General features: G+C 46.1%; 2 protein-coding genes across 3 annotated transcripts; one reads left to right on the top strand and one right to left on the bottom strand.

Moving 5' to 3' along the window:
- Window positions 1–97,985: 97,985 nt before the first annotated feature.
- Window positions 97,986–225,619, top strand: WSCD2 (WSC domain containing 2). Of its 2 annotated transcripts, XM_063087244.1 has the most exons (10): window positions 97,986–98,625; window positions 166,715–167,644; window positions 178,323–178,437; window positions 183,768–183,952; window positions 197,348–197,469; window positions 200,207–200,381; window positions 210,025–210,189; window positions 216,888–217,088; window positions 223,344–223,455; window positions 223,589–223,737. In XM_063087244.1, exons 2-10 carry the CDS (start codon window positions 167,269–167,271, stop codon window positions 223,641–223,643), a joined length of 1,506 nt encoding a protein of 501 aa, XP_062943314.1. In that variant the 5' UTR covers window positions 97,986–98,625; window positions 166,715–167,268; the 3' UTR covers window positions 223,644–223,737. The 2 variants fall into 2 exon arrangements, with proteins under 2 accessions (XP_062943314.1, XP_062943312.1); XM_063087242.1 differs by lacking the exon at window positions 223,344–223,455 and having other exon boundaries at window positions 223,589–225,619.
- A 37,563-nt stretch (window positions 225,620–263,182) lies between these two features.
- Window positions 263,183–265,010, bottom strand: CMKLR1 (chemerin chemokine-like receptor 1). The gene is made up of 2 exons (XM_063088252.1): window positions 264,952–265,010; window positions 263,183–264,298 (listed from the first exon to the last, which is right to left on the bottom strand). Exon 2 carries the CDS (start codon window positions 264,293–264,295, stop codon window positions 263,183–263,185), a length of 1,113 nt encoding a protein of 370 aa, XP_062944322.1. The 5' UTR covers window positions 264,296–264,298; window positions 264,952–265,010.
- Window positions 265,011–288,358: the final 23,348 nt, after the last annotated feature.

Genomic DNA, 288,358 nt, shown 5'->3' with positions numbered 1-288,358 from the left:
TGACTCACAGATGTGTGAGTGAGAGATAAATGCTCAGGTGGAACGAGAATGTTACCAGCTTCAGACAGCAAAGGTTCAGAGCCCTTTCAAAACCCACTCCTGCTGCTAAGCATGAAGGAGCGTGTCCCAAGGGCTGCCACACTGAACTCTGGCAGACAGTTCTGGAGCCTCATCTCATGTCACTCCCCTCTCTCTAGGGTTGTGGTTCAGAGTCAGTGCTGCCTGGGTTCATAGCCTCATTCCAGCTCTGTCTAGCTTTGTGACATTGAGCCTCAGTTTCCCCATGTATAAAATGGAACTTAGCATGACCTACATCAAAGGGCTGTGGGATTTAAATAAAGTAGTAAGGCTGGCTGGTTAGCTCAGTTGGTTAGAGTTTGCGACACCAAGGTCAAGAGTTCAATTCCCTGCACTGGCCAGCTGTCAAAAGAAAAAAAAAAAAAAAAGATAAGGTAATGCTTGTAAAGCATTTTGAACATTACCTGGCACATAATAAATACATTTTAAATAAATAATAGTTCATAATTATCTTTTTTCTGGTGGTTGAAACTCATACTCAGTTATGCCCATTACTTTTGGATTTTTCTCATGGCTCATTCAGATCTGGGGCTTGAATGCCTCAATTCATGTCCTTGTTGCTGAGTCTGAACTAGGTCCTCAACTCTTGCTTCTGGACAGCAGGAGGGCGCAGTTCCGAAATGACCACACCTTTGAGTTCCTGTTGAAGTGGCCTCAGCAGTTTCTGGGAGGTTGATGTCAACATGAAGCATGGCCTTCCAAGGAGGTTAAAATCCAGGCCCTCGGCAGTTGCCAGAGACAACAGAGGGTGGGGTCAGGTTCTGAGTGTCTGGATTCTTTCTTACTTCGATGAGTCTGACCCCTACAGGATGAATATGGAAAGCCCAGTCAGCCAGCCAGGTATGTAAAACACACACTGCATGGCTGGAGGATTACATCAACCTGGGCCAGACAAGAAGGTACATCCACTTCACTTTGCTGGCATCAGCTTCAGTGAAGAAGGACCACCCTCTCACCTTGCTCAGGTGACCTTGGCTCTCTCTCTCTCTAAAGTGGAAAGATTACAGAGGTTCTGTTGGGGTCTGTGCTGTCTGGGTAGAGGGATGCTTGGGAAGAGCTGCTTGCCAGAAGCACAAAATTGTCCCAGCAAGGGTATAATTGAGAAAGAGATGAACCTTCTCTTTATACTGTAATTATCAATGCTAAGGTGCACATTTTCCCCCTATTTAATATCTCGAAATCAGGATGTTTCTTACCATCAACTGACATGAAAGTATTGTGTCATAGAATAATTGGTGCCATTTTCTCTTTTTCAGTGATTCATGCAATAACAGTGTGTCTTACAACCAATGGCATCTTAGATTTGGGAAATATGGACTTTCTTTCTTAACAGTTCATATTTATATAGATTTACTCTGTGCTAAATCCTGTGATTTGTGCTTTACAAGGATGGTATTGTTAGAAAGACTCGTGAAGTGAGTACGTTTCTAGGTTTTCATTCTGTAGAAAGGCGAAGTCACACGGCAATGGAGCAGTACAGCTGGGATCCACACCAGGCAGTCTGTCTCCAGAGCCCCTCTCTGAAGCACTCTTGACTAAATGGGGCAAATCTAGCGGAATGATTGAAATGTAACTTGCTTAATATAAATTTACCAAATCATCCTCCAAAGAGCAGAAACAAACCCCAGCCTGCATGTGCCAACATCACCCAAATCCCATATTGGGGTCTGCTTTACAGCTAGAGTAAAGCACATTGATCACACAGAAACCAACATCCCCTGGTTACACCCCACCCTCGAAATGTAGCTCCACAGAGGAAGAGTAGCTCAGACACAGCAGCTGACAAAGTGGATGTGCTGAGCTGATCTCCACCCTCCTGTTGTTAAAGAAAATACTGCATTAGAAAACATCACGAAATGAAATCAGACTGATTGCAAAGGCCAAATGAATTCACTCCATCTCCCACAAAGAACGATGGAAAGATAAAGGCTGAGGGAGGGGGCGACTAGAAGCCATAAAACCAAAACACATAGGAAATGGGAGTATAACCCAAGCCATCCATTGCTTCTTTTGGAATGTCAGGAAAGTGCTAGCTCTCTGTGTCAACATGCCTTGGGGTGGGTAGGCTCTCTGACCCTCAGGCTGTGTTCCCCCCACCCAGTCTGGGCCCCCACAGCCTCCTATACATGGCTGCCTACAACACTAGTCACACCCTACTATGTCTTCCCTGCCCCTGTGATCTCCTTGAAGGCAGAGCCTGTGATGGTCATCCCTATGGATATTGAAGGCGCCCCATCAATGTTTGTTGACTCCATACATGCTCAGTGCAGAAGAGGGCATGGTTGATTCCCAGACCCTGCCCCAAAAAGATGACACTTCAGGACCATTGATGCAAGGCATTGTGTCATGGTTAATAAACAGGATGATCTTGTTACCCTACAATATACAATAATGAAGTTAGATATACAATTAGACCCAAGAAGAGGTTGGAGAGTTCTGAAAATCACGGATCCCTGGGCACTGTGAGGGACAGTTCTGCTCTAGAGACAGAGGTACAACGAAGCAGGTGTCTCCAACAGGTGGCTTGCTGGGAGTAGCACTCAGACCCAGGTGGTGGGGTCTAGCCAGAAGTTACATCTTTTCAAAATACATACCACTCTATTGTGTTTTGGTTTTTTCTGATTAAAAAACTAACACACACTCTTGTGGGGGTTAAATATACATATATATTTATATGAACGAAAGTGAAAGAGCACAAAAATATAGATGCTCAACAAATATTTGCAGCTTGAGTTGTCATAATATGTTAACACAGGTGGGGATAAGGAGGAGGCCTTTTCACAATGCTTATTTTACAGGATCTCCTCTTGCCCAGAGACTAACTTCAACATCAACCACCACCATCAGTATTTTCAAGCCTTTCCGCTGCACCTGTTATGATGTCTCAGAGCCCTCTAAGTTCAGAAATAAGTCAGGGACCTGGCCTGCACAAAGCCCCCTCTGTCTGCTGCATGTAGACCTCAGGAATTCTTGAGCACTTGGTCCCCAAACCTTTCTCTTAACCTATAGCACTCCTAAGAAATTGACTTCATTTTCTCAATCAAAACACATTTATTGGGTAGGTACTATTATCAAGGCTTTGGGACAATTATTATGTGTGAATGAGAGATAAATAAATATACATCCTGACCTCATGGAGTTTACAATCTCATATTGTGTAAAACTTTTACTTTCTGTAGGCCAAATAAAACCCCATTTTAAATGCATTAGGAAACCATTGATCAAAACGATGGGTTACACCATTCTACTCTCATGGGTATAACAGGGTGCCCTGCCTGATACTCACAGAAAGTATTTTAAAAACACACTGGGACTAGCAGAAGCTAGAAAAACCTCTTATTTCATGACTAGAAGCAGATTTCTACCTGGCAAGTGATAGGGATTTTAAATACCTTTTGGGGCGAGCTGTTCATTTGTTCTGGAAAACCCACCTGAGCAGGTCCTTTAGCTACACGGGTACAAACCATGTGGATGCCAATTGTTTCAGGGAAAGCTGTGAATTATAAGTTATCCTGGATGCAGGTGGCTAAGACAAGCTCCTTCTAATTCTCTGGAGACTTTGTCTTGTTTGGAGTGAGTGGGAGGATTTTTTTTTTTTTTTTTTTTTTTGGTACGAATTTAGACAGCACTATGCAGGAGGCCTGTATCCTACTGCTTGTCTTCAGGGGTTGCTGTGTACTGGTGACCGAGCATTGCTGATGGGGAGCTGGAACTGAAACCCTGGTGGCTGTGAAAAGGATAGGAAAGTTCAGCTTTAAATGAACCTGGCCCAGCTTGGGGAGCCCAGTGTGGACTCTGTAGTTGCAGTCATATAAGGTACAGTCAAAAATACACACACACCCAGAGGTACACCAGAATATGTTAAAATTCAGATAACCAAAATCTTATTAATTCAAAGTAAATATATTATATTTGAGGGGGAAAAAAAAGAAAACACACATATACCACAAGAGCTGAAGGAAATAAAAATACAAAACTGAGTCTATTAACTTGTCAAGCAGAAGAATGCCGGTGAGGAATTTCACTGAGCAGATCAGGCACAGACGCAATGAAGTCAGGAGTTTGAAGTGCTAGACAGGGATTTTCATGGCATTATGCTAATTAAGGATTGAAAGCTAGCCCTGTGGACAGGACATATGGGCACATCAGTCTGTAACAGAGCCATTGGTCAGGAAAGAGTCTTCAGTGACTTCCAGTGAGGCCTGGCATTCAGGATCACCAAGAGCTTGTGGGCCTTTATCAGTTTCGATTGGTTACAACCATTTTTAATGAAACACAGTAGTCGGTTTGGGTATCTTCAGGCAAGTGCTAAAGTAAGTGGAAATGTTTCTTTTTACGATTCTATTGAAGACTGAATAACTCAGACTTCAGGAAAAGTACTGATGCTAGGTGATTTTGTTCTAATGGGATTAGCCTGCTCTGGGGCTAAAGGGCCAGGCTCTCCACTTCGGTATTAATGGGGCTTCTCATAAAGGGAGTTGACAATGCTGAGACATAATATGCAAATGGACAATGGCCAGGCCGAATATGAAAATGAAACTCTCACCCCCAACCTCTGCAGCAACCAGCCCAGGAAGCCAAACCACAACCTCTGCAGCAATTAGGCCAAAACAGTCAGCACTGAATCCATAACTGCCAGTTGCCCTCATTTTTGACCCCACTTCCAATTTAGGGCCAACCAAGAACATAAAATAAGCTTCCCTAACCAATCATATATGATGCCCGCTTCTAGTTAGCCTGTTCACAGCTTCCCCACGGCAACAGCCTCTAGTCAGAGCACACCAGATGCCTTTCCTTTTTTCCGCTATGAAGCTTTCCCACTCCTCTGCCACATGCAAGTGAGGGTGGCCAACTCCCTTGCTATAGCAAGCTCTGAATAAACAGCCTTTGTTTGTTCTCCTCTTGTTTACTTCCATAATTCCCACTGTGAAATCATGGGTAGGGAGGACAGTGCAGTGGCACTTTAGATAAGGGGGGGCTGGACCACGGAAGTGTAGATGTGCTCCAAGGCACCCCTGGTGGGGTAGGCTCAGCTGTCCCTGGTTCTGGGAGGCAGGACAGCAGCCAGGCGAGGGACAGCCAGTAAAGGCCCATAGGGTGGGCTTGGAGCCTGGGGTTCTGAGACAAGCCACCTCTAGCAGCAGAATTAAATTACACCCACGGTTGTAAATCCTTCTTGGGTGCTCAACAACTTCCTGACAAACTTGATGGTCTGGGCTTGGCTGTGTCCTGGGGAGTTAAAACAAGGGTTTGCTCACAGATGGGAACAGATCAGGAAAAGGCAAGGGAGAGGTCAGGGTGGGAATTGCAGAAGACCAGAATGCTAGGAGGCATCGGGGCTTTGATTCGCCAGCATTAAAGAACCTGGGTAACCCCATGTTCTCTAGCACTGAGACACCACCCTTGATGCAAGAGGCCCACTCCCCTCCTTCGTGACAGACATCAAGTACGGCACAGTTACCCCTGAGGAGCCTCATAAATATTGGGGGGAGGAGAAAGCTCTTGAAAAGACTAAAATTCTTGAAAGGAGTATGATTTATAATAAAAAGGACAGGGGGTGGACAACTTAAAATAGCCAGCAAGAGGAGATGGTTACATCAACTAAGTTATAGCCACCCAACAAACTGTGAGGCAATCATTAAAAATAATGGAAATCTATTTGAAAGGCATGAGATGATTCACAATACATCAAGTGGAAAAAATGGGACATAAAAGTTTGCAGAATATGGTGCCATTTTATAATGAAAAATAACTACATACATATACATGTGTGTGTGTATACATATATATATTTATATATAGACCATGAGGTTATTTACCATAATGTTAAGAATTGTAATCTCTTTGGGGAGCCTGGGTGACTTTTACTTTCTCCTGTTTGTTTACTGATATTCTCTGAAGTTGCCATAACAGAAATTATAGATTGACACTGGAAAAAGCAAATGTTATCTCGAGCGCTGTTTTAACAACGAAGCTGATTTGGCTCTCTTAGTGTGGGACTTGACCCTCTTCCTGTCACTCCCATGAGCATCTCTCTGGGGTCTGCCTGTCTTGCCAAAATGCCAGGAAATAAACACAAACTGCAGTTCAAGGAGATCTGTTCAAGAACAAGCAGGGAGGAGAGCCAGATGCTCCAACCAATCCCTCAGCCAACTGTGTCCTTGGAGGATCAAGAATGCAAAGCTTTGAGAAAAGAGGTATTTGAGCCTCTGGGGAGAGAAAATTCAGCAAAGAGATGGTTCAGGGGTGGGGGATTGCTGACATGGGCTAGAGGTGCTATAAGCTTTATCTCCCTCCCCCAGTAATCTCAAAGCCACGCTCCAAATTATATTATTCTTTCATATGAGTGAGGGACATTTCTCCATCTTATGTAGGGCATGTATAAAAGCATCTTAGACAGTTTGGCCATAGCCTAAAATTGAAATAAGATCAGTGTACTTGAAGCCTCCCACTACTGAAATGGGCAGCTGTCACTGCTGACGTTAGAGCGAGCACCAGCTCTAGTCTCATGAACAGGCAGCAGAGCAGCTGACAATGGCCAGCCCAGCAAGTACGTTTCAGGAATGTGACCTGATCCCCACTATGCTGACACAACCACTGTGAGCACCCTGCCTCTGGCCAGGGGTGGCTCAAGTTCCTCCTGTCACTCCCAGACAACACAGCCAGACTCTCAGTGTGGTCAAGGCCTGGGCTGAGCAGAAATGATGGGGCTGCATTGCCCAAGCTTTGACCCCACTCTTCTCTTCCCTGGGTCAGGAAGTCTCGCAGTGTGTCATGTCCCTCCCAAGCCTCCAGTGGGCTGCTTTTAGTGCTCAAAAAGGGGAACAGAGTATTGGCATGTTCAACAGGAGCTGTCTCCTGCTTTAGTTGTGTACACTCTCGGTTCAGGTGGACCATGCTTTCAGAAAATATGACCTGAACATTGGAATTTAATAAATCAGTTAGGCAGCTAGTGGTATCTCCAGAGTTTCTCTATCAGAGGGACATAGAAGCAGCAAATTGGCAGGCAGTACAATGAATCTATCCATGCCTTTAGAAACAGAAAATGCCTCCAATGCTAATAAACTAAAGGGAAGGACTGGTTACCAATGTTGGCTTTGATTGAGAGACTTGAGTTCAAATCCCATCTCCAACACATACCAGCTCTACGTACTTGAGCAAATTACATAACCTTTCTACATGTCAATTTCCCCAACTATGATAGGATAATGATAAAACTTACCTTGTAGCATTGTTGTGAGAATAAAACGAGATAATCCATGCTAAAATCCTTAGTGCAGGACATGGCATATAATAAATGCTCGGTTATGTGGTGGCTATTGTTATTACTATTTTAAGAAGTAGTTAATTTAGGGCCGAACCCGTGGCTCACTCGGGAGAGTGCAGCGCTGGGAGCACTGAGGCCGCAGGTTCGGATCCTGTATAGGGATGACCGGTGCGTTCACTGGCTGAGCGCGGTGCGGGCAACACCAAGCCAAGGGTTCTGATCCCCTTACCAGTCACAAAAAAAAAAAAAGAAGTAGTTAATTTATTTGGAATAAAAATTGTGGGCGAGGATGAGCTCTCAAAGAGATTTAGAAGGTAAGTGTTGGAGCTCTTGCTTACTTGAGACTAGTAAGAAATGAGTGTTAACTGCTATAAGCTAACATGCTCTGTGCATGACAGAGGTAAGAATCCTGGGCGCCACTCCTGACCTGCCTGGACACTTCTCAGCTGTGGGATTGTTGGCAAATCACCTGACCGCACTCACTCGTGGCTTCATCCTTTGGACTCCAGCCAGAACCCCATGCTCTGTTTTCTTCTGTGTTGCAAATCCCAGAGCCCCTATTTTCTCCCTTTTCTTGTAAAAAGCCACTCCCTACATCTCTGTCTTCCCTGAAGCATGGATGCAAGGTATATTCTGTCTCCCAGCTCTCCTCTCCTCCCGGCACTGAAGAGGCAAGTCCATGGTCCTATTCACTGTAATTTCCTAGTGATTTTGCAAAGAGTAACCAAGATTTCAAACCCAGACAAGCTACAAAAATACCAGAATTTTGCCAAGTTCTTACCATTTAGCTTTAGGGGTGTGCACGTGCATGTGTGTGTGTGTGTGTGTGTGTGTGTGTGTGTGTGTGTGTGTGTTTATCCCCTTCAAAAGGAGTAACTGGATACCCCTATGGACTTCTATACCCCACATCTACTTCTCATTCTGGAATTTCCCTACCTTCTGACATAAACACCCCTCTATAGCATTGGAGGCTTGAGGAAACATCAGTGTAGAATAAGAGGCAAACATGCCTTTCTCTGACTCATTTACTAATTTTTCCATAATTCTTTCTTGAGTGCCAGATGTGAAACAGGTTCACTATGCACCAGTTATCACTTCAGTGCACTGCATCTTGGGCCGCAGTTTCTACTGTTTGCACAAGTCTGGTGAGATAGAACACTCAAACACGTGAGTTCCACAAAGCAAGTTTATTACTTACATATAGGAAGCAAGGGACAACAGAAACCTAGGATAAGATTCATGATGAGCTGGGCCCCCGAGTCCAGGGTGGATGGAGTCTTTGTGTGTGCCCCACTTACACCACAGCTGAAGGACCCTGGAAAACAGTCTGTCCTGGGTTTTATACCCCAGGGAAAAACGACTTGCTGAGCTAAAGCATTGAAGGCATCCTGTTCTGGGAAAGACAGGAACAGAGCCTGGGCTGTCTGGCCAGTTCCTTCCTATCTCAGGAGGTGGTATTCCCAGCATACTCTACAGTTATTCTTGAAAAATATAAATGAGAAAGGAGGGAGAACTGGGTTGGCGACCTGAAGAACTGTCCTGCACAGGATGCCATGCCCACTGCTGGGTGTGGGGAGAAGTGGTAAATACCCAAAACAAGCTTCCTTTGGATTTGGCATCAGATGAAGGAGACAATCAATGAATCACACAAATAAACATAAAACTAATACCATATGTAACTGCTAAGGAGATGTACTGGTGTATATGAGGAAGGAAAACTACCTGGTGTAAGTAATCTGTATGTCCAAGTTTGTTGTTTTTTTTTAAATTGGGTCTTGTTTTCCACAAGAATGATAATTTGGGGGTAATTTATCCATCCATCCACCCACCCACTAATCTATCAATCCACCCATCCTCTTACCTATCCACCCACCCAAACATTTATGGAGTACTCACTATGTGCCAAGTGTTGTCCAACATGGTTGCTTCCCCAAGAAACACAAAGTACAGAGGAAAAGAAAGACAATAAGTACCTAGAAGATACTCTCATTAATTGCTGTAGAGTATAAATAGGCACAACCCTTCTGTAGATCAGTTTGGCAACATTATAAGTGCAAATTCTCTTTGAACTAGCAATTCTACTTCTAGAAAATTAACCTACAGATGTAATCATCAACATACAAAATGACTAGTGTATCAGATTATCCTTTTTTGGAAATCACCCAAATAACCATAAATAGGGGACTGCTTAGACAAATGACTGTAGAGCTATATACAAATAATTTGTATCTATTTATGAACTGACATGGAAAGATTGCTAAGATTCATTGTTAGGTTAAAGAAAGATATAGAATAGTGTGCATAGTATTTTACTATTTATACTAAAAAGAGAAAATATATGTGTATACAGCATTCACTGTCAGAGGTTACCAATATTTTCTCAGTCTATGCAAAGTTCATCTTCAGATAGTTTGTATGCACACAGAGAGTTAACACCCTTGATGGAACCCTCAACAAATAAGGGATGGGTGTTGGTGGATAAATACCCCAGCTGTCTTGCCCCTCAGTGGGGAGAACTGAGAGACGTGGTCTGCACTGCCTCCCAGAAGTCCCAGGGCGATTGAGCCCCGTTGCCCACAGAAGTAACCTGCTTATTTACACACATTTTCTTGGATTTCTTGCTTTCCCTGTCTCACTTCCCCATTCTTTCACCATACTTCATGGGATGATCTCCCAAATAAACTGCTTACACCTAAATATTTACCTTGGGATCTGCTTGTGAGGAAACCTTTGGGTTGTAATCGCTTGTATATAGATTGAAAGTAGAACCATTGGCCGCCTCTGGGGAGGCGAAGTGGGTGGCAGGAGTGACAAGAGAGATTTTCATTATGGAACCTTTGTTATCTTTTGAAATGTATACTATGGAAAATACTACCTATTGAAAAATAATTTCATAACAACACCAACTGATAAATGATATAATTGAGAAGCACTGGGGGCTCTGGGAGCACAGATGGGGCATCTAGAAAAACCCACACCTACCCTGTGAGCACAAAAAGGGAACTCTAGATTCTGGAACCTGACTATATGCAGGTTCAAATCCTGGCTCTACCATTTATAATTTGTGTCACCAGCCAAGTTTCTTGAACTCTCTGTGCCTCAGTTTCCTCATCTTACTAATGATAATAATGGTGCCTATTTCATAGGGTTGTTGTAAAGGTTAAAAAATGAAGCTATGAAAGCACTAGCATAGCCCACTGACAAAGTTTCACATGCACATTCCGCTTATTATTTCATTCTGCTGTGTGGTTTGAGCTTAGCAAAATCCATGTTCCCCTTAGGAAAGTTTTTGCCTTGGATTTTTTTCTCCTAGCAGCCTCCCAAATTTCTTCATTTTTCACATTTGCTATTTCCAGAAGAAAGCAAACATCCCTTTAGAAACCTCCGGATGGGTTTGCACCATCATCAAATCTGTACTATGGTCAGGTGGAGTTTCACAGAGGCATCCAGGACAGTAAAAGCCCCAAGAGCCAATCAGCAGCTGAGGGAAGTTGAGGAGAAGAATCTACATTTGGGCCCAAAATTGTACCAGGCAGCAGTTTTGACAAGGAGCTGAGAACGTGCAATGGAGAGAGAAACGCAATTGAGTTTGGTTTATGTCTTCTTTATGTCAATTTTTACATCTGTGTTGGAATTAGCTTCCCTTCCCCTTCCTTTTACTTGAAAAGAACTAACCTCTGATCATTAAGCTCAAAGTGTCCAGGACGGTGTCCTCAAGGTCACAAAAATACACTTCCAGTTCTTGATTCCGTTATTTTAAAGCAATGCAATTATTTATTATACATAGTAATATATTACTTTGTTCTCTGGTGCCTCCTAGACCCTAAAGCAGAAAAAAAAATGTTTTAATAAAAATTTATGTAGTGCTTATTTGAAACCGGGAAGCTGTATTATTAGGGATTGTAGGATGCTTGGGGTTTGGGATGTCATAATGAATCATTGCCTAATATTTCTTTTCTTGAGACACATATATGATTAGTAAATGTTGTCGGCTCACTGATTAACTTTGTTTATTTCCTAATTAGGTTTAGGATCAGCTGTCTTGTGGTTATAGAAATAATTGTTTGATTAATGTGTGGAAATTTACATTTTCATTACACTCCTGAATAAGTTCTGTCCCAATTAGCTTCAATACCCCATGCTGATCTAGGGCCCCAGAATTTCAATTGTCACCCATTAAGTAATAACTGTTATATCCACTGGTGATAATTGGGTGTAGATAGTAAATACATACCGCAGAATTTAAATTATGTAACAACTAGTTCTTTCAATTTGCTTCCAAAGTAGCAAAGTTCTAGAGATGGGCAGCCCAGGTTTGGATAGAGTGGGGCCCGACATACTTACCAATGCTCCTTTTGATCAGTAAATTCCACGAAGTTTCAAGAAGAGCTCTAGAAATCAGGCAGTCTACTAGAATTTGATGTCTCAGCTTGTGAGTGCGTGTCTACCTAAATTCCTCCCTAGGCGCCTCGCTTGCCTGTTACTTTGTTAAGAACCCTCAGTGGCCCTCCACCCCATTGCCTGCCACTGTAGGTTTAAATGTGCTGGCTGGTGCCCAAGAATCTCCAAAATACATTTCCACCTTCATAGCCATCAATTTTGTTAGGCTTTCTAAAATAAGCAACGGAGACCCACTCGACGTATCTCAGGATTCACTGTAAGGATATGTGTGAGGCAGAGGTAGAACCAGGAGGTCCAGGGAGGGAGGTAACTCAGGGCATCTCTACCTGTCTCTGTTTCTCTCTGTCTCCTAGCCTTCCTCTTTGCCTCTGTTTCTCCATCTCTCCTTGGAATCCATTGCTGTTTCTCCCTCTCTCTGCTCCTTTATGCACATTTTTTCAGGTCTCCTGTCTCACTGCCAACCAGTTTTCCCACCCTCTTTGTTGTTTCCTCCCCCTTACAGCTGCAACCTGTGCATGGCTTTAGTTTGCTGTGGTTCCAAGTCAACCGTAAGGTAGTTCTTCACCTTCAGCTCCTTACCAATTACCCCAGCCTCTCACTTCCCTGGCTTCCAGTTCCTGAGGGAGAAATGAGGTCATGTGTCAGTCACTCACCTACCACCCCATGCATTACTTGCAACAGATGTCTACCAGCCAAGCTCCAAATTTTCTCAATATTAAAAAGTCAATTCCTTGTAAACATTAATATTTTGCATCATGAAGGGGACTTTTTATCAGTACTGTAAATGGGAAACCAGCTTTCTCCCTATATACATTAAAATAAAAGCATAAACTTATTAAATTTTTTAAAAAATCTTATGTGCGCCAACCCAGGTCGTTTCTGCACCGCAGGCTGAGTGCACCATGCCTGCCTGGAAGCACTGGCCTAGTTCATCCTTTTGAAGCCCACACACATTGTTTGCCAGCAGCCTCAAGATTGGTTGTCCTTAGGTCATGTGCCCACTTCTGTCCAATCAGCTATGGGGGGAGGGCATGATCACGTGATATAGAGCAGAGCAACCTGGGTACAGGGCTTCCCTCAGAGAGCGGTAACTGTGGTCCAGTACTTTCCTGGCCTGGTTTGAAGTCTGGGCTCTATGTACACGATTATAATTTGTCCTCACAATAACTCACTCCATGAGGAGGGCATCAGTAGCCCCATTTCTCTGTCTCTTAAAACCTAACAGAGCAGATTTGAGGCCCCAGGAAGATGCTGCTCCATTTGGGAACATTCACCAGCAGTTCCATCGAGAGCTGCATCTTTGCCTGGAACTCAAGGTCAGCCCCAATGACCTCTGAATATGGAACTCCTCCCTTCCAAATTCCTGAAATGCAGAACTGCAGTGATTGAGAAGCAATTAATAGCCTGCCAGGGAGACTTTTTGCTGAGCCGAGAGGAAAAGCGTTTAGGGAGTGCTGAGATCGCTGGGCAAACTGCCTCGTAGAGAAAGACGCCTGCCTCCATTCTGATTGCTGATGACCAGCCATCAGGATTGCAGCAGAGCAGAGTGCTGCCCATGCAGCACCCAGGGGAGGCAGGAGGATGGCTCTGGCTGCAGAACTTGCTGTGTTTCCTGCGTCTGTGGTTGGACTGATGCCAGTGCAGCTCTCTGTCCACTGTGTTTAACCCACCTCTGCTCCGAGGGTTATACTGAAGACTTTTCCTACCCACCTCTTGCTTCTCCTCCCTCAGCACAGCCCACAAATTAAAAAAAAAAAAAAAAAAGTGATGTTTTGTGAAGTGAGCTGAAAATATGGCAACCACCTTCTAGACTGTCGACTCCAGAGGGAAGAACCGTAGCTATGATGCTGGCTGCAGAGGCACAGTGCCTGACACAGCGCCTGACCCATGTAGGTCTTCAGTTATGATTTGTGAATGGATGGATGAGACAAAATGGTAGGAGTGGCATCTGGTGTAAATGGCCAAGGAAGGGGAACAGATCATTCATTTTCAGTAAGGTTATGACCAAAATAGAAGGAGTCCAAAATGGAACAGAGAACCACACTGAGTAGCTTTTCTGATGACATCCAAAATATCAGATTATCCCAAAGGAAACCAGAATCATTTTTAATTCCGGCAGAAATTCTCTCTTGGAGGTTTAGCCAAGAAACATATTGTATAACGTAGTTTTCCAAGAGGAAGAAATGCCTATATCTCTCAGGGGTGTTCATACTCCCTAAGGAGACCCAGTGTGGAGTTCAGCTTCTCAGGGCAGGTTCTGAAGTCAGACTGCCTGGGCTTGAATCCTGGCATTAGCTGGTTGTGTGACCCTGGACTATGGGACTTAACCTTTACGATCCTCAGTTTTCCCCAACTATAAAATGGGGATTTTAAATAGTAATCACCTTATAGGAATACTGTAAGGAATAAAGGAGATAATTCAAGTGAAATATTTAGCCCAGTGCCTAGTCTATGTAAGGACTCAATAATTGTTAATGACAAATTCCCACTTCTTCTGAGCCTGTCTGAATTTCTGGATTTAATATACTCCATTCCTCTAAGAGTGGAGAGGTCTTATATTATAACCTTGTATTGCAAGACCACTGGCTTAAATGGGGGAGGGTGCTGGGCATGGAGCAGTGGAAGGATAGGAAAGAAGGTTTTGTCCTTGCTTGAGACTGAGTCCAACCCTAGTCCAATGCAGGCGATGCTGGTGAATTCAGGCCAGGAGTTAAACTCAGTGTTGAGTAAACTCAGAGCTGAATACACTACTCCTGCCCTCCAGGAGCATGCAGACTTCTGGAAGCCTAGATACAAGATGGCAGCCTTTGGATGGTCCCAACATGTTGGGCCACCTTGTAGTTTAAGGTTAGAGTGTTGTACAATATGTAGTAACCTAGCCACTACCTCCAGCATTAAAATCAATCTCTTGGCTAATCCTTGGGTGGAAGGTGACCTCCCAGGAAGAATTAAAATGTTTCTTCTCCTTTTCATGGAAGGATAGCTACCTTTTGTTTTCCAGACATAAGGCACTCCCTGGCATGCTGTAGCTTGCTAAAGGCACAGGTTCCTTTTCAACACTCTCTTTCTGATGTGCCATTAAATACTGTGGCATAAAGGAATTTTGATTTTGAGCTTAAAGATGGGTAAGGAAGGGCACTGGGCCAGGACAGAGGGGGAAGGGGCTCAAGGCTGGAGACTTGAAAACTTGTGCTCCATCCCTGAGAGGGTCCTTCTAGTGGGCAGTGGGCAGCAGAGGACCAGGCCAGTGGCAGTGAGGAGCAGCATTTGAACCCAGCCTTGTGAGGACCAGCCCAGTGGCCCAGGGATAGCTCACCCAGCCTGGATGTCCATTATGTACAGAGAACCAGTCCCTGCCTAGGCCTCCAGACCTTCCCAGCTTACTGTTCTGTTACTGGGTAAGTGGCATTGATTCCCTCCCTGGGCTTTGTACCATCCTGTTTGTCTTCTTTGTAGGAATGCAGCCCCAAGGATACTCACTAATCCTCAGCAGACCCCTAGAAACTCCAGAGAGGTGTGGGTGCAGTGGGGGGAGCTCCCCAACCAGTCATTTGAGACGTAACTGAGCACCCTAGACCACCCAAAAAGGGGGCAACAGACAGGTGACATTTCTGTTACAGATGTAAAATCTACTTAATAAAATCAATGAAATGTATGATCTTAATATAACCAAAAAGTCCGGAGGCAGAGTGAGGACCCAGGCAAACCTGCATCCAGTATTCGGCATGGTTGTCAGAGATCTGACAGCCCCTGAGTTTCTCCTCTCTCTGCTTTCCATGTGTTGGCTTAATCTGAAGACTGCCTTTGCTTGTCGTCAAAAGACACCTGTCAGAACCTTTCCTGGGGAATTACTTATTTATACCCTGGGGGAGAAAGAGGAGACTTTTGGAGGAATACATTTAAATTTTGGGTGTCACTCTCTCTCATTAGATTGAATTCAGTGACATGTTTATCTTTTAACCAATTCCTGTGTCTGGGGGAGGAAGGGAAGATGGGACTCAGTCACCCCCTGGAGCTGGGGTAGAATCAGTCTCAACCACACCATGTGGTTGCTACCTAATGTGGAAGCAGTAGATCCCCACCCACCCCTCACACCAAAGGAAATCAGGAGGAATGAGGAGGAAGCTGTGTTTGGGAGGTGTCTGAGGCTGGGATCCCCCTCCCCCAAAAGCCAATCCTGAGACGGATTACAGTGCAAGTGGTCTATTCAGGAGGTGATCCCATGGAAGCAGGGGAAGGAGATTGGGGAAGTAAGACAAGAAACGGAGGACAGTCAAGACAGGGAGGGCAGAGGGCAGCTGGAGCCTCATCCCAGGGGAAGATACTGGGAAATGGTGTAAAACCTGCACTGCAGAAATATCCCCTGAAGGGCAAGGGAACTAGGGTATCTGTATGATGTCAGCTCCCCTCAGGCATTGGTTGAGGGCTGCTCCTCCACACTGTTAATTCCCCAGCACTTCCTGCCAGCAGGCAAAGCAGCCTTCTTAGGTATAGGAAAGCCCTCGTGGAGAGAGATGTGGATAGTGGTATGGGCAGTTGTCTGAAGCACCCTAGAGTGGTAGGGTGTGAGGGATACAGGTGGGGAACTGACAGTAACTGCTACAAGAGGCAACCTGGAGGTGTCTAGAGTCCCCCTGCTGGACATGATTCTGCTAAAGAATATGAACTTCATTTTAGTGGTAATGGGGAGCCATCGTGGATGATTTAAATGGGTGGGTAGCAGTCAGATCTGAATTTCAGGACTGTAACTCCAGAGCCTGAATCAAATCTCAAAGCCTTCAGCAGCCTCAGTTCATGCAGAAACCATGCCTATTCCTTGCTGTGCGGTTCACTTGTAGAGAGAGCTGTGAGTCACGAGCCAGGAGGAAAGGATTTGGTAGGCAGTAAGGATCAGGAGTATGAGAATCTCTGCGGCTCAAGGCTCTCAGCGCCAGCCAGAGCGATAGCTAATTGCAAAGTTGTTCTGAAGGCACTGATGTTCCACATCTGTCCCAGACTCCCATAGCCCAAGAGAAGGATCCATGTAGCTGCTGTCTCTGGGAACACACCTGCTGGGAATGTGGCCTGGTTCCTAGCAGGAAGCACAACTAAAACACACTTCTACATGGAGCAGGTGCATTATCAGCACTTTGGGTCCCTGGGAGCCTCCAGGCTAAGGCAGTCAAGGCATCATGACCACCGCTGGGTACATCCCTGTTGTGTTCCATCAAGCATTGGGTGAGGAAAAAAGTGGCTGTTTTCATATTTGTTCTAAATTCATTTTTTTTCCCAGCATGAAAGTATGTTTGAAAGAAGAAGAAAGGCTTCCAGCCAACTGCTCTTCCACTAAAGAAAAAAAGGCATAGGATTTGTGGACAAGAAAACTAGGATGTGGTCCTTTATCTGCTATCAAAAGTGATGTGACTTTAGGGCAGTCACTTTGCTTCTCTGGCAGGCAGTTTCCTTACCTATTTAAAATGATGGGGATTGGAATGAGTGGCTGATCTCAAGAGCAGTGCCATCCAATAGAAATATTTCACAAGCCGCAAACACAAGTCACATGTGTAACATTACATTTTCTAGTAGCCACATTAACAAAAGGGGAAATGAAACAGATGAAATGTTTTTTAACAATATATTTTATGTAAGCCAATATATCCAAAGTACTACAATTTCAACATGTAATCAACAAAAAAACAATATTAGTGTGACATCTACATTCCTTGTTTCCTACTGAGTCTTCAAAACCGAGTCTGTACTTTACTCTTATAACACAGCTCAATCCGGACTGGCCACATTTCAAATACTCAGTACCCACATTTGGCGAGTGGCCCCTGTATTGGTGGCTCAGCTCCAGGATCTCTCAGACCTTGAATTTAGATTGTGGGGCTCTAAGAAGGACTGTGCTTTTATTGCAGCAACTGGGGTTGGGGAGGATAAACTCAGCAGAGAGCTTCTTATGAGAATGGGTTTTAATATGTAGACACTGGATCCTGAAAGAAGCTGTGGAATCTTTATCCCACTGGAGTCACACAGAGCTGGGTTCAAATCAATGTTGGCCTACCACTTACTGGCTGAGGGTCTTTGGGTGAATCACTTTATCTTCTAAGCCTGAACTTTATTGTGTCAAATAGTTACAATGATATCCTTATGGTAGTGATACAGATTAAATAAGATAATATATGTTAAGCACTTAGCTCAGGGTCTGGAGTGTTTTAAACAGTTGATTATGACAAATTTGTGTTTTGGCAGCTGGCTGGTGCGTGGAACCTAATGTCTTTGTTTTTTTCCCTTTCACTTCCTGTGGGTAGGACAAGACATTTTAGGTTTTAGGCGTTAGAACAAGGATGGAAATTTTGCAGTACTAGACCCTCATCCCCCCCGTCATATGTCCTGGAAGATGTCACTAATCAATCACAGCTTCTCTCCATCTGAGCACTGGTGAAACCTCAGGAGGCTTCTCAACACAGGCAGCCACTATCCATCAATCTGAATGGCAAGCTGATGAAACTTATGTGCCATCCCTGCATTAGCATCACATGATGGAAGGCAGATGTCAGAACCCCAGGAGGCAATACTAAAAATGGCAGAAAACGGAAGAGGCGAAGGGGAGAGAGAGAGAGAGAGAACAAGAGCGTGAGAAGAGTCTCCAGCAGGGAGCTTGGGTATTTCTTTCATCTTGGGGTGACTGAGCCTGCACAGGGCTCCCCCTGAATTCTGCACTGGCTGGAGCTTGTGCGCCAGAGTCTCTCTGGAATGCCTTCCAGGGCCACGCATCAGGGCTGGGGTTGAACCCAGGCTATTTCACCCAGGAAAGCAGATTCATTTAGAATTCCAAGGGCCCAATTTATCTTGTGCCAAGCTGCCTGCTCCTCTGCAGCTGGTAACAAATGGCCGTCCATCTCACCCACCCCTGCTCCCTGATCATCGCTCTTACTCAGCCCCTCGGTCATGGAGAGTCTCACACAGGAGGGTTGTGGAGCCTGCCCATCCATCTCCTGCACATGGAGGGAAAATCTCCCTGCACCAGCCCCAGGGCTTCTGTTGCTAAGATGAGAGAATGAGAGGTAAATTGACACCCCTTTCCCTCAGAGAGTATGCGGCAGAACTGGGAAGAGGTTCAAAACACATTCACAGAAAACAGGTCCATCCGTCTTTTCTTTGTTTCTTTATTCATTTAACAAATATTTGCAGGGACCCGGGGCAGTTTCTAAGAACCTGGAGAGAGGGGATTATAGAGATGAATCAGGCTGGTTTCTGCCCCCAGAGTTTACAGGACAACAATTTGATCAATAACCAGAATACCCAATAAATGTGAAGAGACCTACAGGAGGTCACATCACCCCTTGCTCGAGGCCTTTGGATAAAATTCAGTCTCCTGACCTTGCTCATAAAGCCCGATGTATTGGGCTCCACCTACCTCTTCTATCTCACCTTTACCTATTGGTCTATCATCCACTCTGCTTCAATGACAGTGGCCAAAATGTCGCCCACAGTTCCACCTCAGGGCCTTTGCATGGCCGTTCCCACTGCCTGGGATGCCCTCCCCCAATCCCATGTTTGTTGGCTCCTTTTCATTCAGGTCTTAGCCCAGCAGCCTCTTCCCAGAGCAGCCTCTCTGACCCCTACCTGACAGTTGAAGCTCCTCAGCTTTTATCACACTGTCCCATCTCAATTCTCCCCTGCTGGTATTTCTTGGTTTGTTTGTTTGTTAGTGCCCGCCTCACATCCAGAACAAGTTCCGGGAGCATGGGGACTTCTCTGTTTTGTTCTCAACTCCCTCTAAGCCTGGAACATTGCCCAACACCTAACAAGTGGTCAGTGAATACTGGCTTATGTGATGGATCAATAAACTAATAGCGAACACTTTTGAGCACCTACCAGGCATCTTAAAAAATTTAACACAAATTATCTCATTGTACTCAAAACTTTCCTAAAAGGAAGGTGGTACAATCATCCCCATTTTACAGTGAGGAAACTCTTAACTTGAAAGAGGTTGACCTGCTAGCCTAAGCACCCAGCTGGTAAGAGGTGGAATCACGACTCGAACCCAGGTCTGTGCGACTTGGGAACCCAAGCTCTGAACCCTTACCCCTCACTTCCTCCTCATGTAGACATGTCATTCATCTCAGTTCTTCATCTTTGTCATGTCACTTATTTAGGAAGCTTCTACATGCTCGTGGCCTCATCTGTCTGGAGACAAGGTTCAACTTCTGAGTCCTGGGTACGGGCTTTGGGGAGCCATTTACCTCCCAAAGCCTCACTTTCCCCATACGTAAGATGAGGGGGTTGGCTGAGGTTAGGGGTTGTGCACAGGGGCTGTCATCTGGCTTCCACACAACTTGCAACAGAAACCGCAGGAGGGGCCCCTCTCACCAGGTTCCTTTCACTTCTCACCTGCCAGCATCCTCTTGATTCTATTTTGCATTAAAACATACAAGTATAACTAACAATACAGACAGTCCCCAACTAACAATGGTTCAGCTTAGGATTTTTTGACTTTCCAATGTTGGGGTATAGTTGGGGTATAGCTGGGGTATGGACTTACCGATATTTTCAGTTTATGATGGGTTTTTCAGGATGTTACTCCATTTTAAGTTGAGAAGCATTTGTAACAGCAAACTGTGCTTTAAAGTTTAAAACAATTTTTTTTTTTTGGCTGATTTGATCTCAGTTAATTTTCACAAGAAGAAATGTGGTATTTTTAAAAATTATTTTTGTTTCTTATTATGGTTCAATTTTAAAAGTTTTGAACATTTACAGAGTAGATCAAGATGGAGGACTTATCACATAACTTTCCTTCCCTCCTGACCTAAATTCCATTAAAAAAGAGAAAAAGTAATTTGAACCCAGATTTATGTACAACTTTTCGAAGGAAGAGGGGTGTTGTTCATGGACCAAGCATTTTGGAGAACTTCTGAAAGACTTCATTAATTAATTAATTAATTTAATTTTTAAAAATTTTTAGTTTATCCATATGCAATGTAGTTGATTTTTGTGTCCCTTTACCAATTCCTCCTTTTCCTCCCTCTCTCTCCCACCTCCTCCCCCCCCCAACATCATATCTGTTCTCTTGTGAAAGACTTAATTTAGGTGCTATGTGATCTATGGGGAAGGACCAGAGAAGCCACGGCCCTGAACCCAGCTCCAAAGTCAACGTAAGCAGATGAAGGAGAATAGGGCTCTGGGGGGATGAAGGGGGATCATTTGTGGGCTGTAGTGAGTCAGGTTGAGTCCTCTGCCCTCTTCACCCAGGGGCAGTAGAAGTGTGGACACTGGGACTCAGGTACAGGCGGGGTTGCTATGGACGTCAGAAGGAGGGGACCTCCCACACTGGAAGACAAGCGGCTGACGCTCCCCACCCACCCTGCAGCCTGTCTCACGCCCACACTCCTCAAGGGCAGGTGACAGGAGACAGAAACATTGCTCACAGGCAGGCAAACTGCACCTCAGAGACGATGATAAACACGAGCCAAGAATCTCTAAGTATTTGAAAAAAGAAAGCACTCCTGAAAGAGAAAAATGAACACCCAAATAATCAGAGATCATAGAGCAAACAGAAGACAACAAACTAAACATGATCAATCTATTTAGAACAGTAAGATAGGATACAGCATTCGTAAAACAAGAGCAAGGGATTGTGAGATAAATTGGGGTATTTCAAAATTTAAAACGTACTAATAAAAACGGATTTTTTTCTGATTACTGGAGAATATATGCTAATTGTAGAAAATGTGGGAAATACAGAATAGCACAAAGAATAAAAATACGATTATTCATGATCACAACATTGAGAGAAAACTTTTGTTTTAATGTCTCTCAGTCTCTAAGTATATATGTATGTATACGCAAATATATATACACACATATATACTATTTTTCAAGTAATTCTTACACAAAAGATTTATCACACTGTTGGCAACCTGCTTTAAAAGAACTCTCAAGCCTAATAATGTATTCTGAACATCTTCCCATGTCATTAACCATTTCTCTACACATGGTTCTTAACACATACATGTTATTACACTGTCTGGAGTGACCATAATTTATTACACCAATCCCCTATCTTTAGACATCTAGATTGGTTGCAGCTTTTCACAGTTGTGAATGAATAATGCTGGGATAAACATTCTTGAGCGTGAGTCTTTGAGACTGTAGTCTTAAAAGTCCATTTAAATTATGGGATCATTATCATAATAGTAACAGCTCACATTTATTGAGCATGTTGTCTGTAGGCAAGTGACTCCAAACTAGTTTTTCTGTTTCTAGATTCCATGTTTTTGCTTTTGCTCAGTAGTGCTACTTTTACCTACTATTTGGAATCTGGTTTGGTGGCTTTGCCACTCGCTATCCCTAAACATGAGACCTTAGGCAAGTCACCCAAGCTCTCTGAGCTGTGGTTTCATCAGCTGTAAAATGAGAATAATACTACCCAACTCACAAGGTTGTTGTAAGGAAAAATGAGATGGTAAAAGCAAAGAGCACAATGCTTGGCACGTGGAAAGAACTCGATAAATATTAGCTACTCTGATTAGTCTGTCCGTGAAGCTAATCAAGAATTACCGTTACTCTTTTATTTACCCAGTGGGGAGCGCTCAACCAGCCTGTCTTGATAGTCTCTGTCAACCACCCTGCAGCTGAGATTTTTCTCTTTTCTCCTTCGAATGCATCTAATTTGAAGAGGGAGTTGGGAGGTGTGGGGGGAGCAAGGTCCCAGGATTCCCTCCAGCCTCCTGCTGGTCACAAAGTCCAACAGGAGTCTGCTTCTGGAGGGGCTGACTTCCCATCTGGCTTTAATCACCCGCCTGCCACCCAGAGCGTGAGTACCTCACAAATGAGGGAAATCAGAGGCAGCCACTTCAGACCACGCGCAGGCAGCAGGAAGCCGGTGGAAGCAGAACCACTTGCCGAAGCTAAATTAACAAGCTTCTTGGGTTGAAGGTTTTAATTAAAAAATGCTAGAGAATTATTTCCTTAATTCAGATACTTCTTCTTAGTAATCACTTTCCTCTGTGCTACCCTGAGATTTTATCTACAGCTCGTTTAATGGATGGTCTCAGCGGGCTGAGCCTCACAGAACCAGTGGGGGAGTGTTGGGGCTCGAGAGTTAGATGCGGTGGGTGCTTTTCGGGGCTCCATCTTGGGGTTCCAGACCTCTATGCGTGTGTTTCCTCTGGGCCATTGCATCCTCTCCCGTGGCTTTAAATAACAGCCAGGTACTGTTGGCTCCTCCGTTGGCTTCATAGCCAGGAGCTCCCCAGGGTCTCCAAACCCATATTAAAGCTGCCCACTGGCGACAACCATAGGCAGCAATAGGTCTAAAATATTCTCTGCTTCTTCATCTTCCATTCCCCAATTCAGTACATGAAGTACTAGATCTGGATACTCTAGCCAGGATGCTAGAGACCTGGGATCCCTGGGGAAGACACTACGCCCTGGCCATCTCTTTCATCCTTCCTGCTTCAGGGCACATCAAACAGACTTTCATCCACCACCTCCTGAATTTTGTATCCTGAAGGTTTCTCTTGTCACTAGAGCCCACTCTGCCACCTGTACGGTGGCTCAGTTGTGCAGGGGAATTGGTGTCCATCCCCCAGAAGCAGCCCTCAGCTAATACTGGCCGGAGTTGGGGTATAAATAGCCCAGCTCTCCTGCTGCTCAAGTGGGATCACTCTGTGGTAACGTTCCACACAAACAACGCCCCCTAGAACTCCCCAGCACGATTAAGCTCCACTTGCCCACAGTGGTAGCCGACCAGATAACATGTCCTTTGTTGACTGCTTTCTCTTCCTCTCTCACTTCCTTACTCCTCCACCTTCACCTCCCAAATGAAATTCTTCCTCTGGAGTCCTTGTCTCAGGGTCTACAACTGAGGACCAAATTAAGGGTCTCCTTTCTCCATTTGAGCCACCATGTCCACCCATCTTCATTGGCTGTCTCCCTAAATATCTCTCCAATATGACCTCCCCTCTTCTTGATGCTGCTGCCTTGGTCCAAACCACCAGCATCTCTGATCTGGACCACACTGCACTGCCTCTTAACCTGTCCCCCAGCCTCCTGTCTTGCCACTAAAATCCATCCTATGGATGCATTCAAGGTAGTCCTTATAAAATGAAACCTGGTTATGCCATGCTTCCGCCTTACCAACCCCTGCCCCCTGCCCCACAATGGTTCCCCATTGCCACCAAGAAACAGACCAAATTCTCTGTTTTGACTCACAAGATCCACTGTGATTTATTCACATGGTGTTCCCTGTACCTGGAATCCCAAACCTCCCTTGGCCAACCCCTTTGTCAGGCTCCTCTATTCATGCTGAGCCTCAATAATCAACCCAATAATCACAAGTCTTCTCTGACTTGTCCTCCACCCCAAACTGAATTAGGTGACTATATTAGCTTGCTAGGGTGGCCATAACACAATACCAAAGAGTGGGTAGTTTAAACAATAGACGGTTATTTTCTCACAGTTCTGGAGGCTGGAAGTCCAAGGTCAAGGTATCAGTAGACTTGATTTCTTCTGAGATTCTCTCCTGGGCTTGCAGATGGCCACCTTCTTGCTGTGTGCTCATAAGATCACCCCTCGGTCTGTGTGTTGTGTCCTAATCTCTCCTTTTTGAAAGAACACCAGTTATATTAGATTGGGGCCCATCCATACATATGACCTCATTATATCTTAATTACCTCTTTAGAAGCCCTATCTTCAAATATAGCCTCATTCTGAGGTACTGGGGATTAAGACTTCAACTTATGAATTTGGGAGGTGGGACACAATTTAGCCCATTACACTTACCTTTCTTTTTGTTCCCACAGCCCCTGCTCCACACCTTCCTTTATCTCAGAAATTATCTACTATGAGTTCAATTTGTCCCCCAAATTTGTTTCCAAAGTGTGTTGGAAACTTTATCCCTGGTGCAACACTGTTTAGAAGTGGGAATTTCAGGAGGTGATCAGGTCATGAAGGTGCTGCCCTCATGAATGGACTAATGCCTTATCATGGGAGAGGGTTAGTTATGGTGAGAGTGGGTTCCTGATAAATGGATGAGCTCGGCCCCTTTCTGTCTCTCACGCGTGCATAGACTCTCTTGCACCTCCACTGTCCACCACGGGATGATGCGGCAAGAAGGCTCTCACTAGGTGCCGATAGCTTAATACTGACTTTTCCAGAATTGAGAGAAATAAATTTCTTTTTTTTTTTTTTTTTTTGTAATGTTACCCAGTCTGTGGTATTTTGTTATAGCAACTCAAAATGGACTAAGACATGATCCCACTCTACTATAATGTCCTGTATACTTCCTTTTCTCCCTAACTTACCGCATCTGTGAGGGCTAAGACCCTGTCCGCTGCTGTATCCCCACAGTGCTTAGAACACTGCCTGGTCCACAGTAAGTACTCAACAAATATTTGTAAATATGAATATATTTGCCATCATGGTCATCCCTAGAATTGACTGAGTGGAAAAAGAAGGAAGACTCATATAGTCAGCTTGAGGCTGCCGGTGGCTAAAAGATGGAGGAGGAATGATGCTTTATGGCAACCTACTCATGACTAGTTTCCCCTCTGGGATATTGTCTCATGAGTTTTCTCTTTTTTAGCTAGTCACCCTGCTCTCCCCATGCTAATATCTCACCCAAGTAGACCAATATGGTGAATATATCCAGCAGTGCTCGACTGCTCTGCTGTTATGAACCAACTGGCTTTCTTCAACCATCACAATCTCAGATCAGCATGAGTCCCTTTCTTAACAGTTTCAGAGGAAGGAGCAGTTAGTCTTATCTAAGGTAGGTCACCCCACTTTAAAGGTTTGGGTGGGGGTGAAGACATCTGTATTGTTTCATGTTCAATATTTGCAAATCGAGTGATATTTTCTTAATGAGTTAGTGAGAACATTTCAGAGATGACTTTTCTTTCTCATCGATCCTCTTGCCAGCTTCCATCATCCTTTAATTATAAGTTTCCACTTCCCCCAGCCTTTCTGGCAAATAGATAATAATGATCTGTAAACAAACATGTACGTGCACCAGGGGAGCAACTCTTGAAAAGAACTCTGCCTGGCAGGAGGAAGACAGAAAGCAAAACACTGAAGACACTCAGACCTCAGGAGGAATCACGGTTCTACTGCTGTCATCTGATAGAGGATTCTGTGGTGATGGGAATGACCTGTACTGTGCTGTCCAATATGGTAGCCACATGTGGCTCCTGAGCACTTGAAAGATAGTTAGTGTGACTGAGGAATTAGACTTTTGTTTATTTTAATTGTTAATAATTTTAATTTAAATTGCTACACATGGCTAGTGGCTACTGTCCTGGATAGCGCAGTTTAGAAGCCAATCATGTCAGCTCTCTGAGCCTCTACTTCCTTGTCTGTAAGATGGAGATAACAATCTCTATTGCATTAGGACAATACTAGCTGCTACAATGAACAGGTTCCATGGCACAGTGGCTCCAACAAGTCAAAAGTTTATTTCTTGCCCATGTCGCCTCCAAGGGACATTCAGGGAGTCAGGCTGATGGACTCTGCTGTCTCCAATACATAGTCATTCTAGTTACCTCCATCTAGTCAACAGGAAGGAGAAATAGCAGAATTCCAATGCTAGGGATTTTCTCTAAAGCCATCAAGACAGAAGTTGCAACAGGATTCCCACTCTTCCAGTTCTTCACAAGAAATCACTCATGTTATCACACATAACTGCAAGGGGACCTGAGAAATTTAGTCCCTAGCTAGACAGCTCTGTCCTAGCTAAAACTCTCTTGCTGTGGAATAAAGAAAGAACATATTTTGGAGGGCAGATAACTGTATCCATCACACTTACTTTGGAGGGCTGTTGTAAGGGTTAAATGATACTATGTGTGTAACACAGTACTTGTGTATCAGTCAGCTTTTTCTGTTAAAAACAAACAAACAAAAACCCCTAACAGTGTCTTAGGACAACAATGCTGAGGTTGGCGATTTGGGCTGGGTTCACTTGGGTGGCCCTAGTTTCACCCAAATGCTGCTTCTGTCAGTTGCTAGGTTGGCTGGGGGCTGGCTGATCCAGAATGGCCCTGGCTGGACTGTCTTGTTTCTGCTCTACTTAATTTCTTATTCTACAGGTGATTAGTGACAGGGTTCCTAGAGAATGAGGGAATATGCACAAGGCTCTTGAGGTTTAGGGTTGAAACTGGCACCCAATCACTTCTGTCACTTCCTATTGACCAAAACAAGTTACAAGGCCAATCAAGATTCAGTGGCAGGAAAACAGACTTCACCTCTTAATGGGAAGGGATGCAAAGTCACATTGCTAAGGGTGTAGACACAAAGAGGGCACAATTAGAGCCATTTTTGCAAACAGTAAATTGGCACACAATTTACTCAATAAGTGATGCCTAATCCTGTGTTATTAATCCATGAAGGCAAATGTATTTTTCCATATTATCCACTCAATTTTATTCAAAAATTTATTGAATATTTACTATGGGTCAGGCTTTATGCTAAAGATAAACTTCAGAATAGATGCTGGTTCTTCACGCTTCAGCCCTTAGCTGATACCCGGTGTCCTCTTGTCATTTCCTGGTTACCTCTGATAAAAAGGTACCTTGTTAACCATGACCCCTGTTATTTTGACTGTGGTGTACCTGTCTCTCTGGGCCTTGGTGAATTACCAATGAGGTTTGCCACTTGTGGCCTTGTCTGCTGGAGGGAAGCATTTTAGGATGAACCTGGACAGATTCAGCAGCAGCTGACAGAAGCCTTTGGAGAGAGAGAATAAACAGCCTACTGATTCAGAGGGCTATAAAAGGACTCTCTCTTGCTTCAGCATAAAACAACTTGTCCTGCCTGCAAGATGAATCAGAACCATAAAGGGTGATGAATGGGAGTGATTTCCAAAGCACTGGGAAATATTGTGGGCCCCACAGTGAAGTCACATCTGGTGGCTACGAGATACATCTTGGCACCCAATGACATCCATCTATGTCTCTCCCCCAGGTACCTATAACCTGCTCCCACTATCTTACTATCAAAGCCAGCGTTCTCAGTTGAGAACATTGTTGGGGACACACTCTTGGAGCTGACAACTTCCAAACAAAAGGAAAATGCAAAGAGAATTTTGAAATGCCCAAGATAGGGACTCCTGGAAAGATAAGCACTTCGTGTCCTTGCCTTCGCCTGCCTCTTCTTGCTTTGGGTTGCTTTGGGCATCAAAGTGACTTATCAAAGAAGCAGACAGGGACCATTTGCATCCAAAAAGAATCACTTGGGAGGTTTTCTCCCAATAGTTTTTTATAAAAAGTTTCAAACCTATAGAAAAGTTGAAAAAAATTTATCCACCACTAGATTCTGCCACCACCATTTTATTTTCCTTGCTTTATCACTTATCCATCTATCAGCCTATCCTTCTATTTTGGGTACAGAGTAAATTACAGCCATCAGCACACTGTGGCAGGAGATTTTTAAGATTGCTCATGTCAGCAACTCACATCCCAGTCCCTGAATCACTAGACAGGGGATCTGCATTTTTAATAATTATTAACCCCACTCCACGACCTGTTCAAGGCCGTATAGCAGGTAGGTGCTGAAGCTGGGACTTGAACTCAGGCATTTGTGCTCTGAGCCTGTGTTCTGTGCATTCTGCCACAAGGGCTGCGTGGGAGTCCAGCTCCTCTCGTGTCTCCTGGACCAGAACTACCTGGTTAGGAGGAGCTCAGGGCATCCCAGCTTAGTGACCTCATCTCTGGATTCTCTCAGTTCTTCTGCTAAGTGTACAACTTTGGCCAGACCCAGGCCTGGAGCTGGTGGTTTGTGCAAGCTTGGTCTTCCTGGCCTGAGTGCTCCTTGAGGGCAGGGGCTATGTGTAAGACTTTGCTTATAGCCTTTGGACCAGGAGTTATTGAACTTCTTGAGTTCTTTAAAATGGGGGTTAACAATGGTTTTTGACTCATGGGTTTAATGAAGTCATTCATGGAAATTTATAAATGTTAAAAAGTAGCTTTATTATGGTATTCATAGTAAGTGTAGCCCTTGTAAATCTCAGTCTATAAATTCGTAGGCGTGAAAATGTAAATTTTTTTTTTCTTATAACTAAGTTTTATTTTCAGCACATGTTTTATGGCTGGAACCCTTGGAAACAGATCCTGAAATGAGGACTCATGTAAAAGTGACTTACAAGGAAGTGAAAAACATGATCAAGGAGTAGGCAAGTGAGACCTCAAAGGAAGGAGTCAAGCAAGGTCCTGTGGAGGTTACTTACGCTCAGTCCTGCAGTGAGCCGGGGCCAGCAATAGTCACACTCAGTCTCCAGGTCAGGGGGCATGGAAGCTGGAGTATTTGTGTGTCCCTCTCCCTGCACTCATCAGGCATTAGCTAAGGATTGTCCTGGGGGATGTGAATACCCAGGCACTTTGGGTTCCCTAGAAGCCTGAGGGCAGCCTTCCCACAAAGAGATGTAGGTGCTGACCATATGGAATCCAAACACGTGGCAAGAGTGTGTGCATGAAGTCGATAGTGGATCCAAGGGATGTAGATGGGCACTATTAGCATCTGCTGTAGACTGTCTTCTGCCTCAGAGCAGAAATCTAGTCTAGGTCCAATTGGGATTTCCCCAGGGAGTTCACCTAGTACCAAGCATGGCCATGAGATGCAGACTAGGTTTATCCATTCCAGCCTCCTTGCTCTGGCGACCGCTGCAACATCCTCAACCTGTTTGCTCTTTGTACATCAACCCATCCAGATCATTGCTGCATGAGTCTGTATTTCTGTCCAGAATTCCTTTCAGGCCCCCAGCTTGGCCTGGAGAAGCCCTTCTGCTGTCACACCATTCTGGGATTTAGGAAACTCTGTTTCCAGGACACCCCTGGGCACCTGGATTATTCTGCTGCTCCTGCTCCATGCTATAGTGCAGGAGTCTTGGAAGATGGGTTCAGGTTCACGTGACAGACCCATCCTGGGCTAGGCACTGAGAACTCCAAGGTCTTACCATCCACCACCGCCGCCCCAGGCACACCTGCTGCTGTCAGATGCCCCAACCTACCTGAGGGTCCTGCTTCACCCAGAATCAGTCAGGGAGTGGGATGAACAAGAAGTAGAGTTTCTCGAGCTCCTAATACTATCTGGGCACTTCGATGCTCCTTTTATTCCTCTTCCTCAATTCCATGGGAGCTTTTCCATAAATAGGACATCATGTCCTTACTAAACATTCTTCCAAATATTTTATCAACAGCACAGGAGTGCTTCTCAAACTTTAGTGCACATCACAGTCTCCTGGAGAACTTAATAAAGCCACAGATTTACACAGGTCAAATCTCCAGACATTCTGATTCAGGGGAAAGACTTCAAGACTCACAAGCCAGGGACTTGACTACTTTATTATGTCTGCTCTTCTGTGTCAACTCTTTCTTGGGTAGAGATGTCTTGTCAGCCAGCTGCTACCTAGAGGGGGGAACAGGCATGGGCTGTAAAGAAATGCAGTGGAGAAAACAGCTTCAGTTAATATTCCAGAACATTATGCTACTTCACAAGGCTTTATCCTAATTTGTAAATACCCTTTTTTTTTAATTGAATCAAAATTGATTATACAAATTTTGGGGGTTCAATGTTGAGAAATGTTGATCAAATCAATATTACTAGCACATATATTGTTACAAATCACACTTATTCTTTATGCCCTTTGTCCAATCTCTCCCCATCCCTCTCTCCATCCCCACTCCCCCCTCTAATTACCCTAGGTTTCTTCTCTCCTTCTGAAAGAATAATGGTTACGCTGTTGATTTGCTGCCTAGATGATCTGCCCAATGCTGAGAGGTGTAATCAGGTCCCCCAATATTATTGTAAAGCAGATGCTTCTTCTGTCACTCTGGAATGGGCTTTGTGAAGACAGACATCCTCTTCTTTTCTTTATATCTGCTGGTGACTCTCCTTGTGTCAATGCACTCCAGTGGCTGGGGGACCATCTGCATGGTAGTTGTGGCATCTAGCCGCTTTTGTGGCAGACGTGGTTATTGTGGTGGCTGTGGTGGGCCACCCACATGGAGGTGATGTTTTTGGCATGCTCCTTTGTGCTGGCGTTATGCCTGGTTGCAGGGGTGTCCAGTCCCTGGCTCCATACCTCAGGTCCCCAGACAGGACCCAAGGTTCTGGTGGTATGCCTGGTTGTAGGAGGGGGCTCTGGTCCTCAGCCCCATGCCTCAAGTCCCCAGGCAGTCCCAAGTCACTGGCAGTGCATCTGAGCCAGAGCTAATTTTTGTGTGTGTCCTTTGCTAACTTCTAAAGTGAAGGAACTTCCTGTGGGAACCAGTACTTGAGCTCTTTTGTCGAGCTAAATTGCTGCTTTGCTGCTGCTTCCCTAAGGAAGGCTTTTTTTGCAGCACAGGTTATAATAGTTGACTTTATAGGTACTTCCGGCTCTCCAGGTACTCGGTGCACCTAGGTTGTGTAGAAACTCTGATCTGGGCCTGAGTCTTTTCATCAAACTGCACCCCATGCAATTCTATATTCCTGACCAGTATCCTCTGAGTGGTCCTAAACTGATTGGGGGGACAGATCAGCTGTCCTTGCTGTGCCCCAGTGTTCCCCTAGTGGGCTCGTCTCTCCCACTGCCCATGCTGCAGACACTTCCTGTAGGAGGGGCCATGCACCAGTCCCTTGTGATGACTCACCAGCCTCTGAATGGCTCCTTTTTGTCAGTTGTTCTGGCTCCTCACTCCTATGTGGGTCCATGGGAACCCTGTTAGTGGTCTTGCTGTCCTGGGGGCCAACAAGACCCTCTTCTCCCCTGCCACCTCCAAGCAACTGCATCTGAAGGGCACAGCTGCAGCTTTTGCTGGCTCCTGCTCTGTGTGTTCAGCAGCTCCAGCCTTAAAGCAGCCATGGCATGAAATGGTCAGAGCAGTTTTTTTCCTTCTCTCATCGCGGCTTCTCCCACCTTCATGAACTCTATAGGTTTCTCCTCCTCTTCCCCTGAGCTCTAGTGGCCCCAGCTTGGCCATTGTTGCTTTTTTATATAATTGTAAATTGTTTGATTTCTGGGAGAGAGTGACGCTGGGGACCGTCTATTCCGCCATCTTGGCTGGAACCTCTTGTAAAGCCCTTTTTAAAAATTATTATAAGATTTGATTGTTTTATCTCCAAGTGCCCTTCTTACTTCTGTTTATGTCCTCATTATACAAACACCCTGTTGTGATTTTTACAATTTGGGATGACCTTCTCTCCCCCTTCTGAAGCAGCCCCTTTGCAATTCCTCACCACTGGATTTTTCTTTCTTTGTCATAGAGATGGGGTTAGACAAAGACTCAGTTGGCCATGGATTCTTCCTAAACTTTATATTGAAAGGTTGTTGTGCATAAAAGAGGCCCCTTGCTGTGGGGTTGAAGGTGTAATAGAGCATCTGATCAAGAATGTAGATTCTGGGGCTAGTATCCTGTTTCTGCTACTTTTTAGCTGTGTGGTCTCAGGCAAGTTAACTTCTCTGAGCACTGGTCTCTTAAACTGGACAATTGGAGTAATAGTATCATCTAGCACAGAGGTGGGCTATGAGGACTTAAATGAGCAAATGTATGGCTGTTACAAGAGTCCATAATAGCAGGTGTTTAAAGTTGGGGTCTTAGCTGGGGGGTTATCCTGGAAGTTTTCCAAGTAATCATCAGCATTTCATTTGGGTGGGCTTCATTCCCATTCGGCTGCATATAGAGGAGAAATGGAGTGGGCATGAGAAGCAGTGGGAGTTGGAAAATGTCAGTCATGGGTGGGGGGCCAGTGAGAAGGAGAGGTCTAAGCTATCCTAGAGAAAACCCACTTTACATGAGACCAGAAATATCTTTTGGGGTCCCATTGGCTTTGTTAGAAATTAACCTTTTAAAGAGCAGTGCGTAGGCAAATGATGAAGAGTGGACTTAGGAGATTTCTAATTTCACTTCTTAGAGAAATTCCAATTTGGGGTTGGGAGAAGAGGGGTGGGGGTGGGTGCAGAAATCAAATTTATAGCAACTACTATTTATCGAGAACCTACTATGTGCTAAGCATTCTTCTACAAACTTTAAGCTTATTAGCCCATTTCATCTCTGCAACAGCAACCCTATGAATTAAGTACCATTTTGACCATCTTAGAGACGAGGAAATCTAGCTCAGAGATGGTCATCAATTCACCCAAGTTCATGATGCTATCTGGTGACAAAGCCAGGATTTGAACCGGTTTGGGCTCCAGATCCTACATCTTCTTCACTTCTTCATGGAATGCCTTCCATCAATAGGTGAATCCCTCTTCTCCCTGCAAACAATCCTTTAAAGCAGTAGTCAGTTTTTCTGAGAATTCAATGAAAGTCATGGACCCTGTCCTCTGAAAGCACACAAAATATCCTAAGCTACTGAAGCTGTATCAGTTAGCAATGCCCAATTCAATGTTAGTTTCTTGCAGCTCAGATGTCTCTCTTAGGGTGTCACCCTTACTTTGTAATCCCTGGGGAGTTTGGAACAGGGAATCAGGAGTAAACCAAATATACAGGTAAAAATCACAGCAGGATTATTCATCTGTCCACCGGGGTTACATTGTAGTGACCTTGACCTAATCATTTTACCTCTCCAAGCCTCATTATCCTCTTCTGTACAGTAAGATGATAATAGTACCTATTTCTAGGGTTTTGTGAAGACTTAATGAGACGCAGTATGCAACACTTTTAGAAGAGCCCTGCGCATCATGAGGTTTTCAATAAGTATTTGCTATGATATTCTTATTGTTAGTCAAAAAAACATTAGCCCTTACTGTTTTCTCCCTTATATTACCCACACCTGTTTCCTGAGTATGCATCTTGCCTCTTCAACAAGATATTGAGTTCTTGAGGGCAGCCAAACTGCTTAGGATTGGATCCCAAAATTATCCCTTCCCTGCTGTGTGACCTTGGGAAAGTCCCTTCACCTTCCTGAGCCTCAGTTTTCTCTCCTGTAAAGCGGAATTAATAATAGCACCTATCCTGCAGTTTGTTAGTATATGTGCAACATGCCAGAAGAACATCTGGAACATTGTAAGGGCTAAGTAAATGTTAGCTATTGTTATTGTGGGTATAGTTACTGGTATTAGTATCAGTAACACTATCCCACTGAGATCTGAGCACACAGATGGAGCTCACTAAATGCTGGTTGGTTGACAGGTGACCTCTTCCAAGTCAGATAACCAATTACACTCCAATCAGTAGATTTCCTCTTACTGGGAAGGAGCATGGGCCCTGCCATAATACATAAAGCAGCAGATTCAACATCCCCACCCCCCACCCAGCTGATCCAGGAACAAGAGACTGGAGTGGAAACAGACACTGAAATATGATGCTCCCAACCCAATAAAATTGTCAGATGGGCTGCTCTGAGCAAGTGCCTGATTAAGCGAATCTAACTGTGGCTGTAGGTTACTCCTCAGCACCATTGACAAGCTGGGAATCGATCGTCTGAGCTAAAAGCACAGGCTGGGAGGTGAGGTTATCCAGGCAGGTTTCCACCAGCAGAAACAAATTAATTACGTCTCCATGGCTGGCTGGCAGGAGGGCCATAAATCATAGCAGTAATCAATGGCTTGGGGTGTGGATAACACTGAGATGGGCATGAGGGCTCCCCAGGAGGTAGAAGTGTCTGGTTTCCAGCAGGGCTATATTGCAAAAGGTCAGACAGCCCCAAGCCCAGCCCTGCTCTTTCTAGCTGTGTGACCTTGGGTGAGTCACTTACCTTCTCAGGGACCATTTTCTCATCTGCAAAACAGGGCTATTAACATCTCATGGGGCTACTGGGAAGATTAAATGAGGTGTAAATTGTCTCCCACTGCCCTGTCTACTACAGCAGCCGCTTGTGGCTATGGAGCACTTGAAATACAGCAGTTCCTAACTGAGATGTGCTATAAGTACAAAAGGTCACACGGGATTTCAAAAACTTAGTTTGATAAAAAGAGTGTAAAATAACTCATTAATACTTTTTCATATTGATTGCATGTTGAAATAACATTTGGAATATATTGGATTAAATGAAACATTATTAAAATTAACTTCACCTGTTGCTTTTTATTTTTTAAAATGTGGCTACTAGAAAAAATAAACGTAAAGTATCTCAATAAATGTTTATACCAATTATATGGTGAAATGATAATATTTGGAGTATATTAGGTAAATAAAATACATTATTAAAATTAATTTCATGGTTTTTTTTAATATGGCTACAAGAAAATATACAATTACACATGACTCTCATTATATTTCAACTGAATGATGCTGGTCTAGTGTTTTCTTTCACTAGTTTTTGCTTCATGAATTTTGATGAACTATAGTGCTATACTAGACTAATCATTTCTTCCTCCAAGTATCAGTTTCCTCACCTTTAGAAAGGGAGAATAATCGTGATTAACACTTATTGAGCCTTTACCATGTGCCAGGTGCTATTCTAAGTGTGTTACATGCATTAGCTCATTTAATCCTCAGAGCGACACTAGGAGGTAGACATGAGCCCACCTCACAGACGAGGAACTGAGTTTCCGAATGGTAAAGCCCTGACCACAGTTGTGTAACCAGCAAGAAGCAAATAGCCCCGATTTGAACCTAGTTTTACCTCACTCCAAAGCCTGTGTTCTTTATTACTACTCTGGACTTGTCCTCACTCACTTGCTTAATTTTAGGGCCTCAAGCATGTCAGGACACATGGGCAAGCAGGTGTTTGGTTGCTCAGGTAGAATTCTTAATTCAGCCAGTAAGATCCGAGTGCCACATGACAGTGTCTTCCAAGGGCTAAACAAAGTCCCATTCGGTGAAATCACTTCTTCTCTGATGTAGCAAAACACTGAGAATCAAGTGGCCCATGTAAGCGGCCAGAGAGGACACCACATCCCCTGAAGCTGGAGTCTATTTGCTGGGTGGGGTCGGGGGGAGAGTGGGGGCTGCCAATTTAATCTGAGAGCCAGCCCCCAATCTCCTCCCACTGGCACCCCACATGGCCTTATTCCTAGCTTTCTGAAATTGTTACTCTTATTCCTGAAAGTGATATTTCCAGATAAATAGGCTGCTTTATTTGCCCTTTTCTCATTGAGGAAGGGCACGTGTGTTTGCAGTTGTATGTGGAATAATTGCATGATGGGATGTTGGTCAGTTTTTGAATTAGTATGCATGGAAAGAAGGTGGATGCTGGGCGGTCAAGGGATGGAATGGAATGGACATCTGTGTGTACCCGGTATCCTCTCTCTCCTTATTCTGAGAACAACAGCGTCCCCTTTATTAGGGAACTGTCCCTCCACCCCTGAATGCAATGCCACTGGAGCTGGCATCAGACCCCCCCATCTCTCTGACTGCTGGGGTAACCATGTAGCCCAAGCTAAGCCAATCAGAGTCTCTTCCCTGGGAATTTGAATCTTGAGTGGATACACATGGTGACAAAAATAGTTAATTTACTTGTCCTTTGAGACAGCTCATCATTCCTGCTGTGGAGGCCCTGGCACTGCCCAGGTTGCTGGCCTTTCTGAGGCCTGTTGTTTAGCTCCTGTTTTGATTCTTGAGCTTCCCCGTAACTTTCCAGTTTACCCTCCTCTTGCTTTACCCTCCCCTGCTTTTAGATTAGACTCAGTTTGTGGGGGGGGGTTTATTTTTATTTTTCTTTCTTTTCATTGAAAGAATCCCAAATGATACAGAGCTGGCTGCCAACCAAGAGAAAGGACTCCAAGTTTCTGGAACGTCTGCCTTGGAGAAGGATCTGGGGCTGTTGGGTGGGAAGAAGTCTTCACATTGTGCTAGCTCAGCAGTGGCTGAGAATTTCAGATTTCAGATCCTGCCTCAAGATTTCTGCCAATTCTCAGAATGATTCATATCTCCAGGGTTCTTGCTTCCATTCTTTGTAGCCCCACATCGCTCCAAACATGAAATTCAGCTTCCTGTTTGAATCTCATTTTTTAAAAAAAATAGAAAGAGATCCAACTGTGTGAATCATTTTCAAGGATAGTGGAATATTCTGCACATTTCAAGGGTTGGGGTGGAAGACAGAGAAAGGGCAACATTGCTTGTCTTTGTTTTGTGTTCCTATAACAGAATACCACAAACTGGGTAATTTATAAAGAAAATAAATTTATTTCTCACATTTCTGGAGCCTGGGAAGTCCAATATCAAGGTGCCATCATCTGTGAAGGTCCTCCTTGCTGTGCCATCCCATGGAGGAAGGCAGAAGAACAAGAGACGTGAGACAGCAAGAGACAGAGAGGGCCACTCTCACTTTCATAACAACGCACTCTTGATAATGAACACACTTTCTCGATAATGACATTAATCCATTCATGATGGCAGAACCCTCATGGTCTAAACGGTCCCACCTCTTGATATCATAACACTGGGGATGTTTTTCCACTTCCTCTACTCTCTGGGAGCTTTTCTAATCTCCCTTCCTCACCCCCAACCCTGCAAAAGACCATAAACTGTTCTTTTTGTTATTTTAATTTTTTTATTGTGCGTGTTTATGGGGTACAATTTGTTCTTTCAATACATGCACATATTGTAGAGTGATCTATCGTTAGCATATCTATCACCTAAACATTTATCATTTCTTTGTGGTCATAACATTCAAGATCCTCTTTTCTGGCTATCTTGAAATATACAATACAATGTTATTAGCTATTGTCACTGTAGAGCACCAGAACTTATTCTTCCTGTCTAACTGTAGCTTTGTACCGTCTACCAACCTTTCTCTGATATCCCCCTAAACCGCTTCCCTGCATCTGATAACCACTATTCTACTCTCTATTTCTCTTTTTTCTCTCTCCTTTTAATTTATTTTTCTTAATTGACTCATGATAATTGTATATATTTATGGACTATAAATACAAAACCTACAAAACAGTTGTTCTGACTTTTCGCTAAAACTTTTAGGAGATTTGGCATGCAGGCCTTTGTATCTTACCTTCTATTCCCAACCCTAAGATTTTGGTAGCTGTTAACATAATAATACTTTATCTACCTAGTTGCAATGATTGTTTTTAGATATGATCCCAGGTCAGCACAGTAACCTTTACCTTAGTCTCTCCCCACAGCCTTCCAAAGATGTAATCCCAGGAACCAAGGATCTGTCTGCAATTCCAGGTGTCTGCTGAGCACATGGGAATTGGTGATGTTCAATGTCACCATGAGGGGTGAGCAAAAATATTTAAAAAATGGCTCCCATCTAATTGGGTGCTTACTCTATGCCAGGCTCTGAGCCAAGCCCTTTACCTGCATTACCCCATTCAGTCTTCATGAGGACCTAGGAGGTGGGGTACCGAAATGACCCCCTGTTCCCAGATGTGGAAACTGAGGTTTGGAGAAGCCAGCTATATCTGGTGTCTCATGACCTCATCTGTTCCCTGCTAAAGGATTTAGATGCAACAGAACTCTTCCTGTTCCTCAGTTCAAACCCCCACCTCTGTCCCCACATGGGCTGCTCTGCATTCGTTAAATTCATTTTTTGATCATTTTTGCCCTCCAAATGGCTTGGTAACAGCGAGAGCCTAGAGTCCTGCTCTTCATGCTCCAAATTGAATTACATCCATCAGCCCGGCGCCAGCGCTATTGTTCCCAGGGCCTTCCCAGCTTTAATTAGAATATTTTTATTTTCCCTAGGAGAGGGAGGACAGCCGGTCTCAGCTTCAATAACCTTGCCAGGGGCCAGAACCTGAAACTGCAGGACTCATGGGCCATCAGATGGAGCGGCCAGCAGGACGGGGGTGGGGGGAGGGCTGTGATGCTGTGTTTGTACAGGGCCTCCTCTGCCTTTTCCCACCCTCAGTCTGTCGTGATGTTAAAAATGGTGAAGAGGAAGCTCAGCAGGAAATGCCTTTGAAGAGGACAGAGGAGTACACACACACACACACACACACACACACACACACACACACACACACACACACGTACACACTAAGGCGTGAGGGACAAGTGAGTTAACTCATTAGTGCACGGACTGAAGTTCAAGTGCAGGTGACATCGGAAGGATCCATACAAAGAGACTGGGAGGCAAGTATCAAGGTTGAGCCCACGTGCTAAGAGCAAAGTGGCACAGTGGTCACAGTGGCACTGTCCAATAGAACTACAATGCACGCCTCATATGTAATTTAAAATTTCTATAACACCAAGGTCAGGGGTTCAGATCCCCATACTGGCCAGGCACCAAAAAAAATATATATGTATATTGCCTAGTAGCCACATTTAAAAAAATGGAGAAATTAATTTTAATATACTTTCTTTGACCTAGTACATTTAAATCGTATCATGTTGACATGTCATCAATATGAAAAATTATTAACAAGATCTTTCAAACTAAATCTTCAAAATGTGGTATGTATTTTATACTCATGGCACATATCAACTCAGACCCGACTGGTTCTGTGCTCCAAAGCCATGTGCAGCGAGTGGCTGCTGTATGGGAGGGTGCAGGATTGGGGCGTGCACCACGGAGCCTGCCACTCTGGACTCAGACCTCACACTGGTGTTTGTTAATAGCATTATCTCAGACAGGTTGTGAATCTCTCTTCCCTCACCTCCTTAGTGAGACAAGCGATGAAAAATGGAACCTAACTCACAGGCTGCTGTGATTATGTGAGGTAATTCACATAAATTCTTTAGTAGAGGGCCTGCACATAGTAGGTCCTCATGTGTTAGCAGTTACATGATTAGACAGCATTAGATAGACTAAGGATAGCTAACTCACATATATGATGGCGCAATACAAGCCAGGCCTTTTGCCAGCTGCTTTACACACTTTGTCCACATCAGCCCCTTAACAATATTCTGAGGCGGGTACTATTAACATCCGTGTCTTCCAGATGAAAAAACTGAAGCTCGCAGAGGAGCTGAGTGGCTCCCATGGTCTGCAGAGTGATGGCTGATGAGGGCCTTTATAATGTGGCCCTCTGCACCTCGTTAGCTGTGCGGCAGAGTGACTGACCCACGTTCAAATGTTGTCTCTGCCACTTACCAGCTGTGTGACCTTGGGCAGCTTACTTCCCCTCTCTGAGCTTCAGTTTTATCAACCCTAAATGGGGACAACATGCCACATAGTATCTTTGTAAAGATTAAATGAGTTAATATATGAAGAGTCCTTGGCATAGAGTTCATTGTGTATAAGTGACAGCTACTTTTATTATTCTTATTAGTGGCATTTTTCATCACTTCCTGTCCCCACTCTAAGCTCCAGGAGGACTGCATTACTAACAGTTTCTTTCCCAGATGGATGACATTTGCTCTTTCCAAGCTAGGTATCTCTGCCCAACCTGTTCCTTATCCCCACGTTGTGTTTCTTCCTTCCCTATTCCTTTCCAGCTTTGTCACTCTTTTCTCCAGGAAATCTGCACTCAGTCCCCTGCATGGGACATCCACTGTCGCTGCTCCTAGCTCTCCATGCAGTCCCGGGATGTTTGCTTGTCCCTGTCCCAGGGCAGATGCTTCATCAGGACAGGACTGTGGCTGTTGTGTCCATCTTTACCTCAGCCCCAGCACAGGGCCTGGCCCAAGGGGACCACTCAGAAACATGTGTGGCCTGGACAGTCTTCCCAACCCTTGGAAAAGAGGCAGCAGCCACCCTTTTCCTACTTAGTTCAGACTGGCTGTTGGACGATGGCACAGCTCTTTCATTTTCCAAATATGGAACAGGGTGGGTCATGTCACCTCTTTATATATTGTTTCCCCCCATACTCTATTAAAGGCATAATTTACATACAGTAAAATGCACAAATCTTAAGTCTACAGCTCAATTAATTTTGCCAAGTGAACACCCTTGGAAGGATCACTAGATCAACTTACCTAAAATCGCCCCAGAAGCTTTCCTTGTACCCCTGCCGGTTCAGTACCTTTTTTCCTAGAGGGGAGCATTATTCTGATTTCTGTCACCATCAAGTCTTTGCCTGTTCTTGAACAGCAGATGCATGGATGCCTACAGTATGTGCTCTTTCGTGTCCTGCTTCTTTCCCTCAACCGATATAATTTCCCTGAGTGTCAGCCACACTGGTACATATATAAGTGGTTCATTCCTTTTTATTGCTGAGTAGTATTCCATTCTATGGATATGTAATTATTTTTTCTTCTGTTCTCTTACTTATGGACATTTAGGCTATTTCTGTACAAGTCTTTGTGAACATGTATGTTTTCATTTCTCTTGGGGAAATACCTTGGAGTACAATGGCTGGGTCATATGGTAAGAGCACGTGTTCCTTTATTAGAAACTGACAAACTGATTTCCAAAGTGGTTTTACCATTTTACTTTTTGATCTTAAGCCTCCGTTTTCTCTGCTGCAAAATGAGGATAATGCCCAGCCCTCTGTCATGAGACATTGTCAAGAGATACTAGCACTGTCAGAGACTGACATGTGAGGTGGCTTAGCTATGATTATTGTCATTTGTATTTTCTCTCCTGGGGGGTGATTTGCACCAGTGGTTAAGGGAAGAGAAAAGGGCAAGGGCTCAGTCACGCAGGCACCTGCAGAAAGCTGTCAGGGTGTCATGGGCCCAGCATGTCAACACTGAACAGGGAAAGTTTCACCTTGCAGGTGACATTCCTCACCAGCTCCTCATCAGGATTTCATTTTCTCCTTGCTCTGTGAGGCAATTCAAATAACCGTGATTATTTGCACATCCACCAATGAGAGAGGGCAGAAGATAAAGAATACTCCTGCCGCCACCTTGGAGAGGGACGTACAGGTGTCATCTTGGGCTGGCCTAAACCTCCTCCCTGCCTGGTTTACCTTGCTGAGGAAGGGACTTTCTAAACGAGATTCACAGCCTGCTGCCTGCATCCTGCAGATGCGGCATTCTTTAAGAGACTGTAATTAAGGCTCTGTCACAGCCTCGACAAAATCAACTGTTTTTGGGGATCTGGATTCAGTTGTCAAAATGGCTCCAGTTTGAAACTCTGCATATAATTTCTAAGCCCTAAAGCCTGTGAGTTTGAAGGTGTGCCTCTGTGGATTTCTCTTGTTGTGGAATTTCTCTATATCTTTTATTAATGTAGTTTGCAAAAGACCCAGTAGCTCAGGGTCTGACAGACATCAGTTCAACTCCTGGCTCTGCCACATACTATCTGGGTGACCTTTGACACATCACTTCCCCTCTCTGAGCCACAGTTTCCTCATCTGAAAAGGAGGATTATTATGAATAGTAGTGGCACTGTGGCTGAGACCACAATTGTCCTCGCTCCATCCAACAACCATTCTCCCATCTCCTTCCCTGACTTTTAATTGGACCCGTAGTCATCAAAAGTAAAAACTTCATTTCCCGGCACTCCCTGCTGCTACAGATAGTCACATGACTACATTCTGGCCAGGGAAATATAAGCAGAAGTGGCACCTGTAAATGCCTGGAGGCACCCTAAAAGAGAAGAGTGAGTCCTGCTGGCTGGAACGTGGTTGTGATGCAGGAGCTCAAGCAGCTCTGTTGGACCAGGAGGAGAAAGCCACATGCTGAGGGTGGCAGAGCCTTGAGAAAGAAGGCTCTGGAGTCATTGACACCTGCTCTGGACCAACTATCTCTGAACTTGCTTAACATTAGAGAGGAATAAACTTCTTTCTTCTTTAAGCCACTGTTATTTAGTTTCCTGTCACTGTAACCCATCCCAATCCTAAGTGATATCTGCTGTTGGGAGGATTAAGTGAGCTAATTCCCATGAAGACCATAGCACAGTGCCTGGCACACAGTAATCACTCTAGGCATATATGTTATAGATATTTGTATTACTTTAAAGGCAAGAGCAAAAAAGATGGTGAATTGTGGTTGGGCAATTTGGTGCCTCATTTATGATTTGACTTAAGTGAGAGAAAGAAATTCTGAATGGAGCTCACTGAGCTCGGTGTGTGTGTGTGTCCATCCCCAGAGCCCATACTTCTGCCAGAAGCCATAGCCATAGATAAGTGTGGGGGTCTTTAGTCTGGATGGAGCTGGCCCCGTATCCTCAGGCAGCTCCTCTTCCTTCTGCACCTGGAATCCCATCTCTGCATCTCTAATCACCTACCTGGTTTGGGGCCATGGCTTGGAAGCTGTGGGCTGTGTTACAATTACTCATCTTCTCACCAGCACACAGAGTACTCCATTAAAGAAATTGACCCAAATGACATTTTACTGCCTTTTTTATCCAGGAATTAAGGCTCTACTGGCTCTACAGCTTTGGGTGAGGCTGGGAAAGGACGAGGAACTGGCTGCCCCAGCTATGATTCCTTACTAGAAAAAACTGAAAACAAGAGCCCTGCAGTACCCAGCACAGTCCCCTCTCCATGTCTGCCCCTGCTGTCCCCACCAGCTAAGGTACTCCTCTGGCCCCCATCCATCATAACAATATTATTTGTTTAGCCTGTGCTAGGCATGGGCTAAACTCCTTCCATGCATTCTCTCATTTAATCCTGATGCAGTGGCTGGTATTATACCCATTTTACAGGTGTGAAAGCAGAGACTCAGCAAGATCAAAGAACTCACCCCAGACTCACACTCTAGGCCGGAGTCAGGCTCCATGGGCTCTGCTGGTAACCACAACCCCTCCTTCCTGCAATGGTCTTTTCCTTCTGGAACCCTCTGCCATGAACCATGCTTGGAGTGAGCACTAAAGACTAACTCGTGGACTCCCTGAGGATATACACACTGTCATTGCCACAGGAGGCAGGAATCTCAGACATGGCTGGCCTCAGAACCCCTCTGCTCATTCTTATTAAACAAACATTTTCCTTCCTGTGAGTCAGACCCGGCTGGGAGCGCAGTAGACACACCTGACCAGCACAGACTCACCCCTGCTCCCAGGCAGCTCCCCGCAGACACCTGGACACAGATCCTTCCAGCCTGTTTTCTATATGCAAAGTCACATGATATATATTTTTTTTTAAAGAATGGGGCCATTCTGTAGAATTATCATAATTTTCCTCTTACTATCATCTTATGATGACTTTCTACTCCCTTCCCAGAAAATAGACTTTGCAGAGTATGGACTCCCCTGGAACATTTGAAAGCAAACAGCTTTGGGTTCAGACGGCTGGCCCGGCTGAGGACCTCCAGCAACCAGCCCCTGGAGTTGCCTCGCCTCTCTGCTCCACTTCGCTTACCTATAAAACAAACGCTCCCTCCCTCCCAACATTTTGTTGAAGAGTAACTGAGATGACACATGCAGAAAGCCCCTAGCACAGTGTCTGATACACAGTAGGTGTCTGAAAAATGCTGGATGCCTTCTGCTATGACTTTATTTTATTCACAAGCCTGGCAGGGTGATTTTGTCTTGAGTCTTTCTTTCTTTCTTTCTTTCCTTCCTTCCTTCTTTCCTTCCTTCCTTCCTTCCTTCCTTCCTTCATTCATTCATTCCTTCCTTTTTCTTTCCTTTTCTTTCTTGGATCTGGGGTGCTGAGGCTTGAAGTACTCATATTACTTGGCTTTGGGGACTTTCACATTATCGTCTGCAAGAATCTCCCATGTTATTCATCCATCCATCCATCTATCCATCCATCCATCCATCCATCCATTTATTCATTCCCACAATCCTCATGTCTCAGTCTCATCCCCACCCCGCTCCTCTCATACGCACCCCACAGGTAGCCAGTCTGATCTGTTAAATGTATGTCTTTTTATTTATATTTGCTCCTGGAAAATGTTTACTGTGCATGTGTTTTTCATTTACCTAAAGTGTACTGCACTGCGGATTTCACCGTATCTATGATTTTCTTCATGGCACTGTGATTTTAAGAACCACCTGTGCTGTCATGCAGACATCGAGGAGGGCTGCATGGTAATTCCTGGTGTGTGTCACAATTCCTGGTGTGTTTAATTATCCACCTATTTAGGGACAGACACCTAGAGGGCCTCAGCCCGCCACCACCACAGACAGCGTGCTTGTGAGCATCCTCACACGTGCCCCTGTGTGGGCGCAAGTGGGAATTTCTCTGGAGTGAGTTGTCATAGGCCACATCCCCTCAGCCCTCCAGAATGGCTTCCCTGGGCTGCCCTCATAACCAGTGCCTTCATGTGGTGTAAACATCAGTAAGTATCTTCTGATTGACCCCACCTGGGTCCCCTGCATCAGGACTCTCCCCATCCTCTGCTTAGGATCATACAGAAAAGCTAAAGGTTCGATATTTAGGTGCAACCATGTAAAGGTTCTGATAGCTATTTGGCATCTTCTCCCACCTCAGAACTCTTGGGGCTGCTCAGAGCCTCATGGTCCTCACTTGTACAATGAGAGGGGGTGGATTAGATTGTCTAGAAAACCAATAGGGCAGAAAGAATCCTAAGACCTTGGGTTCGAGTCCTAGCTCTGCTCCTTACCAACTACATGCCAGTAAGCAACCATCTTCAGCTCTTTAAGCCTCAGCTTCCTCATCTGCAGAATGGGTACCTAATCGTGCCTATGTCGTAGGGGTGTTATAAGAACTAAATGAGGAGATGCATGAGAACTTCTTAGCACCTTGTCTGGCAGTACATAGCAGCCACTCTCGTGCTGTTGATGTGAGTACTGATAATGACTGCGATAACAGCCCAACAACATGTCTTTATGTTCTGATAACCATGAACCCATGGTAAATGCGGTGGCAGAATTGATTGACTGACTGCCTTCCATTTCCGCCCCTGCACTTGGCTGCCACCTTGAGGAGGTGCTAATGTATCACGGGCCTGTGGTCTGAGCAACGGGCATCAAGTAGATTCATAAAAAAAACCTGTGCTGAACCTCTTTCTACAGGTTTCGAGTTATGAATTTTGCTGTGCGATTTCTTTTCTGTGCCCTCCCCCCTCCGGCCAACCAAATTTTGTAAAAGGCTGACTCAAACAACATATTTTCCTCGGCAGTTGTCAGTCTTCTGTGGAAACTTCCAGGCTCTAGCTAACTTGTCATTTATGTCTTAATGCAGATGCCTGGTTTTCATTATCTGCTGTACATCTGGGCCCTATTCTGATGGGAGACTATACCTCACTTTTATAGAGAAGCTGTATAGTTGGCTGCAGATTGGCTTTTCCCTAAATCGTTCTCTCACCCTGGATTCTGTTTTTAGTATATACATGTATTGGTAATCAACAAATATTTATTGAGCACCTACTAAGGTCCTGACAATATGTTCGGCTGCAAAAGAAAACATTGTTCTCCTGAAAACTTCAGTTCATACAAGACAGATATTAAACAACTAATTACACAAACAATAAATTAAGTTGTCATAAAGCCTTAATTCTTAATACAGATGGTCCCTGGCTTGCAATAATTCAACTTAACGATGGTGCAAGAGCGATACACATTCACTATGCTCCTCAACTTGCCATGGGATGATGTCCAGATATACCCATTGTAGATTGAAAATATTGTTAGTCAAAAGTCTAATGACATTTTCAACTTATGATGGCTTTATTTGGATGTAACCTCATCATAAGTCAAGAAGCATCTGTATAAAATTCTGTGATACCATCTTACAAGGGAAACTGTGATATATCATATCATAGCATATCACAATACAAACACACACCACACACACAAAATTAGTAGGAAAAGAGACATACCAAAACCTGAATGTTGATTTTCTTTGGATGATTGATGTATTAAGGAGGAATCTTTCAGTTATGAGAGTCAGAAACTCAATTTAAATTTAAGTAGAAAAGGGAATTTTTTGTTTTATGCATTAAGTTAAACCATATGAAATTGTTGTTTTTCAGGTCAAAAAATTGTCAAATACTGGCAATTATATATGATTCAATATAAAGCTGGGGGCTAGGTTTCAAGATGGCGGCGGCTGCGGCGGCTGGCGCGGAGTAGCTGAGGTGGAAAAGGTGGCCACTGGGCCTCAGGCAGCCGGGAAGCTTGTGGACCTTCCTCTGGCCATCTCTTAAGGGAGGACTGCTGCTGCTGGCCGGTCGTGGGGGCTCAACGCCACTTTGCCCCCGGCAGGAGAGGCTGCCTCATTTACAGGCAACAGCTTTGAAGTGTGGAGCAGGAAAAGAACTGATTCTTAGCTGCAAAAGCGAATCTTGAAACAGGGAACACGGCGCCAGGGCTGCTGTGGATGCAGTCAGGATCCCGGAGGCTGGGGCCGCACTGAAGGCGGCCAGCTGCCCTTTTCAGGATTCGAGGTTTCAGGCCGGCATTAAAGAAGATTCCTGGGAGCGCCCAAGCGGCGCCGCGACTGAACAGCCCGAGGCGGCAGCGCCGAGAACACGGAAGGCAACAAACCAGAGACAGAGCGAGCGCCCGACCTGGCACAGCACTGTGAGTGATCCCTGGCACAGCTCTGTTCGGGGGGTGGATGCCCACGCGGCTCCCGTCTGCACCACCAGGCCACTCACTGCCCCGGTGCTGCCTCCATTTTCCCAGGTGCGGGCAGCTCCGCCCTGCTCGGCCATCACTGAGCCCATTTGCTTGGCCTGGCGCGGGGCTTTCCGGACCCTGCGGGCCGGCCTCCTCTCCCACTCCCTCCGCGGTTCTCTGGCAGGGCTGGGGGTGTGGGGCATCCCGACCAGTGTTGGGAGGGCTAGGAAGTATGGGCAGGCAGACTGTCACTCCACCACACCCTGGACTCCGGCCCCGGTAAACTTCCTGTTACTGGGAGGCAGATACCATCTCTGCGACCACCAGTTTGGAAAAAAGCCTAACGAATTTCTGGTTGGGAATAGTGCGGTAGGAGAGTTCCCAGTTCCGCTTGAACCTGCCGGAGAGCAGGCTGCAGGCGGGCACTAGACTCGGTTTATACCGGGGGGATACAAAGGTGAACAAGACCCGAGAAAGATCTACACAGTGCTACAAAGGCACCCAGAGAGACCGGTCGTCTGTGCCTAGCAGAAACCTGGTAGACTTCGTGGGCGAGGCGGTGCTGAGCAGGGTCTTGAAGGCCCAGCTGATAGACGAGGGGTGCAGAAGACACACCCCAGCCCAGCACAGTGTGCACAGAGGGGGGAGACGTGCGGCCAGGGAGGCGGAGACTCGACAGAAACCACACACCCGGTGGGGTCGCCACTGCACGATCTAACAGCCTGGGCCAGAGCACACGGAACGGGGAGAAGTCCTGTACAGAAAGTGAAAGCTCAACAGAGATCACACACCCTGTGGTACGTGATCCACCAGCCCAGCAGATTACAAGCTGACCAGAAAGGTGGATCCCCGGAGAAGCCCAAGACCCGAGGCAACCACACACACAAGACACTAGAGGCCAACTGAGCAGTCACGGCGGGAGCCATACCAAATTGGCAACCACAGCAACATCCTAGTTAGTCATTAGTCTCAAACCGGTGGACTGTGAAACCCCCTGCCACAATGAAAAAACACCAAAAAAAAGACACCAGAAATACAAAAAATCAAGAAAGTACACCACCAAAAGTTAATAAATCTCATACTCTAGATCCTATAGAACAAGAAGCCCTTGAAATAACTGACAAGGAATTTCGAGTGATAATTCTAAGGAAACTGAATGAGATACAAGAAAACTCAGCTAGACATCATGATGAAATGAGGAAAAGTATACAGGATCTGAAAGAGGAAATATACAAGGAAATCAATGTCCTGAAAAAAAATGCAGCAGAACTTGCTGAACTGAAGAAGTTATTCAGCGAAATAAAAAACACAACGGAGAGTTTAACCAGCAGGCTTGTCGAAGTTGAAGAGAGAACCTCTGAACTTGAAGATGGGCTGTTTGAAATAACACAAGCAGACAAAAAGAAAGAAAAAAGAATCAAGGACATGGAAGAAAATCTGAGAGAGATATCAGACAACCTCAAGCGCTCAAATATCCGAGTCATGGGTATTCCAGAAGGGGAGGAAAATGGAGATTCCATTGAAAACATATTCAACAAAATAGTGGCAGAAAACTTCCCAGGTATAGGAAAAATCACAGATCTTCAGATCCAGGAAGCTCAACGATCTCCAAACGTATTCAACCCAAAAAGGCCTTCTCCAAGACATGTCATAGTCAAATTGGCAAAACTCAGAGACAAAGAGAGAATCTTAAAAGCTGCAAGAGAGAAGCGTCAAATCACCTATAAGGGAGCCCCAATCAGGTTAACATCAGACTTTTCATCACAAACCCTAAAAGCTAGAAAGGAATGGGATGATATTTTCAAAATACTAAAAGACAAAGATTGCCAGCCAAGAATACTCTACCCTGCAAGGCTATCCTTCCGAAATGAGGGGCAAATAGTATATTTCTCAGACAAACAAAAACTGCGGGAGTTCACTACCACAAGACCACCCTTACAAGAAATCCTCAAGGGAGTACTGGGTTTGGTTCCTGAAAAATAACTACCACTGCCATAAAAACCTAAGAAAAATCTAAACCCACTAGTACAATAAAAATGGCATTCATGAAGAGAAAACAAGCTAACAAAAACACTATCTACAACCTAAGGAACCAACAAACAAAGAAACCAAACAGTAAATCAGAAAGCAAGGAACAAAAGACACCTAAGACAACCAAACAACCAATAAAATGCTAGGAATAAATCAACACCTTTCAATAACAACTCTTAATGTTAAAGGCTTAAATTCCCCAATTAAAAGACACAGACTGGCTGACTGGATCAAAAAGCAGGACCCAACTATATGCTGCCTACAAGAGACCCACCTCACCCATAAAGATTCACACAGACTAAGAGTGAAAGGATGGAAAAAGATTTACCATGCAAACAGAAAAGAAAAACGAGCTGGAGTGGCTATTCTTATATCTGACAAAATAGACTTTAAACTAAAAACCATAAAAAGAGACAATGAGGGACACTACTTAATGATAAAAGGACTGATCCATCAAGAAGACATAACAATCATAAATATGTACGCACCCAATGTTGGAGCAGCCAGATTTATAAAACAAACTCTATTAGACCTAAAGAAGGAAATAGACACTAATACCATAATAGCAGGGGACCTGAACACTCCACTGTCAATATTAGACAGATCATCTAGGCAAAGAATCAGTAGAGAAACACAAGATCTAAACAAGACTCTAGACCAATTGGAATTGGCAGATATCTACAGAACATTCCACCCAACAACCTCAGAATATTCATTCTTCTCATCAGCACAGGGATCATTCTCCAGGATAGATCACATATTAGGTCACAAATCAAGTCTCAAGAAATTCAAAAAAATTGGAATTATCCCATGTATCTTCTCAGACCACAATGGATTAAAACTAGAAATTAATAACAAATGAAACTCTGGAAACTATACAAACACATGGAAATTAAACAGCATTCTACTTAATGACATATGGGTCCAAGAAGAAATCAAGCAGGAAATCAAAAAGTTTATTGAAACTAATGAAAACAATGATACATCATACCAAAACCTGTGGGATACTGCAAAAGCAGTATTGAGGGGAAAATTTATTGCATTAAATGCTCACTTCAGAAGAATGGAAAGATGGCAAGTGAACAACCTAACACTTCACCTTAAAGAACTAGAAAAACAAGAACAATCCAATCCTAAAGTTAGCAGACGGAAAGAAATCATTAAGATCAGAGCAGAACTGAATGAAATTGAAAACCAAAAAACAATTCAAAAGATCAACGAATCAAAAAGTTGGTTTTTTGAAAAGATAAATAAAATAGACAAACCATTAGCATGGCTAACAAAAAAAAGAAGAGAGAAGACTCAAATAACAAAAATTAGAAATGAAAAAGGCGATATTACAACTGATTCATCTGAAATACAAGGAATCATTCGAGACTACTATAAACAACTATACGCCAACAAATTTGAAAATCTGGAGGAAATGGATAAATTTCTGGACACACACAAGCTCCCAAAACTGAACCATGAAGACGTAGAAAATTTGAACAGACCAATAACAATAAAGGAGATTGAAGCTGTTATCAGAAGGCTCCCAACAAAGAAAAGCCCAGGACCAGATGGATTCACAGCAGAATTTTACCAAACATTCAAAGAGGAATTGACACCGATTCTTTACAAACTATTCCAAAAGATTGAAACGGACGCAAATCTCCCAAACTCATTCTATGAAGCAAACATCATCCTGATACCAAAACCAGGTAAAGATATAACCAAAAAAGAAAACTACAGGCCGATATCCTTGATGAATATAGATGCAAAAATCCTCACTAAAATACTAGCAAACAGAATACAGCAACACATACGAAAAATTATTCATCACGATCAAGTGGGATTCATCCCAGGGATGCAAGGTTGGTTCAACATACGCAAATCAATAAATGTGATACACCATATTAATAAACTCAAACACAAGGACCATATGATCATCTCTATAGATGCTGAAAAAGCATTTGATAAAGTTCAGCACTCATTCATGACAAAGACCCTCTATAAGTTAGGTATAGAGGGAAAGTATCTCAACATAATTAAAGCCATATATGCCAAACCCACTGCCAATATCATCCTGAATGGGGAAAAGCTGAAAGCTTTTCCTTTAAGAACAGGCACTAGACAAGGATGCCCACTCTCACCACTCCTATTCAACATAGTGTTGGAAGTACTAGCCAGAGCAATCAGAGAAGAGAAGGAAATAAAGGGCATCCAGATTGGAAAAGATGAAGTCAAACTGTCCCTGTTTGCAGATGACATGATCCTATATATCGAACAGCCTAAAACCTCTCCAAAAAAACTGTTGGAATTGATAAATGATTTCAGCACAGTAGCAGGATACAAAATCAACACACAAAAATCAGTAGCATTTCTTTTCTCCAATAGTGAACATGCAGAAGGAGAAATCAAGAAAGCCTGCCCATTTACAATAGCCACCAAAAAAATAAAATACTTAGGAATTGAGTTAACCAAGAAGGTGAAAAATCTCTATAATGAGAACTACAAACCACTGCTGAGAGAAATTAGAGAGGATACAAGAAGATGGAAAGATATTCCATGCTCTTGGATTGGAAGAATCAACATAGTGAAAATGTCCATACTACCCAAAGTGATATACAAATTCAATGCAATCCCCATCAAAATTCCAAAGACATTTTTCTCAGAAATGGAAAAAACTATTCAGACATTTATATGGAACAATAAAAGACCACGAATAGCCAAAGCAATGCTCAGCAAAAAAAATAAAGCTGGAGGCATAACACTACCTGACTTTAAGCTATACTACAAAGCTATAATAACCAAAACAGTATGGTACTGGCATAAAAACAGACACACTGACCAATGGAATAGAATAGAGAATCCAGAAATCAACCCACACACTTACTGCCATCTGATCTTTGACAAAGGCACCAAGCCTATTCACTGGGGAAGGGACTGCCTCTTCAGCAAGTGGTGCTGGGATAACTGGATATCGATATGCAGGAGAATGAAACTAGATCCATACCTCTCACCGTATACTAAAATCAACTCAAAATGGATTAAGGATTTAAATATACACCCTGAGACAATAAAACTTCTTAAAGAAAACATAGGAGAAACACTTCAGGAAATAGGACTGGGCACAGACTTCATGAATACGACCCCAAAAGCACAGGCAACCAAAGGAAAAATAAACAAATGGGATTATATCAAACTAAAAAGCTTCTGCACAGCAAAAGAAACAATTAACAGAGTTAAAAGACAACCAACAGAGTGGGAGAAAATATTTGCAAAATATACATCTGACAAAGGATTAATATCCAGAATATATAAGGAACTCAAACAACTTTACAAGAAGAAAACAAGCAACCCAATTAAAAAATGGGCAAAAGAGCTAAGTAGGCATTTCTCTAAGGAAGATATCCAAATGGCCAACAGACATATGAAAAAATGCTCAACATCACTCAGCATCCGGGAAATGCAAATCAAAACCACATTGAGATACCATCTAACCCCAGTTAGGATGGCTAAAATCCAAAAGACTATGAACGATAAATGCTGGCGAGGCTGCGGAGAAAAAGGAACTCTCATACATTGTTGGTGGGACTGCAAAATGGTGCAGCCTCTATGGAAAATGGTATGGAGGTTCCTTAAACAATTGCAAATAGATCTACCATAGGACCCAGCCATCCCACTGTTGGGAATATACCCAGAGGAATGGAAATCATCAAGTCGAAGGTATACCTGTTCCCCAATGTTCATCGCAGCACTCTTTACAATAGCCAAGAGTTGGAACCAGCCCAAATGCCCATCATCAGATGAGTGGATACGGAAAATGTGGTACATCTACACAATGGAATACTACTCAGCTATAAAAACGAATGAAATACTGCCATTTGCAACAACATGGATGGACCTTGAGAGAATAATATTAAGTGAAACAAGTCAGGCACAGAAAGAGAAATACCACATGTTCTCACTTATTGGAGGGAGCTAAAAATTAATATATAAATTCACACACACACACATACACACACACACACACAAACCGGGGGGGGGGAAGAAGATATAACAACCACAATTATTTGAAGTTGATACAACAAGCAAACAGAAAGGACATTGTTGGGGGGGAGGGGGGGAGGGAGAAGGGAGGGAGGTTTTGGTGATGGGGAGCAATAATCAGCTACAATGTATATCGACAAAATAAAATTTAAAAAAAAAATTAATAAAGGAAACTGAACCTTTAAAAAAATAAAATAAAATAAAATAAAATAAATAAATAAAGCTGGAAAGTCTAAGGGCACTATTTTCAGGTGTAGTTGAATCCAGGTGCCCAGACAGTGTCAGCTATCCATTTCTCCACGTGCCTCAGCTCTCTTGTTCTCTGTGGAGCTGGCGTCACTCTCAGGCAAGCTCTCCACGGACTGGGACAAGATTGGCCACTATCTTCTCCCAGCTTTTTTGCAGCTTAGGAGGAAGGGGAAAAATGGCCCTTTCCCAATGACTCCAGTGAAACTTCTGGGCAGGGCTCTTATTGGCTGGGATTGGTTATCCACCTTTCCATGAACAAATCACTGTGGCCAGGGCTGTGATGATTTGATTGGCCATTTCTGGATCACATGTTCCCACAACCCCACAAGCCAGGGGGATAGAGTGAGCCCTCCACTAATGAATTGGATGGAGATTGGGTGGAGAGTGAGGGATATATGGTTTGCCAGAGCACAACTGCAAAATTTGAGTTCTGTTACAAGATATAACAGGAAAAAATGGCTACCTCAGGGAGACTTCAGATGATATTTTTTTCTTTTTTCTTTATTCATTCTTTATTTATTTATTTATTTATTTATTTTTGCCTCTTAGCATTTTCTAAATTTCTACAATAAACATGAATTGTTTCCTTTTTTTTTTTTTTTTAAGTTATTAAAAAGAAACCCAAAGGTATTGAGAATGGAATTTGGTCAGGAATGTGACCTGGCTTTATTCCAGGCTGATAATGGCTTTCTGTGTTGTCCCTCCCAGGTACGATTTGCATTTTAACCAGACAAAATCCTGTGATTCCAGGGAGAGTGTGATGAAGGAATTTAGGACACTGAGCAAGCTCGCAAGGCCCTCAGCCCATGTCTGCCTTCACCAGGGCCATATTACCATGAAACCCAAGTCAGCCTTCAAGAACTTTTCCAAGGATTAAATCAATGTCTCCCAGAAGTGGCATTCAGCTCTGAATCTCAGTCATCTCACCTGGGAGATGGGGATAATACAGTCTGATTTCTTCCTTACAGAATTGCTTTGAGATTAATGAGAACACAGGTACAGGACCCTTAAACGATGGTCACCTAATTCCTCCCAACCATGAGGCCCTCTTCCTGGGCTGGGGTATCGGAAGCAGTGACAACATGGGATTTGGGGCTGAGAAAGTTGAATTCAAAGCCAGCTCTGCCACCGGCTAGCTGTGTGGCCTCAGGCAGGACATGTAACCTCACTGCACCTCGGTCCCCTCCCCTGAAAACAGGGATGAAAATATACTTTAAGCAAGGTTGAGAGAAGATTTGACAGGGTAACATTTAATAAAACAAACTGATGCTTAGTGGACACTCAATAAGTGTTTGCTCTCATTCCCTTCACAGTGGCTTTTGACCCAATCCAATCCTGGAGGCATCAATAGAAAGCACATCCATGTAGTTAGAGGCTGTGTCTTTTGCAAACATATTTATATGCCTGATTATGATCATTACACAGTGCAATGTGAAGATGGCAAATTCACACACGGTCAGAGAGTTCTCAGCCTATGATTTTTAAAATGTTGAGTTACTGTTTCTATTTTAAGAAGATAATATATTTAGCTATTCTAAAATGCTCACTTGAAAATTTTCTTAACCATGCTGTGGGGCTGATACTGTACTCCATAGACTTATCTGTCCACCCGTCCATCCATCCATCTATGCATATCTATCTATCTACATCATCTAGCCTCCATATCTGTTTATCTATATCTGTCATCTATCCATCCATCTATGCATCTATCTATCTGTCCATCCACCTACACACGCATCCATCCATCCATCCATTCAACATATAATGGATATTGTGTGCCGGGCCCTTGTTCTGGATGCTGGGCACACAGTGATAAGTAAGACAGACATGTTCTTGATCTCATGGTACTTAGTGTAGATTCTTGGGAAGTGGGGTATGACTAAAAAGCTAAGTGACCTGGGGGCTCAGTTTGGTACCTGGGAGTCAGACAGTCCTCTCCTGACATCAGGAGAGTAGTCTGTGAAGAGTCTGGACCCATGATGCTGCTGAATAGACCATGTCACAGCTGTCGGCACAGCAGCCCAGGAGTTAGGAAGCACAGCAGCGGCGGTGCCCTGCCCCGACACCAGCATTTGCTCTCTGCTGTGGAAGCTGCTGCCTGTAGACATCCTGCCTCTGGGGTCATGAAGCATTCAAGAAGGCCCAGTCAGCACAGGGTGAGAGAGCAAGTGGGACTTTTAGAAAGAAAATGCTGAACTTCCTGCATGTTGGGGTCTTGAGCAATTAATTGGAAATTTAAACACAATGTGACTTACTTGCAGCCTACGTTTAAGACTGGGCTTATACTCTTTTCATGTAAATCCCACCCTACTTTGTGTTGCTTTAGTTAGTCTGAGTGAGTTTCTGTTACAGCCAAAATGTCCTAAACCTCAGCTCATGAGGATTATTTTGTTTAATTTTTGTAACAAACCTGTGAGGCTGAATCTATTACTAACACCATTTGACAGACGAAATAAATGATCACCTGGGTGAAGTGGCTTGTCCTGGGTCACAGAGTTAGAAAATCTCAGAGCTGAGATTTGCACCCACAGTTCTAAGCTGGTCTTGAAGCCCAGAGCTGGGGAGGACATTCCCTGAAGTGTAAATGGGGAATGCAAGGGCTCAAAGGGGGCAGAAATGTGTTGTCTGCAGTTCTGCTTGGGGAGAAATAGTAGGAGATGAGATGGGTACAGAGGTCTCATTTCTGCTCTTCTCAAACATATCAGGCCCTTATGTGCTAGAGAACACAGTTGAAGGAAAGTTACTTTTCATGGTTCATAATAGAATCATCACAAACACTCCCTACCCCCTGCTGTGCCTCCATGGGGTGACTGCTTTGGTGACAGCCTGGATTGGGGCCTTTTTCTGCAAATAGATTACATCATTACCACAAGAGAGGCTTGAGTTGTGAGAATGACAGTTTAATGGCCCATAGACCCCCCACAACTGGAACCATCTGGACTTAAAAGCTTGATAATGCAACATTGTCAACAACCCTCTGCATGAGATGCACAGCACACTGAGATCTAAAACCAGGAGTTTGCCATGGGGAAAGCAGTGAGTTCCAACAGGGGGCTCATGGCCATAAGGTTTTAGGTAGGGTAACTTGCTGTGTGACCTCATGCAGGCGTCTCCTCTTTTCTTTGCTTCAGTTTTCCTCCTGAATGAGCCTCATTTACCCAGCACATAGGGAGATTTGGAGCTAGACATCGTAAAGATTTTCTTCGTTAAACACCACCCCAAGCCCCTTCTCTCAATGTCTCAGGATTTCCTACCATCCTACCACCCCCAGTTGGTGGAAGCACTGGCTCACAAATGGCTCGGGCTTGGGTAGTGTTCCCCAAGTGACAAGGGCACTCATAGTAGAGCTTCATCTTGGAGGCCCTAAGTGATCTGTGTGAGGGAAGACACAACTGCAGAAATGCCAATGCACACTGAGGGCATGCATAAAATGTTCTTTTTAGGGGCCAGGTCTTCCCTCCATCATGAGACAGTCCTCTTCACCTCCCGCACAGGTTTTCAGAACCTGACCTAAGAGAGATGAAGAAAACATTGCTTTTAGGTGAGCTGATAAGCCATCTGCTCTCGAGTTGTCACTGAGAAAGACAGAAAGACACAGGGATGTTTCCAGATGTGGTGTGGGGGGGATTTCAGAGGTTTTCTTTAAATATATATATATATTTTTAATTTTAACATTTACTTTTACATGTTTATGGGCTACAGTGTGTTGTTTCAATACATGCATATACTGCACAATGACTCAGGGTAGATGGCATAGTTTTGTACCCGTCAGTCTACCGCTTCTCCACTGAGCTCAGGGGAAGGAGGGGGCAAAGCAGAACAGTGGCAGATTAGTTCATATCATTTAGTTCATGAGTTTCCATGGCATCGTCCCACAGAGCAAGCAGGTTAAAAAGAATGATAATGCATATTAGGCAATTGTATAGAGATGGCCACTTTCATGCCTTGGTATATAAGTTGGTCCATGTAGGAAAAACTTGCAGTATATATCAAAAACCTTGAAATGTACACTCAAACAACTTCCCTTCTATGAGTTTTACTGAGGCAAAAATCAGACAAGTGCAGATATGTATATGTTCACATACATATATATTCATGTGTATTTATATATATATATACACACACACACACACACACTCAGTGTAGGGTCACTTCTAATAAGGAAAACTTGAAAATATCCCCAAATGTTCAACCAATGAGACTGGTTGAGTAAGTTACACTATAGCCCCACACTGGAATATATGCAGCTATTTTTTTATGCACACACAATACTTTTCTAGTCAGAAAAATAAGGCTATTTTTAGTAGAAAAATGAAATACAATGATGTCAGAAAACTAGCTTCACATTCATGGGATTGTTTCTTATTTAACTCCATCCTCACATTTTTGCCCTCAGATTAGGTTCTTCCTGCTCAGTTTCTGGATCTCATTTTGCACCAGGTTCACAAATCTTCCCTGGGGCTCCAAGCCTGGCTGGAAGTGAGTGCTGTTTTCTCACCTGCTCTCCTCTGTTGTTTTTTATTGTTTGCCTGGTATTGAGGTGATAAACGCCTATGACTTATATCCTTTCCTGGACTTGGAGCTTTCTGAGGGTGAGATCCATGTCTAATTCACATTGATCCCCAGGCAACAGTAATGGTGGGGGAAGGAATGAAGTGATGCCTGGTAAATTCTCTAGCATAAGAGAGGTGTTAATAAGAGGCACTGCAGCCAATTCCTACACCAAATGTGTCAGTTTCACTCTGATGTTCTGGATGGTATTGCCTTGTACGCACTCTGTGTCCTCATCAAGGTTGGCACTACCTCCTACTCACTCAGAGAGGATACCCTTTGAATGCCAGGTCTTAGGCTGGAGGAAATTGGCACCATGGTGGTCTTAAGTCCAGAAAGCAGGGGTGAGAGGCTTAGAGGTATTTGTGGTAAGTGGCAGAAGATCCTCTCTGTCTGCCCAATCTTAAGTCTAGGTTGAGAACTCTCCTCTCTGCCCCACTGCTGCTCCCAAAGTCCTAGCAAGCACCAAAGGAAGTCACAGGAGATTTCAGAGAAGCAAACGTGGCATCTAAGAATTGTAGACGATTTGTCTGCTGGTCCCCAACTGGAAGGGGAGGCAGAGGTGAAGGGTGCCCCCTACAGGCTGGGGGAAGTATTCTTGGGGAGAGTAGTAATTTATTTCTTCAAACACCGTGATTCATTTTTACTGAAGATATTTCCTAAATTCATCCCTGCATTCTTTTCAGTTGTTCTCACTTTTTTCCCTTATGATTAAAAAGCAAAATACATTTTGACTGTAAGAACTTAAGAAAACACAGATAAGTAAAATGAGGAAAATTTTTTTTAAAAGTCATAATCTTATCACCTAGAGACAGCATTCTATTTAATTTTCTCTGCATGTTTATATATTTAGAAGTATTTATATTTTACATAATGAAAATATCCCCATAAATTATATACAATCTTTACTTGCTTTTTATTCACCTAAAATATACCAGGGCCATCTTTTCATGTCATCAAGTATCTGTCAACACATTGTTTTTAATGCCTGGATGGTGTTTTCCTGCAGGCAAGAGGAAGCCCCACATTTCTGTGTGTTCCAGATAAGACATCCCAGCCAGCCTCAGTAAGCATTGGCAGAAGTGAGAAGAGGACCTCAGGACCCTGTATGCTCCTCATAAAACCCCTGCCCTTTCCTCTTTCTTTCCCCTTTCCAAATGCTTACAGCATCACTACTAATTTCTCCCTTGAGACCCTCAGAAACTATTTTCCCCTTATCCTTTTTCACATTAGCCATGGCGGGACCTTAAGCTCCTCTAATCCCAAAAGGACTCTATGGGCAGTAAGGCAAGCCACCCCACCAACCACACAGGCGTTATCTAGTGACCTTCCCTGCTTTGTTTTCTTCATACTCCTATGACCATCTGAATATGTGTGTGCACGCATGTGTGTGTATGTATATGTGTGTATATACGTGTACAGATGTATGCAAATATGTGTATCTGTCTTCAACCGTTAGCATATAAGGTATATAAGATACACAGGAGTCCTGAGGGCAGGAACTTTTATCTGTCTGTTCACTGATGATCTACAGTGCCTAGCACATGGTAAGCACACACTAAATATTTGTTAAATGAATGTGTGAATTATTTCGCTTCAATAAAATGCTTCTATAACATCCTCATAGCAAATCTTTGTATTCATTTAAAATAATTTCCTTTTGATAAACTTCCAGAAGTGAAATTTGCTGGGTCAACGATAAAAGACAGGCACCTGTTTTCTTTTTTCCTTTTTTTTTTTTAACGGTGTTTGGACCACGGAAGAGAAAACTGCAACATGCAGCATGACAAATGGCCCATTTCTTTACTCCCTCCATAGTACTAAATGTTAGCCCTTGAAAATGTCATCATCCACTCTGGGAAAGGCAGAATTCCAGAGAGTGCAAATTGATCCGTAGATGCCAGGAGATTAGGGAGAGGGTAGAGGGATGCCTAGGTGGAACAAAGGAATTTTGGGGGGAATAAAAGTATTCTGCATCGTAAAAGGTATCCGTGTACAATTATAATGGTGGATACAAGACATTATGCATTTGTCAAAACCCATAGAACTTTCCAGTACAGACTGAACTTTGATGAATGCAATTTTTAAAAAAAAAAAAAATCATTTAGGAGACCAGGGATACCAGGAAGGAGTGCATACTGTGACAAAGAATTCAGCTGTATTTCAAACATATGAAACAACCACACAGAAGAAGGTGGGAGCAAAAAGTACTGACCTAAGTAACTTTGGAAATTCACGAAGTCTGCACTACTAAAAGCAAAGGAAACTGTACATAAGCACCGTCTGCTAGTTGATAAAGCCATTTCTCACAGTGGTGTGGGTTAACAATTCTGATACCGCTATGCATGTGTACTGGAAGGGAAGAATTAAGTAAATGGATGGTGGATGTCGGGAGCCAGGTTTCTCACTGTTGGAGTAGGAGTTTACAGATGAGCAAGGGTAGGAGACTAGGTGATCCAAGGGTATGAGATTAGCAAAGCTGGGACATCAGTATGAAATCATGTTTAGCTTAATACAGATACAGGTTGGTTACATACATAAATATGTATAGATATGTGTATATGCATATATGAGTATACGCACATATCCTGACATAATATGTCAGCTGAGAGGGCCTAGAAGCAAAGACACCCCAGTGGCAACAAGAACACCTAATGCCTAGCTCTTAGTTTCTAATGCCATTCTCCAATAAAAGGTACCAGGGGCTCTTAGAGAAACAGAAGATTTGATGACTAGGACAGTAAATGCACAAGATGAGCCTGGCATAAGATTGTAAGGATATGCTCAAACACACTGATGAGGGTATATCAAAGGAGCACGGGAGCCAACTGAAAGAGTTCCCAATGGCCAAAGCTGGAATAATTTGAACAAGGTAAATAAAATAAAATTGGACTATAACTCAAAGTATAAAACTTACATCCATAAGTCCATACTGATATAAATAAATAATTAGTAACTGAATAAATCAGGGAGAAGAGACAATCCTCCCATGCAGAAGAATTTCAACCTATGTAGATATTTTGCCTTCAAGGAAGGAAAGCAAAACTCTGCACTCTTTAGGTATGGGCTGCATGTAGTAACTTCCTTTCAAAGTGTACAATGTGGAAAAGAGGAAAGAAGAGCAACTTCACAATGAAGAAACCTCACAAACGCTACCTCACTTAAACACTAAGTGATTAAGGCCAGTACCAGCAATCATAAGTCATGCTGATAGCAGGTACCCTTGATATGATGGGATGAAAAATTCACTTACCTCTCCAGTCTTACTCCCACAGTCTGAGTCAATTCATGAAAAAATATCACACAAATTCTAATAGAGGGACATTCCACAAAATACCTAACTGTTCCTCCTAAACTGTCAAGGTCATCAGAAATAAGGAAAGTGTGTAACTATCACAGTCAAGAGGAGCCTGAGGTGATGCGATGACTATATACAGTATGCTACCTGATGGGATCCTGGACCCAAAAAAGACATTAGGTAAAAACTAAGGCAACTTGAATAAAATATGGACTGTAGTTAATAATCATATATCAACATGGGTTCATTAGTTGAAACAAATATACCATATTAAGGTAACATGTTACTAATATGTGAACCTGGGAGCTCTGTACTGTCTTCTCAAATTTTTTGTCAATCTAAAACTGTTCTAAAAAGTAAAGTCTATATTTTTTAAAGTTATCAATCGATGTAGGTGAAAAATAGTATCTTACTTTTTTTTTTTTTAATTTTAATCTATTTTTTTATTGTACATATATGGGATACAGGTTTTTTCTTTTTTCAATTGGTTATGAATATTCATAAGATACAAAGCTGATTGTCACCCCTCCTGCCCAAGATGTAAAGGCCAGATTCATACTGACAGCATATCCATTACCACAAATTGCATTTGTACCCTGTCCCCCACCCAATTATCCCCATGCTCTCCCCCCTCCCCCATCCCCCCCCTCCACTTTGTATCCCAAGTTATGTGCTCTCCCTCTGCAAGTCCAACACACCACTGTGGTCTTTCTCTCCTTCCTTCTTTCTCACTTAGCTCCCACTTATGAGTGAGTACATGCGGTATTTATCTCTCTGTGCTTTGCTTATTTCACTCAACATAAGCTTTTTCAAGCTCATACGCGTTGTTGTAAATGGGAGAATTTCATTCCTTTTTATGGCTGGGTAGTATTCCATTGTGTACTTATACCACATTTTCTTTATGCAATCATCCACTGATGAACATTAGGTTGGTTCCAAATCTTGGCTATTGCAATTAAAACCACAATAAACATAGGAGTGCGGGTATCTCTTCAATATGTTGATTTCCATCCCTTTGGATATATATCCAGTAGTGGGATTACTGGATCACGTGGTAGTTCAATCTGTAGTTGTCTGAGAAACTTCCATACCATTTTCCATAGTGGCTGTACTAATTTACATTCCCATCAACTATGGCAGTGAAGCCTTTTTATGTGTGTGTTGGCTACTTCTATTTCTTCCCTGGATTGACAATTTTCATGTGTCACTAAGATTTTATGGTTATTTGTATGTGTCATTTTTACAGTCATATCAAACTGATCCAGTCTCATTGAATTATCATAGCCCTATGAAGTATCCTTTATCTGTTTTCCATGATTCAAAAATCCATTTTACAGATGAAGACATATTTAGCTCCAAGAGGCTAAATAATTTATCCAAATTCAGAGTCACCCAAGCTTTGAACCCACATCTGTCTGACTCCAGAATTTCCTAACCACCATGCCATCCCATGAAGTACCGACTGATGATGTTGACAGGGGGAGGGGAGGGAATCTTGGCAACTAGCTAGATGTCCAGTGACAACCTTTGAACTATGTTTTAAGGTAACGATGACAACAACTCCAAAGTGGGGCACCACACAGTCAAGCTGTGTGGAAGTCCCTGAATAGCTGCTGTGAGAAATGGCTCGTGGGGGCACCAAACTTCCTGTCCCTAGTGGAGGGACTGAGGCAGGTCACTCCAGACTGCCGAGAACAGCAAAATGGGTTTTCTGGAGTTGTGCCTGGAAAAAATGTAATCATCAGGGGCTAGAAGACAACACAATTCCATTCATATATTATCATAATTTAATGGCAAGGCTCTGAAAATTGAAGCCAGGAAGGAGAACCTTCTCTCCACAGAATGCTTAAACAGCATCCGAGCTGTGGGACCCCACTCACCAGACCTACCACTTAGGGCTTGACCTCAAGGAGCTGGGTGAAGTCCAAAGGGTCTGGATTCGAGGGACTGAGCTTGACCTCTGACTTGGCTGCGTGGTCCTCTGTAAACTTTGGCAAGTCACCTCACCTCTCTGGTCCTTGGTTTGTTCCTAATAAAATAGGAACCATAGTCTTTGCTAACCTCACAGAATTTTCCACTGGATAAATAATAATTCTGATGACTGGCAATTACTGTGCACTCTCTACAGGCCAGCACCTTGTGTGCATCATCTCATTTAATACTCAAAGCAATCTTCCTGGCATGTGCTCATGTTATCCTCATTTTGTGGAAGGGAAAACGGGTCCAGAAAGATGATGTCGCTTGCCTGAGGTCATTCGGCTTGCAAAGATGAAGTCTGAATGTAGAGCCCATCGTGTTCACCGGACAGTTATGTTACTAACCACATTCCAACGTGATGCTAGATGCAAGGAACGCTGGGAGAAACTTCAGATTCCTGGGGAAGAAATTCACAGCAGGCTGGACGAAGTGGACATGGAGAGCCGTGGCTGACACCACATACTTGGTATTGATTGCAGGGTGGGTGTGCACCCTGAGTGGGGTGGAGAACAAGGTGGAGAAACAAGCGGAACTGGCAAGAGGTTGGCAGAGACGGAGAAGAGAGAGGCGTGGCAGCCACCAGAAGAAAAGGAAATCTGGGGAAGACAGAGACACCTGAAGGGGAGTTTTAGGAAGCTTGGCTCTTGGATATGTTTGGTAACCTTTATCCTCCGGGCCCCACTAAACTTCGGTGAAATCCACATTTTTATGTCAATGCCTTCAGAAGTGGATCTGGGTTTGTTTGGGGATTCTACGGCCTGGTAGACTGATAACGAAGGGGGTGGGCATTGACCAAGAGGCAGCTCCACCCAAAGGGCCGCTCCGTTCTCCTTCCGTCCTCCTCAGCCTTGGGGCAACGCTGTCCCAGGGAGTCCTGAGGCTGTGGCTTCCAGGAGCTCTGGCTTTAGGATCACCAAAGACAACAGCTTTTTAAGGGAGTTAAATGTGCAAGGTGTAGGATTCTAGCTGGATCCCGGCAGAGAGGTCTTCTTGAATATGTGTTAATGATTTAAATCAAGGCAGCAGCAGCATCCTCCTTCCTTTCTTTCCTTTTGAACTTCTTTTTCCTCTCTTTCTCTCATTTTCCCCTTTTCTCTCCTTCTCCTTCCACCTTCCTTGTTGCTCATCCAGCTCTCCCTCTATCTTCCAATAATGAACTTTCAACCACTGAGTGCGAGATTCTGTGCTCTGCGCAGTGTGCAGGGAGGAATGGCGTAGGGGCCCTTTCTTCTCTCTCATGTTTAGTATGTGCCCTTTGCCAGGCAATGGATTTAGGAGCTGGAGATACATATGTCTCCATCCCTGGTCTCCAAGTGTCCAAACCCAGTGGAGAGACAGACATGTAAGCCAATCCCCAGAATACTCTCCCCTCCAGATGCACCTGTCCTGGACAACCAGATCCTTGTGAGATCTCTTTCATCTTCTCATTTAGTAAAATGTGATTTTTCACCTTCCATTGCTGGAGTTAGTTTGTAAGCATTTTTCCATGTTGCTACACAACCTTCACCCTTATTGCTTTAATGGCTGCATAATATAGCACTAAGTAAACCTGATTTACATAATTGACCCTCTACTCCTGGGCAGTAGGTAGTTTCTAGGTGTTTCACATCTATAGGTAAATGTGTTAGCTTTTTAGAGCCTTCCCTTTCTGGGGGCTCATGGGTCCGATTTAAATGGGAGGATGGGAGGCTCAGGTTAGAGGTAGGGTTTGCACGGTCAGCATAGTGGTTTCTCTTGGGGCATCTTCCTGCCTGTTTCCTGCCCCTGGTGCAGCTGTGAGTACAGAGCAGTTGCCTTGTGAATGCTGCCTGAGGATGCCTTCTCTGCCTTAGAACTCTTTATTCAAGTGTCATCTGCCCCGCCTAACTGTAACCTTCAAGTGGCCTTCTCATTCTATGTCCCCAGTGCCTGGCATGGGGAAGACCCTCAGAAATAAAGGGAAGGAGAGAAGAAAAACAAAGAAAGGAGGAATAAATCCAGACAAAGCTTTTCTTTCTCATTCTGGCCACCCTTCATTAATAGGACCTGGGATTGCTGTGGGGCACTAGTGACCGAACGTGTTGACATTGTGTAATTTATTAGCCTGAACTGTACAAATTATACCTTCTCCCCAGGACTCGCCCACAGTGAGAAGCTGCTTTTCATGAGTTTATCTTGGGGCCCCGAATGAATAAGCAGAGAAATAAAAGTCTCATGAATTTTTTAAAGAGCTTGTTGGAATCGGGGAAAAACCTGGCATTCTGAGTACAGAAGTATCCGGTAGATCAGCACTCATTGCTCTTTACCCTCTCTAATCTTTTTAATCCTCTTGCTTTCCAGTATTACTCTGCGCCTTTCCCCCTGAATTATCCTCCATTTTGGATCATCAGGAAAACAATACCCACCCATGGGACTTTCACCTGCATCTCCCATCACACTGGGAGGACTGGGGTGCCAGCCCCTGGCAAAGGTTGGGTCCTAGAACTCCAGAGCTGTCGAGACCCCCAGCTTCTCCCTGCCTCTGTCTGTAGGTGAGATTAGAGCTATTGGGATCATAATACTGACATACTCAGTGTCTTCTTGAAAAAAGCTTCTTGGCTATGAATGACACCTGAGCTGCCATCCCCCAAATGTCAGCCCGGCCAAAAGTTAAGCGATTTACAAGGTCTTGCTGAGAAATTCCATGTACTAGAAGCTAATACAAGGTCAGCGTTTTCCATTTCAAATTTTTTCCTTCTTGCTGCCCAGGGTCTCAATAATACTTGAAGAAGTTCTTGTAAAATCTGGCAAAGTAGCTAAGTATTTGATGGGATTTTTCCTCCTCACAAGCCTGTGAAATGAGGGTTGTTGTTATATCCATTTCACACATGAGGACATTGAAGCTTGGACAAAGAGAGGTCCCTTGCCAAAAGTCATATGCAGCAGCTGATGGAGCTGGGCTCTGGACTCATGCCTATCTGAATCCAGAACCTGCACTTCCATATGTTATGATTTCGTTCTCCACTTGGCAAGCTAAAAATGCTCCTCCCCTACCCCAGGTCCCCTTCGCAGTGCTTCCTGGAATTGATATAAACATCCTGGGTTCCAAGTTGAAGAGCTGGAACCCTGAATAGCTACAGTGGACATACCATCTCTGGTTTCCTCTGATTTCCTAGGGCAGAGGTCAGCAAGCCACAGTCCAAATCCAGCCCACTGCCAGCTTATGTAAATAAGGTTTTATTGGAACACAGCCACGCTTATTCATTTACATATTGTCTATGCTGCTTTCATAGCATAGTTGAGTAGTGCGACAGACATCGTATGACCCATTGAATTTAGGTTGATCATTGTCTATTACCGCAGAATCTAGGGTAATAACAACAGTAGTAAGCAGATCACATTTCTCAAGTGCTATGAGCCAGGCACTGTGCTAATTGCTTTCTGTGGATTATCTCATGGAATCCTCCAACAACACTGTCTGGCAGTTGCTCAGAGACATGGGCAACTTCCCTACTGTCACAGAGCTAGAGAGTAGGGGATCTGGGACTCAAACCTGGAGCTGACTAGCAAATAAATTGCAAAGTGCTCTACACTGTTAAGGCATACATTTCACATAGATCGTCTATTCAGTACTTGGCATTTATGCTACCTGTTGGGCTGGGAAGTGATACAAAATGAGCAAGGAGCAGTCTCTGTGCTTGGAAAACCCATAAGCTTGTAGGAAAGTCAGCACTGCATCAAAACCAGTGGTGAGACAGGCTGTCACAGAAGACAAAGAGCCTGAATGAGAGGACTGGGGAGGGGCCTCCAAGGTGACCCTTGAGTTGGGTCTTTAATGATGAACAAATTTAATAGTTGAAATGGGAGAAAGAGGACCATCCCAGGTAGCCAGAACAAGATTAGCAAAAGCTTGGAGAAAAACAATTTCCATGTGCCTAAGTTTAGGGTGAGTGAGGGGTAGAAGAGGGTGGAGGGTTGCCATAAATAACAAAGATGTGTTTGGGGCTAGATGAGAAGAGTCTGGGATGTGAGGCAGAGAACTTTCCTCTTTCCTTCCCTTATGCAGAAAGAGCCTCAGGTTTCTCATATAATCCATCTCCCTCTGGTAGGTAGTAGGTGCTCAATAAATGCTAAGAACAGAATGACAGCCCCATCGGTAGGGAGCGAGCTTCCTCTTGGCTGCCCCTGAAGGACGGCAGCAGACACTGAAGCCTGTCTAGCTGAAACATCCTCTTGGGTCCCCTTGCAGGCCTTCTGAAGAGTTTCGAGTTTAGGGCCAGCTCCAATGGGTCTCCGGAGAGGGATATTCCAGAAAAGATTGCTATTTTGCTGCCTGCACTCAAGTTGCAGAGCAGCAGTCTTGTGCCCTGAAGGAACTACACTTGTATTCTTGATTATTCGCTAGAGAAGAGCAGAGAGGAGTGGGAGAGTCTGGCCTTTGGAGCCATTCAAATCCCAGCTGTGCAGCTTTCTGGTTGTGTGACCTTGAGCAAGTCCCTTAATTTCAAAGACCCTCAGTTTTCTCATCTATAAAATGAGGATGATGATTCCTGTCTCATGAGGTCATGATGATGGCAAATGCAGTCTGGCACATAGTAAGTGTTAGCTTTATTATTATTTGTGACCAGATTTCTATATGTCAACTTTTGCTACAGTAATGATGCAGTAATGCCAAAAATCTCTGTGGCTTACCAAAACAAACATTTATTTATTTATTGTTTTACAGTTTGGTGGATCAGCTGGGGATGACTCTGCAGGTTGGGTTTAAGTTTACTCCCCTTGTCTTGCATTCTGGGACTAGTAGCCACCCAAGACATGCCCATCTAAAGGCAGGGAACAGAAATCTCAAGAGGAGCAAGTGAAAACACAGGCACCACTTAAGGCTTGAGCTCAGAACTGACCCACAGTTACTTTGACATATCCCAACGTTTGCTATTGGCTAAAGCAAGTTGCATGGTCCAGCCCAATGTCAACGGAGTAGGGACACTCCACCCACAGTGAACTATACTAGGGATGGTAAAGGAAGGAAACGTTGTGAGCAAATTGTGCCACTACCACAATTGCCAAAACTAGTAGCAAGACTGTGGGCTGCATGATCCCGTCGTCCTCACAACATTGCCTCTTATGTTTCTCAGTGCCCTGCAGGTCATCCAAACCCCCACCTTATCAATATGGACAAACTGAGGTTTGAGCCCCTTCCCTTGGTTTCTCTCCATCCACAGAAGGTCTTGGTGGTGCGGAAGTTGCCACACGGTTGCTGCATCTCCTATTCCAATGGGGTTCTGACTGGTAGCATCCAGCATGAATTCCCAAGGGAAGCCTAATTTATAGCTGGAAAATGAAGGCAGCCACCCTCCCGCCCCCACTGTGGCTCCAAGGTGAGGGGAAATAACCAGACATTCCCCATATTCGAACGTGACCACCAATGTCCCAATTAACGGCAGTCAACACGACCCATTTCATTTCCTCTGGCCAAAATGTTTGGCTGTTCCATTGCCAAAACCAGGTTGTCAATTTATTCTGGACATCAATGTCTTTTATTAACCATATTGATAAATAAGACTTCCAAAATCATCTCAACACTAGGAACAATTCATTTAAAATACTAGCAGCAATACCAACAGCAAAGCCAACAAGTCAGCGATGTGGTGTCCACCCTCAGCCAAGGGAGTCTGTTGATGAGTTGATGAGTATTTTTTTTTTTTAATTTTATTTTGTCGATATACATTGTGGCTGATTATTGCTCCCCATCACCAAAACCTCCCTCCCTTCCTTCTCTCCCCCTCCCCCCCAACAATGTCCTTTCTGTTTGCTTGTCGTAGTTGATGAGTATTTTTGGACACAGACAACTTGGGCCTGGTCCAGATCCACTCATTTCTTCTACAGAGCTTTCCAGAATGTTCAAATTATTTCTTAATTTGTTCCAGAGCCACCATCTTTTGTGTCTTCATCTGGGCACTGAGGCCATCAAGGGATGATTGAGTTGAGCAGTGGAGAAAATGACGAGAGAAACGAAATGCTTTGTTCATTCATTCACTGCCCCGTACACTCACTCACCAGTCACCAAGTGTTTCCAGTGCCTTAGGGGCCGCAGTGTCCTAAATTTAAAGTTGAAAGAAAGCTAAAGTCCCACTGGGCTAACCATTCAGTGCACCAGATCCTCATTAAATCCTCATTAAAGTAGGTGGTTGTCTTCTCATCAGCCATTGTGCTACAGAAAATTGGTTTAAGTTAATCACAGCAATACTCTTCCCCTCGCCAATGATTGGTTTAAGGGTTAACATGTAGCCCAGTTTTGCACAATAAGAGGTGAGGGAAAATCTGCTCAGGGCTTTTGAGTAATTTTTTTCATTACTAAGAAGCAGCCATAAGAAGGGATGGATACTCTTCACTGCTTGTAGCTATGTGTAGATGTGATGCCTGCAACTTGCACAGCTGTCTTACTACGTGCCAGAAGATGAAGCTAACTTTGACTATGGCAGAATTTAAAGATGAGAATAACTACATTCTTGTTGACATCATTGTGCTGTTATATCTCTACCCCAAAGGCCACTCTCTCAATGGACTTCCTGCTATGTGGGATAATAGATTTTCTTGGTGTTTCAGCCAGTATATGTTGGGATTTTTGTTACCTGCATCCCAAAACATCCTAATCAATACAGCACTATTACTGTAGAACCTGATTTATCTATAAAGAAGCAGGTGTACAGTGCAGTGGGTTAACTTGTCCAGGGCCACATAGCTGGAAAATGTCTGAATTAGACTGTGAACCCAGGACGCTCTGTCTCCAACTCCCCCCACCCCCACAGGTGACTTATAGCTGGCCTCTAAGAATGAGCAGCCAAAAAATAACAGCTGTGGAGCATCTACCCTGGGCAGCGCTAAGTGCTTAAGGGGTGGGGAACTGATATCCAAAGGAAGAAAAGATGGCGAAGATCCTGCCAGAAGAGCACAACAGGTGGGGTTGGGGGACCATGCATGCCAGTGCAAGGTGAAAGCCCCCGTCCCCATCACCCCACACTCTCCACAGCCAGCAGCTGTTTCCCTGGAGCAATTTGGTATATTGGAAAGCACTCCTGTGTGGGATTCAGGCATACCCAGTTCAAATCCTGTCTCTGCTACTTCCTAGTGTGCCACATGGTTATGTCCTATCGCCTCTCTAAGCCACAGTCACCTCATGTTGGGTCACTGTGATGAGTGGACATGATAAATGCACATTGCCAGACAGTTAGGAGGTGCTTGATGAGTGATGATTATGAGGATGATTATGACAGGACCACGGAGGACGCTGAAAGTCACGTAGCAGAAGGAGTGCAAACCCTAGTCCCAGCTCTGCCGTGATGAGTTGTGGGACCTCAGGTAATTCCTGCCCTCTCCAGGCCATTCAGTTGCCCCCATCTGTGAAATTATGGGATTGGGTTTGACCAATTGTTTTCAAACTCTGCTCCATGGGGCTCTAGAGATTCCTTGACTCTATAATAGAGGCACAGAGCAGGGACTGGCACCCTCTCACCCCTAGCTTCAATCATAACAGCTCTTTGCTATTTCTTCCACCAGACTAGGGTTTTCTGTAAGAGGTTTCGTGTGTGTGTGTGTGTGTGTGTGTGTGTGTGTGTGTGTGTGTGTGTGTGTGTGTGTGTGTGTGTGTGACCGGTAAGGGGATCGCAACCCTTGGCTTGGTGTCGCCCGCACTGCACTCAGCCAGTGAGTGCACCGGCCATCCCTATATAGGATCCGAACCTACGGCGGGAGCGCCACTGCGCACCCAGTGCTGCACTCTCCCGAGTGAGCCACAGGGTCGGCCCTGTAAGAGGTTTCTTAGAGAGAGGCTTCTGCTGCTTTAAAAAAAAAAAAAAGGCTTGAAAACCTCTAGATAGATCCCTATTTTCCTTCCAGTTATTCCGTGGTTAATAGCATGAGCTTTGGAGCTTGGTCCACTCAGCTTTAGAATGATGATTCTGCCATTTACTATCCATGTTAACTCGGGCAAGCAGATAACATCCTGGACCCCGGTTTCCACATCTATCAGCCATTCATGAGCATGTCCCTTCTCCTCATCTCTACCAGCAGGAGGTGTTATAACTCTTTTTAATTTTTGCCTGTTTAATTGGTATAGAATGATATTTCATTGTTTAATTTGTGTTTCCCTAACTCCTAGAGAATTTGAACATCTTTTCCTATATGTGTTTGTTGGCCATTTGGATTTCTTCCATAAATTCCTATCCTTTTTTCATTTTCTATTGGGTTATTTGTCATTTTTATTGTCAATTTTTGAGAGCTCTTTAATATACTATGGACATTATCCTAATATAGTATGGATTTTGTCTTTAACCTGCATTACAGTTTTTTTTCCTAGAACTATCTTTTATCCTTTTATTATCTCATAATAAAGATAGCTACTGCACTGTCATGTGAGGATTAAATGGCCTAATGCATGTAAGTACTTAGCAGAATTTCTGCTATGTAGTTCAATAAATTATTTCTATTATTTACAAGCTTTGAGCGTGGGTATATGGTTCTGGAGTTATTTAAATGTGTATGTGCTGATGAAGTTAGTTAAAATTATAAGGCCAGGCAAGGAGGTACTTATTATCTGTAACACAAGCTCCCAGGAAAAGGGTAAAAAGAATGTTGCTGCCTTATGTCTGTTCATTTGGGAGGGTGGGCAGGAGAGCTTGTCAGCAGTCAGTTCTAATATGTGTGTGTGACTGATGAACTGTGGGACTGACAGGGCTCCTTTACTTATTCTGTGAGAGGAAAAAGTATACTCATGTTTGAGAGAGCTTAAGCAATGGGGTACCCAATAAATCAGAAAAACAACTGGGATGGTGCCTATGAGTCAGCTCCACTAGCAAGTCCTGCCAGGAACATCCCTCTTGCCAGAACCAGACTCCAGCAAACATGGGTCAAAGTCAAGAGGCCCCTTTCCTGGCTAGTCTGCTGGATTACACCAGCACAAACTGGTACAAAGTTGTACCAGTTACTTACTGCTATGATAGTGCTGCGTAACAACCTCAGTAACACTAAACAATAAGCACTTTTTGATCATGTGACTGAGTGATCAGCAAGGCAGCCCTGCTGATCTTGGCTGGGTTCACCCACATGTCTGGGGTCAGCCAGCTATCAACTGGGATGACTGGGCTTTTCTCCAAGTGCCTTTCATCCTCCAACAGGCAGGCTAGGCATGGTCTCATGGCATGGGCACAGGCACAAGCACTTTTCAAGCCTCCTCTTGGAGGAGGGAGGAGAGATTTTACTTGCTAAAATCCCATTGGCCAAAGCAAGTGTCATGGTTGAGCCAAGACGGGGGGCAGGGGGGACACTGCAGTCACATAACCAAGGACGTGGGCAGGGGAAGGATGAAGAACAGGGGCCATCACTACAAGCTACAACAGTATGGCATAGAAATGAAGAGTACAGGATATGGAACAGAAAGACCTGGATTTTGGTGCCTCTTGCTGCTGAGATTTTCAGCCTTCCCCCTACTTCTCCCCTAGGTGCCTATACCAAAGCCTTTCTACCACAAGGCTTTGCACTCAGCTAGCTGCCACAGCCAGAAATCTCTTTTCAATGCTGCTAATGTCCTCTCTCTCTTTCAAGAATATTTGCATTAAAAGATCCTTGTTGCTTTTTCTGATTACAAGAGAACACATGTTCATTGCATAATGCTTGAGCAGTACAGATAATCGTGACCCAACTCTGCAGCCCCTCTCTGGGGGAACTTTCCACTATTAACATATTCTTACAGACTTTTTCTATGCCTATTTGAGATCTCTTCGTTAAATATGGGGTCAAGCTTTACATAACTTGCTTTTTTTTTCACTTAACAATAACAACAACAATACAATGTATGTTCCATTCCGTGCAGGGTGTAATCAGTGGCTTGTGCATCAGAATTACCTATGGAGGAGAATATTAAAATGCAGATTCCTGGGTCTCAATCCTAGAGAGTCAGTTTTAAAAGGTATGAGAGAAAGCTCAGGAATGTGTTTTAACTAATTGTAGATCCCCAGCATTTGTATTTTGACAGGGTCACCTTGCCTGGTGCTAATACTGGGTGAGAGTAGTGGGAAAAGAAATACCTAATAAAAGGGGTAATTAATGGAGAGATTCCAGACATTGTGACAGCCAGTAGGAGAGACAATTGTGGTCAAATTGTATTACCTGAGGAGGCCTGCCTTGCCCAGAGAAAGGAGCCTGCATTGATTTTAACACGATTTTAACACTCAGTTTCTTTGGAATCTGTCCAAGTATGGCCCTTGATGTAACCCAGTAACAACTAACCCAGGTTCAGTAACTTCCCAGCTGTGTGTCCTCAGGCAAGTGACTCCACCTCTCTGAGCGTCAGTCAGCTCAACTGTAACATGAGAATCATAATATCCACCTGGCAGAGCTACTAAGAGGAGCAATGAGTTCGCACTTTAGATGTCATGAGCAGGGACTCACTGGGTGGTGTGAGGGAGGGCCAGAGAGCCACTGAGGAGAGCAGCAGCAGCACCAGGTGTCTTGACAAGTTAATTACGGAAAATTAGGGCAAGTCAGATTTCTGCCTCCAGGAATCTCCTATTAAGATCTGGACGAAAGTGTGGGATTTTAATCATTCTCCAGGGGCTGGTGACAAAAAAGGCTCTTCCTGCTGGGACAGAAGATAAGTAGGGGAACCAATCAAAATATGCAAATACAGCTGAGAGAGAGGCTGGGGAGACCTTCAGAGGGGGGCCAAGGCCTTTTCTGGATGTTTGCTGGCTGGAGACTCTTATCCAGGCAAATCCTGAGCAGGGCATTCAGGGTCTCCTGACTTCAGAGTTATGTGTGGTAGAAGGATGGAAACATGGCCGTAATTCTCTGCTCTTTTCTGTACCCACTCCTTTTCCAGGTACAGAAACTTTGCAGCTCCTCCCATTAAGAAGTAGAATCTGTTTCCTTGAAATCCCTCGAATCTGGGCTGGCCCTATCATTTGTTTTGGCCTATAGAATATGGTGGAAGTAACAATTCCTAGCTCAGGGGACAAGAGGACTAGATCTTTCTCTTTTGAATCTTGCCCAGCCACCATGCAAACAAGCCCAGAGCAGCATGTCAGAGGATGAGAGCTAGTGAAGGAGAGCCCAGTCATCTCAGCCAAGGCCATCCTAGATCAGCCTATAGCCATTGACTCCCAAATATGTAAAAGTTCAACCAAGACAACAGAGCCACCTACCCGACCTCCAGCTGCACTCAGACACATAAGTGAGCCCAGCTGAGGCCAGGAGAATCACCAGCTGACCCACAGACAATGACCAAAAGAATTGAAGCTCTGAGTTTCAGGATACTTTGTTAGGCAGCAATAGCTAACTGATAATAAAATCTTAGTAATAAGAGCTACCATTTACTCCATTCCAGAGACTGTGCTAAGGACTTTATATTCATTACTTTATTTAATTCTCACCAAGCCCTGCAAAGTAACTATTATCATCCCCATTTCACAGAGGAGGAAACCAAAGTTCAGGAAGGTTTATGTGAATTGTCTAATGTCAGTTGCTTTTAAGTGGGGAGGTCAGGATTAGAATTCAGATCTGTCTGACTCTGAAGTTCACTTTGTATTATCTCCTTGAGGGCCCCACCTGATCTACAGAGAAGCCATGCTCAGGATAAGGCCAGATTCCCCAGCCTGATATAGCAGGCCCTCCCTGACCTGGTCCCTGGTTTCCCTTTGCAATCCTCCTCCACAAACATCCATGCTTTTGCCCAGGCAATTCCCTCTGCCTTAGTTTATCTTCCCTCCTTCAACACCTGGAAAACTCTTATGCATCCTTCAGGTTTCCCCTGTATCCATTGTCAGCAGCAAGTAACAGAAACCCCTTCTTCAAGTTGGCACAACCAGTAAGAAAGTTTAATATGTCACATGAATGGAACTTCAGAAAGGAGGAGAGTCCCAGCTTGTCTGAGGTGGCAGCTCAGTGACATCCTCAAGGACCCTCATCCCTTCCATTTCTTTGCTCTGCAAGCTTCACCCCAGGCAGGTTACAAGGTGGCTGCATAGACTTGGCATCACATCCAGACCCAGCCATGTCCAGAGAAATCAGATTTTTTTTTCAACTTATGTCTCATTTTTAGAATCAAGGAAACTTTCCTTCCAGGCTCCCAGCCGACTTTCCTTCATATGTCCTTGACCAGGATTGGTCACATGCCCTTGCCCTGAGCCAATCACCAGCAAGAAGGAGGAGTACATCACTATCATTGACTTTGACACGTCCAATCACATCTGCTGGAGAGGATATGAGCAGGTCAACCACCATGGCCTTGATACAGCTCCTCCAGGAAGCTGCATCTGACTTCCAAGCCTGGAACAGGTGGCTGCGATGGGTTCCCTCAGCCTCTGAGCTTGTCTCCAACACTGCTCTGGTCACCATGTGTTGTAACGTTGCTTCATTGGTAAGGCTTCCTCTCCAAATTCTTTCTCTCTCTTCCATTGTTCCCTGTGTTACCCCAACATGCCCCACACTTAGATTGCTTACCCAAGCTCCTTCTTCCCTGTACAACTTGCAAGTGTTACTGCTGCCCCCCTTCCCAGCCCCTAGCAGAGTACCAGGCCCATTGAGATGCATGACAATATTTGTTTTGCCAATGATTTATTAGTTAGGACTGGGGTTCTGGATCAGGGATAGGGAATGCTGGAGAAGAAACTAAAAGAGAAATATTGAGATGTCACCTTCAAGGAATCCTTATGCAGATTTATGTTGGGAATGGCCCAAGGCTTGGCTGGATGCCCACTGAGCTATGAATGCTTCACCAGCCACTGGGTGTCACATCCATTAATGGCTCTGAATAATAACCAACAACTGTGCAGTGTTTATAGCTCAAAAATGTTCTGCTCATGCATTAGTCCTCCTGCTCCTCCAAGCATCCCAAGAGTCATGTGGGAGCTTTGTTGCATAGATGACACCGAGTTGGGGGGGTGAAAGGTCACATAGAAGGGCTCAGTTGTTAATTGACAAAGCTGAGACTTGCATCCTGAATCCTGAGTCTGCCTTGGTTTCAAACTGGTGCTCTCTCCTCGTCATACAAATACCATTGGGTTTCCAGCCTCCAACTTTGTCACCATCTGGGTGACTATCCTTGAGATAATATGTAACTGTCAATCACCTCCTATATTGGGTTGTGTGAGAGAAACATTTTGTTTTCCCTTATAATAATAAAGAACTTTTATTAAACATATGGATTTTTCTACTATTATCCATCAGATATTCACTCTTCCCTCCCTGGTCACTCCATTGATGCTAGGCTTGGCCATGTGGCTTTATTTGGCCAGTGGCATGTGAGCAGAGGTGACAATGTGGCATTTCCAGGCAGTGGCCTCCCTCAGGCATGACAAGTTTTGCTGGTTCTTGCTTTCTGCTAAGAGAACAGCATGCCCACATAGAAGTTGATCCTTTAGCCTGAGCCCCAAAATGGGAAGACACATGGAGCAAACCCAAATCCAACCCATAGCTAACCTGTGAGTGAGAAATAACTTTTTGTTAGAGGCCACTGAGATTTCAGGGGTGTTTGTAGCACAGTTCTATCATGGCAAAAGCTGACTAAACCAAACACTCTGTTCCCAATTGTCCATGCTTTAGCTCATGCAGGACCTACGATAACCTTGCAGGGAAGTACTAATAAATTCTGTGCTGATCTATGAGTCTTTTTGCCCATCCCTGCATCAGCAGAGCCCAGCACACCACCTGGCATATAGTATATGCACAGGAAATATTTTTAGACGAATTAATAAAGTGAAAGTAGGAACCGTGAGGCACTTACCTACTTTGTGAACAATATCTGAGTAATACTAATGACCTACTATGTGCCAGGCACCATTAGGTGTGTATTTAATTAAGAAATTATTTCAACAAATGTTTATTGAGCACCTATCTCATTCCAGGCATTGTTCTAGGAACTGGAAATACAGCAGTGAATAAAACAGAAAAAACCCCTGCCTCTTGGAGCTAACATTCTACTGGGGAGTGATAGATGACAAAAAGTAAAAACCCATAATATAGTATATTCGGTCGTAAATGTTATGAAAAACTAAAACGAAGCAGGGAATGGGACATGCAGGGGTGGAGATGCAATTTCTAACAAGGCAGTGAGGGAAGGTCGCAGGGAAGAGGTAGCATCTGAACAAAGACTGGAAAAAGGTGAGTGTGGGAGTCAAGTAAATGTCTAGGGGAAGATTGTCCAAGGAAAAGGGAATAACAATCATTACATCCATCTTATGGATAAAGAAAGGGACCCACAGGTGCAGAAACTCAAATACCACATGATCTCACTTGCATATGGAATCTAACAAAGTGGAACTCAGAAGTAGAGAGTACCAGGGGCTGTAGATGAGATGTCATGCAACAGGTACAAAGTTTCAGCTATATAGGAGGAATAAGTTTTAAACATCTATTGCACAGCATGGTGACTCTAGTTAATAATAATGCATCATATATTCAAAATTACAAAAACAGTAGATCTTAAATGTTCTCATCACAAAAAAATTAAAAAGTATGTGAGGTGATAGATAGGTTAGTTTGATTTTATCATTCTGCAATGTAAACATATATCAAAACATCACATGGTACCTCCTAAATATATACAACTATTATTTGTCAATTAAAATTTTTTAAAAAGGGGAGCTCAGAGCGATTAAATGACTTGCCCATTGTCAGAGGGCAGGTGGCAGAGCTGGGATTTGGACCCAGGTAGTCTGACCCTGGTGCTGTGCCCTCGACTACTTTGCAGATGGTCTTAATGGGGCCGCCCTGACCTAGAAGACCATCTGGGAAACCGAGCACTGATCCTGGGGCCCCCACCCTGGGCTTGAGCTATAGAATCATCCGGATTTCAGCTGATGACAATGGGAAACCACTTTGGTTCCTAATGGATTCAGCACACCCCAAATGCTCTGTCATATTAGCCATAGAAACGGGCTTTATCTCAACCAGGCAGTTTCGCTTGGTGAAACGAGCAGACACTCAACCTCCCTAAGCCAAAAGTGATTTAAAAGTATTGCAGGAGCCAGCTTTGCATGAGGCTAACGCAAATAGCCTCTCTGATTCGATTGTGTGCGGGTGATGGGGGGGGGGGGTCTTGTGGCCCTCCCCAGTGGCCTGGTGTTCGCACTGCGGGCGGTGAGTAGGGACAAGTTCTCTGAGCTGGTGGTCAGTGTCCACCATCCCTGAGTCCTTAGGCTGGATTTCTCTTTGCCCGCTGGTCCTGGGACCAGGTTAACCTGGGGTAAAGAGAGACAAGGTGCAGACGCTGCCTCCTGCTGCAGTAGGGGGTGAGGCAGAGGACAGGGCTGTGGATATTTTTTGGAGATGTTAATCCTATTTTCTGCTGATATGCTCTGTATGATTCCCTTCCCATGTTCCTTTCTTCCTGTTTCTCCTCATCTTTTTTTTTTTTTAACTCTTGGCCTGACCTGTTTGTCACCAAGCACCTGTGAGTGAAAAGGCTTTAGTCTAAGATTGTGCGGCCCAGTACAATAGCCACAAGCCCCTTGTGGCAATGGAGCAGTTGACACGTGGCAAGTCTAAACTGAGATGGTCTGTGACAGTAATATATACCCTGTATTTTAGAGACTTAGTGCCCCAAAAGAGCATATACTATCTCACTAATAATATTTTCTATTGATTTCTTATTAAAATGATAATATCTTTGATATGCTGGGTTAAATAAAATATGATTTAAATATTGTAATATTATTTCACCTGTTTATTTTCCCTATCTTAATGTGGCTGCTAGAAAGTTTAAAATTACATGTGTGGTTTGCCTTTGTGGCTTGTATCGTATTTCTATTGGACATCACAGACCTAGAATCTGTTTCTCATCACCCCACATTTATTCACTAATATTTTTTCCTCATAAGACACTACCCAGGACCACCATAATAAGTTTAAATTTGGCAATGACAGTGGCGACCACCGAGCCACCACAGGAAGTGCCCTGGGCCCTCCAAAGCCAGGGTAATGGGGGGGCCTCAGGCCTTGGCCCTGACCCCTGGATACCTGCAGCCAGCCCAGCGGTGACCACCGAGTCTCAGCAAGAAGGACCCTGGGTTCCCAAGCTGGGAGGGTAAGGGGCGAGGGCTTTTGCTACACCCCCCTGACATCTGCACGCAACCCGGCAATGGCCAAGCCACCACTGGAAGCCCCCTGGTCTCCCCTGTGGGAATGAAGGGGGTGCCACAGGCCTCAATCCCACCCCTCCTCCTTCCTCCTTCTTCCAATCCATTTCCTTCCCCTTTCACCCTCCCCCTCCCGCCCAACTGCTCTGCAACAACATCCTAGAATGTAGAAAATAATGTTAGTAAAATGACGTTAAAAAATAAAAAATAAATAAAAAGAAATATACTTTAAAATAAATAAATAAATAAATTTGGGCAATGAATAAAATAAATAGATAGGAACTAACATTTTGGGGGCACTTACTCTGTGTCCAGTTGACTGCTATATGATTTACTTAGAATGGGGTTTCTCAAAAGCAGCCCTATTGACATTTTTTGGAAGGTTTTTTTTCCAGTTGTTAAAAGTGTAGCAAAATACACATAACATAATTTACCATCTTAACCATTTTTAAGTGTACACTTTACTGGTGTTACATACATTCATAATGTGCAACCATCACCACCGTCCATCTCCAGATCTCTTTTTATCTTGCAAAATGGAAACTGTGTATACCCTTAAACACTAACTCCCTTTACCCCATCCCTCAGTCCCTGGCAACCACCATTCTGCTTTCTGTCTCTATGATTTTGACTACTCTAAGTATCTCATATAAGTGGAATCACGCAGTATTTGTCTTCTTGTGACTGGCTTATGTCACTTAGTGTAGTGTCCTCAAGCATCACCCATGTTGTAGCATGAGTCAGAATTTTCTTCCTTTTTAAGTCTAAATAATATTCCATTGTATGGATATACCACTTTTTAAAATCCATTCATCTGTCGATGGACACTTTGGTTGCTTCCACTTTTTGGCTACTGTGAATACTGTGGCTATAAAAGTGTGTGCAAACATAAAAGTGCCTGGCACATGGTCTTGGAGATGCTGCTTTCAGTTCTTTTGGATATATACCCAGCAGTGGGATTGCTGGATCATGTGGGCTCTATTGACATTTTTTACTTTGTTGCTGGGGCAGAGGGATGGTTGCCCTGTGTACTGTAGATTGTTTAGCAGCATCCCTGACCTCCACCCACTAGAAACCAGTACCATTGCCCCAGCTGTAACAACTAAAAATGCCTCTGAGCATTGCCAAATGTCCCATGGGGGCAAAATTGGCCCCAGTTGAGACACACCGATATAAGTTATTCCTCAGAATCCTCCCATCTCTGTAAGGTGCTGTTATTATCTCCACGTTGCAGGTGAGGAAACTGAAGCACAGAGAGGTAAAGTTCCCTGCACAAAGTCACACAGCTAGGAAGTGGTGAAGCTGGAATTAGAATCCATGTCTTTCTGACCCCAAAGACTGTGTAGTTGCATACAGGGAAATCCAGGATTTCTGCTCCACTTCTGGGAATAGTGATCTTCAATATTCTGACCTTTACTGGAGGTCAGAGTGAGAGTTACTGCTGAAAACCAAAAAGGGTGAGCAGGATGTGCGTGGGCTCAGGCTGGGGAGGATGCCATCTTTAGGGAGGGTGGTAAGGTCTGGGTGGTGAGACAGAGTCATTTTATATCCTCAAATTTTTCCTGAGCAAGGCCATTATGTTGCACAACTCCAGGGGCCATCGATCTGCAGCTCAAGCTCCATGGGTCACTGCTTCCAGTCTCCATGTGAATGGTAGCCTGGAGATGGGCAACATGGCCACCCTGGCTGAGGCCTGGCATAGGGCAACCTTGTCAGTGGAGAGGGACAAAGATGTGAACTCCACAGGGAATGAGACCCAGAAGTTCATCACTGATGAGATTGTCACGAGGGCTCAAGGACGGCATGTAAATCACTGAAATCACAGGGGAAAGAAAAGAGGGCCATTGGATACAAACTGTGGCAGCCAACCAATAACTCCTTCACTCATCCACTCGCTCATTCATTCACTCAGTCAGTTCTTTCACTCATTCAAATACTCAACGACATGCTCATTCACCCTATTTCATAGGGAAGGAGGGTCCATAATGATTCTGCAGCTCCTGGGCTTTAGAAGCAGATCTGCCCAGGTTCAAATCCCAGCTCTGCTGCTGTGTGACCTTGGACAAGTTACTTAACATCTCCTAGCCTTCCTTCCTCAGCCTTAAAATGGGGATAATGAAATCAACAACTTTGTTATGGTTGTCACAAGTAATAACAATATAATGTACACAAATTGCTCAGCACAGTCCCAGAGACACAGTAAGTGCCAATAAGTAGTAGATTTGATTATTATCATTACTATATTATTATTAGTGATTATTGTTATTAGTATTACAAATTCACATATTCATTCATTCATTCACTTATTTATGCACCAAGCATGTATTGAGCACCTTCTGTGTGCCTGGTGCCATGCTGTATGTGTGTGTGTATTCTGGTTCAGAGCTGGGCTCTCCTCCAGGGCAATGTGGGCTTCCTCACCAGGCCTCAGACCTCCTTCCAGAGAAAGCAGGAGTTCTCAGGCTTGCCCACAAGCGCAGCTAGCTTGGACTGTTTGGGTATCTGAGGTATACACTTGAAAGCCACCAGGAGGTCTGACTCCTCTCCCACAGGTCTCTCATAAGCCACGTCCTCCTCGACCCCCATGGGCCGGGGGGGGCATGACAACAGAGGCCAAGGACACTGTGGCTTGGAATTCCCATCAAATCTCTCACCTTCTCCCCTCAGCCCACCAACTGAACTGGCAGAAATGGGCTTCTGGAGGGCCTTAAGGGAGTGAGTCTTTACTCTGGTAGAAAATTGGAACCACCTGGGGGGATTTTAAACATGCCAATGCCCAGGCCACTCCTAGACCTATCAAATCAACATCTCTAATGGTGGGATCCTGACATCAGATTCTCTTCCACCAGGAAGACCTCCTAGACCCCTGCTGGACTGACTCCCTTTGCGAAACGCTCCCTGCCCCCTCACCACTGTGTCCCCAGGACCTCGCACAGTGCCTGGCACATGGTCAACACTCAGTGTAAATTTCAGCAAATGAACTTCTGCTTGACCCAGGCTCCTGGACTGCAAATGATTTATAAAGTCTCTTGAGCTCAACATAATCAGGAAGGAGAGTAGCTGTAGCCAAAAAGAACCCATACAATGGATTCTAAGGCTGGAGATTTGGGGGCTGGCCACAGGTTTGCCTGCCCACCCCACCTTGTCACCTTCATGAGCCCAGACAACCAAGAGTCTGGTGCCCCCAAAGAGAGAGGCTTCCCCCTTCAAGAGCCTCAGAGGGTGTTTCAGGTTGACTGTCCCCAGAAGCAGACACTGACACAAGGAGCAGATCCTTGGAAACACCCATAGGAAAGAGGGAAAATGAGGCAGGAAGATTTGTTAATGAGCAGGTGAGAGCTGCAGATGACTGGAGCTCAACCAGCTGGGGAACTGTGGGGAAACAGGTAGGACACGCTCAGAGGGAGAGGGCCTGGGTATTTACCCACCAGTTCTCACTGTCATTGTTGGAGGGATGTTGCTTGGGGATCAACTCCCTAGCACTTCCAGGTGGCCTGGCCAGTGAAAACCTCAGTCACAGAGACCCAGGCTTGTGCTAAGAAGCCACTGCACTGTCAGCATCTGCCCCAGAGGGTCTGAGGGTCAGCTCCCTGCAACAGGAATGCGGTCCTCATGGAAAACAGCTCTGATCTGCAGACATGTCCTGTACATAGGTGGCTCCCCCAACATAGCAAGAGAACATGCTCTGGAACCTCACAAACTGGGGTCAAATCCCAGCTCCTGGGGCCCACAGTCTAATTTCTCTTCTGCCAAATAGGATTTAAACCTAGCAAAGGGAGTTCTCAGAAAAGGCTGCAGCCTCAGTGGTGGGTGTGGAGGTGGCCTGGTTATTCTTAGCAGTGAGTTAGGGGAGGAAAACTTTCGTTGGGCTGCCAGGGCTGCGTTGCAACTCCCAGACGGAGCAGCCAGACCACAGGCCTTCCTGGCTTGCCAAGTTTGGTTGGAAATTCTTTCCGCCCAAGGCAATAGGGAATGCGGGGAATGCGGGGTGGGCCTGCTCTGCAGTGGGCATTTGGAGCCCCTTAACTAGAATTGCTCAGCCCTGGTGCCAGAGTGGTGGTCAGGACTAACGGGGGCTGTTGAGACAGCCAGACCCAGCGAGCAGGACCCCTGAGTCTGGGCTCCTGGCCCAGCTGTAGTTTTCCTTCTTTTGCTCAAATACTTGATTCATGCAGGGGCTGGCCCAAGGAGGGCGAGAGGAGTTGAAAAGGTATGTGTCCTCAAAACCCAGGCAGAAGGCAGGACACTGCCCCAGCGTGGCTGAAGCTCTAGCTTTGGAAGTTTCTAGAAGAGCTGACTGAAATCGAGACCTGACTTTTTGGTCCCAGTTTTTGTTGCCATCTGGTAGGTGAGCAAAGGCCCTTTCCTAGGGTAGCAGAATGGGTGAGAGCACAGGCCCTGGGATCAGAGTCCTGGGTTCAAATCCTGACTCTGTCTCTAACAAGCTGTGTGACACTAGGAGGGTTATTTAACATTGCTGTGCCTCAGTTTCCTCAAGTTTCCTCAATTGATTATAATCCTCACTTGGTGGGGTTGTTGTGAGGATTCAGTGACTAAATACAGTTCTTAGAATGGAGCCTGTCACATAGAAGGTACTCAGTAAATAGTAACCTGTGAGTCTGGCTTACAGAAGTATTTAATAAATAGTAACCATCGTGTGTTCATGGGTGCTGACTTCTTTTCCTTTCTTTTGTTCAGTGGTAAAGCATTTTAGAATATCACATGTGGAGTGGGACAGACCTGGCCTGGAATCTCTGATTTACTCCTTATTACTCACATGGCAGATGACTCAGTTTCCTCATTTGTAAAATGGAAATAACCATAGCAGCCACTTCATAGAGTTGTAACGAGGATTAAGTAACTATAAACTGCTTAGCACAACGCCTGGCAACAACACACATTATTATTATGTGTTTTGGCTAGAATTATTTCTCAATACACTCAGTCATCAAACATTTATTGTGTTTCAGGCATCGGCTCTTGGAGAGAAATCGAACACACTGTTGCCCTCAAAGACTAATTCTAAGCACCTGTGTGTCCCCTCTGGAACAGGGGGTTTGTTTCCAGAGGAAAGGAGAGAAGAAAGTGGGGAGAAATAACTATGTCTGTTCCAACTTCTAGATCTGTGGGTACATCTGGTGAGGAATGAGTTGGTGCTTAAAATGGACATGTTAACAATGCCAGGTAGCAGGGCTCACTCTCCAGTCTTTCTGACTCCAAGTCTTTACCGTACTGTCTGGGAAGCCTGGAGTGGGATGGTAGATTGAGACACCACACGTCCTATTGGGAGGCAGAGGCTATTTGCCGTCTGACTCTGGACAGACCTGAGTGACTCGCTTGACCAACAGAATGTGGCAGAAGTGACGTGCTGGGACACCCAAGGCTGGCTCATAAAAGCCTTGTTGCAATAATATCATCGTACCCAGAACAAGCAGCATCTCCCACATGGGCTGTAGGCCATAGGTTTTATGAGTTCATCCAGGGAAATAGGTGAATCTCAATCCAATGAATTTGGGTAACTACAGAGTAGACTGCCCTCCCCACCTCACACCAAAGAGAGTTCCCATGCACTTAAGCAGGGAATCCTTTCACCTCTGTTTAACCTGGAGTTACCTTGTAACACCCACTAAAACATATTCCCTTGTAATTCACTAACACTTCAGGAAATGCTAATTTAGACCCATTCATTTAAAGACCTTTGGGTCAGAGGAGTTTTACAGCTTGGAGCAAAAGCCCTTTTCTCCACCAACCCCATCCCCACCCCCTCCCTTCTTTTAAACTTCCTTCTGTCTGTCTGTGAGTAGGTGGGGCCAAGCCTTGTTCATCAGCTTCTGCAACTGGTTTGGCTGAGTGGAATAAAGTGGCAATATTATAGCAAAAAAGTCAGTCTGCAGGCATTTTTAAATTACCTAGACTCTCTGGAGAAACCAACCCCTGGTGAGGCCCAGAAATTGGGGGAATGCAATGCATAATAACAACCAATAAAAAAAAAAAAAACGAGGAAAATAATTTGGAGGATTATTGAGCGGCAGAACCCCAAAGCTACTAACAGGATGTTTGAAAGGATTTCAAACATAAAGGTCACAATCTGCAATTTAAATGTGGATAGTTTGTTGCCTTTTTTCTTGGTTATGGTTAGGTGCCACCAATTAGTTGAGAAGTGTGTGTGTGTGTGTGTGTGTGTGTGTGTGTGTGTGTGTGTGTGTGTGTGTGTGTGTGTGTGTATTTGTGTGTGTGTGTGTGTGTGTATTTGTGTGTACAGGTTTTTCAAAGAGCCCACTGGCCTTCTCAATCAGGCTGAGTTGGCTGACACGCTGTAAACCCACCAAGGGCTGGGCAAATCCTTTACAGCATGAGAACAGAGAGGACAACTCTGCTACACAGTGAGAACCTTCTTCCTCTTTCTGGAAAAATAAAAGTATAATGCAGCACAAACCTTCGCTCACTTCAGCAGTTTGCAGTGGTTTTACCCTGAAGAAATAAATCATTGAAAAATCCTCCCGGGGGTGGGATTGCCACCAAACCCCAATCTAGTGCAATGGTCTTTATTAATGTCAATCCTATTTATTGACTTGGTGAATGCGATGAGAGAGGGTTATTGAGCTGAAAATTGGTGTCCTTCCTTGAAGGATTTTCTCCCTGGACAAACACATTTAGAGTTTATTTTGTGGCTGGAGAGAGTCTGTGAGCTGACAGCCAGGCGAGCCTATATGTCCTCCTCAAGGTTGGGATCCTCCCTGCCGGAGATGAGAAGGTGGGCTGTGACAGAGTTAGGCAGAGGGTCTAAACTAGGAGTGGCTGTCAGGACAGGATTTGTCAAACTTTAATGTGTACAGGAATCACCAGGAATCTTGTTAAAATGCGAATTCTGACTCACTATGTCTGTGGTGGGGCTTGAGACTGTGTATTTCCAAGGAGCTTTGCTGCTGGTCTTAGGACAAGACAACACTTTGTCTAGTGAGACTCTTGCAAAGGCTGTGGGATAGAATGTTCTGCACTGGTGGCAATTTCCTATATCGGTGCTGTCCAGTGTGAAATGTGGCAAGTGAGAGTAAAAAGCTATTTTTTTGGAGAGATGCTGTATTTTTATTTTAAATACTTAGAAGCATTGTAAGCTTCTTACAGGAAATCTCGAGTATAAATACCTGAGTTATGATGACATTCCATTTTGTGGAAGCTCATGCTTAGAAATTGGCATTGAAAGCTTACCAAACCTTTTAAATAAACATATATTTAAAAGGAACAGAAAGGCATATATTAAAGGGTATTTAAAAATTTCATGGAAAAATAGAATTTTAAGCTAATACGAATCTTTCCATAAACTTTTTGAAGTATCCTCATATATATGTGTGTGTGTTCTGTTTGTACATGTGTATGCATATTTATACTTTTATATATACCTAAATACAGACATACATTCATACACATATATATAGTCATGTGCATATAATGACGTTTCAGTCAAGGACACACCGCATGTATCACAGTGGTCCCATAAGATTACAACAGAGTTGAAAAATTCCTATGGCCTAATCACATTGTAGCCATCATAATGTTGTAGCAAAACTCATTATTCATGTGTTTGTGGTGATGCTGGTGTAAACAAACCTACTGCAAAATATGTTGAGGAGTACCTAGCTTACCCACAGTTGACCCTCCCAGAGGTAGCTCAGAAAGGCAACCATTTGACACATGAGGTCTGACCTCAAGTGAAAGGATTTATTGTCTACTTTAGAATTCTTGCATTTTTAAACAATCCTTACCCATCCCAGTAACAAAATAATAGTTAATAAGTCAGCTAGCACTCACTGAGTGATTACTGAGTGCTAAGCACTATCCCTACCTAAAATTTAATTTGTATAACTTTGTAGGGGTGGTATTATTCTAATTCCTATTGAACAGATGAAGAAAGGGAAACAGAGAGATTTAGTAATATAGAGGGCCCACGCTCAGGCAACTGGTGGCCTGTGTAAATAATAGGAAAATTCATTGCTGTTCCCTTTCATAATATACTTTTGCACAAAGATAAACTCACCTAAAAACACATTTCTCTTAGATTCCACATATAAGTGAAATCATGCAGTATTTTTGCTTTCTGTGCCTGGTTTATTTCACTTAGCATAATGTCCTCCAAGTTCGTCCATGTCGTAAATGACAGGATTTTCTTCTTTTTGAAGGCTGAATAATATTCTATTGTGTCTGTGCTTGAATGTGTGTGTGCATGTGTGTATGTGTGCGTGTTACATTTTCTTTATCCATTCCTCTGTTGGTGGACACAGGTTGATTTCATATCTTCGCTACTGTGAATAATGTTGCAATGAACATGGGAGGGCAGATATCTCTTCAATATACTGATTTCATTTTCTTTGGATATATATCCAGAAGTGGAATTGTTGGATCATATGATAGTTCTATTTTTAATTTTTTGAGGAACCTTCAAACTGTTTTTCATAATGGTTGTACCAACTTACATTCCCACCAACAGTACACAGGGTTCTTTTCTCCACATACTTGCCAACATTTGTTATCTCTTATATTTTTGATAATAGCCATCCTAACAGGTGTGAGATAATATTTCATTATGCTTTTGATTGGCATTTCCTTCATTATTGGAGATGTCGAGCACCTTTTCATATAGCTGTTGGTCATTTGTATGTCCTCTTTTGGGAAATGTCTATTCAGGACCTTTGCCCATTTTTTAATCAGGTTATTTGTTTTCTGACTCTGAATTTTTCATTTTACTTAATTTTAGTTTTCTTAAATTTAAGTAGGTACATGTGGCTAATGGCTACTGCATTGGACAGTACAGCTCCAGACTGTAAGCTCTGTATGGCAGGGACCGTATTTTTAGCTCATTCCTGCGTGCCCATCACTTAGCAATATAATATAATTGGACAAAGAGTTTTAAACCATGTTTGCAAGAACCCTATGGTTGTAAGTCACCAAAACACACCTTGAACTTGAACCTACCAAAGACATACCAATTAGCTCTTTCTACCCGATTGCAGAAAGATCAGAGGTATAGCTGGTCTTGGGAGGGTGAGATCCAGGAACTCACTCACCAGCATACTCTTTCTCTCACCTATTGTCTGAATGCTGGTTAATTTCCTTAGGCTAGTTGTCCCCACTAGTCTCCAACCAATGTCACAGGTAGCTCTGATCCTGCAATCTTAGAGCCTCATGACCATATAAAATAGGGCCATTTCCCATTGTAGTGAATTCTTATAATTTGTTGCCTCAGCATCCGTTTTGAATAAAGTTTAACTTTCTCATCCCAGAGGCAGAGTTCAGTCCTCCCTCACACGGCTTTCAGGTCCATACCACACCCAAATGTCTAAGGCAGTGGCCAGTGATAAGAACTCAGAGGATCTCTCTTTCCCATCCAGCAGACTGGGCTCCCCGCTTTCCCTTGCTTCTTTTAAAGAGATGGTTCAGGCATTTGCTCACAGAGTTAAAGTGACTCACACCCTACTCCCTTAAATACATTGCTGTTTGCCACATGCTGTCTCTCTCTGCCTGACTCTGTTCCTGCCTGGCATGGTCCAAGGATGGAGGACTTCCGTCCTGACTCATTGTACCCTCCCTGCCCAGGATTTGTAAGTAAAAATCTTGAACTCGTTTTCTATTGTTGTAGTGTATCGAATTTGTGCCTTCCATCTGAGGAGCCAGGGGCTGCCGCAAACTGGGTTTTCCCAGGACACGGGGGAGAATACAAGGTCAGGCTCCCAGTGCCAGAGCGATGGTCAGGCAGGGGTAAACTAGACGCAGGTCAAACAAGAGCCACAAAGGCATGTGCCAGTACAGACAAGTATCCCGTGTGAGGGTTGCAGATCAGACAGCTAGGCATTAGGCTGTCCACCAGGTAAAAGAAGTCTCCTGTGAAAGGCACACTGTGAACACCTGTATTTGGCTCCCCTTCAACTCCCGTTAGGGCAGTTTTGCTAGCCACTCTGATACCAGAACCCCAGTATAGCTGGGGCTTCTTAAAACACCCACCAAAGACAATTAGAAAATTCCCAGGGAAGGTGTCTGATTGGCTGGACTTGGGTCATGTGCCAATTCCTGCACCAATCACTGTGGTCTGGGCAATGGGGGTTTGAAGACTAACCCAGCCAAGCTCAAGGGCATTCCCTGTACTTTCTGGGCCTAGCCTTCTCCAGACACACAGGGTTGGAGTTGGGAAGAGCAGTCCCCACAAAAAATGGGGTATGCTCTTCTAGAAAAACAAAACAATTAATGTTGTGGATAGGGGAGTGTTTCCAGCTCCTGCAAATGGTTGTTGCAACGTATTTCTTTGAGCTAGACCATAGATATGAAATTGCCTTCTCTGATTGTGCCAAAAGGCATAATGAGGAGAATAAGATTCCACGGCCCAAACTGGTTTCCCCCATTCTCCCTGGCCCTGCTCTGTTAGCGAGGCAGTGGGGCTCTAGAAACGAAGGCACCCCAAGGGAAGGCAACATCTGAAAATGACAGTCCAGCAGGAGTTTGTTGGATGGAGAATGGAAGGAAGGAAAGAGCCTTCCAGCGAAGCGAAGCAGCCTAGGCAAAGGCACAGTGGTGAGTGAGTGTAGCATATGGGGAGGAGAGGAGAGTCTGCTATGGAGGATGGAGGGGCGCAGAGGAATCTGAGCAGGAAGTGAACTTGAGGCCAGACTGCAGGAGGCTATGGGCACTGAGTGGAGGAGTTTGGGTTCTCAGCTGCAGGTGCCAGGAAGTCATTTGGAGGTCTTAGGCAGGGGTGTGGTGGAGCCAGAACTGTGTGTGTTCTGAGAGATTGCTATGGCTGGGTTTGGAGGACGGACAGGATGGTGAGGGGAGGCAGGGTGCCAAGGATGATGATGTCCCCATATGTCTTTAAGGAACTTTTGTTTCAGAGGCGGGTGGTAGAACACCAAGCTCTGTTCTGGCTGCATGTGTGTCGCTCCCCATCTCACGCTAAGACCTTGGACTTGGCCAGGCTATGTCCAGGTATCAGCTACACCACTTCCCAGCACAGTGACATTGGGAGGGTGACTAACTTTCCTGAGTCTCAGTTTCCCCATCTGGAATATGGGGGTAGGAATACCAGCCTTGCATGGCAGTTGTGAGGGTACAAGGCCAAAATGGATATGATAGCCCCAGAGCAGTAGACCCCAGACCTACACAGGGCAGGAACTCCATAAATGTTGCTGTTGTTATAATGGGCTGTGGCTCCTGAATGTATTTGCATGGAAAAAGGTTGAATAGTGGAGACACAGGGGAAAAAATGACATTCAGAAGACTGAAGCCTCTTGGAGCAGCTTTGTAACCAGGTCAGGCTGACTCCTCCGGATAAACTCCAAGGGAAAAATTCTCCAGCCCATGAGTCCATGGCTCTCTCTCTTCCCAGGAGTCTCAGGTGTCTAAATTAGAAGAGGCCGCTTTCCAAGAGCATTTCCTCGGAGGCCGGCCTGGAGTCTCCCGAGAGAATGAGGGCATCTTGCTGTGTTTGAGACCACATCTGGGATTGACCTGTTTGCCAGGCCTGACAGTCATGTGTCCCAGTGGAAAATCCCCAGTGTGGAGCCAGGATGATCCAGGCCTAAAGCCCACAAGTTCTGCGAGTTCAGGAAATTTGCTTCACCTTGCTGGGCCTCAGTTTCTCCATTTACAGGATGGAAACAGTAACACCCACATGGGGGCTAGTGTGGGGATTAAATCAACAAATGCAGGTAGCATGTGGTCACGTGGCTTCAGCTCCAGTTTGGGGTCAGGAATTTGCATTTATTGGGTTCCTCTGATGTGTAAGTCCCATGCCTAGTGCTAACAATACACAAATAGGATATGGAGCCTGCCTTCAAGGGCAGGCTGCTGGTACAGATAAACAGTGAACACACAACAAATGCTGATTTAAGACAGTCTCTGCTTGGTGCTGTTCCTCTCAATAAGAAGTGTGTCAACATATGTTGAATATGATTTTTCCATGGAAGTAATAATATACTTCAAGATAATATTTATGTCTTCAAGACAAGGCCCTACAGCTTACTGAATAATCACAAACACTAAAAGTAATCATCTATACATGGTAAGTCTGCTCATTGTAATAATGATAAAAATACTGTTATAGCAGAATCTCACTTGATCTTCAAAACACTCCATAGGTTGACATTATCATCCCCAATCTACAGATGAGTAAACCGAAGCTCAGAGAGGTAAGATGAATTGCCTAATGTCACACAGTTAGGAAATGTTGGGTCTAAGACTTAAACTCAGATCCAACATCTTATCCCTCATCCATGTCATTAAAATACTCTATATGGAACATCTTCAGGAAATGTGTGGCAATCAACAAACACACAGGAACTGGTCAGAAGAGTCTGTCAGTCCACAAATATTAATTGAGCATCTATTATATGCCAGACTTCCTCTCTGGACAGGATATTTCCTGCTGTTGTAGAGCTTAGAATCCAGAGGGGAAGATAGCCATGCAATAAATGATTACAATAGATGCTCTTAAGAAACACTCCACTCCTCCCCCTCCCATAACCCGTTTATTGAATGATTTGATGTTCATTTCGCCTTCTGTAAAAATTGCTAACTGATCCTATGATTCATTCCTGCCTAACCTGGGACTCCACTGATGGGCAGTCTTCACTCTGGGGCTCCTGTGGGGCTGGCTGAGACTTTCTTGGAGCTGTTCTCCACTCTGAGACTCTTTCTGCACAGTCTTCCTTCCACTTCTCCCCTCCCAGGTGTCAGACCTGCATTGCAGCCTGAGGTCTCTCCCTACTCAATCCTGCTCCCTCTCTCTTTAATCTCCATAAGGCTTTCCTCCAATCAATCTTGTGCACTTCTGATTCCATCTTGGTGCCCACTCTGCAGAGGACTGAACTGATTATCTAACAGAAGTGAAGTTCACACTAAGGTCTGATGCATGAGTGGCTGCCGTAGGAGATGGGGAAAAACACTCCTGGGGGAGGGAAGGGTGGGCGATGTGAGGTCTGGGGAGAGAGTCAGTTAAAAAAAATAAATGATTACACTTTGTTTTTGGTGTTCACACTTGGGTGACTCATTTGACCCCTCTGAGTCTTAGTTTCCTCCCTTGTAAATGGGCAATAATGATATTACCTCCCTCCTAAGGCTGTTGCATTAAATGAGGACTAAATAAAATAATCCACATTCAATGGCTCAGAGCTATATGAATCCTTGCAAGGATGTGGGAGAGCTTCAGGGTAGGACTGGCAGGGTTAGGGGGCTACCTGGAACCCCTCAGGGGTCCAGGACTGCCTCACCACTCCGTGGCCTCTGCAAACTCTCAAAGAGCTCCCATAGCTCCTCTTGCAGAAATTAGACACAGGGGAGGCACAGGTTTCTGTTCTCTTTGCCCACAGATATGGCCCTAGCTAAAAGGTCCACTTTGCAGATATTTTGGCTATGATGTGTAGTGTCACCATGGCAGTTCGACTATTATCTGGGTCATTTGATCCTGGGAATTTGCCAAATCAGATAATTTTGGTGGTTTGCCTGTCTCTCTGAATCAGATATCCTGAGTAATGGCCCTTGTCTCCACCTGGCCTGGTTCTATGTAGACAATCCTCTTTTCAGTGAGCCTAAAATGAAAGCTGGTTTCAGCTGGTATGTTCAACGTCACGGTTTAGGAAAGGATGTTAATTTTGAGTCCCATATTGGCCCCTTTATTATGCTGCTTGATCCAGGAAGGTGCTTAGGCATCGATGACAAATAAAGGTTAAAATACCAGAATTTGCAAATTTTTACTTCTAAAAAACATTTTTAATTGAAGTTGAACATATATACGTAAGTGTGCAAATAGTAGTAAGTGTACAGCTCAATGCACAGAAACACATCCATGTAACCAGTACTCAGGTGAACAAAAGGAAAATTATTAGCCCCCAGAAGTCCCCCTCCCCACCCCACAAGTGCTATTCCAATAACAACCTTCCATGTTTGTCATGTCCGTATCCACTATTCTGACTTCTAGCAGCTTGGTTAGTTTTGCAGTTTTTGAACTTTATGGAAATGACAGCTGACCACATGTACTCCTCTGGGTCTGGTTTGTTTTGCTTAACATTATGTTTGTGACATTTATCCATGCAGTTGTGGTAACATAGTTCATTCATTCTCACTGCTGCATAGTATTCCAATGAATGAATACAGCATATTCATCCATTCCTCTGTTGCTAAACATTTGGATTGTCTCCAGTTTGGGGGGTATTATAAATAGTGCATTCTAGCCTGTATATTTGCATGAAGACATATGTCCATTTATGTTAAGTGTCAAATTTTTTGCTCTTTAAAAAATATAAATTAGAAAAGAATAACCCTATGACACTATCATTCTCAATCTCTTTCATGATGATATAAATATGTTTTTGGATTGGGAAAAGAAGGAGTGAAGCCACATTAAGACTCCTGAAGTTGCTCATGTCCCCTGCCTCTGGGATCTGTGTTCCAGCTTTAGCAGGCCCTCCATATGACCATCATCAGTCCTCTGGAAGGAAGTAGGGGTTTCTGCAGGTTATGTGGAAAGAGCATTGAAGTGGGGACCCCATATAGCACCTTGTTCAGGGGGGCCCTCTACACACACATACTCCTTAGAGCATCTCACATCACCTCAGACAACTTACTCAACCTCTCCAGTATCAAGGGCTGCACCTGTCAAGAGAGGTAAGAAATAGCATTTATAATGTTAAATGTGTGAACTTCTCAGATGTTTCCAGCTCTCAAATAATTTGAGATTGACTGCAGTTGCTAATTAATAATTATGATATTGAGTTATCATTTGTTTTACTTTAAACAATTTCTACACATTTAATTCTTCAAAGATGTAATGTTGGAAGTGTAATGTTAAGGAACGGAAGCTCAGAGAGGTTAAGTCCCTTACTCAAGGCACACAGCCAGAAAATACCAGAACAGGAATAGGAAAGAGGCCGGTTCCGCTCTGCTCTTCCCTCTCAATTGCTGCCTCATTCTTTTTTCTTTAATGAAGTATTTCAGGCATACAGAAAAGTGCATAGAACAACATAATGAATGTCTGTGTATCCACCAAACTGTCTCAGAACTAGAGCACTAAAAACAAACTTAAAGCTCTTTGCAAACCTCCCATCCCTCTCTCTTCCCCAGCTGTGGTCAACTCTCTCCTGGATTTGGTGTTAATCATTCCCAAGTATGTTTCTGTGCTTTTACTACATCGGTATCTATTCATAAAAGAATTGCGTTTTAGGTTTTTGAACGTGATTAAATGCTATTATTCTATATGTGTTCTTTTGGAACTAGCTTTTCCCCCAACTCAACACTACAATTTTTGAGATTTATTCACAATGAAACATGGAGTTCTAGTTCATTAATTGTCACTCCTGCATGCTGCTCCCCTTTAAGAATACACTGGAATTGATCCATCCACTCTTTTGTTGATGAGCATTTAGATTCTTTTCAGTCAGTTTTCCACCATTAAGAAATACTGCATTATCCATTCTTCTACATTTGTGCCCTGAAATTTTGATGGGTAAACTCTCCTGATTATACCAGGCCCTGTGGGCTAAATATCTGTGCCCCCCCCCAAATGCATATGTTGAAATCCTAATCCCCAAGGTGATGGTATTAGGAAGTGAGGGCTTTGGGAGGTGATTAAGTTATGAGGGTGGAGCCCTCATGAACTGGATTAGTGCACTTACAGAAAAGAGACTCCCAAGAGCTAGCCAGCCCCTGCCACCATGTCAGAACACAGTCAGGTGACACCATCTACATACCAGAAAGCAGTCCCTTGCTAGACTGCAAATCTGCCAACGCCTTAATCTGGAACTTCCCAGCCTCAAGAACTGTGAGAAATGAATATCTGTTATTTATAAACTACCCAGTTTATAACAGTTTGTTATAACAGCACGAACAGACTAAGACACCAGGTTGCTTTTAATCTGTATATATCTGTGATAATAGTGGACAGTTTTATTCATTCATCAGTTTTCTCCTAAGTGCCTACTGTGTGCCAACCCTATACTCAGTGCCAGGGACAGAGAAGAGGTTAAAATATACAGCTCTTAATCTTCAGGAGTTTGCATGGGAGAGCAAACAACCACCTCTGTCAGATGGGCTGGGGGTGCTGGCAAGTCACAGTAGGTGTCTGGATAAAGGGGTCAGGGGAACAGAGAGAGATCCCACGGAGGAGGCAGAAGTATAGGGCTGTGGAGGGAGTGACCAGCCCATCCTGGGCATTGTGCCCAAACACCGTGCAATTAAATGACCTCTTCCATTGTCTATCAGCCCCTAGGGCAAAGTCACGGTGACCCACTGCAATTCCTTCTTCTCAACTTTATTGTCTTTACACATATTAACAATCGGTTGTTTAGTACCCCCCAAATTCCAACTCCAGGAAATCCACACATGCTTGAATTCTGGGATTGGAATTCTCTCTGGTGACCTGAGTGAATGGTATCCTCACTTTGACTTGGATGTCTCTTGTCCATCTGGAATCATTATAATAATAGGTCACTGCTCACGTGTGTAGTACATGCACAGTTGGCACTGTGGTAAACAGTCTATATACTCCTATCACTTACTCTGCACAGAATCCTCATAAGATCGGAGCTACTATTATCTCCATTTTTTAAAAGATGAGGCCCAGAGAGGTTAATTAATTTACCCAAGCCCACCCAGCTAGGAGGTGCCAGAGCTGGGGCTCCATCCCAGGTCTGGCCGACTACTGAGGGCTTCATCTTAAACCTCTGAGTTCTGCCAGGCAATGCCTGACATTTCTGAAGGGGAGTCCCCTCCTTTCCACTTTAGAACAGCACCATCAACGGGAAGTTACTTTCCACCTGACACAGCCTGCTCACTACTTGCACATTCTCTCCATTTGCTTCAGCTACTCTGGAAATTAGAGCAAATCCTATTTTTAGACACTGTAGTTCAAATGACAGTGATGTGTGGGTTAGAAACTCGTTTTATGAATGTAGCTCGGAGATGTTACCTGATCTGATGCTCGGAAACTCTCTTACATCACCCGGTTTTGATCTTTATAATTTATTTCAAAGATTGCTTTGTTTCTTCTCTCCCCTTGGTGAGTCTACAACAGACTTTAGCCAGAAACAATAAAATTCTGAGCTGAAATGAAAGGTATGGAGAGAGGATGAGGCTCCCCTCGGAAACCTGGAACACAAATGACAGCAGGGATAAGCGAAGAGTGGAGCAAGCCCTCAGCAAAAATTAGAGTTTGCTCAACAGTTGGGTCTAGAGGAGGAAGATTTCATCGCTTCTCACCAAAATTGATTGTGTGTGTGTTTTAGACAAAAATCCTACAACTTTTTTTTTTTTTTTTTTTTTTTTTGGTGGCTGACCAGTATGGAATTTACTTTTTACAGCTTATTATGATCTCTCAGTTCTGAAGGCCAGCAAAAGCGCTGAACAATGCTCGTGGGGAGCCCTGGCAACCCCAAGACTTAGGCAAGGAAAGAAAAATGAGGAGGGACAGAAGAGGAGGGAGGGAGATGATGGGAAGTGAAAGGAACAAATACAGAGGGCTTAATGTGCGCTGGGCCTGCTCATCTACTTTAATCAATTTCATTCTCTTGTTAACACCGGAAGGGACCTTTATTCTTATTTTTCACATTAGGCAACATAAGCCAGAGAGGCTGAGCAACTTACCCCAGTGCACACAGCTGATAACTATGCAGTTAGAATTGCAAGATTTAGCAAATAAAAATACAAGACACCTAATTATATGTGAATTTTAGATACACAGTGAAAAAAAAAAACTGTAGATGTATGTCCCGTATAAAATTTCAGACTACCACTAAAAATTTAATTTAGCATCCTGTATTTTACCCAGCAATCCTCTCTGAGGTTCAAACTCAATTCTCTCAGTTATTTTCTCAGCCACATTGATATAGGGGATATAGCAAAACTGTAGAACCCGTGATCAGCGCCAGCCGAGATGGCTTGAGTGCAGATCCCATGCTTTACATCTGTCATTTCACATGAAACCCTTTAATCCTCACATCACCTATCAAGTAGGTGCTATTACTGTTCCCATTTTATGGATCAGGAAACAGAGGCTCATTGAGATGAAATAACTGGATCGTGGTGACACAGAAAGCAGCTGAGCCTAGGCTCGAGCCCAGTTCTATTTTGCTCAAGCACTGTCACTCGAAAAATAGATTTTTTGAAAGTGAAGATTTAACACATGTACAGAAAAGTGATTGATATGTAAATGTACCTTTCAATGACTTATCACAAACGCCTGTGTAGCTACCAACCAAAGCAAGAAAGATGAAATCCAGTCTTGTCTGGTGCCCCCCCATGAGACAGATGGTCTTCTTTCCCTGAGATGCGCTGCGAATCCTGTGAAGGTGGGCATGATCGTCCCCATTCTACAGATAAGGATGCAGAGGTTCCGAGGGGTTCTGTGACTTGCCCAAGGTCACAGAGCTTGGAAGATGGCAAGCTCAGAGAGGGGAGTGATCACCCAGAGGTCACGCAGCTAAAACCTACCGCCTGTTAAAACAACAAACTAAACACCAAAAAACAAAACCGCCCTTTGTTGGGTGTTTATTATTTGCGAGGTACGGTGGTGCTAAGCCTCCCGAACAATAGCAGCAGCAGCAACAAACCCTCGGCCATTAATCGAGTACGGACTCAATTCCAGGCCGTTTAGCACCCTGCGTAATTGTCATCGTCTCAGTTAATTTTCCCAACAACCCGATGACGTGGGTTCCGGACCCATTTTACAGACGAGGAAACCGAGGCCCCTGCTCGATCTCCGCAGCAGGGCTGGCACCGGGTCTGCCCCGCTCCCCGGGAGGCTGCGGGAGGGCCAGGTGGCATGCAAGGAGTTAAGCGGTAGGCAGTGCTGTGGAGCGCGCCGACCGAGGCACGCTGCTGGCGGCGGCGGCGGCGGCGGCGGAGGCGCGGGGAGCTCGGGCCGGAGACGTGAAGTCCCGGGCAGCAAGCAAGGCAGCGAGGGAGGCGGCGAGTGAGAGGTGAGGCGGCCGGAGCCCCGCGTCCAGCCGCAGCCGGCGCCGGCGCGCGCGGGGCCCGGGCATCCCCGGAGCGGGTGCCTGCGCGGGGCCTCGCCGTGTCTTGGGCGCCCGCAGTGCCACCCGCCTGCCAGCCCGCCCGAGCGCCAGGCTCGCAGGAGCCCGGCTTTCACTTCCTCTCGCCTCTGCCCGCCTCCCCGGCTCACCGGCTGGCGTCGCCACCGCCTCCTCGTCCCCGGCCACCGCTGTCGCCGCTGCTGCAATCCGGGGCGCACACTCTCCCACTTTCACCCTGGAGGCGCGGAGGATGCCCCTTGCACCAGATCGGGAGAAATAGCCCCCAGATCCGACTGGAGGAGCCTCGGCGACGAGGAAGGAAAGCCCAGCTCCTCTTTCCTCGATGCCACTGCAGCCCCTGGCCGCGGGGAAGGCGCCCACAGAGCGGGCGCGCCGAGCGGGACGCGGGAGTCGCGGGAGAGCCCCCAGGCGCCAGCTGAGCTCCGATGGCAGAGTTTGCAAGTATCTGAGACCCCTCAGGTAAGGACTCAGAGGCCAGGACCTGGCAAGAGGGCTCCATAAGGGAGCGGGTCGCGGAGCTGCTGCAAAACGTTTCCTGCCCCCAGATCTGAGCTTCCAGTTTCAGCCGCGTCCCCTTCCCCGCGAGCTGGGAGCTCAGCGCCCAGAGCCCAGTGAGTGAAGAACCCAGAGTGGTGACAGCTCATCTCTGGGTGAATGACAAACTTTCTCTCCTCTGGCAGAGGGTGGGACACTCCGGCTCATCCAGTCGTCCTTCCTCCTGGCATCCCCGTGCCCCCTGAAGTCATGCACTCAAGGGCTTCTCAGGCTGAGGTGGGCCAAGAGGAAGGCAGTGGGCCCTTTTAATTTGATTCAGGAATCACTCCCTTCGTGGCCTGTTCAGAGTTCCAAGGGAGAAGGAGCTAGTCATATTTCCAAGTTGGCTTTATAAGGTGTTTGTGGAGGTGATACTCTGGTCAGTGAGGCTTCCTGTCATCTGGAGCCAGCAGCCAGAGCTGCCCAGGTGATGGGCTTTGTGTAGAGTGCTTTGCAGACTTGCTTATGTTGGTTCCAGGGTGCGTGTGTTTGTGTAAAGAGGAGACCCACTCAGCCAGATCGCCTCCATTTAGGCCCTTCCAGCAACCCCAATTGTCATCGCAGGAGTCAACTCACCTCCTTGGCAGAGCCACTAGGAGGGGTGGAAGTCACCTGCCATTCCTTGCAACTCCAAAGGGACTGCTCCTTAGGTGAGCAAAAAATTTAGGGAAGTTTCCTGGGCTGTTCAATAAGACCATTTTGATTGGAGCCTGGGGAGGTGCAGACTTTTTGCAGAAAGGGAGCTGGAAGGGACAAGTGGATAGGGACTCCTGGCATTCTCATCCCCAGCTCTGGGGGTGTGGGTGGTCCCCCCACACTCCAGGCCCCTAGAGACTCTACTGAGTCCCACACATAGCTGATGAGTTTAGCCAGATTATTTTTCCTCCCAGTGAAAAGCATGCTCCAAAGAGGCTACCCGGGCCCGAAGGATCATTTTGGAGCCACCCCTGTGGTCACGGCCTCATAGATGACCTCATGCTTCCTCAGTGGGGTTCCAGCCTAGGCTCAGGTTCATCTAGATGTACCAGTAGTCAGCAAGTGGATGTGCTTCTGGCCATGACCTGAGGGTTGGAAATATTCCCCTGGCCCTGTCTGTAATCTCTGCCTGCTCTGGCTGGGCGTCTGTCTCTGGGGAGTAGCATTGCTATATGGTTCTTAGACAGTTCTTAGTACATGAAGTGAGATTCTGAGGACTTGCTCCCCTTGCTTGGGATTCTGACCCAGGACCAAGCTAGGAGATACTTCCATAGACTGCTAAGACCCAGGGATTCCTCCAGGGTGTCAGAGCCGGTACTTGATGTACTGGGAAGTTCCCCATCTCTGGGTTAGGAGGTTGAGCTTCAAATTTGCCTTCATTTGCTGTGTGACTTTGGGTAAATCACCAGACTTCTCTGGGCTCCAGTTGCTGCTTCTCTAAAACGAAGAGACTTCATGACCACAGAGGTCCCAATTCAGACACTCTATGGCCCTGAGTGATTGTCACAGATGAGATTTTCAAGATCCCAGGAGGTGATGTAATTCAGTATTGAAGAGACCTAGGGCTCAGATCAAGTCTAAGTTGGACCAGTCACTTCACTCTCCAAACCTTGGTTCCTCTACTGTAAAATGGAGTTCATAGTTCCTACTTAAGAAGGGTGTTGGGAGGATTAACTGAGAAGGTTCAGGGAAAGCACTTAGTGTGGAGTCTAGCAAAGCATGGAGCTGTGCTGGCAGCATCAAGGCTGTCTGCTTTCAGATCTTGCGCATGGGCATCCTGGTGCTGTTTTTGCCAGGGAGGCTGGCCCTGTCCCACCCAAGCACCAGATGATCCTTGACTGGGGGGCAGGGCCCTTGTTCTTTCCAATCATCTGACACCTGCAGTCCCCACCCCCTCCCTGCATCCTCATAAAAGCAGTCCTAGTAGGGAGCCCAGGGTGGTCTGGGAGGGCTGGATGCACCCAGCTGCTGAGTCTCCATGACAACAGGAGGTGGAGGTAAGCTGTCTCCATGGCTTCAACTTTGCAGCTGTCTAGGGACCAGGGCAGAGAAGTTCAGTATGTCTGGGTGTCAGGCATCTAGTCTGCTGAGGACCTGAGGGCTGCCCCATGCTGAGCAGGCAAGACTGCTGTTCCTGGCAGGAACAGCCACGCTGGGGAAAGAGGTATCTTACCACCTTGTGTGTGTGTTGGGTGGGGGATGCTGAGATGGTGGGGAACACAATGCACTGGTCAGTCTTCTTTCTGAGTGATTTTGAGGCTTGGGGGTTGCCCTGGGTTCATGCTGAAACCACCAGTGAGGAAGGCAGACCTCGTCCCAGACGACACCGAGTGAGTTAATGGCTATGCAGTGGGGACTGGGGCAGGAGCAGTTCCCTTACGTGCTAGCTTAGTCTGTAAGACTTTTAAGACTCTTGAGAAAATGAACAGTTTGCTGCCCTGGTGGAATAGGGTGTGTGTGTGTGTGTGTGTGTATGTGTGTGTGTGTGTGTGTGCGCACGTGCACATGTGTGAATGTGTGCCTACATGTGAATTCTCATGCAGGTTTGTGTGTATGTGTTCATATGAATATGACTTACATGAGAATCTTAAGTGTATGTGTGCACACATGTGTGGATAGTGTCAACATGAATGTGTGTGTGATGCCTGATGGATTTATGAGTGTGCGTGTGTGTGCATGTCAGTGGATTTATGAGTGTGTGCGTGTGTGCATACCTGCAAGAGTGGGTGCATGTGTGAGTCAGTGCGAGTGTGGGCATGCATATGCACTTAGAGAGTACTAAGCAGTTGTATGCATGTTACATTTGTGTCTGTGACCAAGCAGGTTCATGCCTGCCCAGTACATGTGTACTTTAAGGTCTGTGCAGAAATACCTGGTTAGAGCTTTGTGTGTTGGCCTGGGTGCATGTTTTAGTAGCTGTATGTGCTGACTGCACATATCTTTGTGGGTGTTTGTGAGTGCCTGCTTATGTGTGTGCAACGATGCGAGTGTGAATTTGGACTATGCACTTACAGGCATTATGTACCTGCAAGTTTTTCAATGCACCTTTGTGTGTGTCTCTATGTGCACGTGTGTGTGTTTAGCATTACACACTCGATTGTCTCTCTCTGTGTATGTGTGTATGCCTGTCATGGTGTAATGTCTGTGAGCATCCCTGTGTATGTATGTGTGTTTCTAAGCATGTATACCTGTGAGTGTTAGAATGTACATTTGATTGTTTCTCTGTGTACACGTGTGTTTCTGTGGGTGTGTACCTGTGGGTGTTTCAGGGTAAACTTTTGTGTGTCTCACTGCATGTACATAGGTGTTTCTGAGTGTGTTTAGCATTGCACACTTGATTGATACCTGTGTGTGTGTTTCTGAGTGTGATACTGAGTGTGTTGGTTGCAGTGTACATGTGAGTGTGTTTCTGTGCGTATGTGTCTCTGAATGTGTGTTTCTGCATGTTGCAGTGTAACTTCTGTGCATGTCTCCTGCGTATGAGTGAGTTTCTGCGTGTGTGTACTTGGAGTGTTACATGGTATTTTCTTGCATGTTTCTGGTGGTACATGCGGGTGTTTCTGAGTGTGTGTGCCTGTTTGTGTGGCAGTGTAACTTTTGTGCATGTCTCGTGTATGTGTGTACCTCCGATCATGTGCATCTCTGCAGGTGTGTCTGAGCATCCACAGGGGTGTAAACGTGTGGGGGACAGGTGTGAACTCACCTGGGAACTTGCACACAGAAGCTGTCTCTGACCCTCTGAGACTACTCTCCTCTCTGCTCTCAGGTCTGAATTGTGCTCATCCTATGCACCTTCCCAGTGTCAATTCACCAATTGGTGCCAGCTCTGAGCAGAGTGTTGGGACATTGCATGTTTCAGTTTTCCAAATGCCTGCGCCTCACAGTGCTCCAAAGCGCACGTATCCCCCTGTCCCCTCCTCCTTCAGCCCCACAACAGCCCAAGTCTCTCTCGCCAGAAGCCTCCACTCAGAACAGTTGCTGAACAAACTCACAGATGTTAAAAGCACAGGTATAATTTTAGGTAGCAGGTCTGAAAATAGGCAGCCTAGGATGTGCTGAACATCTCAACAGCAGTGTTTCTAATTAGGAGCAACTTGTTTTCCTTAAATAAACAAATCAAGTGAGGAAAGAAATTGCCCGAGATTAATGGCTCCCAGGAGCACGTCCAGATGTTGGGAAAATGGGAACGGGGCTGGAGAATGAATGGGTCTGTGGTCCTCATATGCTGCGAGTGTTCCTGCTCAGGGTCCTAGCAGATTTTGACCCAGAGCTGATGACGCAGAGACTGGATGAAGGTGAGAAGCTGGTGAGGAGGGCAGGGCTGGGCCAGTGTGGGGCCCTTTTCGAGGTCTGCCCAGTGTTTGGTTCTTAGGGTAAGTGCATCACTGGCCCCAGATCCTCCTTCCTCCCTGTGCCCGTGCCCATAGCCACAAGACTTTGTGTTTCTTCTCACTCAAGGGCCAGGCAGTGTTTACGCTCTTGCTCCTTCACTTGGGGTTTAACCACGTGCCTAGCTCTGCCCATTACATGAGATAGAGTGACAGTGGGCCTGTTCCAAGCTGAGGCCTTAGGGTACCTTGTGTGTTTCCGCCATGGTTGGGGGAAGAGTTTCCCAGAGGTTGCTGCCGCCCCCTAAGCCTGGCCCTAGACTGAACACGTTTTAAGCCCAAATCTTGGTGAAAAGCTGAGTCCAGCCTTGCTCCGCCCAAGCTCCAGCTGGCCACAAACAGGTTAGCTAAATAAATGTTTCTTGTTATACAAGGGGTCTTCAAAAAGTTCATGGAAAGATTCATATTATCTTTTAATTCTATCTTTCCACAAACTTTTGGAAGTACCCTCATTCTGGGTTTTGTTGTTGGTTGTTATATACTATTATTGTGGTCATAGATAACCGATGTGGTTACCAGTAAGTAGTCTTTATTTCCCTCTCCCATTTGACACTGGTACTCATGCAGAGCTGCATAATGATCACCTGTACTTCTCATTGTCAGTATCCCATCCCAACTTTGCTTTCTGCCCATCCCAACATCAATAGCAATAATAATAGATAGATAATGTTCATGGGACATTTACCAGGTACACACACCATGCCAGGGGCTTTATATGTGTGTATATATGTGTATGTGTATGGTATATATACATATCCCTTATTCATACCAATGCTAGGAGGTAGTTTCTGTAATAGTCTTATGTGAGGCTCAAAGAGGTGAATTGATTTTCCCAGGTTGCATAGACCAGAAAAAGCCTTTCTGGGATTTGCACACAGATCATCTGATGTCAGAGACCATGTTTTTGACCACGATGTCATATTGCCTCCTCAATGCCAGCAGGCATGTTTGATAATATTGACATCACAACATACATCTGACATTTTGCCCTTAACTCACCTGGAGATTGGATTGGCAGGAATAAATCATGTCATGAAAGTGGGAAGTGTCTGTCTGAATGTGGGGAGATTTGCTCATCCATTCATTTATCCATCTATTAGTTCAGCAGCAGTATTTGCTGATGTTTATTATTTGCTCAGTATCTTCTAAGTGTCGTGCTCTGTGCTCGACACAGAGATGCAGAGACGAAAGACCCCAAGTCTGTCTTCAAGGAGCTTATAGTCTGGAGAGGAAGCAGCAGAACCTGTGTTCTGGAGGCAGATGAGACTGGGTTTCAGTCCAGCCCTTCCCTTTTACTGGGAGCAGCTCCAGCCTCACTGCACTGGGTTGTTGTGAGGATCGAATGAGGTCATGTTGACAAAGCCCTTCACACGATACCTGGCATGTCGGGAGCCACAGTGAATGGTAGCCCTTCGTCTTCCTGTTCCTTCTCCTCCTCCTCCTCCCCTGTGGAGGACACAGTTGAGTGTCACAGCCAGAGCAGTGCTGAGATGGGAGACACCAGGGACCTCGGGATTCCAAATAGAGTGACTAACCACCATGGCTTGTCTAAAACTGAGAGGTTTTCAAGGATGGAGGATTTTCAGTGCTAAAACTGGAAGAGTCTGCACAAACCATGGCAAGTTGCTTACCCAAGTAAAGGTGTTGGACCCAGCTTGGAATGATCTACAATAGGGGTCAGCAAACCTGGCCCACTGCCTGTTTTTGTAAATAAAGTTTTATTGAAATACAGCCAAGCCCTTTCGTTTGGATATTGTCTATGGCTACTTTTGAGCTAGCTACAAGGGCAAAGTTGAGTAGTTGTGACAGAGACCATATGGCCTGCAAAGCCTAAAATATTTACTATCTATCCGGATGCAAAAAAAAAATTGCTGACTCCTAAGTTAAAAATCCCAGACAGGATCCTGGGCCTTGGCCAAGGGAGACTGAGGCAAGAATTTGATAAACTTGATTGAATCATGGTAGGTCAGGAGACATGTGTAGTTTACATCCATCCATAGGTGAGGCACCAGGAGGGCCAGGAAAGGTGCAGCACTCCTGAGTGTGAGCTGGGAGAGTTCTTAAAAGGGAAGAGATGTTCCAAGGGCACCTAGACAGGGGGAGGCAGGTGACTATGGTCTTAATACCTGGAAATCTGGGAGGACAGTTGTGTCCCCAGCCTCAACTCCAACAAATGCATGCTGGAGCCCTGGGCAGCAGGAGGGTCTGACCCCATATGATACTTCTCATGTCAAGATGTCCACGTTTCTAGCTCGGCTGCCAAATGCCATATTATCTGCGGATTCTTTTACATTTTCTGCTATCCTGTGAGTGTGGGACAAAGAGAAGAGCCCCTGAAAGGAAAGCGAAGAGATCTGGGTCCCAGCTCTGCCACCAATTGATTTAGTGGCCTTCAGCAAGTCCCTTCCTCTCTCTGGGCCTCAGTTTAACCCATCTATAGAATGGGAGAGGAATTACGAGGATATGTAGTCACTAGAGACTTCTTCAATCTGACCTTTAATATTTGCATTTTCTTTTCTAATCAGAGTAGCCCCAAAGCCTTAATATATATTGGTCTCTGCTCCTAGGTGGCCCTGCAGAATCCTGATCTCCAGACCCTTATGATAATGATGGTGATGATGGTGATGATGATGATGATGATGCTGATGCTGATGGGAATTGTCATTGTCATTATCATTATCATTGTCATCATCATCATGGCTTCTGTCTGTAGGGTGTTTACAGCGCCGGGCATTGTAATCACAACTCCACTTCCATTCTCTCCCTGAATCCTTGTAACAGTCCTGTGAGTGAGGGGACTCCCATCTCCACTTTACAGAGTACACTGTGGTTCAGAGAGGTTCATACATTTATCCAGGGTCACACAGCCAGTAAGTGCAGAGCTGGGGCTTGAGCTCAGGTCTGTCTGACCTCAAGGCTTGTATGCTCAGCCACTCCTCTCTCCTGCCTCTCCACTCTGATATGTCACCACTGTCTCTTCCAGGTGGAGGTGATGAGCTGTTTCAGGAATTTCTCACAGGAAGCTTTCCCTTTTCTCTCTCTCTCTCATTTATAAACATGGAAATGGCATGATCCATGCCTGGGTCCCTCCTCACAGGCCTATGGATGGCAGACATGGGTCTGTCGGCGAGGCTGGAGGCTGAGGGAGCATGGGTGACTGCGAACGGCTGGGGGCCCCTCCAGGACAGTGAACAGCAGATGCCTCAGGTGGGTCTGCAGGCTAAGTGCGGCTGGCTCCGGCATTGCAGGTTCATGGAAAGTCCTTGAGCCTCCAGGAAGCCGGAGCCATACATTTGCCATGATGAACTATATGGAAGTATCAGAGTAGAGGCCTGGAGATGGCAGATCACCCATGTTTCTTGCTTTCTTGAGTTGTCCCCAAGGCAGGCCCCATCTTACTGAGATGTCCCTGATTTCTCCCTGCTACAGTGTCTATTTGTAAGCCAGTGGCCTGGGCTCTTCGAATGCCTACCTTGTGGGACAGGTAGAAAACCAAGAATCTTTGGAACAATCAGACTAGTTTTCATTTTCACGTAGCTCTCAGGTATATCACCATAATAACTGTAGGCCATTTGTCCTGGAAACTCAACTACATATAAAGCAGAAAAAGAAAGCAGTGCAATCTAATTGCTGCAGTGTCCCTATCAGAACAGAGCCAGCATTTCCTCACTCAGAGCCTGTTTAGTCTCCCTTTGCATGCCATTCTGGGAAGCTCAGTGACTTGATTTCCCAGGCACAGAGAACACGAAAGGAGCAGATGAGAAGTGTGTAGGGTGGTGGAGAAAGCACGGTGACAGCAGACAGAAGCTGACAGCCTGAGAACAAGGGTGCAGATGAAGAGATTATAAAAATGAGAAGCACGTAAACGAAAGAATCACAACTTGGGGGAGTTTAGTGTCAGGGTCAAATGACCCCCTCTTCTCAGTAGTTTGTGCTCAGCTCAATGTTACAGAACTGTGTAATTGCTGGCTTCTGTGACAGCCGTAAGAAATAGTTAAACCCTATTTAGTAGACAGGGCAAAGGGCGTGGAATAATGCATTGTATAAAATATTTTGATCCTATGGTTAAACTGATAAATGCTTCTCTTTATGAAGCCTCAAGTTATCTGGAAAATTCACTGACATAGAACTATTCGTTTTTTCACCATGTTGGGCAAGTGACATCTAACTATACCTAGAAGAGTATTTGGCATGAGTTGGGCACTCAAGAAATAAACATCCTTTAAAATCACACAAATCTGGGTTCAGATCTCAGCCACCTAACATCGCAAGTGGCTCAGTCTCAGGCCTCTGCACATTGAGGACAGCTACACATGAGCCACTGCTGAAGACCAGAGCACCTTCTTGTCTATGCCTGGCAGAAGGAACTGCATGACACGTTTGCTTCCATCTTCTGCATCTTGTGTGGGAGCTGGTCACATGCAGAACCAGGCTGGAGAGGACTCTCTGAGAAGTGGGGTTCTGACTCCACTGGCTAGCATGGAGGAAAGCCCACCCCCAGGCCAGGACATTGGCATAGAGTTGGGTGAGCCAGCTTTCAGTAGATCCCACAACCTGAAAGAAATATAGCAGCATCTTTATGGGCTTGAATAGCCCAATTTAACTCTGGTCTGCTTCAAGAGTGAGGGCTAAGAGCCTGGTCTCTGCAATTGAACAGGCTTACCTTCTGATATCAGCTATTGCTTATAGACTGTGTGATCTTGGGCAAGTTTCTTGAGCTCACTGTGCCTCCATTTCTTCATCTGTAAAATGGGAATAATTATGCCTACCTTATAAGTTTCTTGTGGGAACGCAATGAAGTAATGCCTAGTGTAGAGTAGTGTTCAGCAATGGTCATGTCTAAGCCAGAAGAAAAGTCATTTTCTCGAATGGGAATGACTAGGGTTCCTCCTGGCATTAACGTATCCATGACCATCTGGTCAGGACCAGTGGGGGATGAGTCTGTCCATTTCTACATCTTCCTCAAACCACCTGGGGCATCTCCAGTAAGTTTTCTTTTGAAATTCAGCTTTCTTTTTTGAACATTATTGAGTGATTTACGTGATTCGTAAGCATATTCGTGCATCCATTCATTTATCCAACACTCCTTTATCAGGCACCTACTTCATACCAGAGCTGCCAGGTCCTGCTAGGCCCTGGGAGATGAATCCGACTGGGTGGAGCAGGGTAGGGATGCCTCTTGGGAGGATAGAGGAGACGTGGATAACTGGCCTGCGAGGGCAGAGCACATGACGGTTACAACTGTGCCCCTGCACCAAAATGGGACTAGCACATAGTAGGTGTTCGACCAATGTTTGTTGTAAGAATGAACAAGTGTTCTATACCTGGACCGTCAGGCAGGTGGATCCTATTACTATCTGAGCCCCATATTTCTTGGGTTCCAGGCTGAAAACAACAGCCTCATTTTACCACCTTCAGAAAGAAAATAAGGAAGGTGTGAGTTCCCGAATCATTCCTTAGGTGTTGGAGAAGGTCTATCTCCAAATAAAATTTGATGGTTGCATGGGGTGGAATTACTTGGGGGAAACATACTTTCAAACAAGAGAATTTATGGCTGAATGACTTGTAATAATTCTAGGAGGTGTTCTTCTTGTTTCCATTTTTATGGAAGATTCTCACCAGCCCTTCCAACTTGGGGCTTGGAACAGACCCAGAGCCTGCACCTAGGGAGAGTTCTTCCAGCTCAGTTTGAGATGGGCAGGAAGGGGTCTGCAATGGTATGTGCTCTGAAGTGAATGAATCAGGAGCTGTGTAGCGTCGGAGCTTCCAGCATAGGCTCTGGACTCAGACTGCTCAGCTTCACAACCTAGATCTGCCACTCACTTGCTCTCTGACTTTGGGCAAGTGTCGTAACCTCTGTGCCTCCGTTTTCTCATCTGTAAAATGGGGATGATAACAATAGTACCTTCTCCTAGGGTCGCTATGAGTATTTAATAAGTTCATCCACATAAAACCCTAGTACAATGTCTGGCACATAGTAAGTGCTCAGAATAGTATTCCTTATTAGGGGAGAGAACAAGCCTACGTGAGCTTCTGAAATGTCAGAATGGGGCACAGTTGGTTTTAAGTAACAGAAACTCACCCAGACTTGCGGAAGCCAGTGGTGGGCGGTCACCTAGCTTAGTAGTGAAAAGCTATGAGGGGCTCCATGTCTGACCACATGACCTCAGGCCAGTGGTGTCACCTTTCTGGGCTTCAGTTTCCTCATCTGTAAAAGAGGAATGGTGAGCTGGTGTCTCTAGGACTGTTGCAAGAATGATGTGACCTCACATAGGGAAAGTTTTCAGCTCAGAGTCAGAGCTCAAAAGGTGCCTGGGGACGGGATGGCAGAGCCCTGAGACAGCCTGCCTGAGGTCCCACCCAGGCCCTGCTGCTTTTCAGCCAAGTGGCCTTTGGCTGTGACTTAACCATTCTGTGCCTCAGTTTCCTTATTTGTAAAACTGAGAAAATAATTATTGTATCTGCCTGGAAGGGCTGTGTGAAAATCAATGACCTAGAATGGTGCAAGTCCTACGGTACATGTTATGTAAGTGCCAATTAGTAACATTATTATTGATATTTGGTAGCTTTTGTTTCAGCTCTTGTCAGAAGTAGTTTCCATCAGAGAGCTGCACGGTAGCTCCTAACTGTCTACGGGCACAGCGATGGGGCATGGGGAACTTCCCAGTATCAGGTCCTCCCCCCACAATGCATCCTTAAGGTATAAGAGGGGCTTCCCTTTGTCAGTATCTTTTATACCAACCTCCTGCTCTGCCTGTCCCCCTGGTTTTGGGAACTGGCTGGTCATGAGAGGTAAACGGTGTATCACTCAGAAAGTGCCAGGCAGTGACTTGGGCCCCACTTAGCTCGTTCCTTGGGTGTCTGGGATGTGGGTATCAGTGGCTTCTTCCCTGGACCTCTGGGTTTTGGCAGGGGAGGTTGTTGATATTGTTTTTTAAAAAGATGACCGGTAAGGGGATCTTAACCCTTGACTTGGTGTTGTCAGCACCACGCTCTCCAAAGTGAGCCAACCAGACATCCCTATATAGGGATCCGAACCCGTGGCCTTGGTGTTATCAGCACCACACTCTCCCAAGTGAGCCATGGGACCGGCCCCAGACCTCTGGGTTTTCTGCCTCTAGCTCCTCATCACCCCTAAGAAGGGGCTTTCACTGCCCCCCATGTACCCGTCAGTCCCTGGTATAGTCCTGAAGGCTTCGGCTGCTGTGATCACCCACTTTTGAGTCAGCTTCAGCGAGTGGCCCAGACTGCCCATGCTGGAGAGTGTCCCAGGAAGCCCTCCCACCCCCTGGGCATTGTGAAGGTGGGTCTTGCCCAAGGTCCCACAGAATTGGTGGCAGAGCAGAGACTAGAATCTGGGCCTTTTACATCTTCGATTTCTTGCTGCTTTCATGTGTGAGTGTATGACTTTCCCAGGGCTGCTGTAACAAATGACCACTAATGTAGTGGCTTACACAAAACAAATGCATTATGTTATGGTTGTGGAGGTCAGAAGTCTAAAGTGTGTCAGCGGGGCTGGTTTCTTGCAGAGGCTGCAGGGGAAGATGCGCTTCCTCGCCTTTTCCAGCGTTTGGAAGCTGCCGCATTCCTTTGCTCGTAGCCTCAGATCACTGATCTCTGCTCCCATCTTCACATCTCTGACTGAATCTGTCTCCTGTCTCCCTCTTATAAAGACCCTTGTGATTACCTTGGGCCCCTTTGGGTAATCCAGCATGATCTCTCCATCTCAAGATCCTTAACTTCTTCACATATACAAAGCCCCTTTCACTGTGTAAGTAACATAGTCACAGCTTCTGGGCATTAGGAAATGGGCATACTTGGGGAGCAATTATTTGACCACCACAGTGAATAAATGAATGAACCATTCCACATTCATTCACTCAACACGTATGTATTAGGAGCTTACAATGTAGCAGGCCTGAATATTTACTGAGCATCTGCTCTGTGTTGGGGTCAGTCTGGGCTCTTTGGATGAAACATTGAGCAGCGTGTTCCTGCTGTCCTGGGGATGATTCCAGGGATGGAAGTTAGAACAAGAAGCACATAAATAAATGAACAGTATAGATTCAGATAGTGATGAGCGCTGGCAGGAAAAGACAGCAGGGTGGCAGTGGTGGCATCTTCCAGCAGCTCCTATCAGGGTCCTCTCCATTCAGGAAACTTCTCCAGGCCCCAGGAACCCCTCTCTCCCCTGCCCATTTGGCCCTAGGGGTGTAAGGGTTCCCACTGTTGCTGGTCCCCAGGTGCTGCAGCATTCCTTGTGGTTCCCCCACACTCTTCCCTCCCCATCTTAACTCTCCTTTGTCACCCAGGGAGGGTGAGCCATCTGTTACCTGCTAGGCTCTGACAGGTACACTTCTTATTGTGTTCCAGGAATTGTGCTTTTGCTCATTGATTCTTACAACACCCTCTGAGGAAGGTGCTACATTATCATCATTTTCAAGTATGAAGTCCATCCTCATTCACAGCAGCACTATTCACAATAGCCAAAAGGTGGATGCACCCCAGATACCCATCGACAGATGAATGGATAAACAAAATGTGGTATATAGATACAATGGAATACTGTTTAGCCTTAAAAAGGAAGGAAATTTTGACATGTGCTACAACATAAATGAACTAGAATGCATTAAGCTAAGTGAAATCAGCAAACACAAAAGGGCAAATACTATATGAATCCACTTATATGAGGTCCCTAGAGTAATCAGATTCATGGAGACAGAAGGTAGAATGGTGGTGGCCAGAGGCTGGGGGGAGGGAAAATGGGGTGTGAGTGTTTAATGGGTACAGAGTTTCAGTTGGGGAATATGAAAAATTCTGGAGATGGTGGTGGCGATGTTTGCACAACAATGTGAATGTGCTTAACACCACTGAACTGTACACTTAAAAACAATTAAAATGGGAAATCTTATGTTCTGTGTGTCTTACCAAAATATGAATAAATACATAAAGTTAAGGTCTAGAGAGGCTCAGAGCTGCCTAAGGGCCAAACATAGCTCGTAAGAGGCAGAGCTGGGATTTGAACTCAGGTCTGACCCTCCAGACTGTGCTTTCTTCCTTGCACAGCATGGTCTCATCCCGACAACACCACTCATGCCTGGAGGTGGAGGTACAAGCAGATTCTGAGACAAGCTGGGTGAGTGTGTGCTGGGCCCTCAGAAGCAGGAGAGGGAAGACCTCAAGTGTTGAGAGGGCCTGTGTCATGCTGATGCCACCTGCCTTCATCCCATTGAGGTTCCTCTATTTGCTTGTTCAACAGATGTCTATGGAGCACCTATTGTGTACCAGGCTCTGTAGAGACAGAAGAGAGAAAAATAAGACATTGTTGTACACATAGTCACAACCTGAAGTAACAGCAGGAAGAAAGGGAGTGCACATAGCAGGGCATTGAAAGGAAGGCTTCCCCAAGAAAGGGAAAATGAGCTGGGATCTGAAGGATGAGTGAAAGGGTCAGCCAGGGGAAGAAGAAAGGGAAGAGCTTTCCAGACAGTGAAAGTAGTATGTGCAAAGGCCCTGGGGTGGGAAGGAGAGTGGCATGAAACAAAGAACATGGACACAGCTTTTAGGGTGAGGCGAGCTGGTACGTCATGAAACTGAACAGTCCTCAGCGCTTTGGGGGCCCCATAAGTGCTTTGCTCTTTATCCTCCCAGCAGTGGGAAGCCTTGTAAAGAGTTTAAGTAAAGGGGAGTGAAATGATTCCATTAAGCTCTGGTCTGAGCAACAAGAAGAAACCCTGCCCCACGTGAGGTGGGAGCCCATTGAAATCCCAACAAAGAGCAGAAAGAACAGCAGAGATTTCAGCCTCATTATGCAAAACACACAGTCTTCCAAGGGAGAGGTGAGCTTTGGAAAAAATGAGTCAACAAATTAGTCTTTTAATCTGCATTAGTTGCTAAAATGCCCCTATCTTCCTTCCATTGTCACCTGATGTTCTGTGGGCTATTTTAACTTTTGTTAGAGACTTTTTTTTTATTAAAGGAATTTTTCCCCGTTTTTGAAAAACAAATCCCAGCCGTGTTTTTATAAGATAGAATTTAAAATGGCACTGGGGAAATGCCACAGAAAGCTTTGATTTTTCTCCTTATGGCATCTGAACTGATTTAAATAATAATTATATATATCATTTCCATTCAGCCTCCTCTTCTCCCTCCCAGGCCTCCCCAATACACCACAAAGTACCAGCAGCTCTGAACACATGCTGTTTCTAAAATCCCTGACTCTCAACTCCTGGAGGCAGAGGGACTTCCATTAAGAGACCAAGATTTCTGACCTGACAGATTTAGGTTTACGGCAGATCTTATTCAAATTCAAGTGCTACCAGTTCACACCTGTGCAGCCTTGGGTAATTTACTGCAACCTACCTAGCCTCCAATTACTCACATGCAAAATGGAAATGATAGTGTTTACCTTTGGCAGGATTCTTTTGGTTCTAAGTGACAGAAAATCCAACTTCAATACCATTGCACTCATTCTCGGGCATAAAAGGGAATATATTGGCTCATGTAACTAGCAATTAACTTCAGGCTTGGCTGGATCTAGGAGCTTGACAGTCTCATGGGTCTCTTTTTCTCTCTGTCTTTCTCTTCCTCTCCCTCTTTTTCTCCTTCCCTTCCTCCCTCCTTCACTCTTCGCCAGTCTTTTGGCTCTTCTTTTCTCTCTGTGGACTTCCTTCTAGACTGGCTCTCTTCTTCTGGACACAAATACCCATCAGCAATTCCATGCTTACATGGTGCCAGCTACAAGCCCAGTCCCAGCAGTTCTGAGGTAGAGACCTGCAGCCTCCTGGAACCAATCACAGTGGCCAGGGAGATGGACTCTGCTGTTTGGCCAGGTCGGGGTCACATAACAAGCCCTGGAGCCTAGTGGGAAATAAATTACCCTTGTGGCTTCCTGAGCCACAAAGACCAATAGTGGAGGAGAGGCGAGTCCCCAAAGGAAAATCAGGACCTAATTAATGGAAGAAGGAGAAGTGATGACTGGTCAGACTAAAACAACTGATTGACAAGCCCTCTACTCCCCATCTCAGAGGGCTGTCATAAGGATGAAATGAGATCAGGCATGCAAGGTACTTAGCACTGACCCCAGCATGCAATGTACTCAGTAAATGCTACCTATTTCTATGGCTACTAGTGTGATTATTATTGGTTTGGTGATAATACAGGCCAGACAGCAGTGCAGCAAGTATTCAGGACAATGGGAGGTACCCCATGATCAGAAGACTCAGTCTGGGCATCTCAGTAACCTTTCTGTGGCCTTGGTCCAGTCACTTCCCCTCTGGCTTTGGTTAACAAAAACAGCCATTCACTAACAAGCCCTCCCCTGTGTGTCACTTTCCTGCTATAAGCTGTGATGGCTCAAAGGACGCAAGGAGAGGTTGCAAATCCAGTTGTCCCCAGAGGCAGTTGGGCCCCATAGAACAGAAGGACTCTAGTGAGCCAGTGACCAGGTGCCCTCTCTAAGGGGAACAGCCACTCCTAGCCCCAACCCACTGTTTCAACACAAGAACACAAGCCCAGGGTGGCCACATCCCTTGATTTTTTTTTTTTTTCTAGAGAATTCCAAGGTTTTATGCAAAATCTACCTGGTTGTAAATGTTGGCCACCAATTCAGGCAATTTTAAAACATAGGGCAGGGGCCGAGCCTGTGGCGCACTCGGGAGGGTGCTGCGCTGGGAGCGCGGCGACGCTCCCAGCGGCCGCAGGTTCGGATCCTATATAGGAATGGCCGGTACACTCACTGGCTGAGTGCCGGTCACGAAAAAGAAAAAAATAAAATAAAATAAAAAAATAAAAAAAAAATAAAACATAGGGCAGGACAAAGGACCATGTCTGTGAGCACGGCTGGGCCACTGCTTGTAGAGCCAGGTCTCCCCAGTGTGGGGGACGCAGACGCTGCCCTGTGTGAGCTGTAGAGGCCTAGTGTTGTGATGACCTGGGAGGACACACCAGCCCATTGTTATAGAAACCTGGGTCACGTGCTTTCTGCATTCAGAATCCCCTTGATGGCCACGGGAGGACCTGGTTTACTCTGAACTGCACCATTTGATTTTTTTTTTTTTTAATTTTATTTTGTCGATATACATTGTGGCTGATTATTGCTCCCCATCACCAAAACCTCCCTCCCTTCTCCCTCCCCCCCTCACCCCCAACAATGTCCTTTCTGTTTGCTTGTCGTATCAACTTCAAGTAATTGTGGTTGTTATATCTTCCTCCCCCCCCAGTTTTGTGTGTGTGTGTGTGTGTGTGTGTGTGTATGTGTGTGTGTGTGTGTGAATTTATATATTAATTTTTAGCTCCCACCAATAAGTGAGAACATGTGGTATTTCTCTTTCTGTGCCTGACTCGTTTCACTTAATATAATTCTCTCAAGGTCCATCCATGTTGTTGCAAATGGCAGTATTTCATTCATTTTTATAGCTGAGTAGTATTCCATTGTGTAGATGTACCACGTTTTCCGTATCCACTCATCTGATGATGGGCATTTGGGCTGGTTCCAACTCTTGGCTATTGTAAAGAGTGCTGCGATGAATATTGGGGAACAGGTATACCTTCGACTTGATGATTTCCATTCCTCTGGGTATATTCCCAACAGTGGAATAGCTGGGTCGTATGGTAGATCTATCTGCAATTGTTTGAGGAACCTCCATACCATTTTCCATAGAGGCTGCACCATTTTGCAGTCCCACCAACAATGTATGAGAGTTCCTTTTTCTCCGCAGCCTCGCCAGCATTTATCGTTCATAGTCTTTTGGATTTTAGCCATCCTAACTGGGGTTAGATGGTATCTCAATGTGGTTTTGATTTGCATTTCCCGGATGCTGAGTGATGTTGAGCATTTTTTCATATGTCTGTTGGCCATTTGGATATCTTCCTTAGAGAAATGCCTACTTAGCTCTTTTGCCCATTTTTTAATTGGGTTGCTTGTTTTCTTCTTGTAAAGTTGTTTGAGTTCCTTATATATTCTGGATATTAATCCTTTGTCAGATGTATATTTTGCAAATATTTTCTCCCACTCTGTTGGTTGTCTTTTAACTCTGTTAATTGTTTCTTTTGCTGTGCAGAAGCTTTTTAGTTTGATATAATCCCATTTGTTTATTTTTCCTTTGGTTGCCCGTGCTTTTGGGGTTGTATTCATGAAGTCTGTGCCCAGTCCTATTTCCTGAAGTGTTTCTCCTATGTTTTCTTTAAGAAGTTTTGTTGTGTCAGGGTGTATATTTAAATCCTTAATCCATTTTGAGTTGATTTTAGTATACGGTGAGAGGTATGGATCTAGTTTCATTCTCCTGCATATGGATATCCAGTTATCCCAGCACCATTTGCTGAAGAGGCAGTCCCTTCCCCCAGTGAATAGGCTTGGTGCCTTTGTCAAAGATCAGATGGCAGTAAGTGTGTGGGTTGATTTCTGGATTCTCTATTCTATTCCATTGGTCAGTGTGTCTGTTTTTATGCCAGTACCATACTGTTTTGGTTATTATAGCTTTGTAGTATAGCTTAAAGTCCGGTAGTGTTATGCCTCCAGCTTTATGTTTTTTGCTCAGCATTGCTTTGGCTATGCGTGGTCTTTTATTGTTCCATATAAATGTCTGGATAGTTTTTTCCATTTCTGAGAAAAATGTCTTTGGAATTTTGATGGGGATTGCATTGAATTTGTATATCACTTTGGGTAGTATGGACATTTTCACTATGTTGATTCTTCCAATCCAAGAGCATGGGATATCTTTCCATCTTCTTGTATCCTCTCTAATTTCTCTCAGCAGTGGTTTGTAGTTCTCATTATAGAGATTTTTCACCTCCTTGGTTAACTCAATTCCTAAGTATTTTATTTTTTTGGTGGCTATTGTAAATGGGCAGGCTTTCTTGATTTCTCCTTCTGCATGTTCACTATTGGAGAAAAGAAATGCTACTGATTTTTGTGTGTTGATTTTGTATCCTGCTACTGTGCTGAAATCATTTATCAATTCCAAGAGTTTTTTTGTAGAGGTTTTAGGCTGTTCGATATATAGGATCATGTCATCTGCAAACAGGGACAGTTTGACTTCATCTTTTCCAGTCTGGCTGCCCTTTATTTCCTCTCTTCTCTGATTGCTCTGGTTAGTACTTCCAACACTATGTTGAATAGGAGTGGTGAGAGTGGGCATCCTTGTCTAGTTCCTGTTCTTAAAGGAAAAGCTTTCAGCTTTTGCCCATTCAGGATGATATTGGCAGTGGGTTTGTCATATATGCCTTTAATTATGTTGAGATACTTTCCCTCTATACCTAACTTATAGAGGGTCTTTGTCATGAATGAGTGCTGAACTTTATCAAATGCTTTTTCAGCATCTATAGAGATGATCATATGGTCCTTGTGTTTGAGTTTATTAATATGGTGTATCACATTTATTGATTTGCATATGTTGAACCAACCTTGCATCCCTGGGATGAATCCCACTTGATCGTGATGAATAATTTTACGTATGTGTTGCTGTATTCTGTTTGCTAGTATTTTAGTGAGGATTTTTGCATCTATATTCATCAAGGATATCGGCCTGTAGTTTTCTTTTTTGGTTTTATCTTTACCTGGTTTTGGTATCAGGATGATGTTTGCTTCATAGAATGAGTTTGGGAGATTTGCGTCTGTTTCAATCTTTTGGAATAGTTTGTAAAGAATCGGTGTCAATTCCTGTTTGAATGTTTGGTAAAATTCTGCTGTGAATCCATCTGGTCCTGGGCTTTTCTTTGTTGGGAGCCTTCTGATAACAGCTTCAATCTCCTTTATTGTTATTGGTCTGTTCAAATTTTCTACGTCTTCATGGTTCAGTTTTGGGAGCTTGTGTGTGTCCAGAAATTTATCCATTTCCTCCAGATTTTCAAACTTGTTGGCGTATAGTTGTTTATAGTAGTCTCGAATGATTCCTTGTATTTCAGATGAATCAGTTGTAATATCGCCTTTTTCATTTCTAATTTTTGTTATTTGAGTCTTCTCTCTTCTTTTTTTTGTTAGCCATGCTAATGGTTTGTCAATTTTATTTATCTTTTCAAAAAAACAACTTTTTGATTCGTTGATCTTTTGAATTGTTTTTTGGTTTTCAATTTCATTCAGTTCTGCTCTGATCTTAATGATTTCTTTCCGTCTGCTAACTTTAGGTTTGGATTGTTCTTGTTTTTCTAGTTCTTTAAGGTGAAGTGTTAGGTTGTTCACTTGCCATCTTTCCATTCTTCTGAAGTGAGCGTTTAATGCAATAAATTTTCCCCTCAATACTGCTTTTGCAGTATCCCACAGGTTTTGGTATGATGTATCATTGTTTTCATTAGTTTCAATAAATTTTTTGATTTCCTGCTTGATTTCTTCTTGGACCCATATGTCATTAAGTAGAATGCTGTTTAATTTCCATGTGTTTGTATAGTTTCCAGAGTTTCATTTGTTATTAATTTCTAGTTTTAATCCATTGTGGTCTGAGAAGATACATGGGATAATTCCAATTTTTTTGAATTTATTGAGACTTGATTTGTGACCTAATATGTGATCTATCCTGGAGAATGATCCATGTGCTGATGAGAAAAATGAATATTCTGAGGTTGTTGGGTGGAATGTTCTGTAGATATCTGCCAATTCCAATTGGTCTAGAGTCTTGTTTAGATCTTGTGTTTCTCTACTGATTCTTTGCCTAGATGATCTGTCTAATATTGACAGTGGGGTGTTCAGGTCCCCTGCTATTATGGTATTAGTGACTATTTCCTTCTTTAGGTCTAATAGAGTTTGTTTTATAAATCTGGCTGCTCCAACATTGGGTGCATACATATTTATGATTGTTATGTCTTCTTGATGGATCAGTCCTTTTATCATTAAGTAGTGTCCCTCATTGTCTCTTTTTATGGTTTTTAGTTTAAAGACTATTTTGTCAGATATAAGAATAGCTACTCCAGCTCGTTTTTCTTTTCTGTTTGCATGGTAAATCTTTTTCCATCCTTTCACTCTTAGTCTGTGTGAATCTTTATGGGTGAGGTGGGTCTCTTGTAGGCAGCATGTAGTTGGGTCCTCCTTTTTGATCCAGTCAGCCAGTCTGTGTCTTTTGATTGGGGAATTTAAGCCTTTTACATTAAGAGTTGTTATTGAAAGGTGTTGATTTATTCCTAGCATTTTATTGGTTGTTTGGTTGTCTTAGGTGTCTTTTGTTCCTTGCTTTATGATTTACTGTTTGGTTTCTGTGTTTGTTGGTTCCTTAGGTTGTAGATAGCGTTTTTGTTTGCTTGTTTTCTCTTCATGAATGCCATTTTTATTATACTAGTGGGTATTAATTTTTCTTGGGTTTTTATGGCAGTGGTAGTTATTTTTCAGGAACCAAACCCAGTACTCCCTTGAGGATTTCTTGTAAGGGTGGTCGTGTGGTAGTGAACTCCCGCAGTTTTTGTTTGTCTGAGAAATATACTATTTGCCCTTCATTTTGGAAGGATAGCCTTGCAGGGTAGAGTATTCTTGGCTGGCAGTCTTTGTCTTTTAGTATTTTGAAAATATCATCCCATTCCTTTCTAGCTTTTAGGGTTTGTGATGAAAAGTCTGATGTTAGCCTGATTGGGGCTCCCTTATAGGTGATTTGACACTTCTCTCTTGCAGCTTTTTTTTTTTTTTTTTTTTTTTGGTCTTTTTTTTCGTGACCGGCACTCAGCCAGTGAGTGCACCGGCCATTCCTATATAGGATCCGAACCCGCGGCGGGAGCGTCGCTGCGCTCCCAGCGCTGCACTCTCCCAAGTGCGCCACGGGCTCGGCCCTCTCTTGCAGCTTTTAAGATTCTCTCTTTGTCTCTGAGTTTTGCCAATTTGATTATGACATGTCTTGGAGAAGGCCTTTTTGAGTTGAATACATTTGGAGATCGTTGAGCTTCCTGGATCTGAAGATCTGTGACTTTTCCTATACCTGGGAAGTTTTCTGCTACTATTTTGTTGAATATGTTTTCAATGGAATCTCCATTTTCCTCCCCTTCTGGAATACCCATGACTCGGATATTTGAGCACTTTAGGTTGTCTGATATCTCTCTCAGATTTTCTTCAATGTCCTTGATTCTTTTTTCTTTCTTTTTGTCTGTTTGTGTTATTTCAGACAGCCCATCTTCAAGTTCAGAGGTTCTCTCTTCAACTTCGACAAGCCTGCTGGTTAAACTCTCCGTTGTGTTTTTTATTTCGCTGAATAACTTCTTCAGTTCAGCAAGTTCTGCTACATTTTTTTTCAGGACATTGATTTCCTTGTATATTTCCTCTTTCAGATCCTGTATACTTTTCCTCATTTCATCATGATGTCTAGCTGAGTTTTCTTATATCTCATTCAGTTTCCTTAGAATTATCACTCGAAATTCCTTGTCAGTTATTTCAAGGGCTTCTTGTTCTATAGGATCTAGAGTTTGAGATTTATTAACTTTTGGTGGTGTACTTTCTTGATTTTTTGTATTTCTGGTATCTTTTTTTTGGCGTTTATTCATTGTGGCAGGGGGTTTCACAGTCCACCGGTTTGAGACTAATGACTAACTAGGATGTTGCTGTGGTTGCCAATTTCGTATGGCTCCCTCCGTGATTGCTCTGTTGGCCTCTAGTGCCTTGTGTGTGTGGTTGCCTTGGGTCTTGGGCTTCTCCGGGGATCCACCTTTCTGGTCAGCTTGTACTCTGCTGGGCTGGTGGATCACGTACCACAGGGTGTGTGATCTCTGTTGAGCTTTCACTTCCTGTGCAGGACTTCTCCCTGTTCCGTGTGCTCTGGCCCAGGCTGTTGGATCGTGCAGTGGCGACCCCACCAGGTATGTGGTTTCTGTCGAGTCTCTGCCTCCCTGGCCGCATGTCTCCCCACTCTGTGCGCACTGTGCTGGGCTGGGGCGTGTCTTCTGCACCCCTCTTCTATCAGCTGGGCCTTCAAGACCCTGCTCAGCACCGCCTCGCCCAAGAAGTCTACCAGGTTTCTGGTAGGCACAGACAACCGGTCGCTCTGGGTGCCTTTGTAGCACTGTGTAGATCTTTCTCGGGTCTTGTTCACCTTTGTATCCCCCCGGCAAAGACCGAATCTTGCACTCACCTGCAGCCAGCTCTCCGGCAGGTTCAAGCGGACCTGGGAACTCTCCTACCACACTGTTCCCAACCAGAAATTGGTTAGCTTTTTTTCCGAACTGGTGGCCGCAGAGATGGTATCTGCCTCCCAGTAACAGGAAGTTTACCGGGGGCCGGAGTCCAGGGTGTGCTGGAGTGACAGTCGGCCCCGCCCATACTTCCTTGCCCTCCCGACACTGGCCGGGGACACCCCACGCCACCAGCCCCGCCAGAGAACCGCAGAGGGAGTGGGAGGGGAGGCCGGCCCACAGGCTCCAGAAAGCCCCACACCAGGCCAAGCAAGTGGGAAGGCTCAGTGACGGCTGAGCCGGGCTGAACTGCACCATTTGTGACGGGCTCTGTGGATGAGATTCAGCAAGAATGGCCGCTTAGAAGCAGTTCATTTGCTGCCTGAGATTATTAATGTTCTCTCTGATTTCCTGCTTCACACTATTGATTTCCTGGGATAAAACTTCTGCAGAGGCTCAGAAGGTAATTCAGCCAGCGTTCTTCCCTGGGAGGGAGGATTCCATCCTGGCGCTGCCACCTCACAGCTGTGTGACTGAGGGCAAGTCACTTGACCTCTCTGAGTTTTAGTTTTTCTGTCTGTAGAATGGGGATCTTTATAGCTCCTGCCGCCTGAGGAGGTGACAGGCACATAGCAGGTACTTAGCAGAGCTTACCTTCTGCTGTAAAACTTTGCCCCGGCAGCCTGGGGAAAGGGAGGAATAGGAGGAAGCTCCTTGTTACAGAGCATTCACCCCGAGCCAGGCCCTTTGTGAGCACCGTCCCCTTTACACCTCCCAGCAGCCCTGAATTACTGGCTTTACCATTACTGTCCCTTTTTTTTACAGATGAGGAAACTGAGGCTCTGAGAGACAAGGGGACCTGCTCAAGGTCACATAACTAGGACATGGCAGAGCCAAGACTTGAACTTCAGTCTGCCTGGATCGAGAGGCCTTGCCTCTTTGGAGGCAGGGAGAGGTACCTTCTAAGGCCCTGCCTTCTGCATTCACACCAGCTGCACCCAGGGGTGCCAAAGACACCTTAGCAGTGGAGTCTGGGCCCAGCTCTGCTACTAACTCTGCTGTGTCATCTCAGGAGACTTTATTGACCTCTCTGTGCCTTTTTGCCAGTTCCTTAAACTCACTTTGCTCCCTCCCACCACAGGGCCTTTCTACATGCTGTACCATCTGCCCAGCCTCTTCCGTCTCCACCCCACCCTGTCCACCCGGTTAATTGCAACTCCTCCCTCAGGTCTAGGGTGAAGCATCACTTCTGAGAATTCTTCTGCGGCTCCCCTGGACGTGTGCTCACCAAGCTCCATATCATTTCTTCAGGGTTTGTGATTATGACACTGTGTGATGATTTAACTAATCTGCACTACCCCTACCAAACTGTGTCTTGTCCACCATCCCTCAAAGGTGCACACTCCAAGGCTGCCACATGTATACAACAAAAGTTGTGGAGTTCACAGATGATGCTAAAAGGAGGCCTTAGCACACTCATACATTGCTGGCAGGAGTGCGAATTGGTACAACTGCTTTGGAAAACTGCTTGGCAGCATTTACTAAAGCAGCACGATAGATCCCTATGACTGTGCGGTTCCACGTCAAGATATACTCAACAGAAATAAGTGTATATGTTCTTTATATATATATATATTTTTTTTTTTTTTTCATAATACTCATGACAGTGAAAACCAGAAACTATCCAAATGTCCATTATGGTAGAATAGACCAGTAAAATGAAGTTTAGACCACCAAGGAATAGCACACAGCAGTGACCATGAACAGGAATAAGCCACAAAAGAATGTATGCATTATCCAAAAATAATGCCAAGAGAAAAAGCCAGGCACAAAAGAGCACAGACTGCATAATTCTAGTTATAAAAAGCTCAAAGTAGAAGGTAAACTAAACTATAGTGTTTAGGGAAACATGCATGTTTAGGTAGAAACAGTATAAAGAAAAATAAAGAACAAATTACCATAATAGCCAGGAAGGTAGTTACCTCAAGTGGGGAAGGAGATGTACATCTTTGTTTTATGTTGTCTTTTTTATGTGGGTCATGGTTTCCACAAAAGAAATCCCCTGTGTTTCCCCAGATAATTACCTCTGGGGGACCCCACCTGGACCATTATTGCTTTGACCTTATGCACAGAGAAGATCCTTTGACATCTTGTTTTAAGCCAAGTTATTCTCTAATTTAGTGTGGGGTGTCCTGTAATTCCCCCAGAGGTTCAAATTTATGTGTGTGAAAATAACCTGAGCATCTTTTGTCCTGGCACACAGACTGCCTGCCCAGAAGACACAGTTAGCCTCTTTTCCAGAATGTGATAAGGCTAGAGGGTTGATTGCTCCAAACAAAATAAAACAGAAAATACAAAAGGAAGAGAAAAATAAAACCCGAGAAGCGTTTTCAAGTCCCTGCTTTTGCAGGCCACAGCAAGACAGGGAAATAAGCTGTCCTGGATGGAGGGTCAGGTGACAGGGTTGAGGCAGGGTTTAGAATAAGGACAGGGGCCTGAGGTGGAGCAGCTGGGTCCCAGGCCCAAGGTAGGCTGGCGTCCAGGGCCGGGACTTTGGATTTACTGCCCCAGTTGTTCTCCCATGGCCCTGACCTGCCATTCTGCACAGATGGGAGGGTGGGCCTGGGCTCTGCTCTTGAACCTGGGCCCTGGCAGGAGAGCAGAAACACTGTAATGTTTATAGGTTCTTGAAGCTTTACTAAGGATGGATTGAGGTTGGGGTTTTCCAGGGGTTCCCAGGAGTCCGGCTAATGGTTTCATATTATTAACTCATTGAAGACGGACTTCAACCATCCATTTAAGAAACATTTGTAAATCTCTTACCATTTACTGAACCAAAATGAATTGAGCTTACCTTGGACTAGGCTCTGCTAAACATCAGAGATGTAATTAGAGTAGCCAAACGGTTTTGGTTTGTCTGTGATTTTCCCAGTTTTAGGACTTAAAGTCCAACTGTCCTGGGAAACCCCAGTCCCAGGCAACCCTGGATGGTTGGTCACCCCAGAATAGTGAGCAAGACACTCTGATGCCTACCTCACAGCCCAGTGGAGGAGGCAGGAAACTACGAACCCGCATGATCAGTGAGCACTTTGATGGAGGAAGCACAGGGCCCTATTAAAGCCCAGAGGAGGCCCCTCACGCAGCTGGCCAGTATCCAGGAAGGCTTCCTGGAGGAGGTGGCATCTGAACTGAGCCCTTCAAGAGGGGTAGGGTCAGGCAGGAGTAGAGAGTGGGGAGGGGAGTGGGGTTGGAAAGGGGACCAGGGGACCTGGAGGGGTTATGTTATGGTAGGCCTTTGGGTCAGGGTGGGCACACAGGGCATTGGGAGCCCTGGAGGGTTAGAGAAGGGGAATGGAGGCAGGAAATTTCTGCTTGAAGACTGCCCTGGCTGCTGTGTGGAAAACAGAGGAGGGATTGGCTGGGGAAGGGAGGGTTAGAAATGGATATCAAGAGACTGTTGGGTAGAGCTCCTCTGCTCATTTACTCTTCTAGATGACCAGGCCAGAACCCTCAGAGTCAACTTTGACTCCTTTTTTTCTCTCCTGCCTCACATAAGGTCCTCAGTAAATCCAACCACTTTTCTCCACATCCATCCCTATTCCTGGCACGCCCCACCCCCACCTCTGCCATTACTGCACAGCTCTTATCACCTTCTAATCTATCACGCGAATGACATTTATTTTGTTTATTGTCTTTGTATTCCCTCTAGAACAGAGTTTTGCAACCTTGGCATTATTGACATTTTGAGCCGAAAAATCCTTTTTTGTGGGGCCTGTCCTGTGCACTGCAGGACTATGAGCAGCATTCCTGGCCTCTACCCACTAGATGCAAGTAGCACCCCCAACCCACTCCCACTGGTTGTGACAACCAAAAGTCATCTCCAGACTTTGCCAAATGCCCCCTGAGGTGGGAAGGGTGTGGCAGAATCGCTCCCAGTCGAGAACTTCTGTGCTAGAACATAAGTTCCATGACTGCTGAGATGTTTGTGTATTCGCCATTGTAGCCCTAGTGCCTAGGGCAGGGCCTGGCTCATAGTGACACTCACTAAATGCTTGTTGAATGAATGAGTGCGATGTGAGATGATGGGGAACTGAGCTGGGGTAACGGCGGGGAGGAGGGTGGTGTAGAAGGATAGGGTTTGGGAAACAGTTAAGTGATAGAATTAATTATGGAATAGAGCTACCATTGTATTTATTGTGGTGTAATCCCCATCCTCTTTATTATCCTATCCAGAGCTCAAATTCTTTTTGTCATGTGGCAGAGGAGGCTTAGTTCTCTGAAGTGAAGTGATGTGAGTACACGTCACACAGCAATGAGTGGGGGACAGCCTGGAACCTAGGTCTTTAGAAACCAATCTAGAGTCTTCTAGTGTCAGATGCTGTCACATGACAACAGTGATTGCATTTATCGAGCTCTTGCTACATGCCAGGCATGGTGCTAAATGCTGTGGAAGGATCACCTGACTGAAGTCTCTAACAACGTCATGAGATTGCTATTATCATCCTATTTTTACAAATGGGGACTTCTGGGAATCAGAGATGTATAGTGAGAGTCACATAGCCAGGAGTGGAGCTGGGCCTGTCTGACTCAGGAGTCTGAATCTGACTTCAAGACAGGGGTTAAGAAGGCACAACCCACCTTTGAGGCATCACCTCAAAGTGTCTTTCCTTTCCATTTTGTTGGCAGAGGAGAAGTGATCAAAAGATTCCCACTGGTGGGTTAATTATTGAAGGCTGCACTTCAGAGTGACTTGCAGGAAACCCTGTAAAGTTCATAAAGCCCCCTGGCCATGTGAAATCTTTGTCCTTAACCTTGATCTCCCTGGCCCAGTGGGATTGGCAGGGACTGGGCAGAGAATGGGGCTGGGGCATCACAGCAGGTTTGCAGTCAATCTAAACATTAGCAAACCTCTGAGCAAATCAAGGGTCATTTATTTCTTTTCACCCAGAGACAACGGGACTCAATGTTAGCTTAGTTACACACTAGAATGGAAACCAACGGCGGCGGTGGCTTTGCAGTTTTAAAAAAATCTCTCCACATTTTACCACCCCACACACTCCCTCTCTGTAGAAGCTTCCCCAGTGGGCCTGTGCTGGAAGCTTTCAGTATGCACCGACATTGGCCGAGATTTTGCCAGCTAGGCCCCTAAGCCCTGTGAGAAAGTCCTATTAAGGGCCCACTTTATAGATGAGGAAGCTGAGGCTAAGCCTTCTGTGCCTAGTCTTCCTGGAGAGGCAGGTGGATGTTCTCCAGAGACCAAAGTATCTTATATATCTCTATGTGTAGCCCCAACCAGATGGTGTTGCCATTATGTGGCCTCCCTGTTAGGCTGTTCACTCCTTACTCAGAAACTTGGTGCACAGTATTTATGGAGCACCTACTGTACAGCGGTGAATAAGACAGACCCAGTTCCTGTTCCCTGGCTCTTACAATCTAATTGTAGCAAATGCTTAGGTACCACCTACTATGCGTCAGGCACAGTTCTCAGTGCTTCACATATATCAGCTCATGTAATGCTCTCAAACACCCATTTCACAGACAAGGAAATGGAGACAGAGTGAGATTAAGCCACTTGTATAGTAGGTGGTAGAACCCAGGCTGCCTGGCCCAAGAGTTCACGCTCTTAACCGCTATGCTAATAATGATGATGATGATAATACTAACGGATTGTTATCATGTATTGGACATGTTGCAAGGATGATCTCATTTAATCCCCACAACAGCCCTATGAGGATGACACTATTTCTACCCCTATTTTGTAGATGGGGAAACGGGCTCTGAGAAAAGACTTGGTTTGCTGAAGGGTCATGCAGTGGGTGCCAGGGCCAGGGTTTGAACCCAGGTTTGTGTGATGCCAAAGGTTGTGCTTTTAACCACTCTGCTGTCCTCTGATCAGGCTAACTTTAAATAAATTGTTTCAAGGAAGTATCCTGAGCTTTCCAAAGGGAAAGGCTGGAGTTTTGAGGGGACACAAAGGAACAGGTGTGGAGGCTGGGATAAGAAACATGAGTGGAGGGAAGAACATTCCAGGATGAGGAAAGAACTCACAGGGGAAGGACAGGGAGTATGGTGGAAATGCATGAAGGCTGGCTGGAGCACAGCAGCAGAAGTGAGGAGGGAGAAGGTGATGCAGGACAGTGGTGGGCGGGACCCTGCTATGCAATAGGTGCTCAGCACATGCTTGGGAATGGATCCAGGTCTTCGGTTTGGTTTTCCCTTTGTCATGCTCATGGCCGACCCTAATATGACAGCCCCTAACATGGAAGTCTAGGTGCCAAGCCCAGCGTAGGCAGCATCTGGGGCTGAGTGTCGCCAGCCCCAGCTGGCACCTGGTCAGACCTCTGTGAGAAGCTCTGGAAGAAAGGGCCCTTCTTGGAGCCAGGAGCCAGCCTCCCTGTGCAGCCTCTGGAAGGTTTGCAGCCTGGCCTCAGTCCCCACCTCCCGCTGCCTTCCTCTGACCTGAGTTTCTCCTTAGATAGTGGCTCCTGCCACCTGAATGCCAGCCCATGCCCTGGCTGCTGCTCCTCCTCACCCAGCCCTGGTGTCCAGCTTCTGCTCCACCGAGGTCCAGCATTGTCATCCTCCAGGCATCCCTCACTCTCCTTCACTGCCTTCCCTGCACCCACTCCCAGGATTCTCACTCTGATGAGGTCTGGCTGATGGAACTAATGGGCAAACTATCGACCTACCATCTATTGCGGAGGGTTCCTCAACCTCAGCTGTGTTGATGTTTGGGGCTGCATAATTCCTTATTGGGGTTATGAGGGAAAGAGACTTGCCCAAGGCACATAACAAATTAACATCGAAGTCAAGATTAGAGTCCAGGCCTAGTCTTCCTGATGCCTCCCCATCCATGCAGCCCTCCCAGGCATCTCCCAGCATGCCTTGCACACAGAAGCACCATGGAAATATTTATTAGCCACACGCTCACTGGGGACTCTACTGAGGCCACTCCCTGGAACTGATCTAGTTTCCTCTCTAATCTCTGAGAGTTTTTAGAGATGACAACTTACTCCATAGGCTAATGGCCAAATAAGTGCTCTCTTTGGCCAGATAACACTTATCTTTTTTCTAGAATGTGCGTTTGCCTCCCCTGAGGTCAAACCAGTTCTTTCCAATAATTCTCTTAACTCTGTCCCTGCCCTCCCCCTGCCCACACTGAAGCCAGACGGGGAGAACCGCTCTGCGATAAGAGGGCCATCGATCCCCTTTCACAGGCATCACTGCCCTCCTGGATCCAGCTCAAGACATCAGAGACGCTTCAGTTACTCTCACAATGAGGGCATTTAGCCGGACTCTCCTCCCCCGGGATGCTTGGAGGAAACCGGAGGAAGAGCCGAGGGGGGAAAGAGGAGAAACAAAACCCAGCAAAACTGCCCATGCTGAGGGCTGTGCTGTTCACTGGGAGAAGGAGGCCCGGCCAGCTCTGATTTCAGAGATTTTTAGAAAGTACCTCTGGATGGCTCATTTTCCCCGTCGGTGGGCTGATAAGGGATGGTGCCCAGGGAAGGACAAAGTTAGAGCCCCATTCAGGCCAAGGCAAGGATCCAACCTGAGCAGGGTGGGGTGGGAGCCAGGAGAACAAGGGCTCTGTGTTCTCCTGGGCACAGGGACATGAGTGTTGGGCTCCCACAGGCTCCAGCCAGGTGCTGGACACATCAGAAATCCATGATGTGGCCAGAGAAATACGAGGGCAGGGCAGGCACCGCTGCTGTGTAATTGAGCCCCGAACTGAGCATTTTCACGGTTGGACACATTAGAGATGATGACGAATTCTCGCTCTTGGTGGCAGAGCCTGCTCTGGGATAAAGATGACTCCCAGGAATTAGACAGGCCAATCCCAGAAGCCCAAGAGTAGGGCTTGGGTTTCTTTCTCCAAAGACACAGAAGAGCCCAGGAAAGGGACTCCAAAGTCGAATGCCTTCGGAGGCCATGCGGGCGAAATAAGGCAGGTTTGTCACAGATGGTGGCAGCATGGGGGGCCTGTGCCACATCTGAAGTCTCAGTTTACCAAAGCCAACACTGATGTGCTAGGTTCAGATCCCACCTCTGAGTGACCTCAGACAAGTAATTTAATCTCTGTGCCTCAGTTTCCTCATATTTAAAATTGGGTTAGTGCTAGCATTTACCTTGCAGAGTTTTGGGGAGGATTAAAGGAGTTAACACACAAAGCACTCAGAGGGGTGCTGGCTCATTTTATCTTTCACAAGAAGCAGGAACTCTGGGTTTGTATCGAAAAGCTTCCCAATCATTATGTGTTGGCAATGAATTCCATTTATAAAACAAGTCAGTAAAGCCTGTGCCCTGACTTTGTGTCGTCCACAGCCCAAGAGCCATCCTGGCAACCTCTGGCCAAGGGTTATAGACAGACTTGAACTCCAGCTCTGGCTCTTCCTCTTCCCAATTCTTGACCTTGGACAAGTGATTTAACTTGCCTGTGACATGTTTGGACTGTCTGTGGTATCAGTGTGGATCCCGGCAGGGGGCAATGGCTCACTCAGAATTAGGGAAATCACAAGGGATGGTGCAACGCTCTGGAGTTAGCAATGGAGGGGAATTGTTACCAACCCCAGGTAAAAAGCCGTGTGAAACCCCGGTGAAAGCCGTCTGGCAGGGGCCACGTGCAACCCCCGTGTTCTTTGGTAGAGGGGCTCAGCCAACCCTGGTAGCCCCACAGAGAGAGAAAGGTACTAGGGAAGACACGAATGCCCTGATCATCCTCAGCCTACCTTCTGATCTCCTGCTGGTGCCTCCCATCCACCAAACTGAAGCGGAAGCCAGGGAGGCAGAAAGCCCATGGATGACGTCCGCGCAGGCCACCCCCAAGCAGACAGCAGAGCAGAGAAGCGGAAGAGCAGGTCCGGATGGGCAGGAAGACAGCCACAGATCTGAGAAACGAGGGTGGTGCCCCCACCTGCCCCGACGTCGCTGGAGGGCTCTCCTTACCCTAGGTGGAGTGTGATGCTCGGCACACGGCTGTAGCAGTAGGTTGATGGTATGTGATTCTTAGTGATATTGGAGTAGGGAGGGCAGAGGCACTGGGAGGGAAGGCAGGGCCCCCTGAGTGTCTTCAGAGTGGGAAAATGGCTCCATACCGATGTTGAAGGGTGTATTAGTTTCCTGTTGCTGCTGTAGCAAATTACTGCAAACTCAATGCTTGAAACAGCACACACTTATTCTCTTATGATTCTGAAAGTCCGAAGTCCCTGAAAGTCAGAAATCCAAAATGGGTCTCACTAAGCTAAAATCAAAATATCAGCAGGACTGAGCTCCTTCTGGAGGCTCTTGGGAAAACTGGATCCTTGCCTTTTCCAGCTTTGAGAAGCTGCCCACATTCCTTGGCTCGTGACTTCCTTCCATCTTCAAAGCCACAATCATATCACTGGTTTCTGCCTCTGTCCTCATATCTCCTTCTCTGACTCTGACCCTCCTGACTCCCCCTCTTTCTCGTATAAAGACCCTTATGATTACATTGTGCCCACCAGGAAAACCTCCCTTTATCAAGATCCTTAGCTAAATCATGTCTGCAAAGTCACCACTCACACCAGGTAACCTCAGACCAGATGGGTTAACTCACAGGTTAACCAATCAGGTTAGCTGAGCAACTAATAAGCACTAACCAATAGTAGCTATTATAACTGTTTGTAAGTTATTGCTTTCATGTAAGGTGACAGTCACAAGTTCTGGGGATTAGGACATGGATATTTTGTGGAACCATTATTTTGCCCACCACAAAGAAATTCTAGGAAGCTTCTCAAAAGGAAAATATCTTACCAGTGGCATGCCCAAGAGCCCAAGATCCCCCCACCCCCATTAACATCTCTTTTTTGGATTAATGATGTTCCTGAACTACAGTGCTTCTTGATCTACCTTCAAGAATTTTCTCAGCTGCACGGTTTTCTTTAAATGGATCCTAAATCAGCTCACTATTTTATTCAGGTTTATCCTAAGTGATAATACATGTGAAGTCAAGGTTTGAGGCGCACTTAAAATTTTTTAGCTATTCCTATTAAAATGACTACTTAACTATTTACATTTTAAGAAAAGTTTATGTGTGTACCGCCTAGAAGTACCGTGTGGAACACCATGAGTGTGCGTATACCACACAACAGAGACCTCTGTATTGCCATATTAGAGTCCCCTGTTAAAAGGCAAATATGCTGCTTCGATGGCAAATATGCCCAAATCCCAGCCTGCAGCTTCAGGGTGATGCTGTGGAAAGAATTCTGAGAGAGGGGTGAAGAGACCTGGGTTTTGGTTCTGGATCTGCTCTGTGAGCTCAGCCAAGTCTCATTCTTTTCTGGGGCCTCAATTTCCTCACCTGTACAGTGGGGACAATTCCTAAGGTTCTCTCCAGCCCAGATATGATATGGTTTTGCAATTAGCCCATTAGTGCACTAGTAATGAGAGAGTGGGACACAGGGCAGGTGAGTTTTGACACAGATGAAGGAGAGCTGGTGTAGAGGGTGCTGATTGGTGCGTGAAGGGGCCCACCCCACCCCAGGAGAATTATTGTCCTTCCTAATGCATTTCTGGCACAATAGGCACACATAATCATGCCTCTTAGGGGAGAGACTGAATTTTATTCAACCTTGTAGCCACACACCAAGCCTAGAATAAGGACTCAGTATATTGTCTGGTTGTTGAATGACTGATTGAGAGAAGAAATGTCAATATTATTCATGTGATAGTCCAAGAGGTCAACAGGATAGTCCCAAGAGGCCAATGCTTACTGAAAGGACTGGAAGTCCCCAGAAAACTTAGTGGTTGGCATGTGGGGTGAATCAGACAGACCTGGATTCAAATCCCAGGTCTGCCACTTACAAGCTGTCTAACCATAGGCAGGTTGCTTCATCTGAGGCTCAGTGTTCTACTCTGTGCAGTGGGGACAGTGACAGTACCTACTTCATAAGTTTGTGATGAGATTTAAACAAGATGAACCATGCAAAACACAGAGTCCAGTGCCTGGCACATAATTAGTGCTCCATAAATATTAATCATTACAAACACTATTATTGTTATAGTCCTGTCTTTCACATTGTCTGGGAAGATGTAGACGATCTGATAAGACCCCTTGCCTCTCCTGGGCCATTCAGAAGACATAGGGAGCTGTTGGAGACCCCATATATGAAGTGGGTTCTTTGAAATATATATTCATTCTTTGAAATGACATTCCCCCCCAAAACTGTGCCCCCACACACACATCATTCTGCACCAACAAGCCATCTGGTGTGCAGTTCAAATATTTTTTGAATGTAATATTTTTAAAGTGTTTTTGAGATGCTTCCTAAATGCTTGCCAAAACTCTCAAAATCTCACAAGAGCAAAAAGTATGTAATTTTTATTTGGCATGGTATTGTATGAATAGATTGTCAGATGGAGATAAAACGAGGCCATAGATTTGATTCATCACAAAGAGGAGGGAAAGAAGCATGTGCTCTGGAGCCAGACAGGCCATGGTCCACGTCCCAGCCCTGCCACTCACCTCCAGGTAACCTCAGACCAGATGGGTTAACTCACAGCACCTAGTAAGCACTAACCAATAGTAGCTGTTGTAACTGCTTAAAACAATATTTGTGAAGTGCCTGGAACATAGTAAAGTCTTCATCAATGTTAATTTTCCCATAAGCTGAACCCAGTACTAGAGCAATCAGTGGATGAATTTTGGTTGAATGTGAGCAGAGCCTTTCTAAGAATGGGTTGAAATCCAGCCATATGTATTGAAGGAGCCAGCACATTTAAGAATCTGGTTTGCTGGGTTTTTGAATTATGTTGAGAAGGTCAGGTATGGATTGTAGGTATCAAAGAATCTATTTAAACCCAGAAATTCAGGTGTACCAGAAATAACAACTTTCTTAATCTCTTTAAGTCAACTTCAACTTGGAGTCTCTACTGATTTGCAAGGAACTTAAATTTTGTCATCACCAGGGCTCCCACACCCCTATCATCCATCCTGAATATTTCCCCCAAGTCTAGAAACTCTGCTGTTTCTGGGCTAAGCTCAGAGCAGGGGAACCTCTGCCCAGGTTGGTATTTCTGGCTTCCATCGGGCACTGCCAGGACTTATTTGCAACTTCTAGCCTGTCCCCTACCCTGGAGAAATGACTTCATCTCCTCCAGCCTCCTCCCCAATGAGCTTTCAGCAGTTTGCAAATAGACAGTTGTAAGAATGAATGAGACCCTGAGATGTTTCACTTTGACTTGCTGGGCATGTTTGTTTGCATTCTGATTGTTGAAATAGACTTTATTCTGGGGGGCAATATTCAGTTTGTAGAAACATTGAGCAGAAAGTACAGAGAAGAACCCTTCCAATCCCACCCTCTGAGCGTCCCCTATTATTAACATCTTTCATTTGTGTGGAACTTTTGGTACCATTGATGAACCAATATTGACACATTATTACCTAAAGTCCATACTGTACACACAGGTTCACTCTGTGTGATACATTCTATGGGTTTTGACAAATGTGTAATGACATATATCTATCATTACAGTGTCATACAGAATAATTTCATTGCCCTAAAATTCCCCTGTGCCCCACTTGTCACTGCTCCCTCCCTCCCCCACCCCCTAAGCCCCTGGTAAAGACTGATCTTTTTATCATCTCTACAGTTTTCCCTTTTCCATATTTTATAAAAGTAATTAATTTAGCTTCCAAGATCTAAAAAGTGGAATGTTTTCAGTAAAAATCCAGATGTCTAATATCTCTTGAAAACTTGGGACATCTGTGGGCTGGAGCTGAGTTCCAGGCGTTGCCCCCCAGAAGGGTGTGGGCTCTTCCATTCTTTCCTCCTCCCAAGTTTGCACGTGGCCCTCTCTCCCTTTCTTGGCACCTCTAGGCATTTGAGTTTGCGACCCTGGCCTGACCTCCTACAAAGACCAGAACAGCCTTTGACTTGTGGGTGGCTGCTGTTTCCTCCCCTGCAAAGATATTGCTGAGGCCAGTGTCACAACAAACCTGGCCACCTGCTTGAAATGAGGAACAGAGAAACACATAAGGAAATCAAAAACAAATTAATCCTGTAACTCATGGGAGGCCCACCTAAGTCAGCCCAAACTCCCAGCTACCATGGGCTGTCTGTGGCTGGTACAGTGTCAGCCAGCATCCTACACTCAGAACTTCTTCTGCATTCTCCGAACAACCTGTATCTACTAGTTGAGGCTGTGAGCCTGGCATGGGCTACACACAAAGTCCTTCAGTGGCCACAGCAGCTCTGGGTCAATAATTTATGCTAATGCTGCAGTTCACCCTACTGACCTCCTTCGTGGAGCATGCCAGAGAACTGGACACCCAGAGATTAAATTGCCCCTGGAGTGGGGGCGGCTGTAAGAGGCTGTGGTGTGAGAGCGAAGTCTGGAGCACACTGCTGAGACAGAGCCAGAAACAAAGGCAGCTCTTTAACTTGGCTGTAAGGTTTCACTTTGGAGAAAAACCTGAGTGTCTAAACAGTGAGACCCAACCTGGCATGATGCTGGGCACCTCCCCATCATTCCCCCTACATTGAGCCCTTGGGTAATCCTTATGCTCTGGGCCTCTGGGCCAGGTGAGCAGTGGTCAAAAGAGCCCTGGATGCAGAGGCCAATATCTGCCTCTTCTGTGTTCTGTGATCTTGGGCAAGTTGCTTTGCCTCTCTGAGTCTCCGTTTCCACCTCTGAAAAATGGAGGTGGCAATAATGCTTGTCTTCCAGCAGAATAAACAGATGTCATATCCCAAAGGACCTCCATGTCTCCTCCCAGCCCTGTGTCCTTCCCTGACAGCCCCAACATCTTGCCAACTGCCCAAGACATCATACTTGTCTGCCACATTTATTCAATCCACAGGTATTTACTGAGTACCTAATTGCCAGGCACTGTTCTAGGCACTTGGGGATACAGTGGTGAACAAGGCAGACCCCATCCCTGCCCTAATAGAACCAACGTCCCATCAATTACCTTCCTTGTGTCTTTGATGCCTGTACCCTCACGTCCAACTAGTCTGATCCAGGCTACCTCTGCCTTTTGCCTAGATCCTGAAACATAAATACGATTGTTAAAGACCTTCAGGGGCTCTTGATCGCCCCTAGAATAAAGTCAAAATTCACCCTGCTCCAGCCATCTTAGCCTCTTTTCTGTCTCTGAAACTAATCTAGTTCTTTCCTACCTCTGAGTGTTTGTCCTTGGCCGTTGCTCTGTCTCATTTATTTTTCTTAATATTGGCAGAATCTTCTCAGGCATCATTCTCCAGCCAGCCATCTCTGCTTCCCCATACAGCCCTGATGATGGTAACAGCCAACAGGCACATCTGCTTTCTGTGCATTGGACTCTGTTCTAAGCCCCTTATTTATATGAACTCATCTGATCCTCACAGCAGCTCTGTGAGGTAGGAACTACTGCTTATGCCCATTTCGCAGATGAGACAACCAAGGCACAGAGAGGAAAGTGGCTAAGCTGGAGTTCCACAACATTACAGTTGCCTCTGGCTACTCGATTGTGAGCCCCATGGAGGCAGGGACTCAGTCTTGCTTGTCTCTTTGTCCCCAGCACACAGGGCCTGGCACATAGTAGGTGCCCAACAAATTCTCCCTGAATGGTGAATGACTATCTTGTTGAATGAATGAGTTAGTAGCAGTGAAAGCCCTGCATGCACTGCTCATGGTTGCTTGAACGTGATGGGTTCTAATTGTTCCTCCTGGACTATGAGTTGATTCTGCCCAGGGAGAAATCTGTCTCCCTGCCCAAGTCCCTGGCATCTCCTGAAGCATCTCTTGCTGGGGAATGCGGGTGTGGAAAGAAGGCCCTTGCCATTATTTGTTTTTTCTCAATGTTGACTTTTTTCCTATGCAAACTTCCTCTGGCAGACAACAGAATTCAAGAATTCGGTATTGTTGGGGGTATTTCTGGCTGCAGGGACTCCTGAGGTTTCTCCCTGTGCTGAGATAAAGGGAGTTTGCTTGACCAGGGCTCTGCCAGGGGCCTTTATGGAGATATCAGACGCAGGCACAGTGACATGAGAGCTGTGGTGTGTTTGTTACAGCTTCATAGTTAATTTAGGAGCTTAGCTGGACTAGGGATACAGGCTGCCCAGCCTTTGGAGGCGCCGAGTGTGGCCGCTGAGGGTCAGCTTCTTTCAAGACCCGAAATGAGAATGAACCACCACTGTGAGTTCCACAGGAGGGTGGCTGGTGGGATGGGCTGCTTCTGAGGACTGACTTCAGAGCCTGAGGTCTGGGGTAGGAAGAGCTTGCCTTAAATCCCACCCTGGCTACTCTGTAGTTAGATACAATATAGGATAGGATAGGATAGGATAGGATAGGATAGGATAGGGTAGGGTAGGGTAGGGTAGGGTAGGGTAGGGTAGGGTAGGGTAGGGTAGGGTAAGGTAGGGTAAGGTAGGGTAAGGTACGACTGACATGATATGATATATAATACAATATGCTATACTATGCTATGCAATAAATTCAGGGTGTCACAGAAGCAGAGTGGTAGAATGGTCAAGAGCACAGACTTGGGAATCCAGATGCCTGGATTCAGATCCCAGCTCTGCCATTGAGGAGATGTGTGTCACTCAGCTTTGTCCCTTCACCTCTCTGAGCCTCAATTTCCTCATCTGTAAAGTGGTAGTAATAACAGAACCCACCTAACTGGGTTATTAGCAAGATCGATGAAAGTGCATAGCGCGAGACAGTAGGGTGTGCGGTCAAGAGACTGAACTTGGATTGCACAACCTGGTTCAAACCTTGGGGATCCCACCACACACATGGTGTGAACGTGGCTTCGGGTGAATTTTTCACCTCTCTGAACCTCTGTTTCCTCATCTGTAAAGCAGAAATATTAATTCCAACCTACCTTGCACAGCTTTTATAAGAAAACATCATAATGCATTGAGGGGCTATAATGGGTTGGATTGTGCCTCCCCCCAAATTCATATGTTGAAGTCCTAACCTCCAGTACCTCAGAATGAGACCTTATTTGGAAATAGGATCTTTGCAGATGTAATTAGTTAAATTAGGATGAGGTCATAGTGGGGTACAGTGAGCCCCTAATCCATATGGCCTGATGTTCTTATGAAAAGGGGAAATTGGACGCAGATGCGCACACAGGGAGAACGCCATGTGCACGTAAAGACAGAGATGAGGATGGAGCTTCTACAAGCCAAGGAACGCCAGAAATCACCAGAAGCTAGGCTCAGGGAGAGGCATGGAACAGAAGGAACCAACCCTCCTGACACCTTGACCTTGGACTGCCAGCCTCCATAACTGTCAGGCAATAGGTTTCTGTTGTCTAAGCCACTCAGTTTGGTGTACTTTGTTGGCAGCCCTAGCAAACTAATACAGGGCTTAGCACAGAGCCCAGAATGAAGTGAGTGCCCACTGCCTAGTACCTGTCATTGTTAGTACTATCACTAGTGTGTTCTGCCCTGTGATTCCTGGGTAGCTCGTGGCGGGTCAAGAGCTGATCAGGACCAGGAGGTGTCCTCCAACAAGCTGGGCTGTGTGATGTGGGTAAGTTGCTTTCCCTCTCTGGGCCCTCGTTTCCTTTATCTTTAAAAAGCTCCACCTGATCAGAATAACTGATGAGACCCCTCGCATGCAGGGTTTACCATGGCTTCACGGTGCACTGCCATCTCCAGCCCTCACCATAGCCCATATATCTCCATCCTCCCCATTTTACAGATGGGGATACTGAGGCTCACAGACGGAAAAGGTCACTCTCTCACAGTTGTACAGAGGCCAAGCGGCAGAGATGGGGTCAAGCACAGACTGTCCATGCTAAGGCATGCCCTTGGCCACAGAGCTCTGGTGGGGGCAGAAAGGAGGGAGGGCAGAAGGGCTGGTGGCCTCAGATTCTCTTCTGAGCCTGAAGATGGCATTGGCCGTGTTGCTCTCATTTCCTCCTTTGGGCTTTTCCAGCATCACCCTTGCAGGCCCTCATCACTCCCCGAACTCTTGGAATCCTGCCTGTTCACTAGGGAGGGGTCACAAACCCCCCTTCAGATTCACGGATGGAGTAATTGAGTGCACACGCCTTGGAAAATGGGCTGGGGGGACCTCAACCCCTTCAACTCACTTCACACTCAGATGAAAGTGACATCCTTGGTCCTCAGAGCTCACAAAGCTTTCTCATTCTGACTATCAACGTGCCCTGCACGTGTATGAGCCAAGTTCTGCTTTTTAGGGGGAAAGAGGGGAAAAAAGACTATTTTGTTCTGCATCTCAGCATCTGTTTCCCCCAAAGTCCCAAGGAAATTCCATCTCTGATAAACAACAGGCAGCCTCCAGAAAAGCTAAGATGTTTATTCTCTGCTGGGGGCAGAAATGGGGCTCAAACCCTCGTCCCAGCACCCTGAAGAATGTATTCCATCCAGGCCTTTTCTTTCCCTTCTCCTGGTGACATCTGCCCAGACATTTTCTGAAGGATTCTGAGTCAGACAAACCTGGGTAGCAAAGTGCCTTTTCCATCAATATCATTCATTCATTCAACATCACTGGATACACAGGCTGTTTACTGAGTCCTTACCATGTGCCAGGCTCGTGTTAACTGCCTCACCCATCACCTCACTAGCAATCCAAAGGAAATGAAGTGACACCCCATTGCATAGGCAGGAAAACTGAGACCTCCAGAGAGGCTGAATGGCGCCCCCGAGGACAAGAAGCTAAGGAGTAGTAGCTCAGTTATCTGAACACTGATGGAACTGATCTGATTCCAAATCTACTCTCTTAAGAAGTCCATGCTGTGTCCTTCTTTCTAAGTGTGGCAGGCTGAGTAATGCTGCCTTGCCCTGCCAAAGCTGCCCACGTTCTAATCTCTGGAGCCTGGGAATATGGTGCCTTCAACATGGTAAGAGGGACTCTGCAGATGTGATTATGTGAAGAATCTTGAGATGGGGAGATTATCCTGGATTATCCAAATGCACCCAATCTCATCACGAGTCCTTCTAAGAGGGAAGCAGGAGGGTCAGAGTCAGTAGTAGGAGATGGGATGACAGAGGCAAGGAGTTGGAGTGATGCAAAAAAAAAAAAAAAAGAAAATGACCAGGAGCCAATGAGTGCAGGCAGCTTCTAGAAGGTGAAAAAGCAAGGAAATGGATTCTCCTCTAGAGTGTCCAGAAGGAACCAGCCCTGCTGACACCTTGATTTTTAGGCTTTTGACCACCAGAACTGTAATAGAATAAATTAATGTTGTTTTAAGCCACTATGTCATTATTTGTTACGTGACCATAGGAAACTAGTGTACTAAACATAGAGAAAGAAAAAATGCTAAAATAATGACTGTCTGGAGAGGTAGTGAATGAATGAGTGATACTCAGGAACATTAATGGTGGCCTGTTGACATCCCAGAAGGTCATGGTCTTCTCCACATCTCAGGACCCATGAGGGAGGGGTTGGCATTGCCACTAGATCTAGTAGTTCTTCATTTACTTTATAATAATAGTACCAAATTTGGGGGGTCAGGGCAGGAAATGTTTGAAAAACTTTTTATTGAGGTACAACATATACAGAAAAGTAAAACTCAAATTTTTCAAATGTATAGTGCCGTGTAACTATCGCCAAGGTCAAGATATAGAACATTCTCATCCCCCCAGAAAGTTTCTTTGCACCGTCTCCTCATTAATCCCCCTGTCACTGGAGATTAACTGGCCTGTCCTTGAACTTCATATGAATGGAATCGCACACTATATTTTCTTTGTGCCTGGCTTCCTTCACTCAATGTTATGTCCGTGAGCTTTATCTGCATAGCTGCAAGTATCAGCACTTCCTTTCTTTTTCGTTCAATTTTTATCCACTCTCCTTTTGAAGGACACGTGGCTGCTCTCTCCAGTTTGTAACCCTAATGGACAGAGCTGCTAGGCAGTCTTGTACAAGTCCTGTGGTAGACTTAAGCACTCATTTCTCTTAGGTGTATATCCAGGAGTGAAATTGCAGCGTAAGGCATGTGGATGTTTAGCTTCAGTAGACACTGCCAGTTCTGCAGCCCGGACCTAGCTTTAGGAATGCCTTCTTTGTCTGCACCAACCTTCTTTCCAAAAGACCCATTCTCCTCCTCCACACTGCGCATAATCAGGCTCGTGAGATAAGGGTCTCTTACATCCTGGTCCAGGAGAGCCTCATTTGACCTGGTGGTTTGGCGTGGTGGGGTGGAATGTGGAAGAGGATGGGGAGGAAAGAATAGGGCCCACTTTCCTTCTCACATGGGCCCATTCTTTCTATAGTGGACCCTCCCGTTGGCTGAGCTGATGAGGCACAAGTTTGTGGATCAGCTGAGTGTGAGGTGGAGACATTTCCCAGACTTCTATTGTCAGCACACCATCTTCACGATGTTTCCCACATTTGCTTATTTTTCTTGGAATTGATTTACTTTTTTTACTGAAATTTAGGAAGTTAGCTTACCTGCAAGTAGGAAACCAGTATGACTTTCCCTAAATAGAGAAATCAAATCACCAGAAACCCTCAAAATCAAAACAAGGGAGATCAGTTCTAGCCAGATATTGTCACTGCTTGGGGCTCTGAGCCTGAGTCCTTTCTCTGTCATAAGGCAGATTAGCAAACATTAAGGAGGTGCTTAAGATCTATTAGCACCAAACTGAGACTTTCTTCTTGATATCCTCAGAGAGAGAGAAAAAAAATAAAAGCAAACAATTTTCTCATTTTGTGATCAAATGTTATTTAATGCTGGAGTCTTCTTTTATGCTGCGATGGTTTCTACACTTTGGGAAACATTGGCATATTGAAAAGTGTCCTGGTTGGGAGTCAGATCTTTGTTTGAATTCTGTTAGCTCTGTGATATTGGGTCAGTGATTTCACCTCTCTGAACCTCAACTCCCTCATTTGTACCATGGGATCATCATAGCACTTGCCTCAGAGGCCTATGAGATACCCACTAAATGATTCTACTCTTGGTATATTATCCTGTAGGGGTCAGCTAATGAATCTTGTGTCTAAAGATTGATGCCAACCGTGGAAATGAACACCCAGGACTTCTACATTGCAGTTCTGTTAGGGCTCCAAATCCTAAGCAGAGTCATCTGTTAGCTTCAGCAAAGTCCTCGGCCATTCTGAGGGAGTGTTTACTGCCCTTGGGATTCTGCCAAGGTTAAGTGGAGAAAATGGTCCTGGTGAAATTCACACACTTTGTCATTTGCTTGCAGGCACAGACATTAAATCTGATCCACTGGAAGGTAAGCAGGATCTCACCAATGCACCTGCTATTAGAGAGGTGGTAATGAATTGAGGGTGAGGCTTCCCCTGTCAGACCCACGTGGCTCCATGCCCAATTCTGCCATCAACCCACTGTGTGTCCTTGGTGTGCCACTGCTCCCCTGGGTTTCAGTGGCTCCTCTGTAAGTGGGAATATTCACTCCTACCTCATCTGGTGGTAAGAAGGATAAGATGAGATGATGCACAGAAAATAAAATAGCCAGGTATCTAATAGACAAAAATAGTTATTATAATTGTTCTTTCTTGAGAAAGCCATGGGCTGCATTTGGATACTGTGCAGAGCTGACTCTGCCTCTTAGACTCACAATCATCCTAAATCTTTGTCTCAGAAAGCCATGCCATCCTTCAACTTCCATTCCATTCCAGATGTTTGCTTTGTTCACAAACCTGGGGAAGGGTGAGTGGGATTCCACAACAGCTCTGACTCACATAAGACTTTTTATGTTGAAAGTAGACAAAACATAACTCAAATGGACTTTCTAAAAGAGAGAATAACTTATTTTGGCTCACAGACATCGAAATCGAAAAGTACTTGCTTCAGATGTGCTTCAAACAGAGCCCACCAAATCTTAGTTTCTCTGCATCTCTACATTCCCCTAGGCTTTGGTTGCCCTGATGGTAGCAAGATGGCCCCAGGAATCCAATGGCGCTTCTCCCAGATGCCCAAACCCATAAGAAGCTAGAAACCCTCCCAGCCAAAGTCTCTTTGGTTCTGATTAGATTAGCTGCCTGTTCCTGAACCAATCACTGTGGTAGGAGAGGGAGCAAGCTATGCTGATTGGCTTAGGCCAGGCAGGACTTATTTTTGGAGCTGAGTCTGGATAATCCTACTCAAACCCCACTGGTTGGAGGAGATATGGATTCTGCAAGGTATCAATGCTGGAAGAAGGGGGTGGGGGGTAAAAGGATGCTGGGGCTGCAATCAGTGGACATTCTAGACCTTTCTCAGACAAAGAAATAACATATTTTCCATTAGAAACCCAGCAGTGCAATAAGATCAAAGGAGCGCCTCTCTCTCTGTGTCTCTCTCTGTCTCTGTCTCTCTCTCTCTTTCTCTCTCTCTCTCTCTCTCTCTCTCTGTCCCTGTCACAACTCATTCCCAATGCCATGTTGCCTGAAAATAACAAGGTTGAAGTCAGAGTGATGAATTGGGCAACACTGACTCGGTACTAATTTTGCCTGGAAGCCATAGCTATTTTGGGCTCCTGCTGAGCCCTGGTTTAGCTTAGCTGGTTAGAGATCAGGGCTTATGAGGTCAAGGGTATAAAGGAGAAGCAGAAACATGGGCCTGGAGGCAGAAGGCTGGATTCTGATCATGCTCTGCCAGTTTTGAGACAGAGCCCTCGAGCAAGTCACTTACCCTCATCCCTGGGTCACCATCTCCATGTCTCCCTCAAATGCCCTCTCCTCCTGTCTCCGCCTCCTCCACTAGGTCACCCCTACACATCTTTCAGGTCAAAGCCTGACTTTCCGTTATTCCAAGACTGCATAGGATGCCTCTCCATGTGCTTCCACAGCCTTAGACATCTCTGTTCAAATTCTGGTTCTCCCACTTACTCCCTGAATAACTTTGGGCAAGTTTATTAATCTCACTGTGCCTCAGTTTCCATATTGGCCAAATGGGGATGATGTGACTAGTACCTATCTGAAGGGGTTGTTGCAGTAATTACATTAGATAATTTATGTAAGCATTTAATACAGGGCTGGGCTCAGTAAATGCCAGCTTGAAAGAAGGATGATGATTCTGAAATCCGAGTAGAACACCAAGCCAGTGAAATCAAACTTCTGTTCCCTTATTGTGTAGGATGCACAGAGCTGGGTTTTCTATTGTTCTCTCCTGCACCTTAGAATCTAGCACTGTGCCTGGCATATAGCAGATGCTCAGGAAAATTTGTTGAATAAATGTCCCAGTTCAGCATGTTCTAGGGCGTTCTCCTAGCTCTGCTGAGAGCACAGAATTGCACAATTAGGTTGTCCACAGGCCTCAACAGCAATGTCAAGTTTGAAAGGGCAGTGTGAACTGGGAGGGGGAGGCTTCCTGTTTAACTGATTTGAGTGATGCTAAAATTCTCGATTCTCTCCCATTCCCACCGCCCTGGACCCTTGGAGTTCAAGAAGGTCCCTCTAGCAGCATCTACACATAAATCCACTATCACCATCTTGTCACACTTTAAAGAGATCATTAGAATAGCAGCATGTGGGGGAGAAGGACACTGGACACTAAGTTTTTCAGGGTCAGGGATAGAGGAATGGAGAATTCATAGAGAGGCTACCTCCCGGGGTAAGAAGAAAGGTAGCCAAAGAGCACACCTTTGGCTTTGCCCAGACCTTGTCTTGCAGTGACTCTACAAACTTGTTGGCAGTGTTGGTAGAGCACCATACACAAGGGCCCCTCTGTTTCAGCAGCACATTAGAGACCCAAGGGAGGTTATTTTATTTGGCAGCTTCCCCAATAGGTGGCCAAGAAGCTGAAGACAGAGATTGTGCTCCCTGAGCCTTCTTGCACCAGGAGGGAGAAAATGTACTCCACAGAACCTGGGGCGAGTAACTTATTTTTTTCTCCCCAAAGGCATTCTCAAAGCTGTGTGCTTACAGTGTTCTTTGGCCAAAGAAAATGTCCTGAATGTAGGTGTGTGGGTGTGTATGTGAGTCTTTCAAACAAGAATCATCTTTCAGCCTTACCTTTATTTTTTAGTGTTGTTGGTTAGGTTTAACTAAATTTATTGCTTAGTTAGGTTAAGAAACTCACTTAAGGTAGGCTCAGCAACTCTGCCCAGCACTATGCTTTGTACTTACAACACACACAAGGAGACAAAACATAATGATGATCGTGGTGAGGACGATGATGATAATGATAGCATCAGTGATGATGTTGACAAAGACAATGACCAGGACAACAGTGATGATGATGACATCAATGTGGATGATGATGATGACAATGGTGATAATGATGATGGCAATGGTAATGATGATGATGATGTCAGTGATGAGAGTAAAAAAATCTACTGCCCAGCACTCTTCTAACTGCCTTAATTTAATTCACTAATTTATTTAATCCTCACAAATCCCTATGAGAAAAAGTCTATGATCATTGAATCCATCACTTGATAGTTGTGTGATGCTGAGAAAGTTATTTCATTTCTCAGAGCCTCAGTGTCCCTATCTGTAAAATGGGGACAAAATAGCAGCTCTGTGTAACGCACTCAGTCAAAATCTGACATGATGCAAGCATTTAAGATATAAAAGTGATCTTTATAGATCTCCATTTGATCCTCCTGTCAACCATTTGAAAAGGGAAGTATTTTTATGAACCTTACTTTATGGAATGGTAGCCAAGTTCTCCCAGCTAAGAAAGGCTGAGCTGGGGTCAAAGCCGGTCTTGGACTTTCAGTCCAGTTGCCATGCAGGAGCTGTTTTAGACCTCTCTGCAGGGCTCTTTTTGATCTACAGGGGTCCCTGGGCTGAGGCAGGTCTCAGAGGTCCATAGGAGCCCAGATCAGCTCCAGAGCAAGTAGGACTCTGTCAGCCCCCAGCTGAGGCTGCGGCCAGTGTGGCCTGGAGCCGCCCACAGGATGGGGTTGGGCTAAGGTGGGAGGAGGCTGGCACTCTTGTGCTTTTGAAATGAGTCACCCAGTACCTAGACTAGTGTGATGCAGAGACAGTCGCTCAACTCTTACCTCCCACATAAGGAGGCCAGGGAGCGGTGGCGATGATGCTTCTTGATTTGCAGCCAGAAGAACCTACATATTTTTTCCAGCTCTGAAAATCCTCAAACAGACATCCATATCTCTAGAACTACACCACCCACTCTGGTGGCCACTGGCCACTTGTGGCTATTGAGCCCTTGAAACATGGCTAGACCAAGTTGAAGTGTACTGTAAGTATGAAATACACACCAGATTTTAAAGTCTTGGTTCCAAAAAAAAACAAAAAACAAAAACCAGAATATCTCATTAATAATACTGTGTATTTACTTTATGTTGAAATGACAATATTTTAGATCTAGTGAGTTAGAGACAATATATTAACTAAATTAATTTCACCTGTTTCTTTTTAAAATGTGGCTGCTAGAAAATTTTAAGTTATGTATATATAGCTCACAGTGTATTATTTTTTTCTCTAGAGTTTACAGTCAACTGAGGTAATTTTACAGCTTGCTTAAGAGTTTCAGCCCTGGAGTCGAACAGAGCTGAATTTAAATTCTCACTTAGCCACTAACCAGCTGTGTGTCCTCAAGCAAGTTACTTCCCCTTTCTGGTAATAGAAGTACGTGCCTCATAGGGTTGTTTTGTGGGTAAATGAGAGACGATGTGGACAGCAGTGAAAATAATGTCCAGCACCAATCCAGCATTCCCTGGACAAGAGCTGATATTATTACTGTCATTGTTAGCCCATATCAGCCAACCTGTCCAGCCCCAAACACTGTCTTATTATTATTTCTCCCTTCTGTATTTTGAAATATTTCTGTTAAACAAAGTGCATGATTTTAAACAAGAATTTATTTTTTCACTAAATAAAATTAATACTATCAGAAACACTAATTTTTGATGAGGAATTCTGCTTGTCTTGAAAAAGGGTTGGCTCTGACTCTGAGTCAATCCCATTCCAGTCAAAAGCATAGAGTTACACCATTGCTAATGATTAATGTATAGTTTCTAGGGTTTTTTTTGAAAATCCTGAGAGGTCCCGTGGACCGTATGATGCCTTTGGGGACCTCTAAGAACGTGGGACTACAGGAGAGAGAGGAAGACCATAATCTCTTTCAATCTCCTCATTTTATAGATAGGAGAAAGGATAACCAGAGAGATTAGGTAACTTGCCCAAGGTCACACAGCAAGTAGGTAGTAGAAGCTATTTAGGGGAGCTGGAATTTGAACCCAGACCCTCTGGCTGCAAGGTTTGTGCTCATGACTACTTGCAATCATTACAACAATCCTATTATTCCTATTTAAAGATGAAGAAATAGGATCAGTGAGGTTAAGTCACTTGTCTACAGTCACACAGCTACAAGTGGCAGAGGTGGGATTCAATACCATGTATATTGTGTTGAATAGTGTCCCCCCCAAAGTTCACATACATCCAGAAACTCAGAATGGGATCTTACTTGGAAATAGAGTCTTTACAAGATGTAATTAGTTAAGAAGAGGTCATACTGGATTCAGGTGGGCCCTAATCCAATGACTGGTACCTCTATGAGAGAAAACAGACACACAGATATACAGAGAGAATGCCATGTGAAGACAGAGACAGATTGGAGTGATGCATCCACAAGCCAACAAACACCAATGATTGCTGGCAAACACTAGAGGCTAGGAGAGGAGCATGGGACAGATTCTCCCTCAGAACCTCCGAAGGAGCCAACCCTGCCATCTCTTTGATTTTGGACTTCTTGGAAGAATTTTGGATTTTGTCTCTTGGAAGAAGAGACAGGAGAGAGCTTGCTTCCTCTCTCTCTCTCTCTGCCTTGTAAAGACACAGTGAGAAGACGTCCATCTGCAAACCAGGAAGTGGGTCCTCAACAGACACCAGGTCTGCTGGCACCTTGATCTTAGACTTCCCAGACTTCAGAACTAGGAGAAATAAATGTTGCTGTTTAAGCTACTCAGTCTATGGTTTATTTGTTATAGCAGCCTGAACTGACTAAGGCACCAGACATGACACCCTTGCTGCCAATTCACTGTAAAAGCCCCAGCTCATCCCAGGGAGCAGAGACCTCCCTCCCTTCCCCAGCCCAGACCCTCCCACCAGCCGGTAGCAGCTGCTGAGCCTCCAAGTGGCCCCTCAGGCTCTGGGCTGGGAGAAAGGCCAGCTGTGGTTCTGCCTCGCCACCCCTTCTGCTCCATGCATTGTGAGCTCTTGCAAATTACTGTTTTCAGTGGAAAAGAGGCTCCAGAGAGCTCTTCAGCTGCTCAGCAGGAGACGTGGATGCTCTTGAATTAACATAGAGAAGCAGAACCTTCTGTGGCTGGTGGCTGGGAGGTCCCTCACCCTCCCTGCCTTGGTCCTGTCCCTCTATTGAGACTGGAAGAGAGAGTAGTGACTCTTAGGGGTTCCCACAAGGGCAGCCTCAGTGAAGGCCAGGTCAAAGTCATCTGTGGGCTGCTTCAGTCTGTCTGTTGAGCAAACATCAAGGGATGCTCTATTAGCCTCTGCAGTTTCCAAAGGGTCAACATCCTTTTGACTGCTATGATGAAGGGGCCTGAGTGGGCCTCTTTTCTATCCTGGGTCAACACACACAGTAGTCCACTAAGGAAGAGCTGGCTTCTGGGTCATTCTCTCTCTCTCTCTCTCTCTCTCTCTCTCTCTCTCTCTCTCTCTCTCTCTCTGTGTGTGTGTGTGTGTGTGCGTGTGCGTGTGCGTGTGCGTGTGCGTGTGCGTGTGCGTGTGTTGTGGATTATCAGGGTTTCAAATACCCTTGCCTGGGTAGGTTAGCATAGTCACCCCTCTCTCTCTCTCTACCTTACCTGGGTCATTCTCCTCAAAGCCTATTTGTGTGCATTCATCTGACCAATATTTATTGAGTGGGGCTCTTTTCCAGGCTCCATTAAGCCTTTTACAACATTATCTAATTTAATCTTTACAAAAACCCTGTGTGCTACTATGAATTGTCCCCATTTCATAGATGACAAAATCAAGGCCAAGTCACTAGCCCAAATTCACAGAGCAGAGAATGGCCGAGCAGGATTCAGATACTGCTCTGTCTTGCACCAAAGTCCACTCTCCTTACTGTATTAATCTTGGCAGACTCTCTGCTTTTTTGCCCACATTCTCTCCCCATGTGTGTAGGCATCATGCCCTTAAATATCTAATGCTGAATCTGCCTGAAGTAGAGCGTGATAATTAAGAGACCAAACCCTGGTGTCAGAAATTTCCAGGCTCAAATCCCAGCTCCACCAGCCACCAGTTGCCTCGGTGTCCTCACCTGTAAAATGGAGATAAGCATGGTATCTGATCCTGGGGTGCCTGGGGGGATGTGGTGAGGTGATGTGGAAACAGGCTGGCACACGGTACAAGTTCATGCATGGTGGCCAGAGTCTGATGTAGGTACTGAACAACATCTTCCAAACCAAGGCAGCTAATGGCCACTGGTGTCACTCCTATTGCCAGGGTTTCTCATCTCACAGACTGCCTCTGAGCTTCTGAAGTGTGAATGTTTCAGGCACTGCAGTGCGAGCCCTGGATACAGAGGTGAGAGGGACACACTCACCCTTCTCTTAGCGCTGATGGTGGACTTGGAAGACAGAGGGGTGCTGAGCTGAGCCTGCACCTACTTTCTTTGTGTGAGCCAGTGGTTCTTCATCGGGGGCAATTGTTCTCCACAGGAGACATACAGCAATGTCTAGAGACACGTTGATTGTCGCTACTGGTGGGGAGCTCCTAGTCAGAGGGCAGGGATGCCTCTAAACATCCTACAATGCACAGCACAGCACCCCCCGACAGAGAAGCATCTGGCCGAAAATGTCAATAGTGCCAAGGTTGAGAAACGCAGGTGCCTGTACAAGTGAACACCAGTGAGCACTTCTGTCACCTCTGCACAGAATCCCCAGGGTTCCGTGGACTCTCTGGGAGCAAGCACGTGCCTATGCCCGCCCCCTCAACCTGTCTTCTCCCATCAGCTGCTTGCAGTCAGATAATCAGGACTCCCATGTTTAATAGGATCCAGGCTGCTGAGGAGAACGTAAAAACAAAACCCTGTGCAAATGTGTTTTTATGTAAACACAGCAGGGGGTGGCGGCTGCCTGCGGAGAAAGAACCCTGTGTCTGGTACTTCTCAGAGCAAAAATAGCCCTAAATGTTACTGCTTTTGGAGCAGAGCGGGCAATGGGCTGAGGGTCACGTAGGAACCCAGGTGCTCACGGGAACAGTCCCTGACCCAGCCGAGACATGCCTTCTCTCCAGGTGAACATCCCAGGGACCCGGGATAAGTGAGCAGGTGTTAATTCTCTTGGAAGCATCCCTTCCTTCAGGGAGGTGACCAGAATATCAGGAAAAAGCACAGTGGGTTGTTGTTTTTTTATGCTTTATATTGAGTATAATTTACCTACCGTAAAATTTGCACATTTTAGTTTACAGGTCTACAAGTTTTGACAAATATGTACAACCATGTAACCGCCACCAGCCTCAAGATATACAAGAGTTGCATCACCCTAAAAATTTCTCTGCACCCCTTTGTGGTCAATCCCTACCCCACTCTTGCTCCAGCAACCACTAATCTGTTTTCATTTTGCCTTTTCTAGAATGTCACACAAACGGAATCATATAGCCTTTGAGTCTGGCTTCTTTCGCTCAGGATGATGCCTTTGAGATTCACTAGTGCTGTTGTATGTATCAGCAGTTGGCCCCTTTTTATGGCTGAGTAGTACTGCACTGTATGGATGTACCACAGTTTGTCCATTAACCACTGGGCTGTTTGCATTTTGGCAATTACAAATAAAGTTGCCATAAGCATTTGCATACACGTTTTCATGTGAGTGTGGGTTTTCACTTCTCTTGGGTAAATACCTATGAGTGAGATTGCTGGGTCATATGGTAAGTGGACATTTAACTTTACAAGAAATGGTGAAACTGTTTGCCAGAGTGGCTCTAGACTCTGTTGCACTCCCACCATTGATGTATGGGAGTTCCAGTTGCTCCTCATCCTCTCCAGCACTTGGTATGGTTGGATTTTTTTTTTTTTTCTTTTGAGCCTTTGTAGTGAGGGTGTGGTTGTAACTCATTGTGGTTTTAATTAAAGCATTGGTTGTTGAGTTCTGTGTTCCTGGTGCTGTTGCTTAGCAGGAGCTGGCCAAAGGCAGCTGGTGTCCATGGTTAAGGACATGAGCTCTGCAAGAGTCATGCTCCATCCTAGCTCTGCCACTCGCCAGCCCTGTGACCTTGGAAGTGTGACTAAACTGCTCTTTGTCTCGGTTTTCTCCTCTGTAAAAGGAGGATTGTGTTAGGATTTATTACTAGTAACACTATGAAGTATATGTAATATAGCATATGTGTAATGCATATTGTGTATTTATACATTTATGTAGATGAGGTGATGCAGTAGAGAGCCAGGCATGGAACCTGACCCAGAGTTAAAGCTATCACTTGTTAGAAGTCACTGTGATTACATTTATTGGGCACTTACTGTGCATTATAAAAGCAGTAAGTATAGTAAGTGGAACCAGACTTACCCAGTCAAACCCTGACTCTGCCACCTACCCCCAAGCTGTGTGATCTTGGGCAAGTTACTGGGCCTCTGACTTCACACTTGTAAAATAGAGGTAATCACAGTGCCTTTGTCAAGGGGTTTTTATGGGGTCGAATGAGTTTAAATGTAAAGGGCTGGCTTCCTTTGTTCAACAGTTCAACACTGTTCAGCCACTTAGGAAGTTCAAGAATATGCAAAACTCATCTGGTGACAGGCGCTAGAATAGTGAAGTGCTGAAGAGGAGGGACTAGCTGGGAAAGGATTTGAGGGAGCCTCCAGAAGTGAAAGGAGTGTTCCATGTTTTGATCTGGGTAGGGCCACATGGGTGTGTACATATGTAAAATTCCATCGGCCTGTGCACTTGAAATGTTTGCACTTTTATCATACCATATATAAATTCTTTCTCATTAAAAAAGTGGGGGGAAAGGAAAACATCTGACGTGCTCTGCAGAGCATAGGTGTATTAGTTTGCCAGCGCTGCCATAACAAAGTACCACAGACTGGGTGGTTTAAACAACAGAAATTCATTGCCTCACAATTCTGGAATCCAGAAGTTCAGAATTAAGCTGCCGGCAGGGTTGGTTCCTCCCAAGGCCAGTGAGGAAAGAATCTGTTCCAGGTCTCCCTCCTTGGCTGTAGATGGCCGTCTTCTCCCTGTGCCTTCACATGGTCTTCCCTCCATCCAAATTTTCCTCTGTCCAAATTTCCTGTTTTTATAAGGACACCAGTCATTTTTGGATTAAGGCCATCCCAGTGACCTCATTTTAATTTAATTCTCTTCTGTAAAGAAACTATCTCCAAAGAAGGTCACATTCAGAGGGACTGGGGGTTATGTTAACCACCTACCATGTGGAAACAGGCTCGGAAATGCTGCGCAACACACCCCAGGTCTCATGGGTATAGATGGTGGGGCTGGATTTAAATCGAGGTCTGCCTGTCCCCTCACAAAGGGTCAAATTCTGATTTTCTTTTTTTCAGCTTCCTATGATCATTTTCACATGGGCTGCAGCATCAGCCTCACCTGGGAGCTTGTTAGAAATGCCAGTTCTCAGGCCCCACTTCAGTCTGCTGAATCAGCACCTCTGGGGGCAGGGCCCAGGACCTGTGATTTAACAAGCATCCCAAAGGATTCCCACGCACGCTGCGGTCTGAGAACCCCTGCTTTGTACACTCCCTGAGGATTGCACAGTAGCATCCTGTTGCCTTACAGGGTCAGATCAAAAGGCCAGTTCGGATCCCCGATAGGACATAAAACTTCAGCCCCGGGTGGTTAATGGTCAATGAATTTCTCAGGCCTTGAATCTCTTCCTCTTTCTGATTCGGGAGACTGTAGAGACCAGCTTGCTGTGGAAGGTCTCCCCTTTGTCTGGCAGGATTGGCATTTGCACTTAGGACCCCTTCAGGAAGGGTGTGCCCCAAATTGTCAACCAGATGCCTCATTCTGAGCAATGAGTCGGCCATGGAGCCAAGGGGGAGACCCAGCCTGGGGAAGCACCCATGAACTTTGGGGAGGAAAACTTCTATACAAGACCAGTGGTGTCACCAAAAGCCTTCTGAAACCACACAGCCCAGGGTTGGCATTCTGGCTCTGTCACTCATGAGCTGTGCCACCTTGAGCAAGTCACATGACCTATCTGAGTTTCAATTCCTCATCTGTCTAAGGGGGAGAGTAGCACCCACCTTATAGTCATTGTGAACATTAGAACATGAAAAATTCTGCATGTCAGGGTTCTGAAAGCTGAACAGGTGAAATTGCAATTATAAGTGCTTGAAACCAACACAGACCCCAAGATTTTAAAAGCTAAAAAGCAAGGTTGTCATCTTTTTTATGGCAGGGTCTACATCTTCTTCATGTGTGTATCCATGGCACCTGACATACAATAAGCACTCAATAATTGTTTGTTGAGCAAGGATCAAAACATGTGGACCCCCTACCCCTCCTCAGACTGGAGAGTACTGGGCTCTCCGTGGATCGGAGCAGAGGTCCTCTGAGGTGAGAAAGGAGAAGTGTTCCCTGCAGATGATGCATTTGTGCAGGATAAACTCTCACCGTGGACAGACCCCCCAGTTCAGGCCAGTCTCATGGGGCAATCCTTAGCTTGGCGTGTGGCTGGCACTCAGCGAATATGTTGTTGAATGAATGAATGAATGAATGAGTTAGTGAATGAATGAGTTAATTCTAGTGTGAACATTGTGGAGGTGGGCACTAAGTATGAACCAGAAGAAATCTGAAGGTAGTTTTTGTTTTTGTGTTTTACTAAGGAGGAATCAGAGGAACAGAGAGGGTAATTCACTTGCCCCAGACCACACAGTTGTAGAATGAGCTTGAAAGGTGGGCGGAAGAGAAAAAGAAGTAAGAGCTTAGGGCTTGAGCCCCACAGTGCCTGCAGGGGACTGGTGCTTTCACAGTCACGAGCCTCCTTTAACCCCCACAACCACCCAGAACCAGCTACATAATTTAAAGAACCCCGTGCAAAATGAAAATGCAGAGCCCCTTGTTCAAAAGTTATTAGGAATTTCAAGGCAACAACAGCAGAGCATTAAATCACCCTTCGGAATGCAGGCCCTGTGGGATTGCACAAGCCTAAAAACCACTTCCTTGCAACCACTTCCTTTACAGATGAGGAAAGCCCAGCTCAGAGAGGCTGCAAATCTCACCCAGGACACACAGCCTGCCCTGCAGGGGAGTCTGGATTTGAACTCACAAACCTTAGTGCTCATCTAGTCTGCCTCTTCACTAGATTAGCCTTGCCGGTTCCCTGTCCAGTGCTCAGGGCAGCGAGCTTCCTGTGCCCCCAGGATGGGGAGGAAAGTGCCTGGCCCCAGGGGCCTGATGCACTGTAGCTGCCAGCCTCACACCCCAGCTCTCCTGCCTCCCCCCTCCTCCCTGGGATGTAACCAGACAGACCTTCCTCCCTCCCACCACTGCAGGTTTATTCCTGGGAGTGTGGGGGCGGATGCGTGTTTGTGTGGGGGGTGTTCTAAATTTAAAGACATCATGCCAGTGATGACTTATTAGTGTTGGGGCTGGTAAGGACTCTCTTAGAATCACAAATAAATTGAGAGAGAAGGGGCCACCCAGTTCTAACTTCTGCCCCTGTCCTGTGTTGCTCTGTTCCTGTCAGCCATCTGGCCTGGGGTAACAAGAGTAAGGGACAGGTGCCAGATGCCTTGAGAGGTGACATGATTGTACCCGTTTTACAAGTCGGGAAAATGGAGGCTCAGAGAGGGACATGCCCTCGCTAAGGTCTTCAGTATGAAGTGAGCCAGACGAAGAACATTCCAGAACTCACGTGCCTTCCACCTTCCACCACGCCATGGCTGCCCCTGTTGATTCAAACGCACTAATGACAACAGCCGTGACTGTGTGGAGGCACAGGAGCTCACCTGGCCGTACCAAGCGTTTCACATACATCACTTCAGCTAACCCTCGCAGGAACCCAATGCTTTCTGTTCTGTTACTCGCATTCCATTTTTGGACAAGGAACTGTGGCTTAGAGAGGTTAGGTGGCTTCCTCACGTTCTCAGTGCTGTTAAGTGGCAAAGCCAAGATTCAAACCCAAGTCTAATCAGCGTCAAAACTTGTGCTCTCTCTATCTCTTTAAACCACAGCAATTGTGGGAAATGAAGATACACATAAGCAAAATGAAAAACAGAAATCACTCCTAAACCAACCTCCAAGTGGTAACGTCTGCGTAGATCGGTGTGTTTCCATCCAGTGTTTTTCTCTGCTGAAGGGGGGGGGGGCTCTTGCTCCTAGCAGCTGACCCTTGGTGTTCTGTAATTGCCGAGCAATTTAGAGATGACACGAAATATATAATTCATGGACATGTCTTTCATCCTGGTCACTGGAAGGCAGCGAGGCATGACTGTCTCCCAGGGAGAGTTTCAACCTTGATGTGGGAGGACATGAGATCTTAAGAGCGTAGAACAGAATTTCAGAATCAGAGGACTCACCAATATTGAATCAGACCCTAGTATCCCAGCACAGAGTGCTAGAAGCCGGGGGTCCTAGTGTGGAGCCTCACAACGGAATCTTATGATAGAGCGTTAGGGTAAACTCTTAGAATGGAGCTCTAGAAACTAACACTGAAACATTGTAAATCTGAAGTCAGATGGGTCCAAGAGCAGTGTTCTGGTCCACTCTTCAATTTATTCTCAAGGACAAGGCCTAGAACAACGTCTAGAGAAATTTTTCAGGTCACACTCAGGGGAAGGGGGAACAATTCTAGCATCTAGTGGGTACAGCCCAGGGATGCCGCTAATGACCTACAATGCACAAGACGCCCCAACCCCACCCCAACAACAATTATCCAGTCCAAAATGTCAGTGGTGCTGAGGACAAGATACCCTGGTCTAGACTTTTTAAGGCACATGCTGGCTTATTCTTTTGACAGTCCCAGAGGAAGAAGAAACTATGTTTGGTCAGAACAAGAAAATCCAGTGTCTAGTTTTACCTCCAGTACCACCCCTGTTTCTCGGGCAAGTCCCATGGTGTCTGCCATTTCCCATTGGTGAAATGGGTTTAAGGATTCCTGCCACGTGTTGTGGACAGAGGTGGGATGGACAAATAGGAATGGGCAAATACGTGTATGTGCTGGGGGTGTGTGCATGTTCACACAGGCATGACTCTCTGTTGACATGTGCACATGTGTGGCCCCCTGCCACCTTCTCTGTGTTACGATGGTACCCAGATGGTGCGCCAAGGGGCTGAGGGATCAGCCAGCTTCTGGCAGTGGTTGCCCTCATGGGAGGAGACATCTCTCTTTTGGATGCTGGCAGAACTTTTTGGCCCACTAAGAACATAGTGAAGATGCCATGGGAGCCTGGAAACCCCTGTTCCTTCTAGAAGGTGCTCATTCCCTACACAGCCTCTGAGCAGGAGGAGAAAGGCTGCCTGTGTACAGAGAGAGGGCCTCCAAATCACCCACAGAGAGGAGGCCCCGAGGTCAGAAGTCAGAAGTCAGAGAGTGGCATGGCAGCAGGGAGTGACATCACATAGAGATTGTGATTAAGGGTCTGGAGTCAGGTAGGCCTGGGTCTGAGTCTTATTCTGCTGCTCACCAGCTCTGCCTTCCAGGAAGTTGACTGACCTCTGCAGGCTCCGACTGCCTCATCTGTAAAGTGAGAATAAAACCAGCCTACCAAGCAGAGCCCTTGGGGAGAGGCAGCAACACCGTGTAAATAAAAGGGCCTGGCACATAGTAGGTATGCAATAAATAGTAGTTTGTCCATTTTTCTTCCTTCCCAGGGAGGGCACCGAGGCTTAAGGCTGGGATCCAGGAGGCCTTGGGTCTGGGTGGAGTCACTGCATGATCATGAGTTGGCCCTGCCCCTCCACCTCTTGGCCTCAGTTTCCCCATCTGTCAATGAGGAAGCTGGCCTGGAGATTGTGAAGGTGCAGGTCTGATGAGCTGTGAGCTCATTAGTCGTGCTCTGAGACAGCTGCAGAGACTGGTAGCCCCTCCAAGGGCACTGTGTGCACCATAGGGGAAGAGAACTTAAACTGTGGAGCTGGGCTGGGGGCATAGAGACCCCTCTACCACCACCTGCCAAACACATGCACACTGGCTTGGACAAGAAGACTGTGCTTGGGTGATTTGAAGTGGGGACAGTGGCTTTTGCCAGAGAAACTCCTAGTGGAAAATTCCTCTCTGGGGAAGAGCTGTCACTGTTCCTAAATTAGAGTTTCATCTGCCCTAGTCCATGTGGAGCCAAAAAGTGGCAATTTGCTCGTGGTTGTAGCTGGGAGTGATGGGGACTGGCAGGGAGCAGCGTATACACTGGGAAGAAATCTGTAGGGCAGCAGACCCAGTCTTGGAACCAGCTCAGCCCTGGCCTGGCTGTGTGACTCTGGCCACTCATTCAACCTCTCTGAGCTCCAGGTTCCTCATGTGTAAGTAAAACAGCAGACCTATACTAGTTGGTTTCAAAGGGCCCTTTGAACTCTGGGATTCTATAGTATATTCATAATCATAGTAGCAGCTAAAAATTATTGAACATGTACTTGGATCCATGTCCATGCAAGGCATTCCATTCGAGTTTCTCTGGGCCTCAGTTTCACCTTCTGTAAAAGGAGACTAGTTCTCTAGGTGCTGGATCTCCAGGCTTCCTTCCAGTCCTTTGTCACTTGCTCTAAGGAAGATGCTGAGTGACCCAAGGGTGGTCTTCGAGTTCTAGAAATGGATAGCGTGAACCTCCTCAGTGGCCCTAAGCCTCCTCCCCAATAATATCTGCATTAGCTTCCATTGCTGATAAAGATAAAGGTTAGCACGTGCTTTCTATAAAGGGCCAAATAGTAATTGTAAGCTTTGAGGGTCACGTGCCCCTGAGCCCCACCCAGAAAGAAATTCTAGAGCCACCCTGAGCCCTGCCAAGGACCTGAACCTTGGCCTGTTCTCAGCTCTGGCAATCAGCACACACTTTTCCACCCCATCTCAGCCTCTGTGAACTACTGACACATGGTCATATAATACCGGGACAGGAAGGGTCCTTAGGGGCCTCCTCCTCCAACCGCTTGTCGTACACTGTAGGCTCTCTCCTACTTTTCTCCATCTCTAGGGCTTTCAAATTATTTTAACAGACTCATAGAGAGAAATGCATTTACATCGTGTTGCACACACACAGCTCCAGTAAAAGTTCACAAAATAATATTTCTCCTTACTGCATGTGCATCAGTAATAGCTCCCTCCCCTCCCCTTCCATCCCATCCCACCCCTCCCCTCCTCCCTTCCCCTTCTCTGCCACCCCTGTAGGTCGCCCCCATGGGTAAACATTCTGCCCAGAACCAGCAGAGCCATCCATTATCTCCCCCAGACAATTAGCAGCCTATTAAGGAACTCTATGCAAATGTGCACTAATTGACCCACCACACAGCAGCTCCTGCAGGAGAAGGATGACTCCAGATGGCTTAATGATAGGGATTTAGGGCCTTTCTTTAGAAGTCCCTCTTGGGGAAGAAAGTGATCTGGACTCAGAGAAGGATTGCCAGCTGCCTGGCAGGGAAGGTCAGTGGATTAGGTGACCTGTGCCTTGGGCTCCTTTGTCCCCCTCCAACCCCTGTCCCTTCCTGCCACTCGGCCCCTTCCCGCAGCCTAGAGTTTGGGTGGTTCATTGACATATACCACGGGTCCCTGTCTTTTCAAGTATACGAATGCCCCCCCCCTTTTTAAATAGACTTAATTTTTTTAGAGCAGTTTTAGGTTCACAGCAAAATTTTGAGTGGCAAGTACAGAGATTTCCCACATACCTTCTGCCCCCCACCACACACAGCCTCCCCCACTGTCAATATCCCCTCCAGAGTGGTGCATTTGCTATCACTGATGAACCTACACTGACATGTCATTATCACCCAGAGTCCATAGTTTACATTAGGGTTCACTCTTGGTGCTGTACATTCTATGGGTTGTATAGATGTATAACGACATGTATCCACCATTATGGCATCATACAGAGTAGTTTCACTGCCCTAAAAATCCTCTGTGCTCCACCCATTCATTCCATCCCTCCCTGCAACCCCTGACAACCACTGATCTTTTTACCATCTCCTTAGTTTTGCCTTTTCCAGAATGTCATATAGTTGGAATCAAACAGTAGGTAGCCTTCTCAGATTGGCTTCTTTCAGTAAGGAATATGCATTTAAGGATCCTCCATATCTTTTCGTGGCTCGATAGCTCATTTCTTTTTAGTGCTGAATAGTATTCCATTGTCTGAATGCACATAAGCTTTCAGCTCCTTTGGGTAAATACCAAGGAGCACGATTGCTGGATAGTATGGTAAAGGGTATGCTTGGTTTTAAATGGTTGCCCTTTGAGGACTAACTGTAGCTAAAGCTGACTGAGCCCTTTCGGTGTACTCAGCACAGTGGTAAGAAGTATCCACGTTTTCTCATTCAGTGCTGCCTATACCCCTGGAAGGCTGGTACTTGGCCCTGCAAGGTCAGGAGCCCAAGACTTCCTGGGCTTTTGACTCAGTGTCTCTCCTCCTTCTTTTTGCAGACTAACTTTTGTTCTTTCTTTAGGAACCTGGTGACAGCTCCCGAGGGTACAGGTCCTTAGTCCAAGTGATCAGCCAAAACCAAAATGTCTCAAATCCCAACTCCATACTTCTGGGGGCAAGAATTGATTGACCAGCTATCGAACTGAGTCCACCCGTGCTCCACAGCAATGCTAGTGGTCAGGGTTATGTGGTACAAACCTAGGCACTGGGGCCTACCCCAGTAAGCAGAGGGTGGGGGTCACACACTAGACAGACTCTCCAAAATGAATCCTCCACACCTACCTTGGGTGGTCACTCATCATTGCACCAACTCATTGAATCTTCATCTTTATCTTTTTCTGAGATGAAGTCTGGGCAAATGGTCTTGTCATGAGAAGGGGAAAATGGTTTGCTTAGTTGGCCAAAGTTGGGGCAGAGAATGGCCATCTCTTGAGAAACTTTTGTGTCAGGCTTAGCATATGGTTAAGGGCTTAGGCTCTGGAGCCAGACTGCCTAGATTCGAGTTCTGTTCCTCCACTTCCTAGCTGTGTGACTTTGCACATGTGACTTAACTTCTCTGAACCTCAGTTTTTTAATCTGTAAAATGGAGCTAACAAATGGGACCTTTCTCATTTAATCCTTTTTGTAAGGATGAAATAAGTTACTATGTAGAGCAATGCCTGACACATAGTAGGTGCTCAATAAATATCAGCTCATGCTATTATTAAGGTTTTATGTACTTTAAACTTAACCCTCTTATCTACCTAGGGAGGCTGGGTGGATTGATCCTATTTTGCGGGTGAGGAAACTGAGTCGTAGAGAGCCCACTGGCAGATGATCACACAGCCACCATGGGCCTGAGGCAGGTTCAAGTACAGGGATGTCTGACTCTAGGCCTGACTCCTTTCCACCTTTCCTCCCAGTGCTCATTCCTGTGCACTGTGGCCCAGCAACAAGTGAATATGGCCATAAAGTTTGCCCATGGAGCAAGAGGCACTGGAGTCATTATCCAGGGAAACAAAATTTTAATATTTATTTATAATGGGCACCATATGCTCCCTCTGATTTTTTTATTTAATTACATCATGGCAGATGGCTGGGTGTTAAAGGCCATTAAGCTAATGGCACTTTGCCTTCTCATTTATTTTCTTGAGTTTTGGGGAAGATAAATGAAAATGGATGTGGATGATGAGCTGTGAGTGCTGGGTAGGGGCAGGGAAGTCCTCGTCCTGGGAATAGAGGTAAGTGTGGGGACTCAGGGGATTCTTCCTGGGTGTGTGGTAAGTGTGTGCAAGAAGCAGCAGATGCCGTGGCTGGGGACCTAGAGCCAGTTTTTCTGTATGTATATGTACCCAAACGTGCAGAATCTTTGATACAACAATCCCACTTTTTTTGACCCGGGGAGTAAGTCTATATGTAAAGAAGTGCCCATTGCAGCTTTGCACAGAATGACCAGAAACTGGAGGAAACCACCACATGTCCATCGTGGCCACAGTGGGATCATTAAACAATGGCACACCCATGAGTGGAAGGGTGTGTCCCAGAGGGGGGTCCACCCACTAAGTGGGTGCAAAAACCTTCCCCAGCGTTAGTAGGGTTAATAAAATTCTGGATTCGTAAAGACCATGACTGAAAGCTACAAGATTGGCATTTATAATAGCATTTCTTCTCAGGTTGTTTCAATATATCTTCCACTTGCCAAATGGCTTGTCCAGGAAGAGAAGGAATTTTGATTAAAGACATCGGGGGTCCATCTACCCAGAGAAGTGTTTGATGCATGGTCTTCCATGTCTCCAAGCTCAGGAAGGACTCTTCCATCAAGGCTGGGATTCAACTGAGAGATTAAGTGGTTAAGAGAGGGAGTAGCTGTCCTGCTGATCTGTTTGGTGGCTACCACTGCATCATGACATTGAGACTCAGACAGTTTTGCACCTGAATTCATGCTCCACTTCTTGCTAGCTGTGTGCTTGGGCAGATAATTTAATCTCTATGAGCCTTAGTTTTCTCATCTGTAAAATGGGTATAATCCTGCCTATGCCTCATCATTGTTGAAAGGCTCAATACTGCCTTCCATGAGTACAAAGATCTACATGCTGAATGTTTATAGCAGCATTACTTATTTATAAGGGAAGCAAACTGGATATATTTTGCATGTCTAATAATAAGGAAAAGGTCAAATTAGCCATGGTGTATTTCAAGTAATCAGTATCGTTGGTAACTAGTTTATTTCGGAGATGAAGAGCACACTGACTTCTGTCCTTCCCTGAGTGAAGAAGTGAGACAGAGGAGGAAAGAAATCAGTAGTGTGTTTTTGAGTCAGCTGTTACTGAGGGTGGATGGGGCTAAATCCCACTGGAGAAACTCAGGAAGCCTGTGTAAACACATGCCTCAGAGTTATTCTGGCTGAGGGAGGAGAGAGCCGGGGCATGTATACACCAATTCCCATCCGTCATTGGTTGAAGCTGTTTTCAAATGTACATTCCTAGCACACCCAGCCTGCCAGGCACATGGGCACAAAAGCCATCCAAGGTGTTGGAGAAAGCCCTCAGCCAAAGACATGTAGACACAAGCATTCCACTCAGAAGGTAACTCTGGGGTTGGGCACATAAAACATCTGTTACGGGTCTACTGGACTAGCAAAAATGAAAAAGCTGACAACATCAAGTGTGGATGTGGATTTGGAGCAACAGGAATGCTCAAACACTACTGGGGGCAGTTGCAACTACAGCCATTATGGAAAACAAATCAGCATTTCTTAGCATAATCATAAGATGTTCATACAGGAAGACCTAGAAATTTCACTCCTAGGTATATATATATATACCCTACATTAATTCTTGTATACATGTATCAGGAGAGAGGTATAAGAATGTTTGCAGCAACTGATGAGGGGAATCCATTCTACTCAAGCCAAATGAGCTGAGAATGAATAAGGGAGAAGCTCTGTAAAGGAAAATGGGGTCCTTATACCAGAAAAAAGGGGGCACTGGGTAGGCAAAACCACATTCTCTATAAATTATTATAATAAGAGGTAACAGTTGCACCTAATATATATTAATATCATACATGGATAAATTAACTCATTTAGTTCTCATACCAACCCTATAAGATAAGTACTATTATTTCCCCCATTCTATGGGTGGGGAAACTGAGGTACAGAGAGGTTAACAACCATCTCAAAGGATTCTATTGATGATCAAATGGCACAAAGGGAATAAGGCACAGAACCTGGCCCATAGTAAGTGCTCAATAAACCCCAGTGACTTCTGATATTTTCATTATTAGGTCAAGACTAAAATTTTGCCTCTGGCCTGGACTCCCTGGTTTTTTGGATATTCCACAGATGGGTCTCCTACCCAGAACTGTGAAGAAACCAAACCTTCACAAACCTGTTTTCTTAGCGGCTATCTCTTGGCAAGCTTGGGTGGTCAGCTGGTCCCTGGACCTGCCCAGTTCCCCCAGCCTGCCTCTGCCCCCCATGTCAGGTTCTGGGGGCTGTGGAGGAAGGGCCAGCTTCCTTCCTGCCTCAGGGACTTCCATCCTGACCTCCCCCCACCCCCGATCTGGGAGGGGGAGGCATCCTTTCACACATTCCTAGGGGAGGCAGCCGTAGGGCAGGCTGTGCCTCTTGTTTTCCCTTCCTGCAGGGCAGCTCTACTCCGCCCATCTCTTTCTTGGCAGCTCAACACCAGAGGTTCACTCTGGTGCTAAAAATAGGCTGTGTTTAAACACTTCAAGGCTCCTGCTGGAAACACGAACTGCAGTAAGAAGACGCCACCACTCCCACCAAAGGGGCCTCTCATCCTCATCCCTGTGGAAACTCACGCTGACCCTGGGGGAGGAGGGAGGATCGGTGTCATCTGCCACATTCAACAGATGGGGAAACTGAGGCTTGAGGAGTCTCATGTAAAATGAAGAGGGATGATGCCATGATATGCAGCTCTTAGGGAGAGTCAACTCCACCCTGTGGATTGTCTCATCCAATCCTCCCCCATGACCCTGGGAGGGACACTCTGTGGTTGACTCACTTTATAGAGAGAAAACAGCAGCTCAGAGAGGCAAAGGCACCTGCCAGTGACAGGAGAGGATGGTCATGCAATTATCATCCCCAACATGTTATGAGCACATGGAGACGAGGTCCAACAGGTGCCCCCCACCCAGACCTGCAGCCACGCAGTCTACGGATTGGGAAGAACCCTCACGCCTCGCAAGTTGCTGGAAGGGAGAAGAATGCGAGAACGTGTTTGTAAAACCTTTAACCACAGTGTCCAGCATATAATAGGTTTTCAGTGAATGGCAGATAGCTGCATTTCCCTGTTCCCTCCAGGGTGGAATTTCTGTCTGGGGTGAAAGAGAGAGAGTAAAAGAGGCAAAGAGGGATAGAGAGAGACTTGGAGAGACAGAGCAGGAGAGAGACAGGGCAGAGATGGCTAATGAATACAGGAGGCAGAAGAGTCTTCGAGATTCCTTTGAGAACATGGGACTGTGGCTCAGCAGGGTCCCCTGAGTCCCAGAACCACCCAGAACTGAGTAACACAGACACTCTCTCCCCAGTGCATTGAGTTTACAGTTATCTGAGGCTGGCTCCTGACTTGGCACATGGCACAGAGCCATGGTTGTAGGTTTAATACCTCTGGGGAGGCCAGTCCCCCGACTCTTTTCACCTCTTTCCTACACCAGTTTCTTGGGGGCCTAATATGTGCCAGATGCTGGGGATAAAGTAGTGACACTGAAGACACTGTCCCTCCTGCATGGGGCTCAGATTTCAGAGTGTTCTTCCTCCAAATGAGCCCCCCACCATCTCCTAGCACTGGCAGAAGTGAAGAAGTGAGACAGAGAAGGAAAGAAATCAATAGTGTGTTTTTGAGTCACCTTTTACTAAGGGTGAATGGGCCCCACCCCACCCCACCCCACCCCCAGAGGAAAGGGAGCTCTGAAAGTGGGGGAAGGGTACAGCCCCCTCCACACACTCCCCCCAGCCCCCCAAGCGGGTCCCCTTCATTTCCCACACCACCAATGCCTCTGTCTCTTTCTGTTCCCTGCCAGCTTCTAATGAGCTCATTATCCTCTTAAAGCCCATTTGGCACCCACTTAGAGAAAAGATGTGTTGAAATATCAAAGAACAAGGAAGGAACAACAAAAAAAGGACTAGACTCAGAAATATCCTCAGAAGCAAAAAGCCACAGGGAACACAACAGCCGAAATCTTTGCTGTCTCCACGGCAGCAAATGTGCTGATGTGGTGAATGGCTTTAAAGTCTGCTCATATGTGCCCGTGAGAGGGGCGGGGGTGGGAGGGCTTTTCTTGAGCATCTCCTATGTGCCAGACATTCTTCCCAAATTTTAAAATTCAGTCCTCCCAGCAGTATATTTTGTCGGGGGGAGGGAGTCAAGATTCTTAGTAGGCTCACTTTACAGGTGAGAAGAGGTGTCTTGCCTCAGTTACGTAGCTGATGGGTGGAAGAGGTGGATTGAGCTCAGGTCAGTTTGCCTCCAGAGCCCATGTTCATGCCTGAACGTCTCCACAAGGACTGGTGTCCTGCTGCCCATCCCCTGGGGGCAGCTGGCTTTTTCTCATCCTGGCCCAGCTGCAGAAACAGCTGGCACATGTGTGATCTTTAAGGAATGCCATGCAGCACCGCCCACTGCCTGGAGGCTGATAAGAGACTGGTCTTTCTAAAGTGTCGATGTGACCATGAAATGTCAGTGGATTCCCATACACATTATTAGAACACAGTCCAGATCCTGAGCTTGGCATTCAGTGGTCCAGTTCCTGCCCACGGCTTAGCTGCGTCTCCACCATGCCCAGGCTCCTTTGCTCCCTCCAACCCAATGATGTGCTCTTGTGTGTGCTGTTCCTCCTTCCTGGACTGTCTTTCTGTTGTTCTTTCACCAGAGACATTTGACTCCTTTTCTAAGACCTTTGACTCTGTTTGAAAGACCTGCCAACCCAAAGTGTCCTCTTTGGGGAAGTCCTCTATAATCCCCCCAGGCAGTTACAGATCGTCACTTCCCCAGGCTCCCACCTTCCAGGGCTTCTCAACCCCAGTGTCCAAAGACCCACTGATATTTTAAGCCAAAGTCTGGGAGCTTATGTGTAAGGGCTCTTTTCTGGGCATACATCTGAAGTTGTCAACTGATCCTCGTAGAGATACAAGACCAGAACAGACTCATGGTTAAGAATACAGGCATTGAAGTCAGGTGGTCCTGGGTGTACAACCTAGCTGCCACTTACCAGCTGTGTGACCCCGGATAAGTTACTTAATCTCTCTGATACTCATTCCCCTTCTCTGTAAAAATAGATATGGATCTTCCTGATAGAATTGTTATGAGAATTAAATCAGAGCTTTTATGTGTGTAGAGCGGTCTGGCAAATAATAAGTGCTCAATAAACATTAACTGCTAATATTAATTGCTGTTCTGTATCTTGTACTATTGTTTTATCATTGTCAATTTAGTATAGCAATTGTTTAGATTGCTTTCCCTATCAGGCAACTCTGAATTCTCTGAATGCAGGGACTCTGAATTCTTTATTTCTGCATCTCAAGCACAGACATAGTAGGCAATCAGCATGTTTTTAAATGAATGGGAGAATGGGAGGACGACTGGATGAGTGGAGAATTGGACGGATGGATGGTCTGCTACGGTTCAGCCGGATAGATGGATGGATGAATAGATCAATAATGGATGGATGGATGGATGGATGACTTAATGAACAGATAGGTAGGTAGACTGATGGATGATGACAGATAGATCGATGGCTGGATAGTTTGACACCACAAGAGTATGGATTTTTGTCTGTTTTATTCACTTGTCCATTCCAAGTGCCTAGGAGGGTGACTGGTGCATAGTAGGTGCTCAGTACTTAGTTCCAGAATGAATAGGATGGCAGACTCTACCTCGAACCATCGTTAAACTCCCATGCCGCTATCTGGATTAGGAGGGGCTGTTGCAATTCAGATCTTCCATGGCTGAAAATAGAGTCCCATGCACTGGCTAAGATTGTCACAGGGCCCCCTGCTGGTGGTAATATGACACAGCATTGCCCAAATGGAGTTTGCTTTTTATTTTCTAATTTACATTCTATTTTTCCTCCTGGCTTATGATCCTGAATGTATTATTCTTATAAAGCAGTGGTTCTCAACCCTTTGTGCTTATTTCTATCATCTGAGGGCACCTTGTTACACCTACAGATTTTTGCCTCAGGAATTTTCACATTTACCACACTCCCAGTGATTCCAAATCAGATACTGCTCAGACCATACTCAGAGAGACCCTGACAAAGGGTGAGCCACTGCCAGTCATTTGGAAGCGGTGGAGATGGGCTGCTGCTTTTGGGGCTGTCTCTGAATGTTCAAGTGATGTCCAGGCCATGTGGGAAAAGGGCAGAGTCAAGAAGACAGTGTTTAAGAACTATGGTTTTGGATTTGGACAGTCCTGGATTCAAATCCCAACTCTGCTACTCACCAACTGTGTGAGCTCAGTCTTCTCATCTGTAATATGGGAAAATAGTTACCCCCCACAGGAATGCTGGGAAGAATAAATGAGCTAATACATGCAGAGGGCTTGGCACAAAGCTGGACGCACACTAGGCACTCAGTAAATACTGAATGAATGGATGTGTTGCTGAGTAATCCTACTTTCCTTCCTCAGATAGAGGAAAGGGGCTATGGATTTGATTTCTCCCACTAGAATGTGAGGTAAGGATTTTGTCTCTCCGGTTCACAGCTTTATCTCCAGCACCTAGTACATAGTGAGATATACTATGTCTCACTAAATATTTGTCAGGGAAAAATAAATAAAGAAATTTGGTCTGGTTCAGTAACAGCCAGGTCCGGCAGGTAGTTCAGAACTAGGAAGTACTTTTTGGACTTAAGGTAACCCACTAGTCAGTGTATATTTGACAAACATAGGAAGTTTGAAGCAAAGTATACCACCAGCCTATAAGAACCTCTGCTTGTCCAAGATGAAGTTTGTCCCAAAACTAGGGCTCAGTAGGATGCAAGCCCCCAAATTCCCAGTTTGGTTTAAAAGAAACAGCAGTGTTCTAGAAGGCTTGGGCCTGGACTTCTATCCAGCACTGCCCCTAAGGTGCTTCGTGCCATCGGTGGGTTCCTCCCCTCTCTGGGCCTCTGCATCCACCTAGAGGACGCTCAAGGACACTCTGAGTTCTGCGCTGCACTGAAGGGGCTTCTCACGCCTGTGTCTGTGCTGTTTTGCAGGTGGCAGCCCTGAGCTCTGAGGCGTGACCAGATGGAGGCCCGCCAGCTTCCGTCCCCACGAGGCAGGCATGCCCAGCTTGGTCCCCAGCTGAGAAAGATGCCAGAAACAAGGCCGCCAGTGAAATAGTCCATTTCTGATGGGCCTGAGGAGCTGAGAAAGGGAGCGAAGTGAGCTGCAGCTTCTGGCGATCATCAGAATCCTCCTCCAATTGCCATTTCCAAGGTTCTTCGGGAACTCTCTGAAGTGAAGAACAAGATGTAGGAAAATGGGACCAACTCCTGGGTGTCCTGAGCCTCAAATTCCCTTTCTTGGACCAAAGAAGCTGCCTTTGACTTTGGGAGGGCTGTTAAGCTCAGTCCTCCTTTCTCTTGGCCTCAGCCAAGCACTGGGCTGCCCCTCCCCCTCTGGTCTTGGCAATCACCTTTGCAGAGGGAATAGGACTGAGGACCCCCAGGAGTTCCATCCCTAAGGGCAGCTTGAGAGACCAGGCCCCCTGCCTCTCCTCCTGAGCCCCCAGCCAAGCCCCAGAGAGCCAGTACGGGATGATCCCACTATGGCCAAGCTCTGGTTCAAATTCCAGCGGTACTTCCGCCGGAAACCCGTGCGCTTCTTTACCTTCCTGGCACTCTACCTGACGGCCGGGAGCCTCGTCTTCCTTCACTCTGGCTTCGTGGGCCAGCCCGCCGTCTCCCAGAACCAGGCCAACCCCGCCGCGGGGGGCCCTGCCGAGGGCGCCGAGCTGCCCTTCTTGGGCGACTTGCATCTGGGCAGAGGCTTCCGGGACACGGGCGAAGCCTCAAGCATTGCCCGCAGGTACGGACCCTGGTTCAAGGGCAAGGATGGCGAGAGAGCCAAGCCGGGCGACTACGGTGGAGCCTGGAGCCGAGCCCTCAAAGGGAGGGTCGTCCGGGAGAAGGAGGAGGAGAGAGGTAAGAACAGGGAACATCTGAACACGGAGCGGGCTGAGGAGCAGGGAGGGGAAGGGTCATAAGTGAATGGCAGCCGGCAGTTTCCAGAGTCTAGTAGGAACCAGCTGTCATGCAGTGATCGCTATACATGTGTAGCAGGTTTCACTATGATCTCCATTCCAAAGAGGAGAAAATTGAAGCTCGGAGAGATTAAGTAACTTGCCCAAGGTCACACAGCTTTTCGAAAGGCAAATTTGGATTTGAATCCCACATCTATTCAAGCTCAAAGTCTGACCTTCCCCTGTAGCCTTTTTCAGTTCTCGTTAATTACCCATGAGAATTAAAACAGCCAGCATTTAGCATTTATTGAGTACTTGCTGTGGACCAGGTACTGTTCTAAGCACTTTACATGTATTGAAATATGACCGCAATTCCATTTTAAAGAGGAGGAAACTGAGGCACCGAGAGCCCAAGATTAAATAGCCACTAAGTTTCAGAGCTTCTGTTCCACCGAACTGTCTCTCAGTCCACCATGCTGGGTCCCTCCGTGATGGTTCGGAGGGGACGCTATTGCCCTGGACATATTCCGTTACATTTCTCAGCCTTTCACAGTCAAATAGGGCTTTGCTTTGTGAGTACATTACCTCATTTTATTTTTACTACACTTCATGGGTTTGGACAAGGCCTCTATGATCCTATGCCCAATTAACAGAAGTGAAAACTGAGGCTTAAGGAAGAGAGGACACTTGCTCAAGGCCACACAGCAGGTCAGTGACAGCAGTGGAGTTTAAATCAGACCCATCTGGCCTGAATGCTTGGCCCTATGTCTGTCTCCCAGAGTCCATTGGCACCCACCCATCTGACCAGCATGCTGGGGAGGAACCCGCAACCCCTGCAATTCATGTGATTAACACGAATGGACATTTCAGGAATCTGGGCCAGATGGTTTGGGAGAATAAACTGCCAATCAAGGCAGAGGGAAAACCTCGATAGCCTTTGTGTTCCCTGCCACATGTCATACATACTTACATTGTGATTCAACTCACAGAAAACCCCTTCTCCCACCATGGGAAAAGTGGGGATAATGGAGGGGACTCGTCCTGGAGCACATTCCCCCGTCCATCCTATCCTACACCTGGCTCAGGAGCCATTCAGAAGAACCTACCTTCCCACCCTCAGGATTTCCTAGACTTCTACTTCTTCAAGAACCCAATGTTCATAGGAAGGTGAAGGAAAAGGTGGGGGGTGGCAGAACGGATCAGAGAACTTGGATTCATATTCCAGCCCCAACCCAACCAGCCCTATGGCCCACGCAAATGGCTTCTCACACCTCAGTTTTGAAATCTGTAAAATGGGGATAACAATTCTTTCCTTCCAGCCTGCTCCTGAGATTTCAATGAGACAACAGTTATGAAAGCACCTAGCACAATGCTTAGTACTGAGTAGGTTCTTAGAGGTGTTCGGAAAATGCTCGTGGCGTCTACCTGGGGAAGGGAGCCCATGTTGTAGGCACAGGTGAGGCGTGAGGTACTGCACTGATGAAAAACTTATCATGTGTCTTTTTTCTCCACCTTCTCCACTCACGAATCTGCCTCTCACCCCAGCCACTCCAAACTCCATCTGGTCCCTTGAAAGCCCCAGCGTTTTCACATGTCTGCACCTCAGGATACCCCAGCCACTCCAAACTCCATCTGGTCCCTTGAAAGCCCCAGCGTTTTCACATGTCTGCACCTCAGGATATGCTGCCATCACACTCAGGACAAATTCCAGACTCCCTGCCGTGACCCACCTCTCCATCCTCACCTTGTAACATCCCCCACCCGCCTCACCACACTCAACCCCGCTGTCCTTTTGCTGTTCATTGAACACACCAAGCCCGTTCCTGCCTCAGGCTCTCTGTATACATAGTCTCTCCCACCCAAGATGCTATTCTCCCAGATCTTTGCATGGCTCCCTTCTTCCTTTCGTTTTAGTCTCTAGTCAAACCCTGCCTTCCCATAGATTTCTAACTCAAGTGGCCCCACTTCCCACCCAGTCACAACCGCATTCCCCAGATGTATTTTTGTCACAGCACTTATCACCATCTCAAAGCATCTTGTTTATGTGTTTGCTTCTTTGTTTGTAGTCTGCCTCCTCTACTAGACTGTCGGCTCCTGGAGGACAGGGTTGTTGCATGTCCTGTTGGTCTGTGTTCCGTCAGAACCTGGGACAGCGCCTGGCACAAAGATGGTGTTCAATACCGACTTGTTGAATGGATGAATGATTGGATGAATAAATGAATGATTATCCCTCTGCCTGGAGTACCTCCACAGCTCTACTCTTCCTCCAACTCTCAGCTTTGCTCACCTCCAGGAAATTGTCCCTGACCCCCCTTCAGCCTTGATCAAATGCTCCTCCTTTATGTTACCTTATATGAATGGTAATTGCCTGTGCTCACCCAGGTCCCCTGATAGAATATGAATCCCTTGTGGCAGAGTTGATACATATGAGGTTACTTCAAAAAGTTTGTGGAAAAACAGAATTAAGCGTTAATAAAAAAATCTCTCCATGAACATTCTGAAGACCTCTCATGTTACAGCAGCACCATATCCCCCATTTATGGTAAGGAATGAATTCTGCCACCACTACTACTAATGACAATGATTACCATTTCTTGAGCACCTACTTTATGCCAGCCACTGTTCTATTTGCTCTTCATATATTGTCTGAATAAAATGATAGATGTAGAATGCTTATCACATCTTCTCGCTCATAATAATAGGTTGCAATAGTTGCTGTCATTATTACTAGCAGGAATAATAGCTTATATCTATTGAATGATCATTATGGGCAAGATCATGCTATAAGTGTTTCATTGCCTTATTTAATTATCACAACTCAATAAGTTAGAGAATATTGTTATCCCCTTTCACAGATGGTAAACTGAGACTCAGAGAGAAATCACTTACCCTGGGTTACACAGGTAGCTAGTGGAGGAACTGAGCTTTAAAACAAGGTCTGTTTAATTCCAAAGGTTATGAGCCTTCTTCTATACCATGCTAATTGCCCCCCACCCCCAGCCCAGCAATCTTATATATTTTATAAAATGCAAAGAGAAAAGGAAGAGAAAATAAGAAAGTAGCCCTGAGCCTGGAGCTCTCAACAGGCAGCATTTGGAATCAGATGGTGTTATTAAGAAAACACAAATCCAGCCTGTCCTTGATTAACTTATTTGTAGTTGAGTGAGGAAAGACAACATATTAGATTAATGCTAATAAAGATGAGACACTTCTCTGACCTGACACTCCATTCATTTGGTTCTCTCCAAAGCTGGTGAGGGCTCTGCTTGATGCAGTGGTGTGGGACTTGAGCTGTAGAGGATTCACAGCCCATCAAGGACCAGGAGGGAGATGGGAGGAGTTGCATCCAGTCTGGACTGAGGCTGGGCAGGAAGTCTGCATTCCTGGGTGCAACTGATACCTACAATGTGCCAGTCACCTCACTAAGTCCTGTACCTCACACAGCCTTGTGAGAACCTGTACTTTGAGCAACCAAATCAGAGTACAAATCCCAGTTCTGCAACTTGCTGGCTGTGCAGCCTTGAGCAGGCCACTTCACCTCTCTGAGATGCAGTTTTCTCCTGGGAATAAAAAGTACTTAACACCAGATAGCTGCTGTGATGACTACATAATGTAAATCAGTTATGTCCTCTCTAAGTGCTGGGCACTGTTCTATGCACTTTACATCTGCTACCTCACATAATGCTCATAGCAATCCAGTGAGGTAGACACTGTTATTAACTCCATCTTATAGGGAGAGAACTCAGGCACAGAGAGGTTAAGTCAATTGCCCAAGGTTACCCAGCTGGAGGGAGGGAGTAAACCAGTATTTGGACCCAGGTGGTTTGAGTCTTACACCTGAATCTTAATTGCTACACCACCTCACTTCTCAGTACACAGAAAGTGCTTGCACAGAGTTTGGCATGCCACAAGTATTTAAAATGTGCCAGCTATTATTATTAATACCGTAATTTTGCAGAAGAAAACAAGTGCACAGAGGTAATGTGACTTGCCTAAGATCACACAGCTAGTCTGGGGCAGAGCCAGGAACCAAACCCAGTTTGACTTCAAAGCCTGTGCTGTTTCTGTCTCCCTTGGATTACAGAGGGGCTTGGCCTGGCTGTGAACGAGGACATGGGGAGATTTAATGTGTATGTTTGGAGGGGAAAGCAGGGGCACCCACTCCCCATCTCCTCTAGCTGAAGATTCAGTGGCTGCAGGTTATTGAGGGTCTGCTCTGTGTCAGAGACTGTGCTTCTGTGCTCTCCTTTCAGCCTCACATCACATAGGAATTATTGAGCCTCATTTCATAGATGAAGAAACAGAGGCTCAGAGAGGTTAAGTTACTTGCCCAATGTCACACAGCTGCTAAGAGGCAGAGCAGACTTCAACCCAATTCTGTCTGTGTCCAAAGCCCTTATTCTTAACCAATGAACTATACTATCTTTCTTAAAATATACAATACCAACTCCATTTGTTCACTCATTCATCCTATATTTTTTACATGCCTCCTATGTGCCCAGCTCTGTGCTGGGAGGTGCAGACACAGAAATGATTCAAGCACAGTTTTTCCCTCTGAGAACTATTCACAGTGCCTTGGAGGAAGATAGGCAGCTAAAAGGATAAATTATATTTTCAAAAAATAACTTTGTTCCCCATTATCAAAGTCACACATGCTCATTGTAGAAAAATTAAAACACACCAAAAAAAGATGGAAATAAAAATGGTGCAGAATCCCACCACCCAATGACAGCCACTGTTGGTGTATTATCTTCCTGTCTTTTTCCTTTATGTGTGCATTTCCAAGGCATATATTTTGTATGTACTGTATTGTGCTTTTTCCCATTAAAACACTTCTTCATTTTATTAACAGTGCTTCTACAGTGAGTCAAAATTATTTCCGTTTTGAAAAAATAATGGATAGGAAAACTATTTAGAAAAGTGATGGCCTGAGGCTCTGGGACCCCAAGGAAGAGACCCCATCCAGTCATCAGTGTGTATCAGAAGCAACTTCCTGGGGTAGGAGATGGTTAAGCTGAGTCTGTGGGATCCATAGGCATTGACCAAAGTGAATGGTGTGTCCCTTCTGCCCCAGGGATACCTAGATGTGAGCAGGAAGTTCCATCTCCTGCCTAAGGAAACTCAGACCAAACTAGAGAGGTCATCTTGAGGGACCACCTTCCAGGGTGCAGAGAATCCTCAGCATAAGAGTAACTTTCTTGAGTCTCTATTCAGTGCTAGGGTCAATGCATAGACTGATCTTACTTATTTCAATCTTGACAATACTCTTTGCATTAGTTTCCTATGGCTGCCATTACAAAGTACCACAAACTGCGTGGCTTAAAACAACAGATATCTATTATGTCACAGTTCTGGAGGCCAGAAGCCCAAAGTCAAGGTGTTGGCAGAGTCGTGCACTTTCAAAGGCTCTTTGGGAGAATCTGTTTCATGCCTTTCTCCCAACTTCTGGTGTCACTGGAAGTCCTTGGCATCCCTTGGCCTGCATCTGCACTGCTACAGTCTCTTCGTCCTTCTCACATGGCATTCTTCTATGTCTCTGTGTCTTCACATGGCCATCTTCTTATAGGGACACCAGTCACATTGGATTGAGACCCACCCTACCTCAGTTTGACCTCATAATTCAATTTCATCTGCACTTACCCTATTTCCAAATAAGGCCACACTCTGAGGTACTGGGGGTTAGGACTTCAACGTATCTTTTTTGGGAGGTGGGGTTCGCAATTCAACTCATAACACCACTACTAGAGCTGTTGCTCCCACTTTTCAAGTGGGAGACTGTATCTCCTAGAGCTTGAGTAATGTTTCAAGGCTACCGCAGAGTCACTCTCAGGATTCAAACCCAGATCTGGTTGACTCTGGTACAGTGTGAGACTTCTGTTTGTGACTCTATTCATGAACAATGCACAAGAAGCATGCAAATTAGTTCCTGTCTAGCCACTCTCTTAACAAATTACCTCTATCAGAGAGAGCAAAATTTCATGAAAAGATTAATTGAAGCAAAAGAAAAAAGGAAAGGAAAAAAAAAAAAAAACACCACCAGGAGGGTTCTTTTCAGATGCTGGTTTCTGAGCTTGAGATAAATCTCCCAAAGTCAGCCGGGGTGACTTTGCCATTTCAGCAGTATTTGGATCTCTGCAGAGGTGAGCTGACAAATGATGTGATAATCCACCCCCAAGTGGCCTGTGATTTTGTCCCTGTTTTACATATCTGACCTCCCCCTTGTCTCTGAGAGATTCTGCCACCACAGCAGGATTTAAAGGTGGGACCCTGGGAAAATGGCAGAAGAGGATGTTAGAGGGCTGGCAGTAACCACACTCATGAACTCAGCTTGTGATAAAACTCTTAGGACAGGGACGATAGTTGTGTTGGTCACAGCCTGCACTGACAGTCAGTGGGAAAGGGGGTCACCAGATCTTGCCCAGGACAGAGAGAAAACTGACTCCATATTCATATCCTGGCCTGGAGCTCAGCCCATTCATCAGGACACGATGTGCAATGTACCCATGTTCTCCGAAGCATTAATGAAGGACGGTGGGTCTTGCTCTCCATCCCACTGACAGACAAGGAAATGGAGGATCATCTGTTCATTCAGCAAGTCTCTGAGCACCTGTTGTTTGGGGTGTCTCAGCCTGATGCCTGGCTTGGTGGGAGGGTGGGGGTGGGGGTAGCACAGCATATAAAAGCCCAGGTTTTGGGGAAGGACTGTGGTCAAATGCCAGCTCTTCTCCCAGCAGGACCCTCATACTGTCATCCTTCTCCTGGGCAGGTCTGTCTGGGGAGGATGGACATACCTCCACCCAAGACTGGATTCAGCATAGTGCATAGGAGGGGGAGCTTTGAAATAGACAGGCCTGGGCTTGAATTCGATCTGAGACCCTAGTAAGTCTGGGTGCACTCAGGCAAATTACTAAGCTTGAGTATCAGTGTATTAGACAGTGCCCCCCTGGTGGCAAGGGACAAAAACCCAACTCCAACTAGCTTAAGCTAAAGAAGAAAATGCATTGTGCAATGCCACCAAACTACAGAAGGGACTCTGCTGGACTGGATTTTTAAGCAAATGATTTGTGGCCTTTTTTCTCTTTAACTCTCATCTCTGCTTGTCTCTGCCTTAGCTTTTTTGTTCTGCTGCATAGACTGACATTGGTGCCAGGAATTGTGGGTGTTGGTAGCTCTGGCTTACAGAATGCCAACCTCATATCCCAGGAGAGGAAGATTTCTTTCTCTCAGCTTTAACTTATAAGAATTCAACAAATAGGTCAAGTGTTCTTCCTTGAAGCAATCACTGGCTGGTGGGATGGGTAACACAATGGTACTTCAAAAAGTTCATGGAAAGATTTGTGTTATATTTTAATTCTATTTTTTCATGAACTTCTTGAAATACCTTTGTATAATTGGCTCTGCCTTTGCTCAGGGCAGCTGAGGTTTGCTAATAGAGAAATAGGAAGAGGGGATGCTTTGAAGGCACAAACACTGCCTACTACAGTCCACCCCTTCACTCCACAGTGGGCATACATATAGACATGCACATGTAGTTTTACTACTGCTAATTTGATTATGAAATCCTTATCTAACATGATCCACTGCTCCAAATGTAGCCAAGTGCACCTTCTCTCTCCCTAAGGTGAGACCACCCAAAGTCATATTACATCCAACTCCAAGCGCAGCATATCTGGGGCATGAGCATTCCTCCTCGTCTTAGTCTATTTTCTCCTGCTTATAACGGAATACATGAAACTGGGTAATTTATAAAGAAATGAAATTTATTTCTTACACTTTTGGAGTCTGGGAATTCCAAGGTCAAGGGGGCACAGCTGGTCAGGGCCTTCTTCCTGGTGGAGACTCTCTGCAGAGTCCTGAGGGGGTGCAGGGCATTGCATGGTAGAGGGCAAGAGCATGCTCATGCGCTTCTTCCTCTCCTTATAAAGCCACCAGACCACTCCCATGATAACCCATTAGTCCATTAATCCATGTATAGATTAATTCATTCATGAGGGCAGAGCCCTCGCTATTCAATCACTGCCTAAAGGCCCCACTTCTCAATACTGCCACATTGCGGATTAAGCTTCAACATGAGTTTTGGAGGGGACATTCAAACCGTAGCACTCTTCTGCAGATCTTGGTGCAGCTCTTTATGATCCTGAAGCCTGGGGGCCAAAAGGAAGTGAAACCTCCCCAAGTGTAAAATGGTTGGAGGACAGACCTGCGTTTAAATTTGAAGGGAGACATTTACAAGCTGTAAGAACGTGGGCAGATAACATAGCTTCCAATTCCATTTAAGAGGAAAAACAGAAACAACCTGAGTAATTACCAATCGGAACATATACCATATGCCTAAACTAAGATTCACTTCTAAAAGAGACAGATGTAAGAGTTACTGTGATCAGTTTCCCCCTCTGTAAAATGGGTTCATAAGAAACTTGTGGAGATTGAATTTAAAAAAAAAAAGAGAGAGAGACACAGCTCCTAGTAAGGTAGACAGCGCATAATAGGTATTCAATACATTGTGGTTTTGTCTCTCTCTCTCTCTCTCTCTCTCACACACACACACACACAATCTGTTGTCTGATGACAACGACTTCATGTTGCCAAAATAAACCAACCTTTCTCCCCCTCTCTCTCCCTCTCCCTCCCTCCCTCCCCTCTTCCGTCCTCCCTCCTTCCCTTTCTGCCTTCTCTCCCTCCCTCCAACTTCCTGTTTTTCCTCCTCCTGCCCGTCCTCTAATGCATCCTTGGATACTCAGTCCTCTATTGATCTACTGAACCAAAAGTGTGAAGCCCTCACCAGCATGGCCCATGAAGTGCTCTCTCCCAGCTCAGCTGCAACAGCGTCCCTGCCCCAAGTCACAGGGCTGGGATTCCACCTGTGATAGGAGGGGCACACCTTGTTGAACAAGCACAGAGACAAGATGTGGGCTTCTCCAGAGCTGTCACTGTCTGATGTGCCCGCTCCTGGGAGGCAATGTTTCTTTTAGAGATGGACTGTTCTTAGTCTAGCAAATCACCTCTGTCTTATGAAAGAAATCCAAGGTGATCAGGTCAAGGCACATCTCCAGCGGGGCTGACAAATACTGCACTTAGCAGGGCAGCATCAAGGGACACAATTGCTCGGTAATGAGACATTGTCCTCTGCTAGACCCCGCCCTCGACCACAAGGAAGGGGGGAAAGAAGCCCACAGTTTAAACTAGACAGCAGCCTAGCCAGGGAAAGCAAGCACGTGGCATTTAGTGTTTTCCACAGTCATTCCATATATAGGCCATTTAATTCCAAGGGCTGGCTAGATCCTTGATCCAATGTCCAGTTACTTCTAACTGGAATAGTATAAAGAGCACTGGCTTGGGGGTCCCTAAGACTGGGATTTAAATCTTTGTTCACCACCAATTTGCTGTGGGTCTCAGGCAGCCCGCTTCACCTTTCTGGGCCTCTGTTCAATCATCTAAAAAAGAGTTTGAGAACACCAGTGCTTTCCTCTTCACATGTGACATTGCAAAGATCCCCCAGTTCAAGAGAGAAGTGGCTCAGAACCTGGACTCTGGAGCCACATTGCTCGGTCCAACTCCAGCTTCACACATGTAAGCTGTGTTTCCTTCAGCGAGTGACTTAGCCTCTCTGGGTTTTAGCTCGTTCACCTGCGTAGAATGGGAATAGATTCAATGAGACATTGTAAAGATTCAATGAGACAATATGTGGATAGCACTGACCAAAGTGTGTGTCCAAGTAATAATCACAATCATAGTCCTAATTTTAAGAACATATGGGAAAAGACCTTATAAACTGTAAAGTGCTGTCTTTGTGTATGAGAGTTACTATTTACCATGAAGTACAGCAAAATGTTTACTACATTAAGGAAACTAAGTGTATGGTTTATAACTGATAGTTGTTTTACATATTTTAAAACTTCCCTTTAGACAGAAGCATTCACTTGGCCTGTAATAGAGGCACACTGTAAAGTACTTTACACAGCTTTGTTCCTTATTCTACTCACCTTAATTTTGTGCCTGTTATATGACACTAGGATAGAAGCATTTACACAGATAATTCCATTTTAACCTCACTGGATTGGTATTTTTATCTCCACTACAATGAAAAAGGGGCCTTTGAGAGGTTAACTGGCCTACACTCAGCAGGCCTGTGCTACGGAGTAACCAGAGTGAAATGAGGACCCAGACCTGGAGCTGTCTGAGTCCAGTGTGCTTTCCAAGGAAAATTAAATATCTTTAGGCAGCCTGTAAAATGGTAACAGGCTGGAGAATGTCAAGCCCTTTAAAGCTGTCCTAATATGGGTCTCATCCTGGGAGAAATAGGAAGTTCGGTTTGGTACTTAGGGAATGGGCTTGGCTTGGGTTCCGGATGCCCAATTGTCACCAGAAGACCCCCAGGGCTTGGCTGCAGCCCTGACCACAGAAGGGTTCCTTCCCCCTGTAGGTCTGCAGGGCCCACAGCCCCTGAACTCCACTGCCCTGATTGAACTAGGTCCTGCCAAGGTACATGACTTTTAATCTCTCCTGTTTCTGCCCAGAGGAAGGAATTGGTACCAAAATGTCAACAAGGCCACGCAGCCAGAGGCACCCTGGTGAAGCTTCCTCCTGTAACCCTTTCAGCTTTGTCACCAGCCACATCTGACTTTTTCCTTTCTCCAAAGCCAAGTACATCGGCTGCTACCTGGATGACACCCAGAGTCGGGCCCTTCGAGGCGTGTCCTTTTTTGACTACAAAAAGATGACCGTCTTCCGTTGCCAGGACAACTGTGCTGAACGGTAGGGCCCCAGCATCCCAGACTCACTCATTTCAGACCCCTTCCTTCTCAGTCTCCTGCCTGTGATATTCTTTGCCTTGCCGTGGGAGGGTATGTCATGTGACCACAAGGAAAGGGTGTGTGTGTGCGCGCGCACACATGAATGAGCAGGATTGTTTGGGAGTTAGGCTGTAGGAGTTTGTGATTATGCAATTGTCTGAGACTGTGCCCAGGATTGAGACTATAATGTGCAGTGTGCAGGGTCAGCTGGTTATGTTTGTGAGCTTAATGCCAATCCATGATTATCTTCAAATAATAGTGGTTGCGTGTGAAGTTGTCTTTGTGAATATGTGTGCAAGGGTTTAGAATTGTGCTTGTATGTGCAGGTTTCTGCACAACACTGTGTTGAGAGTGTGCAAGGTTGTAAGAAAATGGACACAACTTGGAGACACACTATTGCGTGTGTATGTGCATGCAGATGTGAATCTGTGGGTGCAAGGCTTGTGAGATGTCTGTGTCAAGGGTGGGGTGGGGGCTCTGGTATCAGGGTATTTAATGGTTTTTTAGTGTAAAAACCCTGTATTTTTCTCCCAGGGAGAAACACTCACCTGTTCAGACAGTATTTTCCAATCTAAGAGGATGATGTTTTTTATTAGAACATGCTCTGGGGGCAGGAAATTGACTTTTCAAGAGTGCATGAGTCCCCAGAGGACTGGTGAGCAGGGACAGGACCCCTGGGGGTGCCACGGCTGAGCTTCTCCTCTTGTCTCCTGGGTCCCTTGACCTTGTGGTGGCTCATGAAGAGGCTTCTAATACACTCACCCTCACCAGACTATAGCCAGCTGGCTCTCACAGTCACAAGCTCTACCAATCTCAGCTACATGGCTGGTGTGGAAATGGGCAAGTGGGTGGCCACTTAAGGACCCTTCCCACTGTCCCTGATTAAGAAATACTGTCCCCTGTATAGTCAGCTGCCTGAGGAGCCCACCATATAAGTCCTGATCTTAGGACCTTCTCCAACTTGGGAATAACTGCAAGTCCTTGATGGTATGGATTTGTTCATTTATTTGACAAACTGTAGGGAGATAAACGTGGATCCCACATAGCCCCTGCCCTCATGGAGCTCACAGCCTAGAAGAAAAGACAAACAAATAAACAGATAAGGGCAATGTGGTGAGATAAGGGTTGAGATGGAATAATCACAGACAGCTAGAAATGCAGAAGAGGCCCCTAGCCTGCCTTGGTGTCAGGAAAGACTTCTCAGAGATGACAGCCAAGATGAGTTGGAGCTACTCATGTAACTCAATTTAGTTCAGCAGATATTTGTTGGCTGTCCATGTATGCTGGACCCAATTCCACATGCTGGAGATGCAGAGCAGAGTCAGCCCCAGCCCTGCCCTCAGGGGGCTCCCCATCTAGGCGGGGAGACAGAGGCACGAACAGCCTTGGGCAATAGAAGAGCAACAGCTTGCTTGCTGAGTGCTTGCTCTGTGTCAGGCAGTATTCTAAGCACTCTGTGAATAGCCACTGTTTAACTTCACATTAACTTAAGATTCCTATGAGGCAGGGATGTTATGAACCACATCCCACAGATGAGGAAAGTGGGGTATAGAGACAAAAAGCATGACAGGTGTTGGGCCAGGAGTGCTGTCCAAGGTGCGGGGGAGTCATGAAGGTGGAAGGAATGGAGAGCTCCATGTGGGGGGCTCTGGAAAAGTTACAAAGGTGAGACCTTGAGCCGGGTTTTGAAGGATGAATAGGAGTTTTCTAGGTAGTCACAGTAGGTAAGAAATAACATCATGCTCAAAGGCCGGGGCTCCCGAGCCATCCTGAAATACTCAGGGTCCTCAGGTAGGTAGTGTGGGAGTGCACAGGGGACACAAAGGGAATGTCAGGAGGGGAAGCTGCAGAGGTGGCTGAAACCCAGTGACATGAGGTCTTGAATGCCAACGAAGCATCTCAATTTGACCTTGAGGGCAGTGGGGAGCCACTGGAGGGTGTTAATCGAGAAAGTGATCTAGATTCATTCAACAAATATGTATTAAACATCTATTATATGCCAGGCATTGTCCCAGGTTATGGAGGTGAACAAGGCCCATAGGGCCACTCCTTAGAGATTATATTCTAGAGAAGAAGATAGGCAATTTACAAGATAAAGAAATAAATAAGATCACTTCAAAAGTGACAAAAGCTATAAGAAAATAAAATGGGGTGATGGGATAGTGTCTGGCATAAGGGGTAACATTAGGTGGGGTGGTCAGGGAAGGATTCCCTAGGAAAACCACTTTGAGCTCAGGCCTGCAAGGTAAGAAAGAACCAATCACATGAAGAGCAGAGTTGGGGTGTTTCAGGCAGGGGAAGGGCAAGGACGAAGGCCTTGAGGCAGCAATGAGTTTGTCATGTTTAAGGATCACAAAGCCCATAACCATGGCCGAATTGGCTTAAAGAGGGATGGTGGGTATCTTAGCCCATTTGGGCTGCTATAAGAAAATACCTGAGACTGGATAATTTATAAACAACAGAAATTTATTGCTCACAGTTCTGGAAGCTGGGAAGTCCAAGATCAAGGTGACGGCAGATTCGGAGTCTCCTGAGGGCTCAGGTTCTGCTTCAATGATGGCATCTTTTTGCTGGGTCCTCTCATGGTGGAAGGTGGAAGGGCAAAAGGGCTCCTTCACGCCTCTTTGTTAAGGGCACTAATCCCATGCCCTCAAGACCTTATCACCTCCCAAAGGCTCTACCTCTTAATAGCATAACCTTGAGGATTATGTCTCAACATATGAATTTTGGGGGGACACAAACATTCAGAACATACCAGCGGGATATAGGATGAAGAGGTGAGGAGCAAGGGGGAACCAGATCATCTAGGGCGGAGGTTCTTGAAAGTATGAGTCAGAAACCTCTGACATCTTTTGAAACACAGATTTCTGGGCCTTACCTCCATTTTCTGATTCAGCAGGTTTGGGGTGGAGCCCAAGAATTTGCATTTTTAACAAATTCCCAGATGATACTGATGCTACCCCACTGGTGCACCATGGCTCTGGTTTCCACACCAAAAGGCAGAATCTGTTTTCTTTTCTGAAAGGCCCTTCTAGCGAAGGTGACAACAGGAAGACTGGGGTCAAGAGTGATGAGTGTCCCTGAGGATATCAAGGCTACTTCACTTCCCTTTCTGTATTAATTTTCCATTGCTGTGTAACAAATTACCCCAAAATTTACCATCTTCAAACAACAAATATTTATTATCTCTCGTGGTTTCTGCATGTCAGGAATTAAGAATTTGAGACTGGGATTAGCAAGGTGATTCTGCCTCAGTGTCTCTCATGAGGCTGTAGTCATCGTACCTGCAGCCAGCTGAAGGCTTGATGAGGGCTGGCAAGTCCTGTTCCAAGACGGGCCACTCGCATGGCTGTTGGTTGGAGGCCTTGGGTCCTGATCACTTGGAGCCTCTCCATGGGGCTGCTTGAGTGTCCTCACAACATGGCGGCTGTCTTCCCCCAGAGTGAACCATCCTCAGGTGAGAGCAAGAAGGGAATGATAACACGTTGTACACTCTAGCCTCGGAAGTTGCATGCCCACCTTCTTCTCATTGGAGTCAGTCACTAGGTTCAGCCCATACTCAAGGGGAGGTGAATAAAGTTCCACTCTTAAAGAAAGGAGCATCCAAGAATTTGTGAACACATTTTAACACCACCACACACACACCCCTCCACCTGTGGGATCTCCTGGTTTGTTTGTTCTTTCCCCAGCCCAGCAGCTGCTGACCTCTCTTCTGGGTGGGTCTCACTGCACCTTGGTTCTCCGCTCCCTCAGACTTTGTCCTTTCTGCCTCTGAGAACCGGCTGCCTCTTGCTTTGGAATGGATAACACGCAATGGGCCCTTTTCTTGAGATGTGTTGCATCTATCAGTGGGTCCCCTTGTAGGGGAGGGCTTCCAGGGACATCTGAGGAGCAGGGCTTGAGAGAGAGAGAGACTGAGACATCGGTGGAAAGAGGCTGGCCCAGACCCAGGATGTTGCTGGTGGTCGGGCACCAAGATGCTCAGTTTGTTTAAGCTGCTCTTGCTGCATCTGCCAGGGTGGGCAGATGGATTGGGCAGTGCCACGTGCTGCCCCAAGTGTGTGCCCAGTGTGTGTGGAGGCATCTGGGTGGGTCTGCCTCTCTGGCTGGCACCACGCAATCCAGGGTAAGATTTGAGCTGGCAGTTCCCACTGGTTGTGCCTCAGGTGACCAGCGTTTTGCAGGCTGCTCCCTGAGGAGCCCTCAAGGTTCTGGAGAATGCCTCAGAGGACAAAGGGGCCACACAGGGGTTGTCGCACTTCTCTCCCTGTGTACCTCTCACCCCCAGAGCCAGAGCAAGCAGTGCCTTTTTCATCTGTTTACAGAGCAGGTGTCCACTAAGAGTCCTTTTTAGGAAAGGATTCCATCACTATGAAAAAAAAATGAAACTTGCAGTGCCTGGGCTTTTTGGTTTTAGAGGAATGAATCTTTTCCTTGGCTGAGTATGTGACCTCAGTTTTGCTGTCTTCCAAAAAGATATGAGAGTTCCTGCCTCCCCCTTGAGCTCCTTGTGTCCCCTCCCTCCACCCCAGCTCATCTCAAGGGACATGGAGGCACCATTCCTGGGTGATGTGTCCTAGAATAAAGTGGCTAGACTCTGGAGAGATGAATGTCTCATGTCTCCAGACAGGAAGGAGCAAGAGAGTGGGGTGGGGCAGGGGGACCACAGGAGCTGGGGTGTGTGTGTGATCATGTGTGGAGGAGTATACAAATGAGTGTGATTATGGGCATGCTGTGTCTCTGTGGGTAGGTGTGTAAGGGGCATTGGACACCAGGTGGAGATGAAGGCAGGTGGGTGGTTCCTGTGGTGTTCCTGTTTCCTCCCTGGGTCTCCCGTCCCCTAGGGGGACTCCCTGTATTCCTTCTTGGCTTTCCTGGCCCCACCCCCCACCGAGACTAACTCCTCAGCCTCCCGAACTCCTCTCAAGGTCTCCTTATCCTCCTGCCCCTTAGAGCATGCCTGTTCCCCAGATCTCCTTGAGTCTCCCTGCCCCCCAAGGTCTCCCCTGTTCCCCTTCCAGGGTCTCCCTGTGCATCACTCCCAGGTCGCCTCATTTCCTTGGGGTCTCCCTGTCTCTCAATGGCCCTAGGCTACCAAGTCTCCATGTTGGATGGGTCCCCTCTTTCCTGGGGTCTCTCTTGTTGCCCCTACTCCCATCAATGGACTCCCCACTTCCCCTGGCATCCCCTGGTCCCCAGAGCCTTCCCCTCCCCCGGCTCTCCACATTGAGTCTCCCTGTCCCCGTGGTCTCCATGGTGGCAGCTGCCCTGCCTGACAGCAGCCTCCCCCAGGGGTTACCTGTATGCCGGGCTGGAGTTCGGCGCTGAGTGCTACTGCGGCCACAAGATCCAGGCGGCAAACGTGAGCGAAGCAGAGTGCGACATGGAATGCAAGGGCGAGCGGGGCAGCGTGTGCGGTGGTGCCAACCGCCTGTCTGTCTACCGGCTGCAGCTGGCCCAGGAGTCTGCCCGCAGGTGTACGTGAGTCGGCCCCGCCCCTCCCTGGCGTGAGGAGTCCATGGCGGTCTCGTCCCTGCATGTCTGCCCTGCACCTCCCATGGCTCCCTATCCCTCTAAGGCCACCCCAGTCCTGCCCTGGCCTCGCCTCCTGCCTCAGCCCTTGCAGAGCCCTTTGCTCGGCTGCTTTGAAGTTCCCACATGCCCTCCTCTCCCTGCCTCCTGGACCAGCTGCACCCCTCATTCTCGCCTGTCTTCCTTCTTCCCAAATTTAGCTGGAGCCTGAGCTTGGTATGTCCTTGCTGATTTTCTCAGAGCACATTGTTTCTCATGATGATGATGATGGCAGCAATAACGATGACAATGACAACAGCAAACACTTTGTCCTTTTCTAAGCACCTTATATGGAATAGGACATCTGACCTTCACAATGACCATAAGAATAAGTGCTATTATTCACCTATTTCCATTTTACAGATGAGGAAACTGAGTCTCAATGTCACACACAGCTTATAAGCTGTGGAGGATTTAAACCAACCCCAGAGCCTTTAATGCTGTCCTAGAGACAATTCATCCTCACTTCCCGGTGCTTCTGGTTTGAGTCTTGTTGGAAAAACTCTCCAGTTTCCAAACCAAGGGAAGGGGGGGTGAACAGGAGAAGGTGGGAGCTATTCCTCTTTTGTGGGCATTGTCCCATCATTGTTCCCTCCTGGGGAGTGGGAAAGAGCATTTAATAACAGCTAATAACTGTTTGTCAAGAATCTGCTGTGTGCCAGGCACTGTACTAAGCCAATTATGGGCCTGGTTTCATTTAACTTCCCTACAGCCTTTTCAGGTAATTATCATTGTTAATTACTCCCATTTTACAGTGTGGAAACTGAGGCCTAAAAAATTTAAGTAAACCAGCTTGAGGTCAATCAATCTAATTCCAGGTGACCTTCAGACCTATAAAAAGAGCTAATGAACTTGATGAAGGATGGAGGGTTGACCTTTCTGGAGGTTACCCCTCTCATGTGGTCCAGAGGCAGGAACAGAAATCTACAACCTCTTCTCTAACCCTTTGACCAGTGCTTGCCAAATTTGAATATGCTTGAGAATCCCCTGGAGATTTTTGTTAAAATGCAGATTCTGATTCAGCAGGTCCAATGAGATTCTGCATTTCCAAGGAGCTCCTGGGTGATACCATGCTGCTTGTCCATGGACCACACTTTGAATAATAAGTTCTTAGACCTCAGTAAACCTCACTCAGAATGTGGTCCTGCTCACACAGGTGAATTTGGCAGAAAGTTAACACCTGTACGTTTGCAGAGAAAGGCCTCTGCCATGTAAATTTCATTGTTTATGAAAATTCATTGTTGGTTTGCTTGATAATGTGTTCAGTGTTCCAAATCTCATAGTTTTGAACCTCGGTTCAAGCTTTGCTCTGCCATAGGGTTGACCATGCTGCCAGTCTGCAAATGGGCTGTGAATGGCCTACACCACCTACCTCCCTATAGGCACCTCAGTTCAGGTCTGAAGGCCTCAGAGAGCAGAGGTAGTGTGTGAAATCCAGGCTGGAGATCATCCACACAGCAGGTTTCTGGTTTGGCTGTTAGTGTAATGAGTTTTTAATGTGTTTGCAGATTTATCATTCTCACCACTGATCCCCTTTATGCCAATATTTATGTTATTTTGGTGGTAACACTTTGGCCATCTGAAGAGATGGCCTTAAAGTCAGGGGAATTTAGAGGGGAAGCTGCTGCCATTAAAACATCGTAGTGTATGAGACTGAGATAGATAAGAATTGGGTTTTGTCTGTCATTAGCTGGACATTAGCCAGACCTCATTATGGTTAATGTTCAGGTTGGTTGGGTAATCTAGACATCCTCTCTTAATATCTGTCTCTCTCACACACACACACATACCCACACACACTATTGTGATCACCTGGTATAATAATACTCATGGACCATCAAGGACTTTTCAATCAGCTAAAATATACAAGCCTCAACACACTAAGATCACTAGACTCTGTTACAATAAGGCTGGCAGGAATGCTGAGCACTGCTCAGCTTACCCACCTCTGTGGTGGCAGAATTACCCCAACTAATGTTTGGCATCACCTGAGAAAAGTATCTTAGTATTATGTCCAGGAGGGGAAACACATTTGTTTCTACTGAGAGTGGAGCCCTGGATTCTGCAAGTCCACCGCAGTTGTTCTGAATCATCACTGTACAAGGTCTGAAGCTAGAGCACCTTCAGCTGGAGACTCTAAAAGAAAATCTAAGCCTTATTAACCTCAAGGCTACTATGGCTGAGTCTAGAATGAAGGCAACTTGGACAAGGAGACAGATGGTTGACAACATGTCAAATTGGGACTCTTGGTGAGCTCCCAGTTGACAACATGGTATACAGAGAGAGCACTGGAAACATTCATTGAACCAAGACGTTTGGTGAGCTCCCAGGGGTACTAGGTATAGAGAGACTCAGTGAAGAATAAATAACACTGCCTGTACTTAAGGAGCCCACCATCTATGAGGCGATAGACCCAGTACCCCTCTCCCCTAGCGGAATGGTTCAACCATCAGGGGTAGGTACAGAAGATTGCGAGGACGCTGTCTGCAGAAGTCACAGGAGCAACATTTGAGCTGAATCTCATTCTAAGGAGATTCCAGGTGAAAGGGAGAGCCATGTATTCCAGCCATGAGCAATGTCCAGAGTCCGCAAATGTCATATGTTGAATGCCATTTTGGAAGCACGTTTTTTGCTGGTGTCCCATTTTATGCTTGTAGAAACTGAGTCCTGGAGAGAAGAAGTGGCTAAATTGAGCGGTCCTGGGGGAGGCTCCACAGAGGAAGAGGCATTTGATGAGGGCCTTGAAAGACACATAGGATTTCACCTGGTGGAGGAGGGGAGGGTACCCAGACTCAAGATAAATTTCCAAGGGGTGGGAGAGAAATCCAGGCAAAGAGAATAGAGAGTGCAAAAGCCTTGAGGCAATTTCAGGAAATGATTGGCAGGCACGCTTTTTCCAACGCCACAGTGCCTTTTAGGAACTGAGCATGGATGGAACCAAGGTCTCTGACTCCCAGTTTGGGAGCTCACTCATTACGGTATGATAAACACTCTAACATCTTGAATTGGATTCAGGACCCCATCTCCTCTCTTTTGGGGGATCTCCTTGGCTGCAACTTAACTCCTCCCTTCCCTGACCCCTGATCCCTCCTTCTGCCTTGTTTCCTGACTCTAAGCAGTCCAGGATCTCTACTGTCTTTGCTCTGACTCAGTGGCACTTTCAGCTTCTCATGCCTGGGATCTGATTTATACACAAATAAACCAGAAAGGGATACCTTCTGAGTCACTGGCACATGACGGAAGCATATATTACATCAGAGAGAGAAATGAGCAAACACTCCAGGAAACAGGTATGGTGGAAACTAGATTCCATTTGTAGAGTCATTAGTTGGTATTAACATTGTGTCCTTATTGTGTTTTCCTGAGCAGTGGCACAAAACTCTTAATGATTAGGAAGATCCAAAGGAGGCTTTTTATCTCCCAAGCACTACTCTTGTGGGCTGTCTGCTTTGCACAGGGAGCCAGCCCATGTGTTTCTGCGGTGATGGAGTGCTTTTACAGTAGTGAGAGCATTAAAAGGTTGGCAGAGCAAATGTCTGCAGGAACCCTGCTATTCTGCCTTGACGCAGACTCTTCGGCACATGGACTCTTTGCCCTTGTTACAAAGGAACCGAAAAATGGACTTCCTTTTTGGTCAAATTACATTTTTCATAGCAGTTTGCTAAATGTGTCAGCAAGTGTAGCTTTCTTCTCAGGGGGAGAGACCTGCTGGTGATTTGGGAACTTTATGACTTTATAAGATGTTGCAAGAAATTTCATTTGCCTGAATGATTCTTGCAAGCTTTGGGTTGCAAGGTTCATTAGAACTAAGCTGAACTGTACATGTTGTTCCCATGGGTAGCTGTCCATGGTACTGACCATCTTTCAGTGCAGCCTAAAACTCCCATGACTGCAAACCAGCCTCTCCCAAGACTCAACATTGTTTTTCTTTTTTTTTTTTTTCTTTTTTTTTTTTTCCTTTCTTTTTTTCTACTTTGGCAAAGGCATTATGAAGTTTGCATTATCACTGCAAAAATAGGTCTCTGACTTATGGTTTACAATTTACATGGTGGATTTTGTATACTGTTGTTAGTTCTGGCAATTTATTGTCTTCAAAAGTTAGAAGGAGAATTTGGGGCAATGTTTGTGCTTTAGGCTCACTGATACTACACTCTAATCACTTCTTCTAAGGGAAGCCTTAGATGATCAAGGGAAGTCACACTTCCTTGTATGGACCATGTCTAGTTCCTTCTTTGCCAGTCCTAGAGGCCTCTGCTTCCCCTTGATTCTCATATATGTCTGGGACCCCTGGATTTTCTAATTCATGCAGAACTTCATGAACTTTTCTGTGCAGTGCCAAAGAGATAATAGTTAGAAAATTTTTCTCCATCTGCATCATAGTGGGGGACAATCGGTTTGCTTTTCTCCCCTAAGCAAAATTCATGAAAGCAGGAAGACATTGGGGAAAAGTGTAGGTTTTGCAATCAGTCAGACATAGTTTCTATCCTAGTTCTCTCACTTGCTGTGTTGACTTTGGCCAAGCCACTTATTCTCTCTGGGCCCTAGGTGCCTCTTCCGTAAAATGGGGACAATTCCAACCTTTTACAATTGTTGGGACCAACAAGTGAGATACAGCCTAGAAAGCACTTCATACAGTGCCTGTTATGGAGTAATTTTGATGCCCCCCCCACTTCTTCCTAATAAAACTCCCCAATTCACTCTGAGAAACACCCAATTCAAGCTATTTGAATATCCAGCAGCCCACAGGAGCCTTTGGAGATGTCTAAAAATAGCTGGTTTGAATTCTCCTTGGACAGTTAGGCTTTTTGTGTAATTCAATCTCTCTGATTATAGGTAGCTAGGCAGCCGTTAACAGCTTCCAGCTCACTGCCTTTTCTCCTTGCCAGCATCTTTAATGCAGTAAAGCTTGGCCTAATTACCCGGGGAGTGGTGGCCTCTTTCAAACCAGGGAATACTCTACCACGCCTGCCTCTAAGCTGATGCCTGGTGACATTTACCTCACTCTTGTGAAGCTCCAGAACAAAGAGATGATAGGACTTCAGAGACGCTTGCAGCTGGTTGCAGGCTCTTCTCCATCTGCCCCCAGCAAAGAGTTGATGAACAGTTGTTCTGCTCACCTCCTGCTGGTAAAAAGCCCAAGCTGCTGAGGTCATGCACCACCCCAGCTGGCTTGGCAATGAAGAGCTAACATTGTCAGAATGTGGGGCATGGGCTTTCATAATTCTTAGATCTCTACTGTGGGGCCTGAGAGTGTTTGTGGGAAATTCGAGTGGCTAGCATGGGATCTCTGGAATGTTACAATGTTAGAATTGGGCAGGCCTCCTGCAGAATAGTGGAGAGGTGAGAAACTAGGATGTGATGTCAAACAAGATTGGGGTCAAATCCCAACTCTGCTCCCCACTAGCTGTGTGACCTGGAAAAGTGATCAAATCTTGCTAAGTCTCAGGGGCTCTGCTTGTAAAACAGGATAATAGCATTGTCTACCTCATAGGTTGTTGTGAGGGTTAATTGAGATATAATATGTGTAACACACTTAGCACTAGTGACATACAGTAAGTAATTGTTATTATTGCTATTGTTATTATTTATTAGGGATTGGTCATCAAGAAAATGCCACTCAGGGTTGCTGCTATTACTGTGGGCTGTGTAGTGCATGCCTCCAGGGAGTGCCATTCACACAGACTATGAGTGAGCTGTGTGAAGCAGTGGCCCTGAAACTCCATGCAGGACTTTGCTTGTGAATTAAAAATGCCCAAAGACCCAAGATGCTTTAAGTTGGATTCCCCCAGATACAAGGATATGGGCCTTGGTTGACTTGGGAGATGATTCCAGGATGTACCTGTAAGGGAGTGAAGAAGTGAAACAGGAAAAGAAAGGAAGCCAGTACAGAATCCTTTACAAAGCAGGTCACTAATGAGGAAAACTGAAGCTTAATCCCTTTGGGAAATGGTGTAGAACATGCTCCAGAGGTGTCCCACCCGAGGGGCAGGAAGCTGTTGTATTTATTCTCCAATTCTCACCCATCACCAGCTATGGATGGCTCCTGGGGAGATTTACTCCCTAGCAGGTTCAGTCTGTCCCTGACAGGCCCTGAGGCAAGGGAGTCGTGGTAACTATCAGCCTATACTGGGATGGTGAGTGCCAGGGGCAGGCGTATTAATGGGGAACTGAGAGTGTCTACTGCATAGGAGCTAGCCACCCTTCACGTATTATGAACAAGTGATGGAGAAAAGAACAGGAGGAGACATCGACTGAGTACTTGTTAGGTCTCAGACACTTATAAATGCCATTGCATAGATTTCCACCCTAACTGTGCAGGATAGATACGGTGATCCCCATTTACAGATGAAGAAAACTGAGGCTTAGTGAAGGGAAGATACCTGCCCAAGGGCACACAGTAAGTTTTCTTAGTAGTTAGTGGTTGTCCTGGGTCTATCTGATGAAAAACCAATGCCCTTTTAGCTGGGCACCAGAGCTTTCTGCAAACAGGAAGCCATCTTCCCACTGCTGTAGGAAATCCAAAATTCTTTATACCACAGGAGAGTGTTAGGAAGGTTGAGGGACCTACTGGCAACTTCCCTTTCGTTTTTGTACATAAGAGACAAAAGAGCCTTTCACCCACAGAAGAGGAGAACCAGGTGACCCATATTATAGATGAAGGACATGAGAGGACTGGAGAGATTAAATGTCTTGGCCACCGTGTGTATCCTTGGTGTCCAGATCACCAAGACATGGTGGAGAGCCAACTGCAGAGAGAAATGACCTCCAAAATTCTCCTTAGATCCCTGGGAGTTGAGCTAAACCATCCCCTTGCTGGCTCAGAAGTCTCCCCAACCTTTCCACCAGACATTAGGAAGCCCTCTGTGATTCCGTAGGGTTTCTTGCCAAAGCAGAACAAGCCAGGCTGCAGAAAACCCTTCATCTAGGATATTACTGCTCTTGGAAGTGATTTCTCAAACTCTTACTCTCCCTACTAGCACCGCAGCACACACCTGGACCAAAGAGAGACACGTGCAGTAGCTTCAGATTCATCTCTGGCCCTTTAAGGCCTCTGAAAACCTACCCTAATCTGATATTCGGAGCATTCATTTCAGCCTTCCTCTCTAAGCTGAGAGATTCAGGGACTCACTAGCAGATGCTTAAATGTCAAAGGGAGACCAATATCTGCAGAGCTGGGTTACAAAGTCTTCTTTCCTCTTCTCACCCTTGCAGTCCTGCCTCCTGATGTCCAGGCAGGCTGGAGGAAATCACATGGAGAAATGCCAGGGCAGATTCCACATCCCTCCCTCCTTTACAGCCTACAGACAGCTGGCAAGGAGACAAGCCTCTGACTGCCCCTTCCTCAGTAGCCACAGCTCACAAGTCTCATGCAGGGCCATCTCTGAATAATCAACCCAATACTCATGCCCCCACTTTAGAGATGAGGATGTTGAGGCTCTGAAAAGAGAGGAAATTTTTCCATGGTCAAAGACAAGGGAGGGTACTGTGTGGAGGTGAAGCTGATGAGTTCCAGAGAGGAGAAGCAAAGTTGGGACCAGAACTAGTCTCCTAGTCACTGGTCTTCTGATCCTGTCGGTCCAGGGAAGTGCCATAGCCTTCTAGTGTGGCACCAGGCTGGACGGCCTCTTCTGGGGTTCTGGGTCAGGGCTGGGCCCCTCAAAACCATCTGGAGACACAAGCTAATGTGGCCCTGTCAGCAGACTGAGCCCAAGAGATAGGCGCACAGCTTGGGGGAAGAGAGAAGAGCAGAGCACTTGGCCAGAGATGCCCAGATGAAGAGCATGCAGGCTCACAGGACCCTGTGCCTTTAATTACTCATGGCCATGTCTGTGAGCGGATGCAAGGGTGACCACTAGCCCCAGGGGACACCAAAGACCACCCTGGGCTCACTGAAGCTCTCACATGCCCCCAGGCAGACATGCTCCTGTACAGAAACTCGTATGTGAGATCCACTGTGGTACAAATGACCTGCACAGACAACAGCAGTGTCCCTGGCTGCGGGCACCAGATTTAAGGTTCCCCGGTGCTCTTGGCATTCTGAGAGAGACTCCATCTGGGCTGGACTCCAGCAGAAGGACCCAGCCCTCCTGTTACTCTCTCTTTGGAAGGTGTATTTCCCTTTGCACTGGGGAAATACAATTTTTGTTCTAACATAGGTGCCGGTTGTTCAGGGATTGTTAGGAAATGCTGACGAACCACTGGTGTCATGGAGCCAGTCTGGTGGGAGGTTGGCTGAAGCTCAGCCTCACTCTCTGCTAGGAGAGGGGGAGCCCTCCTCTCAGTGAACTGGTTGCCAGGCAACCTGAGAGCCCCTGGGGTATTGTCTGCACCAGCCCACACACCTCATGGCACAACTGCACCCTCCTAGAGGTCCGATGTGCAACTACACATTTATTTGCAGAAGCGCACAGCCAAACGCACATGACCGCAGTTACACTCCCATTGTGATGAGACCAGCCAGACAGGGGGACACATATCTGCTCATGGAGTAAGGTCACACTTGCATTCTCAGATTTCGGAATCTGCATGCCCAAACCCCAAACAGGTGGATTCGTATTCACATAGTCACTCACACACACTCGGGATGCACACACTGTCACTCACACCCTTTCATGTACAGTCAGATGCATACTGTGTGCACAGCGATAGACACACATTCAGTATCATGTCCCGCCATCCAAATGCACCCTTGGTGTAGCCAGGCCCACAACTGGCCTCATAGTCAGCCCCTCCTGCCCCCATGGGTTCACAGACAGACACCCCCAGCATGCCCAGACAACCCTCACCCCTTGTGACATGACTTTGTCTTCCCCTGCACAGTCCTGTGTTGAAGGTCTCACACCCCACCAAGGTGGTAAGAGGTGGTTTGGGGAAGGACCCATCTTAGAGGGTAGAAGGTGGTGGGCTTCAAACCCCTATAGTGGACTCAGGACTATCCCATCCCCAAAGGGGCCTCCATTGGCCCCACCCCCAAACCACTGCCTGTAGCTTGTGACCCAAGGGGATTTTAGGATGGTCCCTTAAATAGGATCCTGGTGGGAAGAGGCAGGTTAACAATTTGAAGATCGTTCCAGAGACTCAGGGTCAGGACTGGACATTTGGGGATACTTAAAGAGAGCCAGACTGCACTGTCAAGAGACCTCAGAGGGACAGCCTGACTCTCTGAGTGACCTGTGTTCAGAAGTATTGTGAATGTGAAGGGCAGAAGAGAGAAGATAAATGTCGGAGTGTTTTGAAATGCTAGGGCAGGGCCTTGGCATGGGTTTTTAAAGAGCGACAGCCCAGGAGCGTGTGCAGACTTGGAGTTCAGACATTCTGGGGTTAGATTCCAGACACTGCTACTTATCAGCTACGTGGCCTTGGACAAGACACTTCCCCCCTCTGAACCTGTACTTCCCCTTCTTTATAATGGGAAGAATGAGTTCTTCCTGGTAGGGTTTGGGAGGGCTCCATTAGATAAGGTGTATCAAGTGTTTGCAGAGTGCCTTAGCATGGAAAGATCTCAGGCAGACTTAGGTTCCAGTCTCAGCTCTGACTCTGATAGTTGGGTAATCTGTGACAGGTGGTTTCAGACCTCTGATCTAAGCATTGAGAGTCCTCTTCTGTAAAAATGGGGATCCCTACACCACCAGGGTGAACCCAAGGGTTCAATGAGGCCATGCGTGTGAACGGCTCAGCCTAGCTCTTGGCAGTTAGCATGTGACCAATACGTGGTAACTAGAATGATAACAACATTGTATTAATATAGGCATGCAATCGTGATGATAGTATTATCATTATTGGGAGAAGCATGGGCTTTGGAGACATTTGACATGTCGTTTGACAGCTCTATGACACTAAGGAAGCCAGCAAGCCTCCCTGACTCTGTTTTCTCATCTATGAAATGGAGGTAGCCAGCATCTACCATATATTCTTTCTGTGAAGATTAAATGGACCCTGAGTACCCAGCATGGAGCCTGGCATCAGCGGGGACTCAGTAAAAACTAGTGGAGTCAAAAGAGAGAGGGCAAGGTCAACATCTCATTGCCCTGTGACCTGAGTTAGCATCGGGCTAACAGAGTTTTGTGGTTAAGTGAAGGTCGATCCACACCGCTTTGGGCTTCCCGCCTCATTGTTATCAATCTTTAGCTCAAAGGCCTGCTCCCCACTCTGCCCTCACAGCGTAGGGCACATTCTGTGAGCATCACTAAATCTTTCTCTGGGTGACCTTACAGGGCTTCCCTCTGAGCACCCCAGGCCACAGGATGGGAGACTGTCCAGTATTTTTTCACAGGGAGCTAGTGGCATTTTGAGTGTGACAATTCCTCATTTGGGGGTAGAGGGCTGTCCTGTACAGAACATGCACATCCCTGCCCTAGCCCTCCAAGTGCCAGTGAGGCGCCCAGCCACTGAGGCAATCAAAGGTAGCCCCACACTTTTCCAGATGTTCCCCGGGTAATGGGCATGAGAGTCACTGTGCAGGCTAATCCCTGCTCCCCATTTATACATGGGGAAACTGAGGCCTGTAGGGGCCACGGGCAGGTCAGCAGTATCCTGACACCACCACCACTGGCGCCTCTCTCACAGGGCTGGGGATGGAAACGGGGAAAGTGGAGGCAGCAATGGATGTGTGTGATCCTCGGCATGCTCCAGAAGTTAGCTACTTCACCAAAATCCGAGTGTCCTCGGCTCACTCGATTTGCCAGTGCAATGAACAATTCAGGCTGCCGGTGCCAGGTGGTAGGAATAATCACTAGGTGCCTCTGATGGCTAAAATTTTTAATTATCATTCATAAACATTCTCCCCCCATCCTTCTGCTCAGGGAGTAATTCCATATCATTTTCTCTGCACATAAATATAAATATATGTGTGTATGCTAAGAAGTGGTTTTACACTATAGATAGACCCAGATACCAATATAGAAATAGGCATATGGTTTTGGCAACTTGCTTTGTGTTTTCCAAGGGCTAACATTTTGCTTCTGAGATGAGCTTCCATAAGTTTTTGCTAATGGTGAGTCCTTAGGTTTCTCATGCAACCTCCCATCTCTAAGCCCCATTTCTCTCATCTGTGAAATGAGTTTACTACCAGCCTTGCAGGATTTTCAAGAAGGTGAAATAAGCTCATGTTTCTAAAGTGCTCAGATGACACCTAGTAGGGACTTAATAAATGGCACCCATTCTTGTGCTCATGGTTTTGATCCACACTGTGTCAACAGCGTCCTTTGTTTTATGTGATAGCTGTGCCTCTGGAAAGACATATATAACTCAAAATTTGAGAAATAACTGAACCCAAGTTTAAATACGAATCATGAGCCTTGCAATAAATTTGACAGGCACCACTTTTTGTTTTTTATCTGTCTTTATTCTATAAAAAATACATATTTGTTGTAGAAAAAGAAAAGAGTTTTACAAAAAGGTGAAAATAAAAATTACTGTGATCCTACTGGATCAGTCAGAGTTCCCTAGAGAAACAGAACCAATAAGATATATGGATACACATATATTAAGAGATGTATTTTCAGGAATTGGCTCACGTGATTGTAGGAACTGGTAAGTTCGAAATTTGTAGGGCAGGCTGGCAGGCCGCAAACTCAGGCAGGAATGAATGCTGCAGTATTGAGGCAGAATTCCTTCTTCACCAGGAAGCCTCAGGTTTTGCTCTTAAGGCCTTCAACTGATTGGATGAGGCCCACCCGCATTATCAAGGGTAACCTCCTTACTTAAAGTCCACTAAGTGTAGATGTTAATCACGTATACAAAATTCCTTCATAGAAAAATCTAGATTAATGTTTGACCAAACAACTGGACACCATGGCTAGCCAAGTTGACATAGAAAATTAATCCATCACACCTACTATCCAGATACACCATGGTTATTAACATGTCGGTCTATGTCCTTCTAGAGATTCATATTGATAATTATTTTACAAAATTGATATTTTCTAATATATGCAGTTTTCTACTAAAATTTTTAATTCAATTTATATTTAATTGTTTAACATTGTGTCTTGAGCCCACCTTCATCTGGCCAAAAATACCCTTTAACCCCATTGCTCCGATGGAGGCATGGAATTCCACGCGCTGCATTTCCATCTTTCACTTGCCCAATACCTCCCTGTTGGACATCTAGGTTGTTTCTTATCTTTCACTTGTTACTTTTAAAAAATGCTGCAATGAACTTCTTTATTGGTCAGTCTTTGTGCGCATCTGTAGTGGACATTACGGGTGCCTGCCCAAATCCCCTTCACTGTGGGGACTGTTGGTGGCAATGACACACATCTGCACCCTTCCCCAAAGAATAGCTATTAGCCCAACAGGAGCAGGTAGCCTCTCCCAGGAAGTTATGCTCCATCCTCGGGGGCAGCCTGCAGCCAATAATAGCCTGACATTACTGAGGGGGGGGGGTCACACAAAACCACAGCCAGCCTCCTTTCCTTAAGGTGGGACCAGCTCTGCAGTGCAATTTTCCCTCCAGAGTTTTCTGTGGGATGAGGCTGTAGGTGGAACCCAGCTGATGTCACATCCTCACCAACCTCCGTCCTCTGTCCTCTCCTGCTTCCCTCCCTTCCTCCTCCCTGAGAACACACCTTCATCAAAATACTTGTCTCAGGCTCTGCTTCCAGTGGATATTCAACATCTCTGAATATTTTCTTAAGGGATGACTTCTATTGAAGAGACGGTAGTGACCTCCAAATTTTCTATTGTACAGCTGGGATATTTCCAGATTAGGTTATCCTAAAGGGAGTCCCTCCGACAGATCAGGTCCTTGCAGCCTGCAGGTGCTCAGTACTGGGTAGGTGGAGACTCCTGAGGTGCAGGCCTTTTCCACTAAAGCCCAGGACGATGGGAGGCAGAGGGTCACCTTTGTATTGATGAGGAAAGACAGGACAGCCCTGGCCCTTTCTCTTGCTCCATCAATCCACTCCTGATGAAAACACCTTATGGAATGTATCACTTTCCTGAATGGCACATTTCCACTGTTGAGAATAAGGAAGTGAGGTGTAGGGATACTGACAAAGAAAAGGGGTTAATGTGGCCCAGGAAGAACTTGACCTTGGTGGTCTGGGCTGTTGACAAAGTAGCCAGAGTCGAGAAGAGCATTCTTTGAATGATCAAGCTCATAGGCTATGAACAGAGCTGTCCAAGAACAGAAAATGCAGCTGTCTTTCTGTCTCTCCTTTGGCTCACTGTGTGAATTGGGGCAAGACTCTTGCCTTCTCTGGGCTTCAGTGTATAAGAGCTTCCTTCAGAAGGTGGTTCTTCTGTCCAGATCTTCCTCCTTCTAGATCTGACTACTACTTTTCCCTCTGGCCCTGCAGATGGAAGTGCAGTATTCCGAGGCTGTTTCCACAGGCCTGACAACCTCTCCCTGGCCTTGCCCGTGACAGCCGCCATGCCGAACATGTCTGTGGACAAGTGCGTGGACCTCTGCACAGAGAAGGTGAGCACAGGGTCCTGCTCACAGAACGCGGTGAGGAGTGGTTTGTGCGGGGCAGCTGAAAGGATGGGATGCTCGGCTGCAGACGGAACAGCTCAGTGGGGTGGACGAGGTCATTGACTGATCTGTGACATGGGACAGGGATGTGACCACTTCATGTGTATCCAAGGAGCTGGACTACACAGGGTGGATCTCTCTCTCTCTCTCTCTCTCTCTCTCTCTCTCTCTCTCTCCCTCCCTCCCTCACTCCCTCCCTCCCTCCCTCCTTGAGGAAGCATGTTCTAGTAATGAGGAATGCTCAGGAATGAGAGTGTCATTTAAGCCTAGATGCATGAGTGGAAGATTGCCAGGTAAGGGCAAAGACAAGCGCACCTTGGGACAGAGTGAGATCCCCAGCACTGGAGGAATGCAAGCAGAGGTCAGACATCAGTGCTGTCCAGGACTTTGGGCATTGGATAACAGTTGGATTGGATGATATTTGGGTCCCTTTCTCAGTCTAGGATTTTTGATGGCTGACTATTTATCCTTCTTCCCTATCCAGACTTGAACTCCTCAAGGGTAAGGTCTATGCCTTATACATTTTTTGCCCTCCTTTTAACACCCAGCACATAACTGGTGCACAAAAATGTCTAAGGAACTCGAGCCTTCCCTCAAAATAAGCTAATTACTGTATTGTCTAGAGGAGGATCATCCTTCATTCACCACAAAAATGTGGTTGGGCATTTCATTTATTCACTCTGCAAATACTTAATGAGAACCTACTGTATATCAGGCTCCTTGCTCAGTACTGGGGATGCAACATCACCAAGATGTGGTCTCTATGCTCAAGGATACTGGCATTTGCTGGGGGCCTGTCTTATGACTCCTCCTGGGTGCTCAGACCTCACCCCAACTCTTGGATGCCCCCATCTGCTCGGAGTCACCCTGCTTGGCTGTTTCTCTCATGGGATTCCTAATCCTTGAAGCATCTCTCAGGAAGACCGAGAGGCTGCGGCATCATAGAGGCTGCTGCTTGATGAGAACATCCTCCATGCAGCCCTCTGCACCACAGTCACAGTTTACCTCTCAGAACAAACGTATGAGTTTGAATCTTCATTTCACAGATGAGAAAACCAAGACCCAGACAGGTGGAGTCACTTGCCCAAGCTCACAGCACAAATGAGAGCTGGGGTTGATTGACACTTGGAACTGCTCCTAACTTCTAAGTCACTCTGGAGACCCCACAGGGAGACTTGCAAGAGCCAGTCAAGAGCAGCCAGGCTACTTCAAATTGCCAAGCATTTCCTGAGTGCTTACTGTGCTCCTAAGAGACTCCTGAAGGTCAGGGGTGAACTTCGTGAGATTGAAGGAGGCTTGACCATCATTTGGTACAACTGTCTCCCCTGGGCAGGAATCCCCCTACCCACATGGCATTAGGGAGGGCATCACACAAAACCACAGGTGGACATTCCTCACTCCCTGAGGGCCCTGGAGGAACCTACAGATCAGCCAGAGGTGGGGAAACAAACATGCGTGAGACAGTGAGGTCACAGATCAGACTGTACACAGGACTGGAGAGACCAAAGATGTATATGGGTGGACAGGAAGACCCCTCTGCAAACTTCCCTGTTCCCGTTTTCTCTGATCTCCTCAGGGGTCAGAGGAGAGAAATTGAGGGGACTGAGTGGGTGGGGATACAGGGTTCTTGTGCCAAGTGCTGCACAGTCTGAGATTTAGGGTGCCAGACGAGATTCCAGTATTGGTCCCCAGTTAGAAAGTGTCATCAGTCATGGGCCAGTCTGACCCTCCTGCACATCATCACCTCTCCTCTGCTTTTCAGTTACTACCACAGTTCATATTTAATATCTGTTAGGAAGAAACCAAACCTACTGTGACAAAACTTGCTGGAGCCAGCCACCTACCTACGTGTGACCTTGGATTGTTACCAGATGATTCCTAGACCAGCTACCAGGTAGAACTTGGGGATGTGAGTCCAGGCTAGAGGCAAATTGGATAAAAGATGGTCCCTTGCCCCCCAAATCTCGGGTCCATCCTGCTCCCACTTAGCTGTTCCATAGAACAAATAAAGCAATTGGGAGCAGCTCTCCCATCAAAGAATCTGGATACTCGCAGCTATCAGTATCCTCTTTGGCTTGAAAGAACAAATTCAAACAGCTTTTCCCAAAGCGTGGGCTCTGTATCACTGTAGGACCAAAGAGGCATTCCTGTGGCATTTGGCATGACAGTGAGAAAGGCATTTCTTTTTCAGTTCTCTTTCAAGTCCTCCAGGAGAAATCATCTCAGTGCTAACGTGTCTTTGACAACTTTCTACTCTCAACTAATCTCTCTTTTGCAGGAAAAATGGAGCTGACCCCAGGCTCAGAGTCTTGGCAGGGGAGAGTGCCTAGGTAGAATTTAATTACGTTGTTTTGTTTCTGTAGTATTCACGTATACAGCATGGAAATGTATGGAAGTGCTACTTGTCCACAAGTACTGCTTGTGGTGGTGATATAAAGTTTCCTTTCAAATTTAAGTTTCAATAAGTGAGTTGACATAAAGGGAAAAAACAAATAAATAAGAGTACAGGAAGTTCACAGATGGGTTGAAGTCATAAAAGCAGGGTTCACTGATGGAGTCTGGGGACTCGGGTTGAGGTAGAGTGATGCACGAGACAGTTGGGATGCAAATCCTGCTCCACATTCAGAGTCCGGGACTGTCAGAGATTTAGCAACTCTCTTATCCTCTTCCACTCTGTCCCCAGGAGTACCCACTGGCAGCTCTCGCGGGCACCGCCTGCCACTGTGGATTTCCCACCACCCGATTCCCCCTCCATGAGAGAGAGGATGAGCAGCTCTGCGCCCAGAAGTGCAGTGCAGAGGAGTTTGAGAGCTGCGGGACTCCCAGTTACTTCATCGTGTATCAGACGCAGGTCCAGGGTAAGCCAGGCCTCCCCTCACTGGGCACCAAAGCCCTCCCCTAATGTACCCAGCCAGTCCATTCCATATGTCCTGCAGCAAGAAGAGAACCTTGCAGAGCAGAGGGCAGAGGACAGAGCTGGTGAACTTGGCCAGGCTTAGAGTTCCTGGCTGGGCAATAGAAGGAGTGCCCCCAGGGGGTGGGGGGTGAATTCTGATGACTCCATCTTCACCCCCCCCCATCACTGACGACCTTTGGAGGCTTTTTTCTTGTAGTAGAGGCAGTGAGATTGAGTGAGAAGAGAGAACTGGGTCTCCCATTGGCTCCAACATGGACCCCCTGTGTGATTCTGAACAGGTCATTTCCTCTTTCTGAGCCTCATTTTCTCTGTCTGTAAAATAAAGCTGTAGATTTTTGACCTCCAAGATCCCTTCCAATTCAAGGACTCTGTAATTTTATCTGTAAGTTCTTCCTTCTCTCCCTTCTTCTCTTTCCCTGTCTCACTCATTCTTTCCAGTTCTATTTCTTATTCCTTTGCTAGTGGAACCCACACTTACTGTTTATCTCCTCTTCTGTCTCTTGGGGCTACCAGATGTGATGATGATCACGAAGATGGTGATGGTGATGGTGGTAATGGTAGTGGTGGTGGTAGGGGTGGTGGTGCTGCTGCTGCTGACAGTGATGATGATGATGATGCTGACAGTGATGATGATGGTGATGATGACAGTGATGATGATGGTGATGATGACAGTGATGATGACGGTGATGATGACAGTGATGATGACGGTGATGATGACAGTGATGATGACAGTGGTGATGATGGTGATGATGACAGTGATGATGACGGTGATGATGACAGTGATGATGACGGTGATGATGACAGTGATGATGACGGTGATGATGATGGTGTGATGACAGTGATGGTGATAGTGTGATAATGGTGATGATGACAGTGATGATGATGGTGATGATGACAGTGATGATGACGGTGATGATGACAGTGATGATGATGGTGATGATGATGGTGTGATGACAGTGATGATGATGGTGTGATGATGGTGATGATGACAGTGATGATGATGGTGTGATGACAGTGATGATGATGGTGATGATGACAGTGATGATGATGGTGATGATGGTGATGATGACAGTGATGATGACAGTGATGATGATGGTGTGATGACGGTGATGATGACAGTGATGATGATGGTGATGATGACAGTGATGATGACGGTGATGATGACAGTGATGATGATGGTGATGATGGTGATGATGACAGTGATGATGACGGTGATGATGACGGTGATGATGACAGTGATGATGACGGTGATGATGATGGTGTGATGACAGTGATGATGATGGTGATGATGACAGTGATGATGACGGTGATGATGATGGTGTGATGACAGTGATGATGACGGTGATGATGATGGTGTGATGACAGTGATGATGATGGTGTGATGATGGTGATGATGACAGTGATGATGACGGTGATGATGACAGTGATGATGATGGTGATGATGACAGTGATGATGACGGTGATGATGATGGTGTGATGGCAGTGATGATGATGGTGATGATGATGGTGTGATGACAGTGATGATGACGGTGATGATGACAGTGATGATGACGGTGATGATGACAGTGATGATGACGGTGATGATGATGGTGTGATGACAGTGATGATGATGGTGATGATGACAGTGATGATGACGGTGATGATGGCAGTGATGATGATGGTGATGATGACAGTGATGATGACAGTGATGATGGTGTGATGATGGTGATGATGACAGTGATGATGACGGTGATGATGACAGTGATGATGATGGTGATGATGGTGATGATGACAGTGATGATGACGGTGATGATGACAGTGATGATGATGGTGGTGATGACAGTGATGATGACGGTGATGATGATGGTGTGATGACAGTGATGATGATGGTGATGATGACAGTGATGATGACGGTGATGATGGCAGTGATGATGATGGTGATGATGACAGTGATGATGACAGTGATGATGGTGTGATGATGGTGATGATGACAGTGATGATGACGGTGATGATGACAGTGATGATGATGGTGATGACGGTGATGATGACAGTGATGATGACGGTGATGATGACAGTGATGATGATGGTGATGATGACAGTGATGATGACGGTGATGATGGCAGTGATGATGATGGTGATGATGACAGTGATGATGACGGTGATGATGACAGTGATGATGATGGTGATGATGACAGTGATGATGACGGTGATGATGACAGTGATGATGATGGTGATGATGGTGATGATGACAGTGATGATGACGGTGATGATGACAGTGATGATGATGGTGGTGATGACAGTGATGATGACGGTGATGATGATGGTGTGATGGCAGTGATGATGATGGTGTGATGGCAGTGATGATGATGGTGATGATGATGGTGTGATGACAGTGATGATGATGGTGATGATGACAGTGATGATGACGGTGATGATGACAGTGATGATGACGGTGATGATGATGGTGTGATGACAGTGATGATGATGGTGTGATGATGGTGATGATGACAGTGATGATGATGGTGATGATGACAGTGATGATGATGGTGGTGATGACAGTGATGATGACGGTGATGATGATGGTGTGATGGCAGTGATGATGATGGTGATGATGATGGTGTGATGACAGTGATGATGATGGTGATGATGACAGTGATGATGACGGTGATGATGACAGTGATGATGACGGTGATGATGATGGTGTGATGACAGTGATGATGATGGTGTGATGATGGTGATGATGACAGTGATGATGATGGTGATGATGACAGTGATGATGACGGTGATGATGACAGTGATGATGGTGATGATGGTGATGATGACAGTGATGATGACGGAGATGATGACAGTGATGATGATGGTGATGATGACAGTGATGATGACGGTGATGATGACAGTGATGATGGTGTGATGATGGTGATGATGACAGTGATGATGATGGTGATGATGACAGTGATGATGACGGTGATGATGACAGTGATGATGATGGTGGTGATGACAGTGATGATGATGGTGATGATGACAGTGATGATGACAGTGATGATGGTGTGATGATGGTGATGATGACAGTGATGATGACGGTGATGATGACAGTGATGATGATGGTGATGATGGTGATGATGACAGTGATGATGACGGTGATGATGACAGTGATGATGATGGTGGTGATGACAGTGATGATGACGGTGATGATGATGGTGTGATGACAGTGATGATGATGGTGATGATGACAGTGATGATGACGGTGATGATGACAGTGATGATGGTGTGATGATGGTGATGATGACAGTGATGATGATGGTGATGATGACAGTGATGATGACGGTGATGATGACAGTGATGATGACGGTGATGATGGCAGTGATGATGATGGTGATGATGACAGTGATGATGACAGTGATGATGGTGTGATGATGGTGATGATGACGGTGATGATGACAGTGATGATGATGGTGATGATGGTGATGATGACAGTGATGATGACGGTGATGATGACAGTGATGATGATGGTGGTGATGACAGTGATGATGACGGTGATGATGATGGTGTGATGACAGTGATGATGATGGTGATGATGACAGTGATGATGACGGTGATGATGGCAGTGATGATGATGGTGATGATGACAGTGATGATGACAGTGATGATGGTGTGATGATGGTGATGATGACAGTGATGATGACGGTGATGATGACAGTGATGATGATGGTGATGACGGTGATGATGACAGTGATGATGACGGTGATGATGACAGTGATGATGATGGTGATGATGACAGTGATGATGACGGTGATGATGGCAGTGATGATGATGGTGATGATGACAGTGATGATGACGGTGATGATGACAGTGATGATGATGGTGATGATGACAGTGATGATGACGGTGATGATGACAGTGATGATGATGGTGATGATGGTGATGATGACAGTGATGATGACGGTGATGATGACAGTGATGATGATGGTGGTGATGACAGTGATGATGACGGTGATGATGATGGTGTGATGGCAGTGATGATGATGGTGTGATGGCAGTGATGATGATGGTGATGATGATGGTGTGATGACAGTGATGATGATGGTGATGATGACAGTGATGATGACGGTGATGATGACAGTGATGATGACGGTGATGATGATGGTGTGATGACAGTGATGATGATGGTGTGATGATGGTGATGATGACAGTGATGATGATGGTGATGATGACAGTGATGATGATGGTGGTGATGACAGTGATGATGACGGTGATGATGATGGTGTGATGGCAGTGATGATGATGGTGATGATGATGGTGTGATGACAGTGATGATGATGGTGATGATGACAGTGATGATGACGGTGATGATGACAGTGATGATGACGGTGATGATGATGGTGTGATGACAGTGATGATGATGGTGTGATGACAGTGATGATGATGGTGTGATGATGGTGATGATGACAGTGATGATGATGGTGATGATGACAGTGATGATGACGGTGATGATGACAGTGATGATGGTGATGATGGTGATGATGACAGTGATGATGACGGAGATGATGACAGTGATGATGATGGTGATGATGACAGTGATGATGACGGTGATGATGACAGTGATGATGGTGTGATGATGGTGATGATGACAGTGATGATGATGGTGATGATGACAGTGATGATGACGGTGATGATGACAGTGATGATGATGGTGGTGATGACAGTGATGATGATGGTGTGATGATGGTGATGATGACAGTGATGATGATGGTGATGATGGCAGTGATGATGATGGTGATGATGACAGTGATGATGATAATGATGATGGTGATGATGACGGTGATGATGATGGTGATGATGGTGATGATGACAGTGATGATGATGGCGATGATGATGGTTTCTTGAGGTCTTACTCTGTGCCAGGCTCAGTGTTGAGTCCTTCATGTGCATTTTCTCACTAAATCCCCTCAGCTCTCCTATGAGGTGGGAACAGTCATTATGCCCACTTTAAAGGGAGAGAAATTGAAACTCAGAACAGTTGGGGGACTTGCTTGAGGTCACACTGTTTACAAAATTTCTCTATGAAAACCTTTTCTCCTGACTGAGGCATTACAACGAGTCAGGGTCTTCCCTTGCTGGGACACTCAACTGAAAGATTACCCCTATATCTGGATATACTGACCATCTATTATGTACCAGTCCTTATGCCAAACCTCATCTCATTTAGTGATGTAAAGTCCACAGTAAGTCTATTATCAGGGTAGTATCATCCCCATTTTACAGATAAGAGAACCAAAACTCGAACTGGCTACAGTCACACATCTATAAGAGCAATCTGCTTTCAGGTCTCTGACTCCAAAGCCCCTGCTAGAAACATTTGTCCACAGTACAAAGAGCACTCCCCACAGCCTGGAGAGCCAACAAAACACCTTTGGGCGAGATGTCCTCCTCATTTCCCAGTACCCAGACCACTGTGTGGGGCTGAGCAGGTTGGACACTGCACAGGCACAGCCTACAGGAAAAAAGTGGTTCCTGAAAGACAGTCCACATGCTGTGCACCCCAGACAGCAGCACATCTGCCTAGAGGAAAGGCAGACACCTTTTTCTAGTTTGCACAAAAGTGCTGTAAGTCCTAAAGGCAGCCCCACCAATAGCCTGTCCCTAGTTTGGTCTGATGGGGTATCAGTGGTGACCAACTGAGGCTGCTTCCATTTCAGCTAAAGTCCTACTAAGAGCTGAGTGTGGCCCTTGGCTCTGATTACACTCCAGTGAGGAAGGATGAGTGTTTATTAGTTTTCGGGGAAGTGTCGGTTTGTCTGTGCAGAACTGTGTTGCCTCAGCCTGGAGGGGAGAGTCACACACAGATTAATTATTCTGTGACCATGAATGGCCAAAACAGATGCTGGAGTCTTTTCAACAACAGATAAAATGTCCCTAATTGATGGGTTTGCTCATTCCCAGTGCCCTGCCCCCAGGCCATTACTACTGTTCAATTTTCCCATGTCATCCTTGCAGTCCCTGCACACTGAGGAGAAGTGAGAGTCATGTGGTTTGTCGGGCTGCCAAAAGCCTGGTCCACCATGGCTCCCATTTATTGAACACCTACTATGTGCTAAGCCCTGATGTTCTTGATAGGAAGTAAATAATTATTGAACACTTACTGTGTGTCAGGCACTGTCTCAGCCCTTTACCTGGTTTAACTCATCTAATCCTCCCAGCAGTCCAATGACATAAGCGCTGTTATTACCTTTTTACAAATGAGATAACTTCGAACGGAGAGGTTGAGTAGTTTGGCCAGAGTCACACAGCAAGGACAGGGCAGAGGTGGAATTCCAACCCAGGCAATCTGGGTTCTGAGACTGTACTTGTAACCACAGCTTCTCAACATACATTGTGAGTACTTCACACTCATTATCCTGTTTAATACTGTAGGGTTCATTAACCTTGTTTTATAGGTGAGGACACTGAGGCTCAGAGAGGTGGAGAGTCTTATTCAGTGTCACACAATTAAGCCATGACAGTCGAGGATGGAAACCCAGGTCTGTCTGATTCCAAAGCTGTGTGTAATATTCCCTCTGACATCTTCTTTGATTTATAGGGCTTAAGAACCATATAAACTTTTGTTTTAGCACTGAAAACAACAGTCTTTACTTCGGGGTTGGTCTTGACCTCCCAGGAAGTCTTTAAATGGAGAATTCTGTTTTCAGAAGAAGTTAAAGAACCTGATTCCTCCCCAATACACACACCCCCAAAATTTTATTGTAAATAAAGAGTCCAACCTCCAGAAAAGTTGGAAGAGTTACACAGTGAACATCCATATACTCATTCCATGGGTTTTAAATTTGTTATCTTTTTGCTGTATTTACTTTATTATATATCTGTTCATTTCTTTATCCATCGATCTTTCTTATTTTTTGATGCATCTCAAAGTAAGTTGCAAACATCATTATACTTCAGTATGCCTATCATTAAGTATAATTCAATATTTGCTTGTGATTTTTTGAAGTAACATTTCCATAAAGTGAAAGGCATAGTTTTAAGTGTACTACTCCATGACAACTGGGTGATCCACACCCTTCAAAATACAAAACATAACCATAATCTAGAAATCCTCCTATCTGGTCTCCTTTTTGCAGTATGTTCCCATGCCTATTGGCTTCTACACAGATGTTCTTTGGCTTATTTTCTCCTAAATCTGCTCTCCTCAGAACAAACAGATTAAACATGGCTAGAGAAGAAAGATGAGCCTCTGGCTAGTAGCAACGATACTGAGAGCTACAATTGATCGCACTTACGGTGTGTGTGTCCTACGCTAGCATCCCACATTCATTCTCCTATTTAACCCTGCTAACAACCCCAGACCATCAAGGCTACTGGTAAGGAGACTGGGGCTCAGATAAATCATTTTTTTTAGAGGTCACCCAGCAAATAAGTGGCAGAATTGGAATTTAAATCCAGGACTTCAAACTTCTCCTTTAAAGGGAGGTTGTGAGAAATCGGGGAGGCTCCTAGTAAGACTTCAGTAAGTGACAGCTAATGCAGAATGAGAAAAACCTGGGTAGATTCTGGGCAAAGAGTCACAGCAAGGGTGGAGTGATCCGATGCTGCTGGGTAGTCACCGGAGGGGAGCTTGTCGGCTGGAGTTAGTGCTGGGTGGTCACCGGGGACCTTAGCAAAAGCTGGTTCTGTGCGGTGAGCAGGGAGGAGGCCAGGTGCTAGGGCTGAGGAGCGAGGAGAAGGGAGGGAGTGGGATGAGGAATGTGGAGGACTCTGTCGGAGTGTGGCTGTGACCGGGTGAAGGAGAGACACTGGTCGCTGCAGGGGAATCTTTCCAAATGATGAAGCTATTTGTTCATGTTTGAACACTAATGAGGTCGAGCCAACTGAGAGAGAGAAGATATGGGAGAGACAGATGGAGCAAGAAGCTTGGGGAGGAGAGTGGAAATGGGATCCAGACACAAGAGCAGGGGGCCGCCCTGCTCCCTCCCGGCCATGGGAGGGAAGGAGGTGAGGGGCCAGGGGAGCCAGGGCGGCTGAGGGAGGTTTGCAGCCCTCCCGCTGGAGTTAAATAAGGGTTGAGGCTATCTGCCCAGAGTGAAGACAGCAAGACTGAGACCCGGGGCCTGCGGGCCTGGACATGGAATTCGTCCCTCCACCTTTTCTGCTCCAGGGCCCCCTAGCTGGGCCTTCCCTTGTAGCTGTAGGGACCAAAAGAAACCATGTGCCTTCATAGCTCCAGTAAGGGTTGCAGTGGGAGGCGCTGGGGCAAGTATTTTCCCTTAACTCTGATGGTTCTGACATCCTGAGGTTTCTGAAAAGCCAGAAAATCAAGAATATCAGAATGGTACTCACACTCCCTGACGCATTTTACAGGTGAGGAAATTAAGGGCTAGAAATAATAACTTCCCATTTGAACACCTTCGAGTATTAACATGTTATATGCATTATTTCATGGAATCTTTACAAGAGCCTTACAAAGTAGATATTATTGTCATCCACTCATCCATTCACCCGTCCATCCAACCACCCATTTACCCATCCATCCATCAATCCAAGAAACATTTATTAAGTACCTACTGTATGTCAGATACAGTGGGCCCTCCATATCAACAGGTTCCACATCCATGGATTCAACCAATTGCAAATCGAAAATATTTGGTGAAAAAAAAAAACAGTACAATAAAAAATGATACAAATTTTAAAACAGTACAGTGTAACAACTGTTTACATAGCATTTACATTGCATTAGGTATTATAAGGAATCTAGAGATGATTTAAAGTGTAGAAGAGGATGTGCATAGGTTATATGCAAATATTATGCCACTTTATATAAGGGACGCGAGCATGCTTGGATTTTGGTATCTGAGGGAGGCCCTGGAACCAATCCCCCATGGATACAAGGAATGACTGTACTGGGGAGTCATCAAAGCACAATCTGGGTGGGGTTTCTGACTGAATAACTAATTGCACAAATAACCGTTTGTATTACAATTGTGATAAGTGATGTGAAGGAGATGGACATAGCACTACACTAACGAGATAGCCCAGGGAGTCAGAGAAGGCAGGCAGGAGGCAGCGCAGTGGAACCACGAGCCTGCAGGTGCTAAGTCAAGAAGGAGCAGAGCCCAGAAGAGGAAGCTGAGAGAGGCCAGGCGGCTGGCGGGTGGGGGCAGGGGAGGGCAGAAGGGTGGACAGATGAGCCTGGGAGTATGCGAGGGCCAGCCACACTAGGCTCGGAGGCCAAGTTCAGAACCTTGGGCGGGATCCCATGTAGACGGATGTCACTGAGGAAAGGGCGGAGGTCAATGTGAAAGACTTGCTCTGCTGGGGGAAAACTGAGGCTAGGGAGAAGATTCATCCTCCTAGCTGACTTATATTAAGTCCCAACTCTGTGCTAAGCACTGTGTTTCTCCCTTTTCCTATATTATCTCATTTAACCCTTACCTTGACCCTGTGAGAGAGGAATCATTTCCCCCACTGGGGAAACTGAGGCCAGTGAACACTTTTGTCCTGTGTGCTGGGTCACACGGCTGAGAAGTGGTAGGGGTGGGACTCCTACCCAGTCCCTTTGGAACAAGCTCTGTCTGTCCTGCTACTGACCCCTGTCCATGCCCTGCCCTTTGCAGACAACCGCTGCATGGACAGAAGGTTTCTGCCAGCCAAATCCAAGCAGCTCATTGCTCTGGCCAGCTTCCCAGGTGCCGGCAACACATGGGCTCGCCACCTCATCGAGCTGGCCACCGGCTTCTACACTGGCAGCTACTACTTCGACGGCTCCCTCTACAACAAAGGTGAGGAGATAGAGAGGAGGAATGAGGGCTTGGGAAGGTCCCCACCGGGCGGGCATGGGAATACCCCTTCCTGAGCACCTCCTGTGTGCCACTCAGCCTACCCAGGTACATTTATTGAGACCTACTATGTGCTTGGTACCTGCCCTTTCTTTATATCCCACAAACATTTCTTGATTGTCATGTCCTGGGTACCTCACCTGCATCAGTTCAAAAATTGACATTTATCAAGCACCTATGATGCACCCGGTACCTTTCCTCCACTTAAGTCACCACAAACATTCTTTGAGTACCTACTGTGTGCTGAGTACCTCACCACAGGCATTTACTGACCAGCAACTCTATGCTGTTCAGAGAGGTACAGTAACTACGTTCACTTCAGGGACATTTATTGAGTACCTACCATTCACCAGGCATCTTATCTACACTGAGTCAGATATTTGTGGTACAGGGTGCTTTATTTGCCTTCCATTTACAGATACTTACTGAGCAACACTGTGTTCTGGGTGCACTTCCTAAGTTTGGTTTTCCAACAGGCACTTATGGAGCACCAACTATGTGCCAGCCACCTCATGTAGGTTCAGATTGTCATATATGTTCTCTTGGCCACCTACTAGGTGCGAAGAGCTGTGCTAGACATTATTTAACCCTGCACAGGAATCCTGGGAGGGAGAATGATGATGCTATTTCCCAGATATGAAAACTGAGTCTTCAATAGGAGAAATAGCTTGCCCAAAGTCACACGATTTTTTCTTCAATAGGCGGATCAGGGATTGCACCCTAGAATTTTCTGGTTTCAAAACACACACCCTTCTTACTTTATCACACAGACAAGAAATCCCTGGGGTTTCTTACAAAGGACCCAGAAATCATGGATGAAATGCCCATTGGGCGTGAAGCCCTCTCCTAAGCATAGTGGAGGATATCAGGAAACCAAAGACTCTGCCTGTGAGGGGTTTTACATCTACACGTGGAGCAGCCCTTGGCCATGGTCTTTTGTGTCTGCAGACCCACTAAGAACTACTTCCTGGCCGTGTGACATTGGGAAAGTTACTGCACCTCTCTGATCCTGTGTTATCATGTGCAAATGAGAGATAACAGTATGTACCTTATGATGCTGTTGTAAAGGTTAATAAGTTGATACGTGTAACATGCTCAGGGAGAGCCAGGGGCATCTCTTTCTCAGGGTGAAAATCAGGAGGGAGGCAGAGCCTTGGCAGGAGGCAAGAGAGAAGGCAAGAAGGATGAAGAGGGACAGGAATTGGAGTTGATGGGAGTAGGGTGCAGGGGATCTGCCTTAGAATCCCAGCTTTTTACATATTTATGAATTCTTAGTTTGGGTTTAAGCTATCATTTGTTGAGCACCTGTTACATATGAGACTTCGTGCAGAGGGTTTGCATGCTGATATCAGTATTTGAACCCAGGCCTGGCACTCATGGAATCCTAGAACATCACAAATAGAAGGGTCCCTTCAGGATCATTTAGTTCAGGGATCCAAAGTGGTTTCATCTCTTATGTGTCAATTCCAATGAAGTCCTGCTTTGGAATGATGTGTTAGGAAGGATTCTGAGGTTCTGTTCTCCTGCAGAAACAAAGTACCTTAATGTAGTAGTGATGCCTGTTGAAAGTGCAGAAGGGAGAACAGTGGTCTCTACTCCAAGTACTTGACTTCTTTGTTATAACTCAGCCTCCTATCCACAGAGAAAGGGAAACTTAATCTTCAGATGGAGTCAGGAAATCAGACTTTCAGTCCGAAAGTTCACTCTGCTATTTATCACCTGTGGGAACTTGGGCAAGATTCTTCACCTCTCTGAGCTTTAATTTTCTTATCAATAGGATGGGAATGTCAGTACTAAACTCAGATTTTCCAAAAGAAGTAATAAGGTAATGTTTGTGAGATAATATGTGTGATGCTGTGGTGTAAAAGATACATCTTTTTAAAACTGACATGTAACCAGGACAATCAGCTACTTAGTCAAAGTCAAAGCGGGGGTGGGCTCTGACTACACATTAGAATCACCTGGGGAGCTTTTAAAGTCTTGACACTGGGGCTGCACCCCAGGCCATTACCATCAGAATCTTGTATTTGTTAAAAGCTACAGCAGATTCCAGTGCAAAGCCAGAGCTGAGACCCCTGGCGCTAGACCAAGAACCAGTATTCTAACTTCCAGACCCACAACATTCCAAAAATTCATCTTTGCCCTGTATTTTTTTAATACTCTAGTGTTGGGGAATATCAATTGATCATTAGTGGAGTCAGGTTTCTACGAAAATTTTAACTTGATTTAAAAAAAAAAAAAAGAAAAGAAAACATAAACCCTCTGTGGCAATTCCTCTGCCCCAAGCTGTATCTAGTTATCCGATGTTTCCCTACGTCCCACTGACAAAGGCAGGGGTTTGTGGGCTGGTCACAGGCAGCTGAGACTTTGAGTGTAGCTGCCTTTTCATTACGGGCTTAGAAAGACTTCCTGCTGTCTGAGCCCTTGCAGTTAACAATGAGCTGTCCCTGGGAGCTTGGGGCTGGCGGTGGGGTACAGGCAAAGAGAGAACTCCTGCTCCCCAACGGCATCAGTCAATCCAGCTAACCCCCAAGTCCCTTCCCACATCACCTTTGCAGCAGAAAGAGGCTTAACTTAGTGAAATCCTCATACCCTCTGCCAGAGGGAGGGGTAGATGCTCTGCCCCATTAGCCCCCGCTGGGCCACAGGTCTGCTGCCACTTTCAGTCATTAGTTTCCAGGTATAATAAGCTCCTTGTAGTTTGAAAACACACCAGAGATTGGCACATCCTGTACATGGGACATCCATCCCCTTCCCACCTTTATCCTTGATCATGGGCTTAGAAACCTGCTCCTCCAGCTGCAGGTCAAATCCCCCTTTGCAGTGTCTCTGGCAGATTCAGCTGTCCCCTTTATCCTCCTTGTACCCGGGGAATTCCTTCACCATAACCCTTATTATTATTAATATATTCATGTCAGTGTTATTAATACTAATCATCATGGGCACTTTTTGAATATCTACAATGGGCCCAGCACTGTGACGGGCACATTATATCTTTTCTACCTCAATCTTGGTGTGTGCGCACAGAAGATGGGATAGGACTCACTTCAAAGGAAAGAGAGGAGGGTGTCCCGCAGAGGCCATGGCTGGGCAGAGACACAGGGGAGAGTGACACGGTGTGATTGGCGAATAAAAATAGCTCGATGGTGATGGACAGTGAAGGCAGAGGGCATGGGGGCTCAGAGTGTAATGCAGGAGGGGCAGCCAGGTCCAGATATAGCAAAGCACCTAGAATGCACTTCTGAGAGCTGTGGACTTACCTTGAGGGCAGTGGGGGTGCCGTGGGCGTGTGGATTACTAAGGGATTTTAGGCAGAGACGTGATGTGCTGAGTAGCATGTTTCGAATATCCCTCTGGCCACAGATTTGGACTAGGGGTATTTAGGAGGCTGCAGGATCACCTAGGTGGGGAGAAGGGAGCAGTGGGAGGGAGGTTTAGGAGGTCATTGATTAGAAGTGAGGTGGACAATTCTCGTGTTTCTGACTTGGGGGCTTCGGTAGATGGGCCTGGAGGGGGATGGTGTCTGTACAAGGAGCTGATCCTCCAGCTACTCTTGCTGATTTGTTGAATCCTTTGGCATTTTCTTCCCCAGCTACTAACTTGCCGGGTTGCTGGTGGTACCCAAGGGACTGTTGAGAGGGGGCATGAATGAATGAATGAATGAATGTAGGGGCCCTTCCCTCCTGGAACCTGAGTGTGTGTCCCACTTGTCTGCCTTCTCTTTCCCCTACCTAGCACAGCTGGCCATTTGCAAAGCATGGTTTTCTCTGTGTCTGTCTGCCCATCTATCTGCCTCTGTCTTTGTCCCTCCGTCTTTGTGTCTCTCTCTTTGTCTCTCTCCCCTTCTCTGTTTCTTTCTCCCTATTTTATTTCTGTGTCTGCTTCTCTCCCCCACCCCCTTCCCTCTCCCTTTGTTTCAGTCCCTGCCTCTTTCCAGATATCAGTTTCTGTCTTCGTCTCCCTCCCCCTTTCCCTGGGCTTCATGTATCCTTTCTCTCCCTCTCCCCATCTCAGGGACCCCAGGGCCCTGAGTGCAGGCTCCAGCTCTGTGATCTGTCAGGAGCCAGAGCCCTGACTTCAGAGGAGGGAGGGGCCCACAGAGTTCCCAGATGCTGGGGGCCCACAGATGGGGCAGAGGATTGACAAGGCAGCCTCTCAGCCCAGCTAACACAGAACAAGAATTTCTGAGGATTGCCTCATCCTCAAAACCAGCCTTCAGGGTGTCTACGCTTGGAGCCAGGATGAGACTTTCTTGCTCCAGTGAACTCTAGGACATGCAGAAATGTAGAATCTCTGCTACTTCCCTTCCCTGTCCCTCAGTTTCCCTAAGTGCAAAAAGCATAGGCAACTATAGTATTGGGATGTTGGGAGAAAGAAGAGGAAGACATGTCTTGTTCTCTCTGTGGCTCTGAACACACAAGGTGTGTTTCTCCAAATCCTGGGACAATTGTACAGCCACTCAGAGTTTGAAGGTCGCATGGGTGAAATAAATAAACTGATATTTTGGTGATTTAAAAGTAATATGATTTAAATATGCCACATTTATGTAATGGAGGTGCTGGTTCCTGTGTCAAGGAAGGGTGGAGAAGAGGCCCCTGATGGTGGAATCAGCAATTCTGCTCTGGCCCCAAGCTCGCATTCCTGATTCCCTTACAATTACCTAGACAGGCCCTTACTAGAGAACAGTTGAGCAGCCATCTGTTGTTCTCAGGCAAGCCCATCCCATGTTGCTTCTCAAAGGCTCCTTCCCACACACAGACCTCTCCTCTCTCTCTGGGAGACATTCTGCTGAGTGGAATTTTCCCCACCTCTCTGCATTTATAGTACTCTCTATAGGCTAACTTCTCAGATGAGCAACTCTGGAATCTGGAGATCTTTCTCAATATTCGTAGTTTTTCTTATTTTTTAACTTGTTTGTTTACTTATTTTTAATCTTGATAAACACCGTGCTAGGTTGGCCCCATCATGGATAAAAAGAGATGTAACTTAGATCTCATGATACATGGAGCTGATTTAAAATAGTTTGACCATTTTTCCATGTTTATGGCTATTTATTTTTCCTTTCTAAGAATCTGTGTGGGTTCTTGTACCCGCTACCTGTATCTTTCCATTGCTATGCTAGTAGGGAAATGGATTTCAGTGACGATAATAACAATGGAAAGAACTTTGTCCATGTCATGCAGAGCTCTACTAGTGGAATGCAGGATATGAAATTATATCCAGTGTTGCCTTGAGGCCAAAAGTTTATGTCCCAAGCTCTCTCTAAAGCCCCCCATACCTACTCCTTATTGCCTTCAGGAGGCAATTTTTCCCATGATATTGTGCTTCCCGTGGGCTTCAAAGGCTGTGACTTAGTATTTTCTCATGGGCATGGGCCAGGGCTAATTTGCAAGGCTAGGCTAATCCCAGGCAACTTGACCAGGCAAGTCCCAGGATGGAACCTGACTCAGGAAATCACATTCCATTCTTGGCTCTTCTGCCCTATGAGGGAGGCTGCACCTCTCTGGACCCCTCTCTCTAGGAACAGGGGCAGGTGCTATGCCAGCCCTCGCCTCTGCCTTAAAAGCCAGCACACAAATCATAAGAAACTTTTCTGAGTATGCAGGGAGGAAAGTACCCCAAGGCTTGAGGCAGGGTGGCTTCTCAGCCCACGGTGTCTATATTAGTCTGTTTTTGTTGCTTATAACAAGATACACTGAACTGGGTGATTTACAAAGAAAACAAAATTTATTGTTTACAGTTTCTGAGGCTGGGAAGTCCAAAGTCCAACTGATGGTGGTGACAGTGACCCAGGGGTCTCGCATTGCAAGATGGTGGAAGCAGAGAGAGCCGAGAGACAGACTCTCCTCTTCTTTTAAAGCCCTCAGAACCACGCCCCTGACCTCCATTTTTAATCCATTCACTACTGCATGGGACTACAATCCAATCACCTCTTCGAGTTTCCACCTTTCAATTACCATAGTATGATTTCCCACCCTCTTAACAGTCACAGTGGGGGCTAAGTTTCTAATACATAAATGTGGAGGATACATTTCAAGCTTCAACAAGTTTTGGGGGGACATAATTCAATCCACTACAGTATCACCCCAAGTCTTGTTCTGCACCAGCTGCCATTTATTGAGAGGTCTTACTATGTGCCTCATTGATTTCTCATGGTGGTGGCAGAGGCACAGGAGAGTGAGCAGAATCATGTGATGCATCTGGAGACCTTGGTGGAGACCTACTTCTGCCCTCTTTCCACAGGCCAAAGCAAGTCATATGGGCACACCCAATACCAGTAGGGTGGGTATGTAGTCTCCATCCAAAGAGGAATCATCCAACACATCACGTCAGGCCTCTCATAGCACCCACACATTAATACTCCTCCTTTGTAGCATTAACCATGGCAGTGACTTTACATTTATTTGTGTCATTTTTTGAATTGTCTGAGCCTTGAAAACAGTAAGACCCATGAATGTTTTTGCAAATCATTTTTGTCCCCAGCTTCCAGCACAGTGCCTGGCACATAGTAGATACTCAATAAACATGTGAGTAAATGAATGAACATATGAGGATTCCTCAGGTGTCCCAGAAGGGGTGGGGTGGGCTTCTTGCCTCCCCAGCTCACCTGCCGTGTTCCCTAACCTCTGGCTGTGGGGAAGGGTTTAAAGGTGAGCGGGACCACTGGCGCAGTGGGAGGACCATCTGCATCAAGACACACGAGAGCGGCCAGAAGGAGATCGAGGCCTTCGATGCCGCCATCCTGCTCATCCGTAACCCCTACAAGGCCCTCATGGCAGAGTTCAACCGCAAGTATGGTGGTCACATCGGCTTTGCTGCCCACGCCCACTGGAAGGGCAAAGGTACTGCTCAGAAGGGGCGGGGTGGGGCCCTGGGGTGCAAGGGACAGTGGGAGGGGACAGAGTCCTCTGTACCAGGGTGGCCAGGAGGGGGCTACGCCCCATGTGAGGAATCCAGGAAGGCATGTGTGTCATGCCCCAGTTCCTGCTGACAGCTGAGAAGCTGGCTTCCCATCAGGGTGGATGAGCAATTCTGTTACATAGTACAGTGGTTAAGGACATGGGCTCAGAAGCAAGGCTCTTTGGGTTCAAATCTCAGCTCTACCACTTCCTGGAAAAGCTCTTTAACCTCCCTGAACTCAGGTTGTCCCATCTATAAAAAAAGGCTTAATAAAATAGTGGGGCTTTAAGAAGTTAGCCCCTTTACAACCCTTAGTAGATGTGACTCTCATTGTGGTGATGGAGAGTCTTGTGAAATTGATGGGGGATTTATTGAAACAAGTTAAAGAGCCCTATTCTGGGAGTCAAGAGACCTGAATCCAGCCCCAGGTCAGTGGCTGAGTGACCATGTGGACAAGAGGTCCTAAAAGCTCATGTACAGAGCATCATTTCAATAAGCTCTCCCAACAACTCTGGGTTGGGAGGCTCAGAGAAGTTAAGTGACTGGCCCAACATCACACAGCTGGAAAGTGACAGTGTAGTCCCCCAAGCATTGAACTTATTAAGGTGATCTGGGTTTGGTATTTGGTTCTGGCACTTAGATGGTAAAGGGCTGTGTGGATGAACATTTCAACACAGAGCTGCAGCCCAAGGTGTTAGCCAGAACTTTGAAGTCAGACCCAACCTCTGCCATCTTGAGTATCTTTACCCCTTCTGAGTCTCAAAATCCCATATCAATTACATGAGGGTCACCGTCACCATAATGAGAGTTATTTCTACTGAGTGTTTTGGAAAGGGTTGACTTCTTAAGAATCATCCCCCAAAGTAATTATCCCCATTTTATAGATGGGACAACTTAAGTTCAGGGAGATGAGGAACTTTCTAGTGGGAGGGGGATATGGGGACTTGTTGTTCAGTGGGTATAAAGTTACAGTTATACCAGATGAGTAAGTTCCAAAGATCTACTGAACAACATAGTTAACAATGAGGTGCTAACAATAAGGTGTTCTGTACTTGAAAACTTGTTAAAAGGATAGATCTCATGTTAAGTGTTTTTGCCACACACACACACACACACACACACACACACACAAGCAGACACAGGGAAACTTTTGAAGGTGATGGAAATGTTTATTACCTGGATTGTGGTGATGGTAACACAAGGGTATCCATACATCCAAACTCGCCAAATTGTATATATTAATTAGGACCAGTTTTTTGTATACCAATTATACCTCAATAAAGCTGGGGGGTGGGGGCGTGAGAGCTTTTCCACGAAGTGGTAGGTCTGGGATTTGAACGCAGGGATTCTTGCTCCTGAGCCCATGCTCATAAGCCCTGCATTGTGATAGTGGACTAGACGGACTGTTGGTGGATACAATCACCCAACCCAGAGACCCTGACACACAGTAGATGCTCAGTAAGTGTGAGCTGCCCCCATCTCAGCCAGACTCCAGGAACCACGCTGCTCCAAAGTTCCAGCCCCTCCCCAGAGAAGACAAGGGTGTGGCAGGGTGGTGTAAATTCAGTGATTCACCAATAATTGATTTTGCTGATTAAAATCCTTGCGCCTGCCTGACCAACTGTGCCCCTGGGTTCCCAGTTCACTCAAGGGGTCATGTGTGTCCCTCTCCCTACCTTGCTCCTCCTCTCAGTGAGGGGATGGAAGCTTGGACAGATGGTGACATTTGTTTACTTATTCCCAGAGTAAAGAGGCCTCTAAATTATTTATCTGTAGAAAGTGAACACTGGTTAGAGCCAGGCTGAGACCTCTGCAGGTGCAAGTGGCAGTAGCCAGTCCTAGGAGCATAGACTCCACTAGTCAGAGCTGGAAAGGAACTGGGAGGTCACAGAACCCAGGGGTCCCCAGGCCTGGCTGCACATTCAAATCCCCAGAGAAGCGTGGGAAAGTCCCCGGACCATTACTGGGTGGAGCCTAGACATCAGTATTTTTTGAAGCTCCTCAGCTGCTTCCAATGTACAGAGAGGGCTGAGAACCGCTGATTTCCTGTTTATTAGTGGGGAAACCAAGACCCAGAGAGAGGCAGAGACTGCCCAGGTTGCTTGGGCACTCCATTCTGCAGGTGAGAAAACCATCACAGAAAGGGGCAGGTCACCTGGCTAAGGACCCAGGATTGACTGAGCTGAGATTCACATCCAGGCATGAACTGGCAGGATCTGCTGTCACCCTGAGATGTCACTGAGCCTCTGGTGCATTCAGAGGGTCTCCTCTCCCAGACAGCCGCCTGTCTTAGGATCAGACCATTCTTCTAATTCCCGGGAACCATCTCTCCTCTTTTTCCTCATTCAAGACAGCTGGGAGCTTTAAAACCAACGCTAAGAGAGGAGTGGGACAGGCTGAACCAAGAAGCTGTAGGGGTATGGGGCGGGGGGCAGTCCCACCACACTCATCTCACATTGGGGCCCTGGGGTCCCACATTAGTCTGGAATGGAGGGAAGGGGCCTTCTTCCAGGGCCCCCTCCCAGGCTTGACCCAGGTCTTCAAGGGCTCTGGCAGAGAGCCTTCCCCAAAGAGCAGAACCCCTAGTCCCCACCCAGCCCTCTCCCTTCATTTGCATTCACCATCTGACCATCTGACCCCTGTGGGCGCTTGAGTTTGAGACCCTTGCTTTAGGATCCCTGAACCAGCAGCATTAGTATCACTTTGGAGCTTGTTAGAAATGCAAATTCTCATTTGCACAGGCCTCATCCCAGACCTACTGAAGCAGAAATTCTGGGAATGGGCCCCGGCAATCTGCATTTTAATGAGCCCTCCAGATGTTTCTGATGCCCACTCCAGTTTAAGACCCACTGCCTTAAAGCCTTGCTACTCAAAGTATGGCCTGTGGCCCAGCAGCACCAACATCACCTGGAGATTTTCAGACAAGCAAACCTCAGGCCCCAGCCCAGGCTTACTGGATAGGAATCTGCATTTTAACAAGACTCCCCCACGGGCTTCGCATGCACTTCAAACTTTGAGAATTGCTGCTCTAGGATGCCCTTGGCGTAGAATGTGAGGGTCACCCTGTAAGAGCCTGTTGAGCCTGTCCACCCCTTCTCGCCCTTGTCTCCTTCCCAATTATAGCTGAGTTGAGGCTCCTACAACCCCCACTACCTCCCCCTTTCTGGTTCCGTAATGTTAATTTTACGATCTCCCTGGAGTGAGTCCAAAGCAAAATTTTATGTGATATGATTACACAAGGTGAATTGTCCTGGATCCATTTAATGAAACAGATACTGTGTTTAACGATTCTGTGGGGAATTAAGTACAGTTAAGCTATTAATCAGTCCCAGTTTCCTCCCGCCAACAAGAAGACAGAGCAGTTTCTGGCCAGCCAAACCCGTGTGGCTTCCGGTGGAACCAGCACTCATTACTGATGTTCCGTGGCTCAGCGTGCCTTCATTACCCAATTTGCAGGCAGCAATCAATTACCAGGAATCCTGAGCTAATCGAGGGCTTTTGTTTTTAATTTTTATTCTTCTTTCCAATGAAGTAATTTAGGGAGCTTCAAGTAAGGAAGCTTTGTCATAGGAGGGGGTGGGCGGACATCTGCTGCTGAAACAGCTTGTGTATCTATTTGCTTTTGGAAGGAAACTCAGACCAAAATGATAGGGCATGTGTAGTGTCAGGAAATGCTAGGGGCCAACATCGTCACAAATAATTGTAGGAGTAGCCAACATCTATTGAGCGCCTCCTATGTCCCAGGCACCATACCAGAATCTGCAAATCTTATTCCAAGGAGGCAGGTCTCATTGGGATCGCCATTTTGCAGATGGGTAAACTGAGACTCAAGGAGCTCAAGTAACATCTCCAAGGTCACATTGTGCGTGTGGAAAGGAGCTGGGTTTTGAACCCAAGCAGTCTGACGGCAGAGTCATCTATGAACTGACCTTGTGTCTGAGATAACAGCCTGAAGGTGAAGTGAGCCCTGGACAGACTAGGAGTCAAGCTGGAGCCAGAACCCAGAGCAAAAAGAGGGCTGGAGCTGATCGAGACAGGTGCTCTTAAAGGTTTTGTCAGGATGGTGGGGGCCAGTCTCCAAACGCCCATGGTGTGCCCTTGGGTAAGTTGCTTCATGCCTGTGAGCCTCCTTTTCTCCATGCATAAGAAAGAGTAGGACTAGACCTTCCTACTCCCTAAGCTTCTTGAGAGCACTGAATGAGATCATATATGCAAAGTACCCAGCACAGCCCATGACAACCACTAGGTGCTTAGGCAACATACATTCCCATCCTGCTACTCAGACAGAGGAGTCTGATGCCCCACAGAGGTTTGCAATCAACACAGAGAACATGTCATCTCTATCCCACCTGCATCCAAGGCTAGGGCACCTGGAGATACCAGGCAACTCCAGCCACCTCACAGACCAGCGCTTCCTTTTCCTTGAGGGCCACCCTGCAGCCTTCTTTCAGCAACCACTTGAGATGGTCAGAAGTAGCCAAGCCTAGAAGCCTGGATCTGGGTGTGGTTAGGTGACCAGCCACCATCTTCAACACCTGGGTTTCTCCCATGAGAGTAGCAGCTGTCCTGAATCACCAGGGATGCTGCGAGGTGACTTGGAAGTGGGGAAATGCTGAAAAGTAAAACAGACCATACACATGCTAGATTTTTCCTAATCACTCAGATACATCTGGTCCTAACCCATTAAAACAGTATGGGCCCAATTAGCCAGATACGTTGTAAATAATCTATTTTAAGGATAAAAAGTATCCTTGTCATCAGCATAAATATTTCCCAAGTAGCCATGGTGTTCCAGGGGGGTCTCGGGGAGCAGGAGTCTCGCCCCAGATTCTGATGTGTTTTGCAAAGAAAAGGAATCCTTTATCACATCGCAACTTGGCGGCTGGGAATTTCAATTTAGTTCAACAACCATTCATTGAGCCCCTGCTGAGTACAAGGCAGTGGGAGAAAGTGGGGATGAGGCTGCTGGTGCCCGGAAATGATCTGGGCCTGGAATCAGGAAGGCCTGATCTGGAGGATGCTTCCTGCTGTGTGACCTTGAGCAAGTCACTTTGCCTCTCTGAGCCTTGGTTTTCTCCCTGGTGATGAGTGAATAGTTGCCCTTTCCTTTAGTATTAAATGAGATAATGGGTGTTCATCACCCAGCAAGGAATTAGGATTTGGTTTTTAAGAACCAGCTAGGCTCCCCAACCTAGCTTGGGGGCCACCAACCCTTATCCAATAAATTCTTCCTGTTGCCCCCTCTGGAGGGTGCTGGGTAGTGTTTGCCCCCATGAGAAGCAGCGAGTATCACTTCAGGGCCTCGGAGCACCTGCCCTGTGACTCCTGTGGAGCTCAGAATTGAGGCTGATTCCTTTTCTCTGTTCCCAACATCTTTCGTGTCCCCCCTCCGCAGTTACCCCAGCTTCTCCTGCTGCCGGAGCCCTAGGCGCTGGCTGCCTCTCTCTTTGAGGTCCTCTCCAGGGCTCCCAGAGGAATTTCTCATGTCCCCTATGACCTGTCTTTTAAGTCAGACAATCCCAAACGCATCCTCCCAACAAGGTAACAGACCAACAACAAATGAACAGTGCATGATACTTTAATAAACAGCAAGGAAAGGTGGAACAGAAATGTGTAAAGATGACATTAATAATCTGACTTAAAGACGGCCCTCAGGTAGCTCCTGGTCTGTTGGGGAGACAGACAACGTAAGTGCAAGGCACAGAGGAAGCACCTGTCTGAGCTTGGAGAGTTAGGGAAGATGACATCTTACCTGAGAACAGAATGATAACAGTAATAATAACGGGTGACATTTATTGAGAAGCTTCAGGGTTCACACTTTATATATGCTCTTTCCACTTTCTCTGAGCAGCAGCCCTGTTATTATCCTGTGAGTAGATACTCTGACTTCACAGGACTTGGTAGTTAAAAGCCCAGACTTTGAAGTTCTTGGCTGTGTGACCTTGAGCAAATTACTTAACCTCTCTGTGCCTCAGTTTCTTCTGCTGTTAAATGGAGATAATGATGATACCTACCTCATAAAGTTGTTGTGAAGATTAAGAGCAATTAATAGCTATATTAATATTTTTATTAGTATATAGTTATAACATCATATTGAATATAAAATCTATAATTAATATATTATACATCAATATAAAGAATGCATAATATATTAAAATGTTATATATTATCTTATAGTAACATATGTTTATATATAGGGCTGTGCCTGGCACATAGGAAGCACCAAACAGATGTTATTGCTATCCCCAAAAAGAAGGGAACACAGAGTATTCCAGGCAAAAGCAGCAGCATTGAGGTGGGAGGTGTCAGGTGAGTGCAGAGATCTAAGCAGAGTTCATTGTGTTATTATTGCTGTGAGTAAAGGCAGCCCCGGCCAGCACCATCTGACCCGGGTCATTTGATCCCCCCTCCCCCTGACCGCCTCCTGCCCCCATCTCCGCAGAGTGGCCAGAGTTTGTGAGGAACTACGCCCCCTGGTGGGCCACGCACACGCTTGACTGGCTCAAGTTCGGCAGGAAGGTGCTGGTGGTGCACTTTGAGGACCTGAAGCAGGACCTTTTTGTCCAGCTGGGCCGCATGGTGAGCTTGCTGGGCGTGGCGGTCAGGGAAGACCGGCTGCTGTGCGTGGAGAGCCAGAAGGACGGCAACTTCAAGCGCTCAGGGCTCCGCAAGCTCGAGTACGACCCCTACACGGCGGACATGCAGAAGACCATCTCTGCCTACATCAAGATGGTGGACGCAGCCCTCAGAGGCAGGAACCTCACAGGCGTTCCCGATGACTACTACCCGAGATGATGCACCAGCACAGCGCGGGGGTGGGCTGGGAGTCCTGACCAAGCAGGCCCTGGGGACTCAAGACCCCTGGTGACCCCCACTGATCTGTCCTTTCTTTGGTTTGGGGACAGTCACCTTGGCTCTGTTGGCCTTCAATGAGTTTCCTGCATGACAAAGGAGGCTCAAGTCCAGAGATTGTCCAGGCACTCCCCCAACTACTCATATGTCCCCCTTCCCACTTGGAGATGAGTGGGGCAACTGATCTGGGGGACACTTTTCTGTCCCCTGTGCCCCTATCCCAGCACGCTGGGCTCCGTTTGTGGGAGGGAGGGCTCATCGGTGTCACAGACAGGCTGCATGACCCCTGCAGCTGGTGAGAACCTTGATGCTCAAGGGGCTCTTGTAGAAACGTGTCCCCAGACACTCATTCCTTCCCTTCTCCACCCGGGAAGTGCTGGCACAGATGTTTATCTCAGGCCACTTTCTGAGGCGAAGAAAGATTGCTGGGAAGTTTCTCCGTGGCCTTAGGTGTCTGACATTCTGGGTGGGGTAGGGAGGCATAGTGCTCACAGCAGGTTAATCGGCACCACCACGCGGGGTCGCTGGCATCATGAACCCACCCCCAGGTCATGATGCTTCTGAGAAATAAGCTGGTTGCCTTTCCATCACTAGGGCTCAAATTCTGCCCTTTTCTTCCCAGGCTGTGTCCAGGAGGTGACCTTGGGGTCTTTGATTCCACTTCCAGGGTTCCTCGGGCACCAACAATTAACCCACAAGATTGGCCACAGGCCACGTGCAGAGGATCTGAGAGCCCCAGTGACACATCTATCCATTGCGGGTCCAGCATATCAATCTTACACTGCCCTTCTGACTCCACCAGTGGGTCCATTGCCATCAGGTGAAAGAGCAAGAGTGCTCCAAATCAGTTGCAACCATGCCCACATGGACCCTCATGACCTTCCCACACCATCAGCCTCCCCTTGATCATAGCCCAGCAGGGCTGGCCTCGCTAGGGGGCCCTTTAAGGAATGGGGTGAATGGGATGATCTATCATTTCCATATGATGCTGCTCTCTTGATGCTGAGACACCAAACCAAAGGATTTCTGAGGACCTGAGTTACTGATCATCTAAAAAAAGCATTGATCCAGGGTCCCATCTCTTCCCCCACCTTGGATACCTGCGCCATTCCTGCCACGTAGATACAAAAGCCATAGGTCTGTGGAGAGGCCTCCCTGAGCAGTCCCTCTGAAATCTTGGGGTGCAGGTAAATGCTCATTCCCAAATAGCAAAGAGACTACAGAGAAGGCAAGAGTAAAGAGATATATTTTTCTAAGAGGAATATGACTGATACATTCCGCCCCTTGGAACCTGGCCATGCAGAAGGGCACAGGGATGGACCTGTGGTTCCCTTCCCTGCCTCCCTCATCTGTAGAATTTGGGTCACCCTAGGGCCCAGCCAGGGGGCTCGGAATGTATTTTGTACCGTGTTTCTTTCCCCCAGGCTATTTCTAGTCTTCTTTCTCGAAGCAGTAGAGGGCTTGGTCTCCCCTCTCACTTGGAGGTCAGCTCTCTCTTGCAGACTCTTGGTCCAAGACCTGGGCCAGTTCTCTGCTGGTGATCACCTCTGGCCCCAAGCTTCTGTCTGAAGATTCCTCAGGTCAACACCACCATTAAATGCGAGTTTTGTTGATAATTCTACCATGTGTTGTATATGGTGAATTCACAAAATAGGATGTCTTTCTGGGGTGTGTGAATGTGTGAATGTGTGAGAGAGACAGAGAACGTTCAAGTGGGGCTTGGTTGGTTTATAATTGCTTATGTGTCTCCGTAACTCTCCAGTGTAGCTGCGTGTGAAGAGTTACATGCCTCTGTGTGTAAAATTGTCTTTGGGTTCAGCTACTCTTTTGTATTGTGAGACTGTCTCCCCCAAGTTGTTGTGATGACCGTCCCATTTTTAATGTGTCTGTGTGGGTCCCTCTGTTTGGAATTGTATACGTGTAGAGAAGAAAATGGGAGTGTGTGTGGAACCCATGCATGAGAAGCTGCCTGTCTAATTTTGAAGAGCATGTCTTCTGCATATACCTTTCGTCCTTGACAGCTGTGGGAGGGAGGGGAGCGTGGACAGAAGTGGGGGGTGGGACGGGATCACTAGTGAGTTGTGTGATTGTCCCCGCTTGGGTACATGCACAGGTAGGAAAGAGGTTATCGATTGGAGGTGTTTCTTCTGCATATATATGGGTGTAAGTGTGTGTGTGTGTATGTGTGTGAGTTTGTGTAACAGAGAAACAGTCCTGGGACTGTAATGCTGGGCACTTGTATGCAGCAGGGAAACCAAGGAGAGTACCAAAGGACAGCAAAGTCCCCTCTGTTCCCTGGTAGGTGGGGGCAAATCTCAGTTTTCGAATCCTCAAATACCTTTGAAGGAAGACCCTGTGTTCTCTGCCCTCACATGTCAAAGAGGCTTTCTGTGGTGATGTGCTGGTGCCCAGGGACTGTTTCCCTGCCAGAAGTAGGGACAGGGTTTTACATGCTGCCACATGAACAGTAAGTGGGGCCAGGGGGCTGGGGAGCAGAGGAAAGAGGGAGGGGCTTCTTCCCACCTGGGGGAAGAGCTCAGGACTGGGAGTCTTGGAATCACTGAGGTAGGGAGGGGAAAGAAATATCTCAGAAAAGGGACAGTGTGAGGTTCTTCCAGAACTGAGGGCATGATCTTTCTCCTCTGAGGGTTTGTGTTGGCTCATAGAAACCATTGTGTGATGACTGACTGAACTCCAATCTGAGCCCCAGGCTACTCTGAACCCAACCTTAAACCAAGTCTGACATAATCATAGACCGAGGCCAATCCGAGAGCCTTGAACCTGGGTCACAGCTAGGCCCTGATTCTGGGCACACACTGACCCATAATCCTGGTCTCATGCTGATCCTTGATCTTAGCCCCACACTGACTATGTCACACTGAACTGAGTCCCAAGTCTGGTTTTACCTATACTGAGCCCTGACCCTGGTCACTGACTGAGCTCCAACCTCAGTCATAGGCTAAGAGCCCTGACCTGCCCCAGAACAAATGCTGATCATGTCTCCTGACTGAGCCCTAGTCTCTGTCACCTGAGCTCTGATTATGGTCACAGATGGAGACCTAGTACACCCCTGGATGAGTCCTGATCTTGGTTACTCTAAGCCCTGATGCTGGCCTCACTCTGAGCCCTCCCCCAATCTCACATCAAGCTATGACTCTGGTCCCATGCTGAACCCTGAACCCACATGCCGATTTCCTTTCACTTCCTAAATATTGTCTGTGTAACCAAATCCTCCTGGCCAGAAATGAAGGAAGCCACAATATATCTAGCCCCAGGCTCTCCTGGATTCTCCTCCTCAGATATCACAGATTCTGTGCCATATCCACCTCCCCACTCCTTCCCACCACAGATCGCCATGGTTGGGGGGACAGGGTGGTGTAAATGCACTTTAGGCCAGAGATGGGGCTGAGATGGATAGTTTGACAGTTTAGCAGCCTCTGCTTTGGTTGATCCCTGCCCTTTCTATCATACTCATCAGCCATCTGGAATCAAATCTTTATATTTCGGACTAGAAGCGACCAAGGTAGCATTCATTCATTCATTCTCTCATTCATTTAGTCCACACGTCTACTAAGCATCTACCCTATGCCAGACACTACTCTCAGTTCTAGGGATTAAAAAAGGAACAAAGCAGATAAAAATCCCCAGTCTTGCAGTTACACTTACCAGGTACTGAGCAGATACCTTAAGTGATCGGAAAGCTTTTGGAGATATGATGGGACAAAGAAGCAAAAGGACTTGGATAACTCCTGACCAACCCCATGAGGTGAGTGGAGCCAAGAGTTAACTCCATTTTATGGCGGGAAGGACATTGATGCTCAGAGATGTGCAGTAACTGACCTGAGCCACACAGGTATTAACAGAGGGGGGGCTTCTGCCCTCTCCTCTCCTTCTGCTTAAAAGTCTTTTCCATGTGCAGAGAATGACAGAACCCTTGCACCCGAGGAGGAAGGAAAGCTTTGATGCCAGTGGTCCCCAGCACAGGGACATGACTGGCCCAGAAGCCGGAACACCTCAGCTCTCATCCTGCTGTCCGCTCCGGCTCACTGTGGCTCCAGAACTCGAGGAGAATAAGCAGAGCCCAACATCTGCTGATTTTTCCAGTCACCCTGAGGCACCTGCAAACATATCCCCAGAGGACAATGTGGAAGGGGAGGAGAGGGAGGGGCCAAAGGGATGCTGGGCAGGTCCTGCACGACCCTTCCTCCTCCCCAGGCCCAGCCCCCTTCCCTTCCCCTTTCTCTCGTTCATTGTTTCCTTCTTTCTCCCCATCCCTTCTCCCATTCTCACTGTTTTTCTTTACACCGCCACCTGCTCAAATTTCCTCCTGTGTGTTCTCTTTGATTTCCTCAGCTGCTCATTAAACCTCTTTTCTTTCTGGTCTTTTGGCTCTCTCTCTCTCTCTCTCTCTCTCTCTCCCTCCCTCCCTCCCTCCCTCTCTCTCTCTCACTCTCTCTCTCTCCCTCCCTCTCTCTGTCTCTCTCTCTCTCCCTCCCTCCCTCTGTCTCTCTCTGTCTCTCTCTCTCTGTGTCTCTCTCTGTCTCTCTGTGTCTCTCTCTGTCTCTCTGTCTGTCTCTCTCTGTGTCTCTCTCTGTCTCTGTCTCTGTCTCTCTGTCTCTCCCTCTCTCTCTCTCTCTCTGTGTCTCTCTCTCTCCCCCTCTCTCTCTCCCTCCCTCTCTCTGTCTCTCTCTCTCTCCCTCCCTCTCTCTGTGTCTCTCTGTCTCTCTCTCCATCTCTACCTCTCGCTCTCTCCCTCCCTTCTTCTGTCTCTCTCTCCCTCCCTCTCTCTGTCTCTGTCACTGTCTCTCTCTCTCTCCGTCTCTACCTCTCGATCTCTGAGCTCTCTGGCTCTTCCTTCCTCCCACCCCTGTTCTCCTCTTCCATCCTCCTTGTCTTCCTGGAGAGTGGGGCTGGCTCAGTGGAGTCCAGACATAGTGAGACAAATGCTATCCAGGCTGGTAACCAAGGAAGTGGTTTCCTTAGCAACAGAATCTGCAGGCACGTGCTCCACTGCCCTGTCCCTTAGCCATTACAGTAAGGGAGGAGAGAGGGAGAGAGAATGGACAGGGGTGGGGGGGACCTTAAGACAGTCAGTAAAGACACTACTATTGTGATCCTCGTGAGTGGTCCCAGACCACTGTCAGTGCCTGGCACCTGGCAGACACTTAAAAATATGAGAGGTGGGGGGGGGGTCTATGAGGTCAGACAGAGGCATACAGTGTGGGGAGAGCTGGGGAAGAATCCACAGGATGGGATGGCAGACTCGATGTGGCGAGAGGGAGGTGACAAGGAAGGCCGAGAGGATCCAAGGTTCTGGCCTGGGCAGCTCTGGTGTCCATGGAGAATACAAGGTGGTGGAGCCCGTGAGGGAAAGAGAAAGGGTGTTAAGTTGACATGGCTCCCTGTCCTCAAGAGTTCACTATCTAGTTGGGAGTGGGTGGTTGGGGAGGGAAGGTATAGAGACAGACACAGGAATAGCTCATTCAACTCTCCTTTAGAAATTGGCAACAAAAAGCCTGTAGAGCAAGCGCAGCTTGAGGGTGGTGAGAGGCTCAGGAAAGTCAGTTTGCTCGGGTGGCCCAAAAGTTGTGGCACCACTTGGATTCAAACCTGGGAACAATCCAGAGCCTGTCTGGAAGGCGGAAGAGATACAAGAGGGTGGAATATGGAGAGACAGAGAAAACAGAAAGAGAGATTTAAATCATTGATCTGGCACTTTTTCCCACCAGGAAAACAAAAATATGTTCAATTTTAGAGAATGAGAGGCGGGGGGGGGGGCAAGCAGGGGAAACGCCCCCCCCCCCTGTATGATAGCTTTTGCAGCTATAAATAACTGTCCCCAAAGAACACACCTGTCAAAATACATTCACTTCCAGAGAAAGGAATTGTGTTCCCAGTCCGTGTTGATATTTACATGACTCAGAGCGGGTGTTGGGGGCGGAGGGCAGAAAGTTGATCAATGTAACAGGAAAACCTAGCTCGGCTTTTCCCAAAAAGCAATAAAACGTGCAGGCGAGGAGAGCTGTAAATCTGCATGATAATAATATCTGTCCTCACAAAAGCAACGTGTTTATTTATCATGTTTGCAGGTTTACTATTTCCTCTCAAATTTACAGTCTGCAATCTGCCAGCGTGCAGGGGGAGAAACATGGAAATGAAAACAAACTGGCAGAACATCGAGGAGGAAGAAATGATAAAATATTTATCCCCTCACCCCACCTTCCTACATTCCCGCTGCCTTAAATCCAATTTCAGACAAAGGTGGTGATTTATCCAAGCAGGGCTGTGTGACTCTATTTCAGGCCTCTGACAGCTAATTGAAATGAACAGTCATTATAGAATGTAATGTGTTGCAGCAAAATGATTTTTGTGTATTCTGGAGTCATTTGCTAAACAATTATGGGAGATGAACAGTCAGCCAGGAGTGAGAGAGAGGGTAGCACTTGGTGGGGACAAGACTCTTGTGTGTCCTAAAGTAGGGACCAGAGGGAGAGGGGAAATTCTCCTCTGAGACATGAGTTAAGTACCCAACCCATTATCATAGTTACCTAGGCTCCCAGAACTTGGCACACCCAGGCATCATCCCAGACCTTCTGAATCAGATTTTCCAAAAAGATGGGACCCAGGAATTCACCTATGTTTTCCAAAGCATCCCAGGTGTAGGAACAACTGTAGTAAGAGACAGCTCAACTGGAGGGTGGATGGGAGTGACCCTGTTGAGCAATATATGTTTACAATTGACCTGTCAATAACTACTGGCCCTAATCTAGGCATTACTACAACAGGAGAGAACAAAAGACTATTGACACTATCCATGCAGCCATGTCTTTTCATGCATTATCATCTGTTTATTCCTAGAGGCAGCATAGTACCTGGCACATAGTAGGTGCTAAGGAAATACTTGTTGGTTTTTTGAATAAGCGAATCAAGGAATATTTAAGAATATTGAGAGACGAGCCGTAAGTCACTGGCCAGAGCAGGCCTAAGTTTGTCCCTTAGCTGCCCTGAACTTTATCTCCAGTATACTGGATTGTTTCTTATGCTTGGATCTCCAAAGCCAATGATGTGGTGCAGCCCATTCACCCTGGCTCTCAACAGCTAATACATCTCTCCCCAAGTTCACACTCAGTGATATCACATGGGTAGCTTAAAACTGGCCATGGTGAGAATATTTACACCATGGAAATTGGCAAATGCTGCAAACCAGGAAGGTTTTTTTTTTTTTCATTTGTTTGTTTTGGTTTTGGAGAGCCAGTTGTTGAGTATTTACTAGTACTCCACTGCCCAAAGTGCACAGACACACACTAGACTTTTTCTTGTCTTTTGCATGTCTTTGTTCATACTGTCTCTTCTGCCCAGAATGCCTTTGTCTGTCTCTAACCTCCCCAATTACAGACCTGGACGTAGTTGTTGTGATCACTTTACTGATCTCTGTGTGTGTGTGTGTGTGTGTGTGTGTGTGTGTGTGTGTGTGTGTGTGTGTGTGTGTGTGTGTGTGTGTGTGTGTGTGTGTGTCCAAGATATGAGCTCTGTTAGTGTGAAAACCAAGTCTTCATCTCTGGATTTCCATGTGCATCCTGGTGCAGACTAGGGGATGAGCAAATGCTCGGCTAAAAAGAATGGTCACATCAGTTACATTTAATACTACCCAGCAATCTTTTGACTCTTACAGACTTTGGGGTCAATGGATAGATGAATCTACCTGCCCTGACATTGACCAAAAAGAAAGCAGAATGAGCAACTACTCACAGTAATGATAGTAGCTTATATTATTGAATACTAATTATTTTCTGGGCACCGTGCTAGGAGCCTCACATGTATAACATCACTGAATCATCACCAGAACCCTGGGAGACAGGAACTCTTTTTTTTTCTCCCCACTTTATAGTCAGGGAAACCAAGGCTCAGGCAGGTGAAGTAATTTGCTCAAGGTCACACAGCTTATGATGAAACCAGGCAGTCTGGTTTCAGAGTCCATATGTTTAACCACTACACTGCATCCTAGGGAGACAAATGGGTCCAGACCAATAAAGAAGGGGTGGGTCTGGAAGAGCTACTAGCAGGGGTTGGAGCTGGGAGAAGTGAGGAGCATCCAGCAGGGAGAGACTGCTGCAACACAGGAGATGAGGGAGAAAAAGAATTATGCAAAGGGTGAGCCTTGCTAGGGCTGGGGACTCATTGGGTGAGGTGAGACAGACACGAGACCACTACCAGAGAAGCAGGCTGGGAGCTGGCAGCCCAGATGCCTTCTGGTTCTCAGCTACAAGGTTGGTTTATAGGTTCCCATGGCAACTGCCAAGCAATAATCCCTTATTCCACACTTCAGTGGTTCCCTAGAAATTCTTTCTCCTCACTTCCACACCACTCCCCCCAGTCCATGAAGAGACTGTGGTAGAGAAGAAAGCATGGCCCAAGACCCTTTCACTATGACAGTGAAGGTGGGAAATGTGGGCGGGATTAGAAAAAGTGGGAAAGAGGGACTTAAACCCTCAAAACTGGGGAGGCAGGGGAGTTCTCAGACCAGCTTGAAAATCTGATGAGAACTATGAGTTGTCTCTCCAGAAAAATGTGTGCACGCACCCATAATGCATTCATGCAGAGTTTTGTGTACAGTTTCAAGAAATATTTAGACCCCTTGGGACCTAAATTAGGAAATTTAAAATCATCTGATTCAGTGCTTTCCGAATTAGGGCAGTGAAACCCTATCTTCAATCAAAAGCAAATGTGAAAAACCCTAATATCTAATACATACATTACAGTAGTCCTCAACCAGGGATGATTTTGTATCCCAAGGGATATTTAGCAATGTCTGGAGGTATTTTTGGTTTTCAGAACTGGGTTGGGGGGGGATGCTACTGGCATCTAGTGGGTAGAGGCCAGAGATGTTTCTCAACAAATTATAATCCACAGAACAGCCCACCACAAAATTATGATCTGACCCAAAATGTCAATAGAGTCAAGATTAACAAACACTTGTGTAATATAATAAAAAGGGAGCTGCTCATTCATTCACTCAGTGAAGTGGGTGGGGAGTGGAGCACAAAGTTCCTCCAGCAACTGACAAACCTGGTTAACATGTGGACTCTGCTATGTGACTTAAGGCCAGCTGCCAAACGTCTCCGAGCTTTAGATTTCTTATCTCTAAAATGGCGGTTATTATAGAATTTAACTCCTGGGGTGGTTGTTGTAGGCACAGTACTATATATATAAACAAGGTGGAAAAAGGAACAAAGGCATTATTATCTTTATTATCATTACTATCACTAATGGTGTCATAGAAGATTTCACAAATGAGGGATTGAGTTTGTAATAATTCAGAGAAGTGTCTGCCATTGGCTAACAAGGGGTCAAGGACAAGGTTAAGCCAAGAAGTACCTTGTCAAGCTGAAAATTTAGCACAATGACGCAGTTGTGAGGCCATTTTTCCTTGTATTATTTATAAACTAACCCTAAAGTATATAAACTCTCAGCAATGTTAAGAGGGAAACCTGTCAAAGGAACTTGGAACCTGTCAAAAGGATTTGAAGGACTTCTACCTTGACAAAGACAGACAGCCCATGTGGGCATGTCCAGTGTGGCAGGTTTGTGTAAAATTCCACCTTATAATTGTATAGCTATATTTCCTGCTTTCGTCTATTCAAACCCAAACATTTATCCTTGGGATGAATCTTGATTTAAGAAATCTAAGTTATATTGCCCATCTTCTCTTTTCAAGGGTCCCCTGAAAGCAGGGATTTTAAAGCAGGTCATTTAATTGAGAGACAACACTAGGGAGAAGGGGAGGTGAGATAAGAAAGAGAAAAAGCCAAGGTAAGGTGCATTATCATGGTCACAATTGTGGATCACGGGGATGCAATTCCTCCAGGACCTCCTGAAAAGTATACAAAATGTCTCCCAGCATCATCTGCTAGAGGAGTTAAGAACATCTATGCATCAGCTCTCCACCTTCACTGCTTGAGAGTTGCCGCTAGGACTAGTAACTCCCCTCTCATGGATCCAAGCAAGATGCAGAAGTTCATGACACTGGAGAGGCCCAGGGCCAAAAGCAAGGTATGTGGCACATGCTGAGGCAAGACACAAAAGAGGGAGTAAATGGGAGGCCTTACAGAACTATCTATGCCAGCCACAACTGAAATCGGAAGTGAGACTAACAGGTGCGAGTTAAAGCACCAGATCAGACATTACAGCACATCGTATTATTACACACAGAATTCCTGAGGTTCTTCCTGGGTTCAAGTCTCATTTCCACTAAGTATCAAATGCTCTGAGTCTCAATTTTCTTTTCTGTAAAGTAGACACGATGGCACCTATCTCACAGAACTGTTGGGAGAATGGGTTGAACTTATGTTTGTAAAGCACCTGGCACCCTTATATCTGAGCAGCAGCCCTGGCCTAAAGCGGTTTTTCTTGGATATGAAATATGTTCCACTTTCATTAACCTGTTTGACACGATTTATGTCAGGCACAGAATAAGTTCCCAGGAAATAAAAATTGGCAACTCTGAGGGACTCTGACACAAGGATGAAATGGAGGACAGATTGGCAGGGGAGAAGAAGGGACAAGTCACCAGTAGACTCTTCAGGGATTAATGCTGCAATAATGATCTTCCACTACATGATCTCATCAGAGTCATCCCCAAGTCCCTGTTAGTGGCTCATATCCAGAGCAGGTTCCAACTGACATTGGTTCAGCTAGGACAGACCAAAAAAAAATTTTTTTTTTTTACTCTTCCAAGTAGAGAAACCACCAGAACAGCTTAGGTAGAAGGTCTCAAACCCAAATACGTGAAGGAGACAGATGAGTGCTACAAATGAGTTAGGTGTGTAGTAATGCCACATACTGAACATAAAAAATTACTCCTCATTTCTGCCAAGAGATATATTCTCCTCCTGTAATTATCTTGATACATGGGACTCATACTCTCTGTTTAATTTTCACACTTTTTATAGAGATGTGCAGAGAAATATTTCCCTACTATAAGAAAAATACACCAGTATAGTATTAAATGGCAGTAAACTCTGTGTTGAGGCAATAGGGAGCAGTGGGGACTGTAATAAACTGGAGATTCTATGTCTCATTGACATCACAGAAAATGATGGAGTAGGGCATTCAATGAAGCAGTCCCTCCACTGAAACAGCCACAAACTGGTGAAGACTGACAGAATCGACTTTTTGGAACTCTGTAATGTTATCCAATACAGCAACTGGGGAATGCTTAATGAAGGAAAGGGAAGCTGAATTTCAGCATTTAAGGAAATCTCTATTAGGTCACAGACTGACCACTGAGGTAATGGAGCAGAGACTTCAGTGATCACACATAACAAGGAATACCATCTTTGCAAAAATAGCTTGGAAAAGTCACTAAACAAATGGAGAGTTCCAGGCCTCAACAATCAACAACAGCAAATCCTGGGGAAGAAAGAGAATCTGATTTCCACAGTTACCACATTATAATAATCAAAATGACCAGTTTTCACAAGGTATGCCAAGGAGCAGTAAAATATGACCCATTCAAAGAGAGAACAATAAATAGACAAAAATCATTCCTGAGGAAGTTTAGATATTAAACATAGTTGACAACTACCTTAGATCAACTGACCCAAATATGTCTAAAGAGTTAAAGGAAATCATGAACAAAGAATTAAAGAAAATCAGGAAAATGGTGTATGAAAAAATGAGAATACCAGTAAAAATACAGAAATTATAAAAAGGAACCATACAGAAATTCTGGACCTAAAAGTTACAATCACTGAAATGAAAAATTTACTGAAGGAGTTCAGCAGCAGATTTGAGTAGGCAGAAGAAAGAATCATTGAACACAAAGATAAGAAAATTGAAATTATTCAGTCTAAGGGACAGAAATAAAAAGGATTGAAGAAACATAAACAGAGCATAAGGGACCTGTACAACACCATCAATCATAACAACATATGCATATGGGAGTTCCAGAATGAGAAAAGAGAAAGGTAAGAATATTTGAAGAAATAATGGCCCCAAACTTCCAAAATTTGATGAACTACATGAATTTAAACACCCAAAAATCTCAATAAACTCCAAATAAGGTAAATTCAAAGAGATCAATGTTGAGCTATATTGTAATCAAATGGACAAAAGACAAAGACAAAGAGAATTTTGCAAGCAGCAAGATGGAAGTGACTCATCACATACAAGAAATCTTTTTTTTTTTTTTTTGTCTTTTTTTGTGACTGGCCGCACCACGCTCAACCAGTGAGCGCACTGGCCATCCCTATATAGGATCCGAACCCGCGGCGGGAGCGCTGCTGCGCTCCCAGCGCCGCACTCTCCCAAGTGCACCACGGGGTCGGCCCTACAAGAAATCTTTAATAAAATTAACAGCCAGTCTCTCGTCAGAAATCTAGGAGGCCAGAAGGCACTGGGATAACATATTAAAAGTTCTGAAAGAAAAACTGTTGACTAACCATTTTATATCCAGCAAAACTATTCTTCAAGAATGAAGAAGAAATGAAGACATTCCCAGATAAACAAAAGCTGAGAGTGTCATTTCTCGTAGACCTGCCTTACAAAAAATGCTAAAGGGAGTCATTTAGGCTGAAATGAAAGGACACTAGACAGTAACTCAAAGCCATGAAGAAGTAATGAACTTTGGTAAGGGTAAAGACGTAGGTAAATATAAAAGCTAGTATTATATTTTTGTATGATTTATGGCCATAACAACATAAAGGCAGGGAAGGGGATGGTGCAGCTGTATACAAGAGTCTATGTCCCATGAAAGAAGCAGCTACAACCCAGCTTCAGCCAGTTATTTCTAAGTGAGCCACAGTTTTCAGAGCTTCCAATTTTTCAAGAGATTTTTTGGGTGAAACCTCCTAAGTTTTCATCATTCTTAACCTAACGTTGGCCAAACAAAACATAGTTACAGGCCACTTGTGGCCCCGTGGTCAGCTGGTTTATGGATATTTTACTAGAGAAGCCAAGATCACTAACATTTTACTCTCTAAGGACTATGACATAGCAACAATCTTTCCTCTGCCCCCTGAGAAGTTGGTAAAGCCAGAACTGACGCTGCAGGTGGCAAAAGTGAATGCCTTGGGGGGAGGAGGGAGTAACGCCTGGTCTCTCAGAGAGAAAGGTAGGGTTTTAGAGGGAGAGGATTAAAGTTTCTGCCCCAGGGGTAGAACCCTCAGGGCCACTGTGAACAGGGCTTCTCAGATCTTTAAGCCAGAAGATAGGTCTTCTGAATACAATGGTACAGATTGTGCACCGCACAATGCTACAGGATGCCATTAACCCAGAGTCATATAAAAATACATATTATGATGTTTTTCTGGAAGATGGCAATAAAGTGTCTCAAAAAGGGTTGCTTTTCTAATTTGCAAACAGGTGTCATATGGGATAGTAGTGCAGCTGCTAGGAGGGACCTTTGTCGTTTGGGGTCTAGTCTCCCATTCCCAAGCAGGTGAGTATGTAGAATATTCCCAAAGCTAGAAAATCAGATCCAGAAGCGTCTTTGGAAACCATTGGCTTCAAACCCTTTATTGTATAGGCAGATATTGTGGTCCTCAAATTGGGAAGAACTTGCTTGGAGGAAGATCCATGGCTATGGTGAATAGGGAATAGCTGACCTTAATCAAGAACTGAACCAGTACAAACTTTCTGCTAAACGCTTTACATAGTTAAACTAAATTAACCTTCACAGCAACCCTATAGAACTTTACATATGGGGAAATTGAGGCTCAGGGAGGGAAAGTCACTTGCCCAAGAGTCACATGGAGAACAAATGGTAGAAGTGAGACTTATATGCAGGCAGCCAGGCTCTACAGCCTGTGCCCTTGTTGGCTTATGAATCTGCAGTCACAGCAAGGACAGCTTGTTTCTGTTTCACTGGGTACTGGCTGGGAACTGGAATCTTCTGAATGCTCACTCCCTCACATGGCAAGGGGCTGGAATATCTTGGGGCATCTCTCTCTATCCCCATGCGATCTCCCACATGGTCTTTCCAGCCTAGTGGCTTCAGGGCAGGGCATCTTATTGGTCAGGCCTCCCAAGTCACGTGTCCCAAGACGGAGAGGCAAGTGGAAGCTGTATTGACTTTTAAAACCTAGCCTTCAAAGACACAGAGCATCACTTACACTGTAGTCATAGATTCAAGCGGAGGGGGCATAAACCCTACCTCTTGATGAGTGTCAATGTCCCATTGCAGAAACAATACATGGGATGTGAGACAATGGTGTAGCATCTTTGAATAGTACAATTTGTCATGTTGGTCAAAGAGGAGTAGAGAGGCTTTGGGGAGAACAGGCCAGCCCCAGCTGAGGCACCGCTCCTGGGCTCATCCTTGGTTTGACTCATCATGATTTGCTTCAAGGTGTCTCAAAGAGGTGAGCAGGGGGATCAGTGGTGGCCAGTTTTCAGAAGGTGCCAGGTGACATCTGCATGCCCCTCTGGACCTACTCCCCTGTGTCTCCTCCCTGCCCTCTCCTGGGAGGCTGACCTGTATGGCCTATGCCAGAGGCTCCCTGTCTAGACTTAACCAAAGAGTAGAGCTGTCAGGAACTGGGGGCTGGAGGAGAGGGAGGCAGGGAATTTGTTCTCCTGGCCCACTTCCTGCAGGGTGGCCACAGGCTGGCTCCGCTCTGGGTCACTGCACTGCTTCTGTTTCTTTGGGGCCTGGAGGTAACAGCTTCTTGGGCACTAACCCCAGGTCACGATCCTCTGGCCCCCCCAAAACTGGCAACACCTGTGTAAATATCCTTTTGTAATGAAACCCTCCTTGAATTATCTTTATCTACTGAGATGCTGACTGATACATACGGAGGCCAAGACTGCTAGTGGTCTCTCCAGTATCATTCATTCATCCGCATGTTCCCCTGCTCCTTGGCAGTTCGTTGGCTCACACATTTATTTATCACCATGACCTTCCTCGATGACTGGTGAGTTCTACTTACTTGACACACCCCGTAAACCCATTCAGTCCCCTGCCTCAGATCCAGGCTGCCCCGTGAGGGATGAACCACAGTGTAGCCTTTTCAGCAACTCCTCATTTATCCTAAATCCATTGATTCCACTCTCTCTAATCATAGAACTGAATTTGTTTTCAGAAATACTGTACCCAAACAAGGCCCTGCCCTTTCCAGTCTCAGTCTTCCCCACTGTAAACCCAGGGCATTGGCTGGATGATACCCTAAGGATTCAATAATCCATGTAATGGGAAGACTAGGGGTGTATGCCCGACTTGAAATCACACAGACCAACCCACTGAGGGAAACAAGGCCCGGGGAGGGGAAGGGCCTTGTCCAAGAGCATGACATATTTCACACCTTCTTTCCCTGTTGTCAAAACTACAATTCAGAGGGCAGTCGGCCACTGTGTGCCCTCTCTCTGCATGTTGACTGGATGAATGAACTGAGGCCACTGGGCGCTGACCTGAGACCAGCAGGAGCCTAACCTTGAAAAGGCACACATACTTCCTCACCTCCACTGGCCTTCCTGGAAAGCCAGCCATCCACCCTTCCCTCGCCTCCCAGGGCCTTGGAAAGTGTTTAATTAATAAACACACCCTTAAAGCAAGCTCATGTTAAAGAGTGATGTTTAAGTGCTAATTATTGTTATCATAGGCTGCTTTCCACCTCATTAAATGCATGAATTCGATAATTGTTAGTTAATTCCCAAAGAGAAAACAGGGGCCCTTCAGGTGTTAAGATTGCATCTTTCCCCAGCAATTGACCTAATTCCCTAGCCATATAGGGTGGCAGGCTGGTTGGTCTCAGGGCCTGAGTGTGGGGAGATGAGGGTCCTGTGGAAAGCATATGGGCTTTGCCTTCCTCTTCCTGGGTTCAAGTCCCAGCTTGCCACTTCCCAGCAGAGTTGTCCTCTGGAATGTTGCTTCATGTCTTTGAGCATCAGTCTCCTACTCTAGAAAATGAGACAAATGTATATAGAGTGCCTGACCCATGAAAGGACTTCAATTCCTACTGTTGACATTATTGTGTCCTCCACCATGGGCTTACCATTTTCTTTGTAATGTTTTTTGGTCAGATTTATTGAAGTATATGCGTATTTTACATGCAACCAGATTTGCCTTTTTCAAGTATATGATTTGATGAGTTTAACAGTCATGTATACAGTCATGTGACCACCATTACTCTCATTTTATAAAACATTGCCATTTCCCCAAAAAGTTCTTTTATGCCCTTTGCAGTCTATCTCCTCCCTCTACCCCATGGCCGCTGGCAATTGCCGATCTGCTTTCAGTCATTATAGTTTTGCCTTTTTTAGTATTTCATATAAATGGAATTATACAATGAGTCTTCCTTCTTTCAGTTAACGATGCTTTTATGACTTGCCCATATTGTTGCATGTATTAACAGTTCATTTATTTTCATTGCTGAGTAGAATTCCATTGTATGGACATGCCACTTTATTTAACCACTCACCGATTAATGGCAATTTGAGTTCTTTCCAGTTTTGGGCTATTATCAATAAAGCTGCTTTAAACATTCACATGCAGGTCTTTGTATGAACATATGTTTTCATTCCCTTGAGTAAATACCTGGGAGTGGAATTGCTGGGTTGCAAGTTAAGCATATGTTTAGCTTTATTTTAAAAAACGGTCCAACTGTTTTCCAAAGAGACTGTACCATTTGCATTCCCACCAGCAGGGTGTGAGAGTCCAGCTGCTCCACATCCTCACTAATACTTGGTATTGTCAGTCTTTTTACTTTTGGATGTTTCAAAGGGTATGAGTGTTATCTTACTGTGGCTTGACTTTGCATCTCCCTAATAAGGAATGACGTTGCACATCTTTACATGTGCTTACTTACTATCTCTGTATTTTCTTTGGTGAAGTGTCTGTTCAACTATTTTGCCTGCTTTTTAATTGGGTTGTTTATCTATGAGTTGTAAGCATTCTTTATAAAAAGTATATTCTGATTACAAGTGCTTTATTGAATATATGTATTTACTTAAAGTTGGTGGCCTCCCTTTTCATTTTCTTAACAGCATTTTTTTGAAGAGCAAAATTTGTTCAATTTAACAAAGTCGAATTTCCCAGTTTTTCTGTTTTAATTTGTGCTTTTCTTGGTCTGTTTAAGAAATCTTTGTTTAAATTCCACATGCATTTGTGAACCCAGGCATCTATAGGTCTCCTAATTCCTAGTGTCTTCCAGGATACCACTGTCTATTTCCTCCCATCCTCTCCCACTCCCCCAGTATCCTCCTCCTCAGCCTGGCTTCTGCCTTGTGTTTTCTGTCTCTCCAGCCTACCTCATCCACACCATCTAAACACATCTGCCCTGTCTCATTTTCTCTCCCAGTTTGTGGACAGCTTGCTAATCTGTTGTTAAAAGTTACAACTACTCGTGTGCCTCTATTCCTAGTAACTTAGGTACCTTTACAAAAATACCTGCAGGAGCCAGCTCCTTATCCCAACAGCAAAGTGTTCAAGGAAGCAATTTTCCCAGGCATCACAGCAGATTGCTAGTAACCTAGTAACCTCTTGGATCTTCTCCTGATGCTAAGATTACATCACATATGTGGATATTTCTGGGTGAGGCCAGACTCTGCATTTGGTAATTAACAGCAAATCAGTAGAAGGTATAGTACTGACAAATTGGATTAGAGCTAGTGGCTTGTTGATTTCATGATCATTGTCCCCATATGGTGCTGTTGTGTCTCCAGACTGGATTCCATAATCCAAGTGTTGTTTCTAACACATTGGATGTGCTAGAAGCCTCTGATCACATTGCCTTCATTGTTGATCAACTTATAGTTTCTAAACTGTTTTAGGTTTATTCCCCCTTTGATGATTTCATATATACTCGGAAGAGGTATTCCTAGTTCCATTTTATATATGAGGAAGTGAGTACCATTGTGGTTAAATAACTTGCCCAGGGTCAGATTGCCAGATCTTGACAATGTACTAGTAATCTTTACCTCTGCTCCCGATAGTGGTGTCCCTGACAGCCAAAATCCATGGTGCACTTAGTTTTTGCAGGCACTGTTTTAAGTACTTTCCATGATTTGTTCTATTTGTATTGGTGAGCTATTGCTTCAATAATGCTCCATAGCAGACCACCATAAAATCAGTGATTCAAAACAGCAGTCATTTATTCTTATGGGTATATGTGTGGGCTGCAAAATGGCAGCACTAGGTTGGACTCCAGGCTTTATGCTCCAGACTAGAGACTGAGTTCAAATTTGTTCCATGTAGAAAATGGTATGGAGCTTCCTCAAACAACTACAGGTAGAACTGCCATGATCCAGCAATGCCACTGCTGGGTATAAACCCAAAGGAATGGAATTCATCATGTCAAAGGGATATCTACACTCCCTTGTTTATCAGCAGCCCTGTTTACAATAGCCAAGAGTTGGAACCAACCTAAATGTCCATAGTCAGATGACTGGATAAGGAAATGTGATAAGGAAAATGGAATGCTACTCTGCTATTTAAAAAAAATGAAATTCTGCCATTCACAGCCATATGAATGAACTTAGAGAAAAATCATGTTAAGTGAAATAAGCCAGGCATAGAAAGAGAAATACCACATGTCCTCAGTCATAAGTGGGAGGTAAAAAATAAATAGGTAAATAAACAAACAAATAAAAAGAAAGAACAATCACAATAATACACTGAACTTTCAAAAGGAGAGAACAGAACTGAGGTTACCAGAGGTAGGAAAGGAAGAGGGGGAGGGGAAAGGAAAGGATCAATAAAGGGCCATGAAAAATGATAATATTGTGTAATATTGAATATACTAATTATCTTGATTTGAGAATCACATATTGCACATATGTATTCATATGCAACTCTGTACCCCACAGACATGTACAATCAATTATGTTTCAATAAAACAAATTTGCTCCACATAGGTTGATTCTGGGGCCCAAGCTGAAGAGGCAACAACTACCTGAGGGAAGCTTTGCTCATGGTGATGACAGAAGCACAGGAGAGCATTTCCAAGCATCTTTGTGATCTCTGCTTATGTCACAGTTGCTAACATTCCATAGGTTAAACAAGTCACATGACCAAGCCCAAAGCCAAGGAGTGGGGAAGTTCAGTCCAACTCTAGTAAAATGAGCTGCCAAGTCACATGGCACAGAAGCAAGTAGGGATGGATAACTGGAGTCAATAATTCAACCTACCACCCCACTTAGTTCTGACAACTCTAGATTACTGTTATGGTTATTATTATTCCTTTCTTACTGAAGAGGAACAGAGGCTGAGTAAAGCAACTACTAATGGGAGGGGGTGGAGTTATAGTCAGGCATTCTAAGCCCATACTCCAGCTCTTAACCACTTGACCATCTTTTGATGAGATGGTGCCCTACACAGGAAAATCAACCAACAGATTTGTCCTCCACAGACTGTATAATAGGCATACCGTATTTACAGTGTTGAGGGCCTTGTCCGTGGTCCTGAAACATTATTAATGCTGAGGCACCATTGTTTCTCTTGAGACTGATAACTTCAATCCAACATTCCTGAGAATTCTAATCCAGGTGAAAAAAGAGAGAAAGAAAAGCATGAACAAATTAAGACACACAAATGCATATGGGTGGACAGTTCCCTTAAAAGACTGACCAGGTGAGTATAGACATTTGTTTGTACAAAACTTTCAAATGGAAGCAGCTCCCAGGAAAGAAACCACAGGTAAGTATGACCATAAAACCAAATAACCATGTGTATTCCGTGGTACAAAGCTATGTGAGTTGCAACACAAATAAACAAGTTCTTGAGCGCAGGTGGGTAAATCAAGTGTTACTCAGGCAAACACAGTATAATTGGTGTACCAGCCTCTCTCTGTTAGTTATATAAGCAAGCTCAGTGATTTTCTTTTTATCTTGATGAAATTTATGTGTCATGGAGCAAGTAGAAGTCTGACTTAAGTTTCACTGTTTATGTGGCTGCTTTCATGGGTGTTTGACTGTCATCTCATGTTTCTGAGTGTGTAAGTCATTCCCCTCCCCACTCTGGGCAATTGGGGTTGGGATCACAAGCTCTTTGACACCCCCCACCGCCCAGTGTAATATATCTGGTATTATTCTTAAATGTGCAGATATAGATGTGATCAGCTAAATCTCCACTGTATGTGCCCATCTTTGTAATCACAGGGATATTTGATCACCAGCTGCCTGGCCTGAAGGTCTAAGAGTCCAGAATTTTTGCAGCATAAGCCCTGGGAACTAACCCTCAAAACCATGTGGTCCAACCAATGAAATGGAAAAAGCCACCTCCTTAAGAAGGGGTTTTGGTGGAGCTTTCAAAGTTATGCATTAAAAATCAGGATGATTCTCAGAGACCACATGCTATGTTATAAAATGGGTCCTAGTTCTTCATCCCTCCTTGTACCCTCCACCATGTGACTTTGCAGTACTTTCTCATTCTGACTCTAGGTTTGGTCATATGACTTGCTTTGGTCACTGGAATGTTAACAAATATTATATTATCAGCAGATGAAAAGGTGTTTGCTTGATTAGGCTTGACTTCTCTATTGCATGTCTGCCACCTCTGCTAGAATATGAGACTTAGGGAACAAAGATTCATCACTCCCATTGCCCACACTGAGGCTATTCTAGAGTAGCTAACAACCAGCCATCCCCCAGATATATAAGTGAGCCCTGCCAAGATCAGCAAAGATGCCTAGCCAACCAGCCCAGATGGGTGAGCAACAACTCTTATTATTGTATTCACTGAAATTCTATGGTTGTTACATAGCTTTATTGCAGCAATAGGTAACTGATACATCAGCCATTCTAGGTTTGAAAACAGGATTCCTGAGAGGTCCTGTGGTCTGTGGAAGTGCCCAGAGGGAGGTGAGTATGGTGAGTGGGGGGAGGGGGGCAAATCCAAACCTCCAACTTTGCTTTATCTACAACAGCTTTGGTTTCATCTGTTCACAAGTTTAGGTTCTGTGCAGAGTTTCATAAAATGAAACAATCCTTCTCAGTTTGAGATGTTTTGGACAATAAGTAATAGAATATCTGACTCATGATGCTTTAAATAACATCCCACTTAACAAGAAGACTGGAGGCAGATTACTCCAGGCCTGACTCAATGATTCAAAAATGACAAGGGTTGAGACCCTTTCTTTCTTTCTTTCTTTCTTTCTTTCTTTCTTTCTTTCTTTCTTTCTTTCTTTCTTTCTTTCTTTCTTTCTTTCTTTCTTGGTTCTATCATTCTAGTGCATTGGTCTTTTGAATGCATGTTTGTTGCCTCATGGCCTCAATATGGCTGCCATAGCCCCAGGCATCAAGGCCTACTTTTAAGGAAGGAAGAGAGTGGAAATAACCTGCCAACCAGATCTTCCTTCTCTCATGCCTGTCCCTTTTAATTACAAAGCAAAACATCTTTCTCAGGACACAAGCCCCCCTGTCTCTGTAGACTTCTCCTTATACCATATTGGCCAGAACCAGCTCATGTGATTACCACTAGTTGTAAGGAAGGCTGAAAAAGCAAATATGTGGTCAAGAGGAAAGGGAAAAGTATGAGAGGCTTTAGTGAGTCAAGGAGAAAGGATTTATCCCTTGGGGCTGGCTGGTCATGTTCCTGCCCCAAACAAATCAGTGCTTGGTTGGCAAAAAAGAGATCAGGAATGGCTGTTGGGTAGTCTTGGGGACTCTGGGATGTGCTGCCCCTATTTCTTTTCAATAAAGGCCTTGCCCTCAGCTGTTAGCTGCTTAAGGATTGACTCAGCTGCCTGGGTCATACCCTGCCCGGGGCAGCCCATATTCAAGGGACTGATTGATGTAATGTAAAAGGCTGGGACACCTCAGCCAAACTCAGGACAACCCCAAAGACCATTCCATCTCTCTGTGGGGTCAGCTGAGGCTGTCACAGAGCCCACATCACAGCTCAACTTTTCTCTCTGCCCAATCCCACTTCCTTCTCTTCCCTTCCACAGGTATTGCTTGAAAGGCACTCCCTAAAACAATTCCCAGCATGCTAAACTCCATCTCAGAGTCTACTTCTCTGAAAACCCAGCCTGCAACAGGTAGGCAAACAAAAGCATCTAATACATCAGCTAACAAAAGTTTGCAATTCACTGGACCAACTCAAGGATCAGCAAACTTTTTATGTAAAGGGCCAGATATCAAATATTTTCGGCTTTGCAGCCATAAGGTGTCTGTCTTGACTACTCACCTCTATCTTTGTAGCATAAAAGCAGCCTTAGACAATACATAAATGAATGACCATGGCTGTGCACCAATAAAACTGTATTTACAAAAACAGGTTGTGGTCAGTGGACTGTATGTGGTTTGCCAACCTCTGAACTAGCTCAACTCTCCCATTTTACAGCTGAGCAAATTGAACCCTAGAGAGGAGGAAACTAACATTTGCTGAGCAGCAACAATGTTCTAGATAATGAGCATTTTTTTATAAATTATCATATGCAATTTCTGGTTAAACAATTCAACGAAAATCATGTGTAAAGCACTTAATAAATGCCCTGGACACAGTATATTGTTCAAATTGTAATAACCATAACAATATGTTAATCGATCACTTAAAATGTGCAGGTGCTGTGCTCATAGTTGAGCACGTTTTTGCTTAAGCTTCATTACAGCCCTTTGAGGGAGTGCTATTACAAACCCCATTTTATAGATGAGAAAACTGAGGCTGAGAGGTCAATGATGTCAAGGTCACACACCTGTTAGCAGGCAAGGCCAACCTTAGAACCCAAGCCTGTCCATCTTCACAGACCATACCCTACCCTACTGCCCTGCTCAGATGCAATCAGAGGTAGGATATGGTTTTCCTATAGAATATCCTAACAGAGGCAGGATTTTGTGTGTGAACAAGACCCCACCACACTATGTCTCAGGACACACACTTTCATATGCAGGCCAGGATGGGGTCCAGGGTGGACAGTCCAGTCCCCCAAAAAAGCCTGTGAATTTGTACACAGCACTCACATAGGACCAACCACATGGGAAGTCACAGTTTCCTGGGGCATCCATTTTACTGGAATATAGGTAGAATAGGAATATTCATAGAGGGAATGTTACTTTTACATAAGAAAAGGTCTAAATACAGTGTGGCGTCAAATGCAAAATAGTCAGGGGAGTTTAAGATAAAATATGGAAATGTCTATAGAATTTCCCACCAGGCTACAAGCTTCACCAATCCACCTTCCCTGCTAGATGCCCTGGGATACCTGTCTCCCACCCTCCTGCTGGGCCCATGAGGAAAAGAGCATAGTTAAGAAGGCAGGCTTTGAGGGCAGATTGGCTGGCTTCAGATCTTGGTTCCACCAAGTCATTAACTTCTACTTGAGGTGCGCCCTTGGACCAGCCCCATCAGCATCACCTGGGTGCTGGTGAGAAATGCAAAATCTAAACCCTGCCCCAGACACTGGGGGTCAGAATTTGCACTTTAACAAGATCGCCAGGGGATGTGCATGTACATTAAAGTTTGGGAAGTGCACCTCCAGCCAACTCCTACTCATTCTTCAAGCCCTTCCTCCTCTGGGAAACCACTGTGTGCCTGGAATCTCAGGCTGGGTTCATGGCCCTCCACATAGCTCAAACCATAACAGTCAATTGCCTCTTATTTACATGGGACTCCAGCTATATTTTGGGTTCCATGAGAGCAGGGACTGTGATCCGTTCAACTGGTTCATGTTATTAGTGGCTGCCATTTTGTTTTTATTTATTTATTTTATTTATTATTTTTTAAAATTTTATTATTTCGATATACATTGTGGCTGATTATTGTTGCCCATCACCAAAAGCTCCCTCCCTCCTCCCTCCCCCCTCCCCCCCAACAGTGGCTGCCATTTTGGTCACCCTATTAAGTGGAAGACTATTTACCAGCATGTAATTCTCACACTAACCCTATAGGCTAGAACCACCACTGTCCCCTTAGGCACCAAGGCAACTGAGGCTTAGAGAATTAAGTCTAAATTGCTCAAGATGAGTGGAAAAGAGGCAGGGCCAGTACTTGGACCTAGGTTGGTCTGAGACCAAAGCTGGAGGGTTGAACCACTCATCAAACTGCACACAGCAGGTGGGGAAAGAGGGTGGAGGGAAGATGCTGCCATCTCATGTATGTCCATATAAGACACAAACTCAGATACACCAGCACACAATTTATTCAGCAGGAAGCCAGCACCTTGTGCAGAGTGCTCTGGGGCCTCTGAGGAAGCAGAAAATCTGAAATCTCTAAGAGCCTTTTTTCTCCAGCTCTTCTGTGGTTTGCGGTCCCCAAGCCAAGCCTCCCCTTAATCCAATTAAAACGGACTTGTTTATGCTTATCAGCTCTTTATTTGGTTTGTTAAAAATGTGCAAATTACCCAGAGGTCTCTGCATCTCCTGAACCAAAAGGCATCAATAAAACTATTAAGTAAAATCCAATAAATGCAGCTGCTGGAACTTGAGCATGGTGGAGCAGAACAGAAGCCAGGAGGGGAGGGCAAGGTTTTTCTGGAGACAGAGTAGACCCTCTGGCTTCCTCACGTAGCCCTGATTCTCTGAGTGTGGGTGGGAGAAGAGCAAAAAGAGCCACCATTTACCTAGCTCTGGACAGTGGACCTGTAGTATAGCATTTCATTATCTCCGTAGCTCCACAAGGTGTGCACTAAAGGATCCATTTTGCAGGTGAAGGGACTGAGGCTCAGAGAGGTGAAACAACCTGTCCAGAACATCACGACTGGGAAGTGGCAGAGGCAGGATTTGACCCTCTGCCTGGAATCTTGGCATGTCAGAACTTAAAGTGTCCTGAGAGGCTGTCCGGCCAAGAGCAAGGCTCTGAAAAGACACCAACCCGAATCTCCACACCAGTGAAATGTGCATAACCACGCCCACCTCCTGGAGTTTGGGAGGAATCCATAAAGTGATGTGTCCTGGCAAATACTAGGTGCTTATTACATGCTAATTTCTCATAACTACACTCCTGTCAAAACCCATCTCCTTTCCCCACCCCTTCCCCATTTTCAGAAGGAATGCTGAGACCCAGAGAAGGAAAGTGACCGCTCCAAGGTTGCCCAGAGACCTTGGGACAGAGCTGGACCAAAGCACAGGTCTCTTGTATCCTGATCTAGTATCCTGTTTCAGACCCTGTGCTGCCTCTCCATTTTGCAGACAAGAAAACCGAGGCACAAACTGTAGATATCACTTACCCAGGGTCACTGAGTCCAGTGCTGAGCACAGGAGCTGGGTAGCCACAATGTCCTTGGCAATGAAATTGCTTAGCTGTGTTGCTTGGGCCCATGGCTTGGCCTCTCTGAGCACCTGGTTCCTCCTCTTTAAGAAGGGGCTTGTCATTCCATCCTACTGAACATTTGCAGTGGGGTGACATCAGGCAGGTAAGCTAGCCCTGTGTAAGCCAGAAAGTACTGCCTAGAGACCCACTGCCAAAAGCACCACACACGGAGCATTTGGGGAACAACCTGAGCATCTGTTCTTGAAGTCTCCAAAGGCCCTGGGATGGGTTTTTAATTGCTGGCAACCCTCAGACCTAGGGGACAGAGAGCACGGGAAAGGAGAACAGACGCCCAGGATTCCAGGCAACACTAATCCTATTACAAATACATTAAGAACCTTGGGGGATCACACGAAGCACCACCCTTTCCGTGGAGCTTTTCCAGCCCTGTCCCTGGCTGATCCCCAGGTTCTCAGAAATCTGGCAAGCAACTCCGCATACGTGAGCAGAGAAACCATGTGTGACCATGCACAGGAGCCCAAGTACGGCAATGCCAGACCCTCCAAGGACAAAGTTGTTCGTGGTGCAATGATCAGCAGCTGGAAGGCAGACAAACCTGGGTTCGGCTCCCACCTCTGTGTCATGTCACCTGCTGGGTCACCTCGGGCAAGTGAGGTGATCATCTCTCTGAGCCTTTATTTTCTCCTCTGAAAAATGTGGAAAAATTGTTAACAATGATTGAAGAGTTGTTAATAATGCTCTTAATAGTGATCTTTATGACATTTTCATTTCAGTTTTTAAGATCCAAAGCCTGTTGGGAATAGTAGAAAGAGTCAAAAAAAAATAACTGATGGCATTTCTGGAAATTAGGAGGGAGCTCTTATGGTTAGTCTTCCAAGTACATCCAAGTACGTGATCTTTGCTCAATTGACCCCAAGAGTCCATGTGCGTGGGAGAATAGGATCTGTTATATAAGAGGAAGGATGATGTGATATTCTCTTTCTGACAGGCAAAGCAGAATTGTGTAGCAAGGCTCTAGACTAAAGTCAGGTTATTGTCTTGAGGGAAAATTTTCCAACTTCTTTTATTCTCTTCCTTTGACACACAAAGGCTGAGCCTGGAAGACGCAGCTCCTGGATTCTGCCAGAGAGGAACCGACCACTTTCCATCTATAACTTTGAGGTTTACCACCAGATGATGGGAGAATAGAACAGAGGGAGAAGAAAAGGAAAGGTGCCTCCTCCAGAACCAGGGGTTGGGGGAGGAGGAGGGGCGAGGGATTCGGGAGCAGGGGAGTGGACTAGACCATGTGTTTGCTTGGGTTCCCTCTCCCTGCTTTGCTCCAGGTACCCGAGGACAGGAGGGGCTCTCTGGATCACAGCCCCACCTCCCTGGCACCCTCAGTTCTCATGTGGTGTGGATGTGAGGTTGAGAGCCAGCAAGGCAGGCGTGGGTGCAAGCCGCGATGCATCTTCCCAATCAAAGTCAGGTGGAGGGCAAGGCAGGGCATGGGGTTTACATTCAGGGGAGCCCAGGGGAAGCAGGTCGGCCAAGCCCAGAGCAAGATCCTCCACCCACAGTATTCCACCCACGTGCAGCAGTGTAAGCAGCACCGGGAGAACAGAGGAGGTCCCTAATTGCTCCATACTCCTCCAAGACCGGGAAGCCATGCCGCTCTCCACATGCCCACCACCACCCCAGGAGGAGCTCATGGGAGAGGATGCATTATGTTCATCCAGAGGAGACACCTTAGGAACGTGTAAATCTATCTTGGGCACTAACATTTTAAAACCGGGTTGTATTCATTTGCCAGGGCTGCCATAACAAAGTACCACAGACTGGGCAGCTTAAACAATGGAAACATATTGTCTCACAGTTCTGGAGGCTGGAAGTTGAAGGTCAAGGTGCTACCAGGGTTGGTTCCTTCCGAGGACTCTGAGGGGATCTGTCCCAGGCCTCTCTCCTTGGCTTGTAGGTTGCTGTCTTCTCCCTGACTCATCACGTCATCTTCCCTTTGTATGTGTCTGTGTCCAAACTTCCCTCTTCTTATAAGGACAGCAGTCATATTGCATTAAGGCCCACCCTAATGACCTCATTTCAACTTGATTCCCTCTGTAAAGACCCCATCTCCAAAGAAGGAGGTCACATTCTGAGGTACTGGGGGTTAAAATGTCAATATATGAATTTGGCATGGGGGGTGGGGACACAATTCAATCTCTAACAGGGGTAAAACTTAATTTTTTGGTTTTATTTATGTTTTGTCTTGTTTTCTGCCAATGTCAGGAAGTTGGGAGGAGTGTTGTAAGGAAGAACAGATCAGCTACAGACAAAGAAATTACATTTTCTTCACACACCCAAATTGTAGCAAGCATTAAATGTGCAACCCCAATACATAATTTAGGTAGATTTGTGCAGCCTCCTGAATCAATTGCCTGGATTAGACATAACTCCCCAGAGATACCAAAGCGGATGCAGTCTTGTAGCTCCAGTAAAAAAAAAAAAAAAGAAAAAAATAGAATAAAACATTACAACAGCAAGAGCTTGCAACTTTTTAAGCACATAATACTTCCCAGGCTCTGTGATAAACTCCATACACAAATTATTTTGCTAAATTCTCATGCAGCACTGCAAAGTGTTTTTATTACACTTCTAGTCTTATAGATGGGGAAATTTAAGCTCAGAAAGGAAAATTACTTCCTTAATCAGACTGACTTGATTCCAGAGCCTATGCATGTGATCGCTGCCCATTCTAGCCATGTGACCTAGTCCTTCTTTCCACAGCTAGCTTACCTTTTTGTAAAGCCTCCCAAGAGTTCTTCCTTCTGCCCCAAGGTGGGAGCAGGGAACCAGAGGCTGGGATACTGGGCAGAAAGCTCACATTTGTTAGATTTGCTATCTTTCCAGGACTCAAGTGTGGGGCCTCAGAAGCTGAAGTCTACTCCAGCAAGAACCCATCAAGAAATTCCAGTAATAATTACTATAATTATAAAACTTTCTATAAAGGAACCACTCTAAATGTTATCAGTAAAGGGCTGGCTATATATATTGTGGTACTACTACTAGTTCTACTAGGCAGTCGCTTGAATAATCAAGGCTGTGTAGAGGAACATCTGGTGACCTGATTAAAAAATAAATAAATATGGGCCAGCCTTGTGGCTCACTCAGGAGAGTGTGGCACTGGTAGCGCCAAGGCCACAGGTTCGGATCCTGTATAGGGATGGCCGGTGCACTCACTGGCTGAGCGTGGTGCAGACCACATCGTGCCGAGGGTTGCGATCCCCTTACCAGTCTAAATAAATAAATATGTCATAGAACAGAATATATATACAAATCTTTTTACTAGCTAGGTAGAAACATATTAAAAGCTACAGCCACATAGACTAGACTAAAGATTTTAATAAACTAAAATGATAATAGCGCTTATTCCTGGCTAATCCCTGGGATTATAGGTTTTTTCCTTTTGTTTTTCTTTGGGTTTTGCTTATTCCTATATTCTAATGTTTTTGCCAAAGATCATACATCACCACTCTTAGGGGGTAAAGCATTTTGATTATCTAAGGAATTAGTTCTCCTTAATTTTTAAGAGCTGTCTCCCCCATGCTGTATTTTTGCTCAGATCTGAGAATTTATGTTTTCTCATAACAAGAAAGTGAACCTGTGGACTAAACAGGTTGGTTATTTTTTAGAGACATCACTGGGTGCCTGACCCTGGCTCACTCCCCTTCATCCTTGTGGATAGATCTCTAATCTTGTTTGAACATCTTCTCCTCTGCCATGTGTCCCCTGGGTGGATCCTGATTGGTCTAACCCAATCTCTTTTCCCCATCAGTGATTGGTTGAGCGGTAGCCATGTGACCCAGTTCTGGCCAAAGAGGTGTGAGGGGCATTCTGCTGGGGGTTCTGGGAAAGGTTCTCTTGCAACATTCTGAAAGAGACAATCTCTCCTCTTCTGCTCGATGCTGCTGGTGGCTGCAACGTCTGATACTATGGAAGCCATCTTATGACCAGGAGAAATGGTGTCTTGGGGACAAAGCCTATCCTCTGAAGATGACAGAGCAGGGAGAAGGAAGCACTCTGGATCCCTGAAGTCCTTGTTCAGCTCCTAAATTTCCAAGCCCTAGGCATTCTTACTATGTTAAGGAATATGCTTTCCTTATTGCTTCAGCTATTTTGAGTTTAGTTTTCTTTTACTTGCAGCCCAATGCATCTAACTGACATAATCTTATTTCTTCCAAACTTTGCTTGGTTTATTTCAAACTATGAGTCCAAAGATGAATGCTAACTAGCATAGGTTATCAGGAAGTGTATTCATGTCATTTATATTCCCAGCCTTTTAAGATATACTGATTTTCCTTTTCTCTGCTTTCAAGTTTTCATGGATTGATATGTCTGAACCAAAATGTGAGAGAAAGACTGAGCAGTTGAAGGGAATGGAAGGTCACATTGTGGAGCAAGAGATAGAGGAACCTGGCATGGAGACATCTGAGTTCTATCTCTGACTCACCAATCATGGATTGTGGAACTGATTTCCCATCAGGGATCCTGGGGAGGGGCTCGACTAGACTGACCTTAAAGGTCTTTTTAATATCTGACATTTTAAGACTGAACATGCTGTTTCCATAGATCTATCTAACATCCATGAAGATTCTGTGTCCAGGGGACCAGAATGAGGTTTACAAGAGGGTGGTATGCCCAAGGAATACAGAAATCAGAAAGCAGCGACATTTCAGATTCTAACAAGCTGAAAAATCAATGGTCCCTATAGTGAGACTGGAAGGGGACCAGGAAGCCCACACCCCACTTCCTATTTCTTTTTCCTTCAACTTGCCTCGGTTCCCGCAATTTCACCTTTAGTGCATCATCCATTTGGGTTAAGCAGTGCCATCTCTCTGCTGCTCTCAAAGGAGGGAAAGAGCTACTGGATCAGATCACTTTCCTATTTTGAGAATTCAAGGATTGGGGGGATCAATCTCAACTCAGCAATTCCCAGCTAAGATGTGAGCTTTCTCTCACCCCTGAGTGGTTCAAGGCACTGAGTTTATAACAGGAAGCCTTCCTCTCCATTTGGTGTGAATTCCTCTGTATCTAATTTGGAAAGAATATGTAGTGAAAGAGTATAAGCCACAAAGTTATATAGCGATAGGTTCAAATTGCAGCTCTGCTGCATGCCAATACATCATAAGATTCATGAATGTAAGGACAGTGTCTGTTGCTGAGCCTAGCACAGTGCCTGGCACATAGCAGATGCTCAATATAAATCAATGGATGGATACCCATGCAGTTCTGGGAAACCTACTTGATCCCTCTGAGCTTCACTTTATCTCTAAAAGTAAGACGGTTTGAGGATGAAATAGGATGAATGATCCCTATGGAATTGCCCCTGGCTGCTTTTCACCCTGCCTAAAATCCCATCATAAGACAATCCTTCCCAATAAGATATTGGTGCCTGGGCAGTGGTCTAGGCATTGTGAACTACCTGCCATCAACCAGGGGCTCACAGACTATTATCAGCTACCAGTCAAGGCTATTAGTCCCCTTTCCCACCTTCCTGTTTGTGTCCCTGCTCCCTAGCATCAACATCTGGAAGCAGACTGGAAACTCATTAAATCATCCAGATGCTTGCTGTAAGGGTACCAAACATCTGCATCTTGGAAACCAGGGCTGAAACCATCCTCGGTCTGCCTCTCCCAGTGTAAGGCATCTGGGCTCCAGGGGACTCCTAGGTATCTATCTGGCTGTGCTTCCATGTCATAGCCTCATCCGGTGCCCAGCCTGCAGATCTTGTGCCCAGTTGATTGCTTCATCCATGATTTCTAAGTGGAAGAATAGACACAGGATGTTTGTGGTCACAGTTGTCCTAGCCAAACACTTAACAGAGTCCAGGTCTGGAAAAGAGCTACAAAACAAAAGGAGGAGAGGGGAGGCATCTGGTTCTTTTATTTTCAGTCTGTAATAAATCAGACCCCAGGGAAAAGGAAAGGCTGAGGGAGGTAGAAGCACTGAATGGAAAGCTCCCTTGTCTGTGATTGTTTCTAATCACAAAAGGAGAGAATCATGGCTGCTCCACTTCCAGACTAAGTGACCTGGGGCCTCAGTTTCCATGTCTGTGCAATTGGCCATAATCTCCTCTGTTCACAGAGATAGAAATTTCATTTTCATATTTTGGAAGTGGCGTGTTGCAGTAGTGATCATCATGAAACTCGATGATGATGATGACGATAAAATAATGATAGCTTATGGCTATTTCTTAATTCATTCAACAAAAAATGGTGAGCAACTTTTCTGGGCTAAGCACCACTCTGGGCACTGGGGAGACAGCAGTGAGCAAGATGAGCACGGTCTCTGCCCTGATGGAGACCACCGCCCCTTAGAGGGACAGACTTACGGCAGCGAAATGCATAAACAAGTAAAATGAGTTCAGATGGTAGTAACTATTACAAAGAAGATAAAACAAGGGATCTGATGGAGAGTGAGTAGGGATGGGGGCTACCTTAGAATGGCCTCTCTGAGGAGATGACATCAGAGCTGAGACCCGAAGGAGGGGGAGGAACCTGTCATGCAGAGAACAGAGGCAGAGTGGCCCAGCAATAGCAGGAATGGCAAGCTCAAAGAACTGAGGTGGGAGCGATCTCTCAGTAGATTGTTATTTATCTGTTTCGTTTTTGAGACAGAAAGGATTGCCTGTCTGGAGACCAGCATGAGATGAAATTGGAGAAGGAGGCAGTGGCTGATCCTGTAGGGCTTTGTAAGCCATAGCAAGGGGTTTGGATTACTGTATTTTGTGATGGAATCTCACTCTGGCTCTGTCGTGGGGAGTGAGTTGTGGGGGCAAAGCTGGACTGGGGAGATGAGTCAGGGGTCTGATGCATGTCCAGATGAAAGAGGGCTAAATGCTAATTTGCGGCATCTCATCTAATCCTCACAGCAACCAGTGAGCTGCGAATGCTTATGACACCCATTTAACAGATGAGGAAACAGGCTTTGGAGGTGTTGATTAGCTTGCCCAAAATCATAAAGCCTAACTCTAACCTTAACCCTAAATAAATGTAAATAGTGGGGCTGAGATTTGAGCCCAGGCAGTCTGATTCCTGAGCCTGCCTAACCCTGTGTCATAACCATCTAAAGCTGGGGTAAGGCTGGGGTAGCCCCTGGAAGGGCTCCGTCTTCCCTGAGACTCTGCCTCTTTGCAGGGACACTGCAAGGACCTCCGAGTTGCACTCCCTCTGAGTCACTCTCTTACAAAAGACACAAGCCTACAGACCTGGTTCTGGCCAGCTGCCACTTGTCCACAGTGCCAGAGGAAGTGGGAAGTTATTCCTGCACACACAATGAATGATTTTATTTTTAAAAAGACTTTTATTGAGTTGTAACTTACTACAGTGAAGTGCATTAATCTTTGTTGTACAGATAAATGGGTTTTTACATATGAAGACACCCATGTAACCACTGCCTAGGTCAACATAGAGAGCATCCATCATCCATATCCAGGACAATTTTGAAGGGTAAAGTTTATGCCGCAAACACAGTAAACACAGTATGTCTCTCCCCTATTGCAGGTTTTGCCAAGATCTCCTGCCTCCACTTCAGTCAGGATTCTGCTGGAAACTCCCCAGGGGCTACCAGATCCTAGACAGGAGTTCTTCAGGACAGATCAGCACCAAAACCCTTGTCAGTAAACTGAAAAGTGAAGAGGGCAGCTTGGTGAATGCCCAGGTCTCTAGGATGATGGTGCTTTAAAAGTGACTCACATGAGAATTTTCACTCATCTCACAGCAGTCAGTGAGGCAGGTGATCCTAAGCCTTTTTGCAAAGTGGTCTCAGTTTCACCACCTGTGAAATGGGCAAATGGGAGGGGACGAACTTGAAGTAGAGTCTCTTCCAAACTCAAAAATCCTAATATTCCCAGGGCTTTGAGGAAGTGACAAGCCCATCCAGACATCATTTCCTCCTAAGGAAAAAGCAATCTCTCAGCTTCTCCCACCCCAACCTTCTCACAAGTGCCACAACCTTGACACTGCAGGGAGCGTATGTGCTTGTCCTCCTCTCTCCAGAGAAGAGTCTCTTCAGAGGCCACCTTTCTGTTTGCAAGCTGCTGGAGAAAACAGCATGAGATTTCGAGATAAACAGACTGAAGTTTGAATCACAGCTCTGTCACTAGCTGTGTGGCACTGGGCAAGTCACTTCACCTCTCTGAACCTCGACTTCTTCATCTGTATATGGAGATAATAATAGACCCTACCACAAAGGATGCTGTAAGGATTCAATGAGCTGATGAAACTAAAGTGCTTGTCCAGAACTTGGACATGCCCAATTAATATTAGTTACTGCTGCTGCTGCTGTTGTTGAAGCTTTGAGCACAGGGCAGGTGTCCTATAGACTTATGCTTCCTTGCTCCCACCTGCCTGTTGGCCAGGTATATAGAGCAGTGGCTGGCTGACATGCCTGGAGATATCCCCATATCCCAGGGGGAGAGACTTTTGGAAGATCCCCCAGGACAGGAATCAGGTGACCTCCAAGGTTAAACCCCAAACCCATGCACTTGGAATCTCATCTGCATAAATTCCCCACAGCCACCACCCACAATTGCAGCATTAATATGCCTGTTCCTCTTAAGTTAATATATGCATTATTCCTAGGGCTTTATTATGTATTCAGAGGGCTCCCCTGAGAAATATAATTGTGCATTGGGAGGTAAATTTGAATAATATTTACAATTAATTTCCATCAATAAAGCAATGCACCAAGGCCTTCGAACAGCAGAAATGGGCCCTGGGTTGGTTTCCCACTAACTGCTCCCCTGAGAAAGCTTGGGCAGCTTTTCAATATCTCTCACACAGTTCACTTCTCTCGAGCTCTACCTTTGCTTCCCCAGTCCAAGCACCATCGTGGCTCATCTGAGGTTGCAGCAGCCTCCCAGCTTCCCTGTCTGCCCCTCTCCAGTCTGTCCTCCACAAAGCAGCCAGTGGCATCATTTTAAATCGTTAATAATAATGTTTTAAATCGTTTTTAATATGCAGGTCTGAGCATGTCATGTCCCTGCATGGGGCATCCCCCTGCCCTCCTCTGCAGCCCCTTCTGGTCCCATGCTCACCCCACTATCTCACTACAGCCCCATCCCCTCTCAGTCCCTATAGTCACTGCCCCTCCCACGCCAACCAGCTGCTCAGGCTGTTCCCTCCACCTGCAGCACCTCCTCCCACATGTGTCCCCCAAGTCAAGTCCCCCCGCATTCTCCACACTCAACCCAGTGTCTTCTCCCTAGGGAAGTCTCCTTGGTCTTTGAACAGAGTCGAGTCCCTCTATAATGTGCACATGGCACTGACTGTGGTTGTTTTCCATTGGGGGCTGCATTTTTTTCTTTTGATTATCAGCTTATCTCTCCCACTAGCCAATGAATGAGCCCATGAGGACAGAGACTGCGTACGTCTTGATCATCCCTGTATCCCCAGTGCCTACCACAGGGCTGGGCAAAGGGTAAGTATTAAACACTATTAGCCCTCCTTATCCATGGGTTCCATATCTGTAGATTCAACCAATTGAGGACTGAAAATGCTCCAAAAAAAATAGATTGTTGCATGTGTACTGAACATGTACAGACTTTTTTTTCTTGTCATTATTCTGTAAACAGAGTATAACAACTATTTGCATAGCATTTATACTATACAGGTATTATAAATAATCTACATGATTTAAAGTATACAGGAGGATGTGCATAGGTTATATGCAAATACTACACCATTTTACATCAGGAACCTGAGCATTCGCAGATTTTAGTATCCACGGGGTGTCCTAGATACAGAGAGATGACTGCACATTTTTATGGAATGTATATATAGATGGTTGTGTAAATGAATGGATGGGTAGTCGAGTAGATGGATAAATGTGTAGATGGAAGCATTTGTCCTTGGGTTGCCTGATGCAGTACCAAGAGCATGGCCTTGGGAGAGAGGAAGCCTGGGTTTATGTCCCCTATCTGCCGTGGCTTGCTGTGTTATCTTGGGTGAGTCACTACCCCTCTTGTATCCTTGGTGGCTAGGAAAATAAAATAAGTGGAGGGAAATTTTTTCAAGATGCAGATTCCTTGAAGTCCACAACTTTAGGAATGGTAGGTTGAGAATTTCAGGGCTCCCCTGCTGTCTCACAACATTGCTCTGTGACTTTGGACAGGTGACTTAACCTCTCTGAGCCTCAGTTCCTATTCTGTGAGGTGGATGGGGAAGGCAAGAAGGAGGTTGCAGCAGGAACTTCCAGAATGGAGCCCCACACTCTTGCTTCTGTCTCCTTACTCAAGAGAAATTTTGTCCTCAAAGGGAGGAAGCAAGCAGGCCCCTGCTGAATTATTTCACAGTAGGAGAGGTAGTGTTCTGAGGCCTCCCCACTTTCGGGTACCACCCCCAGCAGCAATTCTCCAAATCCAGGGTTTGGCAACCAGAGGCAGGTGTGGAAGGAGGTGCTGCAGGCGGAAGGGACAGCCTGAGCAGCTGTGTGGTCGAACCCTGGATCCAGCAAGAGCGTAACATATTAGGGAGTGATGTGGGGCAGGAGGCTAGGACAAGAGCTGAGGAATCACTGACCACTTCCATCCAAGCCAAACACCACCTCCTTTTACACATTCCTCAAAAGGCAGCTCTAGCAACCTCAGTTCCCTCATCTGTAAAATGGGAGAGGCCTGGCCAAGATGAGTCTGAAGGTGCCTCATGGCTGTCACTATTCCATTCTATCTTCTTCCACCTATCCTGGTTCCTAATCCCCCCAGAGCTGACTCTGAGATCATTTTTGAGCCACACTTCTCCCTTGGCCAGTGCCTGGGTCCATCGCCCCTTTTGAACCTCAGAATCTCTGTTTCTCCTCTCTAGAGAAGGAGCCCTAGAGCTTGCAGGAGCTCTGTGTGCCTTAGGAATTATCTAGCTGTGGCTCCCAACAGAGCTTGACAAGCCTGGCCAAAGGCATCCAGTCACCTGAGGTCCTTCATATTCCTGCTTTTCCCTCTCCCCATCCTTGCTGGCTCAGGGGTTAGCTGGAGATGATTCTGAAATCCAATTCCTCCCTCTCTTTTCTCTTCCCTTCCTCCCTCTCCACCCCCTTCTTCGCTTCCTTCCAAGGAATGAAGAAGTTGGGAGCTCAGGCGACAGACCTGGTTCAAAGCCCAGCTCCATCACTTACTAGCTGTGTGACTCTGAACAGTGAAGTCTGCTCTTTAATCCTCAGTTTCTGCATCACCCACATGGGTATACTGCTCCTCCTCCCCCAGGGCCAAGTTGAAGTTTTGATGTTTGTGCCTGACACATGGTAGATGCTTAATTAATGCCAGATCCCTTTCCTTCATCTTCCTGCTCCATTTTCTGTTTCCCCTTCCTCTCTCTCCCCTGCCTCAAACACCCTCTTCTCTTCTTGTCCCTCCACCTCTTGTCCCCCTGAGCCATCGGCCCACCCACCCCACCCAGGAGGCAGCGTAAGGCCTGGTTGCTGGGTCCTGAGCCCAGAAAGAAGGCTCTGGGGCACTGAGGCTGTTGGCTGCCTGTGGAGTGACGCAGGAGAGCACACTTTGCAAACTGCAGGGACTATATACCTGTGACCTGCGGAGATGCTCATAAGCAGTGGCAGGGACAAGACTGAAGGAGATGTCGTGGCTGCATTTTAAGTACTCCACAGGAAACTAAGGTCAGAACAGGAAGACTAGGGGAAGTCAGTTCCAGAAAGAGGGAGGCCTGACTCTAAGGAGGAAACCAGCTGGTCTGAATTTTGCTCCTGTTGGTCAGCTTTCTCAATGACAACATGAATTCCTGGCTCCCCCAGCCCAGCCTGGCCTGACCACAACCCAGGAAGGGCACTGTCCTGGGATCCAGGCGGCCCAAGTCGTAGATAACTATCTCTGTGACCTGCAACAAATCCCATGCCATCTTGTGCCTCGGTTGCTTCATCTGTCAGCTCGGGGAGGGGGATGACAGTTGACACTTGGCAACATTTAAAGCTCCCCTTTTGATCTCAAACTTTCCAAGTTCAGACTCCTTAAAGCAATCAGAGGCCCCAACTTGGGGTACTTCAGAGCTGCCTTATCATAAGCATCAAGACCCGTCAAGAACAGTTTGTCTCTTAATGAAGTGTGATTCCAAACAGCCCGCGGCCTCGGGAACTTGCCCAGCTCAGAGGAGACATTACATCTGCGCATTGAATCTTGTTGAAGAATTGGCTTAACCATGAGGGGACTTGGAAGAGAACAGCATGTGGACACATAGGGACCAAAAGCCTTGGGCACACAAAAGGCTGCCCCCTGCCAGAGGTCTCGGGGTACAGGAAGTGGGGTCCACAGTGTATGAAGGTTTGTTGATGAGTGTCAAGGGAGCTGGAGGCCAGTGTATTTCCTTTGTCATATTGCGTCATTTTTGAAAACTGAAGCTTCTTAAAGGCCATTACATTATTAATACTTATGGTCAAAATTCTAACCTCTCTGGTTTGTTCCTGACTCAACAGCCTCATTTGAGCCAGAGAGACTGAGGTTCAAATCCAGGCTCTGGCAGAGACTAGCTGAGTGACCTCTGGCAAGTTACTAAACCTCTCTGAGCCTCCAATTCCTCATATGTAGAAGGAAAGTAATAATTGTACCTAACTCAGGTTCCTGTGAGGAGTAAATGAGATAACACACGTAAAGTGCTTAACATAAAAAGTGCTAAATAAATGCAGGTTATCATTATAGTCTAGAATGTTCTTGATAGATAAATTCTCAGTAAAAGAATACAGTCTCTGGAGCCAGACAGAGCAGGATTCAGATCTTAACTCTGCCACTGAGAAGCTGTGTGATATTGGGCGAGTTACTTCCCGCCTCTGAGCCTGGGTTTTGTCATTCGTAAATGAGACAATAACACTCTCTGCCACAGGAAGGTGTCAGTATTAGATGAGAAAAGCCACACAATGTGGCTGCATGCAGGTGTTTGGTGTCCACACGGCAGCAGCGCAGTTCAAGCAGTCAGGCTCCAGACCTGCTGCAAGTTCAGTGACCCAGCCGTGGGACACACTCTTCTTCCCAGGAGACACGGCAGTTATTTCCTGAAACTGCATTTTGGACCAGTCTCCAGCAAGGCTTTGAGGAAACTGGCAAGAAGGAGAAGCCCCATCCCCTTCATCCCCCTCCCCACCTCCCATGTGTTTTATTCTAAGCACCTCCAGCCAGAGCTGAGTGGATTAGGGAAGGAGGAAGGAACCCTGTGATGGGGTGGGGGCTGCTGGTGAAGCTGCCCACCAGGACCCCACCACCTGGTAACTAACACAAGCACCATCCACACCCCAAAATAACAATAGCCTAAAGCACCGTCACCCTTGGTGTCCTAAGGAGAGCTGCATCATGCCCATGTCCTTTGAAGGGCTTTGCTCTCCCTTCTCCACTCCCTTCCCTGGACTCCAAGTCCTCTTTGCAGCCCCCGCTTGTCTTGTGCTTGCAAAGAGTTCACATGCCCCTCAGGACCTGTTCTCTGTCCTCCCAGCTGATCTAAAGCCAAATCCATGATCTTGGGAGTTCCTGGGCTGATATGTCACCCTCTTCTCCCAGGTCACCTGTGCATTTCCACATGCCTTGGCCCAGAGGAATGACTTGAGGGGTGGGATTTTCTGGTCAGCTGTTGATCTGGGTATATGGGGCAAGGTGTAATCTGCATCACAGTATGTTTGCTCTGATGTCCCCTGCTCACACCAGGAATGTGCCTTTTGAGTGTTTGTGTCATTTCTGGGGTATGCTCAGTAGGTAGCTTAATCCCATAGCCTAATTCTGATCAAGTTCATGACAGTGCTTTTGAGAATTCTTCTGTTTTTGCTTTGAGTTGGTCAAGTCTGGTCTCCCAAGAAGCATGGCTTGCTGGCCTGAGGCTGTGAGCAACACAGCAAGCTCTGTTCACCATCCCACTTGGAGAGAGGGTTTCCAGGGCCTGGATTCTCAGCTTGAAACACTGTTCATCCCCGTGCAAAATGCAATGGGTATTGGGTGCAATGAAGAGGTTCTTGCCTTGGTCTTCAGAAGACATCCTCGGGTCTCCCTGGGTTGGGAGTGTTCGTTGGGGGTTTCCCCGACAAGGCTCAAAGCATGCTGGTCTCTCTCTCATTCATCGAAGTCCTCTCATTTATCGAAGACATCTTGGTAAAGCTCCTGTGGCTGGGGTAGGAGGAGTGGCCCGTGTCCTCACTCAGGGCATTGACCAGGCGGGAGAAGAGGGCCACTTTGAACTTCTTGAAGTCCTGACCCATGAAGACGTACAGAATGGGGTTCATGCAGCTGTTGGCAATGGCAATGGCAGTGGCCAGGGGCAACCCCAGGCTGAAGACGGAGCCAGGCACGGCAGTGTGGTGGAGCTCCAGGAGGTAGAGTGAGTGGTAAGGGCACCAGCAGAGGAAGAAGGTGATGATGATGGTCACGATGATCTTGAAGGGCTTCTTGGTCTTGGTCAGGCGGTTGCGCCGCAGCTTGCAGACGATGGTGAGGTAGCAGGCCGTGATGATGAAGACCGGGACCAGGAAGCCACAGAGGAAACGGGTGATGGTCACCAGCATGTGCCGGCTGTACCCCACATCATCCTTCTTGGGGTAGGCAGGCCACGGGGAAGAGCTGGCTGAGGACAGACTGAAGTTATTGAAGCAGGATGTTTTCCCATGCAGATTGGCCGTGTCCCGGAAGATGAGGGATGGGGAACTCAAGAAGAAAGCCAAGACCCAGATAACCACACAGGCCGTGTAGGCCAGCCGGATGCTGCGGTGGTTCTGGGACCAGACAGGGAGGAGCACAGACACGCAGCGGTCGAAGCTGATGATGGTCAGCAGGAAGACGCTGGTGTACATGTTATGGATGAGCAGGAAGTTGCTGATCTTGCACATGGCCGTCCCAAAAATCCAGTGGTAGTCCATGGCGGCGTAAGCAATATGGATTGGAAGGAAGACATTGAACAGGAAATCCGCCACAGCCAGGTTGAGGAACCATACAGTGTTCACCGTCTTCTTCATCTTGAAGGTGGCAATGACGATCACCAGGCCATTGCCCAGGATTCCGAGGAAGCAGACAATGCTGTAGACCGCCACCAGGAAGATCCTGGCTACCCTGGCTTCCAGAGTAGGGAATTCCTCCAAAACCACGATGGAGTCAAAACCGTCTGAGTATTCGCCATCATAGGCAGAGATGTTGTAATCCTCGTCCTCCATTCTCTGCAAGGAAAGACAGGGGTCATTAGGGAAACCTAAGGGATTGGAACTGGCCTTAAGAGGTTGACCAACACCAGAAAGACCAGCGATGTCTTCCTTGGCCCTGAGCAAGGCCATTGTGGTGGTTTAACCATTTCCTGCTTTGCTATTTTATTTATTTAACAAACACCCTTCTGGCACCTCCTACATGCCAGGCACAATTGTAAGGGCTTGACATATGTAAACTCTCTTAAATTCAACCCAAAGAGGTAGATAGGTTACAAACTCCATCTTACAAATGAGAAAACTGAGGCACAGAGAGCTTAAGTCACTTGCTTGAGGTCACTTGCTCCAGCTAGGAAAAGGCAGGACTGTGGTTTAAACCTGTGCTCCAGAGCCTGTCCTCTTGAAAACCATGTTTTCTGCCCCTTTGGGACCTTCCCTTTCCTACAGTCTAGTGGGCAAAACAAGTATTCATCAAAAATCCCTCAAATGATGGGAAAATCGCAGCAGTGCTAAGTGCAACGAAGGAGAGATGCATGGTGCTGTGAACTTGGTTCCAACCATGCTTCCAAAACTCAGGGGACAGCTGTGCTGGCATCCCCCTGTGCTCCCATCCTGTTACTGATCACTGATCCCCTTTGGAGACATAATTTCAGACCCCAAGAGTCCCTCACCGTTCACTGTTATGGCGTCCGAAGCTCTCCAGTGCAGGTCTTCAGCCAATCAGTCCCCCTGCACAGCTGCAGACACCTGCAGGGAGGCAGAAGAGGCAACGGTTGGATCTGGGTCTAAGAACCAGAGAGCTGAGTGGACCCAGAGCCAGAGATAGGATCCATCACCGTTATTCCCACTTACAGAGGAGGAAGCAGAAGCTCGGGGAAGCTAAGTGTTGCTCAGCCAAGCTCACCCACCTGGGGGGGGGGAGCCCCTTGAACCTACAGCAGCTGGCTCTACCCAGACCACCTGTCAGACCCTTCCTCCAGCCCCCTCCCCCAGCACAACCACACAGGAGGGCCTGAGTGAGGAGTGGGTGACGGGGAGATGCAGAAGAGAGCATGTGAATGACTCCATGTACATCTACCGCAAGGGCAGGACCCAGAAAACCCCGTTCCAGATAGTGTTGGGCACAGAGAAGATGAAAGAAGAACTGCCTGAGTACCTGCTATGTGCCAAGAACTTTAATTCCCTCATGTCATTCAGTCTTCCCAGGGACTCTTCCAGGCACGTGTTATCACTCTTGTTTTAAGAAACACATAAACCGAGGGTCAGAGAAAGAAACATCTTTCTCATTGGTCATTCTCTGGGCCCTTTGGGCACCATAAACTAGACTCAGACCCTGCTGTCACAGCAGTCTGGTATGGAGACAGGCACAAATATATCCACTGATCGTCTACTCAGTTGTGCAGACAGCTTAACTGTACTTCACAGAAGCCCCATAAAAACCGTGTTGGGTATTTTCCCAGTCTGTAGAAGAACAGACTGTGAGGAGTTTGCAAGCTTGGGATGTCTTGGAAATAGTGATCATTCACATGGTTTAAACCCAGCCTTCGCCACTTACCAGCTGTGTGGCTCTGGGCACGTGATTTCTCCTCTCTGAACCTCAGTCTCCTCATCAGTAAAATGGGAATACTCCCTTCACAGAGTGAAGGCATCAGGGATGCAGAGCATTTAGCTTGGTGCTGACACATAATACACTCTCAATAAATACTTGTGATTACATTACTGTCCAGAGGTGCAAAGCTGATGAACAGAATTTGAAACCAGGGCTCTGACAGCCCAGAGTTCATGTACCTTCTACCGCCCAGGCTCTCCCCATCTTGTCGAATGGGCTCCAAACCACATATTTCAGCTTGGTGAGACAGCCAATTGATAATTCATTATGAATAACACTTACCTTCCTGCACAAATTCATTACTGGTCCTTATGGGCTTGAGTTTATATTTTATTACATAAAAGCCATCTTTTGCTTTTATTAAATAAAAACCACTTGAAAAGTACCATTGTGGGCTCTGGGCTCAAAGGGCTCAGAATTTAAGCTTGGGTGTCGTCCCACTTTGTATGCTGGGAAGATATTCCAGAGGTGCCCACTGAGGGGTTCCTGAGGTCTTCCTGTGGCACTGGAATTTGGAGAGAAGACAGGGATATGGGTGCTGACCTCCCACAATTGGAGGAAACCTGACTGGTGTTCATGACAATAACGGGGACACGCACTAAGCTCTTGTGAATGCCAGGGACTGTGCTGAACACTCAGTCTAGCAGTCTCACTTTAACCTCTATCAGGACTACAGTGAGACTCAAGGAGATGGAGATTCGTGCCCAAGGCACAGGCAGGGGGTGGGAGGGCCCAGATTTGAACCAGGTCTGCAGAACCTGGGCTCTTAACCATCACTCCACGCTGCCCCTGAATTCATGATCTTCCCAGGTTGATGATCGCCATCAAGTGTTTCCTTGAAGAAGAAATGACTGCGTCCACACTTCCTTGCAGGGCTGTGCAGGCACCAGGGATGAGGAAATGGCTTCACTAGGGTCCCTCCCCATAGGAGCTCCTCACAGGTACAAGACAGAGAAATAGTACTGGGGCCCGTGCAAGCCCAGAATGCCCCAAAAAGCCAAGGCGGGGTCATTACCCAGCCTGGGAGCCCACAGCTTCCTGGGCAGGTAGCACCTGAACTGAGTTTTAAAGGACAAGTATGAGATAAGAGGGTGGAAGGCAGAGAGAGGAGGGAGACATGCCAGGCATCTCCCCAGAATCCCACCTCGTTGGCAGTGGGCTGGTGTCTGAGCCCGAGAGGAAGGCAGGAGTGGGGACTTGGGATGGAGCACTTTGCACAGTGTCTGCAGAAATGTGGCCGTACACACATACATCATGTCTGGCTCTCGGCTGCACTGGAGCAGCTTTGGTCATGTCAGAGGTCACGTCTTAATCTTTGAGCCAGGGCCTGGCTGGGCCTGCATGGGGTGGCACTGACATCTCTGGCCATGTCTGTCTGTCCACCCCTCACTCCTCATCCCACCAGGAATTGAGTAGGTCAGTGTCCCTGTAGGTGCACACCCTCCTCGCAGCCCCTCAGCAGTCCCTGAAAGTGCAAAGGAGGCCTAATTCCCAGGTTTGCCTGGCTTATGTCCCTCCTTGTCCTGAACCATTTCTGCTCACAGCCCAGGTGGGATAGCAGATTCTGGGGCCCAGCCAGGCTGGACAGGTCCAAATCTTGGGACATGCCACATGAACTCCCCTGTGACCTCGGGCGAGTCAGTTACCTGCCCAGCACCTCAGTTTCCTTATCTGTAAAATGGGCATGATGATAATAGTTCCTACCTCTTGAGATGGTTGTGAGGGCTAAATGTCACATGTACAGTACTTGGAACAGGGCCTGTTACTGGGTAAGCTCTATGATATTGTTATTGTTATTATTATTTCTCAGGCATCCACTCCTAACTCCCTCCTAAAATGGCCTTTGCCTGGAAAGGTGAGAGGAGGCTAGGAAGGCTGGAGGACCAGTGCGTTCCTGCCACTTGTCTCCCAGCTCTGGGATTGAGGTCAGGTCAGGGTGCATGTGGGTAAGGATTTTGCTTCTCTAAGCTCCAGTCTCCTCATCTCCCAAATGGAGTTTAGAATATTTCCCTCGTGTTGTTGGGAGGAGCGTGTGAGATGACAATGAATCCCTTGCCAATTGTTAGTTGAAAAGAGCTGCAACATTCTAGGTACTCGTATTCTTTAATTCCTGCACAGCCGCAAAGCTGATGGAAAACTGTATGTGTAACTATATATATATATATACACACACACATATATATACATATATATACACATAAACACACACACACACACACACACATGTATATATATATACACACACACACACATGTCTATAGACACAGTTAACATTTATTTGAGTGCTCTCTATATCCCAAACACCATGCTAGGCAAGACTCCATGCAATTCTCCCAACAGCCCTGTAAGGATAACTCCAGTTCACAGATGAGAAAATTGAGTTTCAGAGGGGTGAAGCCACTTGCCTGAGGCCACACAGCTGGGAAGTCTGACTCCAGAATCTGACTTCCAAGGATCCCAAATGAAAAGGCTTTTAGGCTCCCCCTGCTTCCCTGAAGGGTTAGCAGCCGCAATCCTACCCACTCCAAGTCCTCTAAGCCTCAGCCTTGAATCCTGAGAGCCCAGACCTTCATCACATTCTGGATTTCCCCACAGAGCTGCCTCCCCTGAGCCACCATCCCAGATGTCCCTTCATCTTTCCCTCAAGGTCTCTACAGCAGCTACCACGTGAAAATCACAACTGCGAGGTCATGTAATTCCTGCTCAATGACGCTGCCCACTGCCTCCCTTATGGTGCCCTTTATGAAGCCTCCTGCCCAGTGAGAATTCAGGGTAAGAAACAATGTTGCTTTCCCTGAGGAACTGGGTTGTTTCCTCATTCTTGATAATCCAGCTTCTACCACTGATTACATTTCCCTTTTGGATGTGGCCACAAGGAAGCTCAGAGTCACATTTGCAGGTCAAAGGCAGCAACTCCTTTAATTCTGCTGGTCTGCACTGGTTCCCGTTGGTCCTTATGTCTACACCTAATTGTACTTTATGTTGGTTTTAGTTCCTTGTGATCAATAATAATTGATCAGGTGCATACAACAGCCCAAACGCTGTACTAAGCACTTTAAGTGCATTCGCTCATACGTCTCCAACAGCCCACGGGAGTGGTAGTATTACTCCCATTGTAAAGACGAGGAAGTGAGGCTTTGCATAGCCAGTGACAGACTCAACTCCAGGTCACTCTGACTCCAAGTCTTGCTTCTAACCAAGCTTCTTGCTTTCTAGAAAGCAGAGAGCACTTTTTGATGTCTGTTCATACCCCTTCTGACATCCCAGGGTCCCCAGCTCCACCCTACAGGGACACCTCCTCATTGCTCCACTTTTCCTAGCCCCGCGAGGAATCCACCCTCCTCAGTTTTCGGGACCATCTGGCCGAGGTCTGGGGCACACATGGAGATCACTCAAGAGAGGCCACATTGCCAGCCACATCATTTGTCACAACCCAGGCAGGCAGGCCATCCTGACGCCAGCCTGGCTCCCTTCCTGCCCCCAGCTCCCCAGAGAGCCCAGGGCCAGATGAGTCCTCCTGGCTCAGCTCCCAGGTTCTGCCTGAGATCCTGGACTCACACCTCAATCTGGTCCCTGGGCCTAGAGCTAGCCTACTCCAAGCCTCTTGGGCCAGAACTCCCCAGGCTGGTCTTGGCAGTCCTTCCCCTGGGACAGTTCCTATAGGTAACCAGGAAGGTGTGTCAGGGAGGAGGTGGAAGCACAGGACCTGCATGTGGGAGGCAGGACACCTGCTGTGTCACCTGAGCAAGTCACTTCCCCTCTCAGGTCTTGGTTGTGCAATCTGCAAAATGGAATGATAACAACACCCGCTCTGCCTACCTCTCAGGACCAGGATGATCCAAGGTGACAGAGAGGAGATTTTGGAGTCAGAACTGTCCCAGGCCCTCCTCCCAACTCATCCTAGTCTTGGTGAGGATAAGGGAGAAGGACCAAAAGAGCCGAGTCTGGGTGAAGGTCCTGGGAGGTCTGAGAGCCCTGCTTCATGGGCGAAGCAAAGACGGTGTGAACTGAAACCTCTCCTGACCAACACATTTGCCAGATGACAGCCTCCAAGAATCAAAATCACTTTTTTTTTTTTCAGAGTGTAGGAATTTCTACTACCTTCTAAATTCCTTCTATAAACTCAAACTCACCCCCTGAGAACCAGATTCAAACATCCTGTCCAGTAAGTCTTTCCTCGGAGTCCCCGCCCACCCCCTATACTGGGTTGAATGGTGTCCCCTCCACCCCCCCCAAAAAAGATGTGTCCACCAGAGCCTGTGCATGTCACCTTATTTGGGAAGAGGGTCTTTACAGATGTAATTAAGGTAAGAATCTCAGGATGAGATCATCCTGGATTAGGGTAGACCTTAACCCAATGACAGTGTCATAAAAGAAAAGGCAGAGGGAGATTTGATACAGACATACACAGAGAAGGCCGTGTGAGGACGGAGGCAGAGACTGCAGTGATGTAGCCACAAGCCAAGGAACGTCTGGAGCCACCAGAAGCTGGAAGAGGCAAGGAAGGACCCTCCCCTAGAGGCTTCAGAGGGAGCACAGCCCTGCCAACACCTTGATTTCAGACTACTGGCCTTCAGAGCCATAAGAGAATAAATTCCTGTTGTTTGAAGCCACCCAGTTTGTGACCGTGTGTTATGGCAGCTCTAGGAAATGAACACACTGCCCATTCTGGCTCCCACAGCATCCTGCTCCCCACTGTGGGGCACATGGTGTTTACGTGATTTTTGCTTGCTTACACAGGTGACGACTGCAAGTTAACTGGAGACAAGCACTGGATCTTATGCAACCCCATATCCCTGGGTTGGAGCAGATTGTGAACACCAAACATGTCCTCAGGATGTTGGGATTTGTTCTGTCTTGTTTTGTTTTCTGACACTATTGACCAGAGCACCACGTGGCTTTTTTGGAGTGAGCAGGACTGAAATCATGTTGAGACCTAAAACCACCTTGCTGTAGGAAAATTTAAAAGACACAGTTTTTTTTTTTCTTAGTGTGCATTTCTAAGTTCCCTCTTTTCTCATACTTATTTGATATTTTGAACCTTGGTTATGGGGCAAGATGACATTATTTACGGAAATGTAAAGTTGCTGCCCTAGGAATGTTCCCTCCCTCTGTAAGTCCAATGCACTACTGTGGTTTTTCTTTCCTTCCTTCTTTCTCTCTTAGCTCCCATATATAAGTGAGCACATGTGGTATTTATCGCTCTGTACTTTGCTTATTTCACTCAGCATAAGCTTCTCCAGGTTCATCCATGTGGATTTTTATAATTATTACATTATACAATTTTATGTCTTTTGAGGAAACTGAGAGAATGAAGGAGCATAAGTGGATATTTGGAGATTTTGTTATACTCACCTTCTTATTTGCCATTTATGGTTCTCTTCATTTGATTTATAATTTGGGTTATTATCTGGAGTTACTTTCTTAACCCAGTACAGCTTTGTTCCTATCCACCTCCTTTGTACTCTTATTAGGGAATATATTACATTTCTCTATGTTACCAGAAGAACAATACATTGTATATTTACAGTTTTAGACAATTGTTTTCTACATCAGTTAGAAGAAGCTAGAAAAATGTGCATTTATATTGCTTTATATAGTTTCATATTCAACTTTTAAAAATAAATAAATAAAGTAGTTTTGTAGTCAACCTGGAGCTGCAGACTTGCTACAAGACGCGTAGTATACAGACCCTAAGAAACCAAGGAAGACATCAGTAAAGCTGTGCTGATTGCACCCCTCCAGCAGGACCATGAGATGATAACAAAGACGGGAACGTGAACCAGACAGAGCCTTGTCGAGACCTTGCACCTGGCCCTTTTCATGGAGCCCCTGAGTCTCGCATCTCCCTCCATCCTCCTGTTCATTCCCCACATTCCATTCCCTCAGTCCCCTCTTTTAAACACTCAGTAAATCTGAGCCTTGGAGATGGCTTTAGCCTGGCCATTCACCTTCAGGTTTACCGGAGAGATGTGTTAGCTGAACATCTCTCCTTAGGTCACTAGTATTCCTGAATAAACACTGACTTCCATTTTCACCAACATTTAACTTTTAAGTCATTTGTTTTCGTTTGGCAGCCGGACTTGGGTTTGGTAACAAGATTTTGGTGAACCAAGCCAGGAGCTGAGTGCCCTAGGGTAACAGATTTTGGCAAGTCAAGCCAAGGATTTTGTTTGGGGCAGGCAGCCGGACTTGGGCCCGATAACAGCTTGAGTTTACTTGTATCAAGGTGGCCTCATGGTAGCTGGCTGGTTACATGGCAGCCCCAGGCTCCAGGAGTAAGTGTTTTAGGAAACACAGACTTTTGTGACCTAGCCTCAAGGTCAGGGCTTGGAAATCACATAGCATCACTGTGGTCCTCTTTTTATAACTCTATTTTGAAATAATTACACACTGAAAAGAAATTGCAAAGTACAGAGAAGTCCCCCATATCTATCACCCAATTTTCCTTAATGGTAGCATCTTATACAACTCTAACACATTACCTGGAATATTGTTTGATGAATGAATGAACAATTGGTTGAGTGAATGGATGTACGATTAGGTGAATGAATGCATGCTTTTTCTGTCTCACTGGGTTGGTCTAGACATTTGAAATAATCATGATGATGACAATGTTGATGTCATAGGATAAAGAACAACAGAGCAAAAGACTTAAAGGCCCAGAATATGGCCTCACACCTACCAGGGTTGGACTCTTGTCTCCATGACAGACAACCTGTATGACCTTCAGCACATTACTTGGCCCTCTCTGAAGCCTCAATTTCAATGTCAGTGCAATGGGGCTAATCCAAGGACCAACGTCCCAAGACTGTCATGAGGACTGAATAAATAGTGTTAAGTGCTCAGGGAAATGCCTGGCACAAGGAAAGCTCACCATTAGTAATTAATGAGCAGGACAATGAGCCAAGGATTTTATTCACATCTCACCTAGTCCTCACAATAGTTCTACAGGGTTGGGACATGATTCTACCCATTTTCAGATGGGAACACAGACACTCTGAGGTGAAGAAAGCTCTATGAAGCATTTTGCTCCATTGTGGAGCATAAAGCCAATGTTGTCATTGGCAGTAGTGGTGGTGGCGGCTCTGACTATAATCAGTGTCCCCCAGAGTTCTCCATCAGTACCCGGGCTCTGACACCTCTTGCCTCCTTTATCTCAGTCTGTCCGGTCCCTGGGCCTCTCCCTCTGCTGCTGGCCTTGTCCTACTTGCTGTCCCCACCCAGGCCACCCTCCACACACACCCAAAAGTCCTGCTATGTGACGTATGCTCATTCTTTGCTAGCCCCCAGCTCATGTCTGACGCACAGTAAGCACTTAATAATTAGGGGGTTAAAATATGCTCTTCTGCCATATTGATTATTTAAGCTAAAGACACTTGGAAAACAGCAGGTACAAGATCACTTTGACCTTTGTGCTGTTTCTTAAAAGCAGAAGGTAAAATTCCCATGTGAAAGACGCCCCTCCTAGACCAGAAAATGCAACATCCTTCTCAAGGTTGAGAAAGTTGAGGCCAAAGGAGTTCTGCACAAACAAGCTCCATTAAACTAACCCTTATCTTCCTAGCTACTCTTCTACCCAGTTAACTGCCCGGGCACAATCCCTTTCATCTTGTCACGTTTGCAGTTTACTACTCTTTGTCCAATTCAGCACAGAGTACCTGACGCTGTTTCTTCAGGTCTTCATTTCTTTATGAGAGCTCCCATGCCATGTAAAACTCATATTATTCTTTTCTCCTGTTAATCTATGTTATGCCAGCTTAATTCTCAGACTCAGCCAGGACCCTAAGAGGATAAAGTGGAGTTTTTCCATCCCTGCAATAAGCACACATTTCAGTGTTACTGGCTTTGTAACTTATTAGGCACTTACTATGTGGCCAGTGCCAAGACATTAGAAATATTGTCACAGACCCAAACAGTTCTGCAAAGGAAAGGTGGGCGTCCTCCCCATTTTAAAGATGAGGAGCCTGAGACTTTGGAAACGTGTAGAACTTGATACCTGTGTTGCTCTTGTCATTGTTAAAAGTATTAGTAGTGCTTATTCTGTGCTTGGGAGTCTTATCTTCAGCTTTCTGCCCTGAAGCCTCACCCATATTGGGGCTCAGGTCCCGTCCTTAAAAGGGGCTACACATGTGTGCACATGTGCAAACACACACACACACACACACAGTGTGCTCACACACAGACACACGCATTCGAACACACATGCACTCCCCATCCCAGCAGAAGAAGATATTTACAATCTCCAAACCCAACTAGGGATTGCCATCTAGAATGCTCAAGGAACTCCTTCCTGCAAATCCAGAAAGACAGCAACCCCAACAGGAAAACAGGCAAATGATAGGAACAGGCAATGCACAGGAGGGAAACCCCCAAACCCAGGCACAGGACAAGCTGAAGATCAAAGGAATGCAAATGAAAACCACAGTAAGATAACACTCTACACCACTAGACTGTGGCAAGAACTAGAAAGCCGGATGCTCCCCAGGTTGCCTGGGTGGGGGCACAGGCACCTCATGCTCTGCTGTGGGCACCTGCCAACCTTCATGACTGCTCCTGAGTGAATACCTGGGCAGCACCCACAGCCCCTGAAGGAAGCACATAGCGGATGTTCACGTGCACTGTCTTCTCCTTCTTCCAGAAGCAAACCCTCAAATCAGGATTCCTGCAGACTGATTTACTAAAGAAGTATTCTAGGAAAAAATGGTAAGGGAGTGGAGAAGTAGAATTGGGAAGAGGAGGAGGCCAGGCAAGGGTCAAAGTCCCACAGCAGGTGTCCTTCACTCACACCCACCGAGCACTCTGGGGACAGTCTGAGGAGGAGGCTGAGTACTTATATCCCTGCACCTGTCCCTGGCTGTACATCCCAGGCACTCCCACCCTCTGAGGTCAGTCCTCAGACAAAGAGTCACACAGGTGCCAGCTGTCGGGCACAGAGAGACATGTGCATGAAAACAGTCCAGGATGCAGGGGACACGCTGGGCACAGATGCATCTGATGATGGCTGGAGGGCCCTGAGTGTACATCGTGGGAATGGGGACAGGTGAAATGGGTGGGTGCCCACCTACACAGCCATGAGAAGCAACAGAATAGCAACTGTGCACACAGCAACGCGGAGCTATCTTGAACCACCATTCCGAAGGCGCTCTCGACCGAATAGCGCCGAAGTACATTGAAAACACATGCAGGCAAAGCAGCAACGCGAGTTTTGCAAGAACCCAGCCAAATAACAAGACGCACATTGAACTGATTACAATGGTGGGAGGGGTAATGGGGACAGGAAATGGGGCTAAAAGAGACAAATGCAGGAAAGAAAGGAAATAAGACCAGTGCGGGGGCTTCTGGAGGCCACAGACAGAGATGAGGATGGATGGAGGGGGGCAATTATGTCAACCCTCCCTCCTCTCCTGAGGTCCAGAAAAACCTAAAACAAGCAAACAAACACCCCAAATCCCCACCTGGGGTTCATGCTTGTGTGGTGCCCAGCCCAGGGCCTAGATCACTGACTCCCAAGCCATGCTGGGCAGGCAAAGAGCCAAACAGGCAGGCTTCCCAGCCCCACCTGAAGTCTTCCCTGTCAGGAGGAGAGTGGACTTGGACGAGCCAACAGAAGTAACGGCGTGGACCCAGTCAGAGGCAGCTGTGCAGCAACCTGGGCCCCAAAAAAGGCCATGTTTGGCCTGGCTCCTGTCCCCACCTCCCATGTCCCCCATATTCCACCCTGACAATCCAGCTGGACAGCCCAGACACCTCTCCTGTAGGTTGCTCAGCCTCCGAAAGACTTTTAGGAGCTGGGAGGCTCCTCAGAGGGCATCCAGTTTTGTAGCTGGGGAAACTGAGGCCAGAGAGAATGTGTGACCTTCCCCAAGCCACTGAGAAGAGGGACTTGGTCTGTCTTGTATATCTCCAGAGCCTAGAACTCACACACCTTAGGCCTCAGCACGGTCCATATTCTCAGCACATAGATTTGCAAATGGAGGCTCGGAGAGATAAAGTAACTAGCCCAGGCTCACACAGCCTTTAATTATCAGCTCAGGATTTGAACCAAGAACTCTCTGACCCCAAAGCCCAAGGTGATAGTGTCAGTCAGCTGCTGAAATGGAATGAGACCTGTCAGGCACCACTCTTGCCCTCAAAAATGTCTCTCCAAAGCAGCAACTGTAGGTTCTGATGTCTTTGCCTGCTGCCAGAGTTCTCAGGTCGGTTCCATTCACCAGTCTCCCACCCTCCAGGGCAGAGAGAAGGTGCCTCTCAGCTCCAACAGATGGCTCCAAGGACACCTCAGGGGTTACCATCCCTGGATCCCCAGGTTCTGAGAGTCTTGAGAACCTGGAAACTACACAGCGTCTGCAGATGTTGCAGCCACAGACCTGGCTGCCAGCCCCAGGACAGAATTAGCTCTGTGCTGGGAGAAAATTTCCTCCCTGGTCCCACGCCCACTCGCCCACTCGCAGGAGCTCACGCTGAGTCACTGCAGTAGAGCTGTGAGGCACTGGCTGCCTGACAGGCTGTCCCACTTTCTTTCAGGTTTGGAAGGGGCCATGTTTGAGCTTAGGACTCCATAGGGATGGGCAAAATCGAGGAGCTTCTGCCCCAGGACTTGAACAGCCCACCTACTCAGAGGCCAGAAGGCCCCAGGAAACCTCCAGGAGCTAATGGATATACACAGATGCAGGAAGATCCCCAAAATTTCCACCCCACTACTTGGCCTCCCCGCATTAGAATGCTACTCCTTGAGCCTTAAAAGCATTTCCTCCAAGGGCTCTGTCTCTAGATGCTCTCCCTCCCTACTCTGTGCCCTACAGGCTGACCTGGATGAAAACCTCAGTAGGTTCCTTGCCCTCTGACCTCCAGTTTGATCAATGACAGTTTCTGGAGGGGATTGCAGGGCTGGAGGGGAGGCAGGTCGGGTATTTATTCTCCAGGTCGCTCCCTGCAGGGTCTCCACAGGTCGGCACAGCTACACACTCTGGGTCCTGGTAACCGCTCCTCCTGTAGCCCTCAGCCTAGGGACAGTAAGGTCTCTTTGTCTGCTGGACCCAGAGCCCCACAGCATCCCTTACACTGTCCACCCATCTGTTAAGTCCTCCCCTGTCTAAACTCTCATCCATCACCCTGTCTGCATGGGTCGTCCATTTCCTGCCGACACCCTGACTCAGAAACCAGACTCTTGCTGCCTCCCCTCCCTGCCACACACACATCTCTCAACAAGTCCTACCCAGTCCTACCCATTTTGTCTCCTAAACACCTCACAAATCTATCATTTCTGCTCACTAGTATGGCTATGATAGGCTCCTAACCAGTCTCTTACTTTAACTGCCATTACATTCTCCACCTAGTAGCCAAATCTTTTCAAAATGCAAACCATGTCCCTTAGCATCTCCTCGTTGTTCTTAGAGTCAAGACCACCTCTTTACCAAGACCCTACCTACCTCAGCACGGAGCTGAGGATTAACCCCAGCCCCAGATCAAACTGACTCAGCAGCAAGTTCCGGGGACCCAGGTTGCAGTGTGGACCCTTCCTTGATCCATTCTGTTATTGGAGACCCCGATATCCTAGCAGCCATCTCCCCAGCAGACCACTTCTAGCCACAAAAGGCCCCCAGCAAGAGTATCTGGAGGGATATCTCTCCTTCCAGGCCAGAAAGCCACTCTGGCCCCCAACAATGGGCCTGGCACACAAACGGCAAGTATCCTCTCAGCCACCCAGCCTGCATACAAAGCCATCAGGCAGATACCCGTGCCTCACCCCATAAACACTTCCCCAGCCCCTGGAGGTGGCCTGTAAACAAATGTTCTCCTCTGCTTATATCCCACTGGACTGGGAGGCCCAGATCCATATTCAGTTAATCCCCTGAAGTCAGCCTTGAGTCCACTCATGCAAATAATCCCGAGCTGTGTACACAGTGTATCTGGAAGGTACAGACACTGGGGGCATTTACGTGGGCTGGTCAGGATGTGGTCTGAGAAGGCTGCCAGGGGTGGTCAACTGCTCCCAAAGCCAGGAGCCAGCCTGTGGTGTGCACTTGGCATGCTGCTCAGAGCATGGAGCCTCAACTCTGTGGGGTGCCTGTGTGCCCCCTGAGAAGTCATTGTCCCAGCCCTTGTCCTAAATCCAGGCCAGCACGGCCACCTTCTTCCCCCGAGGACCAGCCTGCATCCAATGCTGCCCCAGAAGCATCACATCCTTCCCTGGTACCTTCAGATACCCGGGAGCTGTGAGCCAAAGGAACTTCTCTGCAGCAGGGCCCCAACCTGCCTGGGGGAGAGAAAAGTGACAAGCGGAGAGCCCGGGCTCCTCTGCGTCTGCAGCCCTCATTTTCAACTCCTATGTTTCGATCCCTCCTTCTCTGTTGTGCTGTCAGATGAGGAGAACATCTCACCAGGTCCCTTCAACTCACCCCAGCGCCCCTGGCTGGGTATATGAGACCCACGGGCCATCCTGGCGATGAGTTCTGGACCCTAGAGTGTTGGGGTTAAATAATATTATAAGAATCATAACAATTACATTTCCTTGAACACCTACTATGTGTACCAGGACATTGAAAAGCACTTTATTTGTGTCATCTCACTCAAACCCCATGGGATAGTGGCTACTATTATGGCTGTTTTAAAATTGAGGAAGCTGAGGCCCCGGCAGGTTGAGACTCTTACCCAAGGTCATTTGGCCAGTGAGGAACAGAAGTGGCATTTGAACCCAGACTGAGAATCTAGTGCCCTTTCTTTTATACCTCACAGGCCCTACTTAGCAAATGCCCTTAGATATATCCCTGACCCTTTGGAGCCTCAATTTCCCCATCTGTAAAATGAAGGTGTTGGAGTTCATAGTCTCAAAAGCTCTCTTCCAGCTCTAAAAAAAAAAGACCATAGTTGAATGGGCCAAGTGTCTGTTTCCAGCCTTGTGCTGGGGGCCGATAAACACAGCACAACTCAGCTCCATGCTGTGTGGTCCAGGACAAGTTGCTTTGCCTCACTGAGCTGTGGTTGAGTCGCATATGAAATAGCAATAATAAAACCTTCCTTTCAGGAAATCAGGGTGTGGGGTCTGGATGAAGGGATCTTTTGGGACCCTGTGCAGCTCTAGGATCTCTGGGTCATAGGTTCAAGGTTAATTTACAATCCTTCCTCCTGCTAGCCCTAGAGCAAGATTGAGGTCCTTGCTGAATGCAACAATGTTGTCTCAGACACATCCCCCATTCCAAGCTGCACAGTGGCTCAGAGCCCATACTTGGGAGTCAGCCAGACCAGGTTCAAAGGCCTTTCCTAGTTCTGTGACTGTGGACAAATCACATCCCTTCTCTGAGCCTCGTCTGTAAAATGCAGCTAAGATTATCACCTCTCCCCTAGGGTTATCATGAGCATGTCATGAAACAGTGATGTGGAGACGGTGCTTGGCGCACAGTAGGTGCTCAGCAAACGATTGTATAGAAATATCGGATTGCAATGTTCTGCGAGAACCAGCAGCATTCCTATCCCACGATGGTGAAAAGGTGAGGCTGAGCCCAGTTTGCCGATTTTGAACCAAAATAAAGGGCTGTTTTTCCAGAAACCAGCAGATCTCAGAAATGAGCCTGGATAGTGTCTTCTTCTTATTATTATTATGGTAAAATACATATAACATAAGGTTTGCCATTTTAAGCATTTGTAAACATACAATTGTGGGGGATTCATTACATTGACAATGCTGTGTGCCCACCACCTCTATCTAGTTCCAAAACTTTTTTGTCATCCTAAACATAAACTCTGTCCCCATTAGCAATAACTTCCCATTATTCCTTCCCCCCAGTTTCTGGAAACTTCTAGTCTACTTCTGTCTCTAAAATTTGTATTTTCTTTTTATTTTTTCTTAATTGGCCCATGAATATTGTATATATTTATGGCATACAACGTGCTATTTGGGTACATTCATACGGTGTGTAATGATTAGCACAGGATAGTGTCTGGAGCAGAGGAGGGACGGCAGCCAGGCCACAGGCCAGTGCTTCTTCTCAACCTCTTCCCAGACAAGCGCTGCCCTGGCCGGATGAGGAAGCTGTGGCTTCTGTCGTCCCCACCCTCAGCTCGGCCCCCTCTCCCTCCCCAGCATCCCCACATCCTCTGCAAGAGCCTCTGTGAAGCATTTTTCACACTTTATTAAAGTCTATTAGTTGGAAACGAGCCTCTTGCAGCACAGGGCTTAATGAGGAGGTAGTCCTGGCTGTGTGACCTTGGGCCCATTCTCCACATCCCCAAACTTCTGTTTCCATTTCTGGGACATGGAGATCACCCAACATGCTGTGCCAACGAAGGAAAGTGACCTGGGTGGTACACCTGTAGCAGAGCGGCCCGCCCTTTGTAGGGTCTCAAACAGTGCCAATTTCCGTTTATTTGCACTTCACAGATGAGAAAACTGAGATCCTGACTTAGCGAAGTTTTCCAAAGTCACTCAGCAAGTGAGCAAGGGGGTAGAATCAGGAGCTCCAGGCTGGGCTTCCGGCCTCTCTCCTGGCCTTTTCTGGAATCATGTTAGGTATTTCTTAGAACCGGATTTAAGTGCCACCTCCAGCACTTCCTGGCTGTAGGACCTCGTACAGGTTACTTCAGCTCTCTGAGCCTCAGGATCCTCATCTTAGCATCTGTCTCAAGGAGTGTGAGGATTCAATGACATAAGGCTGGTGAAGTGCTGGTCACAATCACAGTTAGTGGATTTATACTGTGGGAAAGGGGGGATTTATCTCATGGGGCGAACTGAAATGGATTTATCTCACAGGCTAGGAAACATTTCCACTGCTCCTCAGTGGGGCCCACTGTTTTAGGGTACAAGGAGAACTTGACAGGGCACAGGCCCCTTCCCAACCCTCTCCTCATGTCCCATCTGCTCACCCCTGAGCACATCTGGTCAAGGCAGCCATGCTCAGGCCCCTCGCTGGCCCCCAAGATCCCCGTTCACTCCAGGCCACTTTGTTCTGGAGACTTCCTGCCTCCTGCCCGACCATTCCCCTCCATGGCTCCTTTCACAGGAGGAAGTGTGCTCGGCATGGGCCCAGGGAGCAGGGAGTGTGTTTTGGCACCTTTGCCTGGGAGAGGTCAGAAAACAGAGGCTCTATTGGAGGGGGAGGGAGGGCAGGGCAGGGCCCCTCCCAGGCAGGCTGACTCAAACCCCCCAGGAGGCTGAGAAGCTTCCGACAAGACTTGAGACTGGGCTAAGCTCCAAAGGCCAAAGATTCTTCCTTCCAGTTCTCTAAATCTTCCTGTCTCCCTTTCTCTAACCTTCCAAGAAATACGTATTAAACATCTATTATGCACCGGGCCCAGATCTAGGTTCTGGGGACACAGCAAGGAACAAAACAGACACATCACTGCCCTTGAGGGATTGAGAAGTGACAGATACCAAATAGATAAATAAACAAATATGTAATAAAGAAAACAAACACCTCTGGAACCAGATTGCCTGTGTTCGAATCCCAGCTCTGCCATTCACCCACCAGCTGTGTGACCTTGGGCAAGTTACCATACCTCTCTGTGCCTCAGTTTCCTCAACTGAAAAATAGGAGTAGCTCCTCCCTTACAGGTTGTCACAAGGATTAAATGAGTTTACATTGGTACCATTTTAGAAGTATGCCTGGTTCATTGGAAGCACTATGTAAATGCTGGAAAAATAAAATGACTATAACGGCAGGTGGTGATATGTGTTGTAAGTAAAATACAAAGAGGAATGAGCAAAAAGAGTCAAGGGATGCTATTTTAGGTAGATTGCTCAGAGAAGCCTCTCTGAAAAGGTGATATTTGAGCAGAGACCTGAATAAAGGGAGAGAAAGGCACGCAGTTATCTGATGGAAGAGCATTCTACACAGTGGGAACAGCACGTGCATAGGTCCTGAGGCAGGAGCACGTTTGGCAAGTTCAAGAAATGACACAGATCCATGCATTCATTCAACCATTGAAAAAGCCACTAGTGGTTACCTTCTAAGTGCTACACTCCTTGCCAGATGCGATGGAAGTGAGAAGGTCCAGGCCCTGCCTTCACACAAGGGAAGCAGGTGCAGGAACAAATCATGGCATGGTCAGTGCTGTGAGATGTGACCTAAAGTCCAGAATTCCAGAAAACTAGCCATCCTGGGTTTGCATTACAGACAAGATGGGGTTCTCCCCAGTCCCCACCCCTCCCTATTATCCCCTTGGCTCTGGGGCAATGTCAGCTGCAGTTTGCCATAGAGTTTGCCCCAGACATCTGCTGTTGCAGAAATAAGAGCTATCTGGTGAGAGAAAGATGAACCAAGTCATCCTTGCTTTTGGCTTCCACGGGAAAGCACTATTTCTTTGTGGAAGTGAAAAATGTCTGTACGTCAGTCATTTGTGTCTCCTGTTGGTCACTGACTTTAGGGACCTGGCTCTGCACAAAGCAAAGGCAAGGTGGCTGGGGAAATAAGGGAAAGCTTCTGGGGGGACTTGGCATTTGAGCTGAGCCTCGGAGGATGTGAAGCTTTCGCCAGTTGGAGCAGTGGAGAGAAAAGGCATTCCTGCAGAAGGAACAGTGTGTGCAAAAGCACAGAGTCTTGATAAAGTGTGGTTAAAGACTGTGTGTGTGTGCATGAGTTTGCGTGTGTGTGTGTGTGTGTATGTGTGTGTGTGTGTGTGTGTGTGTGTGTGTGTGTGTGTGTTGGGGAAGGGGGGCTGGCAGGAGACTGGCCAAGGAAAGAAGAGAGGTTCAGATAGTGAGACCCCCTGCAAGCCACCAACTTTATCCCGTGGGCAGTAGGGAACTATGGATGGATTTTAAGCATAGGGTGTCCATCTTTCTAAAAAGATTCCAGCTCCTAACCTGGGCAGCTGATGTTAGGGCTACACTGGAAGAGGGGAGACTGGAGGCAGAACAGCAAGGGGCCTATTGAATTGAGAGTCTTTCTGCCAGTTGCAGGTTTACCCAGAAGGGGCAGTATTTGGAGGCACCTGGAATCAGGGGTCCCATCAGAAAGCCAGGGAGTCTGGCAATCTCCCTATTTTTCTTAAGGATTTTTCCTTAGCCTAACATGGACAGATTTGCTTTCAGAGCCATTTCCATGGCAACCGCCAATGCTCCAAGAAATGTCTTGGAGGAGCAGAGGAGTGAGGACCAGAGATATTCAGATGAGCCTTCACAGGAGAAGACAGGTCACAGGGAGGGGCCCATACTGGTCGGTCCCAGGGCCTGAGACCATTCTCCTGCTGGAGTCCCTGATGTGGCAGATGAAGTCTGGTCCCCATGGCAATGCTGATTCCCCATCCCTGGGCCTCACTGACCCAGGGCCCTTCAGCATGTGTGTTTGGGGGTGGGTTGGGGGGGGAAGAGGATGGGAAGGAGGCAGAGCCAAGGGGCAGCCAGAACCTGCAGCTTACAAGGTAGGCACAATGCAGGACAAGTGCTGAGACAGGTGAGTCCAAAGACCTCCAGGAGGTGAACATGGATGTAGATGATGGAGCAGCCTCTGGGGTCTGATTTTTGGATTTAGAAAAACAGCCCCTACCCACAATTGATGCCTGGTGCACCCTGCTGCTATGCCTGGAATTCCACCATCAGAGTTCCCCAATTGACTGCACTAAATGTGATAATGATGATGATGGTGATGGAGAAGCGGAGGCCATGCAGAAAGAGGGAGGGACTTGTTGGCCAAAGTCAAACACCAAAATGACAACAAGACCAAGACTCAGATGTCAAAGCTGTTCCTACCATGTCAGATCCAGTTAGTGGTTAAGAGGAGTGTGTGTGCATGTGTGTGTATGATATTAACATTTCAAAGCACCAGGGAGAGGATGTTAAGGGGAAAAGAGCACAAAGAGGGAGGCTGGGTGGAGATAAGCAGCAGCGGAGGAAGGAAGGGCCCCTGGGTGTGAGCACTAGTCTCCCTTCCCCTTGGCCAGCCAGAGCAAGGTCAATGACCCAGGACAAGGCTTCAGGGCTCATGGGCAGGCCCCAGCCAGGGGCAGGGAGAGGCTGTTGGGGGAGCCTTAGAGCCCAAGTCCTTCCAAACCAACTCATTCCTTGTGCTCAAGGAGCCCAGTGCCCCAACTATGGTGTTCAAGGCCCCTGGGCTTTTGCTATTGCAGGTCCCTCTGCCTAGGATGCACAAGAGTCCCCTCGTTCCTCCCAGCCTCACCATGGACTTGACTTAAATTCAGGCAGAGCAGGCAGCAAAGTGACAAGAAGACAGCTGAGCTGTGGGTGCTTGGCCCTTCTCCTCTCCTGGTGTCTTGACAAGGCCCCCCAGGGAGATGATAATTACATCCATGTGTCAGATGCTGAAACTGAGGCTCTGAAAGTAACCACATCAGGATCACCAGCCAGTGCCTAGAGGAGCCAGAACTCAAACTCAGATTTGTGCAAGTCCAAAGTTCTAAGCAACCCCAGCTGCAGTCTACACACTGCTTAAAATGACCCTGTGTCCTTATCACAGGATATCCAAGCATCCTGGATAGACAGACAGGCCGCTTTCACTACAAAGCTGTGAAAAGCATCCAAGCAGCACTTCTGTCCCTCAGACTGCCCTTACTTCTTACCAGCACGTCTTCTCTACAAGGACTCAGAAACCCACGCCTGCTGCCTGTCACGTGGTCCTGGGGTGTAACCCTGGGATGAGAGGAACAGAAACCAAGAGGCTGGGGGTGATGGCATTAACCCCCCACTTATCAGGTGCTGACTCCATGCCTCTGCTCAGAACAAACTTTCAAGGTTGATATTTTCATTCTCATTTTTCAGGTGTGGAAACTGAGGCATAAAGAAGCAAGGACACTGGCCCGAGTTCCCACAGCTTGGAAGAGACAGAGGTGGGATTTGAATCTGGGCTGTTCTGACTCCAGGGTCCACATTTTCAACGACTGTGACTGCCCTTTATGTTCTTTGGCTTGCCTGTGGGGTGCAGAGTCCTGCGATCGTACACCCATTGTCCCCACCTGTGCACAGGGCTGGCAGGTGAGTAGCACCTCCCGCACTCACAGCTACACCTCACAGAGCCCTCAGTGACCCGCACTCACCCGCCTCCGGATGGTGCAGTCTCCATGGACCAGGCTCCTGGGAAGGCAGGGGGGCTGTGGAGGCCTGTTTGGCCAGGTGGACCCCTAAGAGATCCCAGGGCCCTAAGCTGCCCCAAGTACCCCGTGCCCAGCCTGCCAGCCCCAACCCAAGCTTAGGGACCTTGGGGCAGTCAGGCAGGGTCTGGCCCTTTGGAATTCCCTGGCTCCAGCCCAGACCGCTGGCGAATGGGCTGGTGCTGCTGCCAGCAACCAGGGCGACAGAGTATGAGATCCCACCCTGTTCCCAGGCGCTGGGGAGGAGGGACAGGCTGCCCTCCCCCTTGACCCTGCCACCATGCTGTCACCTTTCCCAAGGCAAAGCTCAAGCCTTACCCTAGGATGGGGTCATGCTAGGAAAATTGCCCCCACCCTACTCTATCCCACCCTCTATGGAAAACAAAGCCGGTTGAAGACCAGAGGAAATTCCAAACAGAATCCAAAAAGTTGTTGCTGGAGAGGCGTTAGGATCAAGGGGTCTGGCACCCACATGTTACAGAAAAAGGAAAGTGGCTCAGTGCCACTGAGAGCTCAAGCCTCACTTGGCTGCAGCAAACCAGAGGCCACCTCCAGCTTGGGTCCCGACATCACTGTCTCCAGGTCTGCAAATTGGGTCAATGTAAGGATGTCATGAAATCATACATGCAGGGTGTCCAGGGTGGCCAGTCATCCCAGTTTGCTGGGGACTGAGGGATGTCCTGGCATACGGGATTTAACATGTTCAAAAGGGAAATGTCCCTGGCAAATCAGGGTAGGTTGGTCACTCTAGCTATATAAAGAGTCTGGCTCAAACAAAGGTGCGCCTTGGCTGTTAGGTTAAAAAGAGCTGCTTCTGAAGTCAGGTAACAGCGAATTTCAATCCTCCACCAGCAGAACTTCTAGAAAGACTCGTTAGAAAGCTCTTCATTTTTTTACTAAACTGACCTTGAGCAACCTCATGTTCATCACAGGCCTGGTTCAGCCGCCTGGAGTCACACAGGACAAGCCGGCCACCTCCCTCCCTTGGCAGCAGCCACTTCCCCCTTTAACCTTGGCCAGCACTTCCTCTGCAGCGTTCTTAGCCCCTTGCTGGATGTCCTCCCCCCCTACACACACACACCCAGGCAGGGCGCAGGGCGCCACCGCAGGTTTTTGTTTGGTCCAGGAAGGGGGGGAAAGTCCAAAAGCTCACTTGTACAGGGAAATATAAAGTAAAAGTAAGAGTGAAAGGAGGAAAAGAGACGTGGGTGGGGACAGAAAATGAAGCCAGGACTGAGGGGAAAATGCAGACGTTAAGAAATGTCCTGAGTGTCCTGAATGCTTACAGCAGTGACCATGCACCAGACTCCCAGACTCCCAGTCTGAAAGGGAGCCAGTTACACGAGTCACGTGCCCCTAGCTCAAAATAACCGCACTCAGGGGAGTTACAAAGCTTCCTGGTGCTAGGAGCAGGAGGACTTTCTCCAGAGGTCCGTGGAGAGAAGACTCTGCAGGCTCTGACCCTGGGACAAAGCCTCAAGTTTCCAGATGCTTCCCTCGCTGACCGAATACAACGCCTCAAACTGCAATTCAGTAAAAAAAACCACTTTTCCTAGACATGCCAGGGGAGGGGTGAATATTAGTTTCAGTCTAGACATCCAGAATATGCATTGCTGGTTTAACCTAACAAATTTTTGGAACATCTGAGAGGGGACCTCAACAGTGTGGCCTCTGAGTCGTTCTCCCTGTTGTTTCTCAAGACTGAGGTCTTGACAGCAGTAGCAGTGGCGAGCAGGACACTATTCTCTATGGCAAATGCTAGAATACAGCTGTCCTCTACACCAGCTGGAGACAGAGCTGGAGCATCATAACATGCACCTGTCTGTTAACACGTTTTATTAAACAGACGATCCTGATAGGGAAACCCATGACCCATGTGTAGAGTGACCCTACATCCTGGTTTGCCCAGGACAATTCCCATTTACACCTCTCTGCCAACATACCTACAGATGGGGAGGAAGAGGGGCCAGTGGAATAGAAGCTCCCATGTACTGACCTTGCCCACCTACCTGGGCAGCACTGTGCTATGCACTGGTCCTGTGTCATTAAATTCCCATAAGGGTCCTGCAAGGGAGGTACCACTGTGATCTCCATTTGACAGATGAAGAGACTGGGGGTCAGAGAGGCTATGGCTATTATTTAAGAAGGTGGCCATGTTCAGGCACCTGTGTCAGGAACTTTCTAAGATTTAGATACTGGCTGGTTTTGCACAGAGATGGCTACACTCCTTACCTCTATTTATGCCAATTAAAATTTCACTTTACATCTAATCTCCATTTCGTTTTTAAGGCTGCAGCATGAGTTTAATCCATCAAGAATATCCTTCAGAACCATTTGGACTGTCAGGCCCCATAGAGCCTAGCGTGTGACTGCGGTACGAGGTCTCATGGGGAGTCAGTGAACCTTGATTCTTAGCACAGCTGTACCAGCTGTCCCAACCACTGGTCCTCGGTTTCCACATTTACCAAAGGGAGATTATGATCAGTCTCGGGGCTGCCAAGGGAATCAGGGAGCAGGAAAGAATTCTGCAGATGTATACTATCTACAGGGTAAGGAAGGAGAGTTATGCCTGAGGCCCTCTTGTCTACCCCAAAGGGCAGATCTGTACTCTCTGGGTTCCCAGAGAAGAAGCCACTCAGGCTGGGGGTGGGAGTCTCCACAGAGAACACAGAAGTGCCAAGCCAGCCAGCAGGTTTCGAGTGTTGTCCCCGATACCACAGAGGCCAGAGCCCGAGCTCACAGGGAACAGTGTTCTAGAGGTGGCTTGAGCAGCCCCAAGCAGCCACCAGCTCGAAGCTGTTTTCTGCAGTTATTCTGTTTTAAAATAAATCAGTGATCACTGATGCAGAGAAAACCTCCCCTCCATGAACTGGTCCCAGCTTTCCTGGTCCCTCAGGAAAGGATCCAAAGGAATTTTTCACCCATGGGTAGCAAAGAACAAATCATGGCAGGCGACAGGGTGCCCACCTCTCTCCCGGGCAGGAGTCCTCCTCTCCCCCTCCGTAGCACTCACATCCCCCCAACTTGCCTCCGACGGCCCCAAGTGGCTGATGACAGAGGAGCCTTTGTCTCCCTCCTAGCTGTCTCCTCTCCCTCCTGCCAAAAACCCTGGCCCCTGATGTCTCTGCTGGTGCAGGTTTCCGAGGCCCTGCGGTTTGTAGCCACAAGCAGAGACTCTTGAAACCGCTGCCTGGCTGAGCACAAGAACCATCACTGTCAACCCTCAGCATCTTCCTTGTCCCTCACTTTGCCCCAAGCTCTCAACAGCCCTGAAGACCACAAGAAAGGAAGCTAAAGCTCAGAGGGGTTAAGCAACATGTCCCAGATCACACAGCTAGAAAATGGAGGAGCCAGGACTTGAACCCAAAGCCACATTGAAATCATGATGGTTAAGGCTGCAGGCTCTGAAGCCAGACCACGTGAGTTAA

Source organism: Cynocephalus volans, chromosome 2 (assembly GCF_027409185.1).
Source record: "Cynocephalus volans isolate mCynVol1 chromosome 2, mCynVol1.pri, whole genome shotgun sequence".
Lineage (NCBI taxonomy): Eukaryota > Metazoa > Chordata > Mammalia > Dermoptera > Cynocephalidae > Cynocephalus > Cynocephalus volans.
Note: the sequence above shows the minus strand (reverse complement) of the source record. Positions and strands in the feature narration are given on the sequence as shown.

Coding starts and splice junctions, on each gene's coding strand:
- CMKLR1 (XM_063088252.1), bottom strand. CDS start 264,295: ATGGAGGACGAGGATTACAACATCTCTGCCTATGATGGCGAATACTCA.
- WSCD2 (XM_063087242.1), top strand. CDS start 167,269: ATGGCCAAGCTCTGGTTCAAATTCCAGCGGTACTTCCGCCGGAAACCC. Junction 178,438..183,767: donor CAGGACAACTGTGCTGAACG/GTAGGGCCCCAG, acceptor AGCCTCCCCCAG/GGGTTACCTGTATGCCGGGC. Junction 197,470..200,206: donor TGGACCTCTGCACAGAGAAG/GTGAGCACAGGG, acceptor CTCTGTCCCCAG/GAGTACCCACTGGCAGCTCT.